Source organism: Doryrhamphus excisus, linkage group LG9 (genome assembly GCF_037039965.1).
Source record: "Doryrhamphus excisus strain RoL-2023G ecotype Guam linkage group LG9, RoL_Dexc_Guam_v1.1, whole genome shotgun sequence".
Taxonomy (NCBI): domain Eukaryota; kingdom Metazoa; phylum Chordata; class Actinopteri; order Syngnathiformes; family Syngnathidae; genus Doryrhamphus; species Doryrhamphus excisus.
Window position 1 is genome coordinate 20913513 of NC_136365.1, and position 220066 is coordinate 21133578.

General features: G+C 45.3%; 25 protein-coding genes and 1 long non-coding RNA gene across 57 annotated transcripts in view; 7 read left to right on the forward strand and 19 right to left on the reverse strand.

Moving 5' to 3' along the window:
• The window catches only part of nr3c2 (nuclear receptor subfamily 3, group C, member 2), an 80355-nt gene extending 33104 nt beyond the window's left edge, over positions 1-47251 (reverse strand). For both annotated transcript variants that reach the window (XM_058088192.2, XM_078793615.1), the window contains exons 1-2: positions 46821-47251; positions 43130-44836 (exon numbers count right to left, since the gene is read on the reverse strand). In XM_058088192.2, the coding sequence (XP_057944175.2) occupies positions 43130-44817 (1688 nt within the window). In that variant the 5' untranslated portion in view covers positions 44818-44836; positions 46821-47251. The remainder of the gene's footprint in view (positions 1-43129; positions 44837-46820) is intronic.
• A 31917-nt stretch (positions 47252-79168) lies between these two features.
• sde2 (SDE2 telomere maintenance homolog (S. pombe)) lies at positions 79169-81768 on the forward strand. Its single transcript, XM_058067856.2, has 8 exons — positions 79169-79335; positions 79659-79776; positions 79849-79960; positions 80147-80316; positions 80381-80495; positions 80569-80679; positions 80752-81178; positions 81256-81768. The coding sequence occupies exons 1-8, from the start codon at positions 79231-79233 to the stop codon at positions 81484-81486; spliced, it is 1389 nt and encodes a 462-aa protein (XP_057923839.2). The 5' UTR covers positions 79169-79230; the 3' UTR covers positions 81487-81768.
• On the reverse strand, positions 80341-86079 carry mtif2 (mitochondrial translational initiation factor 2). 3 transcript variants are annotated; one of them, XM_058067830.2, is made up of 14 exons: positions 85861-86078; positions 85614-85747; positions 85418-85532; positions 83936-84107; positions 83699-83859; positions 83446-83622; positions 83239-83378; positions 83049-83173; positions 82780-82984; positions 82459-82711; positions 82249-82389; positions 82023-82187; positions 81809-81949; positions 80341-81722 (listed from the first exon to the last, which is right to left on the reverse strand). In XM_058067830.2, the coding sequence occupies exons 2-14, from the start codon at positions 85743-85745 to the stop codon at positions 81553-81555; spliced, it is 2097 nt and encodes a 698-aa protein (XP_057923813.2). In that variant the 5' UTR covers positions 85746-85747; positions 85861-86078; the 3' UTR covers positions 80341-81552. The 3 variants fall into 3 exon arrangements, with proteins under 3 accessions (XP_057923813.2, XP_057923804.2, XP_057923824.2); XM_058067821.2 differs by having other exon boundaries at positions 85418-85747; positions 85861-86079; XM_058067841.2 differs by lacking the exon at positions 85861-86078 and having other exon boundaries at positions 85418-85542; positions 85614-85723.
• A 142-nt stretch (positions 86080-86221) lies between these two features.
• LOC131125828 (echinoderm microtubule-associated protein-like 6) lies at positions 86222-101981 on the reverse strand. Of its 6 annotated transcripts, XM_058067778.2 has the most exons (44): positions 101647-101980; positions 101238-101471; positions 101014-101173; positions 100848-100946; positions 100710-100778; positions 100451-100636; positions 100242-100377; positions 99974-100175; positions 99767-99904; positions 97958-98214; positions 97687-97893; positions 97441-97608; positions 97260-97366; positions 97084-97184; positions 96823-97009; positions 95765-95870; positions 95585-95678; positions 95417-95517; positions 95082-95284; positions 94904-95015; positions 93717-93844; positions 93515-93656; positions 93300-93452; positions 93104-93235; positions 92939-93027; positions 92702-92869; positions 92433-92634; positions 91607-91733; positions 91461-91539; positions 91258-91387; positions 91094-91192; positions 90905-90925; positions 90813-90827; positions 89909-90082; positions 88929-89137; positions 88693-88850; positions 88498-88612; positions 88247-88435; positions 88013-88185; positions 87763-87925; positions 87584-87687; positions 87372-87525; positions 87195-87295; positions 86222-87120 (listed from the first exon to the last, which is right to left on the reverse strand). In XM_058067778.2, the coding sequence occupies exons 2-44, from the start codon at positions 101432-101434 to the stop codon at positions 87096-87098; spliced, it is 5880 nt and encodes a 1959-aa protein (XP_057923761.2). In that variant the 5' UTR covers positions 101435-101471; positions 101647-101980; the 3' UTR covers positions 86222-87095. The 6 variants fall into 6 exon arrangements, with proteins under 6 accessions (XP_057923761.2, XP_078649742.1, XP_057923770.2 ...); XM_078793616.1 differs by having other exon boundaries at positions 99974-100377; positions 101647-101981; XM_058067787.2 differs by lacking the exon at positions 90813-90827.
• On the forward strand, positions 89675-102288 carry LOC131125886 (uncharacterized). 3 transcript variants are annotated; one of them, XR_013628154.1, is made up of 4 exons: positions 89675-90846; positions 90912-93221; positions 93296-93483; positions 101715-102288. It is a non-coding gene; the product is annotated as an uncharacterized LOC131125886 (long non-coding RNA). The 3 variants fall into 3 exon arrangements; XR_013628155.1 differs by having other exon boundaries at positions 89679-91638; positions 93020-93221; XR_013628153.1 differs by having other exon boundaries at positions 89684-93221.
• Positions 102289-102740: 452 nt separating this feature from the next.
• On the reverse strand, positions 102741-117674 carry LOC131122779 (spectrin beta chain, non-erythrocytic 1-like). 2 transcript variants are annotated; one of them, XM_058065410.2, is made up of 35 exons: positions 117468-117674; positions 116720-116871; positions 116468-116641; positions 115312-115403; positions 114728-114808; positions 114540-114655; positions 114358-114470; positions 114061-114248; positions 113842-113959; positions 113590-113748; positions 113226-113528; positions 111815-111968; positions 110860-111730; positions 110653-110790; positions 109830-110586; positions 109231-109433; positions 108156-108246; positions 107902-108048; positions 107573-107836; positions 107274-107498; positions 107120-107209; positions 106788-107060; positions 106583-106713; positions 106308-106512; positions 105581-105955; positions 105264-105508; positions 105055-105193; positions 104892-104976; positions 104631-104827; positions 104453-104556; positions 104333-104378; positions 104055-104254; positions 103812-103985; positions 103697-103739; positions 102741-103604 (listed from the first exon to the last, which is right to left on the reverse strand). In XM_058065410.2, exons 1-35 carry the CDS (start codon positions 117610-117612, stop codon positions 103428-103430), a joined length of 6975 nt encoding a protein of 2324 aa, XP_057921393.2. In that variant the 5' UTR covers positions 117613-117674; the 3' UTR covers positions 102741-103427. The 2 variants fall into 2 exon arrangements, with proteins under 2 accessions (XP_057921393.2, XP_057921394.2); XM_058065411.2 differs by lacking the exon at positions 117468-117674 and adding an exon at positions 117005-117144.
• A 1825-nt stretch (positions 117675-119499) lies between these two features.
• On the reverse strand, positions 119500-126865 carry polr3f (polymerase (RNA) III (DNA directed) polypeptide F). Of its 2 annotated transcripts, none has more exons than XM_078793619.1 (9): positions 126728-126865; positions 121780-121897; positions 121648-121715; positions 121503-121570; positions 121318-121430; positions 121100-121243; positions 120920-121027; positions 120660-120851; positions 119500-119891 (listed from the first exon to the last, which is right to left on the reverse strand). In XM_078793619.1, the coding sequence occupies exons 2-9, from the start codon at positions 121834-121836 to the stop codon at positions 119814-119816; spliced, it is 828 nt and encodes a 275-aa protein (XP_078649745.1). In that variant the 5' UTR covers positions 121837-121897; positions 126728-126865; the 3' UTR covers positions 119500-119813. The 2 variants fall into 2 exon arrangements, with proteins under 2 accessions (XP_078649745.1, XP_057921400.1); XM_058065417.2 differs by lacking the exon at positions 126728-126865 and adding an exon at positions 122853-123518 and having other exon boundaries at positions 119502-119891.
• Positions 123468-128454, forward strand: dzank1 (double zinc ribbon and ankyrin repeat domains 1). Its single transcript, XM_078793276.1, has 19 exons — positions 123468-123581; positions 123813-123960; positions 124050-124125; positions 124209-124355; positions 124428-124498; positions 124572-124689; positions 125527-125640; positions 125703-125786; positions 125865-125987; positions 126078-126235; positions 126277-126452; positions 126690-126793; positions 126872-126967; positions 127054-127114; positions 127191-127216; positions 127290-127367; positions 127432-127559; positions 127620-127694; positions 127771-128454. The coding sequence occupies exons 1-19, from the start codon at positions 123473-123475 to the stop codon at positions 127880-127882; spliced, it is 2004 nt and encodes a 667-aa protein (XP_078649402.1). The 5' UTR covers positions 123468-123472; the 3' UTR covers positions 127883-128454.
• kat14 (lysine acetyltransferase 14) lies at positions 127256-131055 on the reverse strand. Its single transcript, XM_058065412.2, has 10 exons — positions 130800-131055; positions 130527-130648; positions 130330-130451; positions 130082-130254; positions 129565-129996; positions 128946-129499; positions 128751-128884; positions 128511-128686; positions 128254-128444; positions 127256-128186 (listed from the first exon to the last, which is right to left on the reverse strand). The coding sequence occupies exons 1-10, from the start codon at positions 131053-131055 to the stop codon at positions 128013-128015; spliced, it is 2334 nt and encodes a 777-aa protein (XP_057921395.2). The 3' UTR covers positions 127256-128012.
• A 125-nt stretch (positions 131056-131180) lies between these two features.
• Positions 131181-132126, reverse strand: pet117 (PET117 cytochrome c oxidase chaperone). The gene is made up of 2 exons (XM_058065418.2): positions 131864-132126; positions 131181-131339 (listed from the first exon to the last, which is right to left on the reverse strand). Exons 1-2 carry the CDS (start codon positions 131957-131959, stop codon positions 131181-131183), a joined length of 255 nt encoding a protein of 84 aa, XP_057921401.1. The 5' UTR covers positions 131960-132126.
• Positions 132127-132476: 350 nt separating this feature from the next.
• LOC131130969 (mechanosensitive cation channel TMEM63B-like) lies at positions 132477-149983 on the reverse strand. Of its 5 annotated transcripts, none has more exons than XM_078793621.1 (25): positions 149695-149983; positions 147537-147755; positions 147389-147468; positions 145248-145286; positions 144917-145007; positions 144554-144591; positions 142887-143029; positions 141652-141717; positions 141295-141346; positions 139853-139961; positions 139712-139782; positions 139536-139616; positions 139330-139453; positions 139126-139259; positions 138911-139048; positions 138684-138837; positions 138484-138590; positions 136753-136839; positions 136621-136686; positions 136389-136551; positions 136169-136274; positions 134766-134933; positions 134569-134684; positions 134417-134500; positions 132477-134318 (listed from the first exon to the last, which is right to left on the reverse strand). In XM_078793621.1, the coding sequence occupies exons 2-25, from the start codon at positions 147726-147728 to the stop codon at positions 134142-134144; spliced, it is 2586 nt and encodes an 861-aa protein (XP_078649747.1). In that variant the 5' UTR covers positions 147729-147755; positions 149695-149983; the 3' UTR covers positions 132477-134141. The 5 variants fall into 5 exon arrangements, with proteins under 5 accessions (XP_078649747.1, XP_078649746.1, XP_078649750.1 ...); XM_078793620.1 differs by having other exon boundaries at positions 132477-134321; positions 149695-149980; XM_078793624.1 differs by lacking the exon at positions 141652-141717 and having other exon boundaries at positions 149695-149981.
• A 536-nt stretch (positions 149984-150519) lies between these two features.
• dpy30 (dpy-30 histone methyltransferase complex regulatory subunit) lies at positions 150520-151961 on the forward strand. Of its 4 annotated transcripts, none has more exons than XM_058075239.2 (5): positions 150520-150643; positions 151052-151089; positions 151173-151223; positions 151295-151440; positions 151838-151961. In XM_058075239.2, exons 1-5 carry the CDS (start codon positions 150634-150636, stop codon positions 151908-151910), a joined length of 318 nt encoding a protein of 105 aa, XP_057931222.1. In that variant the 5' UTR covers positions 150520-150633; the 3' UTR covers positions 151911-151961. The 4 variants fall into 4 exon arrangements, with proteins under 4 accessions (XP_057931222.1, XP_057931232.1, XP_057931240.1 ...); XM_058075249.2 differs by having other exon boundaries at positions 151176-151223; XM_058075257.2 differs by lacking the exon at positions 150520-150643 and adding an exon at positions 150645-150751.
• psen2 (presenilin 2) lies at positions 151587-156228 on the reverse strand. The gene is made up of 11 exons (XM_058075227.2): positions 156133-156228; positions 155614-155756; positions 155357-155535; positions 155148-155289; positions 155011-155078; positions 153106-153326; positions 152885-152983; positions 152738-152806; positions 152597-152665; positions 152405-152520; positions 151587-152337 (listed from the first exon to the last, which is right to left on the reverse strand). Exons 2-11 carry the CDS (start codon positions 155734-155736, stop codon positions 152182-152184), a joined length of 1242 nt encoding a protein of 413 aa, XP_057931210.2. The 5' UTR covers positions 155737-155756; positions 156133-156228; the 3' UTR covers positions 151587-152181.
• A 112-nt stretch (positions 156229-156340) lies between these two features.
• Positions 156341-162522, reverse strand: LOC131128026 (sodium/calcium exchanger 1-like). The gene is made up of 10 exons (XM_058070547.2): positions 160335-162522; positions 160141-160247; positions 159111-159131; positions 159012-159029; positions 158913-158927; positions 158741-158809; positions 158561-158679; positions 157281-157380; positions 156951-157217; positions 156341-156890 (listed from the first exon to the last, which is right to left on the reverse strand). The coding sequence occupies exons 1-10, from the start codon at positions 161933-161935 to the stop codon at positions 156514-156516; spliced, it is 2694 nt and encodes an 897-aa protein (XP_057926530.2). The 5' UTR covers positions 161936-162522; the 3' UTR covers positions 156341-156513.
• Positions 162523-162716: 194 nt separating this feature from the next.
• Positions 162717-171022, reverse strand: slc22a7a (solute carrier family 22 member 7a). Of its 3 annotated transcripts, XR_013628156.1 has the most exons (12): positions 170875-171022; positions 166960-167307; positions 166795-166898; positions 165076-165230; positions 164847-165015; positions 164669-164786; positions 164495-164604; positions 164224-164438; positions 164042-164150; positions 163649-163855; positions 163397-163524; positions 162717-163296 (listed from the first exon to the last, which is right to left on the reverse strand). XR_013628156.1 is itself a non-coding variant. In XM_078793628.1 (11 exons), the coding sequence occupies exons 2-11, from the start codon at positions 167281-167283 to the stop codon at positions 163455-163457; spliced, it is 1581 nt and encodes a 526-aa protein (XP_078649754.1). In that variant the 5' UTR covers positions 167284-167307; positions 170875-171022; the 3' UTR covers positions 162717-163454. The 3 variants fall into 3 exon arrangements, 2 of the variants coding, with proteins under 2 accessions (XP_078649754.1, XP_078649755.1); XM_078793628.1 differs by having other exon boundaries at positions 162717-163524; XM_078793629.1 differs by having other exon boundaries at positions 162717-163524; positions 166960-167310; positions 170875-170899.
• rcor3 (REST corepressor 3) lies at positions 170353-174464 on the reverse strand. Of its 3 annotated transcripts, none has more exons than XM_078793626.1 (12): positions 174360-174464; positions 174053-174275; positions 173893-173949; positions 173349-173426; positions 173222-173274; positions 172924-173085; positions 172735-172859; positions 172285-172654; positions 171974-172051; positions 171781-171838; positions 171424-171668; positions 170353-171272 (listed from the first exon to the last, which is right to left on the reverse strand). In XM_078793626.1, the coding sequence occupies exons 2-12, from the start codon at positions 174174-174176 to the stop codon at positions 170901-170903; spliced, it is 1722 nt and encodes a 573-aa protein (XP_078649752.1). In that variant the 5' UTR covers positions 174177-174275; positions 174360-174464; the 3' UTR covers positions 170353-170900. The 3 variants fall into 3 exon arrangements, with proteins under 3 accessions (XP_078649752.1, XP_078649753.1, XP_078649751.1); XM_078793627.1 differs by having other exon boundaries at positions 172285-172500; positions 172576-172654; positions 174053-174420; XM_078793625.1 differs by having other exon boundaries at positions 174053-174423.
• Positions 174465-174610: 146 nt separating this feature from the next.
• On the forward strand, positions 174611-175798 carry mrps28 (mitochondrial ribosomal protein S28). The gene has a single exon (XM_058072235.2). The coding sequence runs from the start codon at positions 174693-174695 to the stop codon at positions 175209-175211; it is 519 nt and encodes a 172-aa protein (XP_057928218.2). The 5' UTR covers positions 174611-174692; the 3' UTR covers positions 175212-175798.
• A 491-nt stretch (positions 175799-176289) lies between these two features.
• LOC131127957 (calpain-2 catalytic subunit-like) lies at positions 176290-182418 on the reverse strand. 3 transcript variants are annotated; one of them, XM_058070420.2, is made up of 21 exons: positions 182077-182417; positions 181743-181812; positions 179584-179702; positions 179362-179495; positions 179004-179172; positions 178842-178925; positions 178698-178783; positions 178566-178631; positions 178318-178478; positions 178079-178248; positions 177996-178007; positions 177720-177931; positions 177617-177653; positions 177482-177547; positions 177360-177417; positions 177216-177280; positions 177072-177140; positions 176926-177004; positions 176723-176839; positions 176580-176638; positions 176290-176506 (listed from the first exon to the last, which is right to left on the reverse strand). In XM_058070420.2, exons 1-21 carry the CDS (start codon positions 182311-182313, stop codon positions 176483-176485), a joined length of 2094 nt encoding a protein of 697 aa, XP_057926403.2. In that variant the 5' UTR covers positions 182314-182417; the 3' UTR covers positions 176290-176482. The 3 variants fall into 3 exon arrangements, with proteins under 3 accessions (XP_057926403.2, XP_078649757.1, XP_078649756.1); XM_078793631.1 differs by having other exon boundaries at positions 178566-178783; positions 182077-182418; XM_078793630.1 differs by having other exon boundaries at positions 178842-179172; positions 182077-182418.
• Positions 182419-182497: 79 nt separating this feature from the next.
• On the reverse strand, positions 182498-189039 carry aars2 (alanyl-tRNA synthetase 2, mitochondrial (putative)). Of its 4 annotated transcripts, none has more exons than XM_078793634.1 (22): positions 188714-189032; positions 188074-188262; positions 187853-187998; positions 187584-187775; positions 187375-187519; positions 187167-187306; positions 186997-187105; positions 186888-186926; positions 186710-186824; positions 185920-186047; positions 185704-185839; positions 185452-185621; positions 185269-185382; positions 185045-185185; positions 184845-184982; positions 184675-184778; positions 184504-184612; positions 184303-184410; positions 184102-184212; positions 183786-183869; positions 183591-183704; positions 182498-183515 (listed from the first exon to the last, which is right to left on the reverse strand). In XM_078793634.1, exons 1-22 carry the CDS (start codon positions 188954-188956, stop codon positions 183348-183350), a joined length of 2943 nt encoding a protein of 980 aa, XP_078649760.1. In that variant the 5' UTR covers positions 188957-189032; the 3' UTR covers positions 182498-183347. The 4 variants fall into 4 exon arrangements, 2 of the variants coding, with proteins under 2 accessions (XP_078649760.1, XP_057925896.2); XM_058069913.2 differs by having other exon boundaries at positions 184285-184410; positions 188714-189030; XR_013628157.1 differs by lacking the exons at positions 182498-183515; positions 183591-183704; positions 183786-183869; ... (3 more) ...; positions 184675-184778; positions 184845-184982 and having other exon boundaries at positions 185269-185378; positions 188714-189037.
• A 269-nt stretch (positions 189040-189308) lies between these two features.
• alg13 (ALG13 UDP-N-acetylglucosaminyltransferase subunit) lies at positions 189309-194170 on the forward strand. The gene is given in 25 exon segments (XM_078793635.1): positions 189309-189512; positions 189631-189714; positions 189787-189837; positions 189901-189947; positions 190038-190110; positions 190178-190259; positions 190319-190484; positions 190541-190604; positions 190719-190836; positions 190904-190968; positions 191030-191130; positions 191192-191277; positions 191335-191602; positions 191705-191812; positions 191879-192026; positions 192090-192261; positions 192369-192392; positions 192428-192498; positions 192568-192636; positions 192748-192877; positions 192938-193057; positions 193137-193177; positions 193246-193360; positions 193434-193540; positions 193603-194170. Coding segments are annotated over 25 exon segments (2790 nt in total). The 5' UTR covers positions 189309-189392; the 3' UTR covers positions 193963-194170.
• Positions 194171-194197: 27 nt separating this feature from the next.
• LOC131129133 (protein EOLA1) lies at positions 194198-195131 on the reverse strand. The gene is made up of 2 exons (XM_058072361.2): positions 194694-195131; positions 194198-194621 (listed from the first exon to the last, which is right to left on the reverse strand). The coding sequence occupies exons 1-2, from the start codon at positions 194950-194952 to the stop codon at positions 194413-194415; spliced, it is 468 nt and encodes a 155-aa protein (XP_057928344.2). The 5' UTR covers positions 194953-195131; the 3' UTR covers positions 194198-194412.
• A 120-nt stretch (positions 195132-195251) lies between these two features.
• On the reverse strand, positions 195252-199307 carry LOC131128833 (actin-binding protein WASF3-like). 2 transcript variants are annotated; one of them, XM_058072158.2, is made up of 11 exons: positions 199150-199307; positions 198774-198929; positions 198548-198682; positions 198328-198481; positions 198127-198244; positions 196670-196714; positions 196478-196602; positions 196182-196409; positions 195997-196118; positions 195705-195923; positions 195252-195625 (listed from the first exon to the last, which is right to left on the reverse strand). In XM_058072158.2, the coding sequence occupies exons 2-11, from the start codon at positions 198904-198906 to the stop codon at positions 195462-195464; spliced, it is 1443 nt and encodes a 480-aa protein (XP_057928141.2). In that variant the 5' UTR covers positions 198907-198929; positions 199150-199307; the 3' UTR covers positions 195252-195461. The 2 variants fall into 2 exon arrangements, with proteins under 2 accessions (XP_057928141.2, XP_057928135.2); XM_058072152.2 differs by having other exon boundaries at positions 195281-195625; positions 195705-195926; positions 199150-199306.
• A 566-nt stretch (positions 199308-199873) lies between these two features.
• Positions 199874-204912, reverse strand: LOC131133734 (reticulon-3-B-like). 2 transcript variants are annotated; one of them, XM_078793632.1, is made up of 8 exons: positions 203875-204912; positions 202891-203025; positions 202355-202562; positions 200475-200613; positions 200334-200403; positions 200213-200259; positions 200088-200146; positions 199874-199999 (listed from the first exon to the last, which is right to left on the reverse strand). In XM_078793632.1, exons 2-8 carry the CDS (start codon positions 202949-202951, stop codon positions 199951-199953), a joined length of 633 nt encoding a protein of 210 aa, XP_078649758.1. In that variant the 5' UTR covers positions 202952-203025; positions 203875-204912; the 3' UTR covers positions 199874-199950. The 2 variants fall into 2 exon arrangements, with proteins under 2 accessions (XP_078649758.1, XP_078649759.1); XM_078793633.1 differs by having other exon boundaries at positions 202891-203051.
• Positions 203776-204612, forward strand: gemin6 (gem (nuclear organelle) associated protein 6). The gene is made up of 2 exons (XM_058078965.2): positions 203776-203984; positions 204183-204612. The coding sequence occupies exons 1-2, from the start codon at positions 203854-203856 to the stop codon at positions 204541-204543; spliced, it is 492 nt and encodes a 163-aa protein (XP_057934948.2). The 5' UTR covers positions 203776-203853; the 3' UTR covers positions 204544-204612.
• A 66-nt stretch (positions 204913-204978) lies between the features above and the next one.
• Positions 204979-214422, reverse strand: sos1 (son of sevenless homolog 1 (Drosophila)). 2 transcript variants are annotated; one of them, XM_058078958.2, is made up of 23 exons: positions 213703-214422; positions 213290-213415; positions 213092-213223; positions 212863-213027; positions 212570-212779; positions 212350-212493; positions 211504-211614; positions 211077-211175; positions 210861-210988; positions 208473-209134; positions 208314-208395; positions 208124-208240; positions 207947-208050; positions 207663-207885; positions 207476-207595; positions 207228-207390; positions 207041-207158; positions 206803-206975; positions 206612-206728; positions 206263-206536; positions 206079-206123; positions 205653-205774; positions 204979-205573 (listed from the first exon to the last, which is right to left on the reverse strand). In XM_058078958.2, the coding sequence occupies exons 1-23, from the start codon at positions 213787-213789 to the stop codon at positions 205130-205132; spliced, it is 3966 nt and encodes a 1321-aa protein (XP_057934941.2). In that variant the 5' UTR covers positions 213790-214422; the 3' UTR covers positions 204979-205129. The 2 variants fall into 2 exon arrangements, with proteins under 2 accessions (XP_057934941.2, XP_057934942.2); XM_058078959.2 differs by lacking the exon at positions 206079-206123 and having other exon boundaries at positions 213703-214421.
• Positions 214423-214554: 132 nt separating this feature from the next.
• On the reverse strand, positions 214555-216878 carry tmem178a (transmembrane protein 178a). The gene is made up of 4 exons (XM_058078960.2): positions 216319-216878; positions 216127-216240; positions 215816-215953; positions 214555-215670 (listed from the first exon to the last, which is right to left on the reverse strand). Exons 1-4 carry the CDS (start codon positions 216794-216796, stop codon positions 215429-215431), a joined length of 972 nt encoding a protein of 323 aa, XP_057934943.2. The 5' UTR covers positions 216797-216878; the 3' UTR covers positions 214555-215428.
• Between the last annotated feature and the right edge of the window lie 3188 nt (positions 216879-220066).

Here is a 220066-nt window from a genome sequence, read left to right on the forward strand (position 1 = left end):
AGCGATTGTTGCTGTGCGACAAGTAATTTAAACGTGTGATACCCGACACCGGAGCTTCTATTACGGCAAGGTGTGACACAAGAAACGATATACATACATGCGATTGGATCTGGGAGAACGAGACGGGACAACGTTATTTTTAAGAAATCTACAATAAAAAAATACAACTGGACAAAGGGACTTAATTGACTTAACCATTTTTCGGGCGAGCCACCCAATCACAGGGCACATATAGACAAAGAACCATTCTTCGGGCGAGCCAGCCAATCACAGGGCACATATAGACAAAGAACCATTTTTCGGGCGAGCCAGCCAATCCCAGGGCACATATAGAGAAACAACCACTTTTTGGGCGAGCCAGCCAATCCCACAGTACATATAGACAAACAACTATTCTTCGGGCGAGCCACCCAATCACAGGGCATATATAGACAAACAACCATTTTTCGGGCGAGCCAGCCAATCACAGGGCACATATAGACAAACAACCATTTTTCGGGCGAGCCAGCCAATCACAGGGCACACATAGACAAACAACCATATTTCAGGCAAGCCAGCCAATCACAAGGCACAGATAGACAAACAACCATTTTTCGGGCGAGCCAGCCAATCCCAGGGCACATATAGACAAACAACCACTTTTCGGGCGAGCCAGCCAATCCCACAGAACATATAGACAAACAACTATTCTTCGGGCGAGCCACCCAATCACAAGGCATATATAGACAAACAACCACTTTTCGGGCGAGCCAGCCAATCACAGGGCACACATAGACAAACAACCATTTTTCAGGCGAGCCAGCCAATCACAGGGCACATATAGACAAACAACCATTCACACTCACATTCATACCTATGGACAATTTGGAGTCGCTAATTTAACCTAGCATGTTTTTGGAATGTGGAATGGAAAATAGCTTTATGGTTATGCTAAAAAAAAAAACAAAAAAAAAAACTACAGTTCCCATGATGCTGAATAGAGCTCAAGCAGGAAGTGAGTCCGAATTAGACTCTTCTATCATATGTTTTGAATAAATCCATATGCAGCAATTGTGTTTTCATCTGACAAATATGAAGTAACTTTGATGAAATGTAGAATTACTCCAAATTCTGTTTGGACGTTTAACACCATGGCAGCTGCTGAATGGATTAAAAAAAAAAAGCAGGACCGTAAAGCGATGCCGAGTTACTGTGTGAAAAGCAATGGTGGATAAATGTCGGGTCTAGAAATGCTATATTCTTCATCGACTGCAACATTTTAATGGAATCCAATTTCACAGAAAAAAAGAAAAAGCCGGGAAATGTTGCTGATGCTGCTATTTTGCTGCCTGTCTGTGTGAAAGAGGCTCCTGCTAAGGATCTCCAAAGCAGTACAGTAGTCCTCCAATATTTACAGTCCAGAGCGTGGGCATCTGGACCATCTCGGCGTCTATTTGAGTTGGGAGAGCGCAGGTAGTAAAGCCAAGCGGAGGGCGAGAAAGAGAGGACGAGGCAGCTTACATAACCACGGGCAGACAGTATAAACATTTAGGTTGACACCCACTCAGCACCTCTCCCAGGGAGGAGAGAAAGGTCTTACGGGCGGCATACGAGAGAGAAAGAAAGCCAACCGAGGGGGATTTAGTTTCCTCTCCCGAAGGTGACCCTGGCGTTGCGCTCTCCCAACACCTGAGCGTACGGAAAGGTGAGACTTCCCCTTTGTGACTTTGCCGCACCTCCAGCTGCTGCGCTCAAGGTGGAATCTAACTTTGGACATTTGCATGGAGGGATTTTAGGGTGCTTGAGTTCGCTACTCGGTGGAAGAAAAGAGGTGCGGTAATGAGAAGAACTCAGGATCAATCTCCCTCGCTTTTGTGGTTTATCATAATGGTGGACGCTTTTATGCATATTTTCATATAAATTATTTATATACCCTTATTTATATATATATATACCCTTACCTAATATATATTTGCTTTGTAGGAAGCAGAATAATTTAGTACATATTGTGTTAGCAGGCTGCACGGTGGTGAAGTGGTTAGCGCACAGACCTCACAGCGAGGAAACCTGAGTTCAATTCCACCCTCGGCCATCTCTGTGTGGGTTTTCTCCTGGTACTCCGGCTTCTTCCATCATTCCAAAAACATGCTAGATTAATTAGCGACTCCAAATTGTCCATAGGTATGAATGTGAGTGTGAATGGTTGTTTGTCTATATGCGCCCTGTGATTGGCTGGCCACCAGTCCAGGGTGTACCCCGCCTCTCGCCCGAAGACTGATGGGATAGGCTCCAGCACCCCCGCAACCCTTGTAAGGATAAGCGGTAGAAAATGAATGAATGATGTTTTGTTGTTTTGCAAATTTGGAGTGGTCAGACCGGAGCAGGAGGGGATAGAAAAGAAAAAAAAAAGAAAACAAAGGGGGGGAGTGCATTTTTAGACAAAATGTCTAAACAACGATGCCACAATGATGCTACACCGGTTTCCTCCCACATTAAAAAAAAACATGCTAGGTTAATTAGCGACTCCAAATTGTCCATAGGTATGAATGTGAGTGTGAATGGTTGTTTGTCTATATGTGCCCTGTGATTGGCGGGCCACCAGTCCAGGGTGTACCCCGCCGCTCGCCCCAAGACGGCACCCCCCCCCCACGACACTCGTGATGATAAGCGGTAGAAAATGAATGAATGAACAAATACTGTGTTAGCAATACCATGAGTGGTTAGCACGCAAGCCACACAGCAAGGGGATCCGAGTTCAATTCCACCCTCGAGCATGTTCTCCCCGTGCATGCGTGGGTTTCCTCCCACATTCCAAAAACATGCTAGGTTAATTAGCGACTCCAAATTGTCCATAGGTATGAATGTGAGTGTGAATGGTTGTTTGTCTATATGTGCCCTGTGATTGGCTGGCCACCAGTCCAGGGTGTACGTGCCTGCGACATTTGTGAGGAAAAGCAGTAGAAAACGGATGGATGGAGTTTTAATTCAAATTTACTTCAACGTATATACAAATACTCATCTATCTGCTGTTGGTGAGAATACTATGATTGATGCACGACATTTAATGTATTACATTTAAATACCAAATACATTCATAACGTCCACAAAATAATGTTACAATTTTAATTTGCATTTTACTAATATGTAAAGAGTCAACCCACTCCCACTCCCACCCTTCCCCCATCCCCGGGTCAGTCGAGGGGCAGCAACACACTCGTACGTCATTACCATCCAACACACGCATATGTTGCATTTAAATGCCATCTACATCGATACTACACAGATGCTCTTCACTTAGCTCCACACTGCTGGATGGCCTGGGGGGGCGCCAGAGGGAACTATTTAAATGACAATTTCCTGTCATTCTTAGACAATGTCAGCGGCACAAAGATGTCAAAACACAACCTAAGTCCATCTTTAGGTAGCAAAACCACTTGGATATTTTGGGTCCATTGTTTTTCCACCCGAGCTGCCTTAGTGTGCAAGCCTCACAGCTAGGAAACCAGAGTTCAATTCCACCCTCGGTCATCTCTGTGTGGAGTTTGCATGTTCTCCCCCCGTGCATGCGTGGGTTTTCTCCGAGTACTCCGGTTTCCTCCCACATTCCAAAAACATGCTAGGTTAATTAGCGACTCCAAATTGTCCATAGGTATGAATGTGAGTGTGAATGGTTGTTTGTCTATATGTGCCCTGTGATTGGCTGGCCACCGGTCTTTGCCCAAAGACAGCTGGGATAGGCTCCAGCACACCCCGCGACCCTCGTGAGGATAAGCGGTAGAAAATGAATGAATGAAAGGATAATAATCATCATCATCATCATAATGGCTGCAAGGCGGAAAGTGGTTAGCGTGCAGGCCTCACAGCTTGTAGACCAGAGTTCAATTCCACCCTCGGCTATCTCTGTGTGGAGTTTGCATGTTTTCTCCGGTTTCCTCCCACATTCCAAAAACATGCTAGGTTAATTAGCGACTCCAAATTGTCCATAGGTATGAATGTGAGTGTGAATGGTTGTTTGTCTATATGTGCCCTGTGATTGGCTGGCCACCAGTCCAGGGTGTACCCCGCCTCTCGCCCGAAGACAGCTGGGATAGGCTCCAGCACCTCTGCGACCCTTGTGAGGATAAGCGGTAGAAAATGAATTAATGAATCAATGATGTTTTGGTGAGACCGGAGCAGGAGGGGATAGAAAAGAAGAAAAAAGAAAACAGAGGGGGGGAGTGCATTTTTAGACAAAATGTCTAAACAACGATGCCACAACGATGCTACTCCGGTTTCCTCCCACATTAAAAAAAACATGCTAGGTTAATTAGCCACTCCAAATTATCCATAGGTATGAATGTGAGTGTGAATGGTTGTTTGTCTATATGTGCCCTGTGATTGGCTGGCGTCCAGTCCGGGGTGTCCGGGGTGTAACACCATTGGTTGCTCCACTGGTAACACTGGTAATGAACATACCATACAAGGTAGATGACTATTAAAGCTAATCCCCGCAGCTCATTGGTAGCCTTCAACGTCAAACCCGCCGTGCGTTTTGCATCCACTGTGACAAAAATGTCTTTCGCAACCGAGGAAAGGTCAGTTCCTCACGTGCTCCTCACATGCACTCATCTCATATTGATCCCCCCCTCATCCCCCCCGCCCAACATCAACACCAGCGCCACCCACCACATATCTGATTTTAGCAACCGGTTAAAAACCGAAGCCTAAAAACAGCTGGAGCTGCCGTCACGCTGACGTGTGGAGAAAACGGAGGACCAAAGCAAACGAGGAATGATGAACACGTGCAGGAATGTCGTCGTCTGCAACGTAAACATCCACAAGGAGTACACAAAAGGAGCCCGGCTAAACAGACTCCTTTCCACCATCTTTGTAGGACTTAAAGACTAAAACATACAGCAGCCGACATCAAAGCCGCCAACACCGATGCTGTGATTTGAGCGCGGCGTGGATCAACACAGATATTGCTTACGCCGCCTTCTGCTCCACGGGGGCGTGGCTCCTTGTTACACAGCAGATCTGGATCCATGCAACAGGTGACCTCCAGCTTAGATCTCCAGGGACAATCCCTGGACAGGAAGATTATCTCCAAGGGATCAGGCATGACCTGAGTCACCTCTACACACACACACACACACACACACACACACTCAGTGCCGTCCTCCATTTAGCAACATTTAGTTAGCAGCTGTCTTTTTATATACAACACTAACCTCGTTTACATGAGGAGTTTTTCGCTTAATTAACAAAAGTACTTTGAGACTGAATATTCTAGTATTATGATACATGGATTTGGGTTTTCTTCTTAATAATGCATTTTTGGCCTTGTGCGACTTATGTATGTTTTTTTTCTACCTAATAATGCATTTTTGGCCTTGTGCGACTTATGTATGTTTTTTTCTACCTAATTATGCATTTTTGGCCTTGTGCAACTTATACTCCAGTGCCACTTATGTATGTTTTTTTCTACCTACTTATGCATTTTGGCCTTGTGCGACTTATACTCCAGTGCGACTTATGTATGTTTTTTTTATACCTAATTATGCATTTTTGGCCTTGTGCGACTTATACTCCAGTGCGACTTATGTATTTTTTTTTTATACCTAATTGTGCATTTTGGCCTTGTGCGACTTATACTCCAGTGCGACTTATGTATGTTTTTTTATACCTAATTGTGCATTTTGGCCTTGTGCGACTTATACTCCAGTGCGACTTATGTATGTTTATGTCTACCTAATTATGCATTTTGGCCTTGTGCGACTTATACTCCAGTGCGACTTATGTATGTTTTTTTCTACCTAATAATGCATTTTTGGCCTTGTGCAACTTATGTACGTTTTTTTTCTACCTAAAAATGCATTTTTGGCCTTGTGCGACTTATACTCCAGTGCGACTTATGTACTTTTTTTTCTACCTAATAATGCATTTTTGGCCTTGTGCGACTTATGTATGTTTTTTTCTACCTAATTATGCATTTTTGGCCTTGCGCGACTTATACTCCAGTGCGACTTATGTATGTTTTTTTCTACCTAATTGTGCATTTTGGCCTTGTGCGACTTATACTCCAGTTCGACTTATGTATGTTTTTTTATACCTAATTGTGCATTTTGGCCTTGTGCGACTTATACTCCAGTGCGACTTATGTATGTTTATGTCTACCTAATTATGCATTTTTGGCCTTGTGCGACTTATATTCCAGTGCGACTTATGTATGTTTATGTCTACCTAATTATGCATTTTGGCCTTGTGCGACTTATACTCCAGTGCGACTTATGTATGTTTTTTTCTACCTAATAATGCATTTTTGGCCTTGTGCAACTTATGTACGTTTTTTTTCTACCTAAAAATGCATTTTTGGCCTTGTGCGACTTATACTCCAGTGCGACTTATGTACTTTTTTTTCTACCTAATAATGCATTTTTGGCCTTGTGCGACTTATGTATGTTTTTTTCTACCTAATTATGCATTTTTGGCCTTGCGCGACTTATACTCCAGTGCGACTTATGTATGTTTTTTTCTACCTAATTATGCATTTTTGGCCTTGTGCGACTTATACTCCAGTGCGACTTATGTATGTTTTTTATACCTAATTGTGCATTTTGGCCTTGTGCGACTTATACTCCAGTGCGACTTATGTATGTTTATGTCTACCTAATTATGCATTTTTGGCCTTGTGCGACTTATACTCCAGTGCGAATAATGCATTTTTGGCCTTGTGCGACTTATGTACGTTTTTTTCTACCTAATAATGCATTATTGGCCTTGTGCGCCTTATACTCCAGTGCGACTTATGTACGTTTTTTTCTACCTAATAATGCATTTTTGGCCTTGTGCGACTTATGTATGTTTTTCTACCTAATTATGCGTTTTTGGCCTTGTGCGACTTATACTCCAGTGCAACTTATGTATGTTTTTTTATACCTAATAATGCATTTTTGGCCTTGTGCGACTTATGTATGTTTTTTTCTACCTAATAATGCATTTTTGGCCTTGTGCGACTTATACTCCAGTGCGACTTATGTATGTTTTTTTATACCTAATAATGCATTTTTGGCCTTGTGCGACTTATGTATGTTTTTTTCTACCTAATAATGCATTTTTGGCCTTGTGCGACTTATACTCCAGTGCGACTTATGTATGTTTTTTTATACCTAATTATGCATTTTTGGCCTTGTGCGACTTATACTCCAGTGCGACTTATGTATGTTTTTTATACCTAATTATGCATTTTTGGCCTTCGCATGTGTACATGCGCCGCTATAATAAATATATATTTAAATATAAATTTAAATTGTATTTATTTATTTATTTAGTATTTATTTTTATATTTATTTTATTTTGGGCCACATACTGAGAACCACTACCCAGTGGGTAATCAGTTCCCAGTTCCACATGTCCAACATCAGTAGGAAGAAGCAAAGCTTATTAAATCCTACCCCTCCATCTGGTACTTTTACAATCAGTAACTGCTACATTTGTTCACTTCCTGCTTTCCATAATACAGTTTAATTTTTTTTCACCTCGTACCAAAGTACGAAGTGATATAACCATCCAATGCCATAATGGGTACCATAGTAAGTGTCAATATAGTGATATAAATAACACATTATGACTAGTTCAAGACTCTTGTAGAAATTGAGGTCATGTTTTACAACTTTATTTAGATATGCACCAAAATGTAAGGAATTCTTTCTTGTCATAACTCATTTTAGATCCGGGTAACAGCAAATGTAAACATAACCACCTTATGCTAAAAGTAAATAAAGCCCCAAAAAAACACATCCATGTTGCTATTTCTGAGACCGAACCCTTAAAAAGGGTTAAAAAATTGAACATGTCGTTCAGAAAGCTCCCATGTGATGAGAAAAAGGCCTCGGCGAGCTCGAATGTGGGTTAACGTCCACTGACACTGACACATGTTGCCAGCAACCCTGTGCAGTCACTGTCACATGTCATCATACTCAATTCCCACCAGCCATTTACCATCATCCCAACATGCGGGGGGGGGGGGGGGGGGGGGGGGGCACACCACCGTAAGGCCCGGGGGTGGGAGGGCGTTGACGGGGTATCTATGTCTGTTCAGAGTACAACAAAACGATGGCTAATTTATGTCTGGAGGTGTTTATGGTATATGTTTAATGGCTCCTATAAGTAAAAAAAACACACTAAACCAAAGAAGGAGGTTAGTGGGGGGGAATGGGGGGGTGGCGGTTAGCACCACAGCTGCACATTCTGCACCTTCGCTCGAGAAGCGCTGGCTCGCCAGTGCCTGGGAAGTTTCAGACGGTCCGTGAATGGAAGAGTGTCCATAAAGGAACACCACCGCAAACATACACACTTTCATGGAAAATATTGAAATATGATATTTTGTAAAGCAACACACGTAAACATATTCTCAGAAGTTATATATATATATATATATATATTTCAGCATTGCAATATACCATATTTTCCGGACTATAAGTCACACTTTTTTTCATAGGTTGGCTGTTCCTGCGACTTATACTCCGGAGCGACTTATATGTAAATTTATATAGCGTATATTCCAGACTATAAATCGCACTTTTTTTCATAGGTTGGCTGTTCCTGCGACTTATACTCCAGAGCGACTTATAAATGAAAATATATACCGTATTTTTCGGACTATAAGTTGCACTTATTTTCAGAGGTTGGCTGTTCCTGCGACTTATACTCCAGAGTGACTTATAAATGACAATATATACCATATTTTCCGGACTATAAGTCACACTTTTTTTCATAGGTTGGCTGTTCCTGCGACTTATACTCCATACCGACTTATATGTAAATTTATATACCGTATTTTCCAGACTATGAGTCGCACATTTTTTCATAGGTTGGCTGTTCCTGCGACTTATACTCCAGAGCGACTTATATGTAAATTTATATACTGTATTTTCTGGACTTTGAGTCGCACTTTTTTTTTCATAGGTTGGCTGTTCCTGCGACTTATACTCCGGAGCGACTTATATGTAAATTTATATACCGTATTTTCGGACTATAAGTAGCACTTTTTTTGCATAGGTTGGCTGCTCCTGTGACTTATACTCCAGAGCGACTTATATGTAAACTTATATACCGTATTTTCCGGACTATGAGTCGCACTTTTTTTTCATTGGTTGGCTGTTCCTGCGACTTATACTCCAGAGTGACTTATAAATGAAAATATATAACATATTTTCCGGACTATAAGTCACCCTTTTTTTCATAGGTTGGCTGTTCCTGCGACTTATACGTCAGAGCGACTTATATGTAAATTTATATAACGTATTTTCGGACTATAAGTAGCACTTTTTTTGCATAGGTTGGCTGCTCCTGCGACTTATACTCCGGAGCGACTTATATGTAAGTTTATATAGCATATATTCCGGACTATAAATCACACTTTTTTTCATAGGTTGGCTGTTCCTGGGACTTATACTCCAGAGCGACTTATATGTAAACTTATATACTGTATTTTCCGGACTATGAGTCGCACTTTTTTTTCATTGGTTGGCTGTTCCTGCGACTTATACTCCAGAGTGACTTGAAAATATATAACATATTTTCCGGACTATAAGTCACCCTTTTTTTCATAGGTTGCAGTTAGTAAATACGGTGCCCTTCTGAGCTCTGACAAAGTGTGTCCGACAATGAGTGCTCCTCATGCCTTGTAGTGTGTTTCATTGGAATAAAAATACCCCAAATATGAAGAACGTTGCACATTGTTACACCGATATCTTTATTTTCATCATTTTGACCCCAAGAAGACGTTAGCGGCGTGCTATTGTTTTATCAGAAACATGCATTCAAACAAGAATGACATCTTTTTGTCAAGACAACGCACAACTGTCCGTTATCGGAACGTACCATATGTGTGTCATTGTGATTCGTCAGCAGGTTTCCTTATCGAAAAATCACTTCTTAAAGCGCCTCGTAAAGGTTGTTTAGATGCTTGATTCTTATCAAACTGTCATTCCCAGATAACCATCATGAACTTGAAACCTCGCAATCTAAAAAAGATTTGTGGTTTTTAATACGCATGAACGACAGGATTAGAGGACTACACTTCCATTCAGCAGCATCTGGCCTCTCGGTGTAACGCCATGACATTACTTTTTTTTTTTTTTTTAATAAAAGGTCGACTTTAAGATTGTGACCTGGTAAGCGAACGCAATATGAATGTACCACCTGAATGTGTCTGTGCACTGACCTTTTTCAAATTCAGTTTGTTCACCTCTGAAGGATTACAGGCCCAGATGGCCCAGCCGTGAACAATGCAGCACCTGCTGAAGGACATGATGCTATTAGGTTTTGACCGAAAAAAAAAAAAAAAAACGCAAAAAAGAAGAAGACAGCGTGTGCCGGCACCTTGCAGTGTGTTCTAGGAGCAATTTGGCAGGAAATGGTACGACAAGATGAGCACGATATTACGTTTGGACGATTTCACAGAAACATGAACCATCACATTCAAAAACTTTGCTACAAAAACACTGCATTTTAAAGCTGTAAAAGTTTTTTTTTTTATTTTTATGAATCCTATTTATGTGCAGTCCAACATCGAAAGTTTAAAATTTGTGGGGAAAAACTCATCTCAAAGTTGGCGGAAAAGCCTATGCCAAATTATCGGAGAAAATGATGCTGCTGTAGTCACACGGAGAATTTAACCAAAATTAGCGAGTTAAAAAAAACACTACAAATTGCAGCCCGGGAGCCCGGAAAAGTTTGCATCTGTGGAATGGGAAGATTACACATTTCCCAGCATGCTTTGCTGTAGTTAACATGATCACCTTTGACTGTTTTATGTCTTTTTAAAAGGTATCATTTTGTACCGTCAGGGTGTTGTAGTTAAAGTGATGATATTTTTAGTCATGTACACTTCAATTATTTGACTTTTGGTCTGAATCTGGCACCATTAATAATAATAATAATAATAATAATAATAATAATAATAATAATAATAATAATAATAATAATAATAATAATAATAATAATAATAATAATAATAATAATAATAATAATTAACCAAGAGTGTTGGTAAATTTTTTGTTCTAAAAATTGTTTTTTTCCACTTTTAAAATCAAAATGCCAGACGAGTAGTTTATACCGGAGGCATCACTTACTTACTCAGATCGCGGTTAGCACTTTGTTTGATAAGGTACGCTAGCCCGGGCCAAGTTAAATAGGTCAGCGAGCCGGATACAACTGCACCGCGGACCAGATTTGGCCCCCAGACCATGTCTTTAGGGTTTGTAGCGCTTCATTTGTCACAAATTCTCTGAAAAAATTCACCTCTACAGTCACACAAAATTTGTCTCAATATAATACAAATAAAGCATAAGGTTAAAAATAACCAATTATGTGCTATATGCTATATGCTATATGTGCTATATATATATCACAATATTGACAGTTAATATGGTACCCATTATGGCATTGTATGGTCATATCACCTCGTACTTCGGTACGTGACTAAAAATAAAAATAAAAATAAAAATAAAAATAAAAATAAAAATAAAAATAAAAATAAAAATAAAAATAAAAATAAACAAATAAAAAACTTGAATTATATTAAGAAAGCAGGAAGTGAACAAATGTAACCTAAGTAAAAAAAAATTTAAATGAGTATGAATGAGTCCAGATGTGCTATATATATCACTATATTGACCGTTGCTATGGTACCCATTATGTCATTGGATAGTCATATCACCTTGTACTTCTGTACGTGACAGAAAAATTCAAAAAATTAAAAAAAAAAATTTTTTTAAACATATTACCATATTAGGAAAGCAGGAAGTGAACAAATGTAACAGTTAGTGATTGTAAAAGTACCAGATGGAGGGGTAGGATTTAATAAGCTTTGCTTCTTCCTACTCCTTTTGGACATGTGGAACTGTGAACTGATTATGGGATGCATTCAATTGTAATCTGATGCATGTTCAAATGAAATAAAACCATTATTATTACCATAATAACATTTACTCAAGTAGACAACCGTAGGATTTCACAAGTCAAGACTTCCGATTAACAGCAGTTGCCCGTTGACTTTATAAAGCTTTGTTGACGGTGATAGGTACAGAATGAACACAGTCTCTTATTTATGTGTTTCGCTACGACAACCAGCTACGCTTAAACGGGATATAACAAGCACTCAACACGTCGCTTTACTTCACCTCTCCTCATCATTACATCACACGTGGCGCCCCAAAAATGTTCAAGCGCCTTGTTCCAAAAACCAGAGGTCAGGAACAAATAGGGGTCACGCTAACCTCGTCTCAGGTGAGAGCTGCCTCGCAGGTACGGCGGTGGAGTGATGTATATTTAATAAGGCGCACCATTTGCAGTGGTGCATGCCGCTGCCCTTTCAGAGCGAGCGCCCGTGTCTCCTGTTCAGTCCAGCCTGCATCGACCGGTCTGCAGGGAATTGTGGGATTGAAGGACATGTCAGACAGGACTAGGGAGGCATAAAAATAGGGGGGGCGGTTGGTGAAGGGGGGGTACCAGTCTGACCATGGATGAAGACAGCAGAAATGACATCTAAATGTACTTCATGAGGAGGCGCCGGCTTGTGTAGTCGAAATTTGACAGTACTTTTCATTATTCAATGTCAACTAAAAAAAAAGGCTTCACTACACATCTTAAAATAAAGGTTGGTGATTTCAGACAAATTGTGCACTCTGATTTGATGCTCTTACTACTTCTTATTATATTGCCAACCATTTAAAGGCCCCCTATTTATAATGATTTCCTAACCATAATAATAATAAATAATAATAATAATAATAATCAATAATTTGCATTGAAAAGATTTTTGAAAGTTTGGAATTTTTTAAAGAAATGTTTCTTTAAAAAGCTCCATATCTTAAAAAGGACCTATTATGCTCATTTATATTGAGCTGTTGACTCCTATAGAGCAGCTACACACAATAACCAGCATTCTAAGCTTTATAGTTCTTCCGGTATCTGCACCTATTCTGCTGTATTTCTTTAGATTTCATGGTTCCCGCGCAAACGGTTCTTTATTAAACGGTATAGGAGTTTACTAATAAATGGTGATTGTCGGCTTTGTTGGATCCCGAACCCGATCCGGAAATAGAGATTGGACAGTTTCTCCAGAAAAGAGGTTACTTCAAGACCGTCTCTCAATGGTAAGTAGCTTTTTTATGTTACCTTTTTTGTTAAAGGGGACCAATTATGCTCATTTGTATTGAGTTGTGGACTCCTATAGAGCAGCTACATACAATAACCAGCACTCTAAGCTTTATAGTTCTTCTAGTATCTGCACCTATTCTGTTATATTTCTTTGGATTTCGTGGTTCCTGCGCAAACGGTTCTTTTTAATGTATTCCACCCACGGCCCGCCTCCAGGCACGCTCACTCCGCCGTGGTTGGTCACACTCCCGATTGCATAGAAACCAGTTTGTGCCGCTAACTTTGAAAGGAGTTGATAAACGGTATAGGAGTTCATAATAAATGGTGATTGTGGGCTTTGTTGGATCCTGAAGGTATTTGCTCAATTTTGCTAGCTAAAGATAAAAGCAAACACATAGTCTCACAAATACAAAAGATACTTATACACGCACCCACACAAAAAAAAAAGAGGACTACCGAGGACTAACGAAAGGAGAAACACCATAAAAGCGGTTCAAGCAAGGGTAGTGGCCTCAAGACTCCAGCCTCGAGTGTATAAAAGGCCGGGCAGGGAAAGGAAGGGTGCTTTTTTTGCAGCTGGGCTGTAATAAGACCCGCTTACTTGTAGGTATACAGGGACTGCAGATAAGCCCGGACGTCTGTATTAGGTATTGTTGTCAGGAATAAACAATCTGGTTCTCATTCTATAATTTGGTTCTTTGAGATTCTCTATTCGAAACCCACTTAGAGTCCTCAGGGGGAGGATTTCTACAATCCCAAATCCGATCCGGAAGTAGAGACTGGGCAGTTTCTCTAGAAAATACTCAATGGTAAGTAGCTTTTTTATGTTAGCTTTCTTGTTAAAGGGGACCTATTATGCTCATTTGTATTGAGTTGTGGACTCCTATAGAACAGCTACACACAATAACCCGCACAGAAAGCTTCTTAGATCTTCCAGACTCTGCTCCTATTCCAGCTGGATTTCTTTGAATTTCCAAAAACGGCCTGTTTTCATTTATTCCACCCAGGAGTCGCCTCTGTGGGGACCTATTATGCTCATTTGTATTGAGTTGTGGACTCCTATAGAACAGCTACACACAATAACTCGCACAGAAAGCTTCTTAGATCTTCCAGACTCTGCACCTATTCCAGCTGGATTTCTTTGAATTTCCAAAAACGGCCTGTTTTCATTTATTCCACCCAGGAGTCGCCTCTGTGGGGACCTATTATGCTCATTTGTATTGAGTTGTGGACTCCTATAGAACAGCTACACACAATAACCCGTACAAAAATATACCTAGATCTTCCAGACTCTGCACCTATTCCTTTCTTTGAATTTCCAAAAACGGCCTGTTTTCATTTATTCCGCCCACGAGTCGCCTCTGTGAACGCATCTTCCACTGTGATTGGTCCCACTCAGCTTGCATAGCGAACAATAGTGCACACACTCTACAACGACGTGTTCCATGTATGGCTTCCTAAAAGCAAATATGGGACATGTAAGAATCAGCGTGTTTCGTAATGAAAGCTCCGGTGGTTTATCAGCATCTGCCCTCGCCCGTTTCAATAAAGCCCTTGTTATATTTAGACAAGTTTATAACCCCTACCTGTCTGTAAACAGGAAGTGGAGCAGATTACAGCCAACCATCTGGACAATAATACACACAATGAAGAAAGCTATTCCGCAGGTCACAGACCAGACTGTTCCACCAGTGACACACATTTCATCCACATTCACTAACAATAAAGCAGATTATTTTCCGTTTTGGATTTTCCGTCATCTTAAAAAAGCAACTTGGATCTTTATTTTACAGTTTGAGAACATCATTCCGATCAATAGAGATTAGTTGTTGCCTTTATAAATAGCGTCTCTGTGGCAAAGTCCGATGTTATCGCTAATTAAAAAGGAACGCGTTCAAAAAAATGTGCCAAAAGGGTCATACATGTGCTGGTGAACACATGACAACACATGTGACCGCACTACAGCCTGAGGGAGGGGGCCAAGGACAGTCATGACGGTCAGATGATGGCGGTGCGTACATCCTCCAGCTCTGCTCTTAGTTCCATAATTAGTCTCCATTTGGACATGGAACGTTACCGTACGTAGCAAAAATAGAAATGCAACAGTTTTTCAAATTCATTTATTCATTCATTTTCCTGGACCGGTGGCCAGCCAATCACAGGGCACATATAGTAGACAAACAACCATTCACACTCACATTCATACGTATGGACAATTTGGAGTTGCTAATTAACCTAGCATGTTTTTGGAATGTGGGAGGAAACCGGAGTACACGGAGAAAACATGCAAACTCCACACGCCGAGGGTGGGATTTGAACTCGGGTCTCCTAGCTGTGAGGTCTGCACGCTAACCACTCGACCGCCGTGCAAAAAAGTTTTTCAAATATTGTTCATTCATTCATTCATTTTCTACCGCTTATCCTCACGAGGGTCACGGGGGGCTGGAGCCTATCCCAGCTGTTTTCGGACAAGAGGCGGGGTACAGCCAATCACAGGGCACATATAGACAAACAACCATTCACACTCACATTCATACCTGTGGACAATTTGGAGTGGCTAATTAACCTAGCATGTTTTTGGAATGTGGGAGGAAGCCAGAGTACCCGGAGAAATGTCTGAGGGTGGGATTGAAGTCGGGTCTCCTAGCTGTGAGGTCTGCGCGCTAACCACTCGACCGCCGTGCAACAAAGTTTTTCAAATATTGTTCATTCATTCATTCATTCATTTTCTATCGCTTATCCTCACAAGGGTCGCGGGGGTGCTGGAGCCTATCCCAGCTGTCTTTTGGGCAAGAGGCGGGGTACACCCTGGACTGGTGGCCAGCCAATCACAGGGCCCCTCTGTTTTCTTTTTTCTTCTTTTCTATCCCCTCCTGCTCCGGTCTGATCACTCCAAATTGCATGGGGAGAACATGCAAACTCCACACAAAGATGGCCGCGGGTGGAATTGAACTCAGGTCTCCTTGCTGTGAGGCCTGCATGCTAACCACTCGACCACCGTGCAGCCCAAGAATATATATTTCTATTCAAAAAGTAGAAAAACACTCAAAATCATAAAAAAAGAAAGAAAGCCAAGATAATCAACTACAGCTATTGGATTGTATTACTAAATTTTTTTTAATTTTTATTTTAAAATATGACATCTTGTTTCCTGTTCAGCTGAACCGCTGCACACAAAACGATGAAAATTAGACCAAAAATTCAAACCTACTATGTCGCCAAATTTCCACCCCCTATAAGTCAAAATGACTTGAAATTTCTCACATGGCACAGCATAGTCTACAGTACAAAATAGCTACAGTAACTTTAGGACATTTAGCCGAATCACCACTGTAAAAAATGGCCGCCATCAAGCAAAGAACTCATTTCCGTAAGTGTTCCAGCATTTGTCCAGTGATTACATAAGTTTGCATAAGATATAAGATATCCGTCTACTTATGTACATGTATACCAGCATGTCCTCCAAAGCATTCTGACCACAAAGTCATTCACTGTCATAACTTTATTTATAGTCAATACTCGACAATGAAGCATACATACAGTACCAAGCAGACAAAAGACGTTCTATATGTCAGACCGGAACTATTTTTTCCATCGCTAGAAGTGTCGCTTTGGAGATTCCTTGCCTTCATTACGGCTAATTGGATTGAGCCGCGCCCACTCATTGGCCCGCGTTGATACATTTACATGGCATATAAGACGCTTAATGTGAAAGGCACCGATATCACAGGACTGACATGTAAGCCTTTAAATCCAAAGGATGTTATAAGGGTTTTAGAGGTGGGGTAGCGGAGGAAGGGGTGGGGGGTGAGCGGAGGGGGTTACACCGCTGACATAATCTCAGCGACACTAAAATGGAGTGACAGTGCGGGGTTTTAGCTGGAAAGACCGCCAAGCATGTCAATGTTTTTTTTTTTTATCGACAACACCTTCCTTCTCCAACTCGTCTTCTTTTACCGCCGTGAACCTGACAAAAGTTTTCCCGAGTAGAAGTTTTTTGGGGAAGTAAGGTTCTCTCTTGGCAAATGCGCTGCTGGGAAATATGCAAGACTGGCAATGTGCACGGACTTGACCTAGAAAACGCTGCCTTCGCAGCTGCACTCGTACTCACACACACACACACACACACACGCATACACACATACACATACACACACATACACACTTTTCAAATTTTTACAATGGATCTGCATATCAAACTACCCGTCGTCTGCCTACATGTGGGGTTAGAATTTGAGCTACATAAAGAGCAGTGTGCTAAAAGTACAGTATGATATATTAGCATTAGCAACACAAATGCTAAATGGTCCGCCATTGTTGTAACACAGACGACATTTAGCATAGCCTACGTTATTTACAAGACCACACTTTCTGGTGTCTAACTTGATACGGTTTTCGAACCTGGGCAAAATGAGAGCAAAACAATCAATCACTGCAAACACATTTTCAAGCTCTAACGAAGCAGCGCTAATGTAGTACTAGCTAACAATTAGCTTACAATAATGGCCAGCATCAAACAAAACGTCTTTGAACGTAGCGGGACAGACGATATAGACGTATGTATAGCTAAGGACCTCACTGCAAACATATTTTCGAGCTCTAACAAAGCAGCGCTAATGTAGTAGTAGCTATAGTTTTAGCTTTATAGTTTTTAATCATTATTTGAGTGGGATAGAAGATATCGATATGTGTAGCTTATATGCTAGGACTACGTTAAAAAGCCATAGCATTTCAGTATGTGGAATCAAACTATGGAATGGATTGAGTAAGGACCTCAAACAATGCAACGTTAGCAAACATTAGCAACACAAATGCTAAATGCCACTGTGGTCCGCCATTGTTGTAACACAAACGACATTTAGCGTAGCCTACGTTATTTACAAGACGACTCTTTCTGGTGTCTAACTGGTTTTCGAACCTGGGCAAAATGAGAACAAAACACAGTACAATCAATCACTGCAAACACATTTTCGAGCTCTAACAAAGCAGCGCTAATGTAGTAGTAGCTTGCAATTAGCTTACAATAATGGCCACCGTCAAACAAAATAAATATAAAAACAACAAATACCATAACAAAAAATTAAAATTAAAATTAAAATTAAAATTAAAATTAAAATTAAAATTAAAATTAAAATTAAAATTAAAATTAAAATTAAAATAACAAAACAAATTAAAAAAATTAAATAACAAATTTAAAAAAATTAAATTATATTAAATTATATTATATTATATTAAATTATATTTTGTTGCCCTCTACCAGTGACATGAGCAATAACAATAAAGTTGAATCTAATCTAATCTAATCTAGTTGAAAGCAGGAAGTGAACAAATGTAACAGTTACTGATTGTAAAAGTACCAGATGGAGGGGTAGGATTTAATAAGCTTTGCTTCTTCCTACTCCTTTTGGACATGTGGAACTGGGAACTGATTATGGGATGCACTCAATTGGAATCTGATGCACGTACATAAAAAAAAAAAATTGAGTGGAGAAAGTTATTGCCAAATTTTTCATAGGTAGAAATGATAAATCTTTACTTTGGAAAACTTTGAAGATTTTTTTTGTGGGTTTTTCAAGCTCTCATACGCCATTGATAGCACCATTGACCACGCAGCACGAGTAGGATCCATTAATTTGAAGTCAAATATCCGAACCTTCCCGTTTAGGATGAACAAACACAATTTGGACCATTATTTGAAAAGTACCAAGCAGCACGGATATCTATGCTCGCACCCGTTCGAGTCACGCTTCCATCGCCGGGGAGTGGTGCCGCACAGACTGTCTCACAGAGGGGCGGCGCTCATGTTGGCCAATATACAGTGCGGTTTTTACAGCCTTCCAGCTATAGCCAAGAAATGTACAATGCATACAGTATCTCACTGGAAAGTAGGCTAACAGGATCACACCCATACCCCAACCTGAACTAATTACTCCCCATGTCGAAAATGATGCATTGCGCACATGCTAGCTTGATGTGAAAACACAAATACCGGTCCGTTTCATTGATTTTGGACGACATGCCAAGTTTGGTCGAACACTCAACGCTCAACGTCAACCTGTGCTTTTTCGAGGTCGGATGAGCGTGCTAACAAAGCAAACACTTTGAACAATCTCTCAAACAAAACCCAGACCGAGTGACTCTCATTTGGCGCCTATGGAATTTACAGTTCTCAATTTTTTTCCAGACTCGGCGACTAAATGTGTATCATTAGAGCTGAAATTATGATGTTTGATGATTATTTTGGCATTCGATTAATGCATTTTTTATATTAAAACATTCATTCATTCATTCGTTTTCTACTGCTTAGCCTCACAAGGGTCGCGGGAATGCTGGAGCCTATCCCAGCTGTCTTCGGGTACATCCTCGACTAGTGGCCAGCCTATCACAGGGCACATATAGACAAACAACCATTCACACTCACATTCATACCTATGGACAATTTGGAGTCGCTAATTAACCTAGCATGTTTTTTTTTTTTTTTGGAATGTGGGAGGAAACCGGAGTAGCATCGTTGTGGCATCGTTGTTTAGACATTTTGTCTAAAAATGCACTCCCCCCTCTGTTTTCTTTTTTCTTATTTTCTATCCCCTCCTGCTCCGGTCTGACCACTCCAAATTTGCAAAACAACAAAACATCATTCATTCATTTTCTACCGCTTATCCTCACGAGGGTTGCTGGGGGTGCGAGAGGCGAGAGGCGGGGTACACCCTGGACTGGTGGCCAGCCAATCACAGGGCACATATAGACAAACAACCATTCACACTCACATTCATACCTATGGACAATTTGGAGTCGCTAATTAACCTAGCATGTTTTTGGAACGTGGGAGGAAACCGGAGAGAACATGCAAACTCCACACAGAGATTGCTGAGGGTGGAATTGAACTCTGGTCTCCAAGCTGTGAGGCCTGCACGCTAACCACTCGACTGCCTTGCAACCATTATGATGATGATGATTATTATTATTCATTCATTCATTTTCTACCGCTTATCCTCATGAGGATCACGGGGTTGCTGGAGCCTATCCCAGCTGTCTTCGGGCGAGAGGCGGGGTACACCCTGGACTGGTGGCCAGCCAATCACAGGGCACGTATAGACAAACAACCATTCACACTCACATGTGTGAGTACCGGAGTACCTGGAGAAAACCCACACATGCAGGGGAATTGAACCCTGATCTCCTAGCTGTGAGGGGTGGCAACTCCAAATTGTCCATATGTATGAATGTGAGTGTGAATGGTTGTTTGTCTACATGTGCCCTGTGATTGGCTGGCCACCAGTCCAGGGTGTACCCCACCAGTCCAGTGGTAACAGTCCCGTAAAAACATGAATATTCATCCATATGTTTGTCATTTTCTATACTTTTTCAGACCTGGGAATGTATAAAACCGAGTTCCGCATAGGAACCCTGGAAGTGAAGTTGTAGTTCCATCTCAGGAAGGGTTTTGTTTGAATTAGACACACCCCGGGCATTTTATGTAAAGCACTTCCTGCGCTACGATCAACAAACACTTTACTGTACAAGGCTAAAGGCTTTGTGCGAACGCGCTTAACGGAGCAATGACGTTATGTGCGGCACAGCTACGGCGCTAACATTATGCTAACATTGGAACTGCAACGTCATGCTAGCTTAGCCTCTTTGCCGATTTCAATCTTTCAATCTCAAATATCAAATTTGGGAGCGTATACACAGGGTCAAAGGTCATGCTGTGGATCTTCACTGACCTGTGACTTGTACGGGATTGAGGTCTGTGCTCTACTGAGTTGCCATTCATGCAAGTTTTTATAATAGCTGACTCATTTTTTTGTTATTGTAATATAATATACTTATGACAGAGTACTGTATTTGCGAGATAGACCTATTTTCTTTATTTAAAAAGTCACAGACAACAAAGATTAGCATCAGTCATGAGGCCACTTATTTGTTGCTGTAAATCTTAATTTTCACAACATAAAACCACAAAAGGCCACACTTGCTGTCTTGTTTTTTTTTTTTCAAGCAGTCAGTAATCAACACCAAATGAGCGTTTATTGGAATATTTTTATCTCTTTTTATTCATCGCCGACACAAACAAGAAGTATCATTTTATGAGTCTGCGGTTATTTTCCCTTTTATCGTGTTAGTGTTTAGAATAAAGCGAGCATTTCATCATCAAATAACATGAGGGTTTGGATCCGAGTGGAAGAAATGAACATGTTGGAAAAAGAGAGCGCGGCAATGTGAAGAAGTCCTCTATGGAGCTCACACATTTGGCATGGAAACATCTGTTGTTTACTACATTTGCTCAGCTCATAGAAGCCCATGTGGATGGGTCGGTCCCATACCTCCAGCTGGAAAGCCCCGCCTACTTTTGATGCCCTGGCTTATGTTCTACTGGGGGGTTTTCTGGACACAATAGTTTTTTTTACTTCAACAACATCGCTTTTTTCATGGGTATACTAGCTTTGGAAACAGGAAGTACCGATACAAGACTAAATACTAAATACTTATTGATTGTTGCTGTTCCTCATGAGGGTCGCGGGGGTGCTGGAGACTATCCCAGCTGACACCCTGGAAATGGTCGCCAGCCAATCACAGGGCACATATAGACAAACAACCATTCACACTCACATTCATACCTATGGACAATTTGGAGTCGCTAATTAACCTAGCATGTTTTTGGAATGTGGGAGGAATCCAGAGTACACAGAGAAAAGGACTTTAAGTGGGTTTCAAATACAGGATAAGTGAATCTTAGAGAACCAAATAGAACCAAATCATAGAATGAGAACCAGATTGTAATACAGACGTCCGGGCTTATATGCAGTCCCTGTATGCCTACAAGTAAGTGGGCCTTATTCCTGACAACAATACCTAATACAGGCGTCCGGGCTTATCTGCAGTCCCTGTATACCTACAAGTAAGCATGCCTTATTCCTGACAACAATACCTAATACAGACGTCCGGGCTTATCTGCAGTCCCTGTATACCTGCAAGTAAGCGGGCCTTATTCCTGACAACAATACCTAATACAGACGTCCAGGCTTATCTGCAGGCCCTGTATACCTACAAGTAAGCATGCCTTATTCCTGACAACAATACCTAATACAGGCGTCCGGGCTTATCTGCAGTCCCTGTATACCTACAAGTAAGCATGCCTTATTCCTGACAACAATACCTAATACAGGCGTCCGGGCTTATCTGCAGTCCCTGTATACCTACAAGTAAGCGGGCCTTATTCCTGACAACAATACCCTAATACAGACGTCCGGGCTTATATGCAGTCCCTGTATGCCTACAAGTAAGTGGGCCTTATTCCTGACAACAATACCTAATACAGGCGTCCGGGCTTATCTGCAGTCCCTGTATGCCTACAAGTAAGCGGGCCTTATTCCTGACAACAATACCTAATACAGACGTCCGGGCTTATCTGCAGGCTCTGTATACCAACAAGTAAGCGGGCCTTATTCCTGACAACAATACCTAATACAGACATCCAGGCTTATCTGCAGGCCCTGTATACCTACAAGTAAGCGGGTCTTATTACAGCACAGCTACAAAAAAGCACCTTTCCTTTCCCTGCCCGACCTTTTATACACTCAAGATTGTGTAAGAGGCTGGAGTCCTGGACCAATCAGCTTTCGGCACTGTCCTTGCTTGAACCCGATTCTTTCATGGTGTTTCTGCTTTCGTTTGTTCGCAGGGGCATGTCTGTATTTGTGAGACCATGTGTTTGTTTTAGCTTTTATCTTTAGCTAGCAAAATTGAGCAAATACCTTCATTATCGATATTTAGCAATCAATCCTGGGGCGCTTTGTTTTTCCTTAAAGGCGTGTCATCCATGCCGACTAGACTAGAGACGAGCATAAAAAGGAGTTGACAGCGTAGAATGTTCTTGGGTGTCGGCCCGCCCTGTATCACATCACGAGCCATCGCTGCAAATAGACGTGAGACGTCTTAAAAAAAAAAAAAAAAAAGACAAACGCATCGCTGGATATTCAAGTTCTCACTGTGGTTGTTGGCTTGGATGTTCCTCACTCTTTCACGTCACATGGAATTGTAGCACTAAACACTCTGTACAGTATCTCTTCCATAAGAAGTTATGGTAATGGTTTTATTTCATTTGAACATGCATCAGATTACAATTGAATGCATCACATAATCAGTTCACAGTTCCACATGTCCAAAAGGAGTAGGAAGAAGCAAAGCTTATTAAATCCTACCCCTCCATCTGGTACTTTTACAATCACTAACTGTTACATTTGTTCACTTCCTGCTTTCCTAATATAATTTAAGTGTTTTTTTTTTTTATTAATTTGTTATTTTTTTGTTATTTTTATTATTTATTTTATTATTTTTTATTTATTTATTTATTTATTTATTTATTTTTTTTATTAATTTTTTTTTTTTACGAGGTGATATATTACCATACAATTACATAATAGGTACCATAGTAACTGTCAATATAGTGATATATAAAGCAAGGAAATTGTCAAGGAAATTAATCTGTTCCAGGGTCAAACTGCAGCCTATTTCACCACCTAGCTTGTTTGCAATGAATCGCTGACTCAAAGCATAAAGATCCAACAGTTCAAAATATTAATTATTGAAATGTTTCAGTTCGTAGCAAAGTGTTGATCAGGAGTGCGTTGTTAGCCAACATGGCATACAAATGCGATCACGTTTGATATACTAAGTATTGGTTTTTCCGCCGGAAATGATGTAGGAGCGTGAATGATGACGAGTTCCGCACAGCAACAAGCATGCTAGTTCACTATGTTCATATTGGTATCGGAAATTAAGTGCTGAACTATATGTTCAATATAATAATATGTTATTATTATTATTATTATATATAATGTCAAAGGCTGAATGTTAGCATCAATCGTATGGCTCATGTCATACTGGGCAAGTTCCAATTCTGGTTCCAAATTGGACCACTTCTGATAGTTCCGCTGTGTATATTTAATTATGTGCAAAAAATAAATATTTATACACAGTAAATGAAATATTTTTGATACAATACAATACAAATAATTGGCCCCCACTGCTCTGTGACCGCTGTGCTAAAGTAGGAAAAATAATGTCATGTAACTCGATATGTTGTTTAGTGTCCAGTCATTGCCACAACAAACTGAAAAATGTGATGCCGGCCCTTTAAGATCGAGTTGCGACCATTAGTCTCTGGTAAGATAAGCTCATAAAATGATATAACCCGCAAATGAGGAGCCATGTCGGAATGCCAACATGTCCACATAGCAGCTGGGCTTGTTTACAAGTGTGTGTGTGTGTGTGTGTGTGTGTGTGTGTGTGTATGAGCCACAAAGGGAACCAAAGGGAGCCCTTGAGAGGGAATAACCAAATCGGTCAGCTTGCAGATGTTCAATAAATTCCACAACGGCAAAAATAAGCAATGAGCCACAAAGTGCCAGATTGTTACGTGTTACGTTTTGGTGTGGTTTGTCCTCAAAAATCAAAATTCGGACTCGATTTCTAAAATACTGGCACGACACAATCTGCGAGGCACCAGAAGGACTATCGACCCTTAATCGGCGAAGGCAGCCTACAAGCTGCGTCAACGGCGGTGGATGATACGATAGCGCCGTCCTCCGTCCTCAGCATCCAGCAACTGTCAATCACGTCAATGTTACATGCCCTCATTTTCAACCCGTTAATCTCCACGTTGGCAAGTATTTGACTCAGCATTTTTATCTCGCTGCTTCTTCTTCATGCAGCTCATCCTCACACGGAATTAACACTGATAGCACTTGGTGTAGTTAGCCCGTAGCGCTGTCCTTGATAGCATGTAACACTCGTTTTTGGGAGTGTATCACTTTTTTTTGCAACTTCAGACCAAAATTCTGTGGAATTGCTAGCAGATTACGGTGGCCGGAATCGGAAGTGATAGCATTAGCGCAGTATTGCCAACATATACTGTAGAGTTGTTGTTAATGTTAGCTAGCAGTGGTACTGATAGCGTAAAGAACAAGCAACAACAGTGTATAGCAATATCACGGCTAGCATATGACATTTTTTATCACCTGCATATACAGTATATAGCACTTGCGGTGTTAGCATAATGCACTAGCAATGGTAGCAAGTACTTTTGCTAGCCTGGATAAGGCATCGGGAATTCATTCTTAAATTAGCAATACTGTACGTGAGAATATTCCTAAAAAAATTCAAAATAACTATTTCCGGGGTGTGTGTTTTACGTTGAAAGTGTTCGGTAATTGTCTTTATATTTGCCGCAATGGTAACTAGCGCTATGTGCTTTTGCTAGCCTGGATAAGGCATCAGGAATTCATTCTTAAATTAGCAATACCGTACATGAAAAGATTCCTAAAAAAAATTCAAAATAACTATTTCCGGGGTGTATGTTTTACATTGACCGTGTTCCCTAATTGTCTTTATATTTGTCGCAATGGTAGCTAGCGCAATGTACTTTTGCTAGCCTGGGTCAGGCATCGGGAATTCATTCTTAAATTAGCAATACTGTACATGAGAATATTCCTAAAAAAAATCAAAATAACTATTTCCGGGGTGTGTTTTACGTGTTCCGTGTTTACCATGTTCCCTAATTGCCTTTATATTTGTCGCAATGCTAGCTAGTGCTTTGTACTTTTGCTAGCCTGGGTCGGGCATCGGGAATTCATTCTTAAATTAGCAATACCGTACATGAGAATATTCCTAAAAAAATTCAAAATAACTATTTCCGGGGTGTGTGTTTTACGTTGAAAGTGTTCCGTAATTGTCTTTATATTTGTCGCAATGCTAGCTAGTGCTTTGTACTTTTGCTAGCCTGGGTCAGGCATCGGGAATTCATTCTTAAATTTGCAATACCGTACATGAGAATATTCCTAAAAAAATTCAAAATAATTATTTCCGGGGTGTGTGTTTTACGTTGAACGTGTTCCGTAATTGTCTTTATATTTGTCACAATGCTAGCTAGTGCTTTGTACTTTTGCTAGCCTGGGTCGGGCATCGGGAATTCATTCTTAAATTAGCAATACTGTACATGAGAATATTCCTAAAAAAATTCAAAATAACTATTTCCGGGGTGTGTGTTTTACGTTGAAAGTGTTCCGTAATTGTCTTTATATTTGTCGCAATGGTAACTAGCGCTATGTGCTTTTGCTAGCCTGGATAAGGCATCGGGAATTCATTCTTAAATTAGCAATACTGTACTTGAGAATATTCCTAAAAAAATTCAAAATAACTATTTCCGGGGTGTGTGTTTTACATTGACCGTGTTCCCTAATTGTCTTTATATTTGTCGCAATGGTAGCTAGCGCAATGTACTTTTGCTAGCCTGGGTCGGGCATCGGGAATTCATTCTTAAATTAGCAATACCGTACATGAGAATATTCCTAAAAAAATTCAAAATAATTATTTCCGGGGTGTGTGTTTTACGTTGAAAGTGTTCCGTAATTGTCTTTATATTTGTCGCAATGCTAGCTAGTGCTTTGTACTTTTGCTAGCCTGGGTCGGGCATCGGGAATTCATTCTTAAATTAGCAATACTGTACATTAGAATATTCCTAAAAAAATTCAAAATAGCCTGAGGGATTTATACATGAACTAGATGCTAAAATGGGATTTACATCCTATCAGTGATGTTAAAAGTAAAATCTATAAAATACTTGTTAATGGCTTTCAACACAACCGGACCTTTAATAAGACGTTCGAAAAGTAGTAACAGCGGCAGAATGGCGCCTATCCGAAAGGGAATTTTTCCTTTTGCCCATCTGGTCTGCATAAACGTTAGCACATCAGAGGATCCTGAGGAGAAAGTATGTTTTCAAACGTAAATTATGTAAGGTTTTTTTGACAGCCTTGACAAACGACCTCAATGCCGGGACTCGGATACGCAGGTTTTCAGGCAAACTGTTCAACCGCTATTGTACACATCACATCTCGTCCTGTCGCATTGGAAGCAATTGGCGGCGTCTGATCAGTATTTGATACGTCACATCATCGTAAGTCACTGCACCCCCCCCCCCATACAAAAAGGACATAACCAACAGTCGTGGTTCGATAAATTAAGCATTCAAAAAACACCACTGATACATCAAAGAGTTTTCAGTTGGTACCGCAACACTACCCCCCCCCCCAATGCTTGCCATCCTTGGCTCCAGACCAATGCAGAGCTAAGAATCCAGTCCAGCCAGTGAAACCAGCTCTCCCATCAGCCATCAGATTTGCATTGTGTATAACTCTGGGTGTCATTTGGAACTAAAAGCAACTCAGACTCGCCCAACAAAGACCTGCTCGAAAAAAACAGCCACCAGTCCAGGGTGTACCCCGCCTCTTGCCTGAAGACAGCTGGGGTAGGCTCCAGCACCCCCGAGACCCTTGTGAGAATAAGTGGTAGAAAATGAATGAATGAAATAATAAAATATATATACGGAAATTTGATTTTTCCTGGCTGCACGGAGGTCGAGTGGTTAGCACGCAGGCCACACAGCTAAGATACCCGAGTTCGATTCCAACCTCGGCCATCTCTGTGTGGAGTTTGCATGTTTTCCCCGTGCATGCGTGGGTTTTCTCCCACATTCCAAAAAAAACATGCTAGGTTAATTAGCCACTCCAAATTGTCCATAGGTATGAATGTGAGTGTGAATGGTTGTTTGTCTATATGTGCCCTGTGATTGGCTGGCCACCAGTCCAGGGTGTACCCCGCCTCTTGCCTGAAGAAGACAGCTGGGATAGGCTCCATCTCGACTCCTCGTGAGAAAAAAGCGGGTAGAAAATGAATGAATGAATGAGTTCTCCTCCTATTTTGTGTGGAAGTGGTAACTTTTTGGCTTATTTTGTCTTTCCCCACCCTCGGCCATCTGTGTGTGGAGTTTGCATGTTCTCCCCGCGCATGCGTGGGTTTTCTCCGGGTACTCCGGTTTCCTCCCACATTCCAAAAAAACATGCTAGGTTAATTAGCCACTCCAAATTGTCCATAGGTATGAATGTGAGTGTGAATGGTTGTTTGTCTATATGTGCCCTGTGATTGGCTGGCCACCAGTCCAGGGTGTACCCCGCCTCTTGCCTGAAGAAGACAGCTGGGATAGGCTCCATCTCGACTCCTCGTGAGAAAAAAGCGGGTAGAAAATGAATGAATGAATGAGTTCTCCTCCTATTTTGTGTGGAAGTGGTAACTTTTTGGCTTATTTTGTCTTTCCCCACCCTCGGCCATCTGTGTGTGGAGTTTGCATGTTCTCCCCGCGCATGCGTGGGTTTTCTCCGGGTACTCCGGTTTCCTCCCACATTCCAAAAAAACATGCTAGGTTAATTAGCCATTCCAAATTGTCCATAGGTATGAATGTGAGTGTGAATGGTTGTTTGTCTATATGTGCCCTGTGATTGGCTGGCAACCAGTCCAGGGTGTAGAATGCTGGGATAGGCTCCAGCACCCCCTGCAACACTTATTATTAAAGAGTTTTTTGTTTTGTTTTTTGGTTCCTGTACATCTCCAGTGAAGGATGCCCAGTGTGTAGTAGTACCCCGCCTCTCGCCCGAAGACAGCTGGGATAGGCTCCAGCACCCTACACAACCCTCGTGAGGATAAGCAGTAGAAAATGAATGAATGGATATTATTAAAGAGTTTTTTTGTTTTTTTTTTATGCATATACATCTCCAGTGGAGGATGCCCACTGGGGTACATTATGGTCATCTCCATTTCTCCTACTTTAAATTGGCTTTCTTAGCCCAGGTTGATCAGGAAAAAGCACAAAAACGCTGCGTTGTTAAAAGTCCCGCCTACCCGGCAGTATATTTGTCCTTCATACAGTCACAAGTCCCTAAGCGCAAATGCACACATGCCCCCCCCCCCACACTCCCCACTCCCCCACGGCTAACTACGAGCTAAACTTAAAGGCTGTGGCACACAAACCAAGCGATTTCGCACGACTGTATGATCTTTGTCGTTGCAGTCGTCAGGTCGGGAGGCAACAGATGATACACAATCATGACCCATGTGACGTCTAAAATTAGCCCTTCTGGCCGACTGCCCGGCAAATGGGAAAACCACAATAGAGCACGCCATTAGCATGCGTGAGCATATGATGAAACACACGGTAAAACTTCATCGCATCAACACGGCGCATGTTGCGTTTTTGAGTCACCAGTCTCGATAGCAATCAATGCCACGTCATCAATAAACAATACGTGATTGTTTTGAATCCATTCATTCATTTGATTGATTTGACACTTTCTTGTTACTCTTCAATTACAATGTTTTCTTCCTGGTGATCATCTTTCCTGTTACCGTTTCCTCGAGCTGCCACTTGATCCTCGCTAGGCTTTTTTTTTTTTTTTTTTTAACCTGCCGGGTCAGTGTGTCACAAGCTGTCTAAGTACAGCGTGAACATCACCCTCGCCTGAATTAGCAGCATTTCAAGGGATGAGCGTTTACGGGTTTGAAGAAATAGCTTAGCGTTCAAATGTCACCGATGGAGCAGCAGCAGGAGATGTTTGATTTTTTTTTTTTTTTTTTTTTTTTTAAAGAGGTCAAGAGCAATAATTGTGAAAAATATGATGGGTTAAAATATGGCTATGTAGTGCATCATTATCGCTGACAGAAGTACGTGGAGTTGACTTTTTAATATGAGGCGACCATCTCAACAAACGGTATGTTTGCACACTTGAACCATTTGCGTTTTATTTTTCCAACAAGCATAGAGTAGATGAATGATGGCGCTAGCTGCAGGAGGAAAAAATGCTGTAGCTATGAACCCAACAAGGTCAAGTCACACTCAACATTTTCCAGCAGGAAGATGTTTTGACAAGATGCTATGCTGTGAAACTGCATATTTTGAAAGTATAATACTGGTATAGGGCTGCACGGCGGACGAGTGGTTAGCGCACAGACCTCACAGCTAGGAGACCAGGGTTCAATTCCACCCTCGGCCATCTCTGTGTGGAGTTTGCATGTGGGTTTTCTCCAAAAACATGCTAGGTTAATTAGCGACTCCAAATTGTGCAGAGGTATGAATGTGAGTGTGAATGGTTGTTTGTGTCCTGTGATTGGCTGGCCACCAGTCCAGGGTGTACCCCGCTTCTCGCCTGAAGACAGCTGGGATAGGCTCCAGCACCCCCGCTACCATTGTGAGGAAAAGCGGTAGAAAATGAATGAATAAATGAATGAACATCATAACAGGCTGCACGGCGTTCAAGTGGTTAGCGCGCAGACCTCACAGCTAGGAGACCCGGGTTCAATTCCACCCTCGGCCATCTCTGTGTGGAATTTGCATGTTCTCCCCGTGCATGCGCGGGTTTTCTCCGGGTACTCCGGTTTCCTCCCACATTCCAAAAACATGCTAGGTTAATTGGCCACTCCAAATTTTCCATAGGTATGAATGTGAGTGTGAATGGTTGTTTGCCCAAAGACAGCTGGGATAGGCTCCAGCACCCGTCTCCGATCCTAGCAAGGCTAAGCGGTAGAAAATGAATCAATGAATGAATACTGCTATATTGTCACGGTATCAAATTTTTCTGGTCAATATTTTTTTGTCGATAATCGATATTATTGACGGCAATTTTTTGAGACAATTTTTTCATGAATTACACAACATCAAAACCCCCGTACATCATATGAAAAGCAATAAACTTTAATTTCTACACAGTATTTAACATTGTCATAGGAATGTCAAGAGCTTTGATTTTAAATAAATAACATCATAACAAATGATGGCGTACTGACGTGCGCAGACAGCTGCAGAGTGAAACCTCTTGCCGTCCAACGTGTGTGCTAACACAAACAAACCCGCTTGCATGCACGTGTCAATTTATTGAAACCGTAAAATTATCGACTTGGTTTTTATTGATCGTTGAAAAAATGTAAACCTTACTATTAAATAACATTGTATAGTACCAGTATCATATATTCAAAGGGCTAAAGATGCGATGATAAATGCATTTTAAAGTTGCTAGAACTAGCACTGAATGACAAAAACATTAACCACGTCAAATCAATTGAGCGAATAAGTAATATTATAATATGATAATAAAATGATCAGCGTCATCATTTGTTTGTTTGGCAGTGCCGCTTGTCTAAAGAACTTCCACAGACTTATTTTGTTTTGAATGTGGAAACACTGTTTAAACGTGGGAATGAAGACTGACTCAATGGTTTAATTAAACATAAACGAGCGATTAATCATCCTGTCTTTTGTGTCAGGATGCGAGGGAAGAACCAATGAATGGCGATAGACTAAATGACTCATCCTGTCTGACGTGGAAATGAACAATATCAAGTGGATTGTGGGGCTTTTCCTCCTCTTTTTATGGTAATATTACATAAGGAATATTTTTTTTTTTTATTTCATATGAATGATTTTTTTTTGGGGGGGGAAATAGGCCACTTTCTTAAGTAAGTCAACAATCATTTATGAATATGTGATAGTGAAGCATATATATAGTGATATAATAACCGTACAGTGTTCATTCGCTCCATCGTGGTTTACCCTTTGCCGCCTTGCGGTTTAGTTTTTGCTAAATTTTTGTGTTTTTTAACAGCAAACCATGAAATAGAAAGTCTGTGCCAAATCCTTGTGGCTGTAGTGCGTCATTACGGAATCAATGAATCTTTGCTTCAAAGAAGAGGAGCAGAAAAACAACAATTTTTTTTTTTATGCAAAATTTTCATTTTTTTTTTTTACGCAAAATTTTCTTTTTTTTGTACGCAAAATTTTTCAACGCAAACGTTTCTTAGGACCGGTCGTAGGAGTGAAATACGTACGAGAAAGCTGGGATAGGCTCCAGCACCCCCGCAACCCTTGTGAGGATAAGCGGTAGAAAATGAATGAATGATGTTTTGCAAATTTGGAGTGGTCAGACCGGAGCAGGAGGGGATAGAAAAGAAAAAAAAAACGAAAACATACGGGGGAGTGCATTTTTAGACAAAATGTCTAAACAATGCTACAACGATGCTACTCCGGTTTCTTCCCACATTCCAAAAAACATGCTAGGTTAATTAGCGACTCCAAATTGTCCATAGGTATGAATGTGAGTGTGAATAGTTGTTTGCCCGAAGACAGCTGGGATAGGCTCCAGCACCCCCCGCGACCCTTGTGAGGATAAGCGGTAGAAAATGAATGAATGATGTTTTGTTGTTTTGCAAATTTGGAGTGGTCAGACCGGAGCAGGAGGGGATAGAAAAGAAAAAAAACAAAAACAGACGGGGGGAGTGCATTTTTAGACAAAATGTCTAAAAACAATGATGCCACAACGATGCTACTCCGGTTACCTCCCACATTCCAAAAACATGCTAGGTTAATTAGCGACTCCAAATTGTCCATAGGTATGAATGTGAGTGTGAATGGTTGTTTGTCTATATGTGCCCTGTGATTGGAAAAAGCGGTAAAAATTTAGCGGTAGAAAATGAATGAAGAGTTTGAACATGAAATTGAACAACATAACGTACCGATCAAGTTGATTTTTCAACAAACAATCCTGTTTTGTTCCAATAACAATAGCAGCCCTTATCTTTGTAATTGGACGCACTCCTTCCTTCGCGGGCGCTCCGTGTCACTGATACCATCAGACCGCTATGTCATCTTAATGCTGCGATCGATGTGACGTGACTATGAATTTTTTCCTTCAGTCATATCTTTCTATTCTTTCTACGGAGGCCGGACACACTTTTTAAGCTGGTGACGTCAAAGCACAGAAGGGTTAAAAGTGCAACTGCAGGACGACAACAAGGCCTGGCACCAAAGCGGGTCCGCTGTCGCCGGGCAGTATTTTTAGGGAGAGGGTTCAAGCGAGGACAGACGCCCCCACCCCCACCCCCCCAAACCAGCCAACAGCCCTCGCACTTTTACGGGGTGTCAGGTCCGGCCTGCATTGTGTGCTGCTTTTCAGTAAACTTCTTGCATGCTTTGTTATGTGCACATTAGTGCTAACGGCTCCAATAGCGCATCATCAAATACAATAAATTAAAAAACATTCATCCGTGAATCCATCCTCTGTATTATTAACAAATATAATATGACAAAAAAAAAAATACATGATTTCACGCAGAGTTCGACAAAGGAAAATGGCTGAATGTGGTGAAAGGAAATACAAAAATGACGAGAAAGCGCGGTTTTATACCGCCATGCTGCAAAAGTGACATTTTTAAAATGTGGTTATAATAGAAGGCAATCAGCCAATGTTTGGCCACAGAAAGCGTCCAGGGGGAATATCTGGCAGTACATTAAAATACAAATGCTAACCTTTGGCATAGCCAACTCCTCTACTATTTTTATATATATCATTTTGTGTCATTTGTAATAAATAATGAAGTATTCAAAATTATCAAAGCAGTATTGATTGACATTATTTTGAACAAGTCTGAAATTGTTTTGCGTCACTCCATAAAAATACAAATCAATTTTGTTGATGGTGGATGGACCTGGGGCAGACGGCAAACAGCCCCAAGTCTAAAACGAGCTACATTCACAAAAAAAATTTTCGCTCAGAACTTCCACGTCGCAACCTGTTTAGGTTCAGGGGGAGTATCTGGTAGTACATAAATACAAATACAAATACAAATGCTAACCTTTGGCATAGCCAAGTCCTCTACTATTTTTATATATATCATTTTGTGTCATTTGTAATGAATAATGAAGTATTCAAAATTATCAAAGCAGCATTGATTGACATCATTCTGAACAAGTCTGAAGTTGTTTTGCGTCACTCCATAAAAATAAAAATTAAAAAAACACAAATCAATTTTGTTGAAGGGAGATGGACCTGGGGCAAACGGCAAACAGCCCCAGGTCTAAAACGAGCTACAATCATGAACACATTTTTTCGCTCAGAACTTCCACGTCACCATCGTTCAACCTGTTTCGGTTCCTGGGGAGTATCTGGCAGTACATAAAAATACAAATGCTAACCTTTGGCATAGGCAACTGCTCTAAAATTTTTATATATATGATTTTGTGTCATTTGTAGTGAAAAATGAAGTATTCAAAATTATCAAGGCAGCATTGATTGACATGATTTTGAACAACTCTGAAGTTGTTTTGCGTCACTCCATAAAAATAAAAATTAAAAAAACACAAATCAATTTTGTTGAAGGGAGATGGACCTGGGGCAGACGGCAAATAGCCCCAGGTCTAAGACAAGCTACAGTCACAAAAAAATTTTTCATTTCAATTTGTACATTAAAAGTACAAACTTTCAAATGATTTCAAGCATTTGATGTTTTTTTCAAGATAATTATAAAATATTTTGTGATGTATGATAATAGTATTTTATGTGCGTGGACACACAAAGGTGTCCAAAGGGAGTATGTGGTACTACGTAGTAGAATACTAATGCCAAATAATCAGTTCTGTAACCGTACCTTTGTACCAACACATGAACGACAGACGCTAGTGACCAAATTATGATGATTCATTCATTTTTTTTGGATTATTTGGTTCTCCAGAAAAGCAGAGGAGTGGTACATCCATCTTTTCTGTGATTTCCATTCTAAAATAAAAATGTTTTTTTTCAGCCGCTTCAAATGCGAAAAGCCTCTCGACCAGACAGCCGACGAGTATGCTAACTATTCATGAATTCCAGGTGAACATTTCCACGAGGGGGAAAATAACCTCATTCTCATCACGGCGCCGGACTGGACCGCTCGCAGCGAGAGGCAAGTTTGAACCGAGGTGATTTATTCATGTCTTCGCCCTAACATGTAGAAGAAGACATTTTCCGCAGACTTGAAAGCGTCCGCTTCTATTCCGTTATTGACCTTCACAAAGACGACAACAACAATGTGAACTCTGTCGCAAATCGACCACTAATTGACTTTGTTACATATATTTATATAAGTATTTTTGCATAAGAGGCAAAAAGAGGTGATGATGCAACTGCACAATATAAGAGATCATGTTTGGTGCAGTAAAAAAATGAATGAATGAATGAATGACAAAAGGAAAAAATGTCCACGCACACATTTTGATATCAAAATGACAAAATTACACATACACATTTTGGTATCAAAAGGTGTTTTTTTTCATTTTTTTATTTAAAAAAAATTTTAATTACATTTTGATGTCAAAATGTGTATGTATTATTTTGTCATTTTGACATCAAAAAAATGTTTTTATATTTTGATGTAATTATCAAAAATTACAAAATGACACATACACATTTTGACATCAAAATGTCATTAAATTTTTTTCATTTTTAAAAAATTAAAAAATACACATTTTTTAAATTAAAAAAAAATTAAAACTACATATTTTTTTAAATAAAAAAAATTTAAAAATACACATTTTTTAAATTAAAAAAAATAAAAAAAATACATATTTTTTAAATTATTTTTTTTTTTAAATACACATTTAGATGTCAAAATGTGTATGTCATTTTGTAATTTTTGATAATTACATTAAAATGTAATTTAAAACATTTTTTTTAAATACACCAAAAGACAGCTGGGATAGGCTCCAGCACCCCCCGTGACTCTTGTGAGGATAAGCGGTAGAAAATGAATGAATGTCCTTTTCTGTCTTTTTATGTTGAGAACTGATATTTTGTAAAAAAAAAAAAAAGGTAGAAACAAAGTTTCTTTGTCGCAAATGGACCACTAATTGACTTTGTTACATATACCGTACTTTTTTTCCACTCGCTTGCCAACTCGACGTCCAGATAAAAATGATGCAATATTATTCCCCCGCTAATAAATCCTCCCTTTATGGGGATCATAATGTCCTAATCTTATCCGATCTGTTCCGAGAGCGACGTCAATTTATTCTAACGGCCGTTTCGGAGTTCTACTGAGAGGTCATTGTCATTTTTTTATGTAAGCTTTCTACATAAATCAGAACTGAACTGGCAGTAAAAAATACACATACAGTAGTACTGCTAGATTAGGTAACAAAAATTACTGCTAATTCTAAATCTAAGTCGGCATATTTACAAGCAGTTTTGAGCGATGACAAAGCATAAATGCGTGAATCTGGTGTTCCTCAGGGTTCTATGGTTAGCCCACTATTTATACAGTCGTAGGCTCGAACACAACGACGGAATGAGAGTCCTCTCGACATGACATAACACCCGCATAATCAAATGGGTCTTTTTAATGCAGGGGTCTCAAACACGCGGCCCGCGGGCCAAATGTGGCCCGCAGGACGCTAGTTTAGGCCCCCGCCTTGATATGAAAGTTTAATGTTAGTGCAAGTTTGATACGGATGCTGTATGGTATCATGTACCCAGAAAAAAATGATTACGTTTGATTAATGTTCATGTTAAAGGTTAAATAACTGTTAATAGTTATCCTCCCTATCCGTGTGGAAGTGGTAAGTTTTTGGCTATTTAAGTTTAAAGGAAATAACTTGGAGGCTACCGTTTAGGTCGCTAGCTCTCTAGTTTGCGAGTTAGCATGTGTCTCAAGACCCTGCAGTTGCGCAATATGTTGTAAATAAAAAGAGTATAAATGTGACTATAGTCGTGTTTTGTCATTTTTTTTTTTAAACCTGATGCGGCCCAGTCTCACCCAGACCCTAGCTCCAGTGGCCCCCCAAGTAAAGTGAGTTTGAGACCCCTGTTTTAATGCAAACGAGCGTCTTACGATACCCGATGTTTACCATCGAGAGACATTCTCAACATACATCCTTCAAATTCATGAAAAAAAATATCCCCAATTAGTAACACATAGTATAAATATATTGCAATATTACATGATACATGATATTCGCTGTCACATCCTTCCTTTCCAAAACAAGCCACCTCGTAAAGGCGAGAACCCATAATGCAACGGGAGCTCCTGTGCACGCTTCATGTTAAGATTTAATTGCAGATTTAGTATCCAGCGGCGTCTGAATTAATCCAATCATTTCCATCCATTCATTTAGCGGAGGAACATACAATTAAAGGCTGATTAGGGAGATCTCTGGAGTACGCCTTTTCATCCCCTTTGGAGAACATTGAGAGTTGCAGCGGGTCCGACGCGAGACGTTCGACTTGCTTAAAAAGTGGCGCTGCCTCTAGACTTTGGTCTTAATTTGAGAAAAATGCAATAAATCGCCATCGTTAGCGTTTTTAAACGGCGTGGGAGAACCTCAGAAGTCATGAAACACAAACATTTAAAGAATGGAGGGTTGTTTAGGACACAAAACTAGTGGTTAGCGCGCAGACCTCACAGCTAGGAGACCCGGGTTCAATCCCACCCTCGGCCATCTCTGTGTGGAGTTTGCATGTTTTCTCCGGGTACTCCGGTTTCCTCCCACATTCCAAAAACATGCTAGGTTAATTAGCCACTCCAAATTGTCCATAGGTATGAATGTGAGTGTGAATGGTTGTTTGTCTATATGTGCCCTGTGATTGGCTGGCCACCAGTCCAGGGTGTACCCCGCCTCTCGCTCAAAAGACAGCTGGGATAGGCTCCAGCACCCCCGCGACCCTCGTGAAGATAAGCGCATACACATTTTGACATCAAAATGTGTATTTTTACATTGTTTTTATTAAAAAAATGTTAAAATTACATTTTGATGTCAAAATGTGTATGTGTAATTTTGTCATTTTAACATCAAAATGTGTAAAAAAAATTTAAATTACATTTTGATGTAATTATCAAAAAAAAATTAATAAAAAAAATTACACATACACATTTTGATGTCAAAATGTGTAATTTTGTAATTTTTGATAATTACATCAAAATGTAATTAAAAAAATTATTAAATTTTTTTTAAATACACATTTTCTCACCCAAAAGACAGCTGGGATAGGCTCCAGCACCCCCGCGACCCTAAGGATAAGCGCTAGAAAATGAATAAATGAATGAATAATAATTGGGAAAAATATCACAAAAGGAAAAAATGTACACATACACATTTTGACATCAATATGTGTATTTTTACATTGTTTTTATTAATAAAATGTTAAAATTACATTTTGATGTCAAAATGTGTATGCGTAATTTTGTCATTTTAACATCAAAATGTGTAAAAAACATTTAAATTACATTTTGATGTAATTATCAAAAATTACAAAATTACACATACACATTTTGACATCAAAATGTGATTAATTTTTTTTTTTTAATTTTAAAAGAATTTAAAATACACATTTTTTAATTACAAAAAATTAAAATACACATACAATATACACTACATTTAGATGTCAAAATGTGTATGTAATTTTGTAATTTTTCATAATTACATCAAAATGTAATTAAAAAAAATTAATAATTTTTTTTTTTAAATACACATTTTCTCACCCAAAAGACAGCTGGGATAGGCTCCAGCACCCCCCGCGACCCTAAGGATAAGCGCTAGAAAATGAATAAATGAATGAATAATAATTGGGAAAAATATCACAAAAGGAAAAAATGTACACATACACATTTTGATGTCAAAATGACAAAATTACACATACACATTTTGACATCAATATGTGTATTTTTACATTGTTTTTATTTTAAAAAATGTAAAAATTACATTTTGATGTCAAAATGTGTATGTGTAATTTTGTCATTTTAACATCAAAATGTGTAAAAAAATTTAAATTACATTTTGATGTAATTATCAAAAATTACAAAATTACACATACACATTTTGACATCAAAATGTGATTAATTTTTTTTTTAATTTAAAAAAAAAATTAAAATACATTTTTTAATTACAAAAAATTAAAATACACATACAATATACACTACATTTAGATGTCAAAATGTGTATGTCATTTTGTAATTTTTCATAATTACATCAAAATGTAATTTAAAACATTTTTTTAAAATACATATTTTCTCGCCCAAAAGACAGCTTGAATAGGCTCCAGCACCCCCGCGACTCTCATGAGGATAAGCGGTAGAAAATGAATGAATGTCCTTTTCTTTCTATTTATATTGAGAACTGATATTTTGTTGAAAAAAAAAGGTAGAAACAAAGTTTTTTTTCCTGATGATTCCTGATTCCATGTTTATATAGCCCAAGAACAATTTTTGGGAAATTGTATTTTTGAATGAGTTAATCTGCATTTTTAACCGTTTGACACCGCCACAGATTATTTCTATTTACATGATTTCCAGTAAGGTGAAATTGTTTACTTCCTCTATTTTCCGCCTCATTGCAGCCAACAGGAATGTGTCATTTGCATAATACAACAAGAAAAAAAATCATTCCAATAAGAGAGGTTTTCCCTCGCTCTCTCTTGGGGATCTTCGGTTAAATAGTTTTTTTTTTTTTTTTACAAAGTCATCGGGAATGCTCAGATGAGCAGCCATCTTTAATTAAAACCATTTACAGAGGAAACGAATAGTGAGCGAGGGAAAAAAGAAAGGAGCCAAGGGATTTTACACTCTGTTATCCAAAGCTTTCCGCGGATCAAAGTTTGGACTTTTTTTTTTTGAATGATTGCATAACTTTTTTTTTTTGCCTATGAAATATTGGTACAGCTCAGTAGCTCGGGTGGATCTGTCCTCCCGGAAGCATGTAGGCCACCTCTGACTGACATCCTGTCTGACATGAGGGCTAAGCTGGATCTCATTAGGACTAAGGTGGCAGTGATCCTGTCCGCTTCGCTTTGGCTCCTGCCGCCGCCACCGCCACCGCCACCGCCGCTTTGCAAACGGGCGCTCGATCGGCCCTCGTTAGAAGCACTCACACACTCTCTGCGCTCCCTACGCCGTATCGAGCGTCTAGACGCGACACGTGTTTCACGGGTTACCGAATAAACACGCCAAACGGCGGACATAGTTAAATAAAAAAGCGACAGTGAGATAATCAGGTTCGGGGTGAGATGAGCCGTGAATACATGCGCTCGTCAGCCGCTTAATTAGGTACACCAGCACTGTCTAATGAGTATGAAAAGTTCTGCCGCAGTTTGGACTTTTACTAGTAAAGCAGAATATTCCAAAATGGACGCCGTGCTGCTTATTACGTAGCATAAATGTTGCAATCAACGCCATTATTGTGTTCCAACATTGGTTCTCTTGATGCTGTGTTGTGTTACATATTTGTTGATAATAAATGCTAAAAAAAAATAAATTAAATAAAATTAAAAAGATGGTAAATGCTAAAAAAAATAAAATTAAATAAAATTAAAAAGATGATAAATGCTAAAAAAATAAAATTAAATAAAATTAAAAAGATAATAAATGCTCAAAAAAATAAAATTAAATAAAATTAAAAAGATAATAAATGCTCAAAAAAATAAAATTAAATAAAATTAAAAAGATAATAAATGCTCAAAAAAATAAATTAAATAAAATTAAAAAGATAATAAATGCTCAAAAAAATAAAATTAAATTAAATTAAAAAGATAATAAATGCTCAAAAAAATAAAACTAAATAAAATTAAATAAAATTAAAAAGATAATAAATGCTCAAAAAAAATAAAATTAAATAAAATTAAAAAAGATAAAAAATACTCAAAAAAAGTTCCATGCACTCAAATCATTATGACAGCAGTTTTACAATTATCACCTTCTTTTTCTTTGGTTTTTTGTCAAAAAAAAACAACAACAACCGCTATTGTGTCTTTGTAAAAGTAATCATTCATGAAATAAATTTGTAACCGTCGAATACTTGCGTAATTTATCCCAAAATATTGTCTTCCCTCTCACTGATTTTCCTACGACATCCTCTTCAAGTATTAAACAATCAAGTGTACAGGATTTATTATTTATTCTTCTAATTCTTCTATTTATTCTTTATTTATTCTTCTAATTTGTAATTGTCATACTGTCTTGCACTGAAAATGTAAAATGACAATAAAAGGCATTCTGATTCTGATTCTGAACACTTTTTCCATTGTTGCGTATTTACAAACAAATAAATAAACGGTGACAGGAAGTAAAGAAACGGTGACGCACTTGGTCATCACACTGAAAATTTGAGATTTAAATGTCAAAATTGTTTTTTTTCCCGGAACCTTTTGTCTTAAAACTCATCTAATGACTCATATAAAATGCAAATTAAGTATTTAGTCATAAAATAAGTACATAAATTAGAGCATTGTTTTATGTAAATGCTACAGTTGAGATTTCAGGAAACTGTGACAAATACCAGAATATGGAGTTTTTTTGTCCTTTTAATATACAAATTGGTTATAAAATCGATTCAGTCAATCATTTTTATGTCTATTATCCTCACTTAGGTCGCGGGGGGGGGGGGCCTGGACCCTGGACTACCAGCCAATCACGAGGCACATCCAGACAAGCAAGCATTGACACCAATGGATGATTTACATCTACCGGTCAACCTAACATGCTTATATTTGGAAAGTGGGATGAACCAGGAAAAACCCACAAACACACCAGGAGAACATACAAACTCCACACGGAGATGTCCAATAGTGGCCCACATGTTAAACACTACCACACCGTGCGATGTAATGAAGATTTGTAACTGATTGTTTCTATGTAACTTTTTTTTTTTTTTTAGTGGAAAAGGCATTTTCCAAACAAATTTTCCAAAGTTTTCCACCGTATGCGGAACAATTTGTAATATATCTGTCAATTAAAAACGCATGACTTCAGAAGCGCACGTATAAAAAGCAATCAATCATCCTCCTCGTCCTTGCCATACGCCACCAATAAATAACCACACGGTGACGAAACGCTGTAAAAAGTGATGTTTGTTTTCCATCCCTGCTCCCTCCCCAAGTCTGAGAACCAACAGCCAAGCTGAAGTCAAATACGAAGCGACAAGCAAAGATGGCTGAGTTGAGTGATTACAAAGAAAAAAGGGTTTTAGAGAAAAATCCAATAAGGAAAAAGTTCTTATCTAATAAATTTCCATTTGTGGGGGGGGAATTCTGCACAACATCACACAGCCGGTCTGGACTTGTCATGGAATCAGGAGGGAGCGATGTAGATCATCAATGGACTTCCATGGAGTGTCCTTTAATTGGCAGGGAGTCCTACTTGCACTTAATAATCATTCATATAGATTGTACGTATGTATACATACGCACATATAGACAAACAACCATTCTTCGGGCGAGCCAGCCAATCACAGGGCACATATAGACAAATAACCAATTTTCGGGCAAGCCAGCCAATCACAGGGCGCATATAGGCAAACAACCATTCTTCGGGCGAGCCAGCCAATCACAGGGCACATTTTGACAAACAACCATTCTCGGGCGAGCCAGCCAATCACAGGGCACATATACACAAATAAGCATTCTTCGGGCGAGCCAGCCAATCACAGCACACATATAGACAAACAACCATTCTTCGGGCGAGCCAGCCAATCACAGAGCACATATAGACAAATAACCATTTTTCGGGCAAGCCAGCCAATCACAGGGCACATATAGACAAACAACCATTCTCAGGCAAGCCAGCCAATCACAGGGCACATATATGTAGACAAATAACCATTTTTCGGGCAAGCCAGCCAATCACAGGGCGCATATAGACAAACAACCATTCTTCGGGCGAGCCAGCCAATCACAGATCACATATAGACAAACAACCATTCACACTCACATTCATACCTATGGACAATTTGGAGTCGCTAATTAACCTAGCATGTTTTTGGAATGTGGGAGGAAACCGGAGTACCCGGAGAAAACCCACGCATGCACGGGGAGAACATGCAAATTCCACATAGAGATGGCCGAGGGTGGAAGTGAACCTCTTAGCTGTGAGGTTTGCGCGCTAACCACTCAACCACCGTGCAGCCTATATAATATTCATATATAATTCTATTCTATATTTTTGCCTTTGGCCTGTTTGAATAGTTCTAGCCTTGCGAATGCAACTGTTTATTTTGTCTGGCAACAAAAGCGCGTCATCCATCATTCATAATCTATGCTTGTTAAAAAACATATTTACACACCCCCCCCCCCCTCCACGTAAACAAACACTGCGACTGTGATAAGGGGTAAACTTTGCCTCTGTGGTACAGCAGAACGTCGCCTAATACAAGCAGAACTTCATGCGGTCGATTCCGTCTCAAAGCATAAATTCCGACTCCCGTAAGCGATGTGGATAAATAAAGAACCGCCCCTTTAAAAGATACAGGAAGTTCCTCATCATGAACACACAGCCAACCCACGCTTGAGGTCATCCAAACTAGAACCACATCCGACAAGCTCCTCACCTCGACATGCCGTCCGCGATGCAGTTCTGACCCGGGTATCCTTCACCTCGGCCCGACAGCGACCCCTGCGGCATGCCGGGCCGGGATTTCCACGACTCCATCAATGCGGCGACAGGCGAAATGAGATTTAACAAAGGGTTGGGTTGGTCCCGGAAGGACATTGTTCCTTGCGTTCCGATCTGGTAATGGAATGAGTGTCCGCCGGAATTAACTCCAACGATGGCCGACGTGGGGACGCCGTTGCTGTCTTGGTAGTAGCCGGCGTCGCTGGACTCCTGTTTTACGGTTTTAGACAGGACACTGTTGGAGAACACGTCGGACTCAAAGTTCCCGTTCATGGACACCGGGGGTCCTAAGATTCCGGACAGACTGTATTCGTCGATGTTATTCCTCAGGGATAAGTAGGTGGTCTCCGAAGCGGGGAAGAGACCAAGCGGCGGCGACTGATCGCTGTAGGACTGCTGATTCATGCAACTTTCGTTTTTGTTTGGTTCGTTCTTTATTTGCGTGATAACCGTTGTGCTAGCGGTGTTGCATTTGGAACCACCTAAGCACATGCTCCTAAAATCGGTTCCCGGTTCGTTCTTGATGTACTTCACCATTCCCATCTGGTCCAAGCCCACGTTGAAAACCTCCCCGTCTACCATCTCCACTTTAGGGAATTCAAAGGGTTTGAAGTCTGGCTCAGTAGTCAGACCAGCAGCTTCCGGACTATGCGAGTCATTCTGAACTAAACCCAGTTCACTGACAGGACTGGAGACCGGGAACCCGCCCGAAGAGGGGTTCTGCGGGCTACCGATAGCCATTGTAGCCCCTGTGGCCGGACTGGAGGCGGGCGGTCGGACTGTGCTGGTGGGGCTCGAGACGGATGACCTCACGTTACAGGAAGTGACGCAGGACGGCGGCGACCTCACACTACTCATACTCTGCGGGCTGGACATGGGCGACCTCATGACGCCGAGGGGGCTGGCGAGAGGGGGCGAGCCCACGGTGCTGGACTCGACAGGGCTACATGTGGCTGAATTTCTGCGTTTGATGCTAGCCAGGGTTTGCGCACAAGGCGTGTGGCTGACGGGACTGGTGACAGACGGCGGTCCGAAGCATGCGGGGGGACTGGTGGTGGAGGACACCATGTTGTTACCGCCCCCGGGGCTGGAAGAAGCCAGCACGGAAACAGAGCTCACCGGAGTCCCGGGTATGGACTCTCTGGGAGTGCTGGTTGGCTGCTGGAACTTGAAAGGTTTCATCTTGGGGTTGTTGGCCGGGTTCTCCTCCAGGAGCCGCCCACATACCGGGTACTGAATTTTCCTAGGGCTGGTGCTCCCCCCGTGCTGGCTGAAAGCAAAGTCCGCCTCCCTGGCAGCGTTCATGTAGAGCCCCATGGACTCTGCCACGGTTTTGGAAAGCTCCTTGGAGTCCATTTCCGGTTTGTGACCGTGCACGGAGTTGTTGAAGTGCGGTAGGGAAAACTGCTGGTTCTGGCCCGGATGAAGTGGCGGCTGCTCCGGCTTCTTGGCGTCTTTGGCGTCAGCGCTCGGACTCGCATTGACGATGTCCATTAGGATGTCACCGCCGCTTAGATTCGAATCTTCCGGCGTGAAGCAGAACTCCGTGGTGCCAGGAATCTGAGACCATTTGTTATCGGCGTTGCTTCCGTCGAAGAAACTTTGGTATCTTTTGGTCTCCATTGCTGGTTCATGGAGTCACCTTGTAAGGAGACGGATACAAATAAAGTTAGAAGACAAATAACCAATTCGGAGAAAGAGGTTTGATATCAATATGTGATTAATCAGAGATTATTCATTTTCTACTGCTTTTCCTCATGAGGGTCGCGGGGGTGCTGGAGCCTATCCCAGCAGTCTTCGGACGAGAGGCGGGGTACACCCTGGACTGGTGGCCAGCCAATCACAGGGCACATATAGACAAACAACCATTCACACTCACATTCATACCTATGGACAATTTGGAATTAACGCCAATTAACATAGCATGTTTTTTTTTTTTGGAATGTGGGAGGAATCCAGAGTACCCGGAAAAAACCCACGCATGCACGGGGAGAACATGCAAACTCCACACAGAGATGGCCGAGTGTGGAATTGAACCCTGGTCTCCTAGCTGTGAGGTCTGCACGCTAACATAATCAGAGATTAAATAAATGATATATTCAGGAAAATGCTGGTCAAACATAAATCTGGTCGGAATTCTGAATTCCGATTTTTTTTTTCCGTGTGACCGATGCCTATGACTACTTTTAGAAAGATTTTTCTATGGTTAGATCCTACATGGATCCAAGTTTTTGTTGTATTTTTAAAGTATTATCACGGGAGTGAAGTACCTCTTCATTCCCTTAACACTTAACTATTGCAGCTTGGGGATGAATGTGAGTGTGAATGGTTGTTTGTCTATATGTGCCCTGTGATTGGCTGGCTACCAGTCGGGGGCGTACCCCGCCTCTCGCCCGAAGACAGCTGGGATAGGCTCCAGCATAACCACGATCCAAGTGAATATAAGCATAGTAAATGGGTGCATGGAAACTAACGGCGCGACTCAGCTGATAGTGATACTACACATCCCAGAATGCACTGCATCAAATAAGCAAAAGCTCCTTCCTCATGGAAATGATACCCTGACCCACCCCTGGCAAAATGTAATAATTTGACATTCTACCCGTCAGTCAGCAAACCTTTAGCAATGATGCTAACTATTATTATGTTAACTGTATCTATGGGAGTATTGCTAATTCAAATACATTAAATAAGGACAATTGACTCACATTTTTATCCTCTTTATATGGGAAATGTAAAAAAATGTGATTTTTTTGAGTGTTCCAGTGGGTTTTCCACAGAGTATTGTGTAAATTCTAGCATGAATGCTAGGTTTTGGACAACACAAGTGTCAAGTTTATAAGAGCTGTATGAGCTTCCGCCATGAAGTACGGTGGCCTTGGAGGGTCAAAAATGTTCACTGTGCAATTTGATTTTTTTTATTTTTTCAGGGGGGGCGCTGCCTGTCATGAAGCGACAGGGTAACAGTTGACACGTTAACGTAAAAAAAAAACACAGGTCGTGTAATTACTCGTCCCGGTAAGAGTTAATGAGTCAAAGTGACGTCTCCAGCCCTTTAAATTCCACACCTCTGCCTCGCTTCTATTGGCCCATTGAAACCACCAAATCCCCCCCTCTTCCAGTTCCTGCCCCACTTAAGTATGACGCCTTTTGATTGGTCCTGGGGGCTTGTCAATCAATAGTTGCAGCCTCAGCCACAACAGTGCTGCGACACAAAGTTGGAACGGTTTGTTATGGTGGTTTTTTTAATTCTTATTTTGACTTGTGGTGCAAAAACACCGATAATATGTGAGGAAATTGATCATTTTAACAAGAGCCTGGGGCGTTTGTAGTCGCGCCATGAGTATACACACCCTGCGGTTATGTTTGAATAAAACCCACATTAGCATGTTGCATTTAAAGAAAAACAGAAAACTGAGCTGCCACTAAACTTCTTTATCATTCCCTTAAAATTAATTAGCTTAATGCTAGTCAGTTAGTTAGGAAGGACACTAAACTTAATGCAGACTTGTAAAAAAAATGGCTGACGAGATTAAAAAAAAAAGTTATTCTCCTTTAAATCAAGCGTTGCATGCAAAACATTTTTAAAAAATACAAAAAATGCGCATTTGTTCTTTCTGGCTTACCTTAATAAATACGACATTCGTGGGGAGGGGGTGCTGTCAGGTGCCTGTGTGCATCCACGGAACGCTGATAATGAAAATATAGCGGGTTGTTTTTTTTTATCAATGCGTCCGCTGCATAGTTGCGCCAGTTTGCGACAGTGCGCCTCTTCCTGGTAATCCTCAGCGGGGCTGCGAGCTGCTCCTGACGGGCTGACAGTCGGACGGTACCGCAGCTTGCGTTGGAGTGGAAGTGGAAGTGGAAGTGGAAGAAGTGGAGAGAGGAGGGTGGGCAGAAGCAGCGGGAGGGAGGAGGAGGAGGAGGAGGAGGAGGTGGGGTCTCGCGCTGTGACGTCACTTTCAACGACAACCTCTCAAAAGCTTATCATGATAATAAACATAATAAAGAAGAAGAATGGCGCTGAAGATATAAACAGACGACTTGCAAGTGAAGAGAAAGGTCAGTGTGTGTGCGCGCGCAACACAGCCCCGCCCACTCCGTGTCAGGAAGAAGGGGGCGGGGCTTAACAGGCAGGTAGACAGGAAGGGATCGGGCCATCGTCATCGTCATTCAATGAACGTACTATAAAACCTGTAAAAAAAATGAAAAAAAAACATTAATTCACAAATATAACAATGTTTATTGTATTAATGTTCAAGGTTTTTTATTATTATACTCACTTTATTTAAAAAAATCCATACACCATTGACATACTGTACTGTACTGTATCATTATTGTCCATGTCATGGCAGATGCTTCCACTAGGGGGCGCACTTTTGCAACAAAGCAAAATTTCCCAAACATTTCTCCATATCTCAACCAAAATGAGACCAATATTGCCATCAGTACAATGTACTTTAATATTATTATGATATATATATTTTTTTATTTGTAAGCCCTTGCGGTGTAATAGTACACAATGCCACCTTTTGTGCAAACAGGTTCAATTCCCGGCCAGGGAACCAACACCCAGCCAGCCATTCAAGATTCCGAGACCAGATGCACTGAGTCAGGAAGCGCATCCGGCGTTAAAAAGTAATCCAAATCTAACCATGCCACTGACTCACTGACATAAAAAAGATGAAAGACATTTTTATTATGATTATTATTATGACTATTTATGTACAAAATCATTATGGAGACATGGGAAAAAAATTAATTAAGTTGGCATGACATGAAAAGTATTGCAAGGTGATAATAAAAATGACCAACAATTTGATAAAATTGGGAAATAAAAGGAAAATATAAAAATATAAAAATATAAAAATATAAAAATATAAAAATATAAAAATATAAAAATATAAAAATATAAAAATATAAAAATATAAAAATATAAAAATATAAAAAATATGCAAAAATAAAAATAATAAATAATATGCATTATGTATATATCATATTTTTAGAAAGAAAATAAAAACAAATATTATATAATATTGCATTTCTTTTTTGAACATTCCAATTAAGTTTATGCTAATAAAATATAATGATTTTTCAGATAGTTTCAAAAATAAATAATTTTATAAAAAAGTATACCACACTCCAAATAAACATAAAATGTTTCTATGGTAATCATCACATTTGTCACTGATACCCTGGTACTTTAGAGGTTCCGCTGTAACTAAAAGCTGTTTATAAAAAAATGTAATACAGTTATATTGCCGCGCTGAGTGCAAAGGGTGATTGATGCCCGAAGTTAGGCTAAACTTTGCCAAAATAGTTAGCTTTTACTGACGTTAAAAAACTGTCAAAAGTGCTCAAAAAGCCAGAAAATTACAGGCTTTTTGGTGCCGGCCTGACCCGACTTCTCCAGTCAAAGAAGTGCTGAAAACACAAGAGCGTACGCTGTCTCTTAAAGAGCAAAGTGTGAATACTTTACTCCGACACGGCACGGGCGAGCTAAGCTGCTGCCAGGCTTGGCCGGCGCCTCACGGGGACAGGTGAACTGGAGCATGTTAACGCTCAGGCAAAACCCCTCGTCGACTCTGAGCAACATGTCTGCAGGAAGCGTCGGGAATTCAGGAGGAAACGCTCTCATGTCAACGTATGTCGTAATCATCAGCGTCAAAACTGTTTTCCCAGAGGCAGTAATGGAATAGAAATTATCTGTTCCAGGGTCAAACTGGAGCTGATAAACCTTTATTTACTGTGAATGTAGTCCATACATCCTTATCCTCACTAGGGTCCCGGGGGTATGCTGGAGCCTATCCCAGTCGTCTTGGGGCGAGAGGCGGGGTACACCCTGGAATGGTCGCCAGCCAATCACAGGGCACATATAGACAACCATTCACACATATGGACAATTTGGAGTCACCAATGAACCTAACATGCATGTTTTTGGAATGAGTTAATCAAAGTTAACCAATTAACCCAAGTTAATGCACCAAACAGTCCACGTATTCCCTTTAAAACCTCACAACTGACAGAAAATTTCAGATTCTTTATTCGTGGTCAAATCGCAGCTGTACCCAGCCTCCTGTTGCTAGGAAGACTTCATGGGGCAGAGTCATTTGTGCCCCAAAGTAAGGGTTTCAACTGCTAGGACTCGTCGTTCCCACATAGAAATAAAATCTTAACCTACTTTAACAAGATTTCTTTAAATTAAAAAACTTTTGAATGGGCGTATATTAGTAGGAAACCAGAGAAACCTGATTTAACAATTATTAAAATAATATAAAATATAAAAATTGCACTAAATTCCTGCAAAAAAAAAAACGAAAAAAATAAAATCTAATCAAACTTCGGTTTTTGAACGCCCCAGTTTTCATATATGAGTCGATAAAATTTTTGCGTAAATTTCGCTTGTTGTCATACACTGCCTCGGTTATTATGAAATATTAACAAGCCAAATTATTGTCTTTTAATTATTCTTGTATGTAAAACTATAACTATTACCCATAAAATGTAATTTTTGTTAACATTTTTGGGTGGTAATTTACATAATTTTTTTACATGATTTATTTATTTTTAAATATTTTTACATTATTTGTAAATTGCTTCAGTTTTTCAGTTTTCATGTAACCATTTGGAACAAATTAATAACAAAAAAAACAAGGTACACAAAACATTCCTAAGGTTTTTTTAAAATTTTGGTTCTTAAAGGGCCACGCATGCTATTATGCGGTTTCCTCAGCAACTTGGGGCAGAGCCTCCGATGCCCCGACAGTAAAAAAAAAAAAAAAAAAAAATTGTAAAAATTGGCACATTTTGTAAAATCGTTTCCACAAAAACTCCATGTGATAAAGCAACATGAACGTAACAAATTTAACTCAGCGCCATCTTCTGGAGCTTATAGGGCACTGCCCCACCAAGTCCAATTTAGATTTGTTGTTCCTGTATTTACTGTACACGTCAACCAATAATAAAGAATAGCGGACAAATTGTTATATCGTTAATCGAAACGCTCTTGTTGGCAATTTATTTAATAAAAACGTACCGACGCCTGACCCTAAGTTAGCTAGCTGAGTTGGCTAGGTGTATACAAGGTACACAATGCAAAGTACCAGCCGAGTAGAAGTCGCGCGTTGACACAGATTCCAGCCGTCTTAAGTGCCTCCGCTAAGAGGAAGTCACGTATGATCTAAACGCTCAATGATATGCGTTGACGCCGCACTCTCGTACTATGTGTACACCACCTGGGGTTCGTACGCCCCCACTCGGGCTACAGGCTGCTAATGAAATAACATGTTTACCCCGGTGGAGCCGTGCATACATATTCAGTGGGAACACGGGGTTTAGCTCGCTGCCAGACTCCGGATCAGACCATTAACATGCGGGGAATTATCACTAAATAATGTGTTCGACATAACTGTGTCAAGTGGATTACGAATTGATATTCCTGGAACCTGCTTGTAAACATTCGCTCCGTCGTGCAGCATTTAGTGTTGACGAGTGTTTGGAGCTTGTCTTTTTGGATTACAAAATATAGATATGTGCCATTGATTGCTGGAGGAAAATTCATTCTTTGGAAAGTTTTGGGAATAGTTTCACTAAAGAAACTAAAGCTAACGCCAACGTTGCTTGTTATTGCATCAAAATATTATTATATATGTTATTATTAAGGGCTGCATGGTGGTCCAGTGGCGACTCCAAATTCTCCATAGGTATGAATGTGAGTGTGAATGGTTGTTTGTCTATATGTGCCCTGTGATTGGTTGGCTCGCCCAAAAAATGGTTGTTTGTCTAAATGTGCCCTGTGATTGGCTGGCTCGCCCGAAGAATGTTTTTTTTGTCTACGTGTGCCCTGTGATTGGCTGGCTCGCCCGAAAAATGGTTGTTTGTCTAAATGTGTCCTGTGATTGGCTGGCTCGCCCGAAGAATGTTTTTTTTGTCTACATGTGCCCTGTGATTGGCTGGCTCACCCGAAGAATGGTTGTTTGTCTAAATGTGTCCTGTGATTGGCTGGCTCGCCCAAAGAATGTTTTTTTTGTCTATATGTGCCCTGTGATTGGCTGGCTCGCCCGAAAAATGGTTGTTTGTCTATATGTGCCCTGTGATTGGCTGGCTCGCCCGAAGAATGGTTGTTTGTCTATATGTGCCGTGTGATTGGCTGGCTTGCCCGAAGAATGGTTGCTTGTCTATACGTGCCCTGTGATTGGCTGGCTCGCCCGAAGAATGTTTTTTTTGTCTACATGTGCCCTGTGATAGGCTGGCTCGCCCGAAGAATGATTGTTTTTCTATATGTGCCCTGTGATTGGCTGGCTCGCCCAAAGAATGTTTTTTTTGTCTACATGTGCCCTGTGATTGGCTGGCTCACCCGAAGAATGGTTGTTTGTCTAAATGTGTCCTGTGATTGGCTGGCTCGCCCGAAGAATGTTTTTTTTGCCTACATGTGCCCTGTGATTGGCTGGCTCGCCCCAAGAATGGTTGTTTGTCTATATATGCCCTGTGATTGGCTGGCTCGCCCGAAGAATTATTGTTTTTCTATATGTGCCCTGTGATTGGCTGGCTCACTCAAAGAATGGTTGTTTGTCTATATGTGCCCTGTGATTGGCTGGCTCGCCCGAAGAATGGTTGTTTGTCTACATGTGCCCTGTGATAGGCTGGCTCGCCCGAAGAATGGTTGTTTGTCTATATGTGCCCTGTGATTGGCTGGCTCGCCTGAAGAATGGTTGTTTGTCTATATGTGACCAGTGATTGGCTGGCTCGCCCGAAGAATGGTTGTTTGTCTATATGTCTATATGCACACATGACAAAAGCATCGTTTTTACATTTATAACTATTAATTACAATAGCTGTTAACTAAATTAGCTAAAAGCTGCCAGACTATAACCGTCCTACTTTTGACAATTTTCGAATGTTCCAATATAAAAATGAAACTAGCATCTTTGCGGTCGCTACTGCGATGCTACAGTCAAGGCACGGTCAATTACAATGCTAACACTGCTAACATGCGGCTAACTTACCAGTTTAGCACCAGTGAAAAAAAGCTAAACAAAAAAATTAAAAAATTCCGTGAAAATAACACTTGACAGCTAGCTAGCTTAGCTTTAGCACACATAAATATAGCATCTTGTGTTAGCATTATTAGATTTTCAAGTGTAAGATAAGTAGTTTATTCGCTGAATAAATGTCAAAATTTCATTTTAACCAAAAAAAGCAACGTTAAAGTCATTATCCCAGACTGGAAATAAGCAACGAGTGGAAAGTTAGCTTCCTGTCACATGAATTATGCTGCGTCTCACCTCATGCATGCGTAATAACAAAGTCAAGCTGAGGAGCATCTTACTGTAGGTCATTATTAAGGAACACTGCAGACGCACCCAAACTTAAAACCTGGTTACACATGGAATACTTCATTATCTGCTATCTTCTCTGCTCCACAGTTCCCTCGTGTCCAAACAAACAAACAAAACAAACAAGCTAGCGCTAATTAGGAATTACCAGGCCACGACTCACCTCCTTTGGGCGCCACCTGGTGGTGGCATCCATGTTGAACATTGTCGTGTAATATTTTTGTGCACTTATTAGTTTCATCGACTGCTACCAAGCCAGACAGAAAGCTTGACTGGATGGGGGGGGGGGGGGTGGGGGGGGCGATGTGACGCCTGTGTCATGATTAATTTTGCAGTGAACAGTCTCCGCAATGTCAGTGGTAATTAGGCATCACCCATTGCATAACACACCATGTGTCAGGGTGGGTGGCAGAAGTGTGTGTGTGTGTGTGTGTGTGTGTGTGTAGGAATGAAATGAGAAACAAAGACACGGAAATAAAGATACGACTTACAACTAAGACACAATCTGGACTGACTTCCAGCTTTCAGTAACGAAATGACATCTCGTGATCGACATGTTGAAGTCGTAACTAACTCAAGAGCGAGGCTGAAATTTTGGCCCATTTTGGGGTCTGTAGAAGTCCTCCCCCTGAGGACTCGAAGTGGGTTTCGAATAGGATAAGGGAATCTTAAAGAACCAAATCATAGAATGAGAACCAGATTGTTTATTCCTGACAACAATACCTAATACAGACGTCCGGGCTTATCGGCAGTCCCTGTATACCTACAAGTAAGCAGGCCTTATTCCTGACAACAATACCTAATACAGACGTCCGGGCTTATCAGCAGTCCCTGTATACCTACAAGTAAGCAGGCCTTATTCCTGACAACAATACCTAATACAGACGTCCGGGCTTATCGGCAGTCCCTGTATACCTACAAGTAAGCAGGCCTTATTCCTGACAACAATACCTAATACAGACGTCCGGGATTATCTGCAGTCCCTGTATACCTACAAGTAAGCGGGCTTTATTCCTGACAACAATACCTAATACAAACGCTCGGGCTTATCTAGAATCTCTGTATACCTACAAGTAAGCGGGCCTTATTCCTGACAACAATACCTAATACAGACGTCCGGGCTTATCCGCAGTCCCTGTATACCTACAAGTAAGCGGGCCTTATTCCTGACAACAATACCTAATACAGACGTCCGGGCTTATCTGCAGTCCCTGTATACCTACAAGTAAGCGTGTCTTATTACAGCGCAGCTGCAAAATTATCTAAATATGAGATTTAAAAAAAGCTGAAATTATTAGATAAAAAGTGTGTGTTATCACATAAGTCATAGATATAAAATAAGGAAGTCATAATTATGAGATAAAAGTAAAAATTACAAGATTTAAAAAATCTGAATTCTGAGATTAAAAAAAAATAAATTATGAGATTAGAAATAAATAATAATTCTGAGATAAAAGGTTGAAATAATGTGGCGCCATCTTCATACCTTTAATATGACTTTTTATCTCATCATTATGACCTCTTATGTCATAATTTTGATGATAATAATCGGCAAAATAATAATAATAATAATTATTATTATTAATAGTAGTAATAATAATAATAATTAATAATAATATGATTATTATTATTATTATTATTATTATTATTATTATTATTATATAATTATTATTATTATTAAATTATTACACAAAAAGTACTAACATGGCAACTGACAGTTAAGGTGGAATATAATAATAATAATTATTATTATATATAATTATAATTATTATTGTTATTATGTTGCCAAAAATAATCATCAAAATAATAATAATAACAACAATAATAATAATTAGTATATAATAATAATAATTATTATTATTATTAATATTGTTATTATTATTATTATTATTATTACTATTATTCCAATAATCCATTACAGAAAGTGTTTAGAGGAACAAATGTTGGCTTGAACGAGCCCCCCCCCCACTTTAAAAAAGGAGTGCCCCACCTTGCCCGTGGAGTGTCTGCTTCCACTCTCAAACACACACACGGCACACAAAGTGGCCGTGTCGCGGCATCCTCCTCAGACAGGAAGTGCGCATTGCAACATGACAGCACTGGCGGCGAGCTCTCCCTGGCCTAGATTCCCTCAAATCCGCTCTGGAAGTGGTCGCCTCCTCAGCTGCCACGGCGAGCGAGGAGAGACAGCGAGAGCGACGGCGAGCAGCGGAGCGAGGCCATCTGGCCGCGCCGCACATCAAATCCCAATCTGTGTTAATTTGACGGCTACGGACGCCATTGTTTGTTTTAGAGGGGGGGGGTAGAAAGCCGCTCGCTGGTTGGATTAATAAATCCTCTTGTATTTAAGTCTCTGGGTTTAAAGTTGAAAAGTTTTTCCGCGTTGGGAGCAGAACGCCATGTTTGTTTGGGGTCCTGCTGACAATTAGATGCCTGCAAAATATTTACTACTTTTATATAACAGCAATACAATGCAAGCATTCATAAATCATGGCTGCCATTATAGCCTGCAGCGACTATACCATGGGGGCTCCAATTACAATTGTCCGGGGGCCAGAATCTTTCTCGGCAGACACTGGTGGGGGCCAGATGGTATCGTTTAAATTAAAAAAAAAAACAATAATATATAATAAAAGAAAAGGGATTTCTATGCATATATATGTGGATATATTCCATATCAATAATCTGTCTCGGTTGCACGGCGGTCGTGTGGTTAGCGCACACCTCACAGCTTGGAGACCAATTCAATTCCACCCTCGGCCATCTCTGTGTGGAGTTCTCCGGGTACTCCGGTTTCCTCCAACATTCCAAAAACATGCTAGGTTAATTAGCCACTCCAAATGAATGTGAGTGTGAATGGTTGTTTGTCTATATGTGCCCTGTGATTGGCTGGCCACCAGTCCAGGGTGTACCCCGCCTCTCGCCCAAAGAAGACAGCTGGGATAGGCTCCAGCACCCCACGCGACCCTCATGAGGATAAGCGGGAGAAAATGAATGAATGATGTTTTGTTGTTTTGCAAATTTGAGTGGTCAGACCGGAGCAAGAGGGGATAGAAAAGAAGAAAAAAGAAAAGGGGGGAGTGCATTTTTAGACAAAATGTCTAAACAACGATGCTACCCCGGTTTCCTCCCACATTCCAAAAACATGCTAGGTTAATTAGCGACTCCAAATTGTCCATAGGTATGAATGTGAGTGTGAATGGTTGTTTGTCTATATGTGCCCTGTGATTGGCTGGCTGGCCACCAGTCCAGGGTGTACCCCGCCTCTCGCCCCAAGACAGCTGGGATAGGCTCCAGCAACCCACGCGACCCTCGTTAGGACAAGTGTGTATATATTCCATATCAATAATCTGTCTCAGTTGCACGGCGGTCGTGTGGTTAGCGCACAGACCTCACAGCTTGGAGACCAATTCAATTCCACCCTCGTCCATCTCTGTGTGGAGTTTGTTCTTCCCGTGTCGGTTTTCCCCGGGTACTCTGGTTTCCTCCCACATTCCAAAAAAAAACATGCTAGGTTAATTAGCGACTCCAAATTGTCCATAGGTATGAATGTGAGTGTGAATGGTTGTTTGTCTATATGTGCCCTGTGATTGGCTGGCTACCAGTCCAGGGTGTACCCCGCCTCTCGTATTGTACTAATTACACTAATACTATTGTACTAATTACAATGTACTTTCTTGGCTTGTACTCGTTTCAGATGTTGATCATGTTCTGGGTGTACAACCCCCGAAAAAACGTCAGGTCAGTAAAAAAAAAAAAAAACGTAAAACGTCCACTTTGCTTTATTACGCCGCGACTCCAGCACAGGTGAGGAAAAGCGCTCGCTTGCAAACGTTCCGCAGACATTCCCATGCAAGTTTCTTCCGAGCGGCTCATTATTCAGGAGCCGAGAAGCCTCCATCTGGAAAGTGGCGAGCTTGGCCGACTTCCTGGTGTCGTCGCCGTGGAGGGAAAGTGGGCCCCGCGTGAAATTTGCGATGAGTCGCGACGATTTTTCCGGCGAAGGTGTCAATTTGTCTGGCTTTGATGACCACTTTCTTCGCCGCCTCGCTTCTTGCCAACGGGGGTGGGGGGGGTTAAAGTTGTCACAAGACGGAAAAACTTTGGGCGATGGCGTTCGCAGGGGGAGAGAAGGGCGGGATTAGGAGGCCGGGAATGTCACATCCGATCTGAGACGGCAGTGAACAGAACTATTACTCTGCACTCTTTCTAGCTGTCAATCATTGTCTGATATCCGAGATACCGTTTCACTTCATTTGCATACAAACAGGAGTTCAGAACATTCTCATTGATGGGTCATTTCCCCTAATGTCCATCTCTAAAATACAAATACGTAAAAGTTCCAATTATCCAATTAACCTCAGTCCACTGGTCTAGATGTGTGGTGTCTCGTCTACACATTTACATTTGTGGCAGTGGGCAACCTCCTGAGTGGGCACAGGATCTACCTCTGCATGCGCGTTCAAACGTTATGTCAACGCTGTATTGTTGCTGCTGTATTGTGCAATATACTTGTTTATGAATGAGCATGTGATTAAATAAAGCTACATTTTCTTATCCACTTTCTCATGCACCCCACATCATTATTATATATATTTAGGAGATAACAGCCTCCATCCAGTTCGAACTCTCTTTAGATAAAAACTCAATTTGAATGGAAAAAAATCAAAATAATGGATCAGAAGAATACTTCAACATTATATATTATAAAATATTATATATTTTCTTCAATAATAAATCATGTATAAATGTAATAAATCATTATATATCATGGCTGATGGCTTCCAACGTTCAAGGAGATCCCACCTGAGATGTTTTCCCACATGGCACAGAGCTCCTTAAATGGAACTGGAGCTTCAGGTTGTGCATGGGCGTCAAATAGTGGACAGCTATGTGGTATGAATGTGAGTGTGAATGGTTGTTTGTCTATATGTGCCCTGTGATTGGCTGGCCACCAGTCCAGGGTGTAGCCCGCCTCTCTCCAGCTGGGATAGGCTCCAGCATTATAATAAAAAATCCATCATTTATAATTAAAAATGTAATATATAATATAATATATATAATAATTATATTATATATAATTATTATATATATAATATAATATTTTTATTTTTTTATTTTATTATATTAATTATTATAAATTAATTATATAATATATAATAATTAAAAATGTAAATATATTCAAATGTTATAATTGTAAATACATTTGAAATGAAAACAAAGCCCTCTTGTCCTGCTTTGTGCGGCTTCTGCAAGAATAAAGCAAGAGCGGGGACTCGCCTAGCAAATGTCTCATTAAGCCAAATAAATAAATGAATATAAAAAGAGGACGCATCAAGAAGCCCAACAGCAGATTCGTATAAATGACAAATTGGCCAAGTCGTCGATATAACTGCACGTTGAACGCCAGGAGTCTGTGTGAATGGCCTGAAGTGCCAGACAGCACCTTCTGTTTGGATCGATGGCCATCAGCATGCACGCCCCCCCCCCCCCCCCCCCCCAACTTGTCCCCCCCTCTCCATCCCTCCTCCTTACACAAGCTCTCCTTTAAGCAGCGAGCCTGGAGGAGAAGGAACAAGAAGAAGTTCTTCTTCTTGCAAAACAACTTTTGCTTTCTTTCTTTATCTTTAGCAGCCTCATTATCTTTGTGTTTGGCTCAAGACGAGCTTCCAGCATGTTGTAGGGCTTGGAGATGAGAAGGAAGTAAAGTTCTCCTGCAGGAAATACAAACAAAAAGATAATGAAAAAGCAACAAGAAGCTGTGATCTGTTTGTGTTAGTGTCTGCCTGCAAATCGTAGAACACAAAGAAAGGAGAGAATGTGTCTTAATGAGCGATGTTTGGATTTAAAACATCAATTCAAACGCCGTCTTTAGTTGATTTTCCTTTCAATTTGTAATGGTAATGGTTTTATTTCATTTGAACATGCATAAGATTGCAATTGAATGCATCACATAATCAGTTCACAGTTCCACATGTCCAAAAGCAGTAGGAAGAAGCAAAGCTTATTAAATCATACCCCTCCATCTGGTACTTTTACAATTTTTACAACTGTTACATTTGTTCACTTCCTGCTTTCCTAGTATAGTTTAAGTTTTTTTTTTGTTTAATTTTTATTTTTTTATAAAAAAAATTATTAGCATTTTTTATTTTAAAATAAAAAATTGTATTATATTTTTATAATTTTAATTTTAATTTTAATTTTAATTTTAATTTTAATTTTAATTTTAATTTTAATTTTAATTTTAATTTTAATTTTAATTATTAGTATTATTTTTAGCCTTATGCATTATTTTAGCTGTTTGAAGACGAACTATATCAGCAAGTTGAAGTATTTGTGATTTTAGAAATAAGGAGTTAGTATGTTCTCTGTAGGCGGCATTATGAATTATCCTTACTGACCTTTTTTGCGGTACATTTAGCCAGTGAAGATTGCTTTTTATAGTTATTACCCCATATTTTCACACAATAATAATAATAATAATGTGGTATATAACAATAATAATTTGTTATTTTTTTTTAATCGATATTCACAACAAAACATACATTCAAAGTAAAAAAAAAAAAAAAAAGGAAAAATAACGCAAGGCACAAGAACCTGAAACGACGATTCAAGGGAAACGATATGACAAATACTCCTCCAAAATCCTTCCACGCTAAAACAGCCAAAACATGAAGATCAGCGTCGCATCCGCCTGCTTCCACCTGTCACGGATTGGTTCATTTGTGGAGGGATTTGAGCTCATTTAACTTTCCATGAATGCCCTCCATGCGGCATATTAAATTGGATCCAGGCGTGTTTTGCACACATTGTTGACGAGCGCACCCCCGCTATAACGTTAGTCCACATTCCATCATGTATCAGCCGTGTTTGAAGATCTCGTAGTATGGATTTTAGAGTGATAAAGGAGTCAAAGTATGTACGGAATTGTACCTTGTTTTATTGAATATGGGGGTGGGGGGCATAAAGACGAGTTCCACACAAAGACTCCCACCCCCTCCAACACACACTCCATTAGTGACAGGGTGATTCATCCAAAGTGTGTCAAGGAGAAATATCACAGTTTTTTTTCCTTCCTCTGCAGCTGTCACACTCCATAATATAAACTACTGCTACAAAGATCCTGTGCAATAACTGTGCAATAAACACGTGCAATAACTGTGCAATAAATAAATGGCTTGATCAACATGTACACGGCTGTAAGTAGTTTATACAACTTCATTCATCCAACGCTTATCCTCACAATCGCGGGCATGCTGGAGCCTATCCCAGCGATAGCCACTGCAGGAATGAGGAACTGTACAGCTTTGATAATGATGTGGAGTTCATGAAAAAGTGGAAATTGTTTTCATAGACGTAAGGCACAAGATCAGTAGCTAAAGCTGAAACTTCAAATGCAGGTACTGCCATATCATATACAGCATCACAAACACAATATACTGTATACTGTATACTGTAGTATATGTCATCTGGAAGGAAAGTAAGCATTACCCCCCCCCCAACCCCCCTAGAGTGAGTAGTATAGATCTGGAAGGTTTCCAGGCAACCGGACGACAAACCAGCAGATGCAGCCTGCTGTTTGTACACGCTGGCTGTTTAAAAAAAAAAAAAAAAAACAGCAAGCTGTGGCGCACCTTTAGAGAGGCGCCGTTCAAGCAGATTGTGTGCTAAGCTAAACAAAACGGCAGATGTACAGTAATGTTGTCATGGTGGCTAAAAAAGATACGTGCGCTTTTTACTCGTCTGGTTTTGCATTGCGTTGTTGTGTTCCTGACTTTCCTGGCTGTTTGAATCGGAATTCCGGTTTGACTGGTTTGCCTCGAATTATGATTGGTGGACGACGTAGGCTGGAAAATGGAACACACTTCTGCTTACAAAAGTGGATATGTTGCCGTGTCAGTCATTTCATCGATAACGACATAACGATACAACACTCCAACTATAACGATACAACACTCCAACTGTAACTATACTACACTCCAACTGTAACAATACAACACTCCAACTATAACTATACAACACAACACTCCAACTGTAACTATACTACACTCCAACTGTAACAATACAACACTCCAACTATAACTATACAACACAACACTCCAACTGTAACTATACTACACTCCAACTGTAACAATACAACACTCCAACTATAACTATACAACACAACACTCCAACTGTAACTATACTACACTCCAGCTGTAACAATACAACACTCTAACTACAACTATACAACACAACACTCCAACTGTAGCAATACAACACTCCAGCTGTTACAATACAACACTCTACCTACAACTATACAACACAACACTCCAACTGTAGCAATACAACACTCCAACTATAGCAATACAACACTCCAACTATAACAATACAACATTCCAACTGTAACAATACAACACTCCAACTATAACTATACAACACAACACTCCAACTGTAACTATACTACACTCCAGCTGTAACAATACAACACTCTAACTACAACTATACAACACAACACTCCAACTGTAGCAATACAACACTCCAGCTGTAACAATACAACAGTCTAACTACAACTATACAACACAACACTCCAACTGCAACTAAGCAACACTCCAACTATAACTATACAACACTCTAACTACAACTATACAACACAACACTCCAACTGTAACAATACAACACTCTAACTACAACTATACAACACAACACTCCAACTGTAACAATACAACACTCTAACTACAACTATACAACACAACACTCCAACTGTAACAATACAACACTCTAACTACAACTATACAACACAACACTCCAACTGTAACAATACAACACTCTAACTACAACTATACAACACAACACTCCAACTGTAACTATACAACACTCCAACTGTAACAATACAACACTCCAACTGTAACAATACAACACTCCAACTACAACTATACAACACTCCAACTGTAACAATACAACACTCCAACTGTAACAATACAACACTCCAACTGTAACAATACAACACTCCAACTGTAACAATACAACACTCCAACTACAACTATACAACACTCCAACTGTAGCAATACAACACTCCAACTGTAGCAATACAACACCAACTGTAACAATACAACACCAACTGTAACAATACAACACTCCAACTGTAACTATACAACAATCCAACTGTAACAATACAACACTCCAACTGTAACAATACAACACTCTAACTACAACTATACAACACAACACTCCAACTGCAACTAAACAACACTCCAACTGGAACTATACAACACTTCAACTGTAACTATACAATACTCCCACTGTAACTAAACAACTCTCCAACTATAACAATACAACACTCCAACTGTAACTATCCAACACTCCAACTATAACAATACAACACTCCAACTGTAACTATCCAACACTCCAACTATAACAATACAACACTCCAACTGTAACTATCCAACACTCCAACTATAACAATACAACACTCCAACTATAACAATACAACACTCCAACTGTAACTATCCAACACTCCAACTATAACAATACAACACTCCAACTGTAACTATCCAACACTCCAACTATAACAATACAACACTCCAACTGTAACTATCCAACACTCCAACTATAACAATACAACACTCCAACTATAACAATACAACACTCCAACTATAACAATACAACACTCCAACTATAACAATACAACACTCCAACTGTAACTATCTAAGACTCCAAGATTCCATGCCTTTTCACTTCCTGGTTGCACTGCAGTATATTTGAATGGAAGAGATGCTTGAAGCCTTGTGGTTGTTTTTCCATCTTTAAACCGTATCATATCTGCTCTATTGTATTGTAGAGTTGCATCATCACATCTTTGTACCGTAAAATGTTAAAAAAAAAACATACATCAAGATGGTGGGGTTGAGTGAATGACTTAACATAATGTAATAATAATAATAATAATAATAATAATAATAATAATAATAATAATAATAATAATAATAATAATAATAATAATAATAATAATAATAATAAGCTCATAGGCCTCTGACTTTATGATTGTACAGACGTCAGTGAAGGCAACCTGAGTTGAGTCTGGCCTAAAAGACGTGGCTGCAACCTCCGGTGGAAATATTAGCTGCTGGCCAATATGGACTAGCATCTTCCAATCCCCAGACATGGCAGGCTGTTCAACTTCTGATTTGGTTGGGGGATGGTTTGGCCCCCTCTGATGAATATTGGTGCCATGTTGGAATTGGTTATTCTCAGGGGTAAAGACTTGATGGGGGGGTTCTTCAGCCAGACTCTTGAGGACCCGATTGTGATTAAGAGTCACTGAAGTTGGGTCCTCACAATACGTTGTGGCCAAGATACGAACCACTCGACTACCGTGCGGCCCCATAACGATAAATGTGTTTTAAAATACATTATGTAAAAATAAACTAGGCTGCACGGTGTGCGGGTGGTTAGCATGTTGGCCACACAGCCAGGAGACCCGAGTTCAATTCCACCCTCGACCCCAAACTCCACACAGAGATGAGTTCACTCAGGGCCGGTGATGTTTTTGGCAGATTTTGATGGATTTGTGAACAATATTTGAAAAACTTTGTTGCACGGCGGTCGAGTGGTTAGCGTTCACACTTAACAGCTAGCTACCCGTGTTCAACCTGCGTTTCATGTTTTCTCCGGGTTCTCCGGTTTCCTCCCACATTCCAAAAACATGCTAGGTTAATTAGCGACTCCAAATTGTCCATAGGTATGAATGTGAGTGTGAATGGTTGTTTGTCTATATGTGCCCTGTGATTGGCTGGCCACCAGTCCAGGGTGTACCCCACCTCTCGTCCCAAGACAGCTGGGATAGGCTCCAGCACCCCTCCCCCCGCGACTCTTGTGATAATAAGCGGTAGAAAATGAATGAATTAATCATTTGAAAAACTTTGTTGCACGGCGGTCGAGTGGTTAGCGCGCATACCTCACAGCTAGGAGACCCGAGTTCAATCCCACCCTCAGCCACCCTCCCTCTGTGTGGAGTCCAGGGTGTACCCCGCCTCTCGCCCGAAGACAGCTGGGATAGACTCCAGCACCCCCCCATGACCCTTGTGAGGATAAGCGGTAAAATATGAATGAATGAATAAAAAACAAACTAAAAACATTTTTTAAAAATAATATGATAAATATGTGGGAAAATTTCACTTTGCCTGACATAAAAAAAATTCCATGAAATTAATTTACTTGATGGGTTTTCATGTCGGCATTAGCTTTTGTGTTGGGAAAGGAAATGACAAACGAGCCCACTTGGCTTTGAAAAAGCCCCACTAAGCAATAAACGAGACATTATATCAGCCATTAAAAGTCGTGCATCACTTCCAAAACGTACATCCCAAAATTCATCGCCAAGTTTAGCGCCACCCCGGTAGATCGCCCCGGCGAAGCTGCCCCAGCAAACCTTTGTAAATTAAAGGCGTTAAATCATGATTTGCCGGCCGTGTGGAGACGTCCCCTTCACAGTCTGCTGCTCGGCCCGCGTTGGTCAGAGCAGACAGGTCATCCCGCCGTCGTGACGAATGGCTTTCATCAAGGGGGACGGTGGCGGCGGTGGTGGGTGGGTGCGTGCGATGGGGGGGTGGCTACTGCCAGAGAAGCTAATATTTATCTAGCGGCGGCCAACACCACCATCAAGTTTAGAACCGGATGTCACAGAGGAAAAGACTTTATTAAGCGCTTTTCTTTGCACCTGTCGACCTTCAATCCACAAAACAAATCACAGTACAAGTCCTTCTATCAACATGAGTAGATTACATCGCTGGGGCGGGGCTCATTATGTTCATTGTCATAATCGAAAAGAAGTAGGATGAAGCCGATTTTATTGAATCTAATCTGTCTATTGCCGATCATTCAGTCACACTATAAGCGGCATAGAAAGAAAAAATGGACGGATGTTCTACTACAGGGCTGCACGGTGGTTGAGTGGTTAGCACGCAGGCCTCACAGCTAGGAGACCCGAGTTCAATCCCACCCTCAGCCTTTTCTGTGTGGAGTTTGCATGCGTGGATTTTCTCCGGGTACTCCGGTTTCCTCCCACATTCCAAAAACATGCTAGGTTAATTAGCCACTCCAAATTGTCCATAGGTATGAATGTGAGTGTGAATGGTTGTTTGTCTATATGTGCCCTTTGATTGGCTGGCTCGCCCGAAGAATGGTGTTTGTCTATATGTGCCCTGTGATTGGCTGGCTCGCCCGCAGAATGGTTGTTTGTCTATATGTGCCCTGTGATTGGCTGGCTTGCCCGAAGAATGTTTTTTTTGTCTATATGTGCCCTGTGATTGGCTGGCTCGCCCGAAGAATGGTTGTTTGTTTATGTGTCCTGTGATTGGCTGGCTCGCCCGAAAAATGGTTGTTTGTCTATATGTGCTCTGTGATTGGCTGGCTCGCCCGAGAATGGTTGTTTGTCTATTTGTGTCCTGTGATTGGCTGGCTCGCCCGAAAAATGGTTGTTTGTCTATATGTGCCCTGTGATTGGCTGGCTCGCCCACAGAATGGTTGTTTGTCTATATGTGCCCTGTGATTGGCTGGCTCGCCCGAAAAATGGTTGTTTGTCTATATGTGCTCTGTGATTGGCTGGCTCGCCCGAGAATGGTTGTTTGTCTATTTGTGTCCTGTGATTGGCTGGCTCGCCCGAAAAATGGTTGTTTGTCTATATGTGCCCTGTGATTGGCTGGCTCGCCCACAGAATGGTTGTTTGTCTATATGTGCCCTGTGATTGGCTGGCTCGCCCGAGAATGTTTTTTTGTCTATATGTGCCCTGTGATTGGCTGGCTCGCCCGAAAAATGGTTGTTTGTTTATGTGCCCTGTGATTGGCTGGCTCGCCCGAAAAATGGTTGTTTGTCTATATGTGCTCTGTGGTTGGCTGGCTCGCCCGAAAAATGGTTGTTTGTCTATATGTGCTCTGTGATTGGCTGGCTCGCCCGAGAATGATTGTTTGTCTATTTGTGTCCTGTGATTGGCTGGCTCGCCCGAAAAATGGTTGTTTGTCTATATGTGCCGTGTGATTGGCTGGCTCGCCCAAGAATGTTTTTTTATCTATATGTGCCCTGTGATTGGTTTGATTGATTGATTTTATTTAGATTTTAAATCTATCTGGTTTTAAAACTACTCGGTTAGGACCCGCCTCAGCTTAGGCAGCCATTAATATCCCATGAGACACCGGGGTCATGCTTGTGGCCGGCCGCCAGCATCCCGGTTATCCGTCTAAACAATTTTCCCGGCTATTTCAGGACGGCGGGGAGGAACTCTGTGCCCTTGTCTCTCTCTTTCCGAGCACCGGCTCATCTTAAAGCGAACTTGCGAGGGGGCGGAGACTCTGCCTCCCGGAGCCCGGCCTGCTCAATCATTTATGGGCAACATTACTAGTGCATTTACACAAACCCAAAAAGTCACTTTATATTTTTTGCTATTAAGGAGAAGTATAACCAAGACGGGGCTTTAATGTCTTTTTTTTTTTTTTTTTTTTTTTTTAATCATTGGTATGCTTTTTAATTTTCAAACTTAAATTTCCAACTTCAATTCAAGTCAAGCCAGTAAATAATTGCATGGCCCTGTAATAGCTCCAAAGTCTAACCTCCCTAATTATGTAATCATAATGAATGCATTCGTGCTAATTGTTGCAGTCAAGGAAATGCAGGCGGTCCAACGTGTAAAAAAAAAAAAAAAAAAAAAAGCATATGAATAATAGAATGTTAATGAATGGCACCTGGGTTAATGAGACATTTGCAGCTGTGTAAAAACTCCTCAGGGCGAGGCTCCCATTAGATTAGCCGTTATCATTCCGTCCATTCTTGGAAACTTTGCTAATTACTAAAAGTTTTTTTTGCAACACAGGAAAACTTAGAAGGAGACCAAATGAATTTGATGAAAGTGAAGTGGCTTTTGGTTTTGGTTTCGTTAGCTTGTGGGGCAGCGATATCTTCCATTTGGTCGACTTTTTCCCTTTCAAATCAAATTTGTTGGGAATATTTCAAATGTAATATCCTCAACCGGCATTCCGATTCATACAAAATAATAGCTTTTTTTTCACTCTTGTAAATGACTTGTGTGTGAATTGGTGGCGCCCCCTATGTGTTGTGGTCAAAATGCCGTGAAAGACATGCTAGTACACATGTAATAAATACTAATAATAATAATTATATATAATAATAATCATTAGACAAATGCTCATTAACTTATGGACTATTAGTTGCTAACTTCCAAAGGCATTTTTGCTATATGTGCTTGTGTTTCTCTATATGTGCCCTGTGATTGGCTGGCTCGCCAATCACTCGCCAGCCAATCACAGGACATATATAGACAAATAACCATTCTTCGGGTGAGCCAGCCAATCACAGGACACATATAGACAAACAACCATTCTTCGGGCGAGCCAGCCAATCACAGGGCACATATAGACAAACAACCATTCTCGGGCGAGCCAGCCAATCACAGGGCACATATAAACAAACAACCATTCTCGGGCGAGCCAGCCAATCACAGGACACGTATAGACAAACAGCCATTCTCGGGCGAGCCAGCCAATCACAGGACATATATAGACAAACAACCATTCTCGGGTGAGCCAGCCAATCACAGGGCACATATAGACAAACAACCATTCTCGGGTGAGCCAGCCAATCACAGGACACGTATAGACAAACAACCATTCTCGGGCGAGCCAGCCAATCACAGGACATATATAGACAAACAATCATTCTCGGGCGAGCCAGCCAATCACAGGACATATATAGACAAACAACCATTCTTGGGCGAGCCAGCCAATCACAGGATATATATAGACAAACAACCATTCTCGGGCGAGCCAGCCAATCACAGGATATATATAGACAAACAACCATTCTTCGGGCGAGCCAGCCAATCACAGGGCACATATAGACAAACAACCATTCTTCAGGCGAGCCAGCCAATCACAGGACACATATAGACAAACAACCATTCTTCGGGCGAGCCAGCCAATCACAGGACATATATAGACAAACAATCATTCTCGGGCGAGCCAGCCAATCACAGGACATATATAGACAAACAATCATTCTCGGGCGAGCCAGCCAATCACAGGGCACATATAGACAAACAACCATTCTTCGGGCGAGCCAGCCAATCACAGGGCACATATAGACAAACAACCATTCTTCGGGCGAGCCAGCCAATCACAGGATATATATAGACAAACAACCATTCTCGGGCGAGCCAGCCAATCACAAGGCACATATAGACAAACAACCATTCTTCAGGCGAGCCAGCCAATCACAGGACACATATAGACAAACAACCATTCTCGGGTGAGCCAGCCAATCACAGGACACATATAGACAAACAACCATTCTCGGGCGAGCCAGCCAATCACAGGACATATATAGACAAACAATCATTCTCGGGCGAGCCAGCCAATCACAGGGCACATATAGACAAACAACCATTCTTCAGGCGAGCCAGCCAATCACAGGACACATATAGACAAACAACCATTCTTCGGGCGAGCCAGCCAATCACAGGGCACATACAGTGAAGAAAATAAGTATTTGAACACCCTGCTATTTTGCTATTTCTCCCACTTAGAAATCATGGAGGGGTCTGAAATTTTCATCGTAGGTGCATGTCCACTGTGAGAGAGATAAACTAAAAAGAAAAATCCAGAAATCACAATGCATGATTTTTTAACAATTTATTTGTGTGATACAGCTGCTAATAAGTATTTGAACACCTGAGAAAATGAATGTTAATATTTGGTACAGTAGCCTTTGTTTGCTATTACAGAGGTCAAACGTTTCCTGTAGTTTTTCACCAGGTTTGCACACACTGCAGGAGGGATCTTGGCCCACTCCTCCACACAGATCTTCTCTAGATCAGTCAGGTTTCTGGGCTGTCGCTGAGAAACACGGAGTTTGAGCTCCCTCCAAAGATTTTCGATTGGGTTCAGGTCTGGAGACTGGCTGGGCCATGCTAGAACCTTGATATGCTTCTTACGGAGCCACTCCTTGGTTTTCCTGGCTGTGTGCTTCGGGTCGTTGTCGTGTTGGAAGACCCAGCCACGACCCATCTTCAATGCTCTGACAGAGGGAAGGAGGTTGTTCCCCAAAATCTCACAATACACGGCCCCAGTCATCCTCTCTTTAATGCAGTGCACTCGTCCTGTCCCATGTGCAGAAAAACACCCCCAAAGCATGATGCTACCACCCCCATGCTTCACAGTAGGGATGGTGTTCTTCGGATTGTACTCTTCATTCTTCTTCCTCCAAACACGCTTATTGGAATTATGACCAAAAAGTTCTATTTTGGTCTCATCTGACCATAAAACTTTCTCCCATGACTCCTCTGTATCATCCAAATGGTCATATGCAAACTTAAGACGGGCCTTGACATGTGCTGGTTTAAGCAGGGGAACCTTTCGTGCCATGCATGATTTCACATCATGACGTCTTAGTGTATTACCTACAGTAACCTTGGAAACGGTGGTCCCAGCTCTTTTCAGGTCATTGACCAAGTCCTGTCGTGTAGTTCTGGGCTGATTCCTCACCTTTCTTAGAATCATTGAGACCCCACGAGGTGATATCTTGCATGGGGCTCCACTCCGATTGAGATTGACCGTCATGTTTAGCTTCTTCCATTTTCTAATGATAGCTCCAACAGTGGACCTTTTTTCACCAAGCTGCTTGGTAATTGCTCCGTAGCCCTTTCCAGCCTTGTGGAGGTGTACAATTTTGTCTCTGGTGTCTTTGGACAGCTCTTTGGTCTTCGCCATGTTACAAGTTCAAGTCTTACTGATTGTATGGGGTGGACAGGTGTCTTTATGCAGCTAACGACCTCAAACAGGTGCATCTGATTCAGGATGATACATGGAGTGCAGGTGGACTTCTAATGGGCAGACTAACAGGTCTTTCAGGGTCAGAATTCTAGATGATACACAGGTGTTCAAATACTTATTTGCAGCTGTATCACACAAATAAATTGTTAAAAAATCATGCATTGTGATTTCTGGATTTTTCTTTTTAGTTTATCTCTCTCACAGTGGACATGCACCTACGATGAAAATTTCAGACCCCTCCATGATTTCTAAGTGGGAGAAATAGCAAAATAGCAGGGTGTTCAAATACTTATTTTCTTCACTGTATAGACAAACAACCATTCTCGGGTGAGCCAGCCAATCACAGGGCACATATAGACAAACAACCATTCTCGGGTGAGCCAGCCAATCACAGGACACGTATAGACAACCATTCTCGGGCGAGCCAGCCAATCACAGGGCACATATAGACAAACAACCATTCTCGGGCGAGCCAGCCAATCACAGGGCACATATAGACAAACAACCATTCACACTCACATTCATACCTATGGACAATTTGGAGTCGCTAATTAACCTAGCATGTTTTTGGAATGTGGGAGGAAACCGGAGTACCCGGAGAAAACCCACACAGGGAGAACATGCAAACTCCACACAGAGATGCCCGAGGGTGGGATTGAACTCAGGGTCTCCTAGCAATAAGGTCTGCGGGCTAACCACTCGACCGCCGTGCACTCGAACGCCCCCTGGTGTCACATGACTGCAGCACACGCGTGGAGAAATACATGCAGCGTCTGAGGAAGTAAATATTAATAGACAGTCGAGAGCGGCGGCTTGAATATTTCAAATCGGAGTGGCTGCACTTGATGATGTCATCCATTAACATTACATGCCAACCGCTCCCTGGGTGGCCAAGCTGTGGGACGCTGCTGACCCACCCAAGTTCATTTTAAACGCTGCTAGAGTGGAATTAACTTTGGGCAGGCCAGATTTAACAACATCCCTGATGACTGAGCTGGAGGAGCCGTGCTACCTAGCTAAAAAAAAACCACACAACCTCAGATTGAGCCTGAAGAATATAGTAGTAATATAGCTTAGTAATATACAGTAATATATGTAGTATATGTTCACAAACGTGAAATACAAAAAATAATCAACCAATCTATCTGGTAAGCTGAAATGCTATTTCAGTTGTGTTTTAGTACTTATTTACATTATTTTTCTCCAGTTCTATTCCCATCCGTGCATCCATTTTTTATGCCGCTTATCCTCATTAGGGTCACGGGGGCATGCTGGAGCCTATCCCAGCTGACTTCAAGCGAGAGGCCGGGTACACCCAGTTCTATTTTTATATTTAATATGACATGGCAAAATATCACGATAATATTGTATTATGTGCTAATTTCTAATACATCTTTAAAAAATGGGTCTCAAACATGCGGCCCGCGGACCAAATGTGGCCCGCAGGACACTAGTTTGAGGCCCCCGCCTTGATATGAAAGTTTAATGTTAGTGCGCGCAAGTTTGATACAGATCATTTACCCAGAATTTTTTTTTACGTTTGATTAATGTTCATGTTAAAGGTTAAATAACTGTTAATAGTTATCCTCACTATCCATGTGGAAGTGGTAAGTTTTTGGCTATTTAAGTTTAAAGGAAATAACTTGGAGGATACCTTTTAGGTCGCTTAGCTCTCTAGTTTGCGAGTTAGCATGTGTCTCAAGATGCTGTAGTTGCGCAATATGTTGTAAATAAAAAGAGTATAAATGTGACTATAGTCGTGTTTTGTCATGTCTACAGGGCTCTAATAATGCTTTGGTAATTTTAATCTGAAAAAAAATAATTTGTCTACCCACCAACTATATGTGGTTTATTAAGTTTTTATTATTTGCCGTTTTATTATTATTATTATTATTATTATTATTATATTTATCACTGATTTATTTTCTTTATTCTTGATTTGTTTATTTATTTTTCATCTTATTTTGTGTAGAAAAATAAAAAGTGAGATATTTGAGAACAGTGGAATGTTTTATCCGAGCTTTTATTGTAGAAAATTGGAACCAAAACAAAGTTTTTTTAATTTTTTTGTTTTTAATAAATGCGTTTTTTTTGTTTTTTTGGGGGGGGAAACCTGATGCGACCCCTGATGTTTGAGACCCCTGATGTAGAACATCAATTATTTCAACACAAAATCAGCTCCAGGAAGCCTGCAATGCTAATAATTCAATACGCCGTGCTACGTTTACAGTCAATGCATGGTAAATAAATCTATAGTATAGAGTCAGGAATGCGTGTATGGCGTCCCTGAAGGTATAGCGCGGTGGTACAGCGGACAGTCGGGCGTATAAATCATGCAGCACTTAGAATGTACAATCAGTCTGCAGCTCCACACTGCAGCAGGCTGCTCGTCATTCACACGATATTACAGTGAAAGTTGTGTTGCCGTTCGCCGCTCGCCGCTCGCCGCGCTCTGACTGAATTATTCAAATCACGCCGCACAGGCGCCTTTCTCGGAACGGTGCGGCACAGGAATTTGTTCCCGAAGATTATTATTGAAAGTGACCTAAGACTAATTAATATGATTTCTTTCAGACATCAAATGTAATTGGAGATGGCTGCCGGTGTTTCTATCCGGGGATCTTTATCGCTTAGCTTCCTTTCTCTTGGAGATTCACTTCCGAGGAATACAATTGCGGAATTTCATGTATTCATTTTGATAAGCTACCAACTGATTGTCGTCGATCAAAAAAAAAAAAGACTGGAATAATCTAGTTCTAATCTAGGTTCTCTGTCGACCAATCAAAAGGTAGTATAGTATCGAACTCCATTGCCAAAACTTCGGAAAGTCGGAACAGTTATTTGGGGAACAGGGAATTTTTTTTGGGAGGTCATTATTGTGAAAAATAAGAAAATAAATATTGGAATATATTCATTCATTCATTTTCCACTGCTTTTCCTCACAAGGGTCGCAAGGGTGCTGGAGCCTATCCCAGCTGTCTTTGGGCAAGAGGCAGGGTACACTCTGGTACAACCCTAGTTAGACCCAGAAATGGTTCAATTCCCCATTTGAGCTCAAACTACCAATTTACTCGTACTTTCATTCTACGTTTTAACATATTTCCACAGCATTTCAGTCCAGCTTCAACTTCCGAAAGACTCGTTTTTCATTCAAAATTTACGCTCGCAATGTCTGCTGACATTGCATCATCTAGTTAGACCCAGAGATGGTTCAATTCCCCATTTGAGCTCAAAAAAACAATTTACTCGTACTTTCATTCTATGTTTTAGCATATTTCCACAGCATTTCAGTCCAGCTTCAACTTCCGAACGACTTGTTTTTCATTCAAAATTTACACTCGCAATGTCTGCTGACATTGCATCATCTAGTTAGACACAGAGAATGTTCAATTCCCCATTTGAGCTCAAACTACCAATTTACTGGTACTTTCATTCTATGTTTTAGCATATTTCCACAGCATTTCAGTCCAGCTTCAACTTCCAAACGACTCGTTTTTCAGTCAAAATTTAGATTTTTGCGCCTTTTCAAAGTGTTTCAGTTTTGAATTAGCTTTTCGACATTTACACATAATGTCTGCTGACATTGCATCATCTAGTTAGACCCAGAGAGTGTTCAATTCCCCATTTGAGGTCAAACTACCAATTTACTAGTACTTTAATTCTATGTCTTAGCATATTTCCACAGTATTTCAGTCCAGCTTCAACTTCCAGACGACGCCAGATGCCGTTTGACGCCCCTGCACAACCTGAAGCTCTATTGTTCCATTGAAGGGGAAAAAAAAGCATCCCAGTTGGAAGCCATCAGGACCATGAAGGTTACATTATTTCTCATCGGAGAATAAAACTTTATTCCACATTTCAATGTCCCGTGTTTGGTGCTGTTGTGGATGGTTCAATTCCCTATTTGAGCTCAAACTACCAATTTACTCGTACTATCATTCTATGTTTTAGCATATTTCCACAGCATTTCAGTCCAGCTTCAACTTCCGAACGACTTGTTTTTCATTCAAAATTTTGATTTTTGCGCCTTTTCAAAGCGTTTCAGTTTTGCGTTGCATTGCATCATCTAGTTATTATTATTATTATTATTATTATTATTATTATTATTATTATTATTATTATTATTATTATTATTATTATTATTATTATTATTATGAAGAAATGTATGAAATGATCATAACGCAAAGAAACCAAATATTTGTGCATTCAAATGAAAAAAACATATCCAAAATCTTCCCTTCTGGTGAATATGGCGAGAAGCTAACAAAGAAGCTCACGCAGGTCGTTAATATCCCTCCATCCTTCCAAATGATCTGCCCGACTTGAGACATGCAATTAACAAAAGCCGGCGTGTGACTCACCTCTCATTTCATGACTAACAGCCAACCTGAGAGCAGAGTCAAGTTACTTAAACGAGCTTTGGCCATCTTAGCGCTGATGCAAAGCGAGCTGGCTGTAATTATGCAGATTGCCCTGCGTTATTATCTGGAGGAGATGTTTTAATGTCCTCGTAAGGCTGGGAAAGTGTCACATGCAACATTAGTTTGGATGCAGCTTGTGCTTTAACCGCGCTGGCAGGAATGGATGGAGGTGTTTGTTCAGACAGATTTTCCGAGGGGGGGGGGGGGTTTAGTATGATTTTTATATTAATCCTTTGAAGGTTTGTGCCTATTAAATCTCAGCGCAGATATTTCACCTAAAATGAAGCGTCTAAATATAAAACTCTTAATGCATAAAAGAAACTTTACTCATTCATCGGGGGTCCCGGAAGGACCCAACTATGGCAAAAAAAAGGGAATTTTTTCAGGTCAGAGTGTATCGCATCCTACAGCCACGCCCACAAAGAAGCTAGTTCCTCTGTGACATCACAAAGGACCAGTTTTGCCACGCCCTCTGAAACAGAACGTAATGAGCCATCCTAAACTTCTTTCAAGGCTCACTTCCAAATGCAAAAACATCATTTTCTGAAACGTTAGCATGGCTTAAACACGGGAATACAACATTCCAACTACAGTTATAGGTCGGAAAAATGGAAAAAGCATAACAGGTCCCCTTCAATCCGTCATCGGGAGTCCCGGAAGGACCCAACAATTGCAAAAAAATGGATTTTTTTTTCAGGTCAGAGTGCATCGCAAACTACAGCCACACCCACAAGGAAGATTGTTCCTCTGTGACATCACAAAGGACCAGTTTTGCCACGCCCTCTGAAACAGAGCGTTTTGAGCCATCCCAAACTTATTTCGGGCTCACTTCCAAATGCAAAAATATCATTTTCTGAAACGTTAGCATGGCTTAAACACAAGAATACGACATTCCAACTACAGTTATAGGTCGGAAAAATGGAAAAAGCATAACAGGTCTCCTTCAATCCGTCATCGGGGGTCCCGGAAGGACCCAACAATTGCAAAAAAAAGGGATTTTTTTTTCAGGTCAGAGTGCATCGCAAACTACAGCCACGCCCACAAGGAAGCTAGCTCCTCTGTGACATCACAAAAGACCAGTTTTGCCACGCCCTCTGAAACAGAGCGTTTTGAGCCATCCCAAACTTCTTTCAAGGCTCACTTCCAAATGCAAAAACCTCATTTTCTGAAACTTTAGCATGTCTTAAACACGGGAATACGACATTCCAACTACCATTATAGGTCGGAAAAATGGAAAAAGCATCAGAGGTCCCCTTCAATTCATCATCGGGGGGTCCTGGAAGGACCCAACGATGACAAAAAAAGGGAATTTTTCTCAGGTCAGAGTATATCGCAACCTACAGCCACACACGCAAAGAAGCTAGCTCCTCTGTGACATCACAAAAGACCAGTTTTGCCACGCCCTCTGAAACAGAGCGTTTTGAGCCATCCCAAACTTATTTCGGGCTCACTTCCAAATGCAAAAATATCATTTTCTGAAACGTTAGCATGGCTTAAACACAAGAATACGACATTCCAACTACAGTTATAGGTCGGAAAAGTGGAAAAAGCATAACAGGTCCCCTTCAATTTATCATCAGGGGTCCCGGAAGTGTGAGTTGGAATTACGTTGCTGTTGATGTGTTCAGGTCAGACTCGTGCGTTTGTGTGTGACAGTGTTGGGATGCTCCACTGTGCTTCCGTCTGCCGTCATGCATTATACAGTATGTCATTATTATGCTGTAACGTAATTAGTGACTGCCGTTCTTATATATGTATATACTGTAGTATATACTATACTGTATGTACTGTCTGTACATGTTGGGGCTCAAAACAAACAAAGCTTACTGGAATGAATAAAATGAACAAAATCTTCAACAACATGCGAGCTTTACCGGGCCAACATGAGATGGAACGAAATGAAAATGAGCAACAGATGGCTCCAATGGAGGAGGAGAAGAAAACGATGCTGTCGATTTTGAGCTTAGAGAGGCTTTGGAGGAAGATTTTGGTTCTTTTTGTCGCCCCCGGTAATAAAGCAGTTATTGTGATTGAGATTTATGTTTGAGTAAATGCTTTGTGATGCTTATTACCTGTACTCAGACGTGAAAGGATCCGCACTGACAACTGAAAAAAAAATGCACATTCAATGATGACATCGTTACCGTTAAGTCATATCTTAATTCTGCATTTATATCTATGATATAAGTGTGCTAACTCTATTTTGAATACGGATGAATCCAAATGTAAACATTGAAGGGTGGCTGCTTTCTGACCTCATCAGTTCAGCTGCTTTCATAGGTTGCTCTGCTGCCCCCGTGTGGCCAAATTATAATAAACTTGCATTGTGAACTCTATGACCGTGTAAATCAGGGGTCTCAAACATGCGGCCCGCGGGCCAAATGTGGCACGCAGGATGCTAGTTTGAGGCCCCCGCCTTGATATGAAAGTTTAATGTTATGATACGGATGCCGTATGGTATCATGTACCCAGAAAAAAAAATTACTACTTTTGATTAATGTTCATGTTAAAGGTTAAATAACTGTTAATAGTTATCCTCCCTATCCGTGTGGAAGTGGTAAGTTTTTGGCTATTTAAGTTCAAAAGAAATAACTTTTAGGTTGCTAGCTCTTCATACCTATGGACAATTTAGAGTCGCCGATTAATCAATTAGCCAATTAATCGTCAGATTGTACAGTTCTACCTAAAGATGTTTTATGTGCAAATTTACACCAAACACAAAAACACTGGGAACATTGTTACATCATTGCTATAGTCGTTCACCAGAGCACAGCATCACTTCCTGCTATCTCACGCCACAGACCACAATGGGGAGGCGTTGCCAGGCAACGGATGCAAGGTGTGACTGCCACTAAACAGGATAAATAGGCCACTTTAACTACTTCCAGTCCATTGTTGTGGAAGACAAAATGAAACATTATTATCATTAAAATTATTAATTATTCATGCTTGGAGTATTCCAGAAAGTATTTTTTAAAAATCAATTAAAACTCAAAACAAATCAATGGATACACTTGTTAAAAAGAAAACTATTTATTTAAAAAAAAAGGTTTGAAATGAGGGTTTCTGGTTAGGGTTTCAAAGTAGGGGATCCCATTGGGGTACGGTTTTAAATTAGGGTGTCAAATTAGGGTTTTCATTTGGGGTTAAGGTTTCAAATTTCCCATTTTGGTTAGGGATTCAAAGTGGGGTTAAGGTTCCAAATTAGGGTTTCCAGTTGGGGTTAGGGTTTCAAAGTAGGGTTTCCATATGGGGTTGGGGGTTGAAATGAGGGTTCCCAGTTTGGATTGGGGTTCTAAAAGTAGGGTTAAGGTTGCAAATCACAGTTTCCGGTTTGGGTTAGGGTTCCAAATAGGGTTTCCAGTTTGGGTTAGGGTTTCAAAGTAGGGTTTCCATTTGGGGGTTTGGGGTTGAAATGAGGGTTCCCAGTTAGGATTGGGGTTCTAAAAGTAGGGTCAAGGTTGCAAATCACAGTTTCCAGTTTGGGTTAGGGTTCTAAAAGTAGGGTTATGGTTCAAAATTAGGGTTTCCAGTTGGGGTTAGGGTTTCAAAGTAGGGTTTCCATATGGGGGTTGGGGTTGAAATGAGGGTTCTCAGTTAGGATTAGGGGTTCTAAAAGTAGGGTTAAGGTTGCAAATCACACTTTCCAGTTTGGGTTAGGGTTCCAAATAGGGTTTCCAGTTTGGGTTAGGGTTTCAAAGTAGGGTTTCCATTTGGGGGTTCGGGGTTGAAATTAGGGTTCCCAGTTAGGATTGGGGTTCTAAAAGTAGGGTCAAGGTTGCAAATCACAGTTTCCGGTTTGGGTTAGGGTTCTAAAAGTAGGGTTAAGGTTCCAAATTAGGGTTTCTAGTTGGGGTTAGGGTTTCAAAGTAGGGTTTCCATATGGGGGTTGGGGTTGAAATGAGGGTTCTCAGTTAGGATTGGGGTTCTAAAAGTAGGGTTAAGGTTGCAAATCAGAGTTTCCAGTTTGGGTTAGGGTTTCTAGTTGGGGTTAGGGTTTCAAGTTAGGGTTTCCAGTTGGGGTTAGGGTTTCAAAGTAGGGTTTTCATTTGGGGGTTGGGGTTTGAAATGAGTGTTCCCAGTTAGGATTGGTGTTTCAAAATAGGGTTAAGGTTTCCAATTTGGGTCAGGGTTTCAAGTTAGGGTTTTCAATTGGGGTTAGGGTTTGAAATTGGAGTTAGGGTTTCAAAGTAGGGCTTCCGATTGGGGTTTTTTAGTTCATTTCTTTTCACCGAATAAAAGCTCAGTGTTTTACATTCAATTCTGTCTTGAGAAAATATCATACCATGAAGATTCCTGGACCTGTGTCTTTCTTCCTTCTGTAGTGTTCAAGTCCCTGGAGGACCGGGACCGACTGACATGGCTCCAGGTGTTCTTGAATCTGGAGAAGTTGAAGTCAAGTCCTCTCACAGGAGGAAAGAAAGAGCACCATCTCCTGGTTGGTGCTTCTTCCTGAACGACCCAGTAGTCGGAGGAGATCTGAGTCACGCATCGAGGCAGCCGGCCTGCTGGTTGATATTCACAGTGAAAGACAACCGTCAGCGTCCAACTGCTCACCATGCTAATGTTCTGACACCTTCCACGCCAGTGGAAGGCTGCAGTGACCATGCAAGTTGGACGTGTACATCACAGTTCACGTTAGGTAACCGTGCAGGGGGAGGTGGAAGTCAACACACGCCAAAATATTTGCAGTAATGTTGTCAATCAAGATGGCTCCATGTAAGGTCGTGCGGTTAATTATTGGCCCCATCTTATCTTATCTTTACTTATATAGCTACAAGATGTAGGTCAGCTACACCTATGCAGTAATAATGCTGTCTAATCAGCAATTATGAATTATGAATGCTCACTAACAGATTTTGTAACAATATTTGAGATTAAAAAAATAAGTATTTTGTGCATATACAAAGACTTTTATTTCTTCGACTTCAGTTAATGAAAAATGTATATTTTTATACTCTTATACATGTTTGTGTTTTGGTTGTCTGACTGTTTTGGCTTACATTGAACGCATCAGATGTGCGGGTGTGCTTTTGTGATGTGTTTACGGTAGTCATTTTATTTTGAAATAAAAAGAGCTTGTTGATGAACCACTTCCGTTACATTACTTTTTTATACGTATATGCAAAACCCTACCTGGAACTATTATGCGTAGTTCCAAACGTTAAATGATCCGTCATTATTTCGACACATTTTATTCATCGTTTCACCAGCTTAAATGCTGAGAATTTATTTAATTATAGTGGACTTGGGAGGATTTTGTGTGTGTTGAAGCGACCCTAAACTACCTAATGACGTCTAGTAGTTCAATTTTGACGAAGAATCATTGAAAAGATCAAAGTAAAATAAAACTCCTAATCGCAAGATGGCGCTAAATGCACACTGAACGTTGCTTGCTAATAAACGAAGAAGAAGAATCAGCGGAAGACGACGCTGCCACTGTCGACGAGTTAGCCAGCTAGCATGGAGGTGTTTGTTTGTGCCCCGGGTGGATCGAAGTTTTCCAACTTTGTGTTTCCAGAAGGTTCTGTGGTTGGAGATATCTTGCTGCGGTTCGGTCAACAACGGGTGAGTGTTGATGTCAGAATGAGGCGGAAAAACGACCATTAAATGTCACAACTTCCGATGTTGGCTAGCGTGTTTGGTTAGCTTTAGCTAAACGGTTCATTTTTATACACAATTCTTTAGTTAGCTTTTTAATTCGGTGTCGTCGGTCCTAGCCATTTCTTTTTAGGGTTTTATATAATGTAGTTAGTAACGGCTTAGTAACTGGAACGATAAAATAAAGATTTCAAAGTTGAGAAAATAAATTTTTCATCGAATCAGTGTGTTGGGTCAAAGTAAATCAAATACAGCAATTGTATAAAAATGTCACATTACCTTTTGTTCAGGCGGTATCGCCACATGACCTGTACGTCAACAAAGATGGCCGTCGGGCCTGCCTGGATGATGACCTGCAAGGCGGGGCTATCTATCACCTCGTGCCCCGTCTCCGTGGCGGGAAGGGAGGTGAGTTTCAGCAAAGAAGCGGGCAAATCGGTGGGCGGTTCCTTGAATGACTTTCTTGCGTGATGTGTTCAGGGTTCGGTTCAATGCTGCGAGCTCTCGGCGCTCAGATCGAGAAGACGACCAATCGTGAAGCCTGCAGAGATCTGAGTGGACGGCGCCTGCGAGATGTCAATCACGAGAAAGAGTGCGTTCTGAACCGATGTGTCGATTTGAGAGTGGATGATTTGGTGCTAATGTAGGACGGTCATTATCAAAGACATTGAAGGCAACACAATATGCTTTATTGTTTGTACAATCAAACACGGCGGAAGGCAAATTAAGCTAATCTGTCTCTTTTATTTTGAAATAACTTGTTCCTCGTGTGCGTCAGGATGGCGGATTGGCTAAAGCAGCAGACGGAACGCGAGGCGGAGAAGGAGCAGCGGCGTCTGGAGCGTCTGCAGCGGAAGCTCATGGAACCCAAACACCAGTTCAGCGACGCCTCGTACCAGCAGCAGTGTCACGACCTGTCCGAACGACTCGAGGATTCGGTTCTCAAAGGTCAGTGGGCGGGGTTATAATTCACACACGCGTTCTCTTTGTCGTCTGATTGACTTGTCTCCAGGTCTGCAGGCAGCATCCGGCTCCCAGGTGAGCGCCCGCTTGTCCCCGAAGAGACACGCCTCCGGTCAAAGTGAGCCGCCAATCAAGAAGCCGAAAAAGATGGGGGCGTGTTTTTGGTGAGCCACTGTCACGAGAACGCACGTTGTCATGCTACTTTATTTATTTATACATTGGTTGTCACGGCGTCAGGAGTGGCGTTGGCGAGCTGAGCTCAGAGGACGACGACGATTCGCCATCCACATCCTGTGCAGCTGCTGTTACCATGACAACGCAGAGGGTGGAGCCTGGGCCAAGCAGCAGGTGGCTGTGCCTTTTTTGTTTTTTTTGTCTTAACGTGGATAGTTTGTCACCGGTGGCGTTTGTTGTGGTTAGCATGGCGGCCATGCAGCCTCAGGAGGATGTGGCGCTTCAGAAGGCCACGCCCCCCGAAGAGGTAGACGTCCAGGAGGCCACACCTCCCCAGCAGGAAGTCGAGGTCCAGAAGGATACGCCCACCCAGGAAGATGCCGCAATCCAGGAAGACACACCTCCCCAGCAGGAAGTCGAGGTCCAGAAGGATACGCCCACCCAGAAGGACACGCCTCCCCAGCAGGAAGTCGAGGTCCAGAAGGATACGCTCACCCAGGAAGATGTCGCAGTCCAGCAGGAAGTTGAGGTCCAGAAGGATACGCCCACCCCGGAGAACACACCTCCCCAGCAGGAAGTCGAGGTCCAGAAGGACACGCCTCCCCAGGAGGAAATCAAGGTCCAGGAGGCCACGCCCCATCAAGTGGATGCGGGGGCGGTGCCTGAGCTGCAGGTGAGAACTCCTCCCCTTATGTGATCACATGATGTGGCTTTGTTTTCTGATGTGATTGGCGTGTGCGTGGTCCACAGTGTGGCGGCGGTGATGGCGTCACGACAGCCAGCGTGTCCTCCGCCAAGAGCGTTCAAGAGTTGGAACGTTTGGGTCTGGATGTTCTCAAGCAGGAACTGATGAGTCGTGGAGTGAAGTGCGGAGGAACGCTGAGCGAACGCGCTGCCCGCCTCTTCGCCGTAAGAAACCTACAGACGGACCAGATCAACCCGGCGCTGCTCGCCAAGCCCGTTAAGTCCAAGAGGAAATGAAGACAAAAAGGGAACTTCCTGTTTGTTTGTTTTAAATTACTTTTTTTTTTTTTTGGTCCTTTTGGCTCAAAAGCCAGGGTCCCAGGTCGTGACCTGTGGTTCGTCCATCTCCTCAAAACATTCGATGACATCGCCGACAAGGAACGTTACGTCCGAATCAGCTGACAGACCGCACTCCATTCCCGCCCTCACGGTGTTCACGTCATCCTTGTGGTGCTTCAATGCTATGAGAGAACCTTTCACAAGGAACGCATCCCATTTTCAATAAACTTATTGACAAACCGTGAAGGTGTGCTTTTATTTTGAAGGCCGCTCGACTCACCTTCCCATAGTGTGTCTCGACCTCGAATCAGACGGAACTTGAGCTTGCGATCAAGCTGACCTTTCTGCACACGACAGCCGGCGACCGCCATCTTCTTCTTGCCTACCGTCACATCGAACATAGCCAGGACCGTCGCGTCACCTGTTAGGCGGATCCAAAAGGTCAAAGTTCGAGACGATGACACAAACGTTCCCGTTCTGACGCGATGACTCACCCACGGTGTTGTGACGTACGATCGGCGGCAACTTGCTATTCAGCTCCGCCTTCATCTCATCGATCAGCTTATAAATGACGGCGTGAAGCCTCAGCGGGACGCCTCGTTTCGCCGCCGCCTGCTGAATGGACCTGCTCGCCGCCACGTTGAAGCCGTAGACGCTGCCTGAGGACGAGCGACGTCACTAAAACCGTCACAGGCCGTCTGTGATGTCACAGATTTATACCTCCGAAGGTGTCTGCCATGTTGAGGTCGTTTTCGGAGACGTCGCCGATGCCGAAGTGAACGACCTCTAGTTGACATTGATCCTGAGCGTCGTAGGTTTCCAAAATGTTCAAAATGGCCTCCACAGAGCCGTCAACATCAGCTGGAAAACCGGGAATGTTGATACATTTTGATACGTTAAGATGGCCGACGTGGAGGAGGCGGAGCCTACCTTTGATGATGAGCGGCAGGCTGAGTTGGTCGTCAATCGTCTTTTCGCTCGCCCTCGCAGCGAAATTGGCCTTGTTCTTCTGGTACCGATGCCACTTCCTCTGGCGCCAATTGAGGTGAGCAAGCCCCTCCCTCTCCTTCCTGTAGTTCTCCAGATGTTCTTTCTGTTTGACCTCGATGGCGTCTTGCTCCGCCCTCAGCCTCTGCGTCTCCTCCTCGTGGGTCCTCCAGTCCACCACCTCCCTCGCTCGTTGCTGCGGACAACAAAAACCATGATGTCATCGCTTGTCTCGGGCGCCAAGAAGGGGCGTGGCATCCTGACCTCAGATTCCACCTCCAGGATGGTGTCGCCGGCAGACGGGAGCTCCTTCCAACCGATCACCTCCACCGCCATGCTGGGCCCCGCCTCTGTCACCGCTCTGCCTTTCTCGTCGAACAGGAAGCGCACCTTCGCCCAAGTCTTTCCTGCGACCAGGATACACCCTCGCTTTAGCGACCCCCGCTGGACAATGGCTGTCGTGACGGCACTGATAAGAAAGAACAGGAAGTGGAAATCAGAAACGTCGTGTTTCCTTACATTTAGCAACTCACCCTTTGCCTTTGTCCGTGCGACTCTCGATGACCACGCCCTCCACCGCGCCATCAGGCTCCGCCTTCAGCTCCAACACCTCCGCTAGCGCCACCGTGGCCTCGACCAGAGCTAGCAGGTTGTCACCCTGGCGACGGTAACGACGACATCAACGCCTTCTGACAACCGATGACCGTCACAAATCGTTAGTACCTTCAAGGCGGAGACGTGAATGGCTTGAACGTCTCCTCCGAACTCCTCGCAGACGACATTGTGAGCGAGGAGTTCCTGTTTGACTCTCTGAGGGTCGGCTTGACGTTTGTCGCATTTGTTGACCGCCACGATGATGGGAACTGGAACGCACCACGACGTTGACACCGCTAGCCAAAACAACAAATCAACTTCCTGCCTTGTGCGTACCTCCGGCTTGTTTGGCGTGCCGGATGGATTCGACGGTCTGAGTCATGACGCCATCATCCGCCGCCACGACGAGGATAACGATGTCTGTGGCGTTGGCTCCGCGCGCCCTCATGGCGGAGAACGCGGCGTGACCGGGCGTATCCAGGAACGTGATCGTCTCACCTGTCGGCAACTCAACTACGAGAGATCAAAAGCGCCGCTGTGGTTTCCTGAACGTGGCGTTGTGACGACGGCGCCGACGGTGATACCGTACCTCGGAACGCTCCGATGTGCTGTGTGATGCCGCCGGCCTCCGTGGCGGCAATCTGGCTCTTCCTGAGACTGTCCAGCAACGTGGTTTTTCCGTGGTCAACGTGACCCATGATGGTGACCACCGGGGAACGTTGAACCATCACGCTCGGGTCCGCCGGCGGTCTACGGGGGGTCATAGGTCAGTTGATGATTTTACACTAGCGGCATCGAACTCGCTGGACATTTCATGAGGAAGTACCTTGGCACGGCGTCTCGGTTCTCTCTCTTTTCATTCTCGCTCAATTTGGCCCATCGGAACTTCATTCCCGACAGCTTCACCACCTCTTTGATCCACCTCTCATCCAGAACCGAGTCCGGTTCCAGAGCGTTGGCATTCAGCGGCGTGTTCAGCAGCGCTTCCACGACGTGGTCTGGGAACACCACAAACACACAAGAGAACATGGAAGCATATTTTGGTTGAAATCGGAATTCTGCTACTCTTTGTTAGCCACGTTTACATGGACACAAATATTCCAATTCCATTCGGATTATTTGCTCAAACGGAAAGAATCTAACCATTCCGAAAGAAAAGTGCCAATCCGAATGAATATATAATCGGATTCACAAGGGTGGAATATTCCTTTCCCCAATCCGATTGAGGCATCTTGTACCCGCTTAATCGGAAAGTTGTCAGGTTGCGTTCTTTCAGCGGTAATCACACTCTTGTCCGCCATCTTTGATGAATCACATGATGTTGTTTACGTTTTACTGGGCATGCCCCATTGACTATTCCGTTTATTTATAGCGCCGCATGTAGACACGGCATTGGAATATTCCTTTCCATGTATAAACTGTTTTCTGGTACATCATTCGGGAAAATTCCATTCGGAAAAAGGAACATTTAGACTTTTTTATAGACTAAAAAGAAGGCTGCACTGTGGTTGAGTGGTTAGCGTGCACACCTCACAACTAGGGGACCAGGGTTCAATTCCATGATGTTGTTTACGTTTTACTGCGCATGCCCCCGTTGACTATTCCGATTGATTATAGCGGTGCATGTAGACAGGAGATTTGGAATATTCCTTTCCATGGATACATTTTTTTTTGGTACGGGATGCACGGCAGACGAGTGGTTAGCACGCAGACCTCACAGCTAGGGGACCAGGGTTCAATTCCATGATGTTGTTTACGTTTTACTGCGCATGCCCCGTTGACTATTCCGATTGATTATAGCGGTGCATGTAGACAGGAGATTGGAATATTCCTTTCCATGTATACACTGAAATTACATTCCCTGGAATTACATTTCATATAACGTGGAACCGCCACGTGGAACTCGGACATTTCTGTGTGGAGTTTCCATGTTTTTCCCCCAAGGAAATTTGTCAGGGTGCGTTCTTTCAGCGGTAATCACACTCTTGTCCGCCATCTTTGATGAATCATGTGATGTTGTTTACGTTTTACTGCACATGATCCATTGACTATTCCGATTGATTATAGCGGCGCATGTAGACATGGAGATTGGAATATTCCTTCCCATGAATACATTTTTTTCCTGGTACGGGCGAGTGGTTATCACACAGACCTCACAGCTAGGGGACCAGGGTTCAATTCCACCCATCTCTGTGTGGAGTTTGCATGTTCTTCCCGTGAATGTTTGGGTTTTTTTCCGGGTACTACGGTTTCCTCCCACATTCCAAAATTGGCTACAGTAGATCCTAAAATAGAATAATCCTCTTACCAACGTCTCGGTTGATGGCCCGAGCGAGTGCCTCCACCGTCATCCTCTGCTGGATCTCCACTTCCTGTTTGCTGACGTTGACTTTTGGCTTCTGATCCTTCTTTTGACCTTTGAACTGCAGTAGGCTACAAAGTGAGGTCACGTAACCCCGGATCATGGGTGGGCGGCGTGCTTTTCTCGGACCTTGACAACTCACCTGCTTGGAGGCCAGCGCCCTGCACGTGAGCAGGGGGGCGGGGCTTGAAACAGAAAGCAGGGATGGAGACAGGAAGTTGGAAGCGTACACGAGGCGCCGGGCTCCGTGCACCACGGAAGTCATCATGTTCATATCTGTAAGAAAAGTGAAATATTACTTTTATTTTGAATAAAAAAAGTATTTAAATACTTATTTTTTCTATGCACACAGATGTCACTGAAAGAAGTTAAATGGATTAAATGTTTACCCGCTGGGCGACTCCAAGTTCCACGAAACAAACATCCACGTCTGAATTAATCAGCCTCGTTCTGACGTAATGTGATAAATAAATAAAAACAAAACAAACATTATCTTCATTTACGAATCTGAAAAGTGTATCATTTGCAGCTCATCTTGAAATTAAAGCCAGCAGATCAGTCGTCGTCCTACTGACATGGGCGCCGCCATGACACTATGCCGGCATTGCAGATGTACCGCTAGCGCCTCTACAGGCGCGGAGTGGAGCTACAGCTTTCCGTATCCTTCTCCGTATCCTTTTTTGTTCATAATTGACATTTTATTCGACATATATGTTTGTTGAATTGTACAACACACTACAGTTTTGCTTTAATATTTTTATTTAAATTCTTTAATCAATTTACAACACACACACACAACAATGTATGCAAATAAGTCTCATATTATTGTAAAATACATTTGGTCTTATTTCTGCACACACTGTAAACTTAGTTAACAAATCCATTCACAATGTGAAGCAACACAAAACACTTAAATCACACGAAAATGGCATCTGATTTAGCTTAGCTAGCCTAGCTTAGCACAAAGTTCAATTCATTTTAACATCTCTTCCATTTGAATTTTGTTGTTTATGCTAAGCTAGGCTAAACATGAGTACTTTCCGCTATGTTTTTGTTGGAATCAAATGTTGGAATTAAAATAATCTTTAATAATAAATAACAAAAATCTAAGTTGTGCTAAAACTGCCGTAGCATAATTTCATTACCATTAGCATCTGTTTGAATTATTGCTACTGTTTACAATTTGCTTAATGTTGTTGCTAATGGTGCTAACTTCACCGTTGACACATGACAGACTGAAACATGCAACCAATCACAGGAGACAAAACAAGGAAATACGGATTATGCTAGCAACAACACATGAAGATCTATTCTAGCATCACTGATAAATATCAATCTGGCAAATATTCTAACATGAATTGTCTACCTATTAATATGATATTGATCGCATATCGAGGTAGAATTCATTGGATTTTATTTTTGTTTTGTTACTTCTTTTATCAACACAGTGTTTGGTAAACAAGCCCTCAACACGCTTCTTTGTAGCACCACACGTTTAAATAAAGTTGTTTGGTCAGAGTGAAAAGGCACATCCTGACGCAGGAAACATGCTAACATCACCACCGCCACAATAAAAGACTTCCTTTGTACTCAGCGTAGTGGATTGAGTTGAGGATTGTGGGAATTATTGACATTTCCACACGAGCAAACTGGAGGAAGAAAAAAAAAGAAAGTTAAATCAGACTTTGATGCTTCAACGACGTTGATTTTTTTTTTTTCTCACCTGCAGTCGCTTCCACCGGCGCTGATAACGAACTTGTCATCGCAGGAGAAGCGGACGTTGGTCACATGAGCAGAATGACCGAAGTAACGTTTGTGTTTCCCCTGTGAAAACACACCAAATATCCCAAATTAGCAACAAAAAATCCACATTTAACAAAATGGACGTTAAACAACGTACAAATTTTTCCGAGCACGGGAAGTCGAAGAGCTTAATGAGTCCGAAGTCGTCTCCGGTCACCAGGTTGAGGCCGGCGTGGGATACGCAGGCGCAGTTGACATCCGCCTTGTCGGCGTTACGTGGCCAAATCCCGAGAACTTCGTCACCGAGGATGCTGAACAGAAGACAAACATTTTAGGACAGGGAATTTTTGAATCTTCTCCGATTCCCACCTGGTCCAGGTAGCCCAAGTGATCCTCTCAATCGCTAACGGCTCTGTGACGATCTTCCCTGAAGGAACCTCATGCACTTGTCGAGTGTAGGTGCTGGTGGACACCTACGAGAACGACAGTGACGGAATTGTGGTCATAGCTAGCGAGGGAGCTAAATTGGAGAAAAAACGAAAGTCAACCTGAATGTGCTTGCTGTCAGCGGAGAAGTCCATCTGGATTACGAATCCCGGAATGTCTTTGCAGTACCCAATGCGGTTGAGCGACGGTCCTAAAGAAAGGTCGTAGAAGTCCACGGCGCTTTCAAGGGAACCCACTGCCAGAAAGCGGTTATCCGGGCTAAAGCTAGCACAGCAAAGGAAACTAGGTTTCTATCACATCCGGAAAACATCTGCTGAGGAGCATGGTCCAAAGTTCTACTGTAGGACCTACCGTACGTCCTGGATCGTGACGCTCCGGTCTCTTTTCTTGCTCCACACACTCAACGAGTTAACCAACAGGATAATGAACTCTCCGTTCTCCATTCCGATGGAGACCATCTCTCCATTTGGACTGTAGGACACACACTTAGCAGGATGTCCCAAAGTCACTTTGTTGAGGAGTTTCTACGACACAAACAACCAATAGTACGCATGGATTCCGTGTACAGCAGTTGTGATTCCGAACCTTATCAGCCAGATCCCAAATACGGATAGTTCCGTCATCGCTGGCCGAGATGAAGACGTCCTTAAAAGGGTGAGCGGACAAACCCCAGATCCCGCCTTGCGTGTGTCCATTGATCATGGTGTTGGAGGCGGCATTCTTTTCTCCAACCTCGATGATCTCACCGTCTTTGGTTCCTACCAGGATCTTGCCCTGGACCACGGGAACAGAAGCTGAGTAAGAACTGTTCTGAAATTTTGTCGTGTCGGTCGTACCTTCCCCCTGCAGACGGATCGGACGTTCTCCACCGGTTGGCCGGTCTCCAACTGAAAGGCTCGGCATCGTTTCATCTCCTGGTCCCAGAGTTTGACAGCACCGCCTTCCTTGGTCCTGTCCAGCACCGGAAAGAAAGTAAGAGTTTTCCAAAGCGGGTTCAGGTTGGGGTCACGCCGAATCGGACATCCACTCACGGGCGTTCTTTTCCACCGGTGACAATGAGCCCGTCCCTGAGCGTGGTGTACATCGTGAACACCGGACCACTGTGCGCCTTTGCCACCACCCGGACCAGGAAGTGTTCCCGCCACACGTAAACGTCTCCATTTATGGCACCGGTGAACGTCAGGTTGTTCTACGCGAGACATCGACACATCCTTAACGGTTCGATGAAAACCGGCGGCGGTTCACGAAGTTTCGTTCTCGAACTTACAGCACCAAAAGCCACAGACAACATCGTCTGTGTGCGTCCGTCCTCCACGGAACCGATCACACCTTTCTTGTACACCAACGAACCTCCGACCAGAGTCCAAAACTTGATGTGTTTGATTCCCACCGACACAAACTGGGTGTCCGAGTCTGGTCTGAACTCCACCACAAAGATGCGTTCAGGGTGGCCACCTTTACTTGTGATCCTGGTGCCTGTCCAAGTGTTTCCATGTCAAATACGAAATACAAACAAACATTGGAATAGCAAAGTTTACAACTACGGTAAGTCCACGGTTTTCCCGTAAAAGTCATTCCACAACCCGTTTATGTCAACGGCGGAAAAAGCATAATACCTGTTTAAATCCGGTTTGAGCTCAAACTACCAATTTACTCGTACTTTCATACTTTTCGTACTTTCCACAGCATTTCAGTCCAGCTTCAGCTTCCGAACGACTCGTTTTGCATTCAAAATTTCGATTTTTGCGCCTTTTCAAAGCGTTTCAGTTTTGCGTTAGCTTTTCGACATTTACACGCAACATCTGCTGACATTGCATCATCTAGTTGCACCAAGAGATGGTTCAATTCCCCATTTGAGCTCAAACTACCAATTTACTCGTACTTTCATTCTACGTTTTAGCATATTTCCACAGCATTTCAGTCCAGCTTCAGCTTCCGAATGACTCGTTTTTCATTCAAAATTTAGATTTTTGCGCCTTTTCAAATCGTTTCAGTTTTGCGTTAGCTTTTCGACATTTACGCGCAACGTCTGCCGACACTGCATCGTCTAGTTAGACGCAGAGATGGTTAAATTCCCCATTTGAGCTCAAACTACCAATTTACTCGTAGTGTGAATGGTTGTTTGTCTATATGTGCCCTGTGATTGGCCACCAGTCCAGGGTGTATAATAATCATAATACGGTAATAATAATCATAATAAAAACACTGTGAACCAGAAACCCCACTCCACGGAGGAATGGTTCTTACCTTCCTGCCACCTCCACACCGTGATCACATGTTCAGGTTCCACCCCTACAGACAGCAGAAGCTTCCCAGTAGCGCTAAAGTTAACGTAGCCCACACCTTTAGCATGGGAGCAACGCAGGATGGACAGAGTCTGCTTGGTCATGGCGTCCCACACGTGGATTGAAGGCGCAAAGCCTGTGACGAGAGACCAGAACTGTAAAAACCAAAAGTCAGTTCTCCAGGACCCAAGGAACCACAGCAGCACAAAGTCACAGCAATTCAAGACCAGAGGCTTCAAACGGAGTTCAAGATCACATCAACTACCGGACCAAGAACCAAGAACCAAAAAACCAAAAACCATCAAAGCAGATGATGCTAATGGGTGTGTGGACTGGGACATGCTACATGATCACACTGGTTCTGTAACATCTGTCTCTTTTGGACTCTTCGGGCAGCCAATTATCCAATAGAACCAAACATTTATTAGCATCTTTATTAGCAACACTGAGCTAATTCGATAAAAAATATTCGTGGACAAGTCCTGGCGTGGACAAACGGCGTCTCCTGTGTGACCATGCTCTTCACACGTTCATCATTCAGGCAGAACAACCACAAATTCTTATCATAGCACTCTAGATGCTAAGCTACGCTAGCTCGCTTCAGGGCCATGCTAGCACCGACGACATGTAAACCGATTTCCAATCATGCCGCAAATGTTTCCACGTCGGAATCACAGACAAGACGCTAACTCTTGCTAGCGCCCGATGCCAACACCAATAACTAGCGCGTATTCGTTGTCCTTGTTTTTAAAGTGAACATGCTAAGCTGCGTCTGCTTGCATGAATGTTGTTCTCATGTGCGTGTTGACATGGCGAGCATGAGGCGAGCAGAACCTGAACAGGGACCCGGACCCCGGGATACTCACCCGACATGTCAGCTTCTACACAAACAACACAAACGTGAGACACATCAAGTGCGCACATAGCGGATGATCACGCCAAGTGATGCACGTCTTACCTGGCAGGTCCGTGATGTCACCTGATGAAGGGGCGGAGACAACAAGGAAGCAAGAAAAGACAAGCGCCATGGGCCAAAAGCAGCCAAGGTCATGCAGCAATGGTTAAAAAAATGTGATGTGCCAGTGGCGAGGACGACCGCGTGGACGACCGCGTACCCGGCGGTTCCCGGCGCCACGTTTGGACTCACCGATCTGCCCCGTGGCGATGACGTTTTGGTATTTGGGATGCTGGTTGACGGTCAGGCAGAGAATGTCGTCTGTGTGCTCCAGATAGAAACTCTGAGTTCCTGTTGGGATGTTGGAATGTTGGAATGTTTACTCGTGGAACGCCGGCGGTGAGAGATTTACCAACCGGAAGACAGGTTCTGGATCACCACGGCAGCGGCGGTGTGGAAGATTATGTCGGCGCCGTCGTTGAGGTAATGAAGGTTATTGCGGCAGTCAAAGCCTCTGTAGCCAAAAACGTGCTCCAATTGAAGTTCCTAAGACAAAAAAACGGGGACAAGACTGTCAAAAGGTTGAGACCGGAAAACGGACACAGAACCGGATACTGACTTCCACTGCTTTCTTCATCTTGGTCACGTTGTTCTTCAGAAGTTTCTCAGGCTGTGGTGTTGCTCGACTCACTGAAGGTCTGGGAACGTTGAAAACCGGAATGAGACCAAACTCAAGAACATGGCCAACCATTGATCAGCGGGTACCTCTCATCGACAGGAAGTTCCTTGTGCTGCAGGTGAGGTTTAGTTCCTGTCATCTTCCTGATGCTGGAGGAGTAGACCTTGGTCACGTAGTCCACTGCCTTCTCCCGCGCCACATCGCTGTCATAGCCTGATGACATCATAAGTATGTACATGAGTCTTCCAGTAACACATAGTTTTTTAAAAAAATCAATGGAACAGACAGTGTGACCTCTGTCCTCCTGAAATTAAAATTAAAATTAAAATTAAAATTAAAATTAAAATTAAAATTAAAATTAAAATTAAAATTAAAATTAAAATTAAAATTAAAATTAAAATTAAAATTGGTACGTGACTAAAATTAAAATTAAAACATATAAAAAACTGAATTGAAATTAAAATCGGTACGTGATTAAAATTAAAAAGTTAAAACCATATATAAAAAAAACTGAACCAAAATTACAAAAGTTAAAACCAAATATTAAAAAAATGAACCAAAATTAAAATTGGTATGTGACTAAAATTAAAATTAAAGAAGTTAAAACCAAATATAAAACAAAAACTGAAGCGAAATAAAAATAAAAAAAGTTAAAACCAAATATAAAAAAAACTGAAGCGAAATTAAAATTAAAATCGGTACGTAATTAAAATTAAAAAACTTAAAACCATATATTAAAAAAAAACTGAACCGAAATTAAAATTAAAATCGGCATGTGACTAAAATTAAAATAAAAGAAGTTAAAACCAAATATAAAACAAAAACTGAACCAAAATTAAAATTACATGAGTCTTCCAGTAACACATAAAGTTTTTTTGTTTTTTTTTTTTAAATCAAATGGAACAGTGTGACCTCCGTCCTCCTCTGTGTCATTGTCGGACTCTTCGCTGTCGACGACTTTGCTCTCTTTATGACCTGGAGGTTCTCTGGTCCAGATCATGAGCGCCGTGTCGGCCCCACCCACTGACAGCAACGTGGCGTCGTCATTGGCCCAGCGGACATTGGTCACATTGGCGCTGTGAGCCACGTACTTCTTGAATTTGGCAAACTGACCCTAAAAAGCGAAGACCGCGTGAATAGAAAACCTCAAAGTGAATAGAAAACCATCGGTCGTGCCTCACCCTGCACGGGAAGCTGAAGAGCTTCAGATACCCGAAGTCGTCTCCGGTGGCGAGCAGTTTACGGTCTTTAGTGAGCGAGGCGGCGTTCACAAATCCATACGTTGGCCATATTCCCTCGCAGGTCGGACCTAAAACTGAAGTCCAGCTGGCCCAGTCCAGTTTGTCAAACTGGTTTAAAAAAGAAAAGCGGCGTGAAAACAAGACCATAACAAAACCTTAAAATGGAGGCTAGCATACCTCGGCCGTGCTGATGTTCTGTTTGCGTCCTCTTGGCGCCTCAAAGAAAAGTTGCTCTTTGTTCCCAGTGTTGATCTGCAGAAGTTTTCCTGTCAGGACCGAAACAGGAAGTATACCCGTTTTAATAACAGTTAGCATGCTAGTAAGCTACAACGCCGTTCTGACCTCGGGAGTCCCAATCCACGTGAGTGATGAAGCTACCGACTCCTTTACAGATACCGACTCTCTTGCTGGTCAGCACGTTGTAGATGTCCACGAAGGAGTCCTGCGACGCCACGGCCAGGTACTTCCCTGCGTCTGAAACGTGGCCCGTAAAAAAAGTTAGTGACCCCCATCCCCGTCTGCGTGCTACTTCAGGTACCTTGGGAGAAGCGTATGTCGGAGATGAGCTCTCGCCGGTGATGGAAGGTCACCATGTCCTCCAACGTATCGGCGTTCACAACCAGGAAGCTGCCATCGTTCAGGCCCACCGCTAGCACTTTGCCATCTGGCGAGAAGGCGCAGCACCGCCCACCTGACCCACAGACGCCACCGATCACTTAAAGGTTCGTGAACCATGAGTTTTTCCTGATGTACCTTTTTTAAGCTTACGCACGGCAACCATGCGGTGATTGGCTGACAGCTCCCACATACGCAGGGTTTTGTCATCGCCAACGGTGGCGCAGACAGGAAGTAGCGGGTGAGTGGCCAAACCCCAAACCTCGCCTTCCATGTGACCCTGAACACAAACAAGCGTCAGCTTCCTGTTTGTCGCATTTGTCCTTGGACGTCATCAGACCTGAACCAGCAGTGTCATTGGGCCGCTCTTGTCAATCTCCAAAATTTCTCCGTTCTTGGTCCCCACCAGAATGTGGCCGTGACCCAGAGTGATGGCTCTGATGGACGGGTTGTCTTCCAGCAGCAGGCCTGGTGGGACAAGACCCAACGTGTGATGCGACCACGTGACACGACCGAACCACGGTTTTAAAATTAAAATTAAAATTAAAATTAAAATTAAAATTAAAATTAAAATTAAAATTAATTGAACGTGTGATGCAACCAGACATGTGACACAACCGAACCAGTTTTAAAATTAAAATTAAAATTAAAATTAAAATTAAAATTAAAATTAAAATTAAAATTAAAATTAAAATTAAAATTAAAATTAAAATTAAAATTAAAATTAACTGAACGTGTGATGCAACCAGACATGTGACACAACCGAACCAGTTTTAAAATTAAAATTAAAATTAAAATTAAAATTAAAATTAAAATTAAAATTAGTTAACTGAACGTGTGATGCAACCAGACATGTGACACAACCGAACCAGTTTTAAAATTAAAATTAAAATTAAAATTAAAATTAAAATTAAAATTAAAATTAAAATTAAAATTAAAATTAAAATTAAAATTAAAATTAAAATTAAAATTAAAATTAAAATTAAAATTAAAATTAAAATTAAAATTAAAATTAAAATTAAAATTAAAATTAGTTAATTGAACGTGTGATGCAACCAGACATGTGACACAACCGAACCAGTTTTAAAATTAAAATTAAAATTAAAATTAAAATTAAAATTAAAATTAAAATTAAAATTAAAATTAAAATTAAAATTAAAATTAAAATTAAAATTAGTTAACCGAACGTGTGATGCAACCAGTTTTAAAACCGAACCAGTTTTAAAATTAAAATTAAAATTAATAAAGTTAAAACCAAAAAAAAAAAACGTGTGATGCAACCAGACACGTGACACAACCAAACCACGGCGTCCCACCTTTGGAGGACGGCGATAGAAGCGCCCTCTTGATGGTCATATGGTCACGGTCATATCACCTCGTACTTTGGTACGTGACAAAAAATTAAAATTAAAATTACTGAAGTTAAAATTAAAATTAAAGAAGTTAAAACCCAAAAAAAAAAAAAAAACTGAACCGAACGTGTGATGCAACCAGACACGTGACACAACCAAACCACAGCGTCCCAACCTTTGGAGGACGGCGATAGAAGCGCCCTCTTGATGGCGTAGGTCTTCAGGCATCTTTCAAACATGTCATCCCAGAGTTCCACCACGCCGTCTTTCCCGCCTGTCACGAAACCCTGGACAGAGAACACCATGCCGTTGATTGACGCATCTCATCTGTGAGGCGACATCAAATATGTGACCTTGTCCAGGGAGCACATGGCAAACACGGGACCGTCGTGGGCCTTGACGGTCTTCACGAGTGTTGTCTCTCTCCAGATGTAAACGTCGCCATTTGTCGCCCCTGAGAAGACGAAGTCCTCCGAGCGACCGTAACACGCCGACATCATCGTCTCCTGCTTGCCGAGGTTCCCGAAAATCCCACGTTTGAATGTCAGACCGCCGCCTGGTTGGAAAGAAGTCATTTCTTCAACCACAAGAAGCTAATTATCTAGCATCCTTCCCGGCTTTATAGACAATGAAGACTAGATCGCTAATTAGCCTATTAGCAGCTGGATGCTAATGATTCCACCATAACCTGAGTGCTGCCAGAACTTGATGTGTTTCATCCCCAACGTCACCAGCTTGTCCATCCTGAACGGATTACTCTTCACCACAAAAACCTTGTCCTTGTGGCCCCTGCAGAAGACCAAGACCGGGTGTAGGACTGCGTTCATTTGACAGTGAAAGACTTGAGACTTGATACCTGGTTTTAGCAAGTCGTTCGCCTTTCTTCCAATCCCAGATGACGATGGAGTGAAATTCATCGATTCCGACGGACACCAAACTCTTACCATCCGCTACCGAACATCAACAAAAATCATCAACATCTGGAAAGACGGCGATAACGAGTCGCGAGTCGTTTAACAATAGTGGTGTGAAGTACCTGTGAAGTCAAGCGCACAAACTCCTTTGCTGTGGTGACCTTTGAGCAGCGACAGACATTTCAGAGTGGGGATGTCCCAGACGTGGATGGCGGGGTCCCGGCCCACCTAAGCACACACATCCCATCAGAAACACTAGTGGAAGATTTCTCAGGGCATTGAATCCATCGCTACTGTTGACTGTTGTTATTGTTATATGGTTATTTGCCTCTCAGCCAAGCAGGCTTTAGTATGTGGAATCAAACTAAACAAAAACAAAAACAAAAATAAAAAATAATAAGGATAAGAATAATAAAAAATAAAAAAATACAAATATAATAATTTTTTTTATTTTTAAATAAAAACTAATAAAATTGTTAATAAAAAATAAAAAATACTTAAACTATATTAGGAAAGCAGGAAGTGAACAAATGTAAGAATAAGAATTAAATAATAAAATAAAAATAATTACAATTTAATAAAATAAAATACATTTATTAATAATAATATAACACTTTTTTTAATAAAAAAATAAGGATAAGAATAATAAAAAATAAAAAAATACAAATATAATACACATTTTTATTTTTAAATAAAAACAAATAAAATTGTTAATTAAAAAAATACTTAAACTATATTAGGAAAGCAGGAAGTGAACAAATGTAAAAATAAGAATTAAATAATAAAATAAAATAATAAAAATATAATACACATTTTTATTTTTAAATAAAAATAAATAAAATCACTAATACAACTAAATAAATAAAATTGTTAATGAAAAATAAAAATATACTTAAACTATATGAGGAAAGCAGGAAGTGAACAAATGTAACAGTTAGTGATTGTAAAACTACCAGATGGAGGGGTAGGATTTAATAAGCTTTGCTTCTTCCTACTCCTTTTGGACATGTGGAACTGGGAACTGATTATGGGATGCATTCAATTGTAATCTGATGCATGTTCAAATGAAATTAAACCATTACCATTACCATTACCATTACCAGGAACAGCTCTAGTCTAACGAGATAGGACAACTCCAGACTATCAATCCGGAAGTACGGTGCCGAGTGGCCGCACGTACCTGTGCAGTGGCCGCATAGTCTTTCAGCGGGTGCACGGTGAGGCTGAGGATGTCGTCGTCGTGGCCCTGGTAGAACCTCTGACTGTGCTGCAGGCGGTTGTAGACCACCGCCACGGCGGCCACATGGTAGACCACCTCCCCAGTCTGACTGTAGAACAGGTTGTTCCGACAGTCGAAGCCGCGGTACCTGCAAGGTATCGGTCAAAGTTGTCTTTATCGTCAATGCGCTCACTCGTTATCTATTTTGGTAAAGAAGTTTACCCGTGAACAAACTGCAGGCGAAGCCCCTCCTCCGGAGCTTTCTGCCTCTTTAGGGAACCAATCAGCTTCCTCCGCAGCTGCGGGAGGTCGTCCTTGTACACCTGCAGCCACAAACACGGAATCTAACACACAAAGGAGACTTTAACGGCTTCCACGTCCACATTCCGTGTAATCACCTGACGCTCATAGTTGTGCTGAGATTCCTGCTCGATGTCCGAGTCGATCTCCGGCACGTCGGAAACGTCTGAATCCGAGTCGCCACTGTTGGAGTCCGCATAGCCTTCTACGACCAGGAAATGTGGACACATGTTGATAGACTCTTAGGAGGTACTGGTCCAAATCCAGAGGACCTTTTACCTTGGAGAAGGGGTTCCAGGACGCCATTCATAACGCCCTCGGGTAGGAACCGCCACTGGAAGACGGCGTGATCGGCACCACCGGTACTGATGACCCACTGCAGGTCATTGGACCATCGAACGTTGGTCACATGTGCGGAGTGACCGATGTACTTCTTGAATTTGGCGCCTGTTTGAAGGTAGAAGAAATAAAATCGTAGGAACGTGAAAACGTAAAAACGTCAAACGCGGCTAACGTTTAGCCGACCTTTCTTGAGACACGGGAACCTGAAGAGTTTAACAAGACCGAGGTCGTCGCCGGTCACCAGCACGGCGCTGCTGTAGTTGGCATCCACAGAGTTGACGTTGGTGAGGTTCGAGTATTTGGGCCAGATGCTGTTTACCTCCGGGCCCAGGACCCCGGTCCACGTCATCCAGTGGATCCCCTTGGCCTCTTCCTTGGATAGCATTTTACCTGCAGTACACACGTTCAAGGTCATTATCGGGATAAATACACCGAATAAAGAAGTACCGAGTACCAGGCATCCGGTAAAAGAGACGTTCTCCAGCGCCGTCGTTAGTTTGCAGGAAACGAGAATCCACAGACCAGTCCAGGTGGGTGATGAACGAAGTGGAATGGCCGCACTCGCCCACTTTTTTAAATCGCTGGGCGACGGCGTAGATGTCGACGACGCCGTCGTTGGACCCCACCGCCAAAAAGGAGCCGTCTGGCGAAAACTTGAGCTCGTGTATGACCTCCTTGCGGTCCTTGATGTGCACCACTTCCGTCATGTCCCTGAGGTCACAAGCGGCGTCATGTGACCTTCTCGATTCGCTTTTACCTCCGTGCTTGCGTCATGTGACATATTCGAATATGCTAAGAATCAGAGTTAAATAAGACAACAGAAAAAGTCTATGTGCCCTGTGATTGGCTGGCTCGCCCGAAGAATGATTGTTTGTCTATATGTGCCCTGTGATTGGCAGGCTCGCCCGAAGAATGGTTGTTTTTTCTATATGTGCCCTGTGATTGGCTGGGTCGCCCGAAAAACGGTTGTTTGTCTATATGTGCCCTGTGATTGGCTGGCTCGCCCGAAGAATGGTTGTTTGTCTATATGTGCCCTGAGATTGGCTGGCTCGCCCGAAGAATGGTTGCTTGTCTATATGTGCCCAGTGATTGGCTGGCTCGCCCGAAGAATGGTTGTTTGTCTATATGTGCCCTGTGATTGGCTGGCTCGCCCGAAGAATGGTTGTTTTTTCTATATGTGCCCGGTGATTGGCTGGCTCGCCCGAAAAACGGTTGTTTGTCTATATGTGCCCGGTGATTGGCTGGCTCGCCCGAAAAACGGTTGTTTGTCTATATGTGCCCTGTGATTGGCTGGCTCGCCCGAAAAACGGTTGTTTGTCTATATGTGCTCTGTGATTGGCTGGCTCGCCCGAAAAACGGTTGTTTGTCTATATGTGCCCTGTGATTGGCTGGCTCGCCCGAAAAATTGTTGTTTGTCTATATGTGCCCTGAGATTGGCTGGCTCGCCCGAAGAATGATTGTTTTTTCTATATGTGCCCTGTGATTGGCTGGCTCGCCCGAAGAATGGTTGTTTTTTTCTATATGTGCCCTGTGATTGGCTGGCTCGCCCGAAGAATGGTTGTTTTTTCTATATGTGCCCTGTGATTGGCTGGCTCGCCCGAAAAACGGTTGTTTGTCTATATGTGCCCTGAGATTGGCTGGCTCGCCCGAAGAATGGTTGTTTGTCTATATGTGCCCTGTGATTGGCTGGCTCGCCCGAAAAACGGTTGTTTGTCTATATGTGCCCTGTGATTGGCTGGCTCGCCCGAAAAACGGTTGTTTGTCTATATGTGCCCGGTGATTGGCTGGCTCGCCCGAAAAATGGTTGTTTGTCTATAGTATGTGCCCTGAGATTGGCCGGCTCGCCCGAAGAATGGTTGTTTGTCTATATGTGCCCTGTGATTGGCTGGCTCGCCCGAAGAATGGTTGTTTGTCTACATGTGCCCGGTGATTGGCTGGCTCGCCCGAAAAACGGTTGTTTGTCTATATGTGCCCGGTGATTGGCTGGCTCGCCTGAAAAACGGTTGTTTGTCTATATGTGCCCTGTGATTGGCTGGCTCGCCCGAAAAACGGTTGTTTGTCTATATGTGCCCTGTGATTGGCTGGCTCGCCCGAAAAATTGTTGTTTGTCTATATGTGCCCTGAGATTGGCCGGCTCGCCCGAAGAATGATTGTTTTTTCTATATGTGCCCTGTGATTGGCTGGCTCGCCCGAAAAATGGTTGTTTGTCTATATGTGCCCTGTGATTGGCTGGCCACCAGTTCGGGGTGTGCCCCGAGCTCACCTGACTCGCAGGACCGTGAAGGAGCCATCCTTCATTCCCAAAGCCAGCTGAGATCCGTCATTGTTGAAGGAAACACTTCGCACCGATTCCTCCATGTTGCAGCGAGCCAGCAGGGTTCGATCCGGAAGACTCCACAGCCTCGGAGAAACACAGGAAGTGACGTCAAACCCACAGGTGACGACGGGTGACAGAAGCGAAGCGGCTCACCTGACGGAGCGGTCGTCGCTCCCGGTGACAGCGACGGGTTGTTTAGGATGGAGGTCCAGCGCCCAGAGTTCACCCTCACTGTGACCCTGCATCAGCAGAACCGGTTTGTCCCGCTCCCGGACCATGACCTCGAAGATCTCGCTGTCCTGCGTCCCCGCCAGAATACGGTCGGCCTTCCAGCAGACGCTGCGGATGGACAGACCTGAAACGGCGTGAAAACCAGCGTGACGTCGAGTGATACTCAGACGGCTGACGTTCGAATCCCGACCTTTGTATCCCTGCTCGGCTTCTCGAAGGTCGATTTTGGTGATGGGTTTGAAGTCGACGTCCCACAGTCGCACGCAACCGTCTCGCCCTCCGGTCGCAAAACCTTCCTCACAGGCGTGCATGCTGAAGATCCCCGCCTGAAACGAAATGAAGCTACATTTTCCGCATCGACATCACTTCCTGTTTATGTTTGTGTGTGTGTGTGCGTACTCCGTGTGCTGCCTGTATCGTCCTGACCAGGGAGATCCCTCGCCACACGTACACGTCGCCATTGAGCGCGCCCGAGTAAGTGGTCTGCTCCTTGGCGGTGGCGACACACAAGATGGTCTGAAGGTCGCCCGTTTTCCCGAAAATTCCTCTCTTGGGAGTCAAAGCGTTTCCGCACAAAGTCCAGAACTGAAGCAGACCGACAATAAAGTTTGCTTTGTCACACACCTAGCAAAGATGCTACATGTTAGGCCCCGCCCACCTTGATGTGTTTGACGCCGCAGCTGACCAATCGACTGGAAACAAAGAGATCCCAGGCCACGTCGAAAATCTGCGGAATGATATAAAAAAAAAAGGATCAAGAACGCCACGTTTTGAGGACTAGTCACATGACTCGTACTCTGTCCGAGTGGCCAGTCGCCGTGGCGAGGACTCGTCCTCTCTTCCAGTCCCACACACACAAGGTGTTCTTGGCGTCGAGACCCACCGAGGCCAGTCGCTATGACGACACAGCACATGATGTAGCATCGTTCCAGTCACATGACCGCGTAGGCGTTTTCCCTTACCTGTCCGTCAGCATCAAACGCCAGACAGGCAACGCCGTGCGTGTGCACGTCACGCAAGATGGAGACCGTCTGCATGGCGTACGTGTCCCACACACAGATGTACGGCTCTTTTCCCACCTGACCCGTTGCCACTTGGACTTTGTCGGGATGGAGCGCCAGGCTGCGGGAGAACACAACATGAGTGACCCCAATGAGAGCCGGTCACGTGACCGCAGGATATTTACCTGATGATGTCATCGTTGTGTCCCAGGTAGAACTTCTGGGCATGCTCTCTGGCGTTGTAGACCACGCCCACCCCGGCCACAAAGTAAACCAGTTCCTTGCCGGCGGTGTAGAACAGGTTGTTGCGACACTGGTGACCTCGGTAGCCGTGCACCCACTCCAACCTCAGCTGGCAGCGTGGCGCGGTCTTGTCGGCCATGTTGGTTCAGGCATTCCTGGCACGTTTACTTTTTTCACTTTTAAACAATAAAAAAAATTATTATACACAAAAAAAATCAATCTTAATTGTGCTGATTGACATTTGAATGTTGTCGTAATTTAAGAATGATAAAATAAATTTAATGAATTAGCAAAACCAGCCTTGATTATAGCGGTAAGGTGAAAGGGTGAAAGGTCACCGCCCCTACTCACGTTTTACAGTCCAATCTCCATCAGCACCATCATCGTCACAGTCACCCGATTCTGTTTGGGTTCTGTAGGGTCCCACTGGTCCACAGCGTTTGCTGGTTCGAGTCCAAAATGAGATTAGCGCACCGAGCTGTCCACATCCACGCGAGAGAAGCAGGCCGTCAACAGCGCGTCGTCGCCCGGCTGCATCTGCTCCTTCAACTCCGGCGAGGAAGCCCTCTGACCCGGCCGAGACCCGCAGCAGAACCTCGGCACGGAATCACAGCATCGAAACCCGATGGAGAGTCCAGATTGGGTACGCCAATCACTGAAATAACGGCCCGCTGGAAGGCGGCAAGATTAACGCCACCGCATCCGGGTATGACATTCAAAATAAAATAAGCGTTTTATTTCAAATGGTGATTTACGTTTTGGATGGAAAAACAGGGCTTTAGCAGCGAACAGGTTGGTTTGTATATAAAAACAAAACAATTGAGCCTGTTTGATTCCACTATGTGTCCAGTATGGTTTTGTAAGTACTTGTAATGTTACGTACTATATTTGCCTGCTGAGTCTTTTATTTTTGTGTTAGCCGCCCATCATTATTAGTAGTAAAATAATAACTTTATTTAACACTAACACAGTACGGATTTTCACATAATCTCCGTATTTGATGCCTGTTGCAAAACGAACAAAAATAATGTTTTGGGTTGTTGATGAATTTTACTTTGAAGGATGGCAGATTTGCACCCTTTTCCGTTTCATTGGCCGCTCGTGCTCCTGCAAATGGCAGTGCAGTGCATGATGGGGGATGAAGTCTTTCTACCGGAAAGAAACGCGAAGGTTTGTCATAAACGTGTACATTTATATTTTATAATCAGAAATTAGCAGCCTTTGAGTTATAATTCGAAAGTAGATTATGTCAACGTTAATTTTTATTAATAGCAAAATAAGACAAATTGTGATTGTAGCTAGCTTGCATTAGCATAAATCTGATATGCTTTACAAACCCTTAGCTTAAACTACTAGCATGACAAGTATTGGTTTCAATGGGGCTAACATTAGCTTCAGAAAGCTAATGTTATTTTGGAGGGGAAAAAAATCAAACATAGAAAGTGTTTCCAGTTTAAACTTTTAATGATTGGATAGCAAGAGAGCAGGCGAGCGTTTAATTTGGATACATGAGAAAAGCTTTAAAGTGTTTAAATATCGAGCTCGTTCATTCGTCAAGATGTGTGATTGTGTAGCAAATTGCATACATATTCAGTATAGTAAATGCACAGTGACCATACATATATGAGTGTTAAGACTTAGACGGCAAGCAAGTTTAATTTGTGGGGAGACTTGAAACAGTTACATTTAGCGTACTTGTTCATCCTTTTGTGTTTCAGGCGGCATGCTAGTTAGCTTAGCATGCTATGCGTGTGGGCGGTGATAGTGGAAACACAAAAAAAAAACGAATGTTGGTCCAGTTTATCGACGGCAGGCAGAATATCGGCGATATCGAGTTTTTAAAAAAAATAAATAAACCGAAAAAAATACAAGGGGGCAATGTTCGTACACGCGTTAAGAAGAAAACACGACACTTTGTTTCAGTAGCTAATGCTATAGTTTCGATACTTCAAACCGTCACGCCCCAAAAGCTTGAATATGTTGGTATTATTTTTACCCCATTTAATTTTTGAGGTGATATTATTTGTCGTTTGGTACTATTTCGTTCATGTTTCCACTTGGGTGGCCAAGACTGCGAGGCTAAGCGTGTCATTTCCTGTTTCAAAGCCTTTCAGCACAAAATGGCGCCGTGCTCACTGCTTCTTCTTGCCGAACAAACTGAAGCGTTTCTCTTTGTCCTTCTCTTTCTTGACCGCGTTCGATTCCCCGGTAGGGGTTACGGCGAGGTCACTGCTCGGCCCGTTGGCATTGCTCAACCCGTTGGCGGCGCTGGCGTTGAGGATGGCCTGGATCCACGTGCTCATTTCCTCCTGTAAAGCCCAACATGGTCGTGATGTGCCGTTTCCATGGCAACATGGAGTCAATATGTTTTTTTGGATCAATTAAAAGAGAATAAACTCACTTCATCTTTGGCTTGGAACAAAAATTCGTTGCCGTCGGCAACTCTGGAAAAAAAAAACCATCCATGTCAATTTCCTGTTTGACATCTGTCACCATGGCAACCGATGTAACATTACCTCAGCTTGAAGACGTGTTTCTTCTTCTTGTAGTCGGACGCCACGTCGCACGTGGCGTCCTTCAGGCTGACACGCGGCTCGTTGTGATAGACCACGCCTTGCGCCGCCGCCTTGCTGTCCTTGTAGAAGCCCATTTCCTGTTGGCTGATGACACACAGCACATTGTGCCACGACCTGCCAATCACAGAGAACACACAGTTGAGCGACACGGGATAGAAGAAACGGAGCCAATTGCGTAACGACCTATTGGACGCCTTCTTGTTTGGCCCCTCCCACTCGTGTTTGCGGTGCAGAAGTCCTTCCAGTTGCGATGGCGAGGGTGTCAGCGTGGACGATACGCTGCTTTTTTTCTTCTTCCTGGCGGGAGTCGGTGAAGGGGCGGGACTCGGGTCCTTGGAGCTGCTGTCTGCAAGCCCGTTGACCATTTCGCCGCCCACGCCATTCTGATTGACAGGAAACCGCATCGTCACTTCCTTGTTTTTTGTAAAGAAATGGAGGACTATTTTGGTTGAAGAAGTCACCTGAAGGGAGTCCTGTTCAGACGAGATCCCGTTTTGATTGACGCAGCTGCCAAAATAAACAAAGGTTAACATGAAGGGTGCAGTTCTTCTCATGTCCACCAAGCGGTGCTGTTTCCCCACCTTTGGTCTTGTGTCTGGATGACAGGCGTCTCTAAAGATGGCTGTCGCATCTTCCTTGCTGCTTCCTCCTCCTCCTGCTGCCTCCTCACCTCCAACAGTTCCATCTGTAGAATATGACGCGTTATCATGCCGCCATCTTGCAATAAAACATCCCGAAGAGGCCCGCCCCCCGGTTTACCGTCGTCAGGCGCTCCAATGCGGAGAAGCGTTCCTCCCAGGTGGCGGCCGACTTCTCGAAGGCCTCGTGTCGTTTGATGAGTTTCTCCACCTCGTCCACGCTGTGACCCACCTCCTTGCTGGACAGGTACGACTCCTGACCGAGAAGCCACGCCTCCGCCACGCCCGCATCCCGCGAAAACTGGTGCACCTCCAGGACTGCGGGAAGTTGCCTCGGTGACCCAGAAAATGACACAAAAAAACGCAATCATGGACATCTTACCGAGTCGTAGCCACTCCCATCGATCCTCCCACTTGTCAATCATGTCTTTCCGCTTGTCCGTCAACTGCAGCAGCTTCTCTTTAATCTGACGACAAATTGAACAAAAGCTGTCAATCATTGTCAGTCTTATTTTAGCACAGCGGCGAAAAGCGTAGGTGCTCACTTCCTGTGACGCGTAATGTTTCTTGGAGAGAAGCGCCTTGCCCAACTCCACGCACACGCTCATGTTGTCGTTACGAGCGTCCACCTCCGCCTTGATGCCTTGATGGTGGTTCATCAGCAGCTCCACAGACGACACGTCGCTAAACGCACCACACATAGCTTGAGACCCGACTCGGAATAACGGAATAACGGTACGGAATGGAGGCGTACCGAGGTTGCTCCTGGGCCTCGATGAGCCAGATCACGTGATCCATCCACATCATTAAGTCTCGGACCATGTTGAAGAAGCGGAATTTATCGGCGGTGTCCAAGAGGCGGTGTCGGCGCCCGTCGCTGGCATCCAGCAGATCATTCCAGGCGGTCAGGATCTCGCTCTCCCGCTGCTGGATGTCATCGGCTTTGTCTCCGGCGTAGGCGGACTGAAGCCGGGTCGCATCCTCCTGCAGCTGCCTTACCTGTGTGACAAGGTCACAAAGGTCAGGTGACATCAAACTGTACGCCAAGTCACCTTCGGTCGTCACGCCAACCTGCGTTCCCAGCGCCTGGATGTCACGTTCAAAGGCGGTGTGGGCCCTCTGTAAGAGGTCCACGGTGTTCTGGTCCCGGCCCGCCTCATCGGGAAGCTTGTGCCGTTTGTCCACAACGCGAGCCAGGATCTCCTTGGCATCGTGGTAGAACTTGTGCAGCTCGAAGGAGGCAGCCAGGATCTGCGTCCGGGTGTCGATGAGCTCCAGCAGGTCAGCCCAGGCCTCATTCAGACCGTCCTTCCACTCGGCGACGGTGGCGGCGTCGCCGTGGCCGCGGTTGATGAGCTCGTCGGCTTGCCGGTTGACAACATCCACACGCTCCTGTCCGATGTTCCCCGTGTCCCGAGCAAACTCTCGGAAACGTTCCTGTAACATCTGAAGCATTTCCCACAAGAGACGTCAAGCGAGCTGGATCCTGACCCAGGAGGTCAAGTTTTGAAGGTTGAACGGATGTCATCTGGACATTCCGGACCATATTCCATGAGATGTGGCAAAATTGGCATAAAAAGGCATTGATTCTAGTATGGGTCATTTTTGACCCACTTATGGAAGAGTGTAGGGTCCAGTCACTCATGCATCTAAGGGTCAGGACCGAGTGAATCATTGGAGGTGGTTCATTGTTTACTATGAACCCCCATGAGATTGCCCCTCCCACTCAAGGTAGGTTGAGAAGACATTTTGTTTGACTTCCATTCAACCTTCATCGGAAAAAGCAGCGTTACTCTACCATGACGTGTTCGTAGTCTTGTCCGAGTTCGTGAGATCCAGCCACCACCTCCCTCTCGGCAATCCATTGTTCCAGGTCATCAACTTCCCGGTTGAGCTGGAAGAGGCGGAGCCTCTCGTCCAGTTTGGCCTGCCGCTCCTCGGACAAGTCCTTCAGGCTAGCATACAGCTTGTCCACCTGAGACTGACGCAGGCTGATGCGCTCGCTAGTGTATACGTAAACACAAGCCGTTACCATGGCAACAATGTTAAAGTGCTAGCAAGCTAACCGCTAACCTGTCCGGGTGTGCGGCGCCCACCAGTCCCCGACTGGTCTTGGAGAGCATGTGTACGTTCTCGGCGTAGTCCTCCACCGCCTGCTCCACGTTCTGATGTTTATTCAGCATACTGACCGCGCTCTGCTCGTCCTGGAAAACAGCCACACCCCCAAAAATGAGAGACCGCCCCCCCCCACCGCTTAGCAAGAAGCGACTCCGCCCACCTTGGCCTTCTCCTCTGACATCATGTACAGCTCCTGCTCGCTCATCCATGCCTCGGCCTCCGCCGCGTCAAAGTAGTACTGCTGGGCCTTATGCGCCTCCTCCAGCCTGCCGCGGCGATGCTCCACTTCCTCTGTGAGCTGCCGCCATAGAAGCTGCAGGTCGGCGACTCGCCGTCGAGTCACGTCGGCGTCTCCGTCTTTGAGAAGTCTCCGACTTCGCTCCAGGATGTCGTCGATGCGTGGACGATGGCCTTGGATCTCTTTGTGAAGTGTCTGCAGAGGACACAGACCATGAGCAGGAGATCACATGACCTTTTATCCATGATCTTCACCTGGTTCTTCTTGATGAGAAGCTGGACCGTCTGGAGGTTTTGTCCGTGGTCGGTGGAAGTAGCAAGAGGTGTCCTCTCCTTGACCCAAAGCTGGATGACACAGACAAAATGATTATCTTCACATGAAGATCACAGATCATCACCAGCGACGTACAATCTCATCCTCCACGTCGCGGTTGAACTGATGAACTTCTCTGGACGCCACCAAGAAGTCCTTGCGACGCCGAAGCGGTTCCAGCAGTTCCTGGAACTTCCTCTCCACCAGCTGACGTCGTCCATCCACGTGGTCGGCGTCCACCACCTCCTGACCGAGCGCCTTGACGTGAGTCTGCAGCTCAACCACCTCCCGCTGACGCACCTCCACCTGCTTCTCCAGCATCTGCCAACACATCGCAGCGATGATGGAGCGCCGTCGAGTCGCATCAAAGCAGCATCCGAGGCGGCCATCGGTACCTGTTGTTTATTCAGCAGGATGTTCACGGACGTCAGGTCTTTTCCGAAATCGTCAGACTGGATCTGACCCTCCAGTCCGACGAGCCACTGGTCCAGGTCGGTGCAGCTCTGAGTGAAGAGCTCCGCCTTGTTGGCGTCGAAGAGACACTGGGCTTTGGTCTGGGTGGTGGACTCGAGTTCGGACCACATCCTGTGGAGCACGGCCAGCTTCTCTTTCACCACCGTCTCCGTCTCAGACTTCTCCGAGACCAGCAGCATACCGTCCTATCGTAAGGGTCGAAGGTCAAGAAGAGAAAGAGACCGGAACCAGACTTCCAGAAACTCAGTACCTTCTGGATCTTGTCCAGCCATTCTTTGTTGGACTGCAGTTCGGCCATGAAGGCCTGGTGCTTCAGCCATTTGCTATGAAGGTTCCGGGCCTCATCGTACGTCATGTCCTGAGCCGTCAGCATCTTCTCGTTGATCCACAATGTCAGCTTTCGGAAAGAAATAAAAACATCATGAAACAGCGTTGTTGGCAACTCCTTAGTAAGAACAGTCGCTATTGGCTGTCCTTGAAGGCTTAGTGGCACATCGGACTGACCTCCTGGCAGTCCTGCAGGAACCTCTGCAGATCTCTGTTGTCCTTCAGTTTAATCAGAAGCTCCACTGCGGACTCCCTGTTCTTTTTATGCCTGAAACACCAAGTTGAAGTGAAGTTATTCCGTTTGATTGGCGGAAAGGTTCTAGTGCTAAACTAGGATTCCTCACAAGGGTTGCGGGGGTGCTGGAGCCTATCCCAGCTGTCTTCGGACAAGAGGCGGGGTACAGACAGTTAGACATTTTGTCTAAAAATTCACTCCCCCCTCTGTTTTCTTTTTTCTTCTTTTCTATCCCCTCCTGCTCCGGTCTGACCACTCCAGATTTGCAAAACATCATTCATTAATTTTCTACCGCTTATCCTCACAAAGGTTGCGGGGGTGCTGGAGCCTATCCCAGCTGTCTTCGGGCGACAGGCGGGGTACACCCTGGACTGGTGGCCAGCCAATCACAGGGCACATATAGACAAACAACCATTCACACTCACATTCATACCTATGGACAATTTGGAGTCGCTAATTAACCTAGCATGTTTTTTTTTATGTGGGAGGAAACCGGAGTAGCATCGTTGTGGCATCGTTGTTTAGACATTTTGTCTAAAAATGCACTCCCCCCTCTCTGTTTTCTTTTTTCTTCTTTTCTATCCCCTCCTGCTCCGGTCTGACCACTCCAAATTAGCAAAACAACAAAACATCATTCATTCATTTTCTACCGCTTATCCTCACAAGGGTTGCGGGGGTGCTGGAGCCTATCCCAGCTGTCTTCGGGCGAGAGGCGGGGTACACCCCGGACTGGTGGCCAGCCAATCACAGGGCACATATAGACAAACAACCATTCACACTCACATTCATACCTATGGACAATTTGGAGTCGCTAATTAACCTAGCATGTTTTTGGAATGTGGGAGGAAACCGGAGTACCCGGAGAAAACCCACGCATGCATGGGGAGAACATGCAAACTCCACACAGAGATGAACTCGGGTCTCCTAGGTCAATCTGCGCGCTAACCACTCAACCACCGTGCAGCCCAGCTAAACTAAGATATTAGTGGGGAAAAAAAAAACATAAATAAAGCTAACCTGTCGTCCACGGAAGTGACTCTCTCTCGGATCCGTTCGGCATTGATATTCCCGTGACTTGCCAGCCGCCTGCCGGTCTCCACCACACAGTTGATCTTGTCTTCGTTGGCGTCCATGGTGGTCATGAAGTCTTCCTGCTTCCTGATGGCAGCCTCGGCGCCGTCCAACGTGGTGGGCATCTCTGTGTGAGCCAGGATGTATTCCTACAAAGGAATTTGGGATTAACTTTTTTGTTGGACCAGAAGCATCTAAACAATAGATTACTGACGATTAATCCGATTAATTAATTAATTACTTTTCCAATGTAAGACAATTTAAAAAAAAATGAAAACGATTACTTGACTTAATAACGACCACCCACCAGTAGGGTGGTTTATCGTATTGCTTCCTGTAAGACAGTTGAAAGGTTTTCTCCAATGTCTGATCAACATTTGCAATAAGAGTGAGTGTTATGGATTAGCTCCAGCTCCAATAGCACTTCCTGTCTCTCTTAAAAAGCTATTTATTGATTTCAGTTAATGCTTTGCCGAACACTAGCAAGCAAAGAGACCTTTCTAGACGGGCTCGAGTGACATCTACCCCCGCTTCTAACTTCTCACCTGGTTGTTGAGGAACGCTTCAGCCTGCTTGGTGTCCCTGAGGAACATCTGGTACGCGTGAGACTGGGACAGCAGGTTCTGTCTGTTCTCCCACATCTTGTGCAGCTCGTTCCAGCCGACATCGAGCGCCTGCAGCCTCTGGCGCAAAAACACGTACTGAGCGTCCGTTTGACCCCGCGTCACCATCTCCCCCATCTCGCGCATCTTCTGATAGTCCTCTTCGTAGTTCTGTATCTCATTCCTGATGCCGTCGTGTTGGGTCATGAGCTTCTCAGCCTCCGCCAGCGTGTTAGGCATGTCCTCAGACGCAATGGCGGTCTGGGTGCGGGAGAGCCAGGACTGGAAGTCATCCAGATCACGCAAAAACTGTTGCAATTTCCGAGCCTCGCCCAGAGACTCCTCACGATTCTTCAATGTGTTCTTGAGTTCCTCCCAGATTGCCGAGATCTCGTCCAGTTGGCCCGTGATGGCGTCGGCCTGGTCGGGATGCCCGTCAGCCAGGCGCTGAGCTTCGGTTTGTAGATCCTGAAGTTTCTGCTCAATGGCGGCGAGATCTCGTTCCATTCCCGTGAGTTTTCGCTGCAGGGCCATGACCCCTGCTAGATCATTGCCAAGCTCTTGGGTTGATTCAATGACCTTGGTCTTCTCTTTGATCCAGGATTTTGTCTCGTTACAGTCAAGGTGGTAGTTCTGAACACCCAGTGCGGAGTTTAGAGATTCCTTCTTGTGGTCCACGAGATCACGGAACTGGCTCCACCTAGTGGCAGATGAGAGAACTGCTATTTCTAGTTCCTGGTTCAGGACACATGAAGATGTTTGGTACCTGTTGTTGAGCTTGTCTTGCTGGCTCCTGATGTCCTTCTGACCAGGATGATCACTGTGAAGTAGCTGACGTGCGATCTGGTTCAGGACAGCAACACGAGACGCCTGATTGTTCATCTCCGGTTCCAGACTTTCAAACCTGCGGAGCAAAAAGCGCATGAACATCGGCTGGAATTGACGCTTATTTTTGAGCATCATGTGATCTTACCTGTGCTGGACGACCTCCAAGTCCTCCAGCTTGTCCGGGATCTCCATGCTGTTCAACCATTGTTCTTTCTCGTCAATCCAAGCCTCACAGGCACCGACTTCGGTAACCATTTTGTAGAGCGCCAACGTGTCCTGCAGCGACTGCTTCCTGAGCTTTGTGAGCTCCGATACTTCCTTGTAGCGTTCCTCGATGCTCAGCAGCCGCCCGTGAAGCTTTTCGGACTCCGCAACCTCTTTAGGCAGCGACGCAGCCTGTTCGTACAGGACCTCGATGACGGGGTGATAGCTGCTAACCTCTGTTGCTGCGTCTTTATGCTTCCTGACCAAAGCCTGCGTGGAGAACTCGTCATGGCCCGTATCGCTGCTGGAAACGATGCGAAGAGCATCCACGGTCCAAGTGTCCGCATCGTCTGCATCCGCCTGAAACTGATGCAGCGCCAGAGCGTCTTGCAGCTTCTTCCTCCTGACGGCTGCAAGTTGCTCCAACGCTGCCCACTGAGCCTGAAGATCATGTATCCGCTCCTGGATCTTCGCTGCACCGAAGTGGTCTTCCTGCACCATGATCTGACCTTCTGCGATGGTGTTCTGTAAGTGTCCGCAGCGACCGCTCATCTCGTCTTCCAAGGCTCGCTGTTTGCTGAGCAGGCGCAGCGCACCCGTCAGGTCCTTGCCGTGCTCAGCCGAGGACAGGATCTGCTCCTTTTCACGGATCCAACCCTCCTCCTCGGCCATGTCCCAGAAGAACTTCCAGAGGCGGCGGGACTCCTCAAGGCGGGCTCGGCGTTCCACGGCAAGCTGAGTCAACTCTTGGTAGCAGAAGTCCAGATGAGCTACACGGTCTTGGATGACCTGAGGCTCGCAGGGCTTGTAGCCTTCACAGTTCACAGAGTTACATGACCATCAGAAGCGTACTTCCTGTTTCCAGTGATGACGTCGTTGAGACATTTCATGCTTACCATTGTCGCTGGTAGAGTATTTTTGGGCGTTGGTGGAAACGGCTTTCACTCTGTCGGCCTGGACTGCAATGTCGGCTTCCACCAGCGCGTGCTTCTGCAGAAGGTCTTCCACGCCCAACAAATGCTTGCCGTAATCCTGAGACAAAAGAAGCATCTGGAAAACAAACGGGAGAAACTTGTTAGGAACTTCCGATCAGTCATTGTTTTTGTTATTTTACGGCGCCTACATTGGGATTGGGATTGGGATAAAAGCAGTTTCACTCTGGAATACTCATTATATTAAAGAAAAATGGGGAAAAAGAGCTAAAAACAAACATTTCAGAAACTGAATGGTTGGGTATGATTATGACCCAAAGCACCACAACATCATCTCGGGTCTGGAGGGAGCACTGCTGGAAGAATAGAATTAGATTTTTCATTACACCAGAAATTAAACAAAAAAGTTCAAATTTTAAATTAAATTAAATTAAATTAAATTAAATTAAATTAAATTAAATTAAATTAAATTAAATTAAATTAAATTAAATTAAATTAAATTAAATTAAATTCATTTTCTACCGCTTTTCCTCAAGAGGGTTGCGGGGATGCTGGAGCCTATCCCAGCAGACCTCACAGCTAGGAGACCAGGGTTCAATTCCACCCTCGGCCATCTCTGTGTGGAGTTTGCATGTTCTCCCCGTGCATGCGTGGGTTTTCTCCGGGTACTCCGGTTTCCTCCCACATTCCAAAAACTGGAGACTCTGGAGACTCTGGAGAAATTGGAGACTCCAAAATTGTCCATAGGTATGAATGTGAGTGTGAATGGTTGTTTGTCTATATGTGCCCTGTGATTGGCTGGCCACCAGTCCAGGGTGTACCCCGCCTCTCGCCCCAAGACAGCTGGGATAGGCTCCAGCACCCCCCACGACCCTCGTGAGGAAAAAGCGGTAGAAAATGAATGAATGAATGAAAATAAATAAAACTAAAATAAATAAAGTATAAAAAAATAAATAAAACTAAAATAAATAAAGTATAAAAAATAAATAAAAAAAATAATAAAAATAAAGTATAAAAAATAAAATAAATAAAAATAAAGTTTTAAAAAATAAATAAAAACAAAATAAATAAAAATAAAGTATAAAAAAAAGCAGTTTCACTCTATCATCTGCCACACATTTGAAGGTGAACCCAGCCTCCATTTTAGCTTCCATCATCGACCATCATAGTCCAGCTTGGCACCAAAATATCTAATTTGGTACCAGTTTTTGGCACCAAGTGCAGAGTTACGGCACATAAGTGGCGGCGCTACCTACACACGAGGCACATCCAAATTTACCCTTCCAAACTGTCAGCTGGACTGCACCACTTGGTGGAAACCAGAGGTGGAGATCTGATGTGATGCTATAAAGACACAAACCAAGCGGTAACAGACCTTCATCTCGTCCATCCAGTCCATGATGTGTAGCATCTCTTGGAAGACTCTCTGCAAGCCCAGGTTCATCTCCAGACGTTGCCTTCGGGCCTTCAGCAGCTCCAACAGGTACTCCCAAAGCCGCATCACATTGTCCTTCCTGGCGACGATGCGTTTGATGTCATGGTAATGCTCCACCTCCAGTTCTTTGGCCACTGCAACCACGGCCTGCACGCGCTCCTCGTACGCTGCAATGTCAGTCTCGATGGCTTCGTGCTTCTTAATCGCCGCTTCCACGGCTTGAAGGTCAAAGCCGAAGTTGTCCTGGAAACGAGGAGTGAGATGTAAGAAGTGGAAAAGTCCACCCGGTTCTCGGTCCTCACACCTGTGATACTAGTCTCTGGTTTTCGCTGAGCCAGGTCTCCCTCATGGCCGCCTTGCGGTCCAAGCGTCTAGCTAGCTGTTCTAACTTCTCCTGACGGATTAGCTCTGTCCGCAGGGCCAGTTCTCGCTCATGCTCGGCCTTCTCCAGACGCTCCCAGGCCTGCAAGAACAAACATCAAACAACCACATATGTCCTCCAGAGACACAAAGCTGGGAGACGACCACCGAGAGCTCCAAGCTCCAAGCTTCAAACCTTGTTGATGTCTGAGATTAGTTTTCCCTCACGAGGTGTGAAGACCTTTTGGTTGTTGGCTCTCATTTTGCTCTGGATGGTGAAGAGAAGAACCTCCAGGTTCCCCTTTTCTGTGAACCTGAACAATCACCAGAAACGACAAGAACATTTGTTCACACACACAACCAGCAAAAGGTGGAATCAGTGCAGAAGAGGTGAAGTTTAGGATCATCTGCTGACTTTGGAGGTTTCTCCACAGTTCTGTAGGTGTTGAAGGCCTGAAGCTGCTGCTGAACGCCCGCCAGAGAGTTGGCAAACTTCCTGTTGTTGAGGATGATGATGGTCTGTTCGATCCATTCCAGCAGATCGGATGCCAGAGACTCGTACTTCTCGATCATCGTCTCCGTCTCGATGGCGTGATCCAGCACCTGCGTGTCAATGCAAAAAAAAAAAAAAAAAACACGTCTCGTGTGAACCTGACTTCCTGCCACAACGCGGCTCTGATGTGATGCACAAAAATGACTTTTTCTCAGCGACCTTCCCGATCCGCTTCCCCTCCACCTTCAGAGCCTTCATCTTGGAGAAGTAATGGTAGAAGGTCACCACGTAGGTGATGACCGACTTCTCGTCTGGGTGATCCACGCTGATGTCTGCAAGACACCACGCAATCATAAATGAATGAAGCCGACCTTTCTGATATGAAGTTAGACCTGCTTCACCTTCAGGGTCCAGCAGCTTGGTGAGGCCCAGGTGTTGTTCAGCCATGTTGAAGGCGTTCTGCAGGTTGTAGTGAACGTTCGATTTCTTCAGCTTGTCAAAGTCGATCAAATCGGGGCTGAAAGAAACCAAGAAACTCATTAACACTGGCACACTAACGAGGAAGACTTCATGAGAACGAGGAAGTCACCGGTGTTTATGGATGAGGGCGCTGAGGGCCATCCCGTCTCTCCAGCTTGTGGTGAAGTTGTGGATGTTCACGTTCGAATACCTGGCAACAACATTAAGATATGCTTTTATTCGTCCCTCAGTGGGGAAATTTGTAATTTGTAAAATAAAATAAATTAAATTCAACTAAATTAAACTAAATTAAACCAAAATTAAATTAAACTAAATTAAATCAAAATTAAATCAAACCAAAATTAAATTAAACTAAATTAAAACTAAATTAAATCAAAATCAAATCAAATCAAACTAAATCAAATCAAATCAAATCAAATCAAATCAAATCAAACCAATTAAATTAAATTAAATTAAATTAAATTAAATTAAATTAAATTAAATTAAATTAAATTAAATTAAATTAAATTAAATTAAATTAAATTAAATTAAATTAAATTAAATTAAAAATCTTAAAGTTACCCAGCCATGCTTGCTTTATACTCCAGTATGACACAAATATATAGAACGTACGTATATTTAAATGTAGTATAGATACATGTATATACGTGTGTATGGACTAGATACATTAAAAGAGGAACAATCAATAATTACCCGGCCGTCTTCATCTGACACCATAACAACAAAGCATCCTTGGCTGATTTTTTTTCTTTGTTGTCTTCCGTCTCCACGCTGATGTCTTGAATCTGAGACCACAAGAAATGTTTTTTTTTTTAGTTGTAATATTTTTATCTCATGCACAACGCTAAATACAAGGATGAAGAGTCTTGAACCAGTCATGATGTGCTATATATATCACTATATTGACACTTACTATGGTACCCATTATGGCATTGGATGCTCATATCGCTCATATCAAACTTGTATATAGGTGGCATCAGGCAGACATACATACTTAATGTGGTGCATAAATCAGCAGTAAAACTGATACTTCCAAATACCGCAAAGCATGCTGGGTAGTCCAGCAGCAACAACAATAAGAACTATAAACACTAAAAACATTAGAAGAGTATGTTAAATCTTCCTTGTTTACTTCTCCGACGACCTCAACAACAATCAAGGAAAAATGTTAGGAAAGAGAAAGAGTTTCGTAAGCTACCCAGCATGTCTTGCGGCAGAAATATGTGTGTTTTTTGGGCATGACACATGGATGCCACAGGGTGCAGTGTCATGTGTGCGACTCAAGTGTGCCGGCTATAGTTTTTATGTTAAATGTTAAATGTTAAATAAATGGAATTTGGAAATGGTGGGCCGGATTAAGAAGCTCAGCGGGCCTGATGAGGCCCTCGGGCTGCGGTTTGCTCAACCCGGCAGTATGTTAACAACCATTACATCAAGGTTCTGTTTCTTTTGCACAAAAATTTTAATTTGGAATTACTCCAAAATATAAAAAAAATATATAAAAATTAAAAAATAAAATAAAAAAATAATTAAAACAATACAAACTAATTAATTAAATTAATTAAAAAATTTAAAAAAAATAATTAAAAAATAATAATAAAAAAATAAAAAACTTAAACTATATTAGGAAAGCAGGAAGTGAACAAATGTAACAGTTACTGATTGTAAAAGTACCAGAAGTACCAGGGGTAGGATTTAATAAGCTGTGCTTCTTCCTACTCTTTTTGGACATGTGGAATTTGGTCTTTAAGCTGCAGTTCCACAGAAGGCAGACGCTGCAACGCGCAGCTTACGATATCAGAACATCACAAACATTTAACACCAAAAAGAATGGCAGGGGTCATGTGACCTGGAAGCGAAGAATGATGGTCCAGATGAGGCCCAGGGTCAGGCGGTGGTTCCCATCCACAATGTCATGCGAGCCCATATTCTCCAGGTGCACGCGCTGCTCCTTCAGGAACTGCAGAGCCTTGTCCACATTCTCCAGGCAGTGAATCCGCATCCGACCCTTGGTGGGCTTTGGCTGAACGGAACCCCCCCCCATCGAATATGCTCAAACACAGAGGCTATGTATGGATGTGTGTGTGTGTGTGTGTGTTACCAGTCGCTCTCCTGACAGAACTTCCAGAAGTCGGATGAGCATGCGTCCATCTCGGAGGTCAGTGTAAAGGTCACCGATCCTGCACGACACTCGGCAAAGGTGAGAGTTGACCCACTTGGTGAACGTCTTCTTCTGCACCGCCTCGCGCTCATCTGCACACACAAACACGATTTCAGTCAAAAGGTGAACATTAGACGAGCACAACGTATCCCACAGGACATCTCCTACTCGTGTGTAAGACAAGCATGAGTTGAGTTCATCAATCAATGGGACTTTTGTTGTTACCTTTCAGCTGCTGGAAGCGGCCCTCCAGCGGGTTGCGCAGCGCTTCCATGGCCGCCCGTCAAAGAGCGCTACGCAACATCACACTGAACCACCGCGTTTGATCGTTACAGTTCTGACGAAAACTACAGGTCAGATTGGAACGTTGGCCTACTTGTTCTCATGTTGGAGGGAAAAACTTCCTGCAAAGTCCAAAGGTCCGCCGCGCAATAACGTGTGTGTGTGTGTGTGTGTGTGTGTGTAGACAGCCAATGACATAAAAGCGTGATGATTATGTCATAAGGTGGGGGTGGAGTATTTCCCTCTATTGTCATGCCACATTCCTGGGTGAGCGACAGGAAACAGGAAGCAAACATGCTGTCCACACACACACACACACTCAGCCCCGCCCTCTAATGCAAACTGGAGTCCAGTTGTCAACTTGACAAATCTCGACAAAAAACACACGCGTGCGCACGTGACGTACCTGCGAGCGCTTTTATGCGAGAACGCTCAAAGAGGCGGGCCGAGCTGTTCTCGTTGTCCCAGTCGTCATCCCAGCGCTTGCTGACCTCGCCGCCGTACTGCGGCTGCAGGTCCATGTGCTCCAGGTCAGAGGCCACCGCCGTCATCGTGACCTTTCACCTCTGGCACCCAACACGACAACGCCAGTCTACATGCACCGCTTCTGACCGAACACAAACAGGAAGTCAGGGGAAGTGATGTATCAAATGAAAGGTTTTATCTGATTAGTTAAGATCACACGCATCAAGATCAAACTGCACATACGTGTGTACATGAACATGTCATGTATGACTCAAATGTAAAGTAATGCAAGTTGGAAGCTGCTGATCCTGCACGATGCTTTGATTGGCTGCTGATGTCAGCTGAGCAGCACTCATGCAGGAAGTCAACAAGCGCATCAGTTCACCATTAAAGCACTTTGGCGTCCCCGGGGGAGCGTTTATATCCAATTTCCCAGAATGCTCGGCTGCATGGAAAAACAAAACATCACGTGTTCTTCACGAAGACGGCGCTTGCCGACCAATGACGACCTTCCACATCGGCATGTTAAGGTTTGGAGGAATTATACATTTCATGTGCTAATGTGCTAATTGTAGCCTACTGCTAACGCTGCTAAGGATCTCATCCGCCCCATTGTACCATGATAATCAAATAGTCTGTGAAATGTACAGTAGTATTAATGAATGACAGCCCTTTGTTAGCAAGTAAGCACTAAACATAACATTACTTGCAAATGATACTTCCAAATACCGCAAAGCATGCTGGGTAGTAAACAATAAGAACTATAAACACAAACATTGGAAGAGTATGTTAAATCTTCAGACGACCTCCTCAAACAACAATCATGGCAAAATGTTAAGAGAAAGAGTTCCATAAGCTACCCAGCATGTCTTGCGGCAGAAACATATGTGTGTTTTTTGGGCATGACACATGGATATTTTTATGCTAGTGGTGCAGTAGGTAGGTTTACTTTGAGTGTCATGCGTGCGACTCAAGTGTTGATGTTAAATAAATGGAATTAAAAAATGGTGGGCCGGATTAAGATGCACAGCGGGCCTGATGTGGCCCTCGGGCTGCAGTTTGCTCAACCCGGCAGTATGTTAAGAACCACATTTGCACTATTACATAAAGGTTCTGTTTCTCTTGCACGAAAAATTTTATTTGGAATTACTCCAAAATATGCATCTAATTAAACTCAGGTTGGAGTCAAAAAGTCAATTAATTAAATTAATTAGTTATTAATAAATTAATTGATTTATTAAATTCACTACGCTGGTGAGGCAAAACCAATCAACTGTCAACAAGCAGTGGAGCAGGGAGTTGGCAACCTTTGTTATGACGCCAAGTCACCTCACCTCGGATTGTGACGTCATATCGCTACTTCCTGTTTGTACTTCAAAATAGTATCAGAAGCATACAAATATTTACAACCCACATCTCCACTTGTTTTGTCATAGTTGTGTTCGTATTATTATTATTATTATTATTGTTTTGTTTATTGGTTCCGTTTAGAATAGAACCAAAAGAGGAAGTTCTGCTCCAGTCATCAGTCACGGTACCGTGCAATGCGTTCGTCAGTCCCGCGATCGGTACCAGTCGGAACCGAACCTAGAGACGCTATATCGATAACCTTTTTTCCCCCGATCGGATGCTGCGTGTGCGCGACTGTTTAGTCCGCGAACGCACCATCTTGCACCGGTCACGCCCGTGCGCGTCCGTGCGCCGTGATTTCTTTTACAGCGACTAAGAGACGAACGTCTCGGAAAGGCGGAACCCACGAACACAACACGAGGATAGCTCACCTGGTCACGATGATGATGATAATGATGATGATGATGATGATCCAAAGTTGCGATGAAAAGAGGCCGCAGAGTCGAGGATGATGAGGATGAAGAGGATGCTGCTGCAGGGGATGACGGGATTGACCCCGCCCCTCTCCGCTCACACGCACACACGCCTTCCGAGCCCGTCAGCTGCGGTGGTGTTGCGTTCACAGACTGTTATTAAACTGTCAGCGCCCCCCTGCAGTACCAACAAAATGACTGCCTGTCGTTGATGCAGTCAGCCAACTACTTCCTGTTGACAATAAGACACCTGCTGGTCACGCCCACACATTTGATGTTGTGAGCTAACGTCACCTAGCACAAGAAGAGTGGAAGGAAAACAAATAATAACTGACAATAACTGACTTTATTGATAATCAAAGTGCTGGATTGCGTGTACTTATCTGCAGTGGGCTCAATGTCAATGTTCATGTCAGGAAAAAAATAATAAAGACTAAAATTAATAACGCTAATAATAGGCTATGTCAGAAGTCCAACCACTCGTCCAGGTAGATGCAACTAGACGGTGAAATTTCTCCTCCTTCGTGACAGTCATCAAAAACCTTAAAAAAAGAAAAATATTATAAATATTATTATAATAATATATTTTATTTTTTCATAAAACTCATTCATTCATTCATTTTCTACTGCTTTTTCCGCACAAGGGTCGCGGAGGGGTACATCCCAGCTGTCATTGGGCAAGAGGCGGGGTACACCCTGGACTGGTGGCCAGCCAATCACAGGACACATATAGACAAACAACCATTCACACTCACATTCATACCTATGGACAATTTGGAGTCGCTAATTAACCTAGCATGTTTTTGGAATGTGGAATGAGGAAACCGGAGTACCCGGAGAAAACCCACGCATGCACTGGGGAGAACATGCAAACTCCACACAGAGACGCCCGAGGGTGGAATTGAACTCGGGTCTCCTAGCTGTGAGGTCTGCACGCTAACCACTACAGCCCAAGCTAAGATTCATTCATTCATTCATTTTCTACCACTTTTCCTTTCGCGTGCTGGAGCCTATCCCAGCTGTCTTGGGGTGAGAGGCGGGGTACACCCTGGACCGGTGGCCTGCGCGCTAACCACTCAACCACCGTGTCGCCCCTTTTTAATAAAAGTGGACTTGTGAATGGCGTATAGAAGGGTTAAGATTCTGTTCCACAGATGGCGCTAATGCGCACGAAAGCTGCTTGCCAACCGCCAATACACAACAGAAGAAGAACGCAGTCTGACAATATTTGGGATATTGGAATATTTGGGTCCATGTATACGTGGCTACTTATAAAGCACGGCCATGACTTGAAGAAGAGGGTCTGTTACCGGGCAGAGTCCGCAGGGCGTCTTGACTAGGCCGGTGGGCGGGACGATGGCGTTGACGCCGCGGTAGAGCTTGATGTGTCCATCCACGCTTCCCAGCGTTCCCTCCTTGGCGGCCATGATGCTCACTTCCACTTTACCGTCATACACCAGCGTGTTGAGGATGGTTTCGATGTCCTCCATGGACAGATCCACCTGACACCGCACAGCTAGCAGTCAATCAAAAGCGTGCGGCGTGGCGTGAGGAAAGAAGGCGGGGCTACCTTGCTGATTCCCAGCTCGCAGATGTACTTCCAGACTTCGTGCGACGTGGCGAAGGAGCTGTTTCTCTGCACCATCGGACTCTGCTTGCTTTCCCTCGCCGCGTCAGCCTGACACCGGCACACGATTAGCGTTAAGCGGGTAACACTGTGGCGCCCCCTTCTGGTCCCCACACCACACACCTTGCCCTGCAGGAACTTGAAGCACTGCTGGTTCAGAACCTCCACAAACTCTGACTCAAAGTCCTGGTCGCTGTACCAAGCCCCGCCTGTCACAGAGCGGTCGGGCTGGACGTTGTACAACATGTACACTTTTTTCTTGGACGCCTAAACACAACACACACCTGTACTTGAGATGAGGTCCCATTTCTTTCTTTCTAGATGTACAACGCTGGACTCACCGCCACAGATTTGACAGCTTTGATGAGTTTTTTACTCTCCAAGTTCTTCAGGATCTTGTTGATCTCCGTCAGAGGAAGATTGCTCTTGAAGCGGATGTCCCTGCTCCAGATACCTGCACAGGTACGTGCACGTCAACACACTGCGTGTCTCTCACACCGGCATTGAACCCACGTGTTCTTCCAACCTTTGTTTGAGGCATCTTCAATGATCTGATAGACGAGTTTCTCCTGGTTGTCAGAACCTTTCATCTTACTGTCACACACAAGAACATTCAGCAGTGCCGTGTAAGCAGCGTCCTACCATCGGATGGCGCTAATGAGCACACCTACCTGGCACTCTGGGAGTCCTTCAGCCTGTAGAGAAGCCCGGAACTGTTCCTCAGGAGGTCCAGAAGGCCCTGGAAAAGGTCAAATTGAGGTGAGCCACATGTGAAAGAGACGTCACGCATAGGTGAGACTAACCAATGAGAGCAGTTTGTTGATGGCCATGGCTCTCTGCTGAGGTTCCAGGTGAGGCATGTCGTTCTGGATCACCTGGTCGGTGATCCCATGCGGGAACTGCTGACAGAGCTCCTTGATCCTGATCAAAACACACGCAATTTGGTCCTGAATCAGGGGCACATTTTCATATGATTTTTTGCAGTGTTGAAGGAGACAAGGTCTTTGAATTCATTTTTTTGTTTTTGAAACCCTTTTCCCGCAGATGTCGCCTGTTGGTTATTGGGCGCCAGTAAGGTTCAAGGACCGCCCTGTGTCTTTGACGGACAGCCCATCGGATCCTGCTGCTACCACTTCACTGTTTTTGTTCCCTAATGCTCAGGATCTTTCAAAAAAATGTAGAGTGACTGTCTTACTGCGTCCAACCTCAGCAGCAATGGCAGCTGACGATCAGAATATGTTCTAGTAGAGAAAGCTTCTTTGCTTTAGCCATCTGGGGGCCAATGGGTATGACTTTGCGAATGCCTGACAGAAAATGAGAATTTTCTGTCTGGCTTTTTATAGCCTGTGATCTTAAAGTAAATTAATTAAAAGTTCCAAACTGTGTTTGTCTCCCTCCCCCTTCTCGTTTTTGGATACTGTAGCTCTACCTAAAACCTCATTAAGGTCCAAATGTGCATAAAAGCATTCTAGCAATTTTTTTAACTAATCATGGTACATGAAAAATGACACTTGACTATCTTCCCTGGACTTTTCGATGATCAAAAAATGTTAATGGCTACTCCGTTGACTTTTAAAACAGACTTCCACAGCTAAAGTGATGATATATATATATTTTGTAGTACGGTTGTGCTTGCCAAGGTCCGTGGGTCGATCACAGCTTCTGTCTTGACTCAATGTTAACACAATGGGGACCAAAGACTATTTTCCTGTATAAAATTTGTTTTAACTTCGTTCATATTTGAGGGAGGGAAGTGTATGAGTTATGAAATTATTGCCGAAGTCGTGCTTTATCAGATAGAATTAATCACAGACACAACATTGTTACTGGCAGCGTTTCTCCAATGCATGTGTTTTTTAAAAATCAAAACACTCACCTGTTTTCAACTTCGGCGGGTTCACAAGTGTTTGTTTCCGTCTTGACTTTCACTTCCGCCATCTTTAATATTTCCTCTAAACTCCACAAAATGATTGGTGTGATTATATGCTCACGAATTTCTAATATCAGTCATGTCACAATTAGTGTTGTCTTGCTAGCTTGCTGGTTAGTTAGCCATGCGTCATTCCGGGGTCCTGAAAAGCTAACAGGGGTGTCCAAAATATTGCCTGACGGAAAAAAAGTTAATTCGTAATATATTTTGATTCGTAACCGAACCTTTTATAGCATGCTATTAGGCTTCTTTAAATGAAAATATTGGATAAAAATTTGCGTACGAAACCGAAAAAATTTAGGTGTTTTTTTTAAACCACACCGGCGGAAGGGCAGTGTAATGTGGGGTCCCACCCCCGTTACCGCGGTGACACAAACACAAGTCAACACTCAAACCGTCATACACAAAGTGCTGAAGTCTTAAAGAACTCGACTCATTCAAAGTAAGTTGACTTGTTTTCATTTGTATTTTTAAATTAATCACAATTATTAATTTCATGGAGTGTTCTGACACTTAAAGACACACTTAAGTTGACTTTACGTTATCATCATATAGCAGACGTCATCATGACAGCAGGTGCAGTGGCGGCGCCGCGGATCATTCCCATCATGCACCGGGACAGACTACGAGCAAAGCCCCACATTGACACGAGCACACGTGTGTGCATTCAGTCAGGTACATTAGCACATACATGTTACTTTAACTCCTATTGGTCCGCACCGCCTATCATATCAATGCTAACCCTACAAGTAAGCAACTGCACCCCCGAGTGGCTGTTTGCTGTCAGTGCAACGTGATTGGACGCTGAATGGCAACCTAAAGTTCCCACAATGCATCTGTTGCTTGAGTTTCATGCTAGCTGGCTTAGCTAATGATGAATGAATGAATGTGTTCGCTCCCACGCAGACACTCGTGACGCGCACGTCTTCTTCACGCTGGACGGCTCCAAGCCGCTACCCGATCAAGTCGGGACAGGAAGTGTCAGTCGGCGGTACAGCGAGCCACTGTATCTGCCCGCCGGCCGCGTCTGCGTCAGAGCGATGGCTGCCACCAGGTAACACGATGATGTCACACTCAGTTTTGTCTTTAGGCTTGACTAACATGTAAAAGTCACTTCCTGTTAACTGTCACACGTGTCCGCAGCGATGGCCGAGAGAGCGCCATCGTGACTAAAGTCTTCCTGGTCCAACTGGATGAAGAGGAGGAGCCTACGCAGCAGGTAACGAGTCATCAATGAACGCACAACATCGTGGGATTGATCCCTGACTGACTGACTGGTTCGCCATCTTGTCAAACTTCTAGGCCGATGTTGCAGATTCACACTCGCCTCAAGGTCACAAAGGGTCTTCAGGGTCAAAGATGGCGAGCGGCGCCTCTCCTCGTGTTGTTCCTCGTTTCTTCAAGAATCGTGTGTCTCTGACCGACACAATGCAAAGTCCGAGTTCTGAGGTAAACGCCCTGATTTCACGTGGCTCATTTAGCCGGGACGCTTTAATTTTGAAGTGTTTTCCTGTTTGTCAGAGCGCAGGTTTGCTGAGGCAGCTGAGCAGCACGCAAGCGTCACGCGTCCAAAGAGAGACCGACTTCCTGCGGTATGCTCGCTTCTGAGAACGCATAGCTTGGATAAGGTATCTATCTTTGTGTGTGTGTGTCTTGTCATTGTAGGTGTGTGCACTGTTTGACCTTTCGACCTTCAGACCCGTTGGCTAGTTTCTGTGCTCAGTGTGGCGCCGCGCTGCCTCATCTGCCGCAACACAGGCTGCCCCCTGCTGAAGGAGGACAGGTACTGCGTTTAACCCTTAGATGCATAAGTGGGTCAAAAATGACCCCCGGTCAGGTTGTTTTCTTGAAATATTTTTGGAATGAATTTTTTTTATCATTTTATATTCCAGGTATTCCTCAAAAAAACATGTTTTGATATTCGCATTTTTAACTTAAATTTTATACATTTTAAGAAATTTTTGTTTTTGTGTTACTACCCCAACCTTCCATAAGTGGGTCACAAATGACCCGGTCAGGTTGTTTTCTTGAAATATCTTTGTAATGAACATTTTTTATTATTTCATATTCCAGGTATTCCTCAAAAAACATGTTTTTGATATCATGCCATTCACATTTTTAACTTAAATTTTATACATTTTAAGAAATTTTTGTTTTTGTGTTACTACCCCAACCTTCCATAAGTGGATCAAAAATGACCCGGTCAGGTAGTTTTCTTGAAATATCTTCATAATGAATTTGTTTTATCATTTCATATTCCAGGTATTCCTCAAAAAACACGTTTTTGATATCATGCCTTTCACATTTTTAACTTAAATTTTATACATTTTAAGAAATTTTTGCTTTTTGTGTTACTACCCCAACCTTCCATAAGTGGGTCAAAAATGACCTGCATGCATTTTCTATGGAATCCAATAGGAACCTTTGATTCTTATCAACTCCTAAATATAATACAGGTGATTATTCCTAACCAAAATGGCAAAATTGGCATAAAAAGGCATTGATTCTAGTATGGGTCATTTTTGACCCACTTATTGAAGAGTGTAGGGTCCAGTCACTCGTGCATCTAAGGGTTAATGATGATGATGATGTCACACTGACTTGTGTTTGTGTGTGTCAGCTGGTGTGTTGTGTGATGTGTAACGCTCAAGTTCCCGTCAACACGCACGCTTGTTTGATATGCCACGCCTCCATCAAGCAGCAGCTCCTCCCCCAGTCCAGCCTCCAACTGCAGGTATACTGTTTACACACACGAGTGTCTGTGACGTTTAACACAAACTTGTTGTTGTGTGTCAGGATCACATTATGTGTGTGTGTTGTGGACGAGGGAATCCACCTGACATGTCAAACTGTTTGACGTGTGAAACCCGCCTCCACACGGTAACGCACCCTCGCTTAACAAGGAAATATATACGGTACAGTATAGTGAATGCATGTGTGTGTGTTGTACTGGTGCAGACATCGTTTGAGGCAAATGGCGGCCCCTCGGTCCCATTGCCACGCAACAGGAAAGTGACCTGCTCCAAATGCCAACGACTGAACAGCTACGATGCACGTTATTGTGACTGGTGTGGCTGCAAGGTATATACACACACACTGGAAGCTAAGCTAAGCTAACATTTTTCCAGACTGCTAGCCCGCCTCAATGCTAACAAGTTCACATGTGTTCAGTGTGCACATGCTCTCGGCAGCGTGTTGTGTCGTCGTTGTGGTGCAAGTGGAGCCCCGCACGCCATCTACTGCTCGGCCTGCGGCGCTTTCTTGGACGCTTCCCAGACTTCCTGTAATGATGTCATACCGCCTACGGGGGGCGCTGGCACAAACCAGGTATGAACACAGAACCTACGCAGAGGTAGCACGCTGCTCAAACCACGCCCTCTTCTTCAAAGTTTGTCCCGCCCACTATGGAGAGGCACACGCAGACTGTGGGACTACATTACCCATCAGCCACTGAGCTCCACAAAAAGCAGCAGCAGCAGCAGCAGAATGTGAGCAGGAAGCAAACCATCAAACAACCACCACACACCGCCATCAGCCCGGGAAGAGGTGATACTACTACTCATACTACTACTACTACTCTTGATACTACCACTGAAACCACTGGTGCTACTGATACTACTATTCAGAGTACTACAGCTATTGATACCACTGAAACTCTTTATTTTTGATACAACTACTACTACGACTACTGATAGTAGTACTACTACTATTCACGCTGCCACTGATATCACTACTAGTCCTACTAGTATTGATACTGCAGATAACAGCGAAAGGTGTGTTCAGGGTATTGGAGGAAGCAGCTGGATCACGTGTGCGCTCACCTGAGGAGTTTTGCTCAGAACAACGCCCCCTTCAGGACTCTGCTGGGAGAGCCTCGCCTCGGCAGGGTAGGGCAGCTCGGCATCATGGGACAATCGTCAGAAGACCTGAGCTGGTGCTTTAACTTGCTGTGCTCCGTCACTAAGATGGTGTCTGCAGTGCTTGAAGAAGACGCTCATGAGGTCAGCGTGACCATCAGCTTTATGGTGGCCTCGCAGGAAGTCGGACAGGAAGTCAGGCGTGTGAGTTGATAAGTCTCTCGACAGTAAAGCACGTTGCTTAGATGTTTAGTGATACGGTTTTGTTTTGTTCTTCTGTCGGGTCTCAGATCGGTTCTGAGGGTGAAACTCTGAGCAGCGTGACGGAGCGGACCCACTCGGGTCGCCACGGTGAGAACATTAGCATTACATCATGCAAGCGTGACGCTGCAGCAACTTAACTCTGCTTTTATTTTTGTGTTATCAGGAAGTGGAAGAAAAACTAATATGATGGTGAGATGCCAACATTAAAATTAAAATTCCGTTGTGGCCCCTCCCTCTTTATGAAAGCCTGTGATTGGCTCAGGTGAGAGACAGTCAACTGCTGCAGGAAGTGGGTCCGGCACATGGTCGGGTAGATGTGATCCAGCAGCTCTTAGATCAGGTAACGAGCGCCTTCAGCCAATCGGAGCCTTTGCGTCACTCGCCCACCATTGGGTGTCCATCAGGGGGCGGACCCACGATGCTGCGGGACCGATGGCCGTCATGCCCTGTCCCTCGCCACTGCCAATGGTCATCACGAGGTTCTTCCGGTGTTGGTGCAGGCCGGCGCGGACGTGGACCGGCGATCTGGGCCGTAAGATGACATCATTTCATTCTTCACGTGATTCTGCGTATGACGTGGTCTCCTCCCCAGCTTGAAGAACACGGCGTTGCACGAGGCCGCTGCTCTGGCCTCTGGAGGTCTGCGGTGTGCTGAGGTTCTGCTCAGGTAAGCGTGGAGCATATTGTAGACGTTGGATGTCGTCACCGGAATGATGTCACACTCGCTGTTGGGTGTCTTTCAGCTGCAAGGCCGCCACCGGCTTGCGTGACAAAAATGGCCGCACGGCGTCTGATGTGGCCATCGGGACTGGCTGCGATGCCATGGTATCTCTACTCGCTAGCCGGACCTCATGAGCGAGCCATAGAGACATGGAGGGGGCGGGGTTTCCTGACTTGCTGGTCATCCATCACGCCAGCTACTGAGGGATGTCATCCTTCCATTTATTAACGCATTCCTCGAATCACAACACACTCCGACAAGTAATCAGCGGCGCAGTCGTAGAAAAAAAGCGTGTCGACACTCGCTACTGTCCAGCGGGTAATACTTGTCGTAAAAGTCCAGGATGTACTCCTCGGCCTTGAAGCCGAACTTCTGGTAGAGCAACATGGCGGGATTACTGGCCGACACGTGCAGCGTCACATCCTTGCCCATGCACGTCTGAAAGCAGCGGCGCCAATCAGAATGTGGGACACTGGCGGCGACGAGCGCACGGCGAGGTACTCACCTGGATGAGATGGTAGATCATGAAGGTGCCGATGCCCGCTCGCCGCCACTCGGGATGCACCAGCAGGAAGGAGATGTAGGCCTCGTTGTACTTGACGTCGGGCACCATGAACCCGAAGGCGACTACCACCTTCTTGTAGAGAACCACCACGCTGAAGTCCGGGTACTGGAGGCATTCGGACAGGTCCACTCCTACAAGAAGAAGGGGGGGGGGGTTAGCTTAGCTTAGCGTAGCCTTGTGGCATCTTATTGGCTCACCTGGCCAGAAGTGCTCGTGACACATGGCGTTGACGGCGGGGATGTGGTCAGGCCGCACGTAGCAGTAGTCGATGGGGGCGTCTGCTTCAGGGGTACAGTCTACTCCATCCCCACGACGACGAGCTCGGATCTCTGCGAGCAGCCTCATCTTCAGCGGCCGACTCTCGTAGTCGCGCCTACGAGTTAAGAGTCAAAGGTCACAACAACCTTAAGGGAGGTTCCCGCCATGCGCTGCTTTACCTGATGTACGGTTTGAGGAGGCGGGACGTGTAAGGGCTCTTGATGCTTTGCTCCAAACCGCCATGTGCTCCCATCAGTCGATGGCAGAAGGACACCCGCGGTGCAGGGAAGCCCCTCCTCGTGGACCCCTTCACCTACAGACAAAGAAGTCGCTAACGCATCCGCGCATTTGGACTTCCTGTTTCTGATGTTTACCTGGAAGCGATCAAGGACACGCAGCTCCTGGCTGTTGGTTGCAAATTGACCTCCGTTGACCTCTAGGGCTCCGTAGACTCCTCCCACCAGGCTGAGGGCGGTGCTGACCGCACGGTCGATGTCCAGCAGGGGGAGCCCTCGCTGCCTCTTGACCTGACGGACCAGCAGCTTGCGGTGGAGGCGTTTGGCTTGCGGCGTGACGGCTAACGCTAAAGGGCATGTGTCCAAACGGCGCCGCAGGATCCTCTCCTCGTATAGGCTCAGAGGCACGTAATGAGAATTCTGTGGGGCGCCGCCGCCCCCGTCGCTTTTCTCGGAACGCCCGGCCATCCTCCGCTCTGTCCTGTTGTGGGCGCCACTAGAAAGAGGCGGGCCGACCGCTTCTTCCAAGTCCTCCTCGTGCTCCTGTCCGTCATCGTCCTCGCTGTCTGCCTCATGCTTGATGTGAGGTGGTGCTGGGCGGAGCTTCTTGCGACCAATGAAAATGGTGGCGGGTGGAGGGGCGTACTCCATTCCGGGGTCGATCATCCCATCCGCCTCCATCTCCTCATCGTCTGGGCGTGACAAGAACACCAGGAGTCAAGATTACAGTAGGTGTGGCCTCTAGATGTCAACTCACCATGGAAGAGAGCCTGAGGCGGCATGGCGTCCGGGATGAGGTCCGCCTCCGATAGCAGGCTGGGCGTGGCAGAGTGGGAGGCCGGAGTCCCGGGGGCGGAGAAATCCGGTGAGGGTGATGGTGACGGGCTGGTCAGCGGAGTTCTATCTGACGAACTGAGGGAAGAGAAGTCAACGACCTCGCCTTTCTCCAGAACCAGGTCCGGTCGTCGAGCGGCGGTGCCGCCGCGGCCTACGCCCGCTTTGACTGGCGTGGAGGAAGCACTGCGGTCCGTGAATCCGCCAGCCTCCTTCTGAGCACGCCGAATGTCTTTGGCCTCCTGAGTCCGCGAGCGCTTCTCCTTCAGCTGCATGGCGCTCTCCACCGGGTTTCTGGCGCTGCGCTTCCTCAGACCCTCCACGGTGATGATGGGCTCCAACGCCGCCTTGGATGCTGCATGTCCGACCCAGGAAAAGTACCAGGATGTGAACAAACGTGGACAAAAAAGCAAATGACCATCGGTGACATCGAACCTCACCTTTGACCTTAGTGCTGGCCTTGTCGGTGTCTGGCCGCAGGGTCGGAGGTCGGTTGTGAACCAGCTTCCACCAACCGGGCTCGCTAAACTCCTGCGCTCCCGAGCGGAAGAAGGCGGGACTCCCGACTGACAGACAGCCGGCCACGGTGCTCCACCACGTTGACGTCTTTTTCCTGCGAGGTGACCAAAGCACATCAGCCATAGCCTAGTCATCATCCGCGGGGGATCCTCATGTGACAGGAAGTGACCTTGATCCAAGAAGGAAGTTCCAGTGTCGGCCGATGAATGCGCAGATGTCCTCCTTCCAGCGGAAGTAACCTTGGCGTCCGGTTCCCTCCAGGGACAGATTGTACATGGCTAGCATGACCACCTGAGAAAAACAAACTGTAACTCCACACTGGGGGTCGGGGGTGGGGGCGTGGGGGCCGTAAAGTGACCATGTAACCTGCTGCCAGGTGAGCCGCATCCTCTCAAAGGTCTCCTTGCCGTCTTCGGAGCAGTCAAAGCAGACAAACTTGAAGAAGTTGTCTCCTTTCAGGTAGCTGGGCTGGTCGCCATGGAGATGAACTAAACAAAAACAAACCCATTCTTAAACCAGCATTTTAGTGACACTGACATTTGTGTTCACCACATTTCTATCAGGCTAATGCTAACCAGGCTAATTTAGCCAAACTAACGCTAAGTGAAAACGGGCAAAAAAAAGAAAATGGCAGCGCACCCGCAGGGATCCACTTGTGGCAGCGCTCGCAGTAAAACGCCAAATCCTCGCAGGCCCACGCTCCGTCCGCCTCCTCGCCTAAGTCGCTGGCGAGCGAGTCACCGCTCTGGTCATGTGACAGATCCACAGAGCCCTGGTCCTCCGACTCCACTATCAGCAGTGTTTCGCCCTCCACTTCACCCTCTTCCAGACCCTCGGAGGCAGATGTGCACGCAGCCTCGTCCTCGCCGGCGCCCAGCTCGCCACTGCTGTCCATGGCCCCGCCCCTACACAGAGAACCAATAAATATAAATATATAAAGTATATAAAGTATGACCCAGTCTATCATTCTGAGGTGTTACGTTGAAGGGCGTGGCCCAGTGAACCAATGTATTACCTGCTTCAATGGTGGGTGAGGTCTTGAGGGCGGATCTCCGCCTCTCTACGCCTTCGGTCTTCTTCTAGATGAGTGGTCAACTTCCTGTTCTCTTCCAGCAGCCGCAAGTTTTCCTTCTTCCTCTCCAAACGCTCCAAATCTCTGAGGACGCCCTCCTGGAGACGCTGACCCCACACAATTAGCCGAGTTAGATTCACTCTCTGCCTAAAACCTCATATCAAAAATATACATTATGTTGTATTGTCTTAATGCAGCCTCCTTCGTGGAACAAATAAAACCAGATAGTCAAAGGGCGCCCCCTGTGGCGGCCACGATCGATAACAGTCTATCAGACTATTATCATCAGCAATTAACTCAGCAAAAACAAAGTTAGGTTGTACAGAAATATTCTGCACGATGGTTAATAAAATACTTATTTGAACAATACAACAGAAAGCTTACTTTCGTTAAAACGTGTGTTTAAATATAATTTAAAAGTGAAAGTGGGATACTCCGATACTTTCTTTTTCTGTGTTTAAGTGTGAGCGTTCCACCTTCGGAGATGTTTAATGTTTATTCTTTAATGGCGGGACGAAGTTGTATTTTCGAATGATGAAAAACACAAATGACCTCCTCAGTCAAAGCAGCTAGCCGGTAGCCTGTAGCCGCGCTATATGGAGCCACTTTGTACCGCCCCGGTTAGGCTCACCTGTCTGTCCTGGCCCTGCTTGAGATGGACGGCAGCCACGGTGCTCACGGTCAGAACCACAGAAACTCCCAGAACCACTTTAGAGGCTGTCGACATTACGTTAGCAGTTAGCTTATCAACTGCTAGCAGGTTCTTGTGGGCTGCTGCGTCTACGTTCTTCTTCGTGGAACAAATAAAATCAGAAAGTCGACGAGCGCCCCCATGTGGCGGCCACAGTCCACTGTCGATAACAGTCTATCACTTGAGGCTGTCGACTTTACATTAGCAGTTAGCTTATCAACTGCTAGCAGGTTCTTGTGGGCGACAGCCTTTTCGTCTTCTTCGTTGAATAAAATCAGGAAGTCGACGAGCGCCCCCTGTGGCGGCCACGGTCCACTGTCGATAACAGTCTATCGACATTACGTTAGCAGTTAGCTTATCAACTGCTAGCAGGTTGTTGTGGGCTGTAGACTCTATGTTCTTCTTCGTGGAACAAATAAAACCAGAAAGTGAAAGAGCGCCCCCAGTGGCCGCTACGGTCGATAAGTCTATCAGGCAATTATCATTCGGGTTCAAAGTCCGCTTGTACAGAAATATGTATCTTGATGTTCACTGTCAGAGAGGAGAGAAAAGATGACGAGAGACATTTTATTGATCAATTTGACATAAATAACCATACAAGTGAAAATAAATAGTCACAGCAATAAATAAAATGTTAGCATGAGTGAGACGAGACGCCACACTGTGGGCGTTTAGTGCACTTTGACATCTACTTTGTATTTACACACATTTTTTTCCACATAGTTGGACATTTTGTTTGTTTGAAGTCTTCAATCATTCCGAAAGAAAGAAAAGCAAAGAAGCAGCTAGCTTCAGAAGCTAACCAAAAACATTCCCTTTTGCATCGTCCCTCGTCATTCTGACTTCAATCCTGAAGACTCGGAATTCAAATTCCCAATGTTTTGCATTTCCTCTCCCTTCACAATAAAGCGCAAACATAGCTTTTATTGTGAAGCGGGAAACCTAAACATGTTGCCATGGAGACGTCATGAACGAGGTCTACAATCACAGCAGGAAGTCCACAGTCGGCCAACACACAGCAGCTTCTCCAGCTTGTAGACCCCCTCGCCCCCCCCCCCGCCCCCAGCCCTTGTCCTTCAGTGTCGGCGACTACAGCTTTCACAGTTTAGCTCTGCGTACACACACACACGCGCACACAAAGAAAATAAAGCAACAAAAAAGGGATGTAAACATATTTTTGAGGGAAAATAAACAACACCTGAGACATCTATTTAAATAACCGGCAACCGGTAAGAATTTGTGTGCGCGCTCTCCATCACTTCCTGTTTCCACTGCCATGGCAACCACTCATGGGAGGGATAGTGATGAACTTTGCTGTATTCTTAACTTGGAGCATTGTAACTGAACAAAAACCCTTTTGTGTATGTTGTCGCAGACGTTAGCTTGGATGAGCAAGGAAAATTCAAGGTGCCGACCATTTAGCTCGCCGAAGTGAAGACAAAAAAAAAAAAAAAAGAAATAAAATAAGTTAACCTAGCTTAGCGGGTGAATATAAGCGCTCAAAATGTCCTCGAAAGCATCGCAAAACATGCAAGTCATAACGTGTTCCTTCAGCCAGGTGACGTAAGGCTCAAGTTCCAGTACTTGCCGTTATGCTAAGCTAAGCTAACACGCTCAACACGAAGTAAAGACCGGGACGCCGTTTCTCCTTTAACTACAAAAGGAAGCAAGGAAGGAAATAAGGATTTTTTTCTTTTGTGAAAGCTTCATAGTGCACGTCAGCACGCACGTGAAAAGAAGCACCGAGAAAATGGTAAAAAGAGTCCGATGTGATCTTCCAAGGTGGTTCCAGACGTCGAGTCCGGACTGACATGCAGAGAACTCCTCATGATGAAAAAAAAAAAAAAAAAAAAAGAAAAAAATAAGAAGAAAAAACACAAGACTGCGAGCGGCGTGAGCGAAGCTTCTATCACGACGACAGATGGCGGCGAGATGTCGCGAGGAGCGACAATGGCGGCAGACGGTCCAGGGTCACTGGCGTCCACAGAGCGTGAACTTTGACCCTCAGCCGCCAAGAAAAGCCGAGAAAAGTTTGTTTTTTTTTCCATTCGATGCACGATTGCACTTTGGCGCTGACGTCCAAGTTCAGGGTCAAGTCTTCCGGCTAGGAAGGGGAGGAGCCAACCACGAGTGCAACGAGGCGTCGGCTAACATCGCGTGGTGGCCAGCACGGGGACTCCTGACTGTCTCCGCCCCCTCCCTCGAGCTCCACCCCCAGCTACTGGCGGACCTCGTTTGCGATCAGACTGTCCTCCCCTGACTGGAAATCCGCCTCGTTGATGTTGTTCCCTCCGTTTAGCATCTCTTCATCCTGGGACGAGGCCCGGTCTTCCTCACCGCCGCCGCCGGGTTCGTCCGAGTTTGGGTCCTGAAGCACCTGAGCGATGTACATCTGCTGCTGTGGGGACACCATGTTAGCATAATCCGTTAGCCAGGTGTCTTTCATCACCATAAAGCTGCTAATCTGTTAGCATGCTAATAAAAACCAATCACCTGAGACTTGGAAGGGGGTGAAGCCGATGTGCGAGGCGGACGACCGTTCTCCACCGCTTCCGTGTCAGAGTCCTTGGTGTCGATCTGATATATCACAAATATGGCGCCGGCATGAGAAGCCGCGCGCACAAGAAGACGACATGTTCACGTACCTTGTAGTTGTGAGCGCTAAGGTACTTGAAGTGTCCGAAACACACGTGGGACAAACACACCACGATGGTCACCACCAGAACGACCAACGTGAACATGGATGTCGGCGTCTCGAAACCTGCCGTTAACACATCGCTATGATGTTAGCATTCAAAAAAAGACCATGCTAGCATTGACGAACGGGAGAGGCGGGGCTTACCGGTACGCATGGTAGAGAAGAAGAGCAGCCAGAAGAGGCAGAGGATGGGAGCGGCCACCACCTGCGTGACTGCCCCCGAGTGGATTTTCTTGTCCAGTTTGGACGGCAAGTAAGCGTAGTACATGTTGTACCTGTCCACCAGGTGCTTGAGCAGCATGTACATCAGACCTGTACAAAAAAATCCTTGTTATACCCTGTTCTGGCTTATTTCAGGAGTGTATCGGAATTACTACGCTGGTCGGGTACCTGAACGCGTCACGGTAGCTGCTAGCTTGGGTAGTTGATGTCACGGTAACTGTTTAGCTCCGGGCTTTGCTGCTATTTAAACCGTCTATAAACGTGAGTAACGTTTATTCTCACTTACTTAACGTTAGAAGCCGCCGACCTATATCCCTGTTGTATGGTGTTTTGCCTGTTAGTTAGCCTCGTTAGCATCGCTACTGTGTTGCGTTTCAGTTGTGAACATGTTGCTAGCTAGTATTGTTTTGTGTGCTTGTTCCCACACAGAAATCACACGCATGCGCAGCCACCTTACCTATGATGTGACACGTGATCCAAATAAATAAAACAGCCATTAATCTGGATGTGGACGTCCCTCATTAGCCGAGTTTTTCCTCTTTCCGAATGACATTTCCGAACGCAATATTATCCATGGAAAGGAATATTCCAATCGCCGAATAGTCCGCTATATATGCGCCGCTATAATCAACCAGAATAGTCAATGGGGCATGCGCAGTAAAACGTAAACACCAACATCACGTGATTCCGACTTCCTCGAGTTTTTCTTTCACTTGTTGGAATAACTCCGTATTGCTAGTTTTTCGTTTGTCCAGTCTTGAAATTTAGTTTGAATCAAAAACAAACTTTCCTTAGCAGTCCAGTGCCGATTACTCGCCTCCATTTTTTTTAAATCGAAGATTAAGATTAACACGTCTCGAGCTGCGTGTTACGTCATATCTCAGCATTCGCTGAAAGAACCAGGAAACAGGAAAAGATAAAGTTCAATCTTGCTAATATTTTATAATTAAGCTCGGCACATGTTTTATATAGATATGTATTTTCTTTTTTTCAATAAAAGTGGACTTTGAATGGCGTATAGAAGGGTTTAGATTCTGTTCCACAGATGGCGCTAATGCACACCAAAGCTGCTTGCCAACCGCCAATAAACAGCAGAAGAAGAAAAACACCACGAAGAAGAAAAACACCAGGAAGAAGAACGCAGTCTGACAACTTTCCGATTGAGTGTAAACATGGCTATTGCTACTGCACTCACCCGAACAGAATTCCTGTCCTGACAGCTGACCATTGCTGAACCCAATTAAACCCCCTTTACTACAAGACCTGTACCGCCATGACGGTCACATGATCACATGACTTTATGTGTGTGTGTGAGAAGCACGAACCAAAGGGCACGATGATGGGACATGTGATGCTGTAGGCCATCACCACGGTGAAGACGTTCATGATCCACGCGTACGCCGCTCCAAACTGAAACTCGTATGCTTGATGCTGGAGGGAACACCAGGTGAGGACGGGATTAGGTCCCACAAAAAACTGCTGACTAATGGGCTCGTCTGGACCCGGGGACTCAGTCCCGTGTCCCGTTGTGTGGACACAACTCACCCTCTTGACGTTGCGGCGGTCGGCTGCCGAACGAGCCAGGCACAGTCGGATCATGTACATGAGCAGTCCCGGAATACGCAGCAAGTCCATGGCGTTCCCGATGAAGGCTGACGCGATCACGTAGTTGACAAAAAACGCTCCATTGTCCGGCAGGAAGACGCACCTGAAGGCACCACTTTTTTACTCAACGTCATCAGCGTATTTTTTTAACCATCAAAAAAACCGAACTCACTCAAAGCGGACAGTGGCGTCGGCCAGGAACTTTTTATCGAAGAGCCATCGGAAGAAAACGTCCAAACTGGAAGACGACAACGTTATACGGAGGGGTCAAAGGTTAAAGTAAGGTGCTTCAAGACTTGTTTACCTGCTGAGTCCAAGCGAGGGCAGCAGAAGAACCATGAAGATCAGAAAGGTGTAGCACTTGTGCATCGTAGTCCGGTTTTCTCCAGACCTGCATGAACACACACAAGGTCAGGTCAAGACCTGGAACTGGTTGGGCTTGTGACTGAAACTGGTCTTGGGACTCAAAGCCCTCCTCTGGACTAAAAGTCGTCTCGGGACCATACAGTAAGTGATTGATACTACAAGCGGTCTTGGGACTAAAGGTTGTCCTGTGACTACGGTGGTGTAGGGACTAGAAGTGGTTTCTGGACTATGTGTGTTCTCGAAACCAGACGTGGTTTTGTGACTATGAGTGGTCTTTGGACTATATGTGTTCTCGAAACTAGAAGTGACTATGAGTGGTCTCTGGACTATATGTGTTCTCAAAACCAGAAGTGGTTTTGTGACTACGAGTGGTCTCTGGACTATATGTGTTCTCGAAACCAGAAGTGGTTTTGTGACTGTGAGTGGTCTCTGGACTATATGTGTTCTCAAAACCAGAAGTGGTTTTGTGACTATGAGTGGTCTCTGGACTATATGTGTTCTCAAAACCAGAAGTGGTTTTGTGACTACGAGTGGTCTCTGGACTATATGTTTCTCAAAACCAGAAGTAGTTTTCTGACTATGAGTGGTCTCTGGACTATATGTGTTCTCAAAACCAGAAGTAGTTTTCTGATTATGAGTGGTCTCTGGACTATATGTGTTCTCAAAACCAGAAGCGGTTTTGTGACTATGAGTGGTCTCTGGACTATATGTGTTCTCAAAACCAGAAGTGGTTTTGTGACTACGAGTGGTCTCTGGACTATATGTTTCTCAAAACCAGAAGTAGTTTTCTGACTATGAGTGGTCTCTGGACTATATATGTTCTCGAAACCAGAAGTGGTTTAGTGACTACGAGTGGTCTCTGGACTATATGTGTTCTCGAAACCAGAAGTGGTTTTGTGACTACGAGTGGTCTCTGGACTATATGTGTTCTCGAAACCAGAAGTGGTTTTGTGACTACGAGTGGTCTCTGGACTATATGTGTTCTCAAAACCAGAAGTGGTTTTGTGACTACGAGTGGTCTCTGGACTATATGTGTTCTCGAAACCAGAAGTGGTTTTGTGACTATGAGTGGTCTCTGGATTATATGTGTTCTCGAAACCAGAAGTGGTTTTGTGACTATGAGTGGTCTCTGTACTATAAGTAGTCTTGAGGCTACAAGTGGGGTCAAGATTATAAGTGTCCTTAGGACTATAAGTGGGCTAGGGACTAGAGTAGTCTTGTGGCCTCATGAAACACTGTGTAAGTGTTTCGGGACTAGAAGTGGTCTCTGGACTATATGTGTTCTCGAAACCAGAAGTGGTTTTGTGACTCTGAGTGGTCTCTGGACTATATATGTGTTCTCGGAACCAGAAGTGGTTTTGTGACTATGAGTGGTCTCTGGACTATAACTAGTCTTGAGGCTACAAGTGGGGTCAAGATTAGAAGTGTCCTGAGGACTATAAGTGGGCTAGGGACTACAGTAGTCTTGAGGCCTCATGAAACACTGTGTAAGTGTTTCGGGACTCAAAGTGGTATCAGGACTTTAAGGGACTCTTCTAAAATTGGTCGCTGGACAAGAAGTCCAAGTCTTTGGGATTCTAAACCTCAGACTGAGGTCTTAAGACTATTAATAGTCTTGAGGCTAAAAGTGGACTAAAGGTGGACTAAAGGTGGTCCAGGAGGGTCCGACCTGGTCCAGTGAGCCTCAAAGAAGGCCGAGTAGTAGACGATGGTGGGCAGCAGGGCAGAGAAGGCCCAGAGGAGAAGCGTCGGAAAGAACTGGGTGACGATGGGGTTCTGTGGAGTAGGACAGAGGTCAGAGGTCAGGTGGGGCGGAGCTTCCCCTTATGAATATTCATGAGCGGACAAGGAAGACAAAAGGAAGCTGACGTTGAGGTACTCCACAGGCTTGGTGACGTTGAACTTGTCCATGGTGGAGATGATGATGGCGGGCGTGGTGAGGAAGAAGAGCAGGATGAAGAGGATGCAGTTGATGATCAAGCAGCGGATCCACCAGGAGACTCCGCCCAGAGAAAGGTGCTCCCTGAGGGACACATGGTAGAGGTCAGCGGCGTGGCGCGGCGTGGGCGTTTCCATCAGGAAGATCTCAAACCCACCAGCGCACGTTCTGCGGGTCGGGCGCGTACGAGACGTTCCAGTTGTGCACGTGAAGAACGTCGCTAAACTGCGACAAGCGAGGCTCCTGGCGACATCGGCAGCCTTGAACCTGACACGCGTTGAAGTCCTTCAGGATGCTGCGAGAACGGTTCAAAAGGTGAAAACCAAGATGGCGGAGAAGCTTATCACACAGCACGAAAGGGGCGGGGCTTACATCGCGGTCATGGCCTCGTTCTGGAAGGTGACGAAAGCCATGCCCAGAGGTTTGGTGTGGACCTTCTCCTTCTCCTTCCTGTACTCCTCCTTTAGCTTGGCCTCCCTTTTGGTGTAGAAGCTGACCGCCTCTTCCTGCGAGTAAACACACAGCGACGCTAACGAGCGAGCACGGGCGAAACGATATCACGCCATCGAAGATCACCTCCTCGCAGCCGGTGATGGCGCAGCAGCAAAGATGTCCGCAGGGCTTCGGGTTGATCATGGTGGGTACGTGCTCCTTGGCCATCAGGTCCGTGAAGAACTTCTTGCTGCGCTCCGTCTTCTTCCTGTCGCACAGCATCAACGCCGATGTTAGCGATGTAACGGCGGCGGTGTCGACGCGTGTATCCCAGCATGCAACGCTCGTACCTCTCGGCATTCAGAGACATGAGTTTGGCCACGTTGTAGCAGATGCGGGCCTCCAGAACCGTGCAGTTCTCATACGCCTGCCTGAGAGGGGGCGGGGAGCATGGGGTGCTCGCACGCGTTAGTGAATCGTTGGATGCTAACATGCTAACTACTATTAGCTCATAGTTGCTACGTACTCAAAGTGCTGTTTGATCTGACTCTCTTCGGCGTACTTGGAGATGCCGTTAATGAATAACGTGCGTTTCACCTGCAAGACACCAACAGGCCTCAATAAGAGTTGTTGATGTTAGCATATGATTAGCATGGCGACGTCCTACCAGGTCGTCTTCCTTGTAATGCATCTTGGACGTGTGTCTCCTCATGCTGTAGACGGTGAGCAGCAGGTACATGAAGGCGAAGGACGTGTGGAGCCACAACAAGTTGGTCCTGAACACACAAACAACACACGTTTACCTCACAGGCTACATGCTAACAATAGCACACTTTTACCTCACAGGCTACATGCTAACAATAGCACACTTTTACCTCACAGGCTACGTGCTAACAAGACACCCTTTTTCCTCAGCGACGACAAGCTAACAACACATGTTTACCTCACATGCTACATGCTAACAACGACGCCCTTTTATCTCAGAAGCTACATGCTAACAACACATGTTTACCTTACAGGCTGCATGCTAACAATACATCACTGGCTACACGCTAACAGCAACACACTTTTACCTCAGGGGCTACAAACTAACAACACACGTTTACCTCACATGCTACATGCTAACAACGGCACACTTTTACCTCACAGGCTACATGCTAACAACAACACACTTTTTCCTCAGCGACTACAAGCTAACAACACACGTTTACCTCACATGCTACAGGCTAACAACGACACACTTTTACCTCACAGGCCACATGCTAACAATGACACCCTTTTATCTCAGCAGCTACATGCTAACAACACATGTTTACCTTACAGGCTACAAACTAAGAACACATGTTTACCTCACAAGCGACATGCTAACCACAGCACACTTTTTCCAACGGCGGGCACAAGCTAACAACACACTTTTACCTCACAGGCTACATGCTAACAACGACACCCTTTTATCTCAGCAGCTACATGCTAACAACACATGTTTACCTTACAGGCTGCATGCTAACAATACATGTTTACATCATTGGCTACACGCTAACAGTAACACAAGCTAACAACACATGTTTACCTCACATGCTACATGCTAACAACGGCACACTTTTACCTCACAGGCTACATGCTAACAACGACACCCTTTTATCTCACAGGCTACATGCTAACAATACATGTTTACATCACTGGCTACACGCTAACAGCAACACACTTTTACCTCAGGGGCTACAAACTAACAACACACGTTTAACTCACAGGCGACATGCTAACAACAACACCCTTTTAACTCAGCAGCTACATGCTAACAACACATATTTACCTTACAGGCTACATGCTAACAATACATGTTTATATCAATGGCTATGCGCTAACAGCAACACACTTTCACCTCAGGGACTACAAGCTAATAACACACGTTTAGCCCACAGGCTACATGCTAAGAACACATGCTTACCTCACAGGTTACATGCTAACATTTACCTTAGCTGCTACACAGTTACCTTGCCAGCTATATGCTAACATCAGCACACTTTTACATTACTGGCTACATGCTAACGGCAATACGATGACCTTGTACAGTATATATATGAAATATTTGATAATAATATTACTCACCCGGACTTCAGGTTGGCAATGGTAGTGCGACCAAAGCTGTAGGCGTTGTTTTCTGTAAAAGACGGGTTTTGAATGATAAAAATCATAGTTAGAATGAAACAAAATGGAATTACATTCACTATTATGTTAATTATATCATAATTTCAGTGTTTTTAAGAAGGATCCAACGGCCTTGATGGATCAATAAACATACAGGTCACGTGTCACACACGCTAACGTTAGCATCACCACGTCGTAGCAAGGTGATCTAAAGAGGAAGAAAACACATTCTTCTACCAGCACGACATCACACGTCTAACACGTCTAGACGTCCACAGGTGTACACGTCTACCGGTGTGGGGACTCCAGAGTGGTTACCTTCTTTAGACGGCGGTCCCAGCGCTCCTCGGTTCATCAGTAAGAGATCTTTACTGATAATTCGGACTAAATCACACAGACAGAAAAGTCCACTTTGTGTTACGTATTTGGTGGTGCGGAGAACGCCTGACGTCGTACAACTTACATAAAAACCACTGAAACACGCAAAAAAAAAAAAAAAAAAACGAAAAAATTAAATATAGTCAAACGTCGTTTTTTGAACGCGCCAGTTTTCATATTTGATTCGATAAAATTTTTGCCTAAATTTCGCTTCTGTTGTCATACACTGTCTCGGTTATTGCGCAATATTAACAAGCCAACTTATTGTTATGAATTAGTCATAATTATTCTTGCATGTTAAAATATAATTATTATCCATAAAATGTATTTTTGGGTGTTTGATTTACATTGTTTGTAAATTGCTTCAGTTTTTGTATTTCAGTTTTTAATAACAAAAACTTTGTCTTTTTAAAATATCACTTTAAAAAAATCACTTCCTAAGTTTTTTTTTTTTTAATTGTGGTTCTTAAAGGGCCACGCACGCTACTATGCGGTTTCCTTAGCAACTTGGGGCAGGAGCCTCCGATGCCCCCTTCAGTAGAAGAAGCCATTTGCCGCAAATTTTGTAAAATCTTTTCTACAAAAACTTTTTTTTTCATGATTTTGACTGATTTTTGATTGTGTTTTTAATTGCGCGAGAGGCTTTCATTGTAATGCTGACCTGCCAACATGTACACATTTATAGTACTCAATATGAGTACTCAACAATTTGACTCTTAAATGCGCTTGTATGCTCTCTGTTTTGTTGCATTCTTCAACGCCTAACCTCCTTTTCACTTCCTGCTTGCTTCCTGCTTACAAAGATGCATACCGAGGTCTTATAAAATGCACTTCTGCCACCTTGTGGTCGCTTTTTATGTCTTAAAACTGCACCAAACGTCATCTCGTCTATTGTAGAGTTGCATCATCACCTAGCTAGCAGTCAGGTTAGCGAATTAGTAAATAAAGGCTTTTAGGATGGATACAGTTTGATGCTGGAACAGACTATTTCAAATTTGACTTCTTGATATAAACAGTAAGCTACGTGCATATTAGCATGATAGCTAATACAAGCTTTCAGTGCAGTATTCCTTTCAAATAACTTTTCATGTAGTTCTGACCTGAGCGCTAACGTGCTAATTTGCGCTAACTCGCGCTAACCGGACCGGCAGGCGGGTCAATACGGGCGCCCTTACCCAGCAGGTCTCCTGAGAAGTTGACGGGCAGCACGATGCCGACGGAAAGCACGCCGACCACGACCAGGAGGCCGATGATGTGACGCTGGAAGGACAGATAGTGGATGGCGTCTTCGCCGCACTTCTCTCGTATCTCCTCGTCCCTGTCAGCCAATCACAGCGCAGAGCTTGTGTCACATGATGCACGCTGTCATTCTTGGACTTCAAAAATGTATACAGCAATACACTTTTACCGCAGGCACTACAAGCTAACAGACATGTTTACCTCAGCAGCTACATGCTAACAACACATGTTTACCTTACAGGCTACAAACTAACAACACACGTTTACCTCACAGGCTACATGCTAGCAACAACACACTTTTTCCTCAGCGACTACAAGCTAACAACACACGTTTGCCTCACATGCTACATGCTAACAACAACACACTTACCTCACAAGCTACACTCTAACAACGACACACTTTTACCTCACAGGCTACATGCTAACAACGACACCCTTTATCTCAGCAGCTACTTGCTAACAACACATGTTTACCTTACAGGCTACAAAATAACAACACACATTTACCTCACATGCTACATGCTAACAACACACATTTATCTCACATGCTACATGCTAACAACAACACACTTACCTCACAAGCTACACTCTAACAACGACACACTTTTACCTCACAGGCTACATGCTAACAACGACACCCTTTATCTCAGCAGCTACTTGCTAACAACACGTGTTTACCTTACAGGCTACAAAATAACAACACACATTTACCTCACATGCTACATGCTAACAACACACATTTATCTCACATGCTACATGCTAACAACAACACACTTACCTCACAAGCTACACTCTAACAACGACACACTTTTACCTCACATGCTACATGCTAACAACACACATTTATCTCACATGCTACATGCTAACAACAACACACTTACCTCACAAGCTACACTCTAACAACGACACACTTTTATCACACAGGCTACGTGCTAACAACACATGTTTACCTTACAGGCTACATGCTAACAATACACGTTTATATCACTGGCTACGCGCTAACAGCAACACACTTTTAACTCGGGGCTACAAGCTAACAACACACGTTTAGCCCACAGGCTACATGCTAACAACACATGTTTACCTCACAGGTTATATGCTAACAACAACAGACATTTACCTTAGCTGCTACATGCTAACAACACATGTTTACCTTACAGGCTACAAACTAACAACACACATTTACCTCACATGCTACATGCTAACAACAACACACTTACCTCACAAGCTACACTCTAACAACGACACACTTTTACCTCACAGGCTACATGCTAACAGCGACACCCTTTTATCTCAGCAGCTACATGCTAACAACACATGTTTACCTTACAGGCTACATGCTAACAATACACGTTTATATCACCGGCTACGCGCTAACAGCAACACACTTTCACCTCGGGGGCTAGAAGCTAACAACACACGTTTAGCCCACAGGCTACATGCTAACAACACATGTTTACCTCACAGGTTACATGCAAATTTATAAATATAAATATATATATAAATATAAATATATAAAAATGTATAAATATATATAAAAATATAATATATTTTTATATGTATATTTTATATATAAATATATAAAGATTTTTAGGGGACTCACTTGATTCTGAAGATGGCCGTCAGCCAGGAACAGAAGCCCTGCGGGTTCGAGAACAAGAAAACTTAGAAAGCACCAAAAGTGTGCGAGTGTGGATCCTGTCTGAGTGGGCGGGGCCTCAGTGGCCTTCCTGGTTGACCGCTGACCTGCTCACTGCAAAGTGGATTAGCGTCACCTGCAGCGTCTGACGGATTAAAACAAAAAAACCTGCTGACTGGTTACCATGGTGACAACCTGAGAACACGTCTCTGTGCGCGTAAATATATATACTGCATATATACATAAATATATAATAATACATCACAGCTATAATAAAATATGTATTATTTTGTAGATAATAACAACAAGCTAGCAAAGCAGCCTCACGTTGTCGCGTTGTTCCAAGTCCACGGAGCTGGAGACCGACGTGAGGCGTTCGTAGCGGTCGGGCGTGTCCGAGTGCATCGCCGAGGCGACACTGGGGGAGACAAGAGAAACCGCCGTCGGTTACATGCTAGCTTTTAGCCTCTGTGACCTCTACGACCTCCGAAAAGGTCTGTCGTCAAGGTCATCACAAGACAACACAGACGAGGAAGCTAACGGGACACATGAATTTTAACCTCCAAACACATCACGTCATCAAGAAGCTAGCTCTGTTTGTGTCTCAAGCTAACTTGCTAGCCGGCTAACACGCCACTGACACACACATAAATGTTACCTTTTGACCGGTTCATAGTTATCTCGGTCCCGTCTTCGGCTGAATACATATTCAAGATGGGGACGACAAGCACCAAGCATCTGCTGTTAGCATGCTAATATGCATTCATAATAATAATCATAATCAAAATATTATTTCCATTAAACATCGTCATGTTTTTAATTGCTATAGAAATGAATACATATCGGATTACTTCACTTCTTTTTACACTTTACCCCGGAACAGGAGATGGAAGCGCTAACGATGCTAACCCGGCTACAGAGATTACAGAACGTTAGTGCAGCATGATTTGACATTATATTGAACACTGTCAATATTTATTTCAAGATAATATACAATATTATTTATTATATTGTTCTTTAAGAGTGGTTACATTTGGTTTCGACTTTTGTCTAAACTCACTTTGTGGAGAAAATATCGACATATATATCATATATCCATACTCAACCTAGATATAATAACACAATAATAATACTATATAATATATAATAATATAATAATGAAAAAATATATATATTATATATTAAATAAATAAATATATATTATATATATAAATATATAAAATTATACAAAATATATATAAAATGAATATATAAAATATATAATATAATAATATATAATAATATAATAACAAATATAAATTATATATTAAATAAATAAATACATATTATATATATATAAACATACAAAATATATAAAATAAATATATAATCTATAAAAAATATAATGATAATAATAATAATAATAGGCACCCCTGTAATACAACAACAAAGAACTAATGCCTTATTGTGTCTTCTCACTTGTCTACTATATAAGATCATAATGTATAATATGTAATAATAAATAATAGTAATAATAAATGAGTATAATGTGACTATAGGGGTGTTATTTAATGTCTAGAGCTCTCCAATACTATTAGAGACTGTTTATAGAAGGTCTTAAGCAGGACAGGAAACGTGCAATCTCGCTTCTGTAGATTCTCTTCTCTTATCCCCAACATTAACCATACTGGAGCGGGTTAGTACTTCTAAGTTACTATGGCAACACATCCTGATAAGAATAATCCTGCTGTGTGGTATTATATCAAAAAATACATCCTGTTTGCGAATAAACCTCACTCCACGACGCCTCAAAGAGCGGCGCTAGATGACGAGTTGACAGCTCAAGCTGCTGGAACCTATCCCAGCTGTCTTTGGGCGAGAGGCGGGGTACACCCTGGACTGGTGGTCAGCCAATCATAGGGCACATATAGACAAACAACCATTCACACTCACATTCATACCTATGGACAATTTGGAGTCGCTAATTAACCTAGCATGTTTTCGGAATGTGGGAGGAAACCGGAGGAGCATCGTTGTGGCATCGTTGTTTAGACATTTTGTCTAAAAATTCACTCCCTGCTCTGTTTTCTTTTTTCTTCTTTTCTATCCCCTCCTGCTCCGGTCTGACCACTCCAAATTTACAAAACAACAAAACAGGAGGAAAACCGGAGTACCTGGAGAAAACCCACACATGCACGGGGAGAACGTGCACACAGAGATGGGCGCGGGTGGAATTGAACCCCGGGCCTCCTAGCTGTGTGGTCTGCGCGCTAACCACTCGACCGCCGTGGCGCCCATCAACTATTATGACAAGTGTCAATCAATTGATGGGAGCTCTGAGACTAAAATGGCCGAGGGTGGAATTGAACCCTGGTCTGCTAGCTGTGAGGTCTGCGTGATAACCACTCAACCACCATGCAGCCCCTTACTGGGGACATTTAAGTGATAATTCTTCTGTAAGATGATCAAACTTCTGGGTCTTGACATTTTTTTTCTTATTTAAAAAAAAAAAAAAGCACAAATACGGACTGCGCTTGAACGCATCAACAGCTGCATGCTGCACTGTACTGTACTTATTATGAAGAAGTGTTTCCCTGGCCTGGAATCTGTCTATAGTGTCCCAACCACGATCCACTATGTGGCAATAACATGAGGCGTCCAAAAGCCGAGGTTCCACTGTGCCACATCAGAATATTCCATAAGAATAAATTCTGCCCTCCTCCTTCTTTCCTACCCTTGGGCAAGGCACTGACAGTGAAGTGCCTATAGTGGTTAAAATGAATGGAATAAAACACTAATAAGACTTTTAAGCAGTTTTACCTGTCGGCGTCGGTGACCAGCGCCAGGCGGCCGTAGTCCCACGCCACTTTCCGTAAGATGGAAAAGACGAAGAGCAAGACCTGAAAGAGAAGACAAGGAATTAGTGACGTGGTGCGGTCCGTGTGTGTCCACTCTGATGCGGTCTGACCAGGAAGCACATGAAGTCCAGGGCGAGCACGGTGGGCACGCCCCCAAAAGGAAGACCCTGCAGCACGGTGCTGCGGATTCTGGCCGAGTAGCAGTAGTCCTTGGAGTCGCTGTCGGCCGAACAGTTGTCCTGGGCGCCGCACGCCTGGCCACTGCCCACCGTCGCCATGGTAATGATCAGGACTCCCAGCATGCTCAGTGCCGCATCCTCACCGTCAACCTGAGGAAGGATGGAATTTGGTCATTGATCGGACATCACAACAACAACCAAAACATACCAGGTCTTCTTTTGGGTTTTGTGACCAGGACCAGCTGGTTCTCATCCAGAATAAGGACGTTTTTCATGAATAGGATGTGTTAAGCTCTGCTTCTTCCTACTCTTCTTCTTTTTTTTTTCTTCTTAATTTATTTCAGACATACATACTATGGTACATTAATGTTTCTCACATATACACTTACAATACAATACACCTACAATATCTATTTATATACTTATATATAGTATATACACACATACACACATATATATATGCAGCATACATACACACATTCATACATACATACACATATAAATACATATTATATACATACATATATACACACATACATATGTACACACATACATATGTACATACATACATACATACATACATACATACATACATACATACATACATACATACACATATTCATACATATATACATACATATGTATACTCACATACATACATACACATATTCATACACACATACATACATACACACATACATACATACACATGTATACTCACATACGTACATACATACATACACATATTAATACATATATGCATACATACACATTTATACATATATACATACATACACATATAAATGCATACATATACATACATATATATACACACACATACATACATACACATATAAATACTTATATATACATACATACATACACATATTCATACATATACACATACATATAAGTACTCACTACATATATACACATATTCATACATATATGCATATATACACATATAAATACATATATACACACATACATACATACATACGTACATACATACACATATTCATACACATACACATATAAATACTTATATATACATACATATATATACACACACATACATACATACACATATTCATACATATATACACACATACACATATAAATACTTATATATACATACATATGTATACTCACATACATACATACACATATATACACACATACACATATATACTTATATATACATACATATATATACACACACATACATACATACACAACACCTCATTACTACACATGTCTGAAAAGGAGCAGGAAGAAGCAAAGCTTATTAAATCCTACCCCTTCTCTACCAATTCAATAAGTGATTTTTCAGACATGTTGAATTATGTAAATGTCACCATTTTTAGTTTCACTTGTTTAAATATAAAAAGTATAAAAGTATCCAGTTCAAACATTCTGTTGTTGTTGTTGTTGTTGTTGTTGTGTGAGGGAAGCCCCTCCCTTTTCCTGCCTGAGTGCTGATAACATTGCACAGCTGTGCACGAGCTAACGCTACGTGCACTTTACACACGTGTTTTGTTCCTTCGCCATGTGTTATGAACATGCTATGAACAATAATGTTTATTTTTAGCAGCCTGATGAGCAAAAGACAATTGAACCCTCCGACGCCCCCTGCAGGCGTGGAGGCTGCAAACGCTTAAAAGAAATAAAGAAAGCAGCCGAGACAGACCAAATTGACCCACTTCTGTCAGATCACGTCACAAATGACGTCATCACGAGCTGACGCTCCTTGTATTTGTTCATCATCAACCGATGATGATGATGATGATGATGATCATCATTAGGATTAGCATCTTCTTCGGTGCCGGGTCGCCGAACACGAATGCTGACTCAGCAAATGATGATTCGGCCTGCACTCGGAACCAACCCGAATCGACAAACAGGCCGCTCGGTGTCCTCTGCATGCGTTATATAAGCCCCCCCCCACGCACACCACCACCAGCCCCCCACCCACCCCCACGCACCGGAGGCTGCGTGATGCTGTGCAGGACTCGGCACCGACAACCGATCAAACAAAGCTGCCATTGACATTTCGTAGCGACTAGTAAAGGCGCCAAAAAGGCCTCACCTGACCACCGGAAGTCGCTCCGTCCTCGCAGGGGATTGTTCCCGCAAAAGCAGCCTGAAATCCTCACGCACGTAGCGCGGCGCGGCCCGCGTCCTGCCGCAGAGCAACCATCCCGCAAAACATTTCCACAGCTTAGCGCCGAGACCACCGAGTGATGAGGGGAGGAGGGGAGGGGAGGGGGGCCGAGTCCCGGTCCGAATGCACCTGCTCGTCCGCCGAAGTCGCCGCTAAGATGGAGGCTCGCTGCGGGAATGGAAGCCGCGCCGAGCCGCTGCTGCGGGACGACACACGCTCATACACTCGGGCGCCGCCAGGGGGAGCCAATGCGCACCTTCACAATAAAAGCCCTGGGGTGCTAATAAGCCAAAAGCGTCTTTACTTACACAAGTACAGTACATGTAAAATAAGAACAGTGTAATAAACTAATACATTAATACAGTTATTATACACAAAAGATCCAAATATAATGTCAGTATTTCTGATAAAGGCAGTCCACCCAGTCCAGGGTGTCACCTATCGATCGGTTCCAGCTCACCTTTCACTCGGACAGGATATATAATGCACGGTTCTTTTCCACCCTGGAAAAGAACAAGTTAATCCCTAAAGACAGTTTCGAACAGGGGTCACCAACACCATCCAGTGTCAGCCTCTGCAAATAAATCTTCCAACAATAAGCTCTCACAAGAAAAAAACAAAGTTTAAAAAAACAGCAAAGTTTGAATTTGTAATTACCTTCCTAAATTGAGAGGACATTCCTCCCCTTTGTGAAGAAAGCTTGTTTTAGAAACATCTTTCTGCGTTGAAATTCTCTTCAGTCATTGAGTGGTTTTATTTTGAAGTGAGCACAAACCGGAAGCGAGTGTGTCACCAGGAAATTAGCGTAGCCTAGAAAGAGAATTTGCGGACACGTTAAGTCTGGCGTAAATACCCACAACAAACATGGCGGACGGTACGTTCATTGTTCACCATTGATCGTTTTTTCCACCCCCGTCGGTTTTTAGACTCGCTCTTCCTTCGGTTGTTGTTATTTCACGTCCTGGTTTGAGGACCACACAAGGTCCGGTGACATTGACTTGGTTATGACTTGTGAGTCGTTTAATGTGATGCTAAAGCTAATAGGCTAGCGCCTACATGATGAAACTATGCAATGATGGACAATAAAAACGACACAATTTATATCAAGTTTAGATAGTTTGTTGGTTATAGCGGTGGAACGTTCCTGTGTTTCATAACTTAAAGCGAGTGTAGCTACAAAATACTGTGCATCGTATATTCTATGTGTATTGAATGGAGTCCAAATGTTCAAATATTGTGGTTCTACTTCCGGTGTGTAATGTTAAAAACAACTATTTTTCAGAGCACGCAGAGGCGGAACAGACAATGGAGCATGCTTCTGTGAGTATAACGAAGCTAACTCCCTTGAATCTTTTAGCCTAGCTTAGCATCACTTTGTTACTTGTTGTGTTTTGATGCTCCAGCAGGCGGCAGAGAATCCACATGCAGAATTCGGCTTGACAGACAACATCCAGGTAACACACACACACACACACACACACACACTCAACTTCCTGTGCCTCAACCACACGTTCTTCATCTTCAGAGGACACTGGAGCAAGAGAAGACGGCAAACAGCGAAAAAATGGCTAAGAACAAAGTGAACCTGCAGGCGCTACCCACCCGGGCTTACCTGGACCAGACCGTGGTCCCAATCTTGCTGCAGGGCTTATCTGTGCTCGCCAAGGAGAGGTGTGTTTTCCCCCCAAATAATGGAGAACAATGTTTCAAGTCCATCCATTTTTTTAAATTTTGCCCATCACAAACACATTTTTGTCTTTTTTACAAATCAGCAAAAAAAGAGGCAGCTAATTAATGCATGTAATGGGACACACCTATTCCACCTACAATGGTTAAAGGTTTTAATTTATATCAAATAGTTTACGCTGAATTGTTTCATGTTGCCTGCACCGTGGTTGAGTGGTTAGCACGCACAACTCACAGCTAGGAGACCAGGGTTCAATTCCACCCTCGGCCATCTCTGTAGTTTTCCTCCAGTTGCTGCAATGAGGTGTACCTAATGAAGTGTCCAGCGACTGTATTAGCCACGTTGAGTCTTGACTTTTTTTTTTTTTTTTTTGTCTTTCAGGCCGACAAACCCCATCGAGTATCTGGCCGCTTTTCTTCTCAAGAACAAATCCCAGTTTGATGAGCGAAATTGAAGCATTCTCCATGTTAGACATTTCTCAAATAAAAATCACTCATACTTTTAAGTTGTCCAAAGATATTTTACATTGTAGAAACTTACACAGATGGAGATGTTAGGCTCCACCCCCCAACAGGCTAACCTTTAGCCTAGCTTAGCACGACACTGTATCAGGTGAAAAGGGTTAAGGGTTCTTAAAGGAACAGTAGACTCATCAAAGGGGAGGAGCTTCACAGACAGTCTATTTAGCCACACCCATTTGTAAAAATAGTTATTTTGACATCCAATCAGATGTAGAATTGATGTGCGGCAAGGTCATCCATGAAAGGTCGGACCAGGAAGTCGGTGGAGAAGTAAAAAATGAGTCCAAAGGTGATGGAGATGGGTAACGCCGGTAACGCCTTTTTAAAGATGGCGAGCAGAAGCAGCGTCAGGCATAGACCCTGAACACAACACACATGCGGTGTCATTGTATGTGTGCGTGTGTGTGCGTGTGCGTGTGCGTCTTACTATCAAGATGGCAACAAAGCAGGCGAGTGTCGTGTTCCAGTCTTCTCCACTCGCTGCGGCTTTCCCCACCAGAACGCTATAGAAGATGAAGTCGCCCAATCCCAGCTTCACGCCTCCTGCACACACACACACACATATCCACGAGTCACATGACTGCCACAGAGGCAGCTCATTGGCTGCGACGTCACTCACTCTCCTCCAGCTCTTCTTCCTGAAACGAGCGTCTCTCCGCCTCTGTGTCGCTCTGCTCTGCCTCCTCATCTGTCACACACATGACACACGTCAAAGTCAAACACTAACAAGTCCCGCCCACTTTTACTTCACAAAACTGACCGCCTGTTTGATGCCCGGACCGCTCAGCGTCCGCTGGGTTTGCCATCCCAACCGTCCACGCCATGGCGGCTGCAGAAGCACACGTTCAAGGTCAAAGTTCAATTCAAGTCATGTGACATCCTTATTCGGGGGGCGGCATGCGCTCACATGAGTAGATGAGGGCGGGAAAAATGGGCTCGTTGCGTTCCTGCGCCGTCTCCACCAGCATCCTGAGTGGACCTTTTGGACTCAGGACGGCTATCAAGTCTGTAAGCGGAAAAGCAACCACAGCAAAGCATGATGGGAAGGCTTCTGAAGCTACATACATATAGCTTTAGCATGATAAAAGATGTGTTTATTGCCCAAAATGGCCGTCCGTCTACACTCACCGTAAACAGAAATGGCGCCCAGAATGACCCACGCCGACCATTCCGGCAGATATTTGATGAAGACGAGCGCCATGAGGGCGCTAATCAGAATTAAGTAGGCCTGCTGCAGCTGGAGGGGACCTTTCCAGTGGATACACACCATGCCCACCGCGCCGAAGTTCCAGATGATCATGCCCACCGTTGGGTAGTCCATCGCCACGTTGTAGGTCTTGAACAATTCACTGGGACACACAGAGACGGTGTCGGTCACTTGAATGCATCACATCCTCACTAATGTGGCCAGGTCAGTGAAGGCATCACATCTTGCCGACAAAGATATGTACGTGAAAGCATCACGTCCTAACCAACAAGGTGAGGTACATGAAGGCATCACGCCCTGGCCAACAAGGTGAGGTACATGAAGGCATCACGTTCTGACCAACAAGGTGAGGTACATGAAGGCATCACGCCCTGGCCATCAAGGCGAGGCACATGAAGGCACCATGCCTTGGCCTGGCCAACAAGGTGAGGTACGTGAAGGCATCACGTCCTGACCAACAAGGGGAGGTATGTGAAGGCACCACGCCCTGGCCTGGACAACAAGGTGAGGTACGTGAAGGCATCACGTCCTGACCAACAAGGCGAGGTACGTGAAGGCACCACGCCCTGGCCTGGCCAACAAGGTGAGGTCCGTGAAGGCATCACATCCTGACCAACAAGGTGAGGTATGTGAAGGCATCACATCCTGACCAATAAGGTGAGGTACATGAAGGCATCACGTCCTGACCAACAAGGCGAAGTACATGAAGGCACCACGCCCTGGCCTGGACACCAAGGCGATGTCCGTGAAGGTATCACGTCCTGACCACCAAGGCGAGGTATGTGAAGGCACCACACCCTGACCAAACAAGGCGAGGTACATGAAGGCACCACACCCTGACCAACAAGGCGAGGTACATGAAGGCATCACGTCCTGACCAACAAGGCGAGGTACATGAATGCATCACGCCCTGACCAACAAGTCGAGGTACATGAAGGCATCACGTCCTGACCAACAAGGCGAGGTACATGAAGGCATCACGGCCTCACCTGAGGTACATGAAGGCACCACGCCCTGACCAACAAGGTGAGGCATGTGAAGGCATCACATCCTGACCAACAAGGCGAGTTATGCAACGACATCACGTCCTGACCAACAAGACGAGGTCAGTGAAGGCATCACGCCCTGACTAATAAGGCGAGGTACATGAAGGCACCACACCCTGACCAACAAGGCGAGGTACATGAAGGCATCACGTCCTGACCAACAAGGCGAGGTACATGAATGCATCACGCCCTGACCAACAAGTCGAGGTACATGAAGGCATCACGGCCTCACCTGAGGTACATGAAGGCACCACGCCCTGACCAACAAGGCGAGGTACATGAAGGCATCACGTCCTGACCAACAAGGCGAGGTACATGAAGGCATCACGCCCTGACCAACAAGGCGAGGTACATGAAGGCCTCACGCCCTGACCAACAAGGCGAGGTACATGAAGGCATCACGTCCTGACCAACAAGGCGAGGTACATGAAGGCATCACGTCCTGACCAACAAGGCGAGGTACATGAAGGCATCACGCCCTGACCAACAAGGCGAGGTACATGAAGGCCTCACGCCCTGACCAACAAGGTGAGGTACGTGAAGGCACCACGCCCTGACCAACAAGGCGAGGTACATGAAGGCATCACGTCCTGACCAACAAGTCGAGGTACATGAAGGCATCACGTCCTGACCAACAAGGCGAGGTACATGAATGCATCACGCCCTGACCAACAAGTCGAGGTACATGAAGGCCTCACGCCCTGACCAACAAGGCGAGGTACATGAAGGCCTCACGCCCTGACCAACAAGGCGAGGTACATGAAGGCATCACGGCCTCACCTGAGGTACATGAAGCTGAACCAAAAGAGCAGCATGAGCGAGGACAGGATGAGCCACCCGTGGATGAACTGCAAAGGAAAGAGTAGCATGAAAATAAAGATGGTGGCAGGGGCGTGTCCTTGGCGTCCTTAGCAGACCTTGTAGCAGCGGTACTTGTAGAGGAACACCAGGAAGACGGTCATGACCACGATGACACTGATCATGATGATAGTGTTGAGAACCGAGTTAAGGAGACGCCGTCCGACCGATGACGTGTTCTCCGTAAACGGCGTGTAGATCCTGCGCAGAGGAAGCGTGAGCGGGAGGCAGGGCAGACGTAGACATGTTAAGCGAAGCGGTCACCTACAGATGCTGGTCTGTCTTCTCGCTGTAGAAGCTGACCGACTTGATGGTGGCCACCACCACCAGCATACACAGCGTGACGGGAATGAAGAGCATGATCACATGTTTGGCGCCGTACTTGAGGGTCAGCTCCTCCTCTTCGGCTTCGGCGTCCGAACCGGCAGCGACGGGTCCACTTCGTTCCTGCGCCCAATACTTTATCATTTAGCCTTCCAAGATGGAGGAACCAAAGCGGTGGGAGTGGCCAACACAGACGTTTACCCTTTTAGTGGGGCCATCGGTGGGGGCGGAGTCTGGTATGTAGGACGGCACCACCGGGTTCTCCGATTGGACCAGCGCTGTCCTCTCGGTGTAGACATCGTCTTCGCTGTCTGACAGGTTCATGACCACGCTCCCACGGTGGTCTGACAAGGTCAGTCACATGACTTTGAAACACTTCCTGCATGGTGCGCCCCCTGATGCCCAGCAAGTGAAGCTACACTAATTTAGTTGTATGTATTTACATTCACATAAAGCATCGCTGTTGTGTCACTGATAACGAAGCACCCATAAATTTATGACGTTCAACTTACCAAATAAATACAAATACTGAATAAAAGTCATTAAAAAATAAGCTAATTGATAAAGTGATGGAGAAAAAAGAAAGAGTTAACGCACTGGATTCGAACATGAAAACAAATAAATACAACAGATAGTGACGAAACAATCTCAGACGACATTTAAATCAACTTTCAGACTTTAGTTAATGCAAACGTTTTTGGAAGAAACTCAAAAGTTTACCTGATTTATTGGAAAAAATGACAAACGTCCGCAAAACACTAGCGAGCCACAACCCGGAAGTCAGCTATCAGCTGACAGCACATCACGTGTTCCCGAATGACGTCACGTGCCTTCAGAAAAGCGCATTTAAAGGGCCAGAAAAAAAATACTTATGATCGACAAGGACATACGTTTTAGTTTAAAGTGTTTTATTATTATTATTATTATTATTATTATTATTACGAGTGCTAATAATGCTAATTTAACCTTCAAACACCCCCATTTACCGCAACGTTTCCAGGGGGCGGGGCTTCTCAGCACAGATGTACAAATAATTGAAAAAATGTTTTTATACACCTTTTAATTTGGACTAAAACAGCTAAAAGACGACTTTCAGAAGACTCAAAAGCCTTGGATGTGGCAGTAGGCCTCAAGCGAGGATAAGACGATGTACATCAACCACAGGCTGAAGAACAAGCTCGTGGTCACCATCTTGGGGATCTGTGGTCCACCCAGTTCCCCGCCAATCCCGGGCCGGCGCCGGTAGAGAAGGACGGCGATGCAGATGAAGGCAAAGATGGTAAAAAGCGTGACGGAGAAGGCCAGCGTTCCCGGGTCCACCCTGAATTCCTGGTTCTTGGAGTAGTGGTACACAGCGGCGATGGACCACGCCACGCCGATACCCAGGAAAACGTTGACGGCGTTACTTCCTGTCACGTTACCAATGGAGGCGTCGGCGTACTGGTCCTGGCAGGCCGCCACTTTGCTGGCGAAGGTGTCTGATGGAGACAGAACATTCTGAAGGTGCCACACTGGACTTGTGATGGTGGTCTTCTCACCTGGTACCGACGTGCCCAACGCTACGAAGACCACAGCCGTGACCGAGTCCTTCAGGCCCACCGTGCAGCCAAAATGCGACGCCAGATCCCCGATGATTGCTGTCAAGAGGCCGATGACCATGATGGACACCACAAAGCACGCCCACCCGTTCCAGTAGTCAGTAGGCGGGACCAACGCAAACAGGAGCTTCCAGAAGACCGTCAGGAAGTGTATGACGTAGTCCACACTGGAGGGTAGCTTCTTGTCATCGTCGTCGTCGTCATCACCTGGACAAACGATATCAAACAAAACTTTGAAACTGGCCTCCTCATCCTGATCAAGTTGTTTACCTGCGCTGACTGTGATGGCGTCCATAAATTGTTCTCGCCACGACGTCGTCCCAACCAGCACGGCCAACCTCGTCTTCTTCATCACCTTGTCCACTGAATTCTGCAAGAGTGGACCTAGTCAGCATCATGAAACTCTAATCCAAACCAAATCAACTTTTCCCATAAGAAATAAGGTCACTCGAATTAATCTGTTTTATAGCTTTACAAATATCATTTTACATTCCAAAAACATGCTAGCTTAATTAGCGACTCCAAATTGTCCATAGGTATGAATGTGAGTGTGAATGGTTGTTAGGAATGAGACAAAAAAATTGAGATGAAGCATTAAAGTGAAGCTGATCAAAGGTTTCTTTGTGTTACAATCATTTCATACATCTAATAATAATAATAATAATAATAATAATAATAATGACTAGATGATGCAATGTCAGCAGACATTGCGCGTAAATGTCAAAAAGCTGACGCAAAACTGAAATGCTTTGAAAAGGCGCAAAAATTGAAATTTTGAATGAAAAACGAGTCGTTCGGAAGTTGAAGCTGGACTGAAATGCTGTGGAAATATGATAAAATAGTAGTTTGAGGTCAAATGGGGAATTGAACCATCTCTGGGTCTGGATCTACGTATATGTGCCCTATGATTGGCTGGCTCGCCCGAAGAATGGTTGTTTGTCTCAATGTGCCCTGTGATTGGCTGGCCACCAGTCCAGGGTGGACCCCACCTCTTGCCCGAAGACAGCTGGGATAGGCTCCAGCACCCCCGCGACCCTCGTGAGGATAGAAAATGAATGAATGAATTTTGTTGAAAATGTTTTGAAAAATTGCAAGAAATGGGAGTGAGACAAAAAAAATTAGATGAAGCATTCTTGCGTTACGATCATTTCATACATCTCCTAATAATAATAATAATAATAATGACTAGATGATGCAATGTCAGCAGACATTGCGTGTAAATGTCAAAAAGCTGACGCAAAATTGAAAATATTGAAAAAAAATTGAAAAGGGCGCAAAAATCAAAATTTTGAATGAAAAACAAGTCGTTCGGAAGTTGAAGCTGGACTGAAATGCTGTGGAAATATACTAAAACATAGAATGAAAGTAAGAGTAAATTGGTAGTTTGAGCTCAAATGGGGAATTGAACCATCTCTGGGTCTGGATCTAGATCTAAAGTGCTTTCTGTGTGTTATTGTGTGTAGCTGCTCTGCAGAAGTCCACAAATGAGCATAATAAGTCCCCTTTAAAGGTGAGAAAAGTTAACCAAAAGAACATTTTAAAAACGACACCTTAAACTCGTACGACTCCTCAATGACGACTTCAAGTTTGACCAGCTCGCCCAACTTGGGTCGACCCATCAGTGCGATGCGTCGCTCCTCTTCCTGTTTTGTCTCCACGTCCTTGGCGTCTTCGGAGAGACACAGAGGTCTGTATGGCGGCCGCACGGGTGGACGGACTAGTGGACGTACCTGAGATGGTCAAGATGGAAGAGGGGTTGTGTTTTTCCGGTTCTTGGATTTTCCTGTAGATGTCTTTGCCTGTCAGGACAGGAAGTGAGAGAAGTTTGCTGTGTCGTCCAATCACAGCTAGCTGTATGTAGCTACGTATATGCTAACTATACTGTGTTGAGAGGGATCTTACCAAAGAGTTGTTTATCTGTCAGAAGAAACCATAACATCATTTCTTAGAACCTTTGTCACATGACATCACCAATGCTGTTTAAAAAAAAAACAAACTGACCTGTTCGGAAGAATCCGCCTGAAAGAACGAAAAAAAAGACGTCAAGTTCATGATGCTGTGGAGGTTGAAGATTAAAAAAAACAAAGTGAGGCATCTTACCGACTTCTTGAAGCAGAACGGCTGGAGACACAAAGACAAGAAAACAATGACATGTCCATTTGACATAGAAGTACACATACATAAGTACACACATAAGTACTGTCAAGTATGTCAGGTGACAGGAAAAATATATATTTTTAAATAACATTTTTAAAAAACAAAATAAAAAAAATTAAATAAAAATAAAACATTTTTTTAAACTTAAACTATATTAGGAAAGCAGGAAGTGAACAAGTACGATTTTTTTTTAAATAACATTAAAAAAATAACATTAAAAAAAACTAAATAATAAAAAAAATAAAAACTTAAACTATATTAGGAAAGTAGGAAGTGGACAAGTACAAAAAATATTTTAAAATAACATTTTAAAAAATAACATTTTAAAAGACAAAATAAAAAAATAAAATTCAAAAAATAATAAAAAAATCAAAAACTTAAACTATATTTGGAAAGCAGGAAGTGAACAAGTACAAAAAAATTAAAAACTAACATTTAAAAAACAACATTTTTAAAAATAAAATAAAAAAAATAATAAACAAAATAAAAACTTAAACTATATTAGGAAAGCAGGAAGTGAACAAGTACAAAAAAATTTAAAACTAACATTTAAAAAAACAACATTTTTTAAATAAAATTAAAAAAATAATGAAAAAAATAAAAACTTAAACTATTAGGAAAGCAGGAAGTGAACAAATGTAACAGTTACTGATTGTAAAAGTACCAGATGGAGGGGTAGGATTCAATAAGCTTTGCTTCTTCCTACTCCTTTTGGACATGTGGAACTGTGAACTGATTATGTGATGCATTCAATTGTAATCTGATGCATGTTTAAATGAAATTAAACCATTACCATTACAGGAAGTAAAAGACCTTTTTTCAGGTCATGTGACTTTTTATTTTCTTCTCCACGATGTCCGACCCAACTAACTCTCCGTCCCAACTAACACACTTCCAAGCCAACTGACCAACGGCGAGGAGGTTAACAGAAGGGGCGTGGCTAAACTAATCCATAAAAAGGCCACACCCCTACCTTTTCTCTCGCTCATCTCCAGCAGAAGAGGCTGGCCCAGCTCCAGGAAGAAGTTCTTGTTCTTCTCGTATTGCTCATCGTCAACGATGTTGATGCAAAGCGTTTTACTGCAAAAGAAGAAAACACCGTGACGTGACGGAGGGCCGCCATGATGCGTTCAGAAGAAATAAACGCTACACCAGGTTTGTCCTCACCACATCTCATTGTTGTCAAATTCCAGGACGCCGTGAGTGTCCTCAAAGTCCACTCCGCCCCCTTTGGCGCTCCCCTCAACGGTTCTGTACGGCACGGCCACGACCCCTCGAGCCCCCGAGGTCCGGACCACTTTCACCTCCATGACGCCAACGCTCTCGCTGACAGTCAGCGTCGACTCCTCGAACGTGAAGATCCCCGCGTGGTCGTCATCCAAGATGGATACCGTGGCGGTGCAAGGCGGACCCAAGCCTGCTGAGCCGTTGTTTGATTCTCCGCCCCCACCGGACACGATTCTGACGCCGCTTAAGTGAACTAGGAAATGCTCCTCTTCCTCGAAGATGTCGTCGTCGATGATATCGATTCGGATTTCCTTAACCGTCTCGCCCGCTCGGAACACCACCGTTCCGTGGCTACATCGATAGTCCGACCCGGCGACGGCGTTGCCGTCTTGTGTTCGATAGTCAACCGCGACGGTCGAATTGACGTCACCGCCTCGTCGAAGAACGGTTAACGCTAAACTGCCACAGTTCTCCAAGCACTGGTACCTGGTTGGATGGAAGAACACCTCAGATGAGGACGAGCGGTCTTGATGAGTGGCCGAAGTCTTCTTCATCGGGACATCGCCGCTTCCTGTCACGATCTGAATGCCGTGCGTTAAAACGCGGAAAGACGCCTCTTCCATACGGTGCTTCACTTCCAACTCCTCATTTTCGAGTTTTTTGTCGTGAGGCAGGAACGCTACGCCGTCCATTTCGATGTCAACCTTGGAAGGGAGATCGGGTTCCCCCTCGGTCTCGATGATGACCCCCTTGCGCTTCCCGGCTCGGTAGCGCTTGTACACGTACTTGTAGAAAAGAAGACGGCGGTCGGCTACGTACGCAAAAGCAACGCAAACGGGAAAAAAGAAGAGCGTCAGGAGGCCTTCCCAAATCTGAACGACGCCCGGAGAGAAAACGGCCAAAATGAGGTAAAGCCACGTGTAAGCGAAAACGCTCCAGGTTGCCGTGATGAAGAAAACCCGAAGATGCTTCACCTTGCGTGTTTCTCCGTCCGGAATGACGTACACGCAAAGGCCGATGATGACGAACATGTTGAAAGCGGCGCTCCCCACGATGGTGTTCGGGCCCAGCTGACCGGCGTCGAAGTTATGACCGCAAACTTCCACAACGGAGAGCAGGATTTCCGGTGCGGACGATCCCAGAGCCATGAGCGTCAGGTTGGACACCGTTTCATTCCAGATCCGCACGGTTGTCGTCAACTTTTCGCCGTTTGGTTTTTTGATCACAATCTGTCTCTCTTGGGACGTGATGACCTCGATGGACGCCATAAAGCGGTCAGCGATGATGGAGACGCCCAGGAACATGTATACTAAACCCAGAAAATAAATAGCGGCCCTGGCGATGCGCTCGGAAAGAATGGCGTCTTCCGGGTGCCACGGCGACAAGATGACGCCATCTTTGCACTCGGTGTTGCCGGCGCATTTGCTGTGGTTGGTCAACGTGCCGTTGGAGCTGCCGGCTTGCGCTGACCCCAGATCAGCCCAGATGAAGATGAATAAAAGAAGTTTCGATGTCGCTGTCGGATGACGCCACGTCTCCATTAGCCTGCCAAACGCATAAATCACGTTAAAATTCAGTCATTGGTTCAATTTCTACCGCCTATCCCAGTTGTCTTGGGGCGAGAGGCGGGGTACACCCTGGACTGGTGGCCAGCCAATCACAGGGCGCATATAGTCAAACAACCATTCACACTCACATTCATACCTATGGACAATTTGGAGTCGCTAATTAACCTAGCATGTTTTTTTTGGAATATCGAAGGAAACCGGAGTACCCGGAGAAAACCCACGCATGCACAGGGAGAACATGCAAACTTCGGGCGAGCCAGCCAATCATAGGGCACATTAAGATCCACACCCAAAGATGGTTCAATTCTCCATTTGAGCTCAAACTACCAATTTACTCGTACTTTCATTCTATGTTTTAGCATATTTCCACAGCATTTCAGTCCAGCTTCAACTTCCAAACGACTCGTTTTTCATTCAAAATTTCAATTTTTGCGCCTTTTCAAAGCTATCCCAGCTGTCTTAGGGCGAGAGACGGGGTACACCCTGGACTGGTGGCCAGCCAATCACAGGGCACATATAGACAAACAACCATTCACACTCACATTCATACCTATGGACAATTTGGAGTCGCTAATTAACCTAGCATGTTTTTTTTGGAATGTGGGAGGAAACCGGAGTATCCGGAGAAAAATTTATACAAAATAAAAATAAAACTCACCTTGCAACTCTTTCCCAACCTGTGATGAAAAGCTAAGAAATATATAAGCTAATATATAAGTAACATTTAGCTAATATGTGTCGAGATAAAGATGTGAAGACCACGAGAAGCAGATGAAGACTGAAGCGGCTGGGTGGACCTGACGCTCTGAAGATGCCATTCTGGGCGTGGCTAAAGTCGACCTACCCCCATAAACATCCATACTTTAGATAAGTGAAATAATCCCGATATACAAAGTTACAAACAGCTAATAATAAGTCAATTATGAGCAGCTATGATTGTGTAATAAAATGCTAATAATAACATGCTAACTACCCACTAACTACTGAGTAGCAGTAACAAGGTCTCAATCACAATGCCATTAATAAGCATTAGCTGTCAATCATAAAATATAATTATTAAATAAATAAAAAGAAAGACGTTGAACGCTGGGAATGGGATGCTGTGCTATCCTGGGAATGGGGGTGTTGGGAGAGGAGGCAGTGATAAGCACCCTTAAGCCACGAGATAACATTCTAAAGATGGCTGCCGCTACAGGATCTTATCAGTTTGCAGGCAGGCGGACGCAACCAAACAAGGTCTGGACGTTTAGTCGGGTCCGTGATAGCGGCTAACGCTAACCGGCGACCTTCACCGTCCTTCACTCATGCTTTGTCGCACGGGTGCACGTCGGCGTCTGTGGTGAGAATGACACGTTAGTGGATGATAGGACACATTAGCGTGTGTGGGAATCAAACACAATGCTGGTTCTTCAATTTATTTGATTTGAATCTCACAAAACGGTTAAAGTGGATCCATCCACTCGACACGCTCAGGTATGCTAGCAGGCTGATGCTAGCTACCCGTGGTCGTGATGGCGGCCATTTCAGCGCTATAATGGCCGTTACCGTTTGACGTCCTGTGTCTGAAGAAAAATAAAAACAAAAGTCCGCATACTTAATTAACCATGCACGGCCATTTTGGTCTCGACCAAGCGATGTAGCGCTAACTCTATAATAAACGACGACACGTAGAAAAAAAAACGCTACCTTCCCTCCTCGATGTCCAGAATATTCTCCGGCAGGCGCACGTTCAGCGTCTCTGGCAGCAGGAAAACGAACATTCCGCTGAGTATTCCCATTCCGGAGAAGATGAACGGCGGTAGGAAAAGCCAAGCGTCCTCAAGCAGCATGATCATCGGCGCCAAGGAGCTGCCAATGCGACCCAAACAGGAAGTGTACCCGAGCCCGCACTGCCTGTTCAGTGACAAGCGGCATTTAGCATCATAGCAACAGTAAAATACGGTGGTGGTAGTGTGATGGTGTGGGGCTGTTTTTGCTGCTAACTCATATACGTCAACAGCATAAAAAGCTAATATGCTATGTAAACTCAGAAGCATACTAGCATAACAAAGACGCTAAGCTAACAGGATGTGGTTTCACCGAAGTACGGTGGGGTAAAGCTCAGCCGAGTAGAGGAAAGCGGTGGTGAACGCCGCCTCGGAGAAACCTTTGGCTACCACGGCGACACAGGTTCGAACCACAGAGAACTCTGAAAAACAAACAGGAAATCGATGTTACGCAAAATGTGTCATGGCCGCCGAGGGCGCTGCGTGTCATGTCACCCAGCGGGATGGCGGTATTGATGGCAATCAGCGCTCCGGTTGTTATCAGAAACCACGCCTGTCCGTTGCGCCGCCCGATGCGGTCCAGGGCGAAGTAGGTGAGGATTTTGGCAGGAGATTCGATGGCGCCGTAGATGAACTGCGTGAGGTAGATGTTGACGCCGAAGCCTGAGATGTTAAAGCTGATGCCGTAGTAGAGGAAGGCTACGGCGAACCTACAACATGGCCGCCGTTAGCATCGGGTTGAACGTTCGGCGAGGAGATCGCTTACCAGAAGAGTCCAGAGATGAGTGTGATCCTCCTGAGCTGAGGTGTTCTGAGAAGGTCCAGGTAAGAGTGAGTCTTCTCCGCCACCTCGGATACCGTCACTTTTTCCAGAGTCTACCATGAAAGGGGGAATTTAATTCGGAATGTCGACAGGAAGTCGTGAGCGCGCTCGCCTTACTTCTGCTTCCAAATGAACGTGGTTTTTCTTGTTGATCCTGGCACAGCGGAGCAGGTACTTGCGGGCCTCTTCGGTTCTACCGTTGGCGAGCAACCAACGAGCCGACTCAGGCAGCCACCTAAGAAACACACTTGAGGTCAAAGTTCACAAAAATGTCACAAACAAATGACGCTCTTACCAGCAGCTGATCGCGGACACCACACACGGCGCGGTCACCGCCAGCATCAGGTGGCGCCAGTCTCTGATGGCGTAGGCGAGAACGGCGAGCAGCATGTTGCCCACGCTCCACGACAGACTGATCACCGTTCCCGTGAAGGTGCGGTGCTTCACGTCCGTCCATTCGATTCCTGCGTGATCACGTGTGTCACACGACAACGGGACATGAACTCAACCAAGTCAGGTCTCACCCAGAACTGTGCCGATGATGGACAGGCCGCTGAGGGCGACGCCGCAGAGCGCCCGCGAAACAGCAAACATGACGTAAGAGGTGGAGAAAGCCGAGGCCACGCCCAGCATGGCGCTGCCTAACAAGGCCAACACCAGCATCGACTTACGTCCGAACCTGCGGATGGACGCACAACGTCATCAGGCCCATGATATCGATATCACAGCTGGGTCTCACATGGTTTTCATATGATCCACTTAGGGCGGAAGGCGCTTATCCCATCATAGCAACAGTAAAATATGGTGGTGGTAGTGTGATGGTCTGGGGCTGTTTTGCTGCTTCAGGGCCTGGAAGACTTGCTGTGAACTTTTTGGAAGGTGTGTATCCCATCATAGCAACAGTAAAATACGGTGGTGGTAGTGTGATGGTCTGGTGCTGTTTTGCTGCTTCAGGATCTGGAAGACTTGCTGTGAACTTTTTGGAGGGCGTGTATCCCATCATAGCAACAGTAAAATGTGGTGGTGGTTGTATGATGGTCTGGCGCTGTTTTCCTGCTTCAGGATCTGGAAGACTTGCTGTGAACTTTGTGGAAGGCGTGTATCTCATCATAGCAACAGTAAAATACGGTGGTGGTAGTGTGATGGTCTGGCGCTGTTTTGCTGCTTCAGGACCTGGAAGACTTACTGTGAACTTTTTGGAAGGCGTGTATCCCATCATAGCGACAGTAAAATATGGTGGTGGTAGTGTGATGGTCTGGGGCGGTTTTACAGCTTCAGGACCTGGAAGACTTACTGTGAACTTTTTGGAACGTGTGTATCCCATCATAGCAACAGTAAAATATGGTGGTGGTAGTGTGATGGTCTGGGGCTGTTTTACAGCTTCACGATCTGGAAGACTTGCTGTGAACTTTTTTGAGGGTGTGTATCCCATCATAGCAACAGTAAAATATGGTGGTGGTTGTATGATGGTCTGGCACTGTTTTCCTGCTTCAGGATCTGGAAGACTTGCTGTGAACTTTGTGGAAGGCGTGTATCTCATCATAGCAAGAGTAAAATACGGTGGTGGTAGTGTGATGGTCTGGCGCTGTTTTGCTGCTTCAGGATCTGGAAGACTTACTGTGAACTTTTTGGAAGGCGTGTATCCCATCATAGCGACAGTAAAATATGGTGGTGGTAGTGTGATGGTCTGGGGCTGTTTTACAGCTTCACGATCTGGAAGACTTGCTGTGAACTTTTTTGAGGGTGTGTATCCCATCATAGCAACAGTAAAATACGGTGGTGGTAGTGTGATGGTCTGGGGCTGTTTTGCTGCTTCAGGACCTGGAAGACTGCGATGAATGGAAGTATGAGTCCTGAAGAAGAATATCCAGCCATCTGTTGGTGACCTCAAACGGAAACGAACTTGGCTAGTCCTAGGCTAGTCCTAGGCTAGTCCTAGGCTAGTCCTAGGCTAGTCCTAGGCTAGTCCTAGGCTAGTCCTAGGCTGCTTTGTTTTCATTAAATTTTATGAAATATTTACTTTTACCATTTTAAAATCCTGACCCTCAGACACACACAGTGAGTAACACGATCACATGATCACATGTTATGTAGCATGACAAAATACATGTTTATGAAAATGACACATTTGTGATAGCATCTGACTTCTTTGTTTACCAAAATACTAAAACATACTGGACTGTGAGAAGGTCAAAGGTCAGAGACGGGTGTTTACAGCTCATAACCACGAGAAGAACGCTTACTTGTCGGAAAGATGCCCAAACAGGATGGCGCCAACCGTGACCCCGAGGAAGAAATACGTCGCCAACGCCTGATTGAGTCTTCGGTCCTCGCAAACCAGGTCCCACTGCAGACACACGTACGTAGGTTGAAGACCCAACAGACGTGCTTTAGTCAATCAAGCTCACCTCAGTGGCGGTGGTGGAGGTGAACTCTGATCGGTCGTACACCCATCCGCGAGGACAAGGGATGGTCCGGTTGGTCCACGTCAGATTGGACGCCGCCGGGTCCTCGTAGATGCTGCATGAGCTCGAGGTGCTGTCGTTGAGTCGGGGAATCGGTTGTGACTCGGCCTCATCACCCGCGCAGTGGTGAGCGGGTGTTGCCGATACAAAGTTGTGGAGCAGGAAGTGGAGAGGGAGGATGGCTCTCGGGAGGCAGAGGATGCTCAGAACCAGGACCTGGTACCTGGAGAAGCCGCCGACATCATCGAGTACTTCCTCAAACCTCATGGCGATCGGACTGGTGGGCAGATTCTTCTTGAGTGGAAAAGACTGTTGTGCAGGAGGAAGGGCCTTGTGATGTGTGTGTGTGTGTGTGTGTGTGTGTGTGCGTGCGTGCGTGTGCAGAAAGAAAGGATTTCTTGGTCGACCAATCACTGCAGATGATCAGGGAACGGCGATTTTCTGCTAGTGAACAAACAATTGTCGTCGTCTTCTCCCGACGTTGATGTCCACACAGCCGACCTTTGACCTTTGGCATTATTCAGCTTCTCCCTAACTAATCATCTCATCAATTGTCTCACATCTGCATGAAGAACACAATGTGCATCTAAGTCCCGGCTGGAAACACCACTGCATGACCGATTGGACCGCATGACTTCAAGATGTTTTGTTGAACGACTCTTTCAATGCTCCGACTCCTCCATCTGGGTAAGGACTTCATTCCGAACCCATTGGACGCATTGAACCTCTTGTAGCAGAGGTTCGACCAACGGTGGTACCGTTCTCTCCAGAACCCTGGAATAGACTCTCCCAGGGAGGGTGAGGACTGTGCCCCCCCCCCAGAGTCGGAACTCCCCCTCTGGTCACCTTACTTAGAAAGTATCCCAATCCAAAAGGTACTGTTCCCGACTCTGTTTGTTGTGTTTTACAACTCATTTGTTCATTCATTCATTTTCTACTGCTTATCCTCAGGAGGGTTGCGGGGGTGCTGGAGCCTACCCCAGCTGTCTTCGGGCGAGAGGCGGGGTACACCCTGGACTGGTGGCTAGCCAATCACAGGGCACACATAGACAAGCAACAATTCTTCGGGCGAGCCAGCCAATCACAGGGCACACATAGACAAGCAACAATTCTTCGGGCGAGCCAGCCAATCAGAGGGCACATATAGACAAACAACTATTCTTCTGGCGAGCCAGCCAATCACAGGGCACATATAGACAAACAACCATTCCTCGGGCGAGCCAGCCAATCACAGGGCACATATAGACAAACAACTATTCTTCTGGCGAGCCAGCCAATCACAGGGCACATATAGACAAACAACCATTCACACTCACATTCATACCTATGGACAATTTGGAGTGGCTAATTAACCTAGCATGTTTTTGGAATGTGGGAGGAAACCCGGAGAAAACCCACGGGGAGAACATGCAAACTCCACAGAGATGGCTGGGGGTGGAATTGAACTTGGGTCTTCTAGCTGTGAGGCCTGCGCACTAACCAACTAGCCCAACTAGCCCAACTCCTTTGTTTCACCTATAAAACTTTTCTTTGTTTTCTTTGACTGTCTTTCATTTATTATTATTATTTATTTCTTTGATTTCAGTTTTCCTTTGAGAAGATTAGAGATTTCCCGCAAGTTCTAGTCTTTCTTGGTGTGCAAGTCACATGACAACCACGATTGAAGATCAAAGATTGCATTGGAATCCACTAGGACAGAAAGATCACCGCCTGGTCAGCGACTTCCTGGAAAGACATTTCGAATGTCTTAATCGTCCTGACGTTACATCTTGCCACATGATCGGAAGCGTGACCTTTACACAACCTTGACCAAGTGCTTTGTCTTGCTTCCTGAGCATCCATGATGTTGCTCAGGCTGCTGTTGATGCTAAAGCAGGGGTGGGTAGATATTTGGACTCGTGGGCCGCATTGAGTTAACAAAATTGTCCAGGGGACCAGAACATAAAGTTAACACACAGACACACTATTTTATGCTTATAATTTTCCTTGAATTATATGGCTAATTCGATCTGTAAAAGTGTTATACTATCAGCTGTATGTCCTTTTTTTCCAGGAACACTTTAAACATCAGACCACATCAAACTATGTCATTTCATTTTACATTTTTTTTTTTTTTTTTTTACTAAATAAGACATCCGACTTGTAAGTCATGTTGCCAGTTTCTATGTTAAAAGTTGAAATACTTAAAAAGCAACTGGCGGGCCGGATTCAAACGCTTGGTGGGCCGCACGTGGCCCGTGGGCTGTAGTTTGCGCACCCTTGTGCTAATGTGTTCATTTGCTAATTTTGTGAAGTTGTGTTCAGTGGGAAATGTGTAATTGCACATGATTTCGTATTCATATTTCATCATCCCAAAGAATGGATTAAATTTAGTTGATAATGGCGGTACGGTTAGAGGTGTAATTGTATCATTAGAGGTATGATGGCGGTATGGTTAGCGGTATAATGGTATCATTAGAGGTACAATGGTATCATTTGAGGTATAATGGCGGTACGGTTAGAGGTGCAATTGTATCATTAGAGGTATAATGGCGGTATGGTTAGCGGTATAATGGTATCATTAGAGGTACAATGGTATCATTAGAGGTATAATGGCGGTATGGTTAGCGGTATAATGGTATCATTAGAGGTATAACAACGGTATGGTTAGCGGTATAATGGTATCATTAGAGGTATAATGGCGGTATGGTTAGAGGTACAATGGTATCATTAGAGGTATAATGGCGGTATGGTTAGCGGTATAATGGTATCATTAGAGGTACAATGGTATCATTAGAGGTATAACAACGGTATGGTTAGCGGTATAATGGTATCATTAGAGGTATAATGGCGGTATGGTTAGCGGTATAATGGTATCATTAGAGGTATAATGGCGGTATGGTTAGCAGTATAATGGTATCATTAGAGGTATAATGGCGGTATGGTTAGAGGTACAATGGTATCATTAGAGGTATAATGGTGGGACGGTTAGCGGTGTAATGGCGGTACGGTTAGCGGTGTAATGGCGGTACGGTTAGAGGTATAATGGTATCATTTTGTCACACTGAAGTTACCGTAATCGGTTATTGACATGTAGACGGGGTAAACGGTTATCTATTGGGTTGATTATCAAATTCAGAATTCATTAGGTAGTGTGAAGTGTCAATTTTAAATCAATATGTGGAAAATATACTTATGCATCAATAAAACTTTGGTTGTCCTCCATCGTGCTAGGAAATCATTGGAACTTACATAAGTCAAGTTAGCTTAGTAACTTAGTTTGAAAGGATGCTTTTAGAAGCATATTTACAAGTGTAGCATTTTATATAAAGTTACGAAGCAAAAAATTGAAATCCCACTTTGAAATCAGTGATACTTTTAATTGGTCGATCACACGCAATGATATATAGAATGTGAAGAAGACGCTGATACGTGGTTATAATACATACAGACTAGATCATTTGGAATCACATCTGTCATCCGGGTTCTTGTTGACTGACTGGCACATAAATGATCCATTTATTTTAATTTAATAACAAACTTCCTTAACGAGCATGTCAATGTTGGATTAACAAAAGTATGATTAGCATGTAAATGATCAATATATATATATGACTTCTGTATTAGCAAGTGACAAAGAAAATAAAAAGGAAAAGAACTTTCTTTTGTGCCGCTTAGTCGGCGCCTACCCCAGGGTGGGACTCGAACCCAGGCTATCTGCACGCAAGTCAGCCGTGTAAACGACCGCGTTTCCGGTCACCCGTTACTGTACATATATGTACATTTCTGTTGCACGGCCCCGTGCCACTATCTCGACCCCGCCAACATGGCGTTACGTTCCTCTGATAGGTGGCAAACGTCCAATTTCCCCACTCTCACCTGAATGCATCTTTGTTTCTCGTTGGTTAGTGGATGGAGGAGGACGAGTCCGATTGGTTGACCGCGACACCGGAGGGCTGTTGGGCGCCGCTTGCACCCGCACCCCCCGCGCTACCGCCGAGGGTTGCGGGAACGGAAGGGCGGGGGTTGAGACGCGGCGGCGGGGGGTTGGAGGGACGGATGAGAGGCGGGGGCTGCTGCAGGGCGGGCCGCGGCTGCAGGAAGCGGGCCTGCTGTTGGAGCGGGGGCGGTTGGCGATGCAGGGAGGGAGTGGCCGGCAGGGAGGGGCGCAGGAGAGGCGGGGGCTGGTGAAGGGAGGAGGCGGGGCTTGATGCGACGGCCGTCTGAGATGAAGACGAGCCGGCGGCGACGGGCGATGCGCCTGAGGTGGCCTGAGCCTTGAAGAAGAAGAAGAAGAAGAGGGCGGAGCCTAAATGAGCTTAAAGACGTTCATGTTTGATTTATTAATGCTGGTTATTATATGCTATTATGAATATTATATTACTATGACTCAGCATTTTTCAAGCGGAACAAGATGTAAAAGAAAACCTCTTCATCTTCCTCGTCGGTGCTCTTCCCGGAAGGCGTGGCAGACATGTTCTTTCCCTCCTCCCCGGAGGTGGCGCCGTCCCCGTTGGGAGCCGGCGTTCCCTGCTCCGCCTCCCACTCCTGAAGCACCTCCTCCAAATTGAAACGCCGTCGGTAGTTGACAAAAAAGTTCTTCACCTGTCCGACCGTCTTGTTGCCGATGACGTCTGCGATGGCCTGGAAGTCTTTGCCGTACTTCCTGACCCCTGGAGGGCATCAAGTGATGATGGCGTGATGAGAGCCAATGGAGTCAACCGGCTGGGTTACGCTCCAAACATAACACATGTGATTGTTGTTAGCATTAGCATATCATTTCACCTTGAACGGCAAGGAGCTGCTCATCCGTCGTCCAGCGAGCGTTCACCTTCTGACCGCACTGAAACACGCAAAAACGCTACCGATAACATTTGCTACCAATTATTAATAAAAGAATAAAGCGTTCAGCGTTAAGTTGTATCCACACTAACGCTTTGCCAACGTTTCTTCCTGTCCTCTTTCGTTCTTCACGCACCTCAGGGAGTCGGAAGTCGCTTATTCCGGGTTCCAAGACGTGCTTCAGCCCGCTGTTCATCTGTTTGGCGTTCTGGACCTGAAGGAAAAAAAAAGCATGTTCTGCTCTTTGGTGGCGTGTGCTAATGTGTGGTTAGCAGCTGTGCTAACGCGGTTATTTTCCATTTATAGTCATATCTCTGTTATTGTATGATTCTTATTCTAGTACAATACATTTCGGGTTCCGTTTGAATTTCCGAAACAAACAAATAACAAAAACCGGGATACGGGTGTATTATTCCCGACTTCCCTTCCATCAGCAGCTCATCCTACCTGCCTCTTGAGGGACACCAGCTCCATGTCAAGCTGGCGTAGGAGTGTGTTGGCGGCGGCGCTGCTACAGGACACCGCCACCACGTCGTCCTGGGTCAGGTACATGCCTTTAGGGGGGCGGCAACGGGACCGCTGATGGTGGCGGTGCTGCAGCGTTTGATGCTCCCGCCGACCCAAAGCCAACTTTGACGCCGGCGTGGACGGTTCGGTCTGGTTCTGTCGACAGGAACAAAAAAAAAAACGTCCTGAGCAAAAAGAACGGTCGCCGTGGCAACCGGTGCATTCACATACCTCTTTCTTGGTTTCTTTGTTGGGATCATAGTCGCTGTCGTTTGTTTCCATGGCGTTTGGCTCTTCCATTTCCTCATCGCTGTGGCAACAACATCATCACGATGACATATCGTCGACCATGTGGCGGGATATCATGTGATGTATGTGGGCGGGGTTTACCTGTCCCCTTGGTTGCTCCTGCTGGCGAGCTTCCGAGCTTGTCGGTCCATCAGACTGGTTCTGGATCTGGTCTTCTTCCATGAGTAGTAATACTTGACCAAACTGGAGATGGACTTATCTGGTAGCTGAAAAATATTCAATCAACAACAAGGCGAAAAGAAGGAGGCGGGGCGATAAAAGTTTCGATACCATTTGTTGGATGCGGTGAAAACTCTTCCCGTGGAAACTGAAAGCTTGTTCGAAGAGAACTTTGTCCTCCACCGTCCACTCGTCAGGAAAGGGCGTGAAATTGGGAAGGTCGGCCAAAGATTTTTCGATGTTGTGTTTGTGCCAGAAGAGCATCCCGAGGGCCTACACACACACACACACACACACACACACACTTTTAGGTCACTGTTTGTGTTGCAACTTAAATATTTTATATACTTTAAAACAACATTGACGCCACTTTTGTTTGCTTGTCCAACTGTCAATCAAAAAAATATACCTGCTCCACATTGTAGCCATGTTTCTCTTTAGCAAGCGCGATGTATTCATCCACTGCGGAGGGAAAAAAAAACACGTTACTAGGATGACGCCAAGGACGCCGTGAATGTCAGCTTCACTTCACTCACGTTTGGTGTCATCGATGTTATGATAGGGCGACCACACCAACATCCCACCGTTGTCCTTCTCTGAATATTTGCTAGAGCCTACACAATATAAATTACATGTGTTAGTAGTAGGCTACGACTGTAATTTCTACATGTATACAAATAGTACTGTATGATACTATAGTACCATGTACTACTTGGGTCATTTCCTATGCATAAATCAAACATTCTCAGGTTTCATTGAAGACATTAGGATACATTTTACTTCAATTTTGGTTTGTTTATTGATAAGAGTTTTTAAAAAGACAGTAAAACGATGGTAGCCTCGGTCAGTTTTAACCCACATATTCTAACAATTTGGATTTTAAATACATGTAATTATTATTAACACTCATTTGAACGAAGAGAATGTGATAGAATGTTAAAATTAGACCGTAGAGTTCTGTTTTGGTTCGAATTTGAGTTCCATTCGGCGCAGTCGCTTTAGCGTCAAACTCTGATCGAGGCTACCACATCCACGGTCATACCAAATGTATAGAATCTTAATTTAAAAAAAACAGCTCACCGGCCTCGAAGTCCGGGATGTTTGCCTGATAATCCGCTCCGACTCGCATGCCAACATCTGCGAACAAAAAATAAACAAACACTTCGTCGGCATTTTCGCTTCGAAGCTCGGTAGCTAGCTAGCATGCTAGGTAGCTAGCTAGCTGTTCGAGGCTACCAACCGTGTTCGTCGTCACTGCCGCTCTCGTCCGTTAAATGTCCATTGGAGGCGTTGGACGGACTCTTGGTACCGTTGGAGCGAGCTTTCCCCAAATATTCGGAACCTTTATCCATCATTCCCGGCATGTCGCCTGTCGAATGCCGCGGTGTCGGCTGGGAAACGTCAGCAGCTTCAGTCCGGACGACTACGTTGTGTTTTCCCGGTCAGTGTATTTTTGTGCGGCGCTGAATGTTATAGTATTGAAATGTTGTTAATTATACAAAAAAAGTTATTATAGGCAGAAAAAGTACACACTCTCAAATACACACACGCATACTGTACAATCAGGCCGAGAACGACGAGGACCTAACCAACGCGGAGTTTCTCCCCCTGCAGCGATGCCACGGAGCTTGAAAGTAGATCCCTCCGCCAGCATGAAGCACACAAGTTACCTTCCATTCAAACGTAATTCATTTTTTATTTTACTTATCAACCCTCTTTATACATTTATAAATATATTTAATGTTCTTTGATACAAAGGTGGGTTTTGTCTGGTTTTGTGGTCTGATAGTGTTGGAACAGATGACGCTAAAAGCCTGTAGGGGCGCTAAAGCAACAGCAGTGCATAGTTTGCTGCAAAACAACGAAGAAGAAACACCAAGATGGCGGCTCTGTGGAAGGTGGCGCCAAGCGTCCGGAGTGTTAGATTCGGCTCTTCCAGCCTGCTTAGGAGGTATTTCTGCTCCGGCACCTCCGACAGCCAACAGACCGACGAGGACAAGCCCAAGTCGGGCTTCGCGGCCGCCTTCAGCTCACAGTCGGAGCTCCTGCGAGGGACCGAGACCGGAAGTTCGGCTACGGACCACGAAGACAGCTTCGCAACGCTGCTCCGTCGGAGCCCCTTGATCCAGATGGGTCCAGCCAAAGACAAGCTTGTGGTCGGGAAGATCTTCCACGTCGTTCAGGACGACCTCTATATCGACTTTGGAGCCAAGTTCCACTGTGTTTGTCGGCGACCCGCGAACGGAGAGAAGCTACAACGGGGAAGCAGAGTCCGCCTCAGGCTGCAAGACCTGGAGCTCACCACTCGCTTCCTGGGGGGAACAACCGACACCACCCTGCTGGAGGCACAGGCCGTCCTGCTCGGTCCAGTGGAGGGACGGGAAACGCAGGAAAAATGAACCCTTTTAACGGAGTCTAACTGTGACGTTATGTTGAAGTCAAGGACGTGTTCGATCTCATGGGATGTCGGGACGTTGGCAACAGCTTAATTGTTGTTTTGTCGGATATCAGCTAACTGAGTTTGATTGACAGCTGTTCTTTGCTGGGGTTGACTATGTAAGCTATTTATGTGACGCCCTTACTTTGGTACCCCCCACAGGATGTGCTGTTATTTTTCGTCGCTAGTCTCATCACTCAATTCGAACAAGCTGCCTAAACACACACACACTTCCGGCCTTCAAAATAACAGCACATCCTGTGCTGGGTACCAAAGTAAGGGCGTCACATAAATAGCTTACAACTACATCAGATCATTGCCACCTGGAATGGAAATAAACATTATTTCACATTTGACTAAATAATTCATCTTAAAAAAAACATTTCCTGATATTATCGAGGTACCAGACACTAGAATTTGCAGGAGGAATAAGCACTCCGAGGCATCAATCAACTGGAAGAAAACGTGTTAAAAAAAAGTCGCCATAAAACACCAACACTGTCATCTAGTGGTCACAATTAAATACAGCATTTGAAAACGACATTTCAAATGATAAAGTCTGTTTATTTCCGCATTATTCTGTCCCTTGCTACTTTCATGGCGACAGTGTTGTTGTTAGCATTTGCTGCTCTTATGTAAAATACACTGCCCGGGCTTTTTTAGCGGAAGTAGAATAATAAGGTACGACGTACGTCAAACAGGCATTTTTTTGTAAACGCACATTTAGCACAAAGCCGAAAACCACCACACAAAGACAAAAAAGTAAACAGTTAAGTACAAAAGTTTACCAATAGAGATGCAGTCCCGCTTCAGGTTGTATAGCCCAATATAGCTTCATGCTAGCACTCACGCCAACTGTAGTTTGAATGAAGTTTTATTTAAAAAATTTTAGCGGAAGTACAATAATTCTGTACGACGTCAAACGGGCATTTTTATGTAAACGCGCATTTAGCACAAAACCGAAAACCACCGCACAAAGTCTGGGTTGGTTTAGCCAGTTTCATAAAAACACCCCCCAATTGGACAAAAAAAGTGAACAGTTAAGTCCAAAAGTGCACCAATAGAGATGCAGTCCCGCTTCAAGTTGTACAGCCCAAGATGGCTACATGCTAGCACTCACGCTAACTCTAGTTTGAATGAAGTTTTATTTAAATGTTTTTTCTTGCAATCATTTGAAATGTAAAGCAAAGGCACTGACTGACAAACAGGAAGTAGTTGATGGCGGGCGGACGCTCAGATCATGGAGAAGTTCAACCACTGCAGGACGACAAACATCATGAAGTCTTAAAATAGAAACAGTTTGAATGATGCTGGGGAATGAACTTTGAACCTGGTTGAAGTTGAGTTCGATGGAGCCGCTGTCGTTGGGGTCGTACTTTTTGAAGATTCCTGACAAATGACAATAAACACCTTCTTACCATGCTAGCGACCATGCTACAAGATGAATAGTAATGGTGGGATGGACTATCTTACGGAACATGATCTCCAACCGCATCAAACAGCCCACGAAGTTATCGAAATCAATGGTCAAGTCGGGCTCGGCGTAGCGAGCCACTAAGAGCTGGTAGATGGCGTTGTTGAGCGTGAAACCTGCAGGGCGAGGTCCACAAACGGCACGCTAGCATATCAGCGTCACTCGTATATCGGCACTGAGTTGACGTTTGTCCTGCACTGACCTGCGTCTTTAAAGGCCACCCTCATTTCAGGCGTGCTCATGGTGCCCGAGTTGTCCACGTCGTTCTTCTTGTAGATGGACTACGAGACACAACATCGTATCCGTGAGGCTACACGCGGGTTCCCGAGGTCAAAGAACATGTCCTACCAGATAGCGCTGGACTTTCTTCCACAAGGTGGCGAACTCGCCCAGGCCCAACTTGCCGTTCCCGCTGTCCTGACGCCGAGTCAAGGAGCGAGTCTAAGAACTGCTATGATCTGATGTGATCCGTGAAGGTCAAATGAAGGATACATCCATGAGGTTGACCATGACTCTACACGTCTCCATGCTGAAGCCGTTCGTCTTGATGTCACTTCCTGCCAGTACGACACACATACAGTTGGCGCTTGAGCTAACGATATTAGCATCGATTCACGCATAAAAAGGAGGACTGACGTTTGGCGACGATCTTGTTCATGATGGTCTTCAGCTCCCCCGCGGAGATCTCCATATCCTGGAACAAACTTGTTAGCATTAGTCGCTAACGTGGTTGACACGGTGCTAAGTACGCTACTTACGTCGCCTGCTAGCTTGGCGAAGAGACCTCGGAATCCGGCGTCCACTTCCTCCTCTGTCACCAGTTCCTGTCAGAATATTTAGCATAGTTAGCATAGCACGGTTTATCAACGCTACTGTTGTCGTGTATGACTCACGTCATCAAGATCTGCGCTGACCGGGTCGTCAAACGGCCTGAACACACCCACGCAGTTAGCCGGCATCATACACTTCCTGTTTAAGAAACTCGTCAGTACTTACACGGTCTCGGTGCGTTTCTCGGAGAAGACGCGGATGCAGAAGTCGCCGTTGAGGTTCGGCTCGAAGGTGGACGGCACCACCAGGTACTCGCCGGGCGGCAGCTTGAAGCGCGAGCTGACTTCTCGAAGGTTGATGAAGGTCTCGGATCTGGCGGTCTGAGCGTGCGTCAGGAAGAAGTTCTTGTCCAGGTGAACCTGCTGCCGGCCGTGGAACTAAGGCGGTAAAACAGCCAGTCAGAGTCGGCGACCCCCGTTTACCTGGAACGTGACGTCCCACCTGTTTGGGAACCTGCCAGACGAGAAACGAGAGATCAGCTTTTGAGGTTTTTCGACATTCCAGGAAAAAAACGCTCATCCCACCTCGTAGATGGCGAATCCGATGGTGTGCATGTCCTCTCCCTGCTTGCGGAGCTTCCTGCGGTTCTTCTGGATCAGACCTACCACGAAACTGCACCCCACCTCGCCGTCGTCGGGGTCGTCGTCCTCCTCGTCCAACTTGATGACAAACTGCGGGTTCATCCAGAAGGTGTCTGCGGGGGCAAACCACACGGGGTCACGAATCCGCACTGACATTAGCTAATCCAACGGGGGCCACTCACAGGGGTGGTTCCTGCAGCCGCCGGCCGTGGAGCCACGACGCCACGAGCCGTCGAACTTGTTGACGCTCCAGTGCTTCACAGAGTCGTCCAAGATGGTGTCGGGGGTCAAAGTGCACACCTCAATGCGAGAGTAGTGACGCAGGAAGTCCTTGTAGGACATCCTGTCAATCAAATCATCACCATCAAGGTCATCGCAGTCCATGTTAGCATGTTAGCAGGCAGTTAGCATGCACGCAGAGCGACGCTACCAGAACTCTCCATCCTCTGCGTTGGCGTGCGGACACGCCCCCTCCACGTAGTCCCACTCCGACGACCTGCAAGAAGATAAACATCCGCTTTCATTTACCGGCGAGCTAAATGCTAACGCTAATGTTTGATACCCGTCACTCCAAGCGCCGGTCCACTCGACCTGACCCCAGGGGTTCCTCATGCGCACCAGCTTCTCTTGACGACCTCTGTAGTTGACCTGCAAGGTCACACAAACGTCAACAGCCGTTTCACAAGCGGCGGATTCGACCTCTGACCTTTACGGCGCCTGTCAGCGAGTAGGCGTGGCCTTTGACCAACTTCTGGCGCGTGACCGCCTCCGAGTCCGCGGCGCTGGTGATCTGTGGAGAAAAACGGCCACATGTGAGGGTCACGCGTGACGCACGCACACGCACGTGCACGTGCACGATGGAACTGACGTCGATGGAGCATCCCAGCAGCGCTCCCGCCTCCAACGCTTTGCTGACGATTTCGAAGAGGTCACCGGGAGGTCGCTGCAGGTCGTAGTTCTCGGCGATGCCCCCCGTGAAGTCCTCGAAGCCTTCGGTGGTGGACCCCCCCGACAAGGCCTCGTAGCAACCGTTCACTCTGCACACACACACTCAGTAAATATGCTAATGCTAATGCTAATGCTGATGCTGATGCTAATGCTGATGCTGATGCTAATGCTAATGCTAATGCTAATGCTAATGCTAATGCTAATGCTAATGCTGATGCTAATGCTGATGCTAATGCTAATGCTAATGCTGATGCTGATGCTAATGCGAAGTGTCTTACTTGGCGTAGGCCTTCTCCAGCAGGGCGCTCCAGAACTCCCGCCCCTCGGCCGAGTGGACAAATAGCAACTCTCCGTCTTTGACTGGCAGGCGGTCGTCAATCACCACGTCCACCCACTCGCCGAACTGCCACAACTTCTCACACACACACACACACACACACACAAGGTTGCGTTTAGCGGTAGTAGAAACGGCGGGAACCATCGGTAGAATCTCCTCCCACCTGGAAGTGGAAGATGCCGGCATAGTCGTCGCCAAAGCCCTGGTCCGAAGGAACCACTCGGGCCATCACGTACTCGTTCAGCGTCAACGAAGCGATGGCCGCCAACAGCCAGCAGTCACCTGCAGAGTCATGTGACCTGTCAGTATCACCCATTACGACCGCTCATCCCTGCATTATTATGCCACATCATTCATGAAAAATGCTAATAGCGTTGATTATTGACAGGCTAAAACTCATCGGTTTGCCGCCACGTCAATCCACAGACCCGAGGGCTCAAACAAGGAATCCCACGCGTCGGTGACTCAGTCTTGCGTCGCTATTAATACACAGTCCCACTGTGGAAGTGTGGAAGTCACCCAGCGCTAATGCTGTAGTTCTTTGCTAACACAAGTCTGCATTTTTTATTTAGCATGGCAGCAAGATAGCCTACGTGGCCGTAACCCACGCCTACAACTACCTAACATGCGGTTTCTGCCTCACTTCCTGTCCGTCACCCCTTTTCCTTCCCAACCCCAACAGGGCACATATAGACAAACAACTATTTTTCGGGCGAGCCAGCCAATCACAGGGCACATATAGACAAACAACTTTTCTTCGGGCGAGCCAGCCAATCACAGGGCACATATAGACAAACAACTATTTTTCAGGCGAGCCAGCCAATCGCAGGGCACATATAGACAAACAACCATTCTTCGGGCGAGCCAGCCAATCACAGGGCACATATAGACAAACAACCATTCTTCGGGCGAGCCAGCCAATCACAGGGCACATATAGACAAACAACTATTTTTCGGGCGAGCCAGCCAATCACAGGGCACATATAGACAAACAACTATTTTTCGGGCGAGCCAGCCAATCACAGGGCACATATAGACAAACAACTATTTTTCGGGCGAGCCAGCCAATCACAGGGCACATATAGACAAACAACTATTTTTCGGGCGAGCCAGCCAATCACAGGGCACATATAGACAAACAACTATTTTTCGGGCGAGCCAGCCAATCACAGGGCACATATAGACAAACAACTATTTTTCAGGCGAGCCAGCCAATCGCAGGGCACATATAGACAAACAACTATTTTTCGGGCGAGCCAGCCAATCACAGGGCACATATAGACAAACAACCATTCTTCGGGCGAGCCAGCCAATCACAGGGCACGTCTAGACAAACAACCATTCACACTCACATTCATACCTATGGACAATTTGGAGTCGCCAATTAACCTAGCATGTTTCTGGAATGTGGGAGGAAACCGGAGTACCCGGAGAAAACCCACTCGTGCACGGGGAGAACATGCAAACTCCACACAGAGATGTGGAATTGAACTCTCAACTCTCCTCGCTGTGAGGTCTGCACACATAACACATAATACCCCTAAGGCAGTGTTTTTCAACCGAATATTACATCGCTCTGCCAGTCTTTACACCAATGACACGCGACAATGACATAATATTTGCAGAAAATTATTAATACATATTAATAAAAAAAGTGATATTGAATAATTCCTCACGGCACACTTGTGTGCCGCGGCACCGTTGTTGAAAATCACTGCCCTAAGGGTGATTACAGTACATAAAGAAAACACGTGCTTTCATCACATAAAGATGGAGGGAGGTGTCACTCTGACTAACATTCCTGCACAGACCTCAAGTTAAAAAAAAAAAACAACGCTTGAGGCACAAAAATGTTCAACATGTGAAAACAAAACTGAGTCACGCTCTGACTCATCCTTCTTCCTGTGTGTGTGTGTGTGTGTGTGTGTGAGGGTGTGTCCTCATTGGTCAGCCGCACATTTTCCTCTTTGATGATTAAAGAGCACATCGACTGTCATCTTCTTCTATTGTTTCTATCGTCTTGTACTAGCCTCTCTTGTTGTATCCTGTCTTCTTCTACTGTCTTCTAGCATCATTTCACCGTCTTCTACTATTTTCTACTGTCTTGCGTTGTCTTCTATTGTGATGTGTTTGAGGCCTCAATTCCCAATTATTCCTTTATGCTTCCCGATGAACTTCCGAAACTTCAAAACAAGCCTAACATGGCGTGCGTATGAAATATTGACAAATAAAAGCAGAGTGAAGAAGACATGGTAGTTAGTATGCTTCACTAAAACAACCTTCACGAGGCGTTCAGGGACTGTGGGACACGAGGGAACTCACCCAGCGCGCCCTGACAGATGTCCGTCCTGGTGGCTCCGCCCACAATGAATTCAGGTGAGGACACCAGCTCCTGATTGGACAGAAAAATAAATAAGTTTGGATTCTGTGACGTCAGCAGGGTGTTGTCTTCAGTGTAGGCGGGGCATCAAGATTCTAGGGGTTCCTAATGTTTTGGCCTCTTCTTCCCGAGTCAGCACTGATTGAGATGTTTTTTTTCTTTATTTAATCCACTTCCGTTTTCTTTGTGTTTTCCAACTCTTATACACAAACGAACCCCACCCAAGCAGACACACCCATACCGAAAACGATCCGAACCGGACCGAGAATCACGTACCGTGGGTCTCTTCCAGGTCACACCGCGAGTCTTGTACGAGTTCCGACCCAGTTCCTTAAAGCCCAGAGCTTCGGGTTCGGCGGGGAAGGTCGGGTCGCAGAAGAGGCGTCCGTTGCTCACACACTGGGCCCGCAGAGCCGCGAAGTTCTGGTTCAGGTACGGAACCGCCTTGTGGTTGCTTCCGAACCCGGCCGCCATGGCCCGCTTCTTGGCCAGACTGGATGCCACTCCCGCCATGTCGCAGAAAAGTCCAGTAGAACTTGACTAGAACCTCACAAAAAACTTTTCACAACTTTTCCTCTGGTGGCTTCTTGATGACGTCATCAAAAATATCTCCGCCCGCTAGAAGGGGGCGGGGCCCAGAGTCAGACTGCTTGTGTGTGTGTGTGTGTGTGTGTGTGTGTTTTACAACAAACACTTTATTGATTCCAGCTTGGGCGAAGAAAACTCCATTTTTTGACGTCAAATCATTTGATAACAACAATTTAAAAGCATTATATACATATTTTAATGAATCTTTACACATACACCATTTTTATTACCTATATGCATCATTTTAATGCATTTTTTCCACACAATTTTTATCCTCGGCTATATAAGTATTTGTAGCATGTATTTGGATGCATCAGTTTCAATGCTTTGGCGAAGTAATCACATGACATCAGGTTTGGTTTGTTTGCTGAAGGAGTAACTGCAGTCAAATGTCTGCTAAGCTCCGCCCCCACCGCCACCCGTGCAGGTGTCAGGTTAGTCTGATTTGACATGTTATGACTCATTCTTTCATTCATTTTCTACCGCTTTTTCCTCACGAGGGTCGCAGGGGGGTGCTGGAGCCTACGCCGTACACCCTGGACTGGTGGCCAGCCAATCACAGGGCACATATAGACAAACAACCATTCACACTCACATTCATACCTATGGACAATTTGGAGTGGCTAATTAACCTAGCATGTTTTTGGAATGTGGGAGGAAACCGGAGTACCCGGAGAAAACCCACGCATGCACAGGGAGAACATGCAAACTCCACACAGAGATGGCCGAGGGTGGAATTGAACCCTGGTCTCCGCGCTAACTACTCGTGCAGCCCATGTTATGACTATATTATTTGTATTGGTTGGTATCTGTGTTTAAGTGTCTTAAATTCCTTTTAAAACAAAGAAATTGATCCACATGATTGACAAAATGGGCGGGGTCACCTCTTGAGGTCGCCTTCGGTTCCGTGGCTAAGATACAAATAAAACAAACGTTTCCTGTTCCTGCTGTTGGAAAAGTCATCCATTAATATTCCTGCGGGCAAACTGTTCCGCCCATCTGAGAGCTTCTGTGATGTCAGCGGTACTTCCTGTCCCTCGGGCGACCACCGTAGAGCCTCCGCCCTCGCCGCCGAGCCGACGACACACCGCCACCGCCCAGGCTGAAGCCGAGAGCGCCACAGAGTCCTGGACGTGGGGACGACAACCATCGTGATGCTCGAAACGGGACTCGCTCACCGCAAAGGTGAATGACAGCTTTACCTTCGGCACCTGACAGGCGCACAGGACTTTCCCAGAATGCCTCTGGTGTGCCAGCAGCATCACGTGACTTTGAGGAAGAGCTGAGCTCAGCTGGTTGACTGCCTTCATCACCACCTGACAATAAAAACAGGAAGAAGCCCTGCTAGTGCTAATGCTAATGGTAGCAACACTGGTCATGTGAGGGTGGAGTCATACCGAAAGAGACTCCGCCTCCACAGAGTCCACCAGGAGGTCTTTATGGCCGTTGTTGTCCAGCACAGCCTGAGCCTTGACTGCCGCCTGCAAGGTATCATGGGAAATCCTTCACCCTTTCAATGTCTACATGTGTATTTGTTGGTACTGGTCCTTTCTGCTGTTAGCAAACAGCATGATTTTAGTTTTATTTAAGGACAAAACTATTAAATTAAAGGCTTTTTAGTGAATCTGGGAAATCACTACACTAAGGAACTAAGTACACACAGTACCTAGTATACTTATTGAAGTACAAGTACAAAAGTGCATCAGTCCTGACCTCTCCGGTTTCCAGCTTCCGGACCAAAGTGTTACTCCGCCTCTGCAGACTCTTCAGGCGGGCCTGCAGTTCACCACGTAGCCACTGGGGGATGGGCGTGTTGTCCACCGCCTGAAAAAGACGTAACGCAGGGTCACGAACCCGGCCGCAGCTCCTGTGTTGCATTGCATCGTGGGTACTTACATCAGAGACCACGCCCACCTCCTTGGCGAGACTTTGAGCGGAGTCGAGGCAAGAAGAGGCGGAGCCTGTCATTCTGGCCGACAGCGAGTCCACATCCTGAAGTAACGACTGCCCCGCCTCACGAGCCTGAACAAGACTTGAGTTTGATTTATGGTCTGGATAAGCTAACTCCCATTTATTATGCTAAGCTAGGATTAGCTTCCATGTTTACTTCCTTACCTGTGATGCGTCTCGTCCCGTCACCGCGATAACACGACTAATTCCTCGAACAAGCGGTTTCTCCGACACGATGACGAGGTCTTGAATGGCGGCGGTGTGCAGCAGGTGCCTGAACACACATGTGGTCGGTCAAGTGAAGGCTTTTCACAATAAAAGGTTACGGTTTCTCACGTTCCACAGCAGAGTTCCACCGACGTGCGTCTCTCCGTGGGATTGTCCAGCAGCTCAGAAATTGGAACGGCGAGCGACACCACCCGGACCGGGTCAGGGTACACCTGAAGGAGGAAAAGACGGACTTTTATTGTGAAAAGGTGAGCTTAAATATAACGTGCTGTGCTTACCTCGTCCACCGTGCGGAGGCCCGTGATGCTCATGGCGCTGTGCAGGGGAACTTCCTCGACGTGGACTTCCTGATTGGCAAGCGCCATCTCGTTAACGCAGTTCTCCACCTGCTGCAGCTGAGCTACACTCAACGAGCCCTGAACAGGAAGTAGTACATTAAAATTAAAATCCCTAGCTTGCTGCTAAGACGGCGCGGTACCTTGAAGCTGAAGTCGAAACGGAGGCGGTCTGCCGACACGTGGGAGCCTCTCTGCTCAACCGACGGGCCCAGAACTTTCCTGAGGGCAAAGTTGAGCGCGTGCGTGGCCGTGTGGTTGACCATGCACGCCACCCGGTGGGCCTGAGGTCACATGGGAGGTCAGCGACCAATGAGGATGACTTCAATGTGTCAAAGAAATGGAAAATGGCCTCGCCACCGCTCACCTGGTCCAGGTGGATGTGGACTCGGTCTCCCACCTTAAGGGTGTCAGGGGCGATCACCTGGTGGATCACGTACCCGCCTGCACGAAACACCCCATCCAGGGAGAAGGGCACTTCCTGCCAAACGGTACATCGTCAACAGTGTGTTGAAATACACAGCAGATGACGTACTTCCTGTCAGCTGACCTGCATGTCATCCCGTACAAAGTAGCCTCGGTCTGCAGACTGCCCCCCCTGCTCCGCGTACAAAGACGTCCGATCCAAAATGACACCGCAGCGTTGGCCCTCCTTGACATGTGACACCAGTGTGCGTCCGTCAAACAGCGCCACGACGGTCGCTCGGCATGCTGGGAAAACTACCAGAGAAACGGATATGGAAAACGCCACATTGTTCAGCCATCTTGACCTCGTAGACACTCGGTAAGCAAGCATCGGTACCGTAGCGGTTCTGCTCCAGTCTGTACTCGTACTTGAGGCTGTCATCCGTGTGACCGACTCCGAGTTGCTGCAACGCCGCTACGGTGACCACGTCCATCGCCAGCTGAGACCGAGCGCCGTTTTGCTCGGCCGCCGCCTGACACGAGACACATTGACGACATGGTCAGCCTAGCACTTGTAGTCCTCCATATTAAGAGGGGGGAGCCCGACAGCCACCTTGTGGTTCTGTGCAATCAGTTGGTCCAGTTGGTGACGGTCAACAGATACTCCTCTCTCCTCCAGCATCAGGTCCACCAGGTCCAAAGGGAAGCCCAGGTCCCGGTGCAGAGACCAGGCTACCGAGGCTGAGGGGCACAAACACGCATGCACAGAAATCCTTTGTTTATCGAGTCAAAATATTTGCCCACCCCTAGAATAGAAAATATGTTTAACATCTTTTACATGCCGTTTTTAACAATATTAGAGCCCTCTAAACATTACATAACACCCCTACAATCACATGTACACTCATATTACCTAGTATAGTATATATAATAAGAGAAAATAAGCCATTTAAGACATAATTGAAACTCGTGCGGGCTACACGGCGGTCGAGTGGTTAGCGCAGCTAGGAGACCAGAGTTCAATTCCACCCTCGGCCATCTCTGTGTGGAGTTTGCATGTTCTCCCCGTGCATGCGTGGGCTTTCTCCTCCGGGTACTCCGGTTTCCTCCCACATTCCAAAAACATGCTAGGTTAATTAGCGACTCCAAATTGTCCATAGGTATGAATGTGAGTGTGAATGGTTGTTTGTCTATATGTGCCCTGTGATTGGCTGGCCACCAGAGTTGACTCCATAATTAACTTGTCTCACCGAACAATTACTGACACCTGTACAGTATTTTGACAGAGTAAAGCTGTGAAATTTAAACCGTGATGTGGTGACTGTACTTATATACACAGTAAATACACATTCAAGTATACACATATACTAACAAAAAAGGTACGGAAGGTGGGCGTGGCTAACCAGGAAAGACTCCATGTTTGCGGTCCATCCTGTCGAGGGTTCGTCGAATGAGCCTGCCGCCCTGCTGCAGAGACGACAGGAAGTGATCCTCATTCTCGTTGATAACGTCCATCACCTGTCAGACACTTCCTGTTAGATCAAGTAAACAACAATCAGCGTTTGAAGTGTTTCGGCTTACTCTGTCCGCCTCACGTTGGAGCTCAGGATACGCGTCACTCTGCACGCACACACAATCAGCTGAGTGGATTGACCAATGAGGAGGTGGGAATTGTGGGTACTATATATACCAAGGTGTGCGCCACTGTGGGGATCAGGCTTGCAAGTGTCCCCTGAGGAGCACGCAGGACCTCGGTACAGAATCGGACGGCCCGCCTGAGAATCCTCCGCAGCACCAACCTGACAGGAAGTAGAAAGTCACCTGAGACCGTGATTGGGTACCAATTGCTCGATTACTCACTCTGCGCCTGACATGCCGGGATGAACCCCGTCGGCGATGCACACGGCCAGCGTTCGCACATGGTCAGCTACAACCCTGTAAGCCACGTCCACATGAGCGTGAGCCCCCGTCGTGCCACCGTAGGCCCCCACGCCACTTCTCTGAGGACACATAGTGAGGTAAGGTCACTTCCTGAAACGCTTCACGTACATTCACCGGTGGCACGTACCTCATGGATGGCGTCCAACAGCGGCACAAAGAGGTCTGTGTCGTAATTTGACCTTTTACCCTGAAGGACGCTCACTAGTCTTTCCAGTCCCATGCCAGTATCGACGCTCCGTTGGGGGAGGAGCCGCAGCTGGAGATCCGCCTCCCTGACACACATACAGTGAAAATTGTGTATGTGTGTGTGTGTATATGTGTGTGTGGTGCAGGAACCTGCTATACTGCATGAAGACCAAGTTCCAAATTTCCACCACATCAGGACAGTCTGCATTAACCAGAAGGGCGGCATCTCTCCCCCCAATGTGGTCATAGTGGATCTCTGTGCAGGGACCACATGGACCCGTGTCCCCCATCTCCCAAAAGTTCTCCTTCAGGCCGAAGGGAAGAAGGCGGGCCGGAGGAACCCTGAGAAGTAGAGGGCCATCATGTTCTGATGACATCTTAACTTCCTGTGATTGGCTAACGTTAACACAGGTACCCACCCGATGTTCAACCAGATGTGCCGAGTCTCCTCATCAGCTCCTAAACCCAAAGCGGTGTCCCCAGCAAAGTACGACACATACAGTCTGTCAACGGGAATGCCATAGTGCTCCGTAAGGAGGCTCCACGCCATCGCACATGCTTCTTCCTGTACGGGAATGCAAGTCATTAGCATCTCTGCCGAAGTGACTACATGCTAAAGCTACGTCGGTGCTGCGTGTACTTTGAAGTAGTCCCCAAACGACCAGTTCCCTAACATCTCAAAGAAGGTGTGGTGGTACACGTCCTTGCCCACGTCCTCCAGGTCGTTGTGTTTGCCGCCAGCTCGGACGCACTTCTGACTGTTGACCACGCGGCGATACGACGCCATGTTGCTGCGCGGATCCACTGTGCCCAACAAGATGGGCTTGAACTGCAATTGAATATTGCACAGAAATAAATATAGTTAAGTGTTGCATAACATCTTGAAATCTAAACAATCTTCATAGGAAAAACCTTGTTCGGAATGGTGAACTGGTGATTTTAAAATTTTAAAACACAGTGTTTGAAGTTAACATCCTGCAATGACAACTTGAGTCTTTCCCAGCATGCAATGGGCTTGTAAGTCAAGTCCACCAGTTTGACTGCTGATTAAAAGATCGCAATTAAAGTCACAATAATGTCTTGTCATAGCTGATGGAAGGTGTTATCTGGTACAACACTGTATACAAATCAATTGTACTTATATATTTGTATTTTTTAATCACATTCCCGATGTTAGCAATCATGCTAATGAGGTCGTGCACTTATTTTGAAAAGCCTCTTATTTTGTAAATCCCCAGCTTTTACGAACAAACCGGACTGGGGTTTTGGTTCTGTCTGACCTGATTCATTCCGGCGTTAACAAAAAGTAGACTAGGATCCCCTCTGGGCCGGACCGGAGAGGACGGTACCAGTCGATGTTCATGTTGTTGTTGAAAGAAGTCCAGGAAGGTTCTCCGGACACGCGAGGCTCTCACTTCCGGAGGGCACGCGCTTTGGCCTTGAGCTGAGCGTACAAGGAACCGAACCGGTGGCCCAGCGACCCGCCGAGTGGAGCCGAGACTCCGGTGTAGCAGTCTGTTCATTGGCACGTTGGACCAGAACCTCAACACCAAGTGTCGACTGGAGCACGAAGCGCATGCGCGTTCCGCACACGTTCGTCTTGGTCTAAAACTGCACATGACAACAACTTCAAAGTCCATTATCGCCCTCTAGTGACCAGAGGGGCAAACTGCGCACTATATGATTGTTCTTTTGTATGTATGCCACTAACTAATGAAAAACAGCATATCACGTCCAGCAAGCTAATGTTTTAAGCGTACTCACTTCAAATCGACGATTTCCACGAGGAGCACGACAGTGTAATAATATAAATACGCCATTTTATCAAGAGTTGCCAAAGTTCCCGAGCTTGATTTTGGCGCTTGAACGTGTCAGCAGGTCATCGCGCTCTCATCAGTCGTAATTAAAATCAGCTGGCAGGTGTTTCTCGTGCTGTTGAAGTGTTTTGGCGCCGGCGGGATGCACAAAGGCCTGAAGAAGTACTTTGTCAACATGGACGACTACCTGGCCAGCCTGGGCCTCTATCGCAAGATGGTGGCGAGGGACGCGTCCAGCCTCTTCCGAGCCGTGTCAGAGCAGGTGAAAGGCTAAGGCTAACGCGGTAGTGGTCACCATGGAAACCGAGGTTACGTCAAAGTGTTTCCGTGACCTTGACCTTCATTGACCTTATTTTTTATAATATTGTGTGTTTGTGTAGTTATATTACTCCCAGAACTACCATCACATGATCCGCCAGGACTGTGCTAACTTCATGAGAGCTAACACCAGCGTCTTTGAGCCGGTGAGTGTTTTGCTAATTGCAAAATAACCTCACCTGTGATGGAGCGCCGGCGTCACGGCACTTTTGTTGTAGTTTGTCGAAGGCTCGTTTGAGAAATACCTGGAACGTTTAGAGGACCCCAAGGTGAGCCCGGTAGTATTAGACTGACCTTTGACCTGTGCAGGCGTAACATGTGTGTCTTGGCAGGAGACTGTGGGTCAGGTGGAGATCAAGGCCCTCTCTCAGCTCTACAGGTGAGGAACGGCAACTTTTCACTTGGCCAATCAGAGCGTGTGTTTCTTTTGCGGGGGCGTGGACATTGAACTCCGAATTTGTGTGCTCAGACGCTGCTTCCTGATCTATCGTTATCCTGGGAAACCCGCTACGGTCATTTCGGAAGACGACTTTGTAGACAAGGTGAGCCACCCTGTCATAAGACTCCGCCCACTATTAAGTATGACATCACGGGTCCTGTGTCGCCTAGCTGATGCTGTGCTGCTCCATCAATGGCCACTATGACATCATCTACGCCAGGACTTACCCCGCCTCCGCCGCCCTCTGCCAGGGTAAGTTCAAAGGTCGGTTGTCACGGCGGCACGGTGGTACAGTGTGTTTGTGTGCGCAGCTGTTTTGTATGAGCTACTCTACACCAAAGTGTTTGGTTGCGAGGAGGCGGAGCTCTGTCAGGCCATGGAGGTCTTCAAGGTCGGCGGTCGTCGTTATAGAAACAGTCCCTCCATGTGCAGCGACATCGATATCGGATACGACATTCCTGAAGACCGAGGCTACAGGTACATGTGCACAACACTGTCATCAATCCACATCCGTAATATATTTGCCCGTGCAGGGAGGAGGCGGAGTCAGGTGGCGCCGCAGACGAGAAGCAGCGAGCTTTGACAGAAAGCGGCAAGGTGGGCATGACGTAATCCATGTACATGAACCGATTAGTGCAGGAAGTGACCTCATCACATATTGCAGTAGTGCTGTATGTTTTTCCTGCTTCTGATCACTTCCTGTCCGCACAGCCGCCATCGGAAACCCCGCCCCCCTGTAGACTGTCTCTGCCTTACAAAGTGATGAAGTCGCTCGATGGCGACGTTTACAGAAATGTGGAGTTCGACGTCTGGCAGGACACGTGCAAAGGTAATGCGCCCAGGACGGTGGTTGTGTTTCCAAGATGGCGGCGCGCTGACTTGTGATGCGTCAACAGAGATGCAGAAGACGGACTACATGGTGTTCGCGGGGAGGCAGTACTTCCTGGGAGACAAGTGTCAGGTAATAGTGTGTTTTGAAGATCACCTTTGTCGTCATGGCGACCGGCGTCTTGTTTTTTCAGGTGCGTCTGGAGCCGAAGGGAAAGTACTTCAACGCCTTCATCCAGGAAGTCGGAACACACTCGACCGCCGTCACCGTCTTCATCGAAGAGCTGGGAGAAAAGTATACACGTATGTTGAGTATGAGAGTAATCTGATTACATGGTAACCTTCTTCCATGGCAGACACCTGGTTCCTCTGACCGACCTCAAACCAGTCAATCCAGTTCCCGCCTGGAACGTCGCCACACCGTCTCGGAAAGGCGACCTCGGTACGTTCACTACTTCCTGTTCCCGGCAACCTTTCGTGACTTGGCCCTTTTTCTTAGATTCCGACGTTCGCGGTCAACGGCATCAACGCCATCGCTACTTCAGGAAGTCTCGCGGCAGCAACGGTATAAAAGGGGCGGAGCTTTTAATACCGCCTCCGGCATACGGAGGCCCAGCTCCATCGTCGCTACCCCCCCGCTTCCAGCCGGCGGGTCACCCTCGTCCTCCGCCACCTCCTGCCGGAGCGATACCTTATGACCCCTACGGTCCCCCGCACCACCACCACCACCCCCCTGCCGCACGCCCGCCACGTTATGGTGCATCCAGGTGGGTGTGTTGCCGCAATTAGCTGTGGGGGGGGGGGGGGGGTGAAGGACGCAGGTTCTGATAAGAGCGTGTGTGTGTGTGTGGGGGGGGGGTTCTGGTCAGAAGCTCCACCCGTTTCCTGAACCGACACCTAATTGGTCCCCAACTGACATACTACCCCCCCACCGGGAGGCGTTACTATGACTACGAGAGCTACGCCTTCAGGTCACGGTAAGAAGGGCACGCCGTCTCGAGTGTGATTTGATGGACACATTGAAACTTCAACGTTCCATGTAGTCGGAGTCGGCGGCAGATGGCGGTGGCGCTTAATAAAGAATGTCAGTTTGCCTTCTCCGACGCCGCAGAAGAATCAGCTGACCTGGATGGCACCATCACGTATTACCAGTTGGATGAGGCCAACGACGCCGCTTTTCCGCCGCTGACGGTAAGAAATTTGACGTGCGAAAATTCCATCACCTTGAAGTCAACGCCATCTCGATAACCACAGGCTCAGTCGGTGGGTCAATCCCCTGCCATGGGAGCCCCGCCCCCTCCGGTCGGGTCCTCCTTCAGGGTCCAGAGAGGCTCGGGGTCACTGCCCATCGCCCCACCGGCAGGACACGCCATAGCGTGTTCCTCGGAGGAGGAGCAAGAGGATGCCAGCACCGTGGAGGACCAGGGTGAGCCGTAGTCTAGACCCCGCCCACTGTGTGTGTGTGTGTGTGTGTGTGTGTGTGTGTGTGTGTGTGAGTCAGCAAGATTGACATGCTTGTGTGTCCGACTTCAGATTTGTACACTCAGGGTGAGTAATGTGAACTTGGTGGCCTTGGTCCGCTTGACAGGAAGTTGATCCTGTTTCAGATCCCGCCTACCAAACAGCCAGCGTCTATGCCCCCGCTGAGCCGGCCACTAGCCAGGTAACACACACACACACACTGACATGCTACTTCAATGACTCTTAACAAGTGATGACATCATTGTGGCAGGATCAGCAGGAAGTGGGGGTGGCGAACTCTCCCCCGAGAGCTGACATGAGCTACAGCTACACGCAGCAGGTACACAATCAAGGTCAAGTGAAGGTTACCGTTAAGCCAGCACACCTGATGACAACAGGAAGTTGGTTACACATGGCCTCGTCTCAGTGTGTTGTTGTTGTTGTTGTTGAGGTGGTGAAGCCATTAGGGGTCATCTCTTCTTCACCTTCATCCTCCTCTTCCTCATCCCCCTCTTCACCTTCATCACGTGCACCTGCTGCCAGTCACCTGCCTGTGGCGCCGCATGCTCCACCTCGCTCAGGTGTACACACACACACACACACAAGCATAATGCAAGGTAACTTTATTGTTGTGATTTTAGTTGCCATAGCGATCCCAGCTGCCTCCCCCTGGTTGGTTAACGAGTTGGGGGAGACGCTGTGCACGGTGGTGACTCCGCCTCCTTACTCCTATGACCCCAATGGCAACGACTTACCCAGAGGTCACCTTGACTCATTGACCTTTGACCCTGTTGTTTTTGTTTGTGATTATTGATATACTGTGTATATATATTTCTGTAGACTACAGAGTACTGCAGTACTACTTCAACCTCGGAGTGCAGGTGAGCTCTTTGGGGGGCATCTGACCTTCATCCGACATTGAAATGATGGACCTGACGTGTCTCCTCAGTGGTACCATCAGAGCTGCTGGCAGCAACAGCAGGCGTACACCCCCTCGTCCCCGGACGCCACCTACCCCTACCAGCACTGCCCTCCTTACATGAGTCAGGAGCCCCCCATGCATGGTGAGCTGGTGGAACAGGAAATAGTTCTACTTCCTGAAGCATGTGACTGACTCGCTTAACTCTCCATTTTCAGCTGCGCCCCACTCCTATCCCGAGGTGGGACGAGGACCGCACCAGCCGTCGCCCTCCTACCCGGATTCCAACAGGGCCGTTGATGGACAGCCAGACACACACGGTGGTGATTAGTCATTGGTCTACGGTTTTGGTTCTATACCATGTTGGTAATGCTCATTTCCTCTACAGGCCCCGCCCCTTCAATGGAAGGCTCTTCTCTCAATGGTCTGCCTTCAGGCCCCGTCTCATCCTCTGCTGTCTTGTACCAGGATCAAACAACTCTACTGCATCTGCCGTACGAGGCTCCACCCCCTGCCACCTACCTCTCTTCCGCCCCACCTCTTCTCCCTCACACCGCCCACATCACTCACCACACTCCCTACCACCCCTGTCTACTCCCCTCCGCCCACTGGGGGGCGCTCCAGACAGGCGGCCATGGCCCACGGGTCTACTGCCCGGCCACTAACCCTGCACATGTGGTTGTCACGGCGCCACCGCCGCCGCCCCCCCACCACCCAAGCCCTCATTACATCCCCCCAGCCATCTAACATACACACTTATTGGCATGACTGTGTCACATTGCTTTGCAAGGTTAACGTGTCAGGGTTGCCATGGTAGCCTGACGAGGGTGTCTTTTCAGTTTGAGCCAGCCAGTCAGAAAGACTGAGAGGGGCGTGGCCAGTCCCTGTTTATTGTTAAAGGGATGTTTTTGTGTTACATTAACACGGTGAGTGTGTGTGTGTTGTTGTTGTTGTTCCAGGGTCAATAAAGTTTGTCACCAGCAAAAAGTCTCCTTTTAATAGCGCAAACCAGTCTGTGATTATATAATTATATATTTATGGTGAATTATAATTATTTAATCAGGTGATTATAAGCAAAATGATGTTCGGGAGGGGGGCAGAAAAGAGTTGGTTTACTCTGGTGGTTTTCAATAAGCTAACTCGTCAGCTAACAAGGTTGGATGCTAAATGTTGCTCAGTTTGCATCTTACGCTGTCGTCATGGCAACAAGTGTGCCGGAATGTCCACCGTCCAGAGGTCCCGACTTCCTCGGGCAATCAGCGGTGCCTTCAGCCATCGAGGGTTGGTCAGGTGAGTCAGGTGTTTCCCCTGTAGCCCAATCAAAATGGCTGCCTGCTCCAGCTGTTGTAGCTCCTCCCCCTGCAGGGAGCCCGGGCACTGCCAGGTCCTGCCCACATCCACCAATCCTGGAGAAGATGCGTTAACACGTGACCATTTATTTCCAACATGAAGAGGCGTCTTCGGCCATCTTAACTCACCTGCCACCACGCCCCGCCCAAACCTTTCGATGGACTCCATCAAAGTCTGAATATCATCGTGGGTCATCCCCAGCCGACCGCCCAGAACATCCCGCCACTCATCCCCGTCCCAGTCCCGCCAGGCGATGTGGACCGCCATGGTGCGGCCCTGCAGTGGAGCGAGCAGCGGCCTCCAACGGCTTTCCACCGTCTTCACCCCATCGAGAAGAAAACCCGCGAAAGGCTGCCGGAAGGACAAGCAACTCACGTGCAGGGTCATGAGTGCAGAGCGAGGCTGAGCTGCGTGACTTCCGGTTTTAATTCGAAAGTTAAGGTTCGAAAGTATATCGATTAAGTGTAATATGTCTGTATGTGTCTCGCCTTTAAGAACTAAACGATGGTCTCAACTCTATAAAGGCTCTAAATTTGTTACATTTTGCCGAAATCAAGTAAACATTAAGACTCAAACAAGAAAAACAATCACTGACTCACCACTTCCGGAAACCGTTCTTCTTCATCTTATGCTTGACGTACATTTCACTACTGACCCCTGCTGGACAAGTCACTGTAGTGCGCCATGTCATGTACTTTTAATATCAACGTTTACAATGAACATTAAGCAATACAAAGTATAAAAAAAACAACATGCAACATGTCAATTACAGCACAGATCACCAACCAATCATTTTAAAGAACACAATAATACAATAACAACCATGGCAACAGAGCAGTTGCCATCCGAAAATACTTTTTTTTTCAAATAAATAAAACATTTAGCTAACAATCCCCTCAGTCGGACCACTCCTGCTCATCTGGTTCCGACTCATCCTCGGACTCGCTGTACTCCACAGCGATGCGTCGGGACAGAATGGTTGCGACGTCATTTCCTGTTGGCTCACGTTTCTTGGCCTCCTCCTGCTCACGCTGCTCCTGCACCTTCCGGAGCTGGATCCCTGCACATAACACCAAAGAGAGCCACCTTAGAAAACCGCATGGACCCAAAACACATCCTCGGGATCCTTTAGGAAGCACCTCTGCGGATGGCGGCCAGCAGGTCGCTGCGGGCGTCGTTCATGGGGACGAGTGCTCCGGTGGGAAGCTTTCTGCCATCGATGTCGGGAGGCAACGGCGGCGGTTTCACGGCTGAGGGTGGCGCATGGCCGCTGGGTCTGGAAGGGGAGGGGACGTAGTTGGCAGGGGGAGGTGGCGGAGGAGACGGGCTGAAGGGGCGGGCGAGAACCCCGGCACCCCCTGCTGGCAGAACAAAACACGCGGGGTTAGATTTGTTGTCATGGTAACAGGCCAGTGAAGAAGTAGCGGTTACCTGGGGCAACGTTGGCCGGCAGTGCTGTTGCCATGGCAGCAGAGCTATTAGGGACCACTTTGTGCGGTGCTGATGACACCAGAGGAGGTGGCGGGGGCGGGGCTGGGGGGATCTGATGGTCACTAAGAAGAAACATGGCGGTCATGGCGGCCATCTCCAACAAAGAGATGCGTACGTGTGCATACTTGGCCTCCTTGAGGTGTGCCGCGCTCTGATTGGCCAAGGTGGACTGCGGCGGCGTCCCCTGCTGGTGATGCGGCTGGTTGCGGCCCAGCGAGTGCTGCCTGCCGGTCGCCGTGGTAACGGAGGAAGCGGGTCGCAGGGCACGGTCCAGCGATTGAGTCTGACCGCCGGTCGCCACGGAGACGTGATCTTTCCCGTCATAGATGCCAGAGAGGGAGGGGTTGTCGGACCTGTGTGGGTGGAGTCATGTGAGATGACGACCACTTTGGCCACAGGCCACTGTGACCTTTGACCTCACCTGTCAGGTGACAGCGATCCTTCGGAGGTGTGGTACGGTGATGGCGTAATGCGAGCGTCAGGGCGTAGCTCCTTATCGTACGCCATCAGGCTCCACTCCTGGCGTCGGTTGCGAGCTTTGCGTACCTGCGGACCGCCGTGATGCGTTTAATGGATGCACCAAAGTCACGTGACGGACATGATGGACGCTTACCTTCTTCACTTCCCTTCCGGAAGATTCTTCCACATGCTTCTGCTCCTGCGGGTGGCAGTGATTGAATGATCGAATGATTGATCGGTTGACTGAGAAACGGTTTCATTGGCTGATTGACGGATTATTGCATTGACTGATGAGTTGATTGATGGACAGATTGATCGGCTGATTGGTGGCTTGATGGGTAAATTGATTGACGGACTGACTTGTTGATGTATTTATTGATTGACTGGCTGATGGGTTGATTGATGAGACAGTTGATGGAATGATTGATGGGCGGCTTGGACGGAATGATGGGTTAATTAACCGACTGATCTGTTGATTGATAGACGGATTGATGGGTTGTTGATTGATGGTCTGACTGACAGAATGATTGGTTGATGGACTGGCTGATGGGTTGATTGATGAGATGGTTGATTGACTGATTGATGGGCGGCTTGGACGGAATGATGGGTTAATTAACCGACTGATCGGTTGATTGATAGACGGATTGATGGGTTGTTGATTGAAAGCCCGACTGACAGAACGATTGGTTGATGGACTGATTGATGGGCGGCTTGGACGCAATGATGGGTTAATTAGCCAACTGATCGGTTGATTGATAGACGGATTGATGGGTTGTTGATTGATGGTCTGACTGACAGAACGATTGGTTGATGGACTGATTGATGGGCAGCTTGGACGCAATGATGGGTTAATTAACTGACTGATGGATTGATTGCTAAACGGATTGATGGGTTGTTGATTGAAAGCCCGACTGACAGAACGATTGGTTGATGGACTGATTGATGGGCGGCTTGGACGCAATGATGGGTTAATTAACCGACTGATCGGTTGATTGATAGACGGATTGATGGGTTGTTGATTGATTGACTGATCGGTTTATTGATGGGTTGTTGATTGATTGATGGCCTGACTGACAGAACGATTGGTTGATGGACTGATTGATGGGCGGCTCGGACGGAATGATGGGTTAATTAACCGACTGATCGCTTGATTGATGGACGGATTGATGGGTTGTTGATTGAGTGACTGATCGGTTGATTGATGGCCTGACTGACAGAATGATTGGTCAATGGACTGATTGATGGGCGGCTTGGACGGAATGATGGGTTAATTAACCGACTGATCGCTTGATTGATGGCCTGACTGACAGAATGATTGGTCAATGGACTGATTGATGGGCGGCTTGGACAGAATGTTGAGTTAATTAACCGACACATCGGTCGATTGATTGACGGATTGATGGGTTGTTGATTGATTGACTGATCGGTTGATTGATGGGTTGTTGATTGATGGCCTGACTGACAGTATGATTGCTTGATGGACTGATTGATGGGCGGCTTGGACAGAATGATGGGTTAATTAACCGACTGATCGCTTGATTGATAGACGGATTGATGGGTTGTAGATTGATGCCCTGACTGACAGAATGATTGATTGATTGATGGGTTGACCTTCTGCCGCCTCTTCTCCTTGCGTTTGTTCTCGGTGGCTTGAAGCATCTTCTCCCTCCACAGGTTGAAGAAATAAGACGGGTCCGTGTAGAATTTGAGTCCATCCTTTTTGTCATCCCTGCGGTCACGCACACACATACACACACATACGTTATTGTCCATCGGGCGTGTACCAAGGAATCGGGCGCGGTTGAGACGGACCTATAGGGTGTGAGGATGTTGAGCGGTGGCGGTTTGTCGCAGCGTTGGTACGTCTCCAACACGGGCTTGAGTATGGAGCGCCGCGTCACCACCTGCTGATCCTGAACGGTACTGCTCCTGAACGCTTTCCGCATGTTGATGTCCTGTAAAGAAACTACCACCGCAACGATACTGACGCCATGTTTCACGCTTATAGGGGTCAGAGGTCACCGAGTATTACCTTCCTCAACAGTGGAATCCAGCTGTGTGACCTTGACGGCCAGGAGGTCTACACGTTCCTGTAGGCCGCTCATCCTGATGTAGAAGGCGTTGGCCTCGGTGAAGAGCTCGCCGAAGATGTCCTCAGCGTGGCGACCTGTGCAAAAAAAAAAAAAAAAAAAAAAAAACACACGCTGCGTCATACGATAATACACACATGCCACAACGCTACAATGGCGGTCACTCACTGAGTCCTCCGAGCTGCTTGATGACGGCGGCGAGCGCGCTGTTGGTGACGCACTCCAACTCGCTGGCGACAGCATCGGGCAGAGTGCCGCGACACAAGAACTTGGGTTCGATGATCCTCTGGACCAGTGGCATGGCGCGTGCACGTCACGTGACACCTTAAGATAGACATATAATGGCTATATAATGGGAGTTAAACACGTGCCGGTTCAGACACAATTGCGCGCGCATAACAACCTCATGACGTCACGTAGTGAGCGCGCGCGGGTGTCCTGGCCTGCTCAGGTACCGAACAATGGATGGCGATGACGTCATAGCCGACATGTGCACAAAAAGACTCGGTCACGTGCGCGCGCTCGCGCGATCACGGAAACTCACCCGGTGATGATGAGATGCCGACCCAAACGCTCAACGTTCTCAAGGTTCTAGAAGGATCCTCACTCGTCTGCCCGCGAAGATGCTGACAGGGAAGAAGGGAGAGAGGGGGGGGAGGCGAGCCAATCGGCTTTCACTCGGAAGTGTTCGGCATGTGTCGGCACACTTCGGCAGGAACTATGGCAACTCCACGTGGACAATCTTGATTTTTTTTTTCCTTTGTGTCTAACAAAGCAAGCAGTCACAAAAATAAAATATAACAAAAATAAAAAAATGAAATGTAATAAATAAATAATAAAAAATAAAATGACAACAAAAATGAAAATAAAATAATAAAATATAATAAATAAATAATAAAAATAAAATGATATAACAAAAATGAAAATAAAATAATAAAATATAATAAATAAATAATAAAAATAAAATGATATATAACAAAAATAAAATAAATACAATATAATAAATAAATAATAAAAATTAAATGATATATAACAAAAATAAAAATAAAATAATAAAATATAATAAATAAATAAAAAATAAAATGATATAACAAAAATAAAATATATATATAATATAATAAATAAATTATACAAAATAAAATGATATATAACAAAATAAAACAATAAAATATAATAAATAAATAAATAATAAAATGATATATAACAAAAAATAAAATAATAAAATATAATAAATAAAATAATAAAATAATATAAACTAAAAATAACGTTGAATAATAAATCATCAGTAATCACTTTGTTTTCAGGCCAAATTTATTTCTCAACCAATCAGGCAGCAGAGCGCAAGTCACTCAACTTTGATGCGCTTGACAGCACCTGGAAGCTTGTCATGTAACCTGCACACACACACACACACACACACACACAAACATAATGTTAGCATAGTGGACTGTGATAAGCTAATTAAATGATTTTTAATCTCACTTGTGTAAAGTGTCGTCCATTTTGGAGCGAATCATTTGAATGTGTTCATCAATCTGTGCCTGAACACACACACACACACACACACATTTGTCAAGTGTCATCATGAAAAAAGTCGGAGTCATTACCTTCCTGGTCTTGTAGATGAGGGGCGTGGTGAAGGTAATGATATCAGCTGTAAACAGGAAGAATCAGGAATCAGTACAGCGCCAAAGTGAAGAACCCACAAGGAGAACGTTGGTTCCTCACCCAGGATGAGGATGGTGATGGCATTGAAGATGGCGCCGACGTACGTCATCAGCCACATCGCTGCCGCCAGCTGATACGTGTATAGGACATGGTCAGCGTACTTTAACACACTGGCGTTATCCGCACATGCTAAATTCTGACCTTGAGAGAGTCCACCAGGTCTTCCACCAGAAGAAGTCTCCTGGCCTGAGCTGCTGCTTGGTTCACGTGAATTGTGCACGTGTCCGCCACCTTTCGCACCGAGTCGGGGGACAAGGAGATGTTCTGATCCAGCAGAGACCTGACCCACAGACGCATGTTTACAATTTAGAACCATTTCCACTAACCAGTCTCGTATATATACTAGTATATATACTATACTATATATATATACAGTGAAGAAAATAAGTATTTGAACACCCTGCTATTTTGCTATTTCTCCCACTTAGAAATCATGGAGGGGTCTGAAATTTTCATCGTAGGTGCATGTCCACTGTGAGAGAGATAAACTAAAAAGAAAAATCCAGAAATCCCAATGCATGATTTTTTAACAATTTATTTGTGTGATACAGCTGCAAATAAGTATTTGAACACCTGTGTATCATCTAGAATTCTGACCCTGAAAGACCTGTTAGTCTGCCCATTAGAAGTCCACCTGCACTCCATGTATCATCCTGAATCAGATGCACCTGTTTGAGGTCGTTAGCTGCATAAAGACACCTGTCCACCCCATACAATCAGTAAGACTTTAACTTGTAACATGGCGAAGACCAAAGAGCTGTCCAAAGACACCAGAGACAAAATTGTACACCTCCACAAGGCTGGAAAGGGCTACGGAGCAATTACCAAGCAGCTTGGTGAAAAAAGGTCCACTGTTGGAGCTATCATTAGAAAATGGAAGAAGCTAAACATGACGGTCAATCTCAATCGGAGTGGAGCCCCATGCAAGATATCACCTCGTGGGGTCTCAATGATTCTAAGAAAGGTGAGGAATCAGCCCAGAACTACACAACAGGACTTGGTCAATGACCTGAAAAGAGCTGGGACCACCATTTCCAAGGTTACTGTAGGTAATACACTAAGACGTCATGATGTGAAATCATGCATGGCACGAAAGGTTCCCCTGCTTAAACCAGCACATGTCAAGGCCCGTCTTAAGTTTGCATATGACCATTTGGATGATACAGAGGAGTCATGGGAGAAAGTTTTATGGTCAGATGAGACCAAAATAGAACTTTTTGGTCATAATTCCAATAAGCGTGTTTGGAGGAAGAAGAATGAAGAGTACAATCCGAAGAACACCATCCCTACTGTGAAGCATGGGGGTGGTAGCATCATGCTTTGGGGGTGTTTTTCTGCACATGGGACAGGACGAGTGCACTGCATTAAAGAGAGGATGACTGGGGCCGTGTATTGTGAGATTTTGGGGAACAACCTCCTTCCCTCTGTCAGAGCATTGAAGATGGGTCGTGGCTGGGTCTTCCAACACGACAACGACCCGAAGCACACAGCCAGGAAAACCAAGGAGTGGCTCCGTAAGAAGCATATCAAGGTTCTAGCATGGCCCAGCCAGTCTCCAGACCTGAACCCAATCGAAAATCTTTGGAGGGAGCTCAAACTCCGTGTTTCTCAGCGACAGCCCAGAAACCTGACTGATCTAGAGAAGATCTGTGTGGAGGAGTGGGCCAAGATCCCTCCTGCAGTGTGTGCAAACCTGGTGAAAAACTACAGGAAACGTTTGACCTCTGTAATAGCAAACAAAGGCTACTGTACCAAATATTAACATTCATTTTCTCAGGTGTTCAAATACTTATTAGCAGCTGTATCACACAAATAAATTGTTAAAAAATCATGCATTGTGATTTCTGGATTTTTCTTTTTAGTTTATCTCTCTCACAGTGGACATGCACCTACGATGAAAATTTCAGACCCCTCCATGATTTCTAAGTGGGAGAAATAGCAAAATAGCAGGGTGTTCAAATACTTATTTTCTTCACTGTAAATACTATATATATTTACTATATCTATTTCTAGGGGCTCACTGGAAAGGGTGGCCTTGCTGTGACTTGCTGATGGCCTGCAGGAAGGACTTGTACACTCGGAAAGTGATGGTGACACAAAGACACGCTAGAAGCACGTAAGACACCACAGTGATGGCAGACAGCGTCGCCATGGAGACCAATACCAACAACGACAGCCCCAACACTGCACCTGACTTCCTGGGATCCTCCCACTGGATCAGCTCCAAGGCTGCACACACACACACACACACACACACACAGGTCGGGGTCATGTGAAGGGTATTACTGATCCTTAGCTACATTCCAAACATGATGAAATGTGGCCTGCACACACACACACACACACACATATTAGACACAGCTAGCTGACTTAGCTAGCACGTAGCTGTCAAAGTAGATCAGAACAGGTGAACAATCAAATCAATCAAATCGAAAGGGCATAGGTCAACATAAAACGCAACAACGTTTTAGGATCTTCATCAACCGAACCGTGTTCTTAGCAATATGCTCAATCATGTGATGACTGAACTTTGACCTCCTTTCAAGAACAGGCTTACCTGATCGTGTGAGGTCACGTCGCGATGAGGATGAAGATGATGATGACGACGAGTCGGCCATGTTGTTCTTGTGGTACCTACGGGGGCTTTGAGTGGCTGGTGGGGTGGCAGTGGGGACATCCGGAGAGGCGTGACCTATGTAGGGGGCGTGTCCGTATGCTCTGACATCAGCGTGTTGATATTTTATTGATGGTCACACACAAAAAAAACAAGGCTTTTTGTCATGTGACTCACATGTGTCCACCGTAAGACTTTTTTTAAAAAAAAAAAAATAATAATATAAATAAATAATAATAACAATAATAAAATAATTGTATTGATGGTCACAAAAAACAAGACTTTTTTGTCACGTGACTCACCTGTGTCCACTGTAAGACTTTTTTAACATATAATAAAATAATAAATAAATATAAATTTATAATTAAATAAATTATAAACTTATAAATAATAAATAAATAAAATATAAATGTTCAAACTTCAAGAATGATTTGGAATAAAAAAAAAATCCCTCACCTCACAAATATAACAATGACGTTATGTTGATGGTTAAACAACACTGAGTTATATAATACACCGAAATAATACATAAATAATACACAACACAAATTAAAATAACATCCATCATGTCTTTATTACGGCCATTGTTTGGTTTTACCCTTTAATTGTAGCTATCTGACACTGTACACGTTTTTTTTAAAGCAATAGAAATGAGGTGAAACTAATGACTATTACGATTTCATTACAAACTAAAGTTTAATGTACATGTAGTGTAAATGTTTGTTTAGTGTACAAATATATTTTATACCGGAGGCGTTTTCCAAAATGAAACTGCTAGGCTTGACCGTGGAAAAAAGCGGAACCTTTAAATGTGTGTTCGTGTTTCCACCCGCACCATTTTAGCTGCCGTGCAACTTCTGAAGACGCGGATGTAGTGTTGTTAGTTGTGTTGTTGTTTGTACCGTTATGCAGTGCAGCTGGTCTTACCTGGGTCCGCTCCAGTGGACAAGTTACGTCAACAAACACGTCAAGGTTACGGCGGGAAAAGACGACGAGTTCGATGGCTGGCTGCTGACTGTGGACCCCGTGTCTGCCAGGTAAACACTTTAGTGACGTCACAGTGACACGGAAACAAGCAGCGTGTGCTAGCAATAACATGTTAGTACTATTCACTGACTTCTATGACGTTCTGCTGATGGAACGTCAAATGTCTTCATCTTTGAGCAGCCTTCTGTCCTGTCAAATGACGAAAGCCATGTCTTGTGTGGTTCTGGTTCTGGTCCGGTCCATCGCAGCCTAGTCCTGGTCAAGTTCAACATGGCGGGCAGGGCCAGCGTACAGGTCGTGATGGGTCATGCGGTGCAGCAGGTGGAGGTTCTTCAGGAAGCGGACCAGACCACTGCCGAGCATCTGCAGTCGCTCTTCCTACCTCCGCAACCGGGTGGTCTGGAGCCCCAGGAGCGTCTGCGTCGCCGCTCAAGAGTGCGGCAGTGGTTGGAGAAGAACCGCATCCCCGTGGAGGAACAGGGGGAGGAGCTTAAAGTGGCGGGGGCGTTAACAATCGCCTCACCTTATGGATGTGACGATTGCAGCAGTTCTAATGAGATCATCCTAGACCGCATCCAAAAACTGTTGCGACACCTGGACGAGGACTAAAGCATCACAGGAGGAAGTGGCCGCAGCTGCTCTCCTTTACAAAATAAGAGTAAAGTTTCCACAAGTATGTCAAGCTGTCAATGTGTTTTTATGGCAACAAAACCTTTTATTTTGAAAGGGATATTTCAGCAGTTCTGGTTGAAGAGACTGAAATGACAAACGAGAGGGTTGGTTGGTTTCAAGGCACCTCATTAAGAGCCGATGATGATGATGTTGACGATGTAGCGCTACCGGTGAAACACGGTAAAGCTGTTCTAAACTGGTTCTAAACGGGTTCTAAACTGGTGTGAACACAATCACGTTCGTGTTTGTGCCAGTGGGAATGCAAAGTGGAGCACAAGCACCAGCGAGTCCCCCATCCTCAGTGAGACGGATCAAGTTTTATTCCCTTGTGTCAAAGAAGGCCGTTCACCGACAGAACCCATACCAGTCCAACACAGTACCTCTTTGGTTCTGCTGCTTGTGGTACCTGAAGGCTCCGGACCGCCGTGTTTCAAAATAAGAGCACATGACATTTTTTCAGTCCGCATCGGAAGGCCTAACCCGAGCGGCTGTAGTGTTTGTTTTGTCCAGGCCCCGAGCTCCCTCACAGTGCGGGGGGGCTGTCCAGCAAGGGGGCGTGGCTCAGAGACTCCCTCTTGTAGGTCTTCGGGGGCAGCTTGGGGACACCGTGGCGAGGCGGCACAGGGGGCCCATCCAGCGGGAGGAGAGGCAGGGGCGGCGACGGGAGGGGCATCTTCCTCAAGGCGGGGGATAGGTTGATGGAAGGCGGGGGTGAAGAACATGCGGTGGGGGCTGAGCTGAGGGAGGAAGTGGACGGGAAGAAGGCCTGAGTCAGCAGCTCGCAGCGGGGGCGGCCCTGCGGGGGAGGAAGGAGATGGAGGGGGGAGTTGAGCGGCTCTCGCGGGGGCAGCAACGGCGGGCTGTCGGGCGGGGACGAGGACGACAGGGAGGAGTAGCGAGGGGGGAGGAGCTTGCAGGTGGGCTGACGAGGCGGGACGGCGGGGGGGCTGTCCAACTTGGACGTCATCTGAGGAGAACACACACACACGAGGCAAGTTTGATTGACTGCACTTTGGACACCTGACACATCTCGGAACCGACGGAACCTTGGACGGAGACGACTCTGCCGGAGCGGACTCTGGTCGTCTTCGGGGAGGAACCGGCGGAGGAACGGGAACGTCTTCGGGACCGCGGCTGAAACTCACCATGGACGAGACCGAGGACGACCCTGAGAGAAGTGTGGACAGACCAAGGTCAGAACTCAGAAACAAAACCCCAAAGACCAGGGAACACGGAGCCTGATGGAACACAAGGTGGAACCAGGTGGAACCAGGTGGAACATGACATTGGATCTGAAGAAGAACGGAAGTGGATAGACGATGACGTATGAAAGTAAAGCAGCATCGGAACAGTCGGGTCCGGTGAAAAACCTGCAACCTGAATGCACACAAACACACACACAAGCTCTCTGCCTGGGTCGCCATGGAGATGACTGTTACTATGGAAACCAGGAGGAGGGGGGGTATACTAACGTGGGCCGTGAGGCAGCGAGACCAGGCCAAAGATGGCGTCGCCAGCTGCGGGATGAAGAGGAGAGAAGAGCGTGAGGAGGAGGAGGAGGGGCTACGCTAAGCTAACATTCGAACCAGGAAGTGGACAGATTGCTGCGTCGCCATAGCAACTTGTGTCTTGCGTCAGTCAGTAGGCGGGGCTTACTGGAGTGGAAGGGGCTGCTGGGGCCCTGCGGCGAATCGAACACGCTGCCGACGTCGGTGGAGCTGGAGGCTGCCGAGGCCGGGGGCGGAGTCAGCGGCGTGCACGGGGAGTTGGGGGCGGAGACGGCGCCGCCGTCGGCCTCGCTGTCGGGGATGCGGCTGTAGCTGATCTTCCTGGGCTCGTTCTGCAGCGGCGTCGGGTGACGCATGGTGCTGGGCCTCGCCGAGGTGGGGCGAATGCCCGGCGACTTGAGCGGGCACGTGTACTTCTTGGCCTTTTAGGGGGAGGGGGGGCGGAGATAGGAGATCGTGACCGAGACCGCCAGCGTGGCCAAACAGGAAGTACTTACGAAGCGTGGTAACGAGCGAGCGTTGCGAGGCTCGATGAGGAGAGAGTTGTTGAAGAGATGGTCCGTGAAGTCCTTCTCGCACATGTCCTCCATCGGGTTGAGGTTCTCGAAGAACTTCTGCTCCACACAACGCGGGCTCGTCAGACATGCGGGTGCTCGATCAAACAGGAAGTGACGCAAGCAAGACTGACCCTGATGTCGTTCTCCACTCTGAGGCAGTACGGCTGGTTCTGGTACTGCTGGATCTCTCCCGTGATCTCCGCCACTTTCCTCCTCTTGCTGAAGTTGATCAGGTCTTTCCCGTGTCTGTGCAGGAAGTCCGGGTTCCCCTCCTCCGTCTTCAGGATGTTGGTCAGGTAGATCCCTGTCAAAGAGACCCGTTAGGTGACCCGCTGATGTCCCGCCACAGATAAATGCCTCATGGCGTACCAAAGAAGGGGACGCAGGGGGGGTTGATGGAGCGCAGTTTGGCCAAGTACTTCTTGTAGTGGTCTTCGCTCAGCTCATGGGCCTCCTCCAAAATCTTCCTCTGCCGACTTGGAATTTGCTGGAATGCAGAACCATAAAATGGAACCGAGAAGTAAAAACCGGCGAGACAGGCGTGCGCACTGCGGACCTCGAAGGTGTGGTCCAGCCTGTAGACCGGCGAGGAGTTCATGGCGCTGACCACCTCCAGGACTCCGTTGAAGTTGTTGAGTTCCTGGAAGACCTGAAGGATCTCGATGATGCGGGACACGACCGCCACGCGTTCCTCCAGGTTCTCCGTCTCCACGATGCACCTGCACAAAAAAATGTTAGGCGGAGGAAACGGGAAGAGGCGTCGCCGGGCACGGACAGGAAGTAAGTCACGGTCGGGGGTCTGACTTTTCAAACCACAGGGTCAGGTTGGTGGTGTGTCGGATCATCCGGAGCAGGTTCGGAGAATGGATCTCTTTGTCCTCTTTGGTCCAAACGCTGCCCACCAGCTCCGACGGCTGCACTGACCTGAGGGTCGCATATCGAAAGGTCAAATGGGTGGGCGGGGCCGGGGGAATGGGTGTCACGGCGTTACCTGTAGAAATCCGACTCGAGCAGAGTGAGCTGCCGGGCGATCTCGATGGGGTGAAGGGTCATGAGGTCAAACTGGTCCGCGTTTCCTGGCTTGCAGATGTGCCACTCGACCGGCGGGGGCGAGTTCTGGAAGGTGATGCTGTGACTCGGCCCGCTCACCTGGACCTGCTTCTTCCTCTGGATGATCTTTGTGATGGACTCCACCCACTTCCTCATCGCTTTACCTGAAACGCGCACACACACACGATGACGTCCCTCTACAGCCACGCGATGGCGAAGACGCACCTCTGACGGAAGCAATGAACTCCTCGAGTCGTCGAAGGAGGCAGGTGTCTCGTTCAAAGTCGTAGAAGTGATGTTCCACCCAGTGGCGGCACACGTTGAGAACTCTGCAGGAGGACACGAGAAGATGTGTTCGGGTTCAAACACGGGGGTGGGGTGGAGGGGGACGGGGATTAGTACCTGAGCTGGACCGGCTGTACAAATTCTTTACGGAAGCGTTTGAGTTCGGCGCTGAGGGGCTGCTCTCCTCCTTCCAGGTGATCCACGTCGTTGGGTCTGGGTTCCGGGATCTCAAACCTGGACAAGAGAGATCTTAGAAGCGTGATCCCGACTGTGTATCGAGGAGGGCGTGGGAAGAAGGTCCCCGAACCTCTCGATGAGCAGGTCCAGCAGCTCCTGCGGTTTACAGAAAGATCTGTAGGTGGTCAGAAATGTTCGGACGAAGTTTGGGTCTGAAGAAGAACAAGCAAGAACCGTGAGGACAAAGCGAACTCAAACCACCACGATGTTCTTCAGGGTGGCACCTCACCCGCGTACATGTGGAAGGTGAGCCTCTCGATGAGTTTCAGGACGGTGCCAGCCTTGACCACCGGGATCCCGGACTTGGACTGGACGTTGTCCTCGAAGACGACATTCTCCTCGGAGTCGGGCTGAGCGAAGCGGTACACGTCGGGACCGGGGAGCTTGACGTGCTCGTCCTTGTCCTCCTGGAGCGCGGCCGTGTCCAGCATGCGCTCCAGCGTGCTGCGGTACTGCAGCGAGACGAGCGCCGCCATCCAGCCGTTCTTTTCCTCGGCCGACTTGGCGGCGAACACGACGCTGTTGCCGTCTTTGAGTATGATCTCGAACGCGTGGCGGTACTCGCCCTCCTTGTCGTCCTTGTCGTTGATCTGGACTTTGCGCATGAAGAACTTCTCCTTCAGGCGGTACTCGGCGGCGGAGCCGGCGCCGGGGAGACGCGGCGGGCCGTGATTGGTCTTGCAGCAGATCATCAGGCCGTCGAAGAGGAATATGTGGCGCTCGTGTTTGGCGCCCACGCGGGTCAGCGTGCCCTCCATGATGAACTCGTTGCAGCACTGGCCGATGTCCTTCCCCTCCCAGCCGTCGATGTTCTTTTGGATCTCGTTCATCTTCTTGATGGCCAAGTGTTTGCCCTTCATCTGGTGGCTGTAGAAGCGGCACGCCGACTCGCTGGGGATCACAGAACGAGCAGAGTCAAGAGGGCATGCCGAGCCACATGTTGGCGACCCGGAACCCAAACGTTGTGGCCACAAGCGAAAGGAGTGGGAGCAACGGTCTACGTGTGGGAGTAAAACTTGCCATGCACGGGGTTTGGCGCGTTGGCACCGAATAATCGTTTAATACGAACGACCTCATCGTGCAATTGAAGCGACATCATTGGCGGTGGCGAGGAATGTCGGGGTTACACGCTTTATTTATTACGTATTATTTATTATTACGTTTATTACGTGTGGGAGTAAAACTTGCCACGCACGGGTTTGCCGCGTTGGCACAGAATAATCGTTTAATACAAACGACCTCATCGTGCATTTGAAGCGACATCATTGGCGGTGGCGAGGAATGTCGGGGTTACACGCTTTATTTATTACGTATTATTTATTATTACGTTTATTACGTGTGGGAGTAAAACTTGCCACGCACGGGTTTGCCGCGTTGGCACAGAATAATCGTTTAATACAAACGACCTCATCGTGCATTTGAAGCGACATCATTGGCGGTGGCGAGGAATGTCGGGGTTACACGCTTTATATATTATATATTATTTATTACGTATATTACGTGTGGGAGTAAAACTTGCCATGCACAGGGTTCGCCGCGTTGGCACCGAATAATCGTTTAATACGAACGACCTCATCGTGCAATTGAAGCGACATCATTGGCGGTGGCGAGGAATGTCGGGGTTACACGCTTTATTTATTTAACCCCCCCAGGCCCCCCCCCGATGCATAAAGAAGTAACTGGGTCGGTTTCTCTCGTACTAACTGTTCCTGTCTATTGTTCCCTGGTTGAGTAACACGCCTCCATCAAGCCTTTTCTGACATCAAATACTACAAAACTACTACAAAAAGTACACATGATGTGTACTGATACTGCATCAACACGGCGAGGCTGCAATATCGGTATCCGTACCCAAATACTGCCGCGTTATTTTACTCCATCACACACCTACTTGAGCGTTCTTTCTCCCCGAGTGACAGGCAATGAAAATCTTTGTGTTTGTCATGTGACCAAAAAGAGCCCTCCGATTGGACGCCGCGATTGCGAGGTCACAGCGGGACGCTGAACACAATGACAATGACATCATCATCACTGTCCGCATTCACCTGCTGCTTGGTGATGAAATCGCGTACACATACTAGCTCTGTTGGGGGGGGGGTTTGAGTCGAGGTAAAACGTTGCGGTGCGATGGTTTGAGCCGAAGCCAGCCGGAGCCGCTAATCACTTTAGCACATAAACCCCTGAGGTATGAACAAGCTGTGTCACAAGAACCGCGAGTGTGTGTATGTGTGTGTGTGTGTGTGTGTGTGTGCGCGAACCCAGACGAGCTCACTTACGTCTTCACATCCTGCTGTCAATCACCTTCACGTCTCACCGTGTCGGCACGACGCGCAATGTCGAGTTTTGACGCTCAAGACACGCTCCGCTCGCTCATTTCTTTTTTTTTCCCCTTTCTGGCTAACAGAACAATGAGCAGCGCCTCCCTAACTCCCTGACGCCACTTCCTCCTCGTCCCCGCCCGCCCGCCCGCCTGCCTGCCTGCCTGCACGACCTACGACCTCGGAGCGCTTGCTCTATTTTGGTCCACCGGCAGAGAGGATGGGCGGAGTCAACAACAATGCGTCGGCCCTCTTTGTTAGTTCCACACAACTTTTTTTCCCCACACACACACACGGACCTGAGCCTCCTCTTGGCCAGACTGCGCGAGCAGATCCTCTCCATGCTGCTCTGCAGGTTGAGCAGGGCCGTGATGGCCTGCTTCAGACACTCCTTGTCCTCCTCGTCCTCGCTTTTCTCCTCCAGTTGCTATGGAGACACACAGGGACGCACGCGTGGCAGCGCTTTTTGGAGGCGGAACGTGGACTTTGGTGTGTGTGTGCCGCATGTATGTTACCTTGATGATGTCGAAGAGGTGCAGACAGTAGTAAACGGGCGTGAGTAGAAGTCGAGGTAAGACGTATTGGACCGCCTCCTTGAAGCCTTGACAGATGGACTGCGGACGGAACGGAACCATCAACCTCATCGTGTAACATGCACAACGCACAGTTCAAATCAAATCAACTTTATTTGTGGAGCACTTTTCCCACACTCCATACTAGACACACACACACAAGGAAACGCCACCTGACAGGCGGACCCCTACATCAAAAGGAAGGAACCCCCAGCCGGCCGGGTCAAAGCAACCCAAGGACAGCACCCCCGACACAGCCCCCAGTGTGGACGACCCCCCCCCCCACTGGAGTTAAAAGCTAAAGACTAAAAGCATAAAATAGTACTAAAAAGATAAAAACGTAACAAGAGGTCAGTGGGCGGGGCCTCACCTGAAGGTGGAAAGCGGCTCCCGGCTTGGTGACCTGACTCAGGAAGTGTTCGTGGAAGCCGGAGCGCAGGATGTCCTGAGCGTACGTCTCGTAAGGGTCAAAGGCCAACTCCTGTCAAACAAGGTCACATAACCAACACAATCGGCGGCCATCGGATAAAAGCACACTGACCGATGTGACACGGGTAAATGGGGGCAGGCTGGAACCTACCCCGGGTGACCCCGTGTGGGCGCGTTCACTGTCCACAATGTCCACTGATATTGTGCAATCTCAGCCGTGACGCTAGCGCACAGACCTCATAGCTAGGAGACCGGGGTTCAATACCACCCTCGGCCACCATCTCTGTGTGGCGTTGCATGTTCTCCCCGTGCATGCGTGGGTTTTCTCCGGGTACTCCTCCCACATTCCAAAAACATGCTAGGTTAATTAGCCACTCCAAATTGTCCATAGGTATGAATGTGAGTGTGAATGGTTGTTTGTCTATATGTGCCCTGTGATTGGCTGGCGGACCAGTCCAGGGTGTACCCCGCCTCTCGCCCAAAGACAGCTGGGATAGGCTCCAGCACCCTCCGCGACCCTTGTGAGGATGAGCGGTAGAAAATGAATGAATGAATGTTATTCTTATTCAAATGGTTTTTTTTTACCCTCCCATTTATATTTTATATTGCATTTTATTATTAGCGCGCCACTCAAAAAGTTAGCATGACTCACATGTACATATTCCCTCTGCATAGAAACACCATGTATGTGGAGAAAATGGCCGGATGGATGGATGAATATGCGTGAATTTGCATATTCAAATTGTTTACGTCCAATGAGGATCGCGAATGAAAAAAGGTGACAAACCTCAGCCAGGTCCTCAAAGCAGCTGCCCACCAGCGGGTGAGGACTTCCGTCGTCCGTCATCTCCACGGTGTCCTCGATGAGGCCGAGCATCTTGACTGTCACCTCGTGCACGTCAAGAACGCGGCTGAAGATGCTGTCCACATCCTGAGGAGACAATCGGTGATGAAGACTATTGAGGACGCTCTGAAGGCGTACGACGGCGACGGCGGCGGCTACTTACATGCTGCGAGAAGAGCATGGCGTTGGCGTTGAAGCGCTCCCTGAAGACCTTGATGAGGAGGTCGAGCTGCCTCAGGAAGTGCCGTCCGTCGGCCATGAAGTTTCTCACCAGCTCGTAGTAACTCTGCTCCTCGCTGGCCGACGGTTCCTCGTCCGTCAGGGGGAAGCCGCTGATGTCCTCCTCGTCCTGGTGGAACATGTCCATCAAGACCTGGACACACCCGGGAGAGAGACACACAATTACAGTTACAGCAAGCGTGTGTGCGAGCTGCGCCCGTGTGTGTGTGTGTGTACCTTGTCGGCACACATGGCCACGGTGATGTCCTGCTGTGAGATCTCGTAGTGTCGGATGTTCCTCACGTAGTTCCCAGCCAGCTTGAGGATGTCGGCTGAGATGTACTCCAGCACGGCTACCATGTAGACCGAGACCTGGTGATCGATCTTGTAGCCCAGCACCTCCTGCAAATCAGGCAGCCAATGAGGCGTCAGCGCGCACTGAATGGTGCGAGGTCGTAGGTCACACCTTGAGCAGAGGGTGGATCTTGTCGACGGGCAGAGCAAGTGGGTTCCTCCTCTTCCTCTTTTCGATGGCAGCCTGAGCATCAGCGATGGCCCACTTGTCGATTGGGTGAGGGAAACTCTTCTGGACCCGCTCCTGATTGGACAACATGGAGTCATGTGAGCTGCTGTATGTGTGTGTATGTGTGTGTGTGTTTCTCACCTCCACATCCTGCACACTTCGAGGTTGAGCCTGACACAACATGCTGAGCAGCAGCAGTATCAGCTGTTCGATGTACTGCAGCGCCTCCTGCTGGGACACCAGGTTAGGATGCACCTGCTTCAGTACCTGCCACACACACACACACACACACACACACACAAGTGATAAATTACCAATTACCAACTGATGAGTCATCAATAACAAAAAAAACTTGAGTGCTCCAGCTGTAAGCACTTTCCACTTCCTGTCAAGGCGTGACGTTTCAACATGGCGATGTGACGTCACTCAGCACAAAAATCACACCGCGCCCGTGAACGTCCCACCTTTCACCTGAGGCGCTTCCGGATCAGAACCACAACCACCCGGTAGCAGCTGCTGAGGAAGCGGACGCAGCCCGTGTGCACGTGCCTCACCTTGTCCAATGAGGGGACGAGCAGGCCTCTCCATTTAGAAACGTTGTCCTCGCTGAAGAAGTCGTACTGCAGCTGGGCCGTCTGCATGGCTGCCTGCAGCGGGGCTGGGGGGGGGCCGACGCGCAGCGCTTGGCCGGTTTACATTAACGCCGTGTGCGGCCGAGTGAGGGTCCGGCGGGGCGGGCGAAAGGGAGAGCCTCAGAACATCTAGCGGGCTCGGCCGCTGTCGGCGCCACCATCCTCCGCGCCAGATGTGACAACGGCTAGCAGTTAGCTCGCCAGCTAGCGGCTAATGGAGACTGTTTGTGTTCACCGGGAGGTTAGCATGCTGACCGCTAGCCGCTCCATGCTACCAACTTGAGCCTGTTAGCTTGTAGTCCGTCCGTATGAGGTTAGGGGTCGTTAGCGGCCGGCGGTCGGTCCATCGGTAGCTTCCCCCGGGTGACGTGAACGTTACCGGTTGACGTGACTCGGCGGGTCCGGTCTGAGGCGAACACGGTGACTTCCCGGGGGGGGGGCGGCACGTACAATTCCCAGCCCCGTTTACCTAACCTCGGAGTGTTCGGTCCTTCGGCTCCGTCCCCCGGACGCTCTATGCAGGCAACCAGCTCCCGACGTGCTACCATGTGACCCCCTCTACTCGCACCGCTGGACACCGTTCACGGCTGTTGGTTGTCTGTTGTTGTTACTCCGGTGTGAGCTAGTCAAGTGTGGAACTAATGCGCATGCGCGATGACGTCTGGACGCGCATGGGCGGAGCTGCCACAGCACGTAAACAAGCTACCCCCTAGTGGCCAACATCGGTACTGTCACCTTAACATTAACATGAATAAATCACATTATGCATTCTCATCCTAACATAAAACCATTTATTGATTACTGGTGCAATAAATGAACTTACCGATGTGTTCGGAGAACAGGTCAGTGTTGATTATCATTTCAAACCATACATTTACAGAAATTCATATTATTTACAATACTGAATGACAATACATTGTCTGAAATGAGCAAAAAATACAATCAGTTTGTTTTGTCCAAGTTTCTTCATTGATTTATTTACATCAGATACTTCATCCAGTAGAGGGCGCGGTGGCTTTGGGACAAGAGGGGCTTCCATAGGTATTTCCACTAGTAAATATTAATATACTAGTAATAATAATGGTCAGCTGTGACTCACCTTGAGGCCATTCTCAACCTGAACAGGAATCCACTTAATGGCATACTGTCTCTTTAAGAGGCATGATGGTGAAAGACAGATTAAAGGTGCTGCATTGTCATGGTAACTGCAGGTACGCATATGTCATGCACACTATCTGAGCATCGAATAAGATCAAGAACAGAAATGTTCACACTTCCTGATGGAATCCACTTCTAATGTGTCACGTTCTCGTGTTTGATCAAACGATATGTTATGGTATTTACACTTTTGTTTTCATAACGTGTTGTTCTGAGCACACACACACACACACACTCACACACTTACAAGAAGGCGAAGGTGCAACGACACTGCGGTATTCCCATCAGGTGAATGGCTAGTTCTGTATGGTTCAGTAGCAGGACTGGACGTTACCATGACAACCGTGCAAACAAAAGAATAGCTCATAACTATTTCATGTATCGGTGCTCGTGGACCACTCTCAGTAGAGGGCGCTGTGGAGCCTCCACTAGAAGAACAATTCAGTGGCCGGCCGGCAGACCACAAAGGAGAACTCGTCCAGATACCGGATCAGACGGAAGATGCACGCACCGCTTTGGAGCGCAGGTGTCCCGAGCGGCTCAGAAAGGGGAAGGTGGCGCCGAGGCAGCCGGAAGCCACACTGAGACCCAGACTGGCCCAGGCGCAGCGGATGGACCAGCCGTAACCGTGATCCACGTCATCCGGAAGCCCGTAGATGAAAGGAGGATTCCTGGAAAGGTCGTAGGTTATGCTGGCGGCGTAGGTGCACAAAGAGATGGTGCAGAAGATCCCTGCGGATAAATCGGAAAGCACCAAACGTCCACGAAAAAAGAAAAGACGTGAGTACAAAGCAGCATTTTGTTGTATTGTTGTACTTCTCACCTGCCACCAGCAGTGGGCGCACAAACACACACACACACATATATATATACACACCTGCCATGAGGAAGAGAAGTCCAGACACGTGCTGTGTCAGACTGCCCTCCCAGAAGAAACCCACTGACGTCACGATGCTCCCACAGAGAAGAACCGCCGCAGCCATGCCTAAGAATCCTGCCGTGATGCGCCGTAGGTCTGATAATCACATATGAGCAAAAAAAAAATGCAGTCTGTTACCATAGCAACTGCTTCCACTCTGCAGAAAAAGTGTCATGGCGTGTTTCCACGGCAACCACTGACAAGCAAGCCAAAGCTACAATATGAACACTGTGGAGGTCACAAACACACACACACACGGAAAGACTCACGCAGAAGGTGCCACTCGTCCTGTTGGATGGTTCTGGTCAAGTTCAAAGGGATGTTCCTCAATCTGATTGGCTGAGAGAAATGATACTTGACAGCCGTGCAGCGCTCCGCGATACCTAAACACAAATATATAAACACCAACACAAAGTGTGAAAGCAGAGTGACATCGGAGTGACACCGGTTCGGAAGCAGACCTCGGTCGATTAGCTTATCGATATCGGCATCGACGCCACGGAAATAGCACTTCCTCCACAGGCCGGAATGTGTGGAAAACAGGGGCCGGCCGCACTCCGTCTCCAGGATCCCCATTCCCAGGATGGCACGCCAGTTTTCCAGGAGCTCCTCCTCTCTGCTGCCCACGTGCACGGGCTTCATGAGAGCCACGTCGCGCGTGCTCGTGTCCACCAGCGGTAAATGGTAAATGGGCATTTCGCGGTTCTTCTGGTCGTTGGAGTCGGAACCGTGCCGGTCGCAGTTGTCCTTGTGGCGGCGGGTGTCAGTCTCGTACCAGTGGTCGGTACCGATGGCGGTCACGAGCAGCAGCAGCGAGAGCGCGCTCAGCATCAGGCTCACAGCGGACACGGTCACCGTAGCCGGTCCGGCTCTCATCGTGGGTCCGAATGAGCCGGACCCGGTGCCGCAGGTACTGTCGTCGATGCCTTTAGCAGCCATGTTGCGCTGCCATCGTCGCGCCACCGCCGATCAGCCTGAACCCCTTGAGGAGCTCTGCCTGGTGGCGCCCACTAGCGGATGATAGCCGTCAAGCTCTCGTTTGACACGAGAGAACTCCAACGACACGACCTTCAAAGTAAAAGCTGTGAGAGCGAGCACGTGTATATGTGTGTGTGGGTGCGCGCGCAGCAATGAAGACACGAGCTTGTTAGCAACATAACGGTCACGTGAAGCTAGTAAACAAAACGTCGAAACAGTCAGTCCCTACCTCTCGGTTAATAGTCCGTCTTTTATTTTGTATACGTTCAAGCGGATGTGTGTGGCGTCATTGCGGCTGACTTGTGAATGAATGACTGGGTGGGACTGTTAGATGAACAAATGTTTGTTTGTTTTTTTTTTGTTGGGCTTCTTTTTCAGTGTCTCGTACACGTGACAGGAACAGGAACCTGTTTTATTCCAACCTGATGGTCAAGGTGTCTTTCAATGAGAAAGTCCAGCATTAAGTTCATAAATAATTCAGAGACGTCCCCAGCTTGCTGCTTCCTGTAACAAAACCACCTTCTCAGCCCTCCCCTCACACACACACACACACACACACACACACACACACATAAATACTACCATATTTGATGCTAGCTATGCGTTGTTAGCTCCAAAAGCTACTTCCTGATACAACCGTGAAGTCAATGAACCAATTAGCATGATTTGCATGCGTGTGTGCATGTCAAGGTCGTTACACTTTTAATGCTTTGACTTCCTCTCACACACACACACACACACACACACACATTCTGATCAATATGGTCGGCTGTTTCCCACGATCCTCAGCTTGTGTGTGTGTGTGTGTGTGTCAGCAGATTATTGATCGCTCTGCTGAAGCTCCATCAGCATGAATCAACTTACAGGTCGGTGTGTGTGTGTGTGTGTGTGTGTGTGCTAATAAACAATTATTGTGTTAAAGTGCTGCAGTAGTCGAAGGTCAAAGGTCAGGCTGAAATCACACATGAATCATCAAATTGTTTCCTCGGGTCTCGGGTCTGATTCTGTGTTTCTCTAATGCGGCGTTCGGTCGATCTTTGCAGCGATTCTTGTGTCCTTGTGAGTATTTCAGAATAGGGCACAAGATCCTGTCAGGTGATTCCCAAAACGGACGTGGAATCGCTCTTAATGGGGGCCTAATGGGGGCGCTGTAAGTTTCCCTTGGCTTTGCAGAACAATATTCATTCAAAAGAGCAGTGACTGGAAAACAAGAAGATGGTGGTGGTTGATCTCGGTGGTACATTGTGTCTCTTTGGCAACAGTCACGTCTTCAAGGGAGGTAAAACGATAAACGATTGGTTACGATAGGTTGCCATTTTTTTTTTTTGCTACCTAAGAGGATGCTAACAAGTCTTTTCTCGCCAGGCAGGTGCAGTGGCGGTGTTGGCGGGGGGGAGGGGCGGCAGGAAGCTGGGGGGGGTACTTGCATGCACATCTAAGCCAAGATCAAATAATGATCCGTCCAGCATTGCGCACCTAGCATAGCATCGCTAATGAAGATGATGGTGACATGCAACATGGACTACAAATATCTCTATGCTATATACCGCACTGCTTCACACACACACACACATGCACACACACACCAGCTATGTGAAAGTGAAAACGTTGTTTTGATCACATGATCAAAGTTGATTGACAGTTTCAGCTTACAGGAAGCTGAAATTCTGTGTAACAAGCTTCTTCAATCAGTTGGTTATGTGACATGTTCCTCCACATGATCTTTCAATTTGTGTGTGTGTGTTTGTGTGTGTGTGTGTGTGTGTGTGTGTGCATGTGTGCATTGCCCACGCAGCCTTCATCTCATAGCTCGTTAAGGGTTAGTCTGTTTAGCTGTGCTTGTTAGCGACCTGCTGCTCCTTACTATACACACACACACATACACACACACACACACACACACACACACACACCGCCCCCTGCTGGCGTGATATAACAGCCAACCCCCTGCAGAGAGCCGAGGCGACCATCCTCGCCATCATTATCCCAGTGTGCGTTTTTAGCATGCTAACATCATTTTGTGTGTTTTAAATAAGCCTGAAATTAAATTTAAAAAAACCTTCCTGTTTCCAAGGTGACACACAACATCTAAAGAGCGTTTCCCGCAACTACCCCTTCAGGTGTACCTAATAAAGTGTCCAGCAAAAGCAGGATTCCTGAGAGGAGGAGGAGGAGGAGGCGGAGTCAAGCGACCTCCACTCAGCCTGAATAATTTATGCATCAGCACTGCGGTCTTATGGGGGGGCTGCAGCAGCTGATGAAAATTTAAACACGCACTTTGGCTTGTTTGCTAACCTTAAGTCTGTCTCCGCGACCTTTCACCTCCTGGTGGCCCATTCTGCTGACTCGGCAAAAACGTCAACACGTACATACACGTGCACGTGTGCTGAATCATTTCATTTCTTGTAGATAAATATTGATAAATATGTCTGAATGGACATTGAGCATGAAAATGTTCATTTGAGGAAGGAAATGGAAAAGAAATAGTAATAGAATACTGACCTCTGCTGGACGTCTTTTGAAATAACACGACTTCCTGTGGAAGATTTTAGGGCTAAAACGACCTGAAATGCCGTTTAAACAAAAAAAACATTGCCTGTTTTCATAATTTATTATTAATATTTTATAATATGAAGTGTTGTTATTATCTTATAAGAGCTAAGCTACCGGAAGTAGCTAGAATGGAACACATTAAGATTATTTGTCATTTGTCATGAAGTTTTTTACTCTGAACGCTTTCTGCTGTAGTTTTATTATGCTCTTATTTTGGTAACACAGTTCGTGATGTCATTTCCCGTTAAGCACTCGTGTCTGTCGTCTGTGTTTATAACAGGAATAGATAAATCTTGCCTTGTGTGGGTTCATGACTAACATGTAAGTTTCTTGTCCACTACAAAAAATATTACTTCATAGATTCCCACCAATGTGTGCTAAATACGTTCTTGATTTATGTTACTTTTATGTATGTTTTGCTAACGTTTTTCTGGCTGAGTTTAATTGCAAATGAGGCTCACGTGGAGGTCACGAGTGCATTGTGTTAATGTAATGACTTCATTTTACCGCTAATGTAATTACTGCATTTAACCGCTAGAGGGCTCCAGAGACCACAATCCTTTTACAGCCTTCTGAGCTAATGATGTTATGCAGCGATTACCCTCCAATGCACAGCTAATTTAATATTGTATACAATACAAAGTATATATCGTTTATTATTAGTATACATCCTCTATG

Bases quoted from the DNA above. Each gene is read 5' to 3' on its own strand.
- polr3f (XM_058065417.2), bottom strand. From the start codon at position 122,914: ATGGCGGAAGTGAAAGTCAAGACGGAAACAAACACTTGTGAACCCGCC. The intron at 121,244-121,317 runs GTGAGTCCAGCG...TGTTGTGTTTAG, and splicing joins AAGCTGTCAAATCTGTGGCG to GCGTCCAAGAAAAAAGTGTA. The intron at 119,892-120,659 runs GTAACAGACCCT...TCTTTTTTTAAG, and splicing joins CGCCCTGCGGACTCTGCCCG to GTTTTTGATGACTGTCACGA.
- dzank1 (XM_078793276.1), top strand. From the start codon at position 123,473: ATGACAGCAGGTGCAGTGGCGGCGCCGCGGATCATTCCCATCATGCAC. The intron at 124,356-124,427 runs GTAAACGCCCTG...CCTGTTTGTCAG, and splicing joins TGCAAAGTCCGAGTTCTGAG to AGCGCAGGTTTGCTGAGGCA. The intron at 126,453-126,689 runs GTGATACTACTA...AGGTGTGTTCAG, and splicing joins CGCCATCAGCCCGGGAAGAG to GGTATTGGAGGAAGCAGCTG.
- gemin6 (XM_058078965.2), top strand. From the start codon at position 203,854: ATGCAGTGCAGCTGGTCTTACCTGGGTCCGCTCCAGTGGACAAGTTAC. The intron at 203,985-204,182 runs GTAAACACTTTA...GGTCCATCGCAG, and splicing joins GTGGACCCCGTGTCTGCCAG to CCTAGTCCTGGTCAAGTTCA.
- LOC131127957 (XM_078793630.1), bottom strand. From the start codon at position 182,313: ATGGCGGGAGTGGCATCCAGTCTGGCCAAGAAGCGGGCCATGGCGGCC. The intron at 178,249-178,317 runs GTGAGTGGCCCC...TTGCCCCCGCAG, and splicing joins CGGCTGCAGGAACCACCCCT to ACACCTTCTGGATGAACCCG. The intron at 176,639-176,722 runs GTAAGATAGTCC...GTCATTTGTCAG, and splicing joins GCGGTTGGAGATCATGTTCC to GAATCTTCAAAAAGTACGAC.
- LOC131122779 (XM_058065410.2), bottom strand. From the start codon at position 117,612: ATGACGGCGGTGGCCTCTGACCTGGAGCACATGGACCTGCAGCCGCAG. The intron at 105,194-105,263 runs GTACGCCTCCAT...TGGTGCGTTTAG, and splicing joins GAGGCCCAGGAGCAACCTCG to CGACGTGTCGTCTGTGGAGC. The intron at 104,977-105,054 runs GTGAGCACCTAC...ATTTGTCGTCAG, and splicing joins AACATTACGCGTCACAGGAA to ATTAAAGAGAAGCTGCTGCA.
- LOC131128026 (XM_058070547.2), bottom strand. From the start codon at position 161,935: ATGGAGACGTGGCGTCATCCGACAGCGACATCGAAACTTCTTTTATTC. The intron at 157,218-157,280 runs GTAAACAACTTG...TCGTTTGTCCAG, and splicing joins CGCCATCACAGTCAGCGCAG to GTGATGACGACGACGACGAT. The intron at 156,891-156,950 runs GTGAGAAGACCA...TGTCTCCATCAG, and splicing joins GTTGGGCACGTCGGTACCAG to ACACCTTCGCCAGCAAAGTG.
- kat14 (XM_058065412.2), bottom strand. From the start codon at position 131,055: ATGGACAGCAGTGGCGAGCTGGGCGCCGGCGAGGACGAGGCTGCGTGC. The intron at 129,500-129,564 runs GTGAGTTGACAT...TGTCACGCCCAG, and splicing joins GCCTCAGGCTCTCTTCCATG to ACGATGAGGAGATGGAGGCG. The intron at 128,885-128,945 runs GTAAACATCAGA...CTTTGTCTGTAG, and splicing joins GTGTCCTTGATCGCTTCCAG to GTGAAGGGGTCCACGAGGAG.
- sde2 (XM_058067856.2), top strand. From the start codon at position 79,231: ATGGAGGTGTTTGTTTGTGCCCCGGGTGGATCGAAGTTTTCCAACTTT. The intron at 79,336-79,658 runs GTGAGTGTTGAT...CCTTTTGTTCAG, and splicing joins TGCGGTTCGGTCAACAACGG to GCGGTATCGCCACATGACCT. The intron at 81,179-81,255 runs GTGAGAACTCCT...CGTGGTCCACAG, and splicing joins GGGCGGTGCCTGAGCTGCAG to TGTGGCGGCGGTGATGGCGT.
- tmem178a (XM_058078960.2), bottom strand. From the start codon at position 216,796: ATGGCTGCTAAAGGCATCGACGACAGTACCTGCGGCACCGGGTCCGGC. The intron at 215,954-216,126 runs GTGAGTCTTTCC...TGTGATTATCAG, and splicing joins GGACGAGTGGCACCTTCTGC to ACCTACGGCGCATCACGGCA. The intron at 215,671-215,815 runs GTGTGTATATAT...ATTTATCCGCAG, and splicing joins ACTTCTCTTCCTCATGGCAG to GGATCTTCTGCACCATCTCT.
- slc22a7a (XM_078793628.1), bottom strand. From the start codon at position 167,283: ATGAGGTTTGAGGAAGTACTCGATGATGTCGGCGGCTTCTCCAGGTAC. The intron at 165,016-165,075 runs GTGAGACCTGAC...GTGATCACGCAG, and splicing joins CATCATCGGCACAGTTCTGG to GAATCGAATGGACGGACGTG. The intron at 163,856-164,041 runs GTGAAACCACAT...GTCACTGAACAG, and splicing joins CTTTACCCCACCGTACTTCG to GCAGTGCGGGCTCGGGTACA.
- mrps28 (XM_058072235.2), top strand. From the start codon at position 174,693: ATGGCGGCTCTGTGGAAGGTGGCGCCAAGCGTCCGGAGTGTTAGATTC.
- LOC131125828 (XM_078793616.1), bottom strand. From the start codon at position 101,434: ATGGCCGACAAGACCGCGCCACGCTGCCAGCTGAGGTTGGAGTGGGTG. The intron at 95,016-95,081 runs GTCACATATTTG...TTCTCTGTCCAG, and splicing joins CCATGTGCTCCCTGGACAAG to GGTTTCGTGACAGGCGGGAA. The intron at 93,453-93,514 runs GTACATCAGGAA...TCTGTGGGTCAG, and splicing joins CGTGCGTAAGCTTAAAAAAG to GTGGGCGGTGCTGCGCCTTC.
- LOC131128833 (XM_058072152.2), bottom strand. From the start codon at position 198,906: ATGCCACTGGTCCAGAGGATCATCGAACCCAAGTTCTTGTGTCGCGGC. The intron at 196,715-198,126 runs GTCAACCCATCA...TGCCACCCGCAG, and splicing joins AGGAGAAGAGGCGGCAGAAG to GAGCAGAAGCATGTGGAAGA. The intron at 196,603-196,669 runs GTAAGCGTCCAT...GGCGGTCCGCAG, and splicing joins CCGGAAGGGAAGTGAAGAAG to GTACGCAAAGCTCGCAACCG.
- sos1 (XM_058078958.2), bottom strand. From the start codon at position 213,789: ATGCAGACGGCCCAGCTGCAGTACGACTTCTTCAGCGAGGACAACGTT. The intron at 211,615-212,349 runs GTTTGTCACCTT...CTTGTTTGACAG, and splicing joins GCTTTGAGGACCTGGCTGAG to GAGTTGGCCTTTGACCCTTA. The intron at 207,596-207,662 runs GTAACGCCGTGA...TGCGACCCTCAG, and splicing joins CTCGAGTCGGATTTCTACAG to GTCAGTGCAGCCGTCGGAGC.
- LOC131133734 (XM_078793632.1), bottom strand. From the start codon at position 202,951: ATGGCCGACTCGTCGTCATCATCATCTTCATCCTCATCGCGACGTGAC. The intron at 200,404-200,474 runs GTCAGAATTTAG...TACACGTATCAG, and splicing joins ACCTGGTGGACTCTCTCAAG to CTGGCGGCAGCGATGTGGCT. The intron at 200,260-200,333 runs GTGAGGAACCAA...TCCTGTTTACAG, and splicing joins CATCACCATCCTCATCCTGG to CTGATATCATTACCTTCACC.
- aars2 (XM_058069913.2), bottom strand. From the start codon at position 188,956: ATGAACAGACTGCTACACCGGAGTCTCGGCTCCACTCGGCGGGTCGCT. The intron at 184,983-185,044 runs GTACCGCGCCGT...CTTCCTGTTCAG, and splicing joins GTTTCGACTTCAGCTTCAAG to GGCTCGTTGAGTGTAGCTCA. The intron at 183,870-184,101 runs GTCAGGACTGAT...GATACCTTGCAG, and splicing joins GGAAGCTGGAAACCGGAGAG to GCGGCAGTCAAGGCTCAGGC.
- LOC131129133 (XM_058072361.2), bottom strand. From the start codon at position 194,952: ATGACCCTGCACGTGAGTTGCTTGTCCTTCCGGCAGCCTTTCGCGGGT. The intron at 194,622-194,693 runs GTGAGTTAAGAT...CATCTTCTCCAG, and splicing joins TGGGCGGGGCGTGGTGGCAG to GATTGGTGGATGTGGGCAGG.
- LOC131130969 (XM_078793620.1), bottom strand. From the start codon at position 147,728: ATGCTGGGAGTCCTGATCATTACCATGGCGACGGTGGGCAGTGGCCAG. The intron at 139,049-139,125 runs GTAAGCCCCGCC...CCGTTCTCGCAG, and splicing joins AACGAGGCCATGACCGCGAT to CATCCTGAAGGACTTCAACG. The intron at 138,591-138,683 runs GTCAGCTTCCTT...CCTACTCCACAG, and splicing joins AGCCTGTGGAGTACCTCAAC to AACCCCATCGTCACCCAGTT.
- psen2 (XM_058075227.2), bottom strand. From the start codon at position 155,736: ATGAACCTGTCAGACAGCGAAGACGATGTCTACACCGAGAGGACAGCG. The intron at 155,079-155,147 runs GTCTGCTAAGGA...TTTCCTTTGCAG, and splicing joins ACAAGTACCGCTGCTACAAG to TTCATCCACGGGTGGCTCAT. The intron at 153,327-155,010 runs GTGAGGCCGTGA...TGTGTGTCCCAG, and splicing joins TTCAGCTTCATGTACCTCAG to TGAATTGTTCAAGACCTACA.
- dpy30 (XM_058075239.2), top strand. The intron at 151,090-151,172 runs GTGAGTATAACG...TTGATGCTCCAG, and splicing joins AGACAATGGAGCATGCTTCT to CAGGCGGCAGAGAATCCACA. The intron at 151,441-151,837 runs GTGTGTTTTCCC...TTTGTCTTTCAG, and splicing joins TCTGTGCTCGCCAAGGAGAG to GCCGACAAACCCCATCGAGT.
- mtif2 (XM_058067821.2), bottom strand. From the start codon at position 85,745: ATGAACATGATGACTTCCGTGGTGCACGGAGCCCGGCGCCTCGTGTAC. The intron at 83,860-83,935 runs GTACTTCCTCAT...GACCCCCCGTAG, and splicing joins AACCGAGACGCCGTGCCAAG to ACCGCCGGCGGACCCGAGCG. The intron at 81,723-81,808 runs GTGAGTCGAGCG...TCCTTGTGAAAG, and splicing joins TCGAGACACACTATGGGAAG to GTTCTCTCATAGCATTGAAG.
- pet117 (XM_058065418.2), bottom strand. From the start codon at position 131,959: ATGTCGACAGCCTCTAAAGTGGTTCTGGGAGTTTCTGTGGTTCTGACC. The intron at 131,340-131,863 runs GTGAGCCTAACC...GTGTGGGGTCAG, and splicing joins AGCAGGGCCAGGACAGACAG to CGTCTCCAGGAGGGCGTCCT.
- rcor3 (XM_078793626.1), bottom strand. From the start codon at position 174,176: ATGCCGGGAATGATGGATAAAGGTTCCGAATATTTGGGGAAAGCTCGC. The intron at 173,275-173,348 runs GTGAGTGAAGTG...TTCCCTCCGCAG, and splicing joins TAACATCGATGACACCAAAC to TGGATGAATACATCGCGCTT. The intron at 172,052-172,284 runs GTAGGATGAGCT...TTTTTCCTTCAG, and splicing joins TGGTGTCCCTCAAGAGGCAG to GTCCAGAACGCCAAACAGAT.